Source organism: Anoplolepis gracilipes, chromosome 2, assembly GCF_047496725.1.
Source record: "Anoplolepis gracilipes chromosome 2, ASM4749672v1, whole genome shotgun sequence".
NCBI classification, from domain to species: Eukaryota; Metazoa; Arthropoda; class Insecta; order Hymenoptera; family Formicidae; genus Anoplolepis; species Anoplolepis gracilipes.
The window spans coordinates 7,497,050-7,767,579 of record NC_132971.1 but is presented as its reverse complement, the minus strand read 5'-3'; the positions used below and the strand labels follow the sequence as shown (position 1 = coordinate 7,767,579).

Here is a 270,530-nt window from a genome sequence, read left to right as displayed (position 1 = left end):
TCCTTTAAAATAGATTTTAAAGATACTAGCTCTCTATCAATCATATATATCTAAGAGCATAATTGTATGTTTCATATCAATGCGATAGAATCAAATCGGATGTAAATTATATGTATACTAATTTTTTATATCAAATTTTTATTTAATTATTTATCGCTTGATTGACAATTTATTTCGATATTTTTATCACGTCATAATCTTCTATTATCTGTATATTTTGCATGTTATCATTAAATCACTGAAGAGAAAAAATGCGCTTATATTTTTCATTACTTTCAAATCAGGTGCCTATGCAACTCGCTATGTAATAACATGACATAATGCGTAATGAAAAGCCACACATAAATTTACAATTACCACGGTACATTACTGCAGGTATTCTGTGTCATTACTAGCTACTATTTCTATGCCACGCTTGCAATTTTTATGTATATTCAAATTTTGTATCCCATATCACAAATTATACGCATATCCAATGTGTGTGAATTTTAGAATCAATGTGAAAGCAGTAATATTGAGAAAAAATAAATAATAAAATTCTTAAATTAATTTTTTTCGTGAAGAATATATTTACAAATATATAACAAACAGAATTCATTAATCGATTAATATACTCAATTAAAATATTATTTTATAGTTGAGAATTATTTAAAAGAACATAAATTATGTATAAGTATGTACTTGTTATGCAAATTACATTAATTGTTTTAATCGCAAGATATCCATAATAATATAACAAAAGTGTTTTTTCTCGATAAACTGACTTTCAAAAAAATGCTGGCGTAACTATGATATAATCGTGAGCTTGTGTGAAAAACTAAACTACATATGAAATAAGATTCGATGTATTACATATGAAATAAGTTTGTGTGAACAATTAAATTGAGACGTGTGCCAGATAAGAAATTCAATGCCAGTTTGGACATGTTAAAAGTCAATCTTACATCTAATCGATTATCTCTCTTAATCGGTGATGCGTGACCTTACTAAAAGTTGTACATTGTCAAAAGTGTCGGTGTGTTTACCTTAGTTTTTATCTGCAATTCGATACGGCTTGAGCCGTGCTCGGTCGAATGTACCTTTCTAAAAATGAAAGACAGCGGGAAAAAAAAGATAAAATTCTGAACGCCAGCAATCAATAAAATGCGAAATATGTTTGCGACTCGACTGTCAAAAGCGATTTTTTTAATGGATCGCAAAATTGAGCGACTATGTTTGGCTATCAATTGAAGATTCCACGCGGATTATTTAAGTCAGGAAATTTATCATCGAATAAGACGTGTTTGCGAATTTCCCAAGTGACAATTTTTTTTTGGACTATGAAAATTATGATTATTGGTTATTGAACGAGATGTATGGATTATTTATAACTTAGGAAATTCAAGATAATACTGATAAATCGCGAGACAGAACGACTATGATTACTAGACATATTAATCGTTTTTGCGAGGAATAAAATTAATACATAAACTAAAAATCCGTTCTTTGCCATCTCTATTTTCATACCAAATGTGGCGATTTTAATATACAGTCGGACCTCTTATCCTACATTTTCGGTCTGGAATCTTCTCCTTAAACCTCTGATCCTACGACAAAAATTTGAGAGTGGGGGTATAATTCCCCTTTCGCGGTCGTAGCATGAGAGGATTTTTTGTCGTAGGATAAGAGGTTTCGTAGCATAAGAGAGTCGTAGGATAAGAGGTCCGACTGTATTCATACGACAATTTTTCAGATTAAATATTTACATAATTACATGACAAAATATAAAGTCAAAAACGAGTTCTCTGTAAATTCGATTGCCTTGGAATGCGCGTTTAATGCAATACACGTGTATTAAATAAACAAAATTCGCGTTGCTGTTAACTCTCTTCGTTTTGTCAAAACGCGATTTCGATCGATGAACAACTGCTAAATATTATAAACATTTAATATAAGTGTATTTCTTTAAAAAAACAAAAATCTAGAATCGAAGTTTAAAAACTTAGTTCAACGTACAATATACATACATCATACATACACACACACACACACACACACACACACACACACACACACGCACGCACGCACACACACACACACACATTCAAAAGATTATATAAACTTTAATTAATTAACATTAGTCAGATGCTGTTATACATATATGCACATATACATACAGAAATACAAAGATTTAGGTGAATTGATGTCGAGTTTTATGTAGTGGTTAACGTGTGTTCTATTTTTATAAATATTCTAATATATATATATAAGCGTTGTAATATTTTTCCATTTTATAACTTTCCGTTTTATATCTTTTTCTATTTAATCTATTTTTTTATTTCATCTATTTAATTTATTTATATAAATTTTTATATTTGTTATTTTTTAAAGGCGAAATATTTAAAGATTTTATCTAACACATATTTAATAAATAATTTTATGGAGATATATTAGATATATCGATAAAATCTTAATACCTTGCCTTTAAAAAATAACGAATATAAAAATATATATAAATAAATTAAATAGATGAAATAAAAAAATAAATTAAGTAGAAAAAGAGAAGAGGTAAAATGGAAAGTTGTAAAATAACAAAATATTGGAACACTCATTTTTTTTTCACATGATAATACCGACAAGTCATATATTTTTTCCCATTTCTTCTTTAGATGGCAGCACGCATCTGTCAATACAGCCAACAGCCAGTGTCAAATAGTGTGCCAATATGGCTACAGCTGATAGTGAATGATTAAATCTTGTGTACCTGCAAAAGTGATTCTATTAGTTATTTCGAAGTTAAAGAATTAAATTTCTTCGATGATGGTTTTATTTTGAACAAAGTTATGATAAGATATCCGTAAACAACACTTATTGATTACATTCGTATTTTAACTGGAAATATTACTTTTGTATTTCATAAATGTTGTGTTACAACCAAAAAAAAAATCCAGAATATATAAAATTTATCAACATATATCCGTAATGACTGATACAGAGAAACTTTTTGCTTGTTCCTCATCAGGATGCAATATGGTAAGTGCGCAAATCTGTTGCGCTGAAAAAAAATGTCATTTATTTGAGATTATTGAAACGCTTAACTATACAACTATAAGAAATAGCAGAGGATTGTATTTTTTTTATTTTTCATTTACAGAGTTTTACAAATGAGGATCAATTAATAGTTCACAAAAAGAAGCATGATATGATGCTTAATCTTGGCAATAATACCAAAAGCGCTGGGTTTGTTGGTAAGACATTTGACATGATTTACGCATATTATTATCAAAGATAAATGTATTGACAGATTAATTTATAATATAGCAGACCAAACTCCAACACCGACGAGGTTCTTCAAAAACTGTGAGGAAGTTGGTTTATTTCAAGATCTGCAAGTCAATCCATTTGAAGAGACATTTCGAAGAGCTGTTGAGACTGGAAACACAGGCACACTTACAGTACCAGAGGTATGACAAAAAATGCACATTTATCAATCAAATATAATTCATACAGAATTTATAAAAATAACACTCCTTTTTATAAAAAAAAATTGATACCAGAAATATATATATGATATGTATATATGATGTAGAATTTTTTACAGGCTGGAATTGCAGATGATACACTGCATACTCCGCATATTTTTCCTTATATATCAGATGTCTTGCCTGCGAGTAGTCAAATCCTTTCTGAAGATCATGTTGAAGATTGCCCTACAACTGTGTCTCTTATCGATAAAAGTACAGAGGAGGGTAATGCTATAAAGTCGGACGAATGTATCAAAATAAGTACAAACGAGACGCAGGAATTGACGAAAAATGCAAACGTTACATCTGTGAAAAATAATACTCTTATACCAAACATCATTGTCTCGGATACAAATACACCCATAGCGCCTAAACTTCCGTCGACACAACTTTTGTCACATTTGTAAGAATTTTCTTATAAAATTTTCATGCATTTTAATTCATTTTTGACTCGATATATATATTTTCTTATAAAATTTTCATGCATTTTAATTCATTTTTGACTCGATATATATATTTTCTCTTCTATCTTATAGTACTTAAACCTTAATTTTCTGTGATCAAAAATTTATTTGATTTTTATAATTCTAAATAAATGACAAGAGAGAAAATAAGAATAATCAAATTTTTGTAACATATTTTGTACGAGTCAATTGTGTAATACTTCTCTTTTTTCAATTTAAAAATATTTGAAATTATTATGATTGCATTAGTCATTACTAACAAATCTAGATTTTTTTTTTTTTTTTTTTTTTTTTTTTTTGCGAAGGTCCATCAATGGCGAGGAGGTACAACTGCTACTGAAAACGGCGGATGGTAAATTGATGCAATTGTCTGCGACACCGGTGTCCGAGTCTTCCAATGTGACCAACGTTAGCGCCAAACAGCAAACTGTCGTTATCAAAACCGAACCGGCTCTGCGATGCGTAATGAAATCGGAATCCAAGAAAACTATGATTTCCAGATTATCCTTGGCGAAAATGGTAACCTACATCAGATTGTACCACGATATAATTCGCATTTCAAGATGAATCTCTTAGAAGTTGTATTACAGAAGCTGAAACAAACCTTATCTAAGAACGCACAAAATCAAAAAGCGACAGAAGAAAGTGCGAAAATGGACGCAACCGCTATATCGACGAAAGAAAATGTCAAGACAGTTGATCAGCTTAAAAAGAAAGATATTCTCGAACGCAATCGTGCCAGTTCTATGCGTGCGCGGGCTAAAAGGAAGGCGTGGATTCAAGACCTCCAGAGAACAGTTACTAACGTGAATGAGACAAATGCAGCCTTGCAAATGGAAGTGAAGGCTCTACGCTCGGAAGTGGCGAAGCTGAAGACTCTTTTACTGGCGCACAAAGATTGTCCGATTACAAAAGCGATGCAGAAAGGTAAGTTGTTAGTTTAATATATTATTTGATTTTACACCATCGGTTTTTAAAAATTTTTCACATTTATAATTTAGAACAATTTTGCATGCTCCTTTTTAAAGTATTTCTACTCTTATTTATGATATGTATAGATAGTAAGAAAATTTAATTAAATATTGATTTAAATAACAATGTGTTTCAATGAATCTTAATTTTAATTAGGAAACGGGATAATTCTTGGACCTAAAATAATATCAATTAATAATCCAGATGCGTTGACCGTGCCAATATCGGCCAATAGTATTCCCGTGAAACGAACAGTCTCCTACACGGAAACCCCAAATATACCAGCGAAGAAACAGACTCTGTCAATCACAAAGAATCCAGTGATCTTCCCGAAAGTGGATTGCGGCACTGCAAATCTCGCACTTCCAAACGCAACGATCATAAAAAGTTTGCCGGCATTGAAGATTGTGGGAGTTAATCAGTTTTTGCCGGAGAAACCCGAAGAAACGAAGCAAATACTTATCGTGCAAAATCAACCAAGAAAATTGTGCGAGACTAGGCAGGTCATTCAGATTAATCCAAATTACGAGGTGGAACACGCGGCATCTAAAAGTACGGGAACGTAACTAATCCTCGAAAACATTCACGCGTTTATAATTGACGAAACTCTTTGCAGTTGATTAGCGAATAACTAGTAAATATAATTTATCTAATCCTAGTCGAATGAATCGATTTTATGACTCGAGTTATCACGGATAGTAAAGATATTCATAAAAAAAATTAATATACTTTTAACGTTTTATACGTTTAACATTTTTTTTTTACTTCTAAAACTTATAAATTGACAAATAATCCAAATCATTTAATGTAAAGCATAGACTGATGATATGATAGATTTATTCTTAATACATGTACATAGAGGAATCTGTAGATAAAGGGAGCTTTCAAATTTGTATTATTTATTGTATTTACAATAAAACAGTTTTTTTATTGAAAACTATGATATTTTATTCTCATCCTGATAAATCCTTCACAATATGTAATGTTACCTATAAAAATATGATTTAAAATTATTTTAATAATTAAAAAAAAAAAACAAATATAATAAAATCAATAATCTTTTTTTGTATCGATTAATCATATATAAATCTGATTCTGTTTGTGAAAAATATATTTTTTATATATTGCTTTTCTTAATTGTTCATAAATGTTTGTCGTCTCAATATAAAAATTTAAAAATGTGACAAATTAATAATTAATAACATATTAAATGTTCAATTGTCACAATAAATATTAGTTCGCGTCGATGCTGCTCTCTTCATGTTCTTCTGGCATTTAGCGGACGAGAAGTATGCGATGTATCCAGTCCCACGATGATTCGGTAACCCTCGGGCCCTTATCAGTTCTCCGTCCAGTCGTCTAACAATTCTACACCGGACAGGGGAATGATAAGGGGCTTTGGGCACGCATTGCTTCAAACACGGGAAATGATCATCGAAGGATATAGAAATCCGCTTTGAGATGTATATTTTGTGAGAAGCGTAAGTTATATCTGAAAACACAAATTCAAACAATTAATTATATTATTCATCAAAAATTCCATACCTAATAACGTATGCGAAAATAAATGTTAAATAACTTTAACATTTATTTCAGGCAATGTGTTATATATAATAAAATCGAAAATGACTACACTTATTTCTCTATTTTACAAAAATCTAGAATTTATTTTTACACTTTAATGCACATCTGCACACGCGCGATGGAATAATACATGGTAGCTCATTATCTCTTTTATCTAGAAACGCATATAGGAACTGGAACGTGTCATGTATTAATATTAAATCGTCCTAAAATACTTTCTACATATTTACTTTCTACGAATAATCGCTCTCTTCCTTGTAAAGTCTCGTCTCTCGTATACATATCTCTATCTGCCAACGTGATTAAATATATTTGACCCGATTGCCGGGACACATGTGTTGTGTTGTGTGTGTGTGTGTGTGTGTGTGTGTGTGTGTGTGTGTGTGTGTGTGTGTGTATGTGTGTGTGTGTCACCGCGCGTGATCTTCAGTGTACCAATAATCTCGGCATCGCATCAGGAGAGCAAGGATCACGACGAGTTGTTTGAAACAATCAAACAGAGATAAACGTCACAAAGGACAAACGCATCCTTTTCCCCTTCTCTCAAATAAACAAGATTTCCGTTCTCCTTTGGCGAACCGGGCGAGTGAGAACACAACGGACCGTGTAAAGCATCCTGTGAGGTCTGCCTGCTGTCGGTTACTCGGTAAACTCTGTCAACCGCTTTCTTATGTCGATAACAGACGCTGATAACCAGTCGCACAGTACTTGCCCCTGTTCTCTTCGGATTTCGCCAATGCTTCCTTAACCTTCGTCCTCGGTGATGAGTCAATCTTACTCGTGAGATGCCGGAGAGAAAACCCGATATGATGACGTCTGTGGTCCACAAATACAAGATATTCTTTCCAAGAGTACGCTATGGAAGTGATTTACAACATAGTAACATAGTCATTTCAGTTTAAAACATTAAATTATGTAACGATAGTGTAACCAAGAGATAAATGCCACGTATTTAACAATAGAAGATATTTTTTTTTCAAGATCTGTTTAAATGAAAAGATGCATTTCAAACCAGGTAAAAATTCGAAATCTAAAAATATCTTCTCTCTTTTACAACATTATCACTTTTTTATTGTACTTTTATTCCAAGTCAAATAGCATTCTTATCAGTTCTGAGTAATATAATACTAATACTTTAGCACGCACACAGCGCATTTCTCTACAAGTATTCATATTGTTCTTTCAAGTACAAAGACGTTTTTTTATAAAAAGAAAACTAGGGGTATTTTTGGATGAATATATATATTTTTAGATTTTTTAAATCTAATGGATTATAGATTAAAATAAACACGGTAATTTAAGCAACGTCTAAATACCTCGCTTTGGTACTTAATTTCGTTCTTCGGCCTGTCCGTTCCCGCTGAAACTTACGTAAAACTGATAATGATTAATCGGTTAAACATACCGAGTTCAAAGCTATCTCGCAAGGATGCCGACTTGCGTTCGATTATTCGCAGAATTCTTGGCGTCGATTCGTCTTCTCGCCGACCCGCTCAATCGCCGCGTGTACGGAAATAGCATCGAGAGAGCAGGTGCCCGATCCTACGGCCCTGCTCTGTTTTGAGATCTCGTTGAACCGCGGTGACTATTATACAACACGCATGATCTCTCAACCTTGGACTAAGAGAACCTCTCTCGTTCTCGTCGCAAACGTACAATAATGAAGCGTTGAAAACTTTGGTACGGATTTTACGCAATTTTAATTTCTTAAGACTGACATATGTTAGTTAATAGTGCTAACAATAAAAATTATAATACTAAAAATCTCTATAAATTAGATTTCAACCGAGCATGTTGTTTTATTAAAGTACTGATTCTTATTCAAATCATAATCGTTAATTTTATGCTGCGCGATATATGTTGTAGTAAATCTGTTAAAATTCATTTAATGTCTCTTGGTAATTGTGTGTGCTAAAGAATTTTTCCTATTTAATTTAATTAAATAAAAGTAAAATATAAATAAATAAATAAATAAAACTGTCAATTTTCAAGAAAAAGTTTAAGATGGAGGGAGGTTGATATTCTATGTTCAAGAATTTGAATTTAAATTATTAAAACACAACGTCAGTGCACCTTTGTTTAATATTACTCGCATGTTATACATTAATCTCTCAACTATGGAGGATGCCTCTTCTTGTGTTGGTAAACCCGCTTGAATGTATTCATATTAAATGTACGCGCCACAGCTTGCGTTAAATATTAAAGATCTAATTCGTCGACTAACAAATTAACTGTACATAGCTAAGTATACACATAGCGGACAAACTGTATCCTCCTCGCCATAACGGCAGACAGAAATAGTCTCGACAAAACTAGAAAATAAATTTGCTTGACCTTTGACAACCGCGCATATCGTTGCGTTTCGATCAAAAATAATGGGACGCATTAATTCCGGGGTAGATAAATTAAACCGTCGATCAATTCTGCGATCGAACGGAAGATCAACGACCGCGGGGAGATGTATCAAGATCACCTTAGTATCTCTCGTATACAATTTTGCGTTATCTGAGTATATATACGTGTATGTACGTGGGGCGAGATTTGCTCTGAAATTCGCGTCTTAAATTCTTGTTAGCGAAGCAGGAGTTCTCTCCGGCCACGGCCGCGCGGATTCCATTTACTGATTGGATATGGCATCAGTTATTCATCGCCGCCACTCGAAGGAGAGAACGAGAAAGAGAGAGGGGGAAAAGGGGCACGTGCGGCCGTTATAAATACGGCGGATTTCCCGTCGGTATGCTGCTGCATTCGGAAATTCTCGACGGGCCCTCCCCCCTTTCCACCATCCCCTATATTTCCTTCCCATTACATCGCTCGTGCACGTCCATGTTTGATCGTCGCACTATCAATAAAAAAATAGACCCCTCCCCTCTTCCTCCTCCTCCTCCTACATGTAATTCTCTCATATGTACACGGGGCAAGCTCGATGAGGTTCGTTTCCAAATTCGAAGAAACGTATTCTCCTCACGCCATATAAGGATGAGGAAAAGTTACGTAATACATCGGCCTTATAGTACGGAACATCAAAATTCCCTAGCGGTTTACCTTCTCCCCCCTCCTTCTTTTCCTGACTTTCTAGACATCAAAAATTCCAACATCGTAAATTCACGTATACGAATTCGCGATAGTTTATAACAGAACGACGGGGAGGAGATGTACGAAGAGTGATGATTCGTATTTAATTCAGTCTCTTGACCGCGTAAGACAGAAATAATTAAATCAATATTGCAGTTTTTTTTTTACACAACTTTTGCTATTTTTCGTCGTCTCTGATCTGCGTCGTAGAAAGACGGAGATTAACAGAAGTAAATTGTAATCGCTTAAAAGTAAGACAGGAATGATAGATAGGGACTTCGTAGATCGAAATAGATACGCTTGGCGGAAGAAGCGATCAAAAGGAGAACGAAGCCTTGGGCTGTCCGTGTTTATAATCTTCGAAAGATGTATCAGCGCAATAAACACTTTCGCGAGGTAATATGACGTAGATAACCAACCGTGCGATTTTATGTTTCTGACAGAGGGATAATATGTGGCCTGTGTTAGCTTGAGAGAGAGAGAGAGAGAGAGAGAGAGAAAGTCACACATTTGTTTTCCTTCATTTTTATATCCAACCCACAACAACGTTTTGTTGCTGACATTTTTATCACAATTTGAAAAATGTACATCGAATTGATATTTCCAATTAATTAAGAGTCTCGCGTATAAATTAAAACAATAACGAAAAAAAGGTACACGCTTGTCAGGGACGCGATTAGTCTCGTTCGACGTGCATCGTTCCACGTGCTTGCAGATTTATTCAATTATGGCCCGCTTTTTTGCGCCCAAACTAAAATAGCTAAAAATCCACAGTATCAGGGGAGGTGAAAAAAACACAAAGCGGAACCGAAACGAGCGTGGATCCGTACGGGACAAATTCGCTGGCCGAGAAATGATCAGCGATGCTGACGTCGGATCGGCGTCGCTAGTTAGTCACATGGACGCGCGCGACTGAACGACAACAGCGAGAAACACAGGGGGGCGGGTTTGCCGATCGATCTGTTCGCCGCCGAAAATACACACGCGCACATACGTACATACAAGAGCGGTGGGTTTTCCGCCGGGGCTGCGCGATACAAAACGCGGAAATTACACATACGCACGCACGCACGCACTCACGTACCAAAGAGGTCCAGAGGCCGGCGTTTCGAGGGAGAGACAGCGTGGCGCACAGAGAGAAAGAGAGAGGAACGAAGGAAGAGAAGAGGGGAAGGGAGGATACAGACAGGCAGGACTGCTCGCGGAAATTGTAGCCGCGCGACAATTCCGGGGTCGAGAGCTCGTTCGTCGAATCACCGTAAACGATCCCGATGACGTGACACGCGCGTGCGATGACCCGCGAATAATCGTTCGTTATCATCTTGACGCGAAGAATGAAACGTTTTATCAGCCTCTCACCATCTATGAGATTCTTTCTCAACGTAACTTTTGCGCATCCAACTTTTTTCTCCTTTTTTTTTTCTTTTTTTACGATCTCTCATCCTTACCTCTGCCACGCGCGCGTGGCTACTAAAAGTAATAAAGTTATTAGGTCGAGAGTTTGAAACGTTTACTTTACGACCAAGAATGAGCGTTCGATTTTTTTAGCGGATAATGAAATATCGAGATGTTTTCGTTTGTTCATCTATATTGATGATTTAATATATATAAATGTATTTGTACACATTTGGTAAAAAATTGCTATGTCTCTGTGTGTGGATTTTCTATAGAGAATTTCTAGTAAACAGATACAAACGCGTTTTATAGTGGAATCGATAACTGTTAACTGATTTTCTTACGATAAAGAGTCTGTGTGAGGGAAAATATAAAGAGAGCGGAGAAACATGAGCTCTCACGCAAAACAAGATCCACTGAATATTGATACTCGCACGTATTCTCGTATCACGAGTCTCATATCAAATGCCGCACGCGTCGCGTAACAAAGAGTTGTCACCGCACAACTCTATGCTCGGTCTCTCCTCTAATCGGAAGCTCAAGGTTACCCGTAAATAGTCGCGACTCATTTTTCAATATCAGCCCGAGTCTCTCCCTACGTGACTACTATTACTCAGATATCCGGTAAAGATAGGAGAGATGTTACAGATAATCGCTGATAAGATGCAGAGATAATTTCCGGGATTGAACTAAGTTGCGGCTACTTGCACAATTCATGATATCGGACCCTCTTAGCTTTTGTGAAAAGTACGAGATTTCCGGATACTCGTAACACCTTCGAAATCCTTCCCGATTATATTATAATAATAATCGATCGGCAAAACTTACTCACTGAAATAATAACTCCGATCAGCCAACGTCTTTGTGAGGTAATAGCGTGGCCATACATCGAAATAATCGCCGTCACTCTTCCCTCTGCGCTCTCATGACGAGAGGCTTATATATCACGGCGATATTAGCAGCATAGGCCATCCTGGTATTGAGAGATCGAGCGAGAACCAACGCTGATGTAACGCACGCGCACGATTGACGACGGCAGCCGGCTGCGTCGCATCTCGAGATTTTCCACGCGCAACGGAAAGACCGGCAGAACGAACGCGACCCGTCACGGTGCACGTCTCGCGCGCGACTGAGCGAACCGCCTCGTCGAGCCTCGGCTGTTTCCGCGTCGTCGTTGGAGGGGATTACGGATCTCGTCGCGTCACCGCTCTCGCTCTCGCTCTCTCTCTCTTTCTCTCTCTGTCTCTCGCTCTCTGTCCTTCACCGGTCCTTATTCTCGCTTCGCGCTATTCTAGCCGGTTTGCGGTCGCTTTGTCTCGCTCGTGCCGACGTTGGTTCCGTTTGTGCGTACCTTCTTGGGGGATGAATAGGAGAAGCTTCGACGAAGCAAACGGAGAGGGAGATGGCACAACCGCGCCAAGAATCTTCAGGACACCATGGTAAATACGAAGAAAGGAGGTTCTCTCTGGGACTTTCGGGTTTAAACACAGGACGAAGAGAGGCTGACGCAAGGTATGCACACTACCGCCTGGCATCCCGCAGTTTGCGGCGAGTGAAATTCAAGCACAATGACAAGCTTGAGTTATACGAGCTGTCCTACCGCCTGTCAAAAGAGCATAAGACAGCGATTTTTCCAAGCGATATGACGGATGTGCGAGCGTTTCGGTAATCGATGGGCTAATATCACGGTTACATACATTTATTTTAAGTACCTAGATATCGCGCTTCTTGCATTTATTTTGAAAATAAGATACCATCACTAAAGAAATTTTTTCGGATATAATTATTAATAGATGATACAAAATAATTGTATAAATAATGTTGCAATTTAACAATATTATACAATCTAATATAATATACGCATCTTATAACAATCTAGTAATATATATTTTTTACTCTTGTATCTCCAGTAATAATAATATGAAAAGTGCAACATTATTATATATAATTTATACAATTATATTGTATATTAATTTTATATATAATGAGAGTAAAAAATGAAGGAAGATAGAGAAATTTTCATCATGTAGAGGTGGAAATTTCACTATCTGTGTCTGTCTCCGGGAGTCGACTATTAACGCGATGCTTAAATTAGTAGCTAAATTAGAAATCGCCCAGCGTCTTCGCGAAACGAGAGACCGAGCGCTAATGCGGTCAACTAAAGTAAAAAGCTAACTGAAGGAGTGGTAAGTAGACACTAACACTTCCGGGCGAGCGACTCGATATCGGCGGGGATGGTCTCGCCTCGGCTTTAGCCCCGAATTAATTCCTCGAGGGTGGTCGGGCTCCCTCCATTACCGCCGCTGAAACGAGCGGCAGTAAAGTGTTCCGCCTTAAAAAGAATACGTGTACCTTCCTATCCTGACGCCTGTAGCAACGCTTTTTTTTCTCTCCTTTTCTTCCCTTGTCTCCGTCTTGTTCTCCTCCACGATACAGCGAGTTTCTCCAGCATTTTAAGAAAAGTCCAGGATTTCCTCCGGGCTCTCGATGCTGCTCGTCCTGCATCAGAAAGTTACATTGACCATTGTTTTACTTATTGTCTTAAAACGGCAGAAGAATCAATCGTTTCCTTTCACGGAAAAGAAAGTATTTACAGATGTTGAACAATAGTGAGAATATTCAGAATACGCTTTATAAAAAATTCTGAAACGAGGAAATTTATAATAAATAATCGACTGACTTTTCGCTGAATATCATTGCACTTTTGTCACGATGCTTTCTTCATCCATTTAGCTTTTCCAATTATATTCAAATTTCGTACGAGTTTAAGTTTGAACAAACAAGGGAGCGTCTGTCTTGTTGCCGTTATAGCAAAGCGTTAATCACGTTTCCGAGCTGTTCTCTGTAACTGTTTCGAGGCGACTCAAGCTAGTAGAATTTACCGGAACAAAGTTTTGTTAAGTCAGGTATGTCGCAGTTGGTCGGCTACTCTGAAAAGGACCCAGCTACCTTTAAAGGAAATAACAGCCTAGAGCTGTATACATAAAGGCATTTTTCAAGCGAATTCTTTCGTTTGCTTATTATAGTTTTATTACGGTCTCTATCCATAATAAGAAAAACTTCACTTCGGTCACCTTCGTCATTTATGGCAGTTGTGTATTTGCATTTTTGTGCACGTACGAATATGTTGATTAAAGTCGAAGACATTAGAATGTCATCTTTAGATAATATTTTGAGGGTGTCAAAAAATATAATATGTATAAATGAAAAACGTAATATATAGATCAGAGTTAATATTATCTCTCTTCTCTCGCCTTTCTCGTCATTCTTCGCATTGATTTCTTAGATATTACGAAAACAAAAAGTGTATTGACAGAAAAAGTTGAAAAAAACGTAGAGAATATCCTTCGCGATTTCTAAGGCCCTCCTCGACGAAAAATGATAACGTCAAAATATGGCACCGGCAGACTCTCCGTCGCGTCAAGTCTTCAATTTATTACCTCGTATTATCCGATGTCGTATTGAATATTCGATGCACGAGTGATCTCGGTGGATGAAGAAAGAGAGCACCGGGCGACGGATGTTCAGCGGCCGAAGAGATCGATACGAGCCAGCAGCGAGATACTCGCGAGTTCTATATAATCATAGAAGAGAGAGAGAGAGAGAGAGAGAGAGTGTGAGAAAGGGGGGGTAGGAAAAAGAGGAATGAGCGCTCGTGAGCGCGTAGAGCAGTCGCGCGTTCGTCGCTCGCGCAAGCCGAGATAAAAGCGTTTACGGGGAAGTAATGGGGATGGTTCACCGACTGGGGCGTGGTGGGTACCATCATACAACGGTATATACGAGGGTCAAGGTTAACGCGAGAATCCCATATGCCGATACGGTGGTTGATGCTACACGCGTATCAAGCACTCTTCCTTTATTTACAGCGAGAGGAACGAAATGTCCTTCGCGATGAAACTCTCACTTCGTATTTATTTCCGCCTATATAATAAAATAAAAGAAAGGATTTCTCTAGATTTGAGAATACATGCTATTTCCTTTGATATACCTCTCATCAGTGTATATTTATATGTCGATCTATATATTTATATAAGCTGGATAATTTCAAATGTTGAAATGATAATTTAAATTTTTTTTTAATTATTTATATTTATGTACAGAATTATATATATTTAATATGGTTAAGTAATGTGTATAATATATTATTACTGATTTAATTACTTTATGACGAAGGATATAGTGTATGATTTTTTGTACCATGTGATTTCTGTCACAAATGAATATATATGTAATGTGAAAGATCAAACACATACTTCTAACACTCAAATCTGAGAACAAAGCACGTTTATGGCGAACAACGGGGACAGAGAGAGGATGATTCACCTCCGATAAAGGGAGTCTGCAATTGTTACGAGGGTCAAGGTTAAAGAGGCAGATTCACATGCGGCGCATTAGTTCAATTCACATGTGGTGCAGTTTTCTCTCGTTTCCACGATAAAGTTAGAATTTTCCACAAAAGCCACAGTCAATGAATTTCAATGAATCTCATGAAAACAGCGTAAATTTCAGACAGAAATTTATTCTCCATTTTGTTCTAATTTTAAATTTCTGTGATTACAGTTTGACTGTTAAAAATGCAAGCAATGGAGAGATTTGTTTTGACTCGAGAGCTAAAAGTAAAAAAATTGTAAGCAACCATATCATCTTTTCTTATTCACGCTTTTTAAGGAGAAAATCTTGTACGTCATGCTTGCACATGACACTATCTATGCTTTTTATAAAAATTCCTGAAGCTGCACTTAGGGGACTCTATCTATGTTTTTGTTTGATAGGTTCTTTCTTTCGCGCGTTAACGGATCTTTATGGAAATAGCATGTCGTGCAAGAGCGTTATCTCGATTCAATATCAACGAAAATTCTTATTTAAAGTTATTTTATTACGACCTTTATATAATCAAGTAACTCAATTATGTATATATGTATATTATATAATACCTGCGTCTTTGTGTTATTTCGATTTCAATGTATGATTAATATGATTCATTTAAGAAAGAATACAATAGTACCTGCTTTATATTGAGCGACATGCTCTCGGCAAGAGATGAATACACAAGTATGCAAACTTTGTATCCAGATTAAACTTTAATGCGCACTATTCGAACACTCTACTTTATTTCCGATTTTAACACGCGATGTCATCTCTCTGACGCTCGGAGCGAAACTGAGCGCTTGCTGGCACTGCTGGCAGTTTCGTTGACTTTTAAGAATACCGAGTAAACGTGTCTATTGTTCGGCTTCAAGCATCGGTCGATGTTTGTAAATTGACGTGTATTTCAATTTCCCTTATTTAATGCTAATGTAAACTTTGACAAAAAAATGACAACAAAAATTTGTACACAGTAAGTTTGTCGGAAAACAGAAATATGAAATATTTTAAGCCTTAAATCATCAGCTTTAAATTAATCCAGGAAAGTAGTTAAATTTACCTACATCCCGAAAGCCAAATAGTGTATCGATTATTGATATTATAAATAAATTTTCATGAATTTGTTGAAAGCAAAAGTACATCAGAATTAGATCAGTGATTCTCGTTTGTAACGCTAATTAAATGCAAATAGGATTAATCACGTTCCAATGAACGATATCGGACACAGTTTGCCAGATGATTCAATCAAGGATGACTTCACACATGAGTGATAATTTATACTAAAACATAAAAAAATCGATAAATTGATTTATTATATATTTCTGTGCTAAGTAAAAATCGACAAAAATTCACCGTTGACGAACAAATACAATCTCCGATCTTTCTGGCCGTCAACTCAATATCCTTGGTGGTCTCAACGGATTCGAATTTTGCGGTAAATAATGCGCAGATTTGGTCCCGCGATACCTGCGACGATGTTGCCACGCACTGATTGCCGCAAGAACTCGCGGAGAATAATAGCGATTTCCCAAGTCGACGCGGAATTCCTTAATGAGTCTCTCCTGGGCCTAAGAACGAGACTATGACGAAAGAGAAAAAAAGAAAGCAAAACTAAAAAAAGATAGTCGATGATAGAAATTAGGACGCTATAAAAAGAAATCAGAGAATTATATCTTTTATTCATTGATTACATTATCTTGCTAATGTGCGTGTTAATGATTAATTCATAATAAGTTGTAATTAAAAATTTTTAACAAATTTAACTAGCTATAATTAAAATAATCAATATAAAATATATCGAAAATATTAATACTGTATATTATATGCTATATATTAATAATAAAACAAACACGTTTATAAAAATATTTTGTAAATAGATGATAGAAAGTTGATTAAAATTAAAAAGAGCTTGGACAAGATTTTTTTTTTTATATTGTCATCTTTTCCCTTAAAATATAATATATCCGTAATATTTTCTAAAAAAAATTAAGAAAGTTGAACGTTCATTTATAAACGTAATTTAGTTATGAGACGCGCGCGAATAATTACCGCGGTGTTAAATTGATACTCTTGCAGCTCACCTAGATACACGTTGCATAGTCCGCACAGGTGCAAATGTATCGTCGATGAGGGTGTAACGTCCTTCTCAAGGACTCTTAGTTAAACCTTTGCAACCCGGTAAATTGAAATTATTGGCATGGGCCACCGCACATTATTGTCTCGTTATCGGGACATCGCATTTATGAGCCCAGCCCCTCACTTTAATGCTCCTCCACTCCTCTTCGACGTTTCTTTTATCTGGTTCAATTTCGAGATCGTACTTTTACACGTTCGACTACCATGTATTTCACATTTTTATATCGATATCATTTAATTATCTAAGTTCCATTGATACTCAATTTATTTATTAAATTAATCTCAATGATTCATCGTTTCTTTGTGAATTCTCTAAAGATTTTATCGATGAAATTTATTGGAAAAATTTCGCAGACCGATATATTAAACGTATCGGATTTCATCGACGAAATTCACTGAACAAATTATTATCGAGCGTATCTGCGACGGCACCCAGCTCTTTATCTCGATCTAATTCACGTATATACTTATCGAGATGAATAAAGTGTTACTTATCGCGCGGCTAAAAATGGCTATTAGATAAGGCTCGCATGCACTAAACGGAATATTGCCTTTATATGGATATTTACGTCATACTATTTTTTCTTTCAATTAAAAATTTTTTTTTAAGTTGTCTAACCTTTAGTACTCTTATATCAATATCATTATTCACTATCACTTTATTCTTACGTATTCACCTACGTAGAATTGCATTAGCTTGAAAATGTTAATGAGTATCATTTTTTTCGCCTCAAAGATAAAGAAGATGAAAAATATCGGGGTATTCTCTCAAAAACGTGTGCGACTCTCAGAATCCACAGATGAATCTTGGAGAGTCCTTTCATCAGAGCTTCCACTCTCGCATCCGCATTTCATTTCCGCCTCACCGCGATTTCTCGCAATTCGCGCCGCTTCTTGACATCACGGGAGCGTCGTTTCGTTTTTTTCTCATCGTGAATTATGTTAATTACCAGAGACCTCGGTATCGGAGAAGAGCAAGTGGTTTCAACGTGGTACACGTCGTTGTCAACGTAGACAGGTAGATAGATAAAAGGAGAATGGTCGGAGCATTAATTTGTCTCGGTGCAAGAGCGAGAGAAAAGGCAACCGACAACGACGACGACGACGACGACCTCCGGGAGCTACCATTGGATGGATAGATAGTAAGAGGAATCGATTTATCCGGAAGAGTGCTAGAGCGCGCTCTCTTGATGGTCCTTTATCGTTCTATTGGCTCCGCAAGGTACAAATTGGGAAGGGCGAATCTTGGCCATTTACATGGAATATCGCGCAGTTATTTCCATCGCTACCACGAAATAGCTTGTTTAAATCTCTCTAACGCGATCTGTATTAAAATTTTATTAAATTTTTACGTAACATATATTGCATAAATTGATGTAAACGAAAGAATTAATAACTCATGCGAAATGTTGTTTGACGCAACATTTTAATCTGTATCAGCAATATTTTCGAATGATAAATAAATATAATTTTTAATTATACCAATTATATTGAACGAATAATTGAATTTTATACGGTTATTAATTTTATAACAAGAATCTCATCGTCGAAAAGTAATATTACGGTGTCACAATTATCCCTAATTGAACTCTTATTAAACCCTCGGTGACCGGTGATATTTTACTAGGTTTGGAGTTTAAAAACAATGGCGAGTATTAAAACGCAGGAAGGAGATAACGATCGTATCGCGAGCTTAAAATGAGCGAAAAACTCATAAAGGTGCGGTAATACGTCGAAAACGGCTAACAACGTCGCTCGCAACAATGGCAAGAACTCTTTTGCCGCAGTAATCTTCAATTCCATTAAATCTCAGCGTGGTGTGCGTCAGAGCGGGGAGTACGCGGGGATGGACGACCAGGTGTTCACCATTTGCCGATTTACGAAAGCGCGCGTACATACATTCCTTTACCTGGACCGGTTCCAGGACGCTTTTTCTAGCCGTTCTTCCATCGCCGGGGAAAGAAAAAAAGAGAAGGATGTCGTCGCGAACGGGCTTTCTCCTTTCGGATTCACTTAGGTGCGTTCACCAACGCGCTCCTTCACAGGATATGTTCCCGCTCGTTTCTCGTTTTCTCTCTTGCCAGAAAAAAAAAGGAAGGCCAGAAGGATTCTCTTTTTTCTCACTCAACACGACGCATACATACGTTGCCTTCGAGGAAGTTTCTTTTTCCCGTATTCTTGGCGAGAGTGAAAGAGCTCCGCCAAGGCTAGGTTCTTTCTCTCTCTCTCGGTCTTTCTTTTTTTCTACTTACCTTCGAGCCAAATACTTTTTTGTTAGATACCCGCTTTTACGCGGCCCCATATGGAATAAATCTTACCTGCGCCTGTTTTTGTTGCTTTTCCGGTTGTTCGGTTAATTTATGTTTTGATTGAAATCCCGCACACATACGCGAACGTTAGTTATAAAAGGTAATTGAAAGGAAGATTGAGCACAAGGATGTTTTCTGGAAATATAACAGTCGAGATATTTCAATCTTGAAAAACTTCGAGTCTGAGATATTCGACTTTTTATTAAATGTAAGTAAACTTTTTTTAAAGAAATTTTTCATTTAAAAGGTTTCAGTTTTATATATATATATATATATATATAATACATAATTTAGAAGAATTACAGAAAGTTGTTACGCGACGTAATGATATTTTTCGATATTTTTCACAGAGCAAATTTTCATCCAAATTGGCTTAAGAGAAGAAATGTACGTGCTGTAACAGTCTGCGTACAAATGTCTGACTGAGTTAAGCTTTTTCAAGATGTTCGTCAACTTAGCTCCTCGCCGAACAGAGAAGAAAAGAAGGCGGAACGATTCAAACCAGGTGCGAAAGTTTCGAGGGAAGACACGAGAGGCGACACTTTGTGAAGCATCGCGTATTCGCGTAGAAGCCGTTTCTGGTCGAAAGGGTCAAAGGTGATTGGGGTCCGGCGAAGGTACAAAATGCTAATAAAGCCGTCTATTGTATTCGAATGCGATATTATGTCGCGTTATTCTTTTTCCTGTGGACGCACGAGGTAAAAAAATCCTTGATGTGGAGTAACGATTTCTACTTTTTTTTTTTTTTTTTTTTTTTTAAGAGATGCGCTCATTCTAGATCTCTTTCTCCGTCTTGGAAAATCTATTTGAAATTATAATTCCGGTCGGAAGTGTTTTATAAGTGCATGGGAAACGACGAGCTTGCCTTCCCGCGCATTCTTAATATTTATCTTCTTAATCCTTCAGCTAGATATTTTTTAATAATCGCCAGTTATGAAAAGAATTCTACGAAGAAAGAAATATAAAGTCGTAATCGTAAACTTTTCATGACCAATTATCTCTGTAAAGCAGCCGGAAACGAATAAATCAAGTCAAATACGTATTGTGCAAATTTATGCACATATAAAAGCTACATTAATACATTTTCTAAAATATCACTGTTGGAAATTGGAAGTTCTTTAATATTTAATTTAAATATAGTATATGTATGAATAATCATTTTAATAAAGTTTTTCTCTAAAAAACCACACATAATCATATTTTTATATCTTTCTCATAATATATTTTTTTTTTCATTTTAGTTAGATAAAAATGTGTTATTAATTTATATATATATATATATATATATATTATACTAATTATATATATTGTATATTTACATATATATCTTGTCACATTTATTTGCCTGACGATATTTCGTCAGCTTTAGTTATGAAATATTTTCTGTGTGCATACTTCAACTTCGTGCGGTCGTACGTTGTTTCAAAAGTTTCAAAATGGGCGTTTATCGTGCGAGAGAAGCAAATTCCTTGCCTTTCTTTGTGCGCGCGGACCGTTACTAACAAATTATAAAACGCGTTAAAACGTCGAACTGTCGAAATCTCAATTATATTACATTCGTTCGGGTCGTTTTTTTTTGTCGTAAAAGCTATCGACTTTCCGTTCACGGAGCAGTGTTGCATGTCGTGAAAATATTTTGCGGATGGAAAAAACGAAAACAAGAGAGGCGGCGTTCGATAACACGAGATTAAATATGAATAATAGCTGTCAGTTAATTGGTAACGCTAAATTCTTTTTTACAGAATTATAATATGTTACATGCGAGATGCATAGTGATGGCATTGTTTCATCCGTGTGCAATTCTTTCTCTCTGTGTAGCGAAATTTAATTACGTCAAATAAATATTTATATCCGTTCTACTTGTGCACGTTGGTAAAACTTGATATTGCACGACGAGACGCAATTTTAATTGGTTCGCTTTAAAGTACTACCTTTTTATTCGTTTCATCGCATGGATTCATCTTGTTTATTTATTTTTTTACGTTTTTAAGAAAATATAACGAGCAAAGATATATCATGATACAATGTTTCTTCGTATCGTACATATATATATATATATTATAAATTGTAACGTAAGCGTGCAATATGCATATGCATATGTTAGAGAATTCCTCTATATAAAATAATACAAAATAAGAAATGACGTAAAATATCCCGCTAAATATGTAACTGAAAAAGAAATGAAATGAAATAAAAATTTAATCTTAAATTATTAATATAAAACTTGATGCAAATGTATTTAAAAATGTTTCAATTAAGATTATACATAAATTGAATTATTAAAAATGAATCTAAATTAGTATTTAGTATCAATAAAATCTATAAATAAAAGCAAACATTAACGCGCGTTTAAAAAGAAATTTAAAATAAAGACTGGTTGTTTTCTGTGTCGCTGCGCTCTTAAGTTTAGGGTTGATAAAAATAGATCTTCGAATGGACGCGCGGACCGGGTTTACATTTCGTTCGCATCTGCTTCATTCGACGATGTACTGCCATTGGCACTCGGCTCGATCGGACTCTCGCAAGTCGCACGAGCGGATTAAACGATACGACACGATGCGATTACAAATGTAAATACGCCACTACGACCAGACGTTCCTACTCCCACGTCGGATTGACCCTATCTTTGTTCATCGCGTCGACACGATGACCCTTCCCTCTTTCCCCCTCTCACCCCTTGGCATGTTATTGCCGATATATGCAACCGTCATCGATCGAAACAGTCAGGTCGCGTCGGCTACTTTCGGGAATTAATGCAATTAATGCACCGACTTACCGCCCGGATATTAGCTCGCGTTGCTTGATCGAGGATCGAGCGCGTCCGGTCTGGGTATGCAAATTAGCCACGAGACATCGTGAAGCATCGTGTGAACATTAGAATCCCGTTGACCGGAAAATTTCGATTTGCATAGACACAAATATATAAAGTAGCACGTAACTCGAATTGTCGCGTGTTTTATATTTTTTTTATAAAGAATTTAACTTTATTATAATAAATTCTTACAAGCAAATTATTCACATACCTGTATATAAAACCGCAATTTCCATCTTGATAATTGTATTCCTTCTCATTTTTTCTTTGGATTTTTTGAATCTTTAATTTTCACAAAACATTTCTGAAAGAAAAAAAAACGGAAAGTTAGAAAAAAATCATTATTACTGAAATATAATAGAAAGTCAAATTTCCAAGAAAGTTATTTACAAATAAATTTTTATTTTATAATCGAACGCTTTCACATTCGTTATTATAATTTTTTAAAAATTGCTTTATCATAATATCTAAATTAGAAATATTCAAGATCGTTCGATATGAAAGATCTGAGTTTACATAAAATGCCTTGGATCGAAAACTAAAACGTAAAGCCGTTACACATCATTTTTATTCATGCTGTTTATTGCGATGCACAAGCTGTATCCTCTCGTAGAAAATACCAATTAACGATATCGTACGTTACAAGTGCAGCGGCATAAGTAGTATTGCAGGGAAGTAATAATAGTAATAGTGGTGTGCAACACTGAAAGAAGTGCTTTGCCTCATCGCGGAAAGAATTAACTGACTGTAGTTAATGTTTCACTGGCGTGGTAGTTAAGAATAATACATAATACCGGTCTTGCGCGCGCAAGGAAAAGGCAAAGTCACTTACGTAAGAACTAAGACTTAATTAAAATTGACAAACAACTAGCAATCATCGACGAACGACTTGATTGCAGCGGCAAAGTTTACTTTAATACATGATTTATGTGCTTCCGCTCGGTAATCGAGATACGTATTCGAGAAAAGGGTGCATGAATATGTCGGTGATAATCGAAGGGGAGTATCGATAATTCATTCGTTTCTTTTTTCACTTCCTCGAGCGACTTCCGTTCATTATCAGTATTACAATCTGTTGCTTTAATAATCTAACGTTTAATGGCGTTGTTAATGTACAGCTACATGTATCTCGATCGTTACAAACTAAAAAAGTGTATTGGGAGTGCCTCGAGTTTGTAGACGGACAATCCTTTCTCAAAAGCGAACTACGTGGAAGTGCAAAAATGTCCGATCGACAAGAACTGACTTCGCCCAGGAGTTCATTTGCGAAAGAAGCAAACACGGTTGGCCCTACGAGCGTGAAATAATCTTATTAACCAAAGTGTATCTGATCGTTTAAAGTCGACCGGCGCGGCGGTTTCGCTATCGTCGGAATAGTTCTGTTTACTCCTACTTCCCACCTCGTCCTCGCTCGTCGTTTTGCATACTTGAATGGACCCGGGAGTGTTCCCGAATCCATTAACTGACGGTCCGGGTCAAGTTTACTTAAGACCACGGCGCCGCCGTGAATCTGCCAAGAAAGCAAAAAGCTTTATTAGACAGTGACAAAGTGAGAACGGCGGTTTGCGTTACGGAATCATAATGAGGAACTAAGAAAAGTCAGGTTACGATGAAAAATCGCCTTACATCGCTTTGAGAATAATTGAGCGCGGCAAAGAATTCCTTGGTAAAGTCGCGCGATCGGTACACACACATTTTCCTCAATAATTATTTAAATCTTGTAACTTACAGTACTCTATCCTGTGTATTAAATATCGTAGGAATTTTTGCGAAGACGGATATTTTTTGCGGACGATTATCGATATTTTTATGAATATGATAATGTCATGCGCACGACAATAGGATACAAACAGTTGGGCGTGTGTGTATGTGTGAATGTACGCGGAATAAATGGTCGTTAAATGCTCCTGCGCTACAAGCTTGTTGGGAAATTTAACTTTAAGATATCTACTGCAACCGCTTTACGACATATAGCTTACTCGAGTATTACGCGAGAAAGATCCCGGCAAACCGCCGCGACGAGTACCTCGACTCCCCGACATCGATGTACGGGACGGCTAACGAGGCATTTCAAAGCGCGATTGTCTACATCAAAGTTGCACGATAAGGATCAAAGTTCTATCGAGGATCTCTTACCGTTATCGTCTCGCGCGCACACAGCGTCTCTCATTTTCCGCGCATACAAAATTACTCTACATTGTCTTTTTCTCTTTCCGAATAGCTGATGATTATTATTTTAGTTCCGTTGCAACTATACAACGCGTCTTAAAATAGAAACCCCGGCTTCCATTTGCTTCCGAAAGAAAAGAAGTAAAAATAAATCCAATTAGAGTAATATTTTAAATACCCGATTTAAATTAATTCCTTAAGATAACTTTTATTAACATGGCGTACGATAAATTAAAATCATACCATAATTAACATTTTTTTTCTTTTTCTAAATATTTTACGTGAAAGGCGGAAGAAGGAGAGAGAGAGAGAGAGAGAGAGAGAGAGAGAGAGAGAGAGAGAGAGAGAGAGAGAGAGAGAAAGAGAGAGGAAGAGAGAAAGAGGCAATTTCGAGCCTTCCGCAATCTCGATTACATCTTCATTACTTTTTCATGTCTTGTGTAATATAAATGTAAATTTGCGCTGCAGATGTATCGTTAGTGATGAATGGTATTTTTATATTTGGCATTTCCCATCGCTTCGTAGAAAATTTTTCCTTGACCGTAATAGTCGAACGAAAGCACTTCCGCTATCGCGCAGATTCTTCGCCCCGTCCTTGGATCACCGATCATGCGACAACCGCTACGGTAAAGTCAATGTTTTCGGAATGGATGGACATGAAGATGGAGTGGCCGAGACAGACGAAGACGGAAATGTAGACAGGGACGGAAGCGGTTACCATGACGACTATTGGAGAGGAAAGAGAGCAGGCGGATGGAAGGTTGAAGCGAAAGTGCAGGCGAGAGGAAGACCGGCCGAGGGGTGAATGAAGAGCTACGATACATAGGGTGGACCGAGAGACAGAGAGAGAGAGAGAGAGAGAGAGAGAGAGAGAGAGAGAGAGAGACAGAAAGAAAAAGAAACCTAGGGAAAACGAAAGAGAAGTTACGATCTGAGGGATGCAAAGAAAGCGAAGGAACAGAAAGGACAGAGAGAAAAAGGAGATAGGACTCGGGAGAGAATAAACGAGAAGATATTACTCGGAAAGCAGACAAGAAGACAGACTGAAGAAAAAAGAAAATAGCGACGAGACAAATACGCGACGACGGTGCAAGTTTATGGGTGTCAAAAGGGATGGTGGTAAAAGTAGGCAAATCATGAAAGAACAATGCCTTGAAAGAAAAAAAATTGCAAGAAAATACAACTCGAAAGATGCACACAAAAAAAAAAAAAAAAAAAAAAATGCTATTCGGATGTTTCGAAATTATTTCAACAATAAATACATACATACATACATGTATATATGTATATAAAATTGTATTTTTAGTCATATCATTTTAGATATTAAATCATTTCTCATTCTATGTCAACGTTCCGACACATTCGTTGCGAGATTCGTCAACAATAAGACGGAAAAATGACTACTTAATTCTCAGGAGACAATTAATTTATTATTGCCTTAATTTTCGAGGGGGAAGGGGGGGCAGGAATTGCTCATTTTAACCCTTTCGCTTTCGGCTCTGAAATATTCGCAGATCGACGCTGCCAAGGTAGACAGAGATAGATATACTCCGAGCTGGAGTAGGACGACCATCAAAAACGGGGCACATTCAGAGAGAGGATGAAGGCAAAAGGGAGGGACGGGGTGGAAGTGGGAGAGTAGAAACGACTGACTGGGAAAACTATTACTCTCTCTCCCGAGCTTCCCCGTCGTCTTCACCCCCTTCGCCACGAATCGGACGGAGGGCTCGAGACCCGAGTGATGTTAATTGCGCTGCTACCGCCAGCAGGCAATATGTATTCGAGGAACGCTCGGAACATTCGAACGAAGACGACTTGTAAACGCCACATATTCGCTAGCCTCTTCTCCTTCCCCCTTTTCCAGCCCCTAGAAAGTAACGCTCTTCCGGGGGCGATCAAAGTGGACCAAAACTTGCGCGCGATGACAATGTCGCGCGACGATGGATACGCCTGTCACCCGAGTTTCGATGGGTAGTCGACGCCATTTGTATGGTAATTTTTTCGCAACTATGCTTCGCGTCTAATTTGCGACGTTTCGCGAATATCGTGACGCGCGAGAAGTTGCGAACGAGAAATCGTGCCCCTTGGAAAATGACGGCGATAGCTCGGAGGTGAAAAAGTCAGTTGCACTTTATTTTTGTTTTCGTTGTTTTTCGCCGATGTATTATCGATATTTTCACGCGCGCCGCGATATTCTCGGAACAAGTTTCGCGACGTCATCTTATTTTCCGAAAACGTCAATTTGCATTGGAAAAAAACGATGCCCCCGGGGAACGTGATAATGTTGAAGATAGTGGAAAATCCATGATATTAATATTAAAAGGACCGGTATGTGAAAAAAGCGTGTCAGTTGTAAATTAAAGCCGGTGTGAAATATATAGTCGTAATTTTTCGACCTTTAAATTGGACGGGATATTTTACCACACCGTGAAATTTTTATTCCGACAAACTACCGTGCTATCTTTTCATTATATCCGAATGTTACTTCTCCGACTGTAATAATACAAGAGACAACATTGTCTTTTTTCCGATTAAATCCTTCCTTCTTCGTGAATTTCGAGTTGATTTGTCCCTACTGAAAATTCAATCCCATTTCCGGTCAGGAAAATCCAATGTCACAATTTCGCTAATGGAATCGCTAACACGCCATTTACGGTGACAAATAAATATACCGGTTTAAATGACCGTAATAGAGAACGCCAATTTTAATACCAGTTGAATAATTTCCATTTTTGTGGTCAGATGCGAGAATATGACATTCCCTGCAATTAATTGAGGAAGAGTTTAATGCCAGTAGTTAATTTTAGATCGATTGAACTGATTTTCAACGTAAAAAAATTTCTAAAATGTACATTTAATAAAAACTGATCTACATTGAAGAACCGTGAAAATGGTTTCTGGACGAGTTTAAAAAGACTCGCAAAAATCGACATACAAAAAGAAGCCGTAAAAACATAATATTTTTCTAATATTTTTTCTTAAATTAAAAAAAAATTAGGATCTGATATTTAAGGCAAGATAAATGACAACAACAGGGAGGTAAAGAAGGGTTTATCTAAAAAATGAGAATTTAAATCTTGGTAAATACACCAAGTAAAATATGTGTACTTATCAATTTCGCAAAAAAAAAATTATTTCTGTGAAATCGACGCACTAACATCCGTGTTTGGATCTTAATCGCTCAGTTTTCTAATTTGCTTGAAAGACAACACTTCAAATTTCGTTTAAAACGATTTTACTCGCGTCCACGATGAATCGATCTCGACACAAGACGAGAATTAAAGTCACATAGGGTCAATAGCATCATATGCGGCCCGATACAGGACGAGACAATTGCGCCCAATCTTTCCATTGGTTTCTAAATGAACGGTCATGCCAGTGTGAAAGGCGCAGGCAACATGTCATTATAGTGATAGGGCCCTGGCTAGTGATGCTGAAGACCTTGAGTGATTTATACCGGCCAAATCATACGAGTCGTGAAATATTTACGAAATATTAATATTTATGGAATATTTAAATTTTTCTCATTATTCTTACATTTTGTCCGCAATAATAATTAATGTAGCATTTATTTTTTATATATATTCAAATTTTTATTAATATATATCATTTTTATCACATATATATAATAATATATATATATAAATCTTAACATATATATAAAATATGTAAATTTGTTAATTTTGTTAGGCGTTGCTAATTGAAAGATTTAAAATGATAATATAGAGGAAATATATACGCAATTTTGTAGTGCGTGCGTGATATAAAAGCAATATAAAGATAAAAGGAAAAGTAGATATATAATTACCTTTGACAGCTCGTTCATGGAATGAGTAACACGATGGAAAAGCTCGCGCAATGGCTCAGCATTAAAATTACACGAATTTGCGTGAATTATGTTTCGTCGATTTTGCGCGTTTTATGACCTCGGTAAAAAAAAAAAAAAAAAAATGATATACGAGTTAATTTCGTTTAGCGTATTACCCGCGTACGCGTAATTCACATTTTTTTGTTTTAACGGAAAACACACGCACGGAAGGTCCATTTATTTCACGTCGAACATTCCTTTCTCGGTTCGGCGGAAAAAAATTCCCGTTTACGGAAATTCGACCTGTTTGACAAACAAACAAATGCGTTCATCAATTGCAAATATGCAATTACGTAGAAAGAAATCACTCTCTCTCGGACAGCTGCGACTAATTGGATCTGCAATTAGTCGCGATATTAATATTATACATATATATATATATATATGTACATACATAGCGGGTCGCATTGCTAAACTATCACCTGAATAAAGTGGAACACTGCCTACGCGTGAGGGAAGCGTCACTATTCCTTCAAGAATATTAATGCATCCGGCCCGTCCCACGAACAGTGATCTACAACGCTAATCGTCGCTCGTGTTAGCGCGTGTGTTGAGTTTTTACAACATTGATGCAGTTTGTGCAACGTTTGAAATAAATAAACGCGTGAAACTCACAAGCAAATTCTGTTATTCAAACTTTCTGTTATTTGACACTTATATTATATATATATATATATATATATATATATATAATATTACATCATTATTAAATATTTTAATATATTATGATATATAGTATATTAATATTTTATTATTATTATTATTATTATTTATATACTAATAACATAAATATATCTTTTTTGCTCAAATAAAAAAATAGAAAATTTCCAAAACGATTCTAATCGTTCGAGCTTCTCTCCCAGAAGTAACATCATTAATCAAATAACATTTTCCGCGAATATGGCACGTCAGCGAAAAATGGATCCGAGGTATCGGGCAAAGCAATTATCGGGGGCGCCCGCGACGTTAATCGAACCCAGCGAGCAAATCAACCGCGGCGATTTCACATTCTTATCAGCAGCGATCGCAGTCGTCACTTGACACGTCGTCGGTCGGCGTTATGTGTTCCTGGGCTCGCTGGATGGACAGCCCTGGCGCTTTTCTGAAAGAAAGGACGGAACGGGACTCGCGGCTGGGGTTCGTTTTCCCTTTGTAGATTACCCGTCGTATCATAGCCGGGGACACGTAGGAAATAAGATGTCGAGTGGTACCGCGTGACGTCACTCCCGGGTTCTTTCCCGCCAGTTTTTTGTCGTTCTCCCCCAACCATCTCTTTCGCTTCGGTCCACCTTTTCGTCTTAATCAGCGTTTCTCGACCTCTTTTAGTTAGTGCGACCTTTTTAGCATATAGGAAGAGTCTTGGAAATGGATTACGTAACTATATCTTGTTTGGCATGTACGTACGTTGCATAACTTGTGCTTACTTTGCAAATAAATTATATCAGCTATAAGTCACTATATTATGCGAATAAGTGTTATGTCATACAGATAATATTTGGCAAATTCTTTTTGGATTTCCGCTTCATTCCAAAATGAGAGAGAAAGAGAGAGAGAGAGAGAAGTATATCTCTAATCTATTTAATACAATTAATCTGCTTTTAAGTAAAATAACAATATGTGCTTGTTTTTCTCTCCTGATATTGCGGTTACAAATTGCTGCAGACATAAAAGAGCGAAAAGAAAGAGAAAGGAGATATCAACGAAATTAAAACGTGAGTGTACTACTTGTGGCAGCATCGATGCAACATCAAGTGCATGCCAACAGCGAAAAGAGAAGAGACATCAAGTAAAGGAGGCAAGAGTCTACAAGAAAGACAAGAAAGAAAGAAAAAGAGAGAGAGAGAGAGAGAGAGAGAGAGAGAGAGAGAGAGAGAGAGAGAGAGAGAGAGAGAGAGAATGAACGAAGTAAAAAGTCGGCCTCAACATGGACGATAACGGCCCGTTGATAAGGGCCTTCCTCTCTTTCTTTCTCTCCGACACTTTAATATCTCTTCTATACGCCTGGCTTTTTAATTATCTCTTCAGCGATAATGGGCGACCTCCGCCGCTCTAGTCTTCGATGGGGAAATGTTGAAGAGGATAGAGAGGAACAGGCAAGAAGAGGGCGAAGAAACCCTTTCGGGACTCGACACGTGAAAAAAATCAAATCCGCGGATACGCGAGATGCCTTTTGGCAGAAACTCCTCCTCTCTCTGTCTGACGCTTATATTTATTTAAAGGAGAAGTAATCTTTGATTCCGTTTTGCAACATGTCGGACATTCGTATAACTTTTAACTTATTGTTAGGCAAAATCGATCGCTAAAAATTAATAACAAAGTCAATAAAAAAAAAAAAATTAAACTCACACGCAATTAAAATATACCAAAGCACATAAATATTTTCAAATCGAAAGTCTCGTTTCACATATAAAATGAAATTTATAAGAATAAAAACGAAAATTGCATCTCACATTTCAGACATTTATGTCTGACTTATGGAATGTTTTTCAAAAAATGTCGTTCCACACACAATCTAGTCAATGTCATATTTCTACCTTCTCTATTTGAAGCAAGCAAAATTTTCGACATTCGATCAACTGCAAGTTACACGGTTTCCGCAGGTCCATCCATTTCGCCATTGAAATTTTCATCTGTGGAAACTCTTTTCGTTCAAGCGCTGCTTAATTTTCGCATCTCGCGTGGCTGAACGTGCCATCGCATCGAGTTTGAACTATTAAGAGGATCCACGCGCACACCGAAGAAGCAAGAAGGAAAAGCGACGACGAACCCGTTCGTCCGCGGGGCTTAAAAGGTGTCAGGGTGACTTCTTGCCAAAGTCCTGGGCTTTTCGAACCATTACTTTTTATTGGATCGATCTCTCTTCTCCCCGTTCAACCTCTACCCTCCTCACTTTCTCTCTCTTTCTATCCCTTTCTCTCCCTTTTTCCTGCTTGTTCCGACGATTTCCGACCGCTTCCATCTTTTCGCATTGCTAAATCGCGGAAAAGTCCCGCTGAAAAGGCGCCTCAGCCGCTTACCAATGACGCGGGAGGGGAGAAGAAGCGAGAAAAATCCAGAAAAAGATGATCAAGATGACTGTCAAAGGCAGATGGGAAAACGCAGACGTCGCCGAGGCATACAAAGAGAAGATAATGCGGTATCAAACGTTCGCGGAATCACAATGAGGCGTTGGAAGCCAACGGGCTACGCTTCGGTGAAATTTACCGCGAGGATAAATGTTTTTGTCCGATCGCGATGTGACGCTTCTCACCGGGGCGCCAAACTCGCCTATCGCGATTCTCACAATCAGCGATAACTTAAGCTAACATACAAGCTGCATCAGAGTCACGTCGTATTTATTAGAGAAGGCAAAGAGATAAAATGAAAAATATTTTTCATTTTATAAATTAGAAACATTTCCTGAGCGTATTAAAAAAAATGTCAAAAATTTTACAGGGTATCTACTCAAATCTTTTACAAAAATTTTTCTAATCTTCCAGGTATTTTTGTTCAAAACTTCAAGTAAAAAGAATGTTTTAAAGGTTCTTCTTTGATATAATTTTTTAAAATAAATTTTTTCAATGTACGCGTTTTTCTAATGCTTTTCACTCATGAAGGAAAAACACAAAGTAACACAAAGTAAAAGTGTTAGATTTACAAATGCACTAAAAAAACTGAACAGCTTTTGTTAAGATAAAAATTTTTAATTTTCATAATATTTTCATTTTTTATCATTAAAAATTAAAATAAAGAACATGTACTGCATATTAAATATTTTATAAGACATTGAATATATAAATAGAAATATATCTATTTATAATCTACAGTAAAAGAGCAATATTATCTGAGAGAATTTAAAAAAAAAATTTCCATAGTTTCAATAAAATTCCATGAGAATTCCTCCAGAAATACGAAAAAAATTCCCTAAGAATTCCAGGTTTTTCATATTTTTCCAGAGTATAAACTGAATTTTACATAAAAAAGTTACGCTTTCAACTTTTGCATTTCGATATAGTAGATATGTATTTTCAAATTCTTTTTTTATTCGGTTTAGCCTGGAGGTTTCTTGCATATACCAACAATCTGATGAAAATGCTCAATCAGTAATTCCTCGACGTAACTTTGTCGAATAAAATCGAGCCGCAGGCGTGTTGCTTCTATGCGCGCAATTTAAGCAAGTGAAAAACCGATTAAGCGATCAACGAGCGCCGAGCGGACTGTCAATTTTCCGAACGTCTCCGCGAAATATCTCCCGGTCGGTGGCTCGCGCGCGAACGGCCGGAATATTACACGATAACGATGGGACACGTGCGCCGACTGGTATGATCCGTCAATCAATCGTCCGGGGGAATCGTCGGCGTACAAAAAAGAAGAGCGAAAAGTGCATGTGACGCGACAGCCATGTTGCGATTTTTCCGCGCGCGGCTCGGCGCGACGACGGGGTGTGCATTATTTCCAGCATCGGTTTTGTGCTTTCCGGCCGTTGACCCACTCCACCGTCAATCCACATATACATATGCACATATACACACACATATTCCTCTTCATCCTGTAGATCACCCAGCAACCCTTCTCTTTCCCGTCGAACGTGTCCGCAGACGAGCATTTTTCGAATATTCGTCTCTCTCTCTCTCTCTCTCTCTCTCTCTCTCTCTCTCTCTCTCTCTCTCTCTCTCTCTTTCCCCCCGTTTTTTTCGCTCACTCTAGTCTCGCCATGACGGAATCGATAGGTTCTCGGTATAACTTGCTCGACGTAACTCGTCTCTTTGCTCGGGCGGATCAATTTTCCGCGAAAAGCGCGTCTCGCGGAAGATTTCGAGACGCGTGATTCGAGTTAAGTCGCGCGACGGGCTCGTCGCGAGATACGCTTGATTCCTAATCGCGTTACTTAATCCTCCCGTTACTGCGCGACGCAAACTCCTAGATACCTAAATATCGTCGATGAAACTACGCAGCTCGTATTATTCTCATACCTTGTACATTTATCCCGCGATTGCTTGCACGCGGTTAGGAATTATTTATCTTCTCGCGCAGAGATTCCGCGAAACGTCATTTTACGACAATCGCATCTGCATTATTCGCCGGGTCTTCCAAAATATATAAATGCGAATTCAACTCGTGCGTGCCATGTCACAAAAGTAATGTCTTTCTCTCTTTCTCGAAATATATATATATATATATATATATATATATATAATACAATAAATACTTGTACCATGTATACGCGGTAACATCGTCTGTTATATCCTCGTCATATCCGTTTAATTTCAGCAACATGACACGTGATTTAAAAATGGATTTTTTTTCCGAGTTATTACAAAAGATATGAAGGCAAGCGCGCAGTGATTTTTTTCAATGGTGAAATTTAAATTCCAACGCGACGGAAAATATACTTCGTCACTATCGGACGTTTGTCAGACTTTTCGATATTGAAGAAGACGTCGCGACGGGAGATTGAAGGTGTCGAGACGGAGCGGGCAAAACGATTAATTCGATTATCTTTCTTGGTCGCGATAAAGGCCATCGTCGAGCGCGCTTTTGTTTCGCGGTAATTGTTCTCGTGGTATAGAGCGTGAACGGCCAACCTTCGCGTGACGGAAAGTCTCCTTAACATTGTCTGTGGACGAGGGAATTACGAGATATCCCCTTCAACGCATGATATAGCTTTTCTTCAATAAGCGATTGCCGACTACAAGCCGTGCAATTTTTTGCGAGTCGTTCCTATCGAAGTTTTCTCGATAAGAAAAAAAATGTACAAATCCGAAATTAAAATTAGTTGGTATAACTTACACGTCTCCTCTTTATATCGCAATATGGTAAATTGTACTTAACGAATACCGTAAAATAAAAATAACAGTTTCTTTAAATGCGCTTTTAAAATATAATTTGTGATTTTTGTTAATTGTAAAAATATTATTACAACAATTACGCTTACAACGAGACTATGCTGGAGAATAGAATCGAGGAACGAGGAGAAAAAAACGCGAGTGAACGCGAGAAAGGATAATACCCGGGTCCATTAGCGTACTGACGAATATTTAAAGCGACGGATTTTCGCCGCTCGAATAAAGATTGGAGCGAATGGACGACTACGGCGTTCTTCGTGGTTTCTTACTGCAAACGAGCTGTGTAACGACCGTGCACGCTTATCATAATATTTACATTGCGCTACGATGGGGCGATTATGATACATTTCTCGTGTACAAACTAATTTCAAGCGAGCTTTCCATAATGCTTATACATTATCGCTTTACGATCCAGGGGGCAACCAAAAAGGACCCAATAGCAGCGAGCTGCTAATCTTAGAGAAAACGTTGGCTGGGTTACTAGTAATAATTGCAGGGATTATGGAAGGAAAATGTTTGTGCACTAATTATATCTCCGCATGAAGAAATTCAAACCTAGGCAAAATTTTCTTAAGAGACTAAAGAAAATATTATTTCATATTTTTCATGATTTTATGCTGTACTATATTAAAAGTAGAGCTTCTTTGGTTTCGAATAAAAAAAGATGTAAAGTAATAACCAGTAAAAGAAGTTGGAAATATTTTGAATGATGCGAAAATATAAATATTGGTAGTGTTAAATCATGAAAAAAGTAAGCTGAAAAATTAACTATTAAAAATTTTACTTGTATTTTTCGCAAGATTATTATTTATATAAATATGTTGTTTTATCATTAAGAAAATAAAAGACATAAAGCAAGCCAATAAACGCCGAGCGTAAACCCTTCTGCGTTTTGTTTGTCACCTTCGCGAAAATTGTACGGAAAGCAAAAAACTTTTCGTCAATTCGAATCCGGCTTACTTAAGCAAGCGCCTCTTTCCTAATTCGCTTCGTCGAGGTCGAGATTTCTCATTAGAGATTAATTCGTACAATTGAGGCGGTTGCCATCTTAAAATGACCCTCCCTCTCTTTCTCTCTCGTCAGCTGCCTCTCTCTTTTCTCGCTCTTTCTTTATCATTTTCTCTTTCTCTCTCTCTCTCTCTCTCTCTTTTTCGCTCATCGGAAACGGTTTCCCATTTCAGATCTACCGCGTGCAGATTTACTATCGCGTAATTTGACCAACGAGGTAAACGAACCGAGCGTCGGAAAGAGAGAAGGAAAATCAGAGAGCAACTGCAGCATATCTGTTTGTTCCGAATATTTTTTCAAATTTTTACCTATTCTCTCGCTCCATTACATATATACAATAATAGAAAATATTGTTTAACAAATAATGTAACTTGGATTTCAATCTTTAAGTCCATTAATATTCTGTATTTTTTAATCACGATTGTCATTCTTTTTTCTTTATCAGAAATTCTAATTTCTTCTTCACCAACAGACAGATTTATCCGGTCGATTTATCGTAAATAAAAATTGATCGTTGAGTAAGAATAAACAAAACAGATGGAGAATAAGCACATTGTACCTTCGTCCGTTCTGACAAAGATATCGGCTGGAACTTTTAATTCCCTCGTGAAACCGTCTTGAAGACGGAAAATTCAATTCGAAATGGGCATCGTCGTATCAATTACCCCGAATGACATTTCTAAACATTTTTCCGTCTGCATTCCGCTGTCGCGCTTTTATTAACAAATTAAGCGCAACTTGCAGTTCCACTTAGCGCCCAAGAGTGGAAACGCTGTGCTCGATTAAATTTAAGATTCAGTTCCATTTAAGTATTACGCCGAAGTGACGGGAATGGATCTCTTGCACGTCTCTCCATCGTTTAATGCAGTTTTCATAATTCAATTTCACCGCGAGGATTCTTACATTCCGACATATTAATGTTTCCTTGCGTCAAACAGAAAAGTGTGAATTACTTTAAAATAATTAAAAATGATATAGATGTTAATTAATCGCACACGTCCAATAATAATATCTGAATAGTTGTAATATTTTTAATTCATATTTCAGTCGTTCCATTATTCAAAGAGACTTTATACTTACTAACTGTAATTTTGTCCATCCTATCTTGATTAAAATATAAATAAAACATAAATTAAAATAATTCAATGCAAAACAGTTTGAAATAATTTCAACGTGTACTATCGTAGCCATCAAAACACATTCCTTATGGCGCTTGCAACTTCCGATAGTTCTGTTTTCGTCGTAGACGGCTGATTTTCTTTCGTGGAAAAAGCAAGCGATCGTTGCATATCGTTTGCAACTTATCAACTGACAGCTTGCAAATTTCGTTACGTAGCGGTATAGGAATTGCGAACGGGCTGTGTATATGCCGTGTGTTGCGGGAATCTAATATAACTGATAGAGTGCACTACTCAAAACAGTATATCGCCATCGTCGACGGAAATAAACACGTGACGCAATATTGCGAGGTAAAGAATAACGGAAGTCTCGCTAATTTATGTTCGTACCTACTTTCGCAATATAGCGCAAAATTATTAGAAAATCCATATAATAATAAAGTTTTTTCTATCCCATTTTATTTGATAAAATAAACGTTAGTGGGAGTGTATGTATTTTGATTTACTTTTAATATATTTTTACATCTGATTAATAACTTCCAATAAAAGGAGAATTTTCTATAGACTTTTAGATACTTTTATAACGATTCTATTGTAATGTGATATAATTATTTTATTGATTAAATAAAAAGAATAAAATGATATTAAATTAACACCTAAATCGGTAATATAAAATATCATCAGTAACTATCATTTATTATCAATAATTTTTATTGCTTTATAAAAATAACGGCAGCCACATCCGCACTAAACCGATAAAAATTTTGAAACGATTTCTTAATGCCTCGAACCTTGAGATAACGTTTGTACAGCTTATCACTTCAACTCTGTTCCCATTTTCCTATTGCGCCTTTCGCAAAATAAAATAATTTTGATGTTGTTGCACATGTCTAGATTAAAAAAAAAAAATGTTTGACTATGTAATGCTCGCTTTGTTACAAACAAAATTAATTTTTCATAAAGTTGAAACTTTTAACGACTTTAAAACGAAAAGAATTTATAAATTAAATCTGTTTAAACCAGTTTTTTCCAACCTAAAATAAAGGCATTCAAAAAAATATTAATTAAAACTTTCTGATTACACCAATATGGTAACGCATATTGAATTGACATTGTAACCAATTCTCAATTTATTCGTCGAATAATTAAATATTTAAAGCATCCAATTTTAACGTCGACTCCACATATTCCGTTTCTACGTTTTGTAACGTCTCATAGCTCACGCGTGCATAAACAGAAAAAAACTAAAACAAAAAAAAAAAATTGCACAAGTTTGGAGCTTTAACAACATCTGACTTTGACGAACGCTGTAAATAATCCGATAAAATTTTACGCGTCTATCAAATCGCGAATTTGACGCCCATCGATCTTTCGCGTCAAGATCTATTTACGGAATGCTATCAACGAGCACATACACGTACATATTTAGTATATATGTATATATGTATGTGTATCGTGGATGGAATTCACGATAAAACTGACGACAATTCCGGCGGACTGACTATACGAGGGACTGTCCTACAAAGTAGACACAATGTTTTACAACAACGCGGCCTCGGCCGTTCGGACTTTACTGAAAGATAATTGTTCGCTATCAGCTGACCCTTGTCGTCCGCAGCTCCCGTCGTCCCGCCAACGCCTCCCTCTTGTCGATGCAACGACGCATCCTCCTACGTTGCGCACACATTGCAACCAGCTCGCCACTACACCGGACGTACAAAAGGTACTTCGTCGGCTATCGTTTACACGATAATCTCAACGCGTGGAACTGGACAGATACGTGGCGTTATACGTGGCATTAATAACGTTCACTGTGTAGCCAATAATGTACACGACGTACCGAGTGCACCATCGATGCACTCGACTGCGGCGGCTCGCCGAGTGATATGTTTCCTTCGTCATCACGATGCGTTATCACTTTCGAGAATTGATATCGCTGATTAATTCAAATCCGAGTTTTTATTTTAATTATTATATACTTGTATAAAATTTTTTAATTTTTTTTTTTCTGCAAATTTTCGACATTTCTTCGAGAAATATTAAATTTATTCGAAATTTAATTATAAGATAATTAGCCGCGCAGAACACTAACACTTTCAATCTCATTAATGCATCTCGTTCTCACAAGTCATTAAAACGGCGCATCCATATAACGACAATTAAACGCGACCGCATCCACCGCGATTGTGATGTAAAAAGAGATAGGGAAATGGTTAATTATCATATCAATTATCGAAAGTCATCAAGGGGAGGGAAAGTGGAAGGGAGGATGTTGCCTCGTTAATGCCAGTACTGTCGATACAACATGCTACAATATCCAATAAAATGGCACTCGATAACAACAACGTAAACATGCATATTTACGGTTTCGCGGTAGCGTATTTTTGCAGCATTTTCGTAACCGGTCGTCTATACATATATGTATATCGTGGCTTCGTTTTCTCGTCGGAGCAACATACCCGAGCAGATAAAAACTGACTTCCCCGTCCGACTGAAAAAGTATAAGTAGCCAACTCTTCACGTCAGGGCCGCCTTGAAGATGCAACGAGAAAACTGATCTTATCCAAAATCCTATTTCATTTCGATTATTCCTATCACCAGAAAAATTATTTATTCTGAAAAATTGCAACAAATAAATTATCAATTTAACAAAATTATTGTTATTGCTATTCAAAAATTAATTTAATTTGACTTGTATTAAAAATAAATTTAAAATAAAATTAATTTAATTTGTATAAAAAGTATAGTTTATTATATATTTATTTTCAAAACTACAAAATTAAAATTATACAATTAAATAGTAAAATAACATTTCGAAAAAAAAAATGTTTCGTTTTAAATGTCAAATTATTTTTAGTTAGATATTTGATGAAAGTTTACAAATGTATTATTTGATAAAAAGAAAAACCGTCGTACGTGTCAAATTTTTATTTATTCTTCGAAAAAGATATATCGCGAAGCTTTTCCCTGGGAAATACAGTATCGTGAATTTTGTCGGCGCCGACGGCGGAAATGTTGCCTCCAACCCTGCAACGCTATATCTATCTACTCCACTAGCCACCCTCGTCGACTTTCCGCTCGCAAGAACACACCATTCTTCGCGATCTGCTGAAGTATCGTAAATTCGATCCGAGGTAAACGATGCCAATGGGAGCAGTCGATATTGTGTCGCGCGCGTTATGCAGATACCGATGCGGACGAGGAGAGAGAAAAAGGAGAGGCAAAAAGATAGAGAGAGAGAGAGAGAGAGAGAGGAAGCTAAATTCCGTTTCTTGCTGTGCAAGGGTGCATCGTGTTGCTGCTAATTGGCTGGAGGAAAATGGCGAGTAGACAGGCTGTGAACACAAAGTTTTCCCTATCGGCCGACGACTCGATTAAAGCTTTTTCTTCACACGAGGTCGTTATCGAACTCAATACCGTCTGCGAGAGCGATGCAGCAACGTGACATAAGCGCAAAAAAAAAAAAAAAAAAGTTAGAAGAATTAGCATATGCGTGTTCAATCATATTTTTCAACAGAAATCACGATCAAAATATCTAAAATTTCGAGTCCTTTATTTCTACATTATATATTACATAATCTTTTATCTTTTCTCCACCAAATAACGCATGCGTAAAAATCAATTTATCAAGCAGAGAAAAGGTAGAGGGAAGAAATGATAACTGTGTCTTTAACGGTTGCTTAAAAAATGAGAAGAACAGGCGCAGAGAGAGAGAGTGGCATATATGTATCCCCCCCCCCTCCCTGAAGCACACCACCTCGAAGCGGAGAAAAGGCGAAGGAGGGGAGGAGCCGTATTGTCTCGGCGAGTATTTATGGCGAATTTTAAGCCCCCTAAGTGTGGCCGCTATAATAATTAACAAAAGGCATTATGCCGCGCGGAGAATGAGCCGCCCGTCCGCCCTCTCGCTCTCGCGTTTAAGGGTGCGAAGGTGAACGCGTCCGTTCGCCAGGAGAGATAACACCTGGGACCAGCGGCGCTCGATTGCCCGGGGCTCATTTACTAATGAGCACGGCCCTATAACGTCTGCGAGAGTAATGTGACTTCTTTCCCGGCGGCCGCAGCCGGTCGTACAACGACGCGCGCGATTTACGCGCGGACGCGACTCGTCCCTTCTCGAAAGAGCTGATGATGGTAACGCGAATGAGTTGCAACGCGATCCGTTTCGGAATTTTTCGTCTTCTTCGCGCAACGAAAAATTCATTGAAACTAAAATGAAATTCATTAAATTCTATCCAACACCTATTTTTTGTTAATGTATATTTCGCGCGGTGCTGTATAAAATTAAAGCTCTCTCAAATATCACTGAAACATCGCGGATTAAGGTCTGAAAGGATTAGAATTTAAAGATTACTAGCTACTTTATCAATTTGGACCACCTAATTTTCATTTTCACGGCAACTCTGAATACGTACTGACGTTGAACTCGTATAGCTTTGTTTTATTCATTATACATAATTACTAATTATTAACAAAAATGAAAGTTTAATTAGATCATTAGTGGTTATTTGAATTATAAACAACATGTGATGTGAAGCAAAATTGTAAAACGCATTATGTGAAGCTGAGTTAAATATAAATTACACAGACACTATAAAGGACAGTCCAAAATAATTAGATGAAAATCAAGTTAAAATGGTTCGTTAATACTCGAATATATTCGAGTACTCGTATAACGGTTGTATCTCGGCCAAAACATCCCTCGAATCGCCCCACTGCCACCCCATTCTGGGAGTTTGCTGGCTCCCTCATCGTTGTTCGATTCGTCATGAGACAGGAACGTAAGCCGGATGAGTCAGGGTTGTATGCCACATAAGGTATTCACACACTTTCTCTCTCTTTCTCTCTCTCTCTCTCTCTCTCTCTCTCTCTCTCTCTCTCTCTCTCTCTCTCTATTTCGTATAATCTTTCTCGACGTCTAGCAGACATGCACGGCGCTCGTAAAGTTCCGAGGGAGCACTCGATGACAAAAGAGCGAATCCGGGTGTTTGGGAAGACGAACGTGTGTGAGAATTAAGAGCGTGGCGATTGATCAAAACGCGATATGTGTGATAACTGCAGATAAACGTATATCCATCATCAATATGTTTTCGAGAAGGGCGTGTTGTTTGTGTCACGTATAAGTATGTATAATTTATATAAGTGAATAAATATTGTGATCGATGATTCAATATATTAGTTTATATAAAAAGTTAATAGCATAATTATAAATATCGAAAGCTGTCAATTATAATCGTCGAATGATATGTCAACCGCAATTGAATGTTTGTGGCATTTCGTAATTTTTTTTTTTTTTATAAAATATATTAATGATTTTTTCGATTGAAAATAAGAACTTGATAAAATATATTAAATATATATGTATACAGAATTTTGAAAAAATTGAAACCTCAAAAAAAAATATAAGAATCTTATTCCTCAAATAGAGCGTAATATTCCTCGTAAACGTCTTGGTAAAGCGCGTACGAACTGTTGATTGAAATAATAACCACATATTATGTTGCACACACGCATTCCAATTAATATCACTTTATGTTAGATAACACGCCGAGTAAATAATTTCGATCTAGCGGCCACTTAATTTCCACTGCGACTATGTGTCGACAGCTAAAGACGATGAACTTGTAACAAAAACATCGAGACGCGATCTAATTTTGATAAGAATCTTCAACGGATAAAAATTCTATCTTATCGACAATGTAAAAACATCCGATTACAAGACATAAAAGTACGCTCCCATCTTGCACGATTACGCAATTTGCACCTTCCTTCTCCTCTTCCTCTTATCATCCTCTCGACCCATCGCGAAAGAGGCTACTGGGACTTAATGGTTGAAATTTAGAACGGTTTAAGTGGCATATGGTGGCATTTTAATTGACAGTCTGGTTAGGTCATTGCGGCCTGAATCGTCGTAACACATGGGCGAACGGATGGACGACCAGAGAGCAGAGAGATGGAGGAGGAAAGGCTAAGCACCACGTGGGGAACACTTCATGAGAACCGGGGCGCATCAGGGCCGTGCAAGTCGTCCGGAAAAAACGCCCCTACCATCAAGCCCTCTTTAGAGACACACTCATTAAAATCCAGTCGAGCTCGTATTTTCAATCGAGTCGCAAATATATGCTGATTTGCAATATGATAGAATTATCGCCAAATTTTTAACGCCATTTATATATATATATATATTTTTTTTTTTTTATCTTGTCATAAATTTAGAAGAGAAAGACGCTATTAAAACATCTTGTGCGTAGATATTAACAAATTTGATTAAAACTTTCACGCGATTCGACAAAAAAATTTCCTAGTAAAAATTTGTTTGACTCCCCTTCGTATAATCGATTATTTTTAACCGTACCGTCACAGATGAATACGAGTTTTATCACGTCTTACTCTTTGTTCGTGACTGACGCGTAATAATATCACACACTCACCGGCTACATCCGCACACGCCCAGAAATTCGGAAGATAGCCTGCGAGCGATCCGTTCCAGGGACAACGGCGTGTATATACGGACAGTGTTTTACGAAGCGCTCTCGTCATAGCAGCTTATCTCGCCACGCACTTCTATCAGTTTATCTTGGTCGGAAGAGCCGATCCCTGCTACACGATGAGAAACGAACAGATGCACGGACTGTGCGCAACTGAATGGAGTTGCGACTCGTATTCCGCGTTCCGCGACGTCTTTCGGACGTCGAAGACGCCCGAGTATCATCGGCGACGACCGAGCGGATGAAGCGCCGGGGATACTCCTCGAGCCCATCGGCATTTCTCGGTTCATCTCGTTTCTAGCGCTTTTCATCTTGTGAAGAGGAAACTTTTCAGATTCGATTGTGTGCCGATTGGACGCGTAGCCGTCGAGAGAGGAGACCCCAGCGACAAGTGGAACGAAGCTCTTTCTCTCGTGGACTCTCCATCTCTAATTTTAGACTTCCTGATAAACAAGTCTAAAATGGAAATCTCAAAGCTCTCTAAAGTGCACTCTATGCAAACTTAATCGAAACTTGTGTTACAATTTATGTAATAGGAATTATAAATAAATGGAGGAAATTAAATTAGAGATTGAAGCACAAGTATTGATCGAAATTACTGTACATACTGCGCATCTTTTAAACTCCAGATCTTTGGATAAAGCTTTAATTGTTTATCGAAATGCAGATTGTGCTCTGTAGTTGAAAACATAGAATTTTGTTTGTGTGTAATATCATCACTATATTGTATATCGTGCAACCCGCAATTATTCGTTTGATGTACGATCGTGGGGGGTAGAATAAATATGGATCCACACACACACACAGCCCATCTCTGCTTTGTTCGGACGCTCGAAACTTATTTACGAAACTATCGCAGCTGCCCGTGAATCGATTTTCAGTTATTCAATCGAATATTATTATTTCTTGCACGCATGAGAAGTCGCTTTTACAAAAGAAAAAATCTTCGATTCCCCCTAACATGCGAGAGTTTCTCGGACAGTTTCTAAATTATGAAAAACTTCTGTGTGTGATTTATCAACCGAAGATAATTATGCCTATTGGAATTTTTATTTGACTACAAAATTTGTAGTAAAACTAACAATAAGAATATATAATTGAATAATATTAAAGAATAATATAATAATAATATTATTTTTTTTCATCCTTTATTCCATCGTTAATTTGAATGCGCTATTTCGGGAGTCGTTGACAATTGTACAGAGATCTGCACGAGATCCTCTCCGAGATCGTATCGTGCGCCACGGCTTTGCAGGGACGGTAGAGCTTCAGCTCATAAAACATCGCTTTGATCACGACGCGTGCTGAAGATGACCTTTGTGATCGTAGGAATCTCTTTCTCGAAATTCCAGCCGATGAACTTAATTATTAGCGTGAGTCAATTGTCGAGTGCGTGGGACGCCTCTCGTCTCATTTCGCTGTGCGGGGTCATTCCCGCCCTCTTCCTCGTCGATTCGTAAATGTTTGGACGCAATTTTTCGCGGGGCCACCAAGAACGCGAGGCGAGGTCAAACGGGGTCGAGCGTGCGGAGCTCGTAGCAAACCCATTAGTCACCGGAGAGGAGCTGATTCGTCGCTCTCTTTTTGACGAAACTCACGTTCCGAAACCGAACCCGGTCCAGTTTCGTGGCGAAAAATCGTTTTTTGCGTCGCACGTAACAACAAATGTCACAACACGTATCTCTACTTTGTTATTTAATTTTCGTGAAAACTTTTGCAACGAACTAACTAAAAAAAAATTTAATACACCCGATTTATGATTTATATGGGTAAATGCAACAAATCACTCAAAATGGCGGTTTCTTATGAAAAAAATGAGAAAAAGAATTTTTGAAAACAGTTCTGGTTATTTTAATCACTCGCAGTTTTTTGTTGCGTGCAATCAGTCATAGCCATTTTCTGATTGTTTGTGTATAACCCATGTCTGTTGATGGTAGTATTGCTTTTTCTCTCGTTCGCGTTTGTTATTTATTCGTTAAAACGAATAACATGTACATATACGTTATTCCACTTGAAAGTAACCACAACTGGCTGCGGAAAATTTTTATTTCATTTATTGTCGAGAAATATACAGCCAAGCTTTTTCTCCCAGTCAAACTGTCTTTTGTCCTAAATTTCGAATCTTGAAACTCAGGTTTTCTTTCTTTTTTTTTTAATTATAATGCCATCTTTGCAATTAACAAGAGAATTCTACTATAGATTTTTTTACAAACATTAATATCATGCATAAAATAATTTTAAGAAAATGAAAACCTAATAAATTTTTTGTACATATACTTAATTACATAGCCACAGGAGAAATGTTTATTAATTTTATTCGTCTAGAGAGATGTCATTATAAGTCTGTGAAAAACTTCGCGTTTAGATGGTCGCACACATGAGTATTCAGATCGCAGAATAAAGAGATATCAGAAAAAAAAAGAAGAGAAAAATGTTACGAGGAGGCAAAGCATCGAGATATATGCCCTTGCATCACATATGGAACTTAGGCCTACAAATACTTATTCGTCGCTCTCTCTCTTCTCTTTTTTCCTCTCTCTCTCTCCCTCTCTCAGAGAGGAAGAGGGTGCAATAGCAGGAGAGGCAAGGTAGAAAGAGTAAGAGAAACCTAGGGCGCAAAGCTCGGACCACGTCGGCCTTTTGTGAGAGGAGGCCTTTTGTCGCTGCGACAAAGCCCGAAGAATATCCATCCTTCAAATGTGGAACAGCTGCCATCGAATGGCCTGGCTACCTTTTTTTAGAGTTCCGTGCACACACTGCGCACACAAATACACATGTACTGAGCTTTAGGTCAGAGAAGAGAGCGGAAAAGAAATGATATCGACGTAACGGAGAAAGACAGAGAGAGAGAGAGAGAGAGAGAGAGAGAGAGAGATGAAGCTGTTTTCAAGTAGGCAGATTTCGATTAGGCTTGTCTTGAAATGGTTCTATACATCATCTAGATTCTTCTACTTTGTACGTTTTCTCTATTATTTCGGATATATATCTGAAAGAGTCCATCAAATTGATCATATCAAAACTTGGCAATTTTGTCAAAAATCGTGTATCAATACAATTTACTGACTCTATATTTCATGTTTATGTCGGATTATATTACATGTAAATAAACAAACATATGAGACGTTAAAAATAACAAAATAAAACTTGAAACATTGAGAGTTAAAAAGACTCCACGCATTTTCGACAAAGTAAGAGCGCGCATTTTTTGATGTACCCTATATAAATGCAGACTCTGCGTTTTATCTCGGTAGGCCGACAAACAAACGGAATATTCAATAAGCTAATCGCGATGCCACGCATGCTTTTATTATTCATTTATTGGGATATGGGAAGGGGAGGGAGACAGATATCACAGCATTTATGATGCGATCGATATAGGGAAACGATATACATCTCCAATTTAAAATCTATAACGTCACAATACTGTGTGTGTGTGATTTTTCTTCTTTGATAAAATCGATTTTTAATTGCTATTATTTTTAATTGCTGATAGCTATTAAAGCTATACTTGTTTTTTTTCTGTATAAAATTTTATAATAATGGCTACATCGCTTTATGTATAAATTGAATTAAAAACTAATGAACACGATTATGAGCAAACTGATCACGGTACTATTGACGCAAAACAGTGAGAATTATTGTAAAATAACAATTGAGAGATTTCAACGATCTCTTTTCGCCAAAGATCATTAGCTACGGTTATTAATTATACGTAATTAATGCGGATTCAGCTTTCAAATGAAACTATATATCAAGTTCGAAAGGAACATTTACTTTCAATTACTCCTAATCTATACATATGTACGTACCCCCAATTCGTATCTGAAAATTATTAGGGCGATTCTAGGATTTCGAACATGGGCGAGCGCACTCGCAGCGCGAACAACGGCGTGCTCCCTCGCGAAGTACGAGCTACCAACGCGCGGAAATAAGAGCATTCGAGCAATGCCGCGATGCAGCGGCCGGTGCATCGTTGAAATAGCGATTAATTCCCCCGGTTTCGGCGGCTGGTACAGCGCGCGGTTCCAGTTCGCAACAAAGTTCCCGGCCAAAGGGAAGGCTCGCTCTTTCCCTCCTTCCCTTCCCTTCCCTACCTCCCTCTCCCTCTCTTTCTCTCTCTCTCTCTCTCTCTCTCTCTCCCTCTCTCTTTTCCTCTTCGCGGAATATGGGCGGCGTCGGAATCCACTAGCAAGTTCCGAAACCCTCGAGATGAAAATGCCTCTCCATCGGATTAGCCCCCGCTAGCTGGCCGATTGTAGTCCCCATACCTAATGTAGACTATACTCATTGCCGACTGGCTTCCGGTTCAGGGCCGGCCGGATCAGAGGACGGACCCCGCAAATTGTAGTGTAATTCCACGATTTTCTTTTTGCACAATTATTTTGAAAAGGATATAAAAAAAATAATTGCAATAGAGATTAATGAAAAGTAGAACTCTTTTTAAATATAAAATGAAAAATCAATATATCCACGATGTTTTTCGCTCTCTCTCTCTCTCTCTCTCTCTCTCTCTCTCTCTCTCTCTCTCTCTCTGCAAGTTCTTTACAGTCATTTTCCAAGAAATTTTATTAAAAATATCGATGTAAACTTTTTTTGAACTTTATCGAATAACAAGTTGTTTCATGTTATATAAACTATAAACTATGTAATTAAAATTTTAAATCTATTGTAAAAAGCAATTATAAAACTTAAAAAAAACAATAATTAAATTCTTATATATTTTTTATGATTTTATTATTCTGAATATATTTTATTGGAAGCATTGTTAATAATAAATATAAATACATTGACAATTACAAAGATTTGAAATATCACTCATAATACTTTTGTTTCAATTCAGAGATAATCGTATTTTAAATTTCAATTAATTAATTTATTTTAAATAAATATTTAAAATAATTTTCACATTAATTTCTAAACATTTTATTGATTCAATAACAAAATGCCACGCGTTTATTCAATATCTTCAATAATTCTTTTAGAAAATGACATTTAACAGAATTAAAAACTCTGTATATAATACTATAAAAATTTTAATTTAATTGCAAACTGAATAATACTATAAATTTTACAAAATTTATAATATTTTGTTACATCACCGATGTCTGTGTGTATTTGTTTATATAAAGCAAATGTCTATTACATTTATTTTCAAAGTGTAGATAGTAAATTATATTTTACTAAATTTTCAATCAGCCCTGCGGATATGTTATACTAGAATACATTTATATACAAAGTCATAGGCGCTCGTCCAAATGTCGTGCTAACCAAGTACGTGACAGTACAATTAATTGACCGGCTTAGATGGACTTAGAATTCTGATCTAATATAAAGGATGTTATAAAACCGATATATATATATATATATATAGATTTGTCATCTTTTTAATCTTTGGTTACATTAGCATTTTTCTCCTAAAAAAAGAATCATTTATATTACTGAACAATGCAGTCCATAAAATTAAACATATGATTTAACAAGAAAAGATATATAATGGTTATATTTCTTTATTTTGTCCATTCTAGATAAAAAAATAACTGTTTCATAAATTCGAGAGAATTTGTGTTATCTCACGCTGTGAGATAATAGCAAATTTGGTGACTATGTGTGAAACAATCCAGATGAGCAGGAATGTGTCAGGCAGAGGAAATGACAAATTAACCGATTGCGACACATGTCTATCCTTTTCTATTCCACCTTGATGTTTGCAAACATGAGTTCAGACGTACACATTTGTGCGACTAACATATGTTTTATGTTTAATATTATATTTCATAAATCTAGACAACGCGTATCTTTTTTTACAGAGTTGGTCGGAAAAGTCCAGTTAGTGGAAAAACCATAGTAAATTCCGGTTTTTACTTTGTCTCGGACTTTATTCAAATATATAGAATAACCTAGCAAAAAACTATAAAAAATAACTAATGTGTAACACTAAAATATATTTTATGCAAAAAGATATTTTTGCTTAATTAATTAATAGATTATATTAATCTCACTATAATTAAAAAAATGAAAAATAAATATAATAATAACATTTTTTAAATTCAAATTAATATGTGAAATTTTGAAAATAAAAACTTTAGAAATATATAATAAATATTACTAAAAATTTAATTTAATAAGAAAAATATAGGTAACAGAATTAAAAATTTTTATCAATGTAGATTGGTCCACGTTTATCATTCAACATCCTCTAACGAAAAACTAATTTACTTGCTACATCGATTCCGATATTATTACAGATTTTAAATAAAACCGAATTAAAAAAGCATTTTCTCAATCGAATATAGACAAAAAGATTTTTTATTTATTTTAATACATCTAACAGTAAAGACCAATTTTTGCCGGTTTAGCATAAATTTTATCCAGTAAATGCGGGACTTTGCCAATTCTCTTTTTTATCGTATTTAAATAAATCAATCTATATCTACTAATTTACTAATTAATGTCGATAAATCTTTCAGCAAAAACAAAACTGCTTAGAAAAAGCAGTAGCAGGAAAAGCTGTTTCGATGAACGGAGAAATGACGTAATTTCCTTTCCCACTTGAAATGCTTAATCTCGCCAAAATTCCCCTACTTAAAATTATTACAGCGCATCTCCTCCCACGATCAATGCACACAGCGAGCGTCTTCCTTACTGATAAAGATCACCTTTTGTAGTGTTATTAGCGCGTTACGCTCGCATTGTACACGCACATCACCTTCACGCTTACCAGCGACATTCTTGTGTATTCCCCTACTCCTTCTGTCATTTCGATCTCATAGAAAACGTCTATTAGCGCGAGATCCTATTCTACAAACACACGGTGCCTTTGTACGCGGCCAACAACGTGCTTACGGTTCTCAATCATCGTTCTGAATAAGACGCAGCTTAGCGGTTATCCAACAGAATTTGTTTACATAGTAAGACATCGTTCGTCACTTTGTGTCATCATTGTCTAACATCGTCGCGACGCTACATAAATCTTTCTCTCACCTAGCTAACGTCGTCATTTAATCAGCGCTTTAAATCGCGTTTCCCTCCTCTTCGCGCAAATGCTTCAATTTATCTGTAATAAACAATCCTACTAGAATTTGGGCTTCTTTCAATTTAATGCGAAACTGGAAAACACATATTCTATATTTCATATCTAATCCCTATCATCTCCACTTCATTCCAATAGCACTTATGGCTATCAGAATGTCTGCTCAAATTTTACAAAAAAATTCTCTAAAAATTCACTTTTCTTCTTTATATCTTTGCTTAAAACTCTAGATGAAAAGAATATTTAAAAAATTTTTTTTATGCAATTTTATAAAATAAACTTGCAAAGTTGCATGCATTTTCTAATTTTTTGTTTTATTATATAACGGAGAAATATGGAACCTTTTGAAGAGAACTTGCACGGATCAGCTACATCAAAAGTTAATAAATCTAAAACATTTCAAGATTCATGAATTTGACATAGCGCAAAGCACTTTTAGCCTTTTAAAAAATAAAATTAATAATTAATTTGTGAATTAAAGATTTGTAGAATGCAGTGTGAAATTCATGAATCTCGAAATGTTAGGTTTATTAATTTTTTACCTGCAGTTTCTCGTAAGCTTCAAATGCTAGATTAATATATTGAAAAAAAAACTTTCGTAAAATAAGCATTTTTCACTTACATAAAATTTTCATTTTTTTATCATCAATTTTAGACATTTTGAATGTATAAACAAAGATAAATGTATATTTATAGTATACTTTGTATACATAATTCACTCGGCTTACCGACTGTTTACAATATGAGAGTAACATTATCAAAGAGAATTTTTTTGTTTAAATCCCCTGAGAATTTCCTGATGTTTTCAGGACTAAAGTAAATCCCTGCAAATTCCATGTTTTTCCGGGAAGTAGACACACTGTGAATTAAGTATGTACGTGGCTCCATCAACGCAGAGAGCCGATGGACCACGACCTAACTGCTCGGCTAACTGTTCGGCTAACCGATTCGGCTGGGTAACTACTCCGGTTGGCGATTTAACCGCCACGTTGCTAATCACCCATTTGGTTAACCGCCCTGGCCGCGGCTACAAACGGAGACACGCGCGGAATTTCGATCGCATAAGCAGGCTCGCTAGCTTGTTCGTTCGTTCGTTCGTTTGCAGCGGAACGCGTACGGAAGTACCGAGTTAGGATGTGCCTCGCGGATGTCGAAATGTTCGGCATTCTAATGAGGAAAGCGGCGCGCGTTCACCGCCGCTGCCTTATACATATTTCGTTTGTTGCGTTGATTGTTGCCGCGCGTGGGCGATAAGTCGCGTGCCTTTCCCGTCCCTTTGAAAGAGAGAGAACTCAAAGGATTAAGCAAACTGTTAATCGCTCTAAATCAAATACCGCGCTTACAATGAGATATTTGCCACATTATTACATCCATTAAATACAAAACAAGATTGAGATTTTGTAGACTAAAATGTAACATGTTGGAATAATATTTCTAAAAGATGTGTATAAAAATAAAATAATTCTTTTTTAATAGTGTTGTTTTATTTTCATGGATTAATCGCGCAAAAATGGTAAAAAGTAGACAAACTATTAATCTTTATATTCTTTCTTCTCAACACTGGAACATATCCAAATGCGATTCTTTTTCATTCGCATTCTCATATATTTGATTACATTTTGATAGATGCTGAGTAAATTCTTTTTAAATTTTAATTATAGTTTATAAATAGAGTGAAATTATTACCTTTAATTGTTCGTAACTTTTGATTGATAAAACTACATTTTTTCTTGAACAGTTAAATCATAGGTTATTTATTACTGAATATATTATAATATAATAGTAAAATAGATTAATAAAAAATATTTAAAAGATTTTAACATTCTTGTATGTTCAATATTCTTTTATTATACTTATTGTTAAATATATTCAAAAATCATTTCGTGCAATTCAAAATATTTAGAAAATTAATTTTTATCTTAAAAAAATTTAATACTTCAATTAAGTGTACCTGCTTTTTGTGAAGATTACTAGCATATTGTTCACGATAAGATCTCTAAAATATGCAGTATCTTCCCTCACGCTCACGGGAGACACCATCGTCCCGAATTCCCTCCATCAAATTACTCTTCCAATTACATCACGATTACTTGCGCGGACCTAATAAACGCGAGTCAATAAGCTGACAGGTAGGCAGCCGGTATTGCCCGCAGATCTGAATAGGAGTTATGCCTCACTGTAATGTTGAATTACTGTCTCAGCCCGGCCACGTGATTAACATCGCGGAGGCCCGCGGTAACAATTAGAGAAACCTCGAAGAGAAATCCGCCGGCAATAGAGTACCGGGAAAGCGAGAGAGAGAGAGAGAGAGAGAGAGAGAGAGAGAGAGAGAGGAGGGGGAAGGCCCGATTACGTCGCAGCGCGATATTTCACGTCACTTCCGGTTACAAACCTCCTCCGAGCGGGTTATGAGACGCCATTTAGTAGAAGGGAGATGCGCGCGCGGACGACTCCCCACCACCGAGAATTAATTTGAATTGGATTACCATGAATATTGTCGACGCTCGGCGAGAGGTCGGACAGACGCATTTCCGTCGCAAACTAAACGGTATAACAGAAAAACAAAAAAATTGTCCGCGCGCTCTTTGACGATTAAATCCAGAGTGTTGTTTATTAATTTGCGTGTGAATGTCGCGAAAAATCAATTTTTCAATTTTATTTATATATAGATTATTATATATATCCTCGACATTTTACCCAGCTTATGTAAATATTTTTTTATATAAATAAACATCAGTAAATTTCCTTCATTGCTTAAATAGTTCAGTCATGTAAAAAAAATTGCTATTATATGTATTTTTTAGTTTTTAAACTTCTAGTAGATTCAGGAAGAATATACAATATTACACTGGCTTTAAAAGACAAACTAAACCGAGTTGAAACGACACAGGACCGTTATATTGTACAAAGTAAACAAAATGAAAACCGGATGTCCGTGACCACGGAACTTTTCTCCAGACTAACGATAATCCGCCGATAAGAAAGCGCTGAATCGTCTTGAAAAGATAAAGGTGTATATATGGACAGAGACGATACGTTCTTTCGACGCAAGCTTCCTCTCGTTAGTGCCAGACGATAACCACCAGGGCCAAGACGAGAAATCCGCTAACCCCGCGGCGATCTTTAACAACCGAGACGGACGCAACTTTCTTCGCGGCTTCCGTTTTCGCCAAGAAACGCCGCGAATTATTCCAAAGAGATTCACTTCGATACGAGACTCATTGTTGCCGCGCGACTTCGAATCTATTGTGCGCGGATCTGAAAGTTCGCCAATTTGCGTTTTGCCCTTAGCAATTGAGAGAAAGCACGGGATGCAGGGAACGTTTCGTGTATGGGGTTTCAAATGTGTCGATGCTTTAAGGAGTCAAAGTCTCGGAATAAAAAAAAATTCGGCAAGTCACTGAATAAAAAAATTAAATAGCTAAACTTTATAGATCTCACCACGGATATTTATGTCTCGGATTCTTCTGCATTTCCTTTCATTAACTATGCGTACTGATGACGACAGTGATAATAATGAATCGCGCGGGAAGCGGGGAAAAATCTTAGCGTCGCTTCGTCACATTTAATTACTTATATGCGTAGTTAACGTCGCGCGCTTTCTCGCGTCTCCGTGATAATGCAACGCGGGAACGGCCAAACAACGTCTGACACTTTACGAAAATCGGAAAATCGCGAGCGACGGCTTAGGAATATATAATATCGCGCCCCGTGTGATGGCGACAGGTACGATACAAAGTGCCCCAAAATTACTGCCAAATTTTTTTCAGCACAATGTTCTCTTGAAAAGACTTGGGAAAAAAATTAATTTTTTCTTTTTTTAAAGATTGATCTTACATAAATGATAAAGGGTCGAGAGAAAAAGCAATAGAACGACTAGTGCAAATTTAAACATATTGAGAAAATGCAAGCTTTTGAAATGTAACGATTAATAATGGAGATAATTATTCCAGCATATTTAGGTTGACTTTTAACACAGAGAGAAAAAGTAAGAGAAAACTTTTAGAAACTGCTGAATCTAAATTATGAAAAGATTAAAAAGAAGATCACGTTGAATAATTGCGCGTCTGCTCACTCAAGAAAATAGTCTCACGAAAACGCCTCGGCATCCCGGCAATTTCCTCTCTCGCGGGCCTGCCCTCTCGTTCTCCACTCTATCTTCATCTAATCACTTTTGCTTTCGTCAACGCGCCGCCGCGGGCTAAACGACAGGCGTTGATGGAACCCAGCGTGGCCTGGTGAAGACGTCGAAGAAAGAAACGCGATAGCTTTGAAGGGCCAAACTGCGCCGAAAAAGGAAATGGGAGAGAAGTAGCAGGGACTGAAATCTCCCCCTTTCGACAGAGTGAAAGAGCAAGAGCGCAATAGGAGTAGGAGGAGTTCTCGCACCCTGAGGCGATCGGAAAGTTTAACGGAAATGCACCCTCACCGGAAGTCTCTTTAGGTCGGCCTCGGGGACGTCTCGGGAATTGCATAAAATAGAAAAGAAAGACGGGAAACGTCTATTGTGATTAATATGCGACGCGTTCGGCGACGAAGTCGTATATCGGCGGATAAAAATATAATGATCGCATTTCTATGCGTTTACAATGCGTTAAACGATGGCCTTGAAGTCGCGATTCAATCGAATCTTTCCGCGAGAGAGATGCACAAAAATCTCGCCGTTTGTTAGAGTAAAATTCTCCTATACGATCGTCAGTGGTTACTTCTCACCATTCTGGCGTTTCGCGGAAAAATGTTTTTTAAGAGCACGGCTGACAAAGGGAACTTCGCGAACGAAACGTCTCGAGAGGCCGCGAACTTGAAGCCCACGACGGAACAATAGCCCCGCATATATGTGTGCAAGTGCGTATATAGGGTGAATAGGGATCGTATTTTTTCCATAGTAAAAGAGCACGATGTTCCACAAAATTGTTGGTTGGCGAATAAATTTTTTGAAAAAAATAGATATATAATATTGCAACAGATATTACATTCTAAAAATATATATATATATGTATATATATTTTTTTTTTCGTCACCTTTGTACGCATGGATGCGCAATATCTATCTGTGGCTATATATATATTTAGCTACGGATGTGACATGCATTTAAAATTGAATAAATTAAATGAGTCTTACATAACGACGATAAACAATAGCTCGAAGGCGCCAAAGTGTTAATTATGACCTCAATTACACTGGTTGATAAGTGCGAAGCGGTCTTCTGTTTCCTGGCAGCAACACATTGATTCTGAAAAATATAGATAATAAAAATAAATTAAGTTTAAAAAGACATAAATATAATTTGTGAATAAAAGCTAGAAAAATTTGATATATAATCAAATATTTTTTGTCAAAACGCACACAGGTTTAGATTTTTATCTGTGTGAGAGGTAATAATATGTATACCGTACACATATTTTTTTGTATCATTAGAATCGGTAACCCGTACTTTTTTTATTAAAATATTAATTTGTAATTATATTTTTCGTATAAAAGAGAATCTTCCGTCTAATATCTATCGATCTGGGTTGTTGTCGAAACTACTATGCTCATGCATCACGTGTAACTATGTTGTTAAACTTCGTGCCGCCATGTCCGGGGCGTAACTTGTATTACTAACACGTCTATTAAAAGTTCGGCTCAGCTACGAGGAGATTCGTTAACGAAATTTATCCAACTCCGCAACAAATCGACAACAATGGACAAGAACATTTTCCAATATGTAGAAGTTTAAAGCTAATATAAAATTATGATTTATTACACACATTATAATTACGCACATACACACACGAGAATGAGATAAAATCGAATATTGCGATATATATTTTCAAATATAAAACCATATTACATTTTCGATAAATCAGTCCATACAAAATGTGTATTATAATAAAAATTCAATTTTTATTTTATATTATTACAAATAAATCCGATTTGTTATAGTTTATCAAGTTGCAAACGGATTTACCCATGTGTTTACATGCACGATAAAACAATATGCGTTGTAAAGAACGTTTATCGATTTTTGTATGTGTACCACAATACGCATTTGTATTCGATTCAGACGCTCATTACAATATTGTCTTCACATGCAAGCTCGATTGTAGAATACTCTATCGAATTCGTTAGCGTTAAAAGTATCAATAAACGTAAAATTGAATATTCTGCTAGTCCTATATTTAATATTAGAATTGCAATCTGAGTTAACGGATGCTAAATCATTCTTTAACAAAAAAAAAAAAAAAAAAAAAAAACGAAAAATATTTTCACGCTAAATACACGTATTACATATCTAATTAATTCGGCAATATTTAAACATTTAAATTTATGCGCAATGTTTTGAATATATTTAACCTATACTTTTCCCGTTCACTTCTTCTCGGTACACCCCGTGTATTCGCACTCGAAATCTCTCGATACACACACACATACGCACACGCGTTGTGAGATCCCCTCGTAAAGTGCATATATTCTCGCCGTTCGTGCGAGACGTAGGAAGCCGTATGTGCATTGAACATTGATTTTAAACCAGGGCGAAAGAGAGAGAGAGAGGGAAAGAGCGCGACGGTGTAAAAACGCGAGGGATTTGCGCGCCATCTTACTTTTAATGGAAAAAATCGTAGAGAAGGAGGCGAGGGCGAAACGGCGGGCACACCAAGCCGGAAGACGGATGTGGGAAAGATTTCACGACTATCGAGACTCGATGGACCGACCGATGGAACGGCGGCTCCGCCGGCGCGGACATTGGCGTAGCGAGGCTTTCCCCGTATTTTTCTTCGTAGCCCATTTCGCACGTGTCCCGTTTTACACGAGCGCGCAGTGAACTATACTTTTTATCTCTTTCGCCGGCCAAGTGATTCTTTAACGTCAACGATACCTCGAAGGTACACGTGTCAGCTCGTTGCAGCGCGTTGCGTTAAATGTATTGTGAACTTTTTTTTTTTTTTTTTTTTTTGACGTAATTTTGGCACCTCTTTGTAACAAATTTGTTGAAATTAAATGTTTTTTTGTGTTACACTCGCTTTTGAATCTCTTTCTCTCCGCATGATTTTTCCAACAAAAGAATTCGTTTGTATAATAATTTGCTATTATCGTTTCGTTCGGTAAAAATTATTAACTCATGTAGGAGAGCAACGCGTGAAATATTTATTAGCGGTGAAAAAAAAAACGATAGAGAGAAAGAGAGAGAGAGAGAGAGAATGGACGTATATACACTCTACCGGTTTATCTCGTGGCGTATCTATCGGGTAAACGTTCAAACTCCCGCGAAGCGTAATTTAGTTAAAGGGTGTAAGCGCATAACTTTCGTAAAACACACCGACTGTATTATTCAAGACGGCGATAACACGTGGTGGCTAACAAACGACCGCCCGTACCTTCCTGGCAATTTAAAGGGTCAAAAAAATACTGCACGTTACTACGTTCATAGGCTACTTTCCGTGGGTTACGTTGTTCGTTATACGGATATTTGCGGGTGCAACATTTATAACGCAACGGAATTTAAAATGTTGCGAAAGCTTTTTGCAAATTTGCGCGCAACAACGATGCACTGTCAATTATTCGCGACTCAATTGACGAAAAACTAATAAAGCCCTATACCTACATTTATGTAAAAAGTTTGCTGAAACTCGTTTAGAATATTTTGTTCGAGAGTTTTCTAGAACTTAAAATGTATACGCGAAAAGAATTCTCTCTTCTATTCTTTTCCGAATAAATAAATATTATTTTACAACAGCATAGACTTCTTTCTATGAGATTTGCACTTTTGCCGCTCTTCATATCGACTATTCAATTTTACAATTGAATTGCACAGTTGAGATAACACGGGTTTTCAGTGAAAGTGTCAAGGGGTCCTCGCTTAATTCTACGTCACACGTGATACGTGGCTCGTGAAACGGCACATCCCACGCATTCTTTGATTATTTAAGGGGTCAGAGTACATATCTCACCGCGTCTCTTCCGTGCATACGTCACGCTCTCCTTGGAAATTATTTCACGCTCGTAGCTCGTAGGTGCTCACATTATTTGTAATCACATTATATCCTCGAATTACTCTTACCAAACACCAACTGTCATCATGCTCTTCTGCTGTTCGGCTTAATCAAATTCTCGACTCGCCATGCTTTATTTTCTTAACTTTATTTCTTTATCTATCTATCGGTATCTACCGCGATATTAAAGTCACTTTTGGAATTAATTTCTCGTTATGTGAATCATTGTTATATATCTTAATCACATACTTATATTACTACAAGTTTCAATAAAGTTACATTTAATGTAAAGAAAAGTAAATGTCATAAATATACTCTAGTCTGTCTTTTTAGACTTTTTAATTTTTTCTCAGACATGCGGAATATATTTTTATTATTTAAAAAATTAAAATCCACGTGCTCATAAAATGTGTGACGTACATACACCACTGCATAGATACAGTGCCTCAAAATTATTTTGCAGAGTAGGTTTTCGTTTTTATGTATTGTACATACTTTTCTCACGTATGTGTTCGACCTATAAACACAACGAAAAGTCATGCGAATAAGAGACGAAAGACGTGAGAAGAAATAGAAAAGAAAGATGAAACAAGATGGATAGGTGGCAAAAAGAGAGAAAGTACACATGTGTACTTTTGTGTACAAAATCCATGAATTTTTATTATATTATTTTCATCTATATAAAAATCCTTCGATATTGAAGAATTTGTACTCGACTTTTATTTGATAACAATGTAAACGTATAATCATTATTTCGATTGTAAACAACAACTAAGGAATCGTTATATGAGGAGATTTTTCATCCAGATAAATTTCAAAATTAAATGTAGTAATTATGAAAAATATAACATAAGAAAAACGTACTAATATTATAAATCAAGATTAATGCTAATTTTAATATATAATTATGATGTTTTTGAAAGAATAATTAATTATAAAGTAAAATTGGTAAATGTTATGTCGAAATCCGAGATTACACGAAAGTTATTTTGCAGACATCCTGCGGACTGAAAAGGATAGAGAGAGGTACAGCTGCCAGCGGTAGTTGTATGTGGAAGGAAATACACGGATGGACCGACGACGTAATATCGGGAGCCGAAACGGTAATCGATATCGCATATATCTTCGCCGATGTATATTCAACCGCCCTCCACGATTTTCCGAAAGGAACCCCTTAATAAAACTACTTACGAGACTCGACTCTTCTGGCCATATCTCTCGGGTCCGTCCTCCTTACCCTCTCATCCCTTTCGTTTCTATATTACGGCGACCACCTAAGGGACCTCTGGCGATGAAAATACGTGAAATACGCCATCACGCCGTACGACTCTATTTATTAACTCTGCTTCTCTTGCGCTACCTCGTTCTTTCTCAAATTTAACTATCATCTTCAAAATGTATTTTATTATGTATTAATTGATGATTTATATTTTTTACTAAAGATTGAGTTTACTCCAAGAAACCTCTTTGAATTTGAAAATTCGTATACCTTATTTAGAAAACAAGTATTATATGAAACATAAAAAGAAGAGTATAAAAGAGAAAACAATCTCTTAAATATAAAGTTGCGGTATTTTCTTAAATAAGTTATTTAAATAAAAGCGTCGTAAATACATTTTATTTATTTGAAAAAAGGATTCTTATGATGAATAGCGTATATAAAGGTGATTTTTTTTTAAATATAGCACTTGCAACTTTTTTGTGTCAAGTTGGGATTAGAATTGTTACAACCTACTTTAAGGAGCACTTCAAGTCTTACATTCGTGTTCGATTTAAAACAGATGGCCTGAAAGTATCAGTCAATAATGTAACATTTAAGCGACTCGCCGCTATTTGACTGCCTTACGTCAGCAATAATTTCGAATATCGAGCTAATGCGGGAAGACAACAATACATTCTCACTATCTCGAGGTATTTCTGACTACATCTCGCGGATCGATCATATCGATACGACCTACATTCAAAGAAGCGCAAACAGTTTCCCAAACACAATGATCTGAAAATGTAAACATTTGTAGGCGATCAAGCGTTATTATTTAAATATTATTCATGGATCGCGTAACGTGTTTGCGTGAAGCACGTCTGCAATTTCTATTAATATCCTCGATCCTCTGCATCGCACGTAATTTCCACCCCTCAACTGGCAATGAATAAAACACGTGCTTTTCGAACCGAGCGCGCGAATTTTCTATATAAATTTAATTCCATAAATACACCAGTCCTCTATATTATGCGCGTTATTGTTTCCACGCATTTCTCCGGCAGTAATCGCGTGACGGGGCATGCAAGCGCATGAGTTGGAGAGGGGTGTAAAAAAAAAAAAAAAAAAAAAAAAAGGGAGGAACATCGGGGGAAGGTGCGAAAACACGACAATGTGGAAAGAAGACGAACAGGGTTTCTTTCCGAGCGAGCGCGTATAAATGCATAAAGTTGCGGGCTCTTTGCACTTTGCGCGGAATACTATTAATTTCGTATTCACTCCTTCTTTTAGCACCTCAGTCGCGCCTCTCTCGCGATCGTCCCTACTCGTTAACGCCCGGCGCTCGTTGAAAATTTTTGCGGGATCTCACCACGCTATTATAATACGGCGTATGTAAATACGATCGCGGCGTTTACAATGGACGACGTAAAAATGAGAGAGAAGACGACATGGGGGAGGGGGAATATCCCCGACCGGCGCGACCGAAGGCGAAAGATTTTCTGACATCGTCTTTGGTCGACGTCGCTGGAGAAAGCCGAGGAAGGAAATAGATGACCTGGCCAACCGAGGCCAGTATCTCGATTGTATCGAAGCGGAACGAGAAGGGCGATAAGAGCGATGTAAATTTAGACATCGAGCATTTTCAACTTTCCTCTCAAGCCTTAAATATCGAACTAAGAGTTTATGCGACAAAACTTTGGAGAGAAAAAAATACATATTGTGTGTCCCAGCTAAGATATAAATGTAAATAATAGAGTCTCAAACACACACACATATATATATATATATATATATATATATATATATATATATATATATATATATATAATTATAATCTAAATAAATTTTATGTAGACATATTCTATAATGGAAATTCATGCATCGACTTTTTATTAAAGCTTTTATATTCTCCAAATATAAATCTATAAATATACCCTCATATCCAACTGTTTGCAATCGATTTAGATCTCACCTCGACGCGACCGACGTCAGTATAAACGTAATTTGCAATCGCATTCGCACCTCCAAATTGACCGCTCTTCGCAGCTGCGCAGCTGCCGCAGCGTCTATTAAAGGACTTCGACTAGCAGGAACAGAGAGAGAAGGGCGCGCGCCGCAAGACACTATATGGTAATTAGCTGCGGAAACTTGCCGAGCGAATTGTACCACGGCCGCGCGCGGCAAACTATGCCCGTATGCCCCTTGGGTACCAAATACCACCATCCGGAGAGAGGGAGGAGGATGGGGAAGAGGAGAAAGGAAGAGACGGTGGCGCGGGTGGCGGTTGGCTTAGACGGTGGCGACATTACTAAAATGTCAGAGAATGTCACCCATCTCATAATCTATGCCCCACGATCCCGGCGCTACCCTCTCTCGATCCTCCCTTTCTCCCTGCACTCCTCTCGCCATCTCTACCCCCCTCTCTCTCTCTCTCTCTCTCTCTTTCTCTTTCTCTCACTTTGCCTCTTGTGCACTAGTCGAGCTTTCAGCAGTCCCTTCCCTCCGTCCTCACTTCACCGCCCGGCAGCCCTTGCGTCTGAGCCAACCCTCCGGCTGCAGTGTCGCCGCCGCATTCTCGCGAGAAATTAATTTGACCCTATTAAAATGATCACTTCTGGATTTAAGTTACGATCTCTCCCACCAGAGTCCTCATCCTCCTCCTCCTCCATCTATCTCTTGGCCGCTCTAAATTTTGAACGGCAAGGTCTCGCGTCATTCCCTCCCCCGTGTAGAGAAAAGTACGTACGAGATTTGAAAGTGGTGGTAGCGCGAGTTACGAGGTCGAACTTCAAGCCGAGCTTTTCTTCAGCCGTGAAGAAAGTAGGTCTGCTTCTTTTAACATTTTCTAGTTTTTATGTTTAAAATGAAGCAAGCAATTCATGGATCAAGAAAAAGAACAAGAAGAGTATACATAAAAAATACGGATGCAGCACACATTAAAGAGATTGCACAAAACGGGAAGCGTAGCTATGGTAATAAAAAAAAACTTAGTTTTTGAGCCTGATAGCATCCATGTGGTTAGGACAACTTTTAACATTAACATAACGTAAACAATTTACGACACGATGTCCACGCGAGAAATTTTATGTAATTATGAGATATTATACACGATTGAGTCTCACGGTTATGTTATGTAAAGATTTTAATACAATTATGTTTGTTACAAACTATTTCAGTTTACAAAGTCAGAGATAATTGGTGATTATGCATACTCGCCAACTAGTAACTCACGAAAATCGGTCTCGTTATACATAGGTGACGTGATTGCATTTTTAATTTATATCAAAGTCAAATGTAAATAATATTTAAATGGCACAAAGTTAATTTTCAAAAACACAACATTTTAATATAATTAAATTTGACAGCAAAATATTTATGTTAAAAAAATATCCTCGTTTTGGAAAAAATATTTTTTTAATAACTTAATATCATTTCTCACTTTAATATCATTTAAGATTTCGCATGTATTATTCAATATTTCACAGATCATAAATTCGTAAAAAGAATAGGCTGGATTGCTAGTTTTAGTTATATCAGAGTTCAAATAATGTTTAAATGATACAACGTTAATTTTCGAAATGACAGTATTCAAATATAATAGATAAACTGACAGCTAGCAAAATATTTGTACAAATAAACATGCTCGCTTTTGGAAAAAATGTTTTTAATATTTTAATATTATTGTACATATATGTCACGGATCATAAATTCCGTAAAAAGCATAGGCTCGAAACAAATGCAGTTTTATATCAGAGTTCAAATGTAAATAATATTTAAATGATGTAGAGTTAATTTTCAAAATATCATAAGTACAGCATTCTGAATATAATTAAATTGATAACTAGCAAAATATCTGTAAAAAAAACATGTTCGCGTCTAAAAAATAATTATATTAAAAAAAATAATTATATCATTCTATGTATAACCTGAAAAAATTATACTCTCGAAATGTATACTTTACAAGTCCTTTTAGATACTCTTAATAAACGAGGATATTTTCTTTTTTATACGTAATATTTTTCAAAATACTTTATTTTTAAATTAAGTAAAAACTATATATTTATCTTACCAAGGTTTTTTTTATAAATGTCCATTAAAAATAAAATGTTTGTTTTTTATTATCATTAAGATTAATAAGTCCAAATATTAGATAATATATAATAATAGTAAGAAAAAAATATTCCTATTCAGTATATATTCTTACATATTAAGAAACTACTCTTTAAAGGATTTCTTTTTTAAACTAACAAAAGAGAATTCTTTTGGTGTTTATTTTATAGAAAGATATTATAAAGATATATAAAGATAAGCGAAATATTCTTAAAATAAGAATATAATTTTTTTTTCAGTGTATATATTTCGCACAATATCATTTTACATATATTTTGTGGGTCATAAATTTCGTAAAAAATACAGCCTCAAAACGACAGGATATTTGCAACAACGCGCTTCTCGAATAGCTTAGATGCAGCGGTGCATCGTGGTTTCGCGTTGCATCGTGTCCCAACGGCAACCTCCAACAGAAGCTCTGATCCGTCGCATTTTCGCGTTATTGCGTGCGACAAATGCGGGACGCGCGCGAGAAAAAGTGTGTAATTAATTTGAGCCCCGTCTGGGCAAACTCCAATCAAAGTGTACAAATATTAGAAAGCGTATCCGCGCGCGTGCAAACCCGGGTCTCTCCCAACCAATTACCGCACTCCCCTCCTCGCCCCGGACGCGACGATCGCACGCGCGGATAACGAAAATTCTCCTACCATTCGATATTATCGCACGACGCTTAAGCTGTTTTTTTTCCTCAGTTGCTGCGGAAAGCTCGCGGAAATGGCTTTACCCTCTAACATATCTTGATCTTCTTCGTACGCTTTTTCTCTCGAGATACGCGTTGTCGCGCGACCATTTCGACGGTTAAAGGGCAACAAAATGCATTTAAAGCTGCTGGAAATGCAGCTCGTCCTCGAGGTCATACGTTGAAACTGCTCTCTGTATAAAATTGAAATTTGCGAAAGGGGACGTTAGACAACAAATTTTTTGAGCAATTAAGTAAGAAATTAATTTTTTGCTTGGACTAAATAATTTTTTATATATTTTCATACCTTATTATTTCGTGTTTAATTAGCTCAATTTATTTTTTACAATTTTACAATTTTACGATTTGAAAAGATATGTAATAAATAATTCTACACGTGTCAGATCAATTGTAAAATAATTACATTTTTCAAAAATCTCGAATATATTATTTAAAGCAGGATAATTTTACTCTGCAAAGATTGATTTTACCGATCACTATTATTCAATTAATACCATCTCATTATAAAGTTACACCAAGTGACGCGAAGGCAATAGACTTTTAATTTTGATGCAATTAATACGCTGAAAAAATCCACAGAGCATTTACATGCCGCCTAATTAACAAAGAAAAAGCGGAATGGGTATCGACAGCTCGCGGGCAAAGTGTTAAAGCGCGGTCGCAGAATCTCCCGAGGAATTCGCCGCGGCAGATCGAATTAATTAAAATTCGCCGTGTGGTCCTGCACCACCGGTGATCCTCTTTGCCGGAGATATTTCGACGGTAATGATCGTTAATTACAGCATCGACTTGCCGCTTATTAAGCTCGGTGCCGCGCTTTAATTAGCCGCACGTGCCCTCCTTCGAGCCCGTCCGCTCGTGGAAACGGCACGGTGCAGATATCCTCGAAAGAGAGATGTCACGTGCTGCCAGCCGCGACTGATCGATCGTATCGTATCGGTTCGCCGCGTTGATAAGAGCGTGACGAAACGTTTTTCTAAACGGGCTGGGAGCGTGCCTGTTTCCGAGGAGATAAAGCCGAATCTCTGACCGGATATGAGAAGATAAAGAAGGATCACTATATTCAACGATATCGAAAAATATCATATTTCATATATCTCACTACATTTCCCAAACTATTTGGAGTTTATTTTCCCTTATCAATTTGATGAGATTTTTATTAAATTTTCTTCTCAAAAGTTCTGATAGAACACAATCACGAAATAATCAATTTTACATCTGAACAGAATTTAATTTCCACAAACATAGGTCATGCTAATATATATTGCATTAACTGAAACTAAAATAACTGATATCACAAGTTTGAAAGATTTAAAGAAAGTACTATGTATCCTCTATGTCTCTGTGTGTAAATGTAACCTGATAAAATTATATTGGAGCTAGAGATAGAAGATACTGATGTAATTATAACTTTGACCCAATATATACGTATGTACCGAGGATAAAGACGGTGCTGCGAGATATGGCGAATCGCGAACACGGCGAAGTTATCGTCTTTGCGTGGTCGTTCTAATATCGTAAGGGTCCGAGTTAGCCCAGAAAGGTAAGCCCTTAAGAAACCAGGACCCTTCTTCATACATCATCAGGAATGACGGAGCATGTAACGCGCGTGACATAGTCTAAAGCGACGTGACGTAATGCGACGGGACGTTCAGTACAGAGAGTCATCGTTCATCATTCGCATAATACGAGTGTGATACGACGCTGCTATTATCGTCTTTCCCACATTACTGATCCCAAAACCATCATCTGGCGAAATGATACAGCGTGACGCAAACGTTCTCCAGAAATTCGTTATTTACTTTTGACGATGTGAACAAAGTTGCCATAAAGAAATGAAGAAAAAGATAAAACATAAAACATAAACTATAAAGTTTTTGCAAATATTCTTGTTTACAAATTTTCAAATGTAAATATGTACGAACGTTAAATTATTCACAAATTTATTCGCAAAAATATTATTTTGTTATATTTCTATTCTTACCATATATATTACTTTCGCAAAAATGTTTCGAACCGAATAATAAAAGTGTTCATATTTTTAAAACGCAATTTTTTGAAAAGTTTATTTTTTTTCGCTTCTTTGAGTTCTTTGTTACGGTAGTCAATTAGAAACATTCTGTCTCCAAAAAAATTTCCAATTAAAAATTGTAACAACTAGCCGCACCTTCCTCTACGTAAAATGTATCGTTGTGTCTACCGAACAACGGCATTCGTTTGACCATTGGCCGTTCGCTTTTTTACGGAATAACGTAGCAACGATCGATCTCCCGTCACCATCTGTTCGCCGTCACGTTGTTGCAAAGTATCGACAAACAAACCATTCATTGATTGTATCCTCCCAAATAATAACGCGATAATTCGATTTCTTGCGGCGAGATCGGCATTTTTGCGCTGACTAAATCAAAGAGAGCGACAAATTTGCGCATTGTGACGTAACATTCATTCGCACATATACATATAAAAACCTAGTTACACTTTTATAGGTAAATGTAGAATATTGAATGTGAATTATATAAATGTATATGCACGTCGATAAATTTAAAATATCCGATTATCGGATATTATAAATTTATTTCACTTCCTTTTTCTCATAAATCTTTGAATAAAACTTTCCTAAGATACGAAACGTATACCGCAAATTATGATTCTTACGAGACCGAGAAGCGAGAAAAGATGACACGCGAGATAATTATATGCGCGCGAATGCAGTGTCTCGGTGCATCAATGCAAATTACGGCCATCTCCATCGCCGTCGCGACGCTTCTTCTCACACTCATTGGGGACAGCTCTTAATTTCTCTCTTTTGTCCCCTCATCATTCGTGCACAATGGCGGAAAGTTCGAGAAACGCTGTCGTAGACAATGCGCGGCGAAGGATTCATATTTTCTGATGCACATTGCACCAACGAGAAGAAAAGAGAGCGAGAGAATAAAGATCGTCGTGGAAGGAGAGAGAGAGAGAGAGATATAGACACCGGCGCATAGATAAAGGCAAAGAGCGAGGGGAAAGGTAAAAAAAAAAAAAAAGGATAGGAAGAGAAAGGTGAATGTGAAGAAGAAAAAAAATGGAAGCTCGGCGCTGTGCGAAAGTCGCTTCGGCTGGCGAAACTTTGGAATATGGAGACGCAGGAGCCGATATCGAGGAATCACGCGGCCGATATAGGGAGAGGGAGGCCGCGGGGTATATGCAAATATTTTTCCAGCACCCACACGGAAAACCGGGGCCCCCTTTTGCCCGCCTCGCCTTTCGCGCGCCTACCTACCTACCTCCTCCCCATCTATCGTATATACCTGCCTCCCCCTCCCCTTCCTACCCTCCTCGTGTCGCTTTTTTGCTTTCTATCGCGCGCTTTTCACGCCACTCTTTTTCTTTCCCTTCTTCTCGCTTTCTCTCGCCGCGTGTGTAAAAAATGAAGGCGAGAATCGCTAGTCGTCGTGCTCGTTTTATATCGAGCCTCGCCTTATTCCCGCATCTTCCTCTCGCGTTTCCGGGTTCGCGCTTTGGAAGGGAACCCGATGGTATTCATCGCGGTGTTATCCGCTATGCATTGTGTTACTTGAATGCCTAGTAAATGTGAACAGTGGCACTGTAATATCTAAGATGTCTATTTCTCGTGTTTGCGAGATAAACGAGTCGTCCCGGCTAATTTCAGTAAAATATGGTATTATTATATATAATGTAGAATTTTAACAATTTTTTTTGTCAAGAAAAATATAACAATAATATTTTAAGAATTGTTAAGATGTGTTAAGTGTTATGTACAAAAAGTGCTTTTATTCCGTCATCTTTACAGATAAAAATTCTTTTAGATTTTACATTTCACGTATCTGAATTATATTTTTTTTTCTCTGGTTAATATCGGCAATATTCTTGCTTCTATATCGAATGCAAAGTAAACGTGAATCTTTAAAGTCTACATTCGAGAGACGGAAAAAGGGAGGAAAAAAAATGTTAAAAACGGGGAACGAGGGCAACGTGACGCGACGGGATCGGTGGCGGATATGAAGACACCTCGGAAATCCCTGGAGAGAACGTCGACTGGAAAAGTGGCTGTTTTACGAACGCCATGGAGTGCCAGAAGTCGTTGACGGAGGAAAGCGAAGAAAGAAAGGAAAAGAAAAGAAGTACTCGAAAAAGTAGAAGTATGGAAGTTATCCTGTTGCGTTAGCTAACGCAACCGCGCCTGCAGCAGGCCAGGGTACCATGGGAGGGATTTTCCACGACGTGTTCCAAACACGTTTGCGGGATCAGGTACAATGGCCGGTGGCCGTTAAGGAAAGATCTTGGACGAGACTAGCGTTATTCGCGGTAATCGACGATGCGTACGTGCGCGCGTTTATAAAACAGCCAACGCGTTTCCATTTTGGCCCAATCCTTTTTTAAAGGCTCAGAAAAGACTTCGAAACGGACGAGAATTTACGATAGAATGGAAAAATTCGTTGTCAAATGTATGTATAAGCTACATATATAAAGCATTATCGGTCATTGATCTTTCTTCAAAATGTGAATGTAATCGATCGATATCTTTTTTTCAAAATCTTGCTATTTCTAATGATAAATATTTCAGTACTATATACCTAAGAATTCTTTTAAAATATGAATTCGGTTGAAGCGTGATTATTAAATAAATGCTATGGTTTCAGCTGTTACTAGCCCGCAAGAAAATTTAATTTCTTGAAACCTTTTAATTTTTTCATCTGTCCAACATACAAAGACTAAAAACTACTAGAGCGCAATAAATTAATAATGCTTTAAATTCAATAGAATATTTTTTTATTTTTAATCAATGTAGAGTTACAAAAATTAAAATGCTACACATATGACATCTCGGACATTCGCGTCTCTTTTTTTAAATAAAAAGAAGAAAAAAACACCGAGTGTCCGAAATGTCACAATTGTAACGTTTCAATTTGTAACTCCACATCCGACCAGCAAACGGAAAAATATTCTTCTGAAAAAAAAAGAGAATTAAGCTTTATTATCCATCCGCGCAGATATTGTCTCAAGAAATGATAGATGGAAGCATGAAAAATATGTTTGGGCAGTTCAACAAATAAAACCGCTGCTGTTAAAATTTTAGCAAAACAAATACGATACATTAACTTTGAAATAAAAATTAACTTTTCACAGTTAAAAGTTAAATCTATAACTTGCTTTCTATCCACGCAATTTATCTATAATATATATTAAATAACTTTTTCTCTGATATATAAAAATTAATATCAATAATTATAAATTCTGAACGAGGAAAAGAAAGATATGTGAAAAAAAAAAATCGAATCACGTAGATTATTTCTTCCCTCTTTATAAATGTTTAAATTATTAATTAAAAAATTTTGTATACTGTATTACACATCGTACTTCTTCGCTAATTTGAGGGTGATTAATTAACCCTTCCGAATGTCCCAAGTTCCACCAATCGTCTCGCCCATCTTGACCAAATTAAAGTGGATTTAATGCCGGCGAGTGGAATAAGAGAAAATAAGAGGCTTCGATTATCGCCGCATGGCCCGCCATTGTTTGTCGTATGGAGGGGTTGGCGAAGACGAGAGGCCGGAAAGAGGCGGAACGCACGAGAAGAAAAAGAGAGAACCGAAGAATGAATTCATTGAGTAACGAGGGCGTATTCCTGCATGCGATCGTTCGACGTTTTAATTAAACGTCTGCGGTAACGCGTGCGATGTTTACGCAGCTTATTATAACACCTCATCTGTCGGTAAACATCCACTTACAGATGCAACGGCTTTACTACGAGGATATTACGATGCCGAAGTTGCCGAGCAAGGAAATAAAATCCGTTTATGATATACGTGAAATTTTCCTGTTTGCGCGTTTTTTGCGACGCCGGCGCTTAGCCGGCAACTTTTAATCGAAGCACGATGAACTTTACGATTATATAACGGAAATGACTGACCATATTGCGGACGCGATAATCTGCTTACTTGAACTTTTAATGAAACTCGGCCATTTAATTCTCGCGTTGACTATCTCGCGTCGAGTTTGGAGCTTCTAATATCTTTAACATGTTTCCTGGTCGCTTACGCAAAGTAACTCCATTTCACGGTCTTTCGAACGACGTCGGATTTCGTGATTTACGTCAAGTCGTATTATCGACGTTCTTCGACGATCGGGCGAAGGAAGCTTGAGAGTTCTTTCAAAGTGTTCAGAGGTAGTTTTTTTCGGGTCGAAACGGAAGTGGCAGAATTTCGGTAGGAACGTGCGGGATGTGCAGTTCCAGCAAATCGTTGGCGAGATATAATAGAGAGCAAAGGAGAGAGGGAGAGAACAAGAGGGAAAACGCCGCGCCGTGTCGTGTCGTCTACCCGGGCCAGGGATGAAGTTTGTCTTCGTAAGAAAGAGTAGTCGAGGGCACGAGCACAGGAGGATCGCGAGTAACAGGATTTTCGGATTAGGGTAACACGGTCCTGGTAATTGTTCCCTTGTCTCGGTTCAATCCCAAGAAGAGAGATTCGGAAAAAAAGGCTTTGAAACCTTCGGCTCTTCGCGGCCAAATAAAACCTGCCGCCCTGCCCGTTCTCGCCCTGATGATTTTATGTTCAATTAACCCTCTGATATATCTTGGCAACGATTCGCCGAAGAGACTGAGTATAAATCGTCAATTTTGCATCTCTAATGAAAGAAATAATGTTTTTCTCTTTCTTAATTACAGTGTATAACGTTAATCTTCTTTTGTCAAGTATTAAATGCCATAGAAAAAAATTTTAAGCGATTCTAAATTGTTTTACTCCTCTCTCACTTTCTGTATAACTATATAAATAATATAAAAAAATTGCTACATTTTAATAATAATATTAATATTTCATTAATAATATATAATAATATTAATAATAATTTTTAATAATATTTCTCATAAAATATTGTATCTACTAATTTAGGATACATGTACTTTTTCTATAAACAACGCGATTCATACACACTAAGAAAAGATATCATTCAAAAATAAAAACTATCAATAAAAAGTTACTTGATGAGATGCGTTTAATTAAAGGAGATGACCACAATATTTATTACAATATCTGATACAAAACATTCTTCAATTACAAAAAATGATTATGAGTGCACATTCAACGATTTTTGCTGCATGCTTGATCCGACATAAACAGCAATCATCATAATTTATCGAGGAAGAGTTTTTTGCCAAAAGCATAGTGTTCCGTATATAACCGATTTACAACTAGCAAATTGCTTTCTTCATTCGACCGTACGTTCGCCTCTTTCGTCCTCTCGTATGGTATCCTAACGTATCTGAAAGCTCTTTACGGATAGTTCGATATCCCACCTGTCGTCCACTCCATCTTTTCCCGCCCTTTTACATCGTACTATTAACTGTTTTTTCCTCACTCATTTCGTAGCGCGTACGGAACTGATGCGAGCGGCCTCCCTCATTAAGAGCGTTTTAAATCGAGCGTAATCGATATTCAATCGAACGTCTCTTCTTCCGTGGAACGTCTTCGCCACGTGGACAGGTGATGATACCGGGAAGAAGGCGAACGAGGAAAAAATAATGGAGATATAGCGCGAGCTGAGGTGAGCAAAAGACGGAAAGAAACGGCTGTATGCGACTCGAGAGGAACGCAGAGAGAAAAATGAGAAAAAGAGGAAACGGTACTTCGAGATCGAACAAAGAGTGCTCGAGGGGTACTCTGGGAGTACCAGACGGAAAAGTGGCTGTTTTACGAACACAACGGGTGTGTTGGAATTCGTCGTGCGAGACACACAATGTAACGATTCGAGGGAAAGAAGTTCGAGGTAGACGGCAAGGATATCGGGACAGCCTGGTCTTGTTGTCCCGTTTAATACCTTTGGAGGTGACGAGAAAAGCTCGCCGAAGCTCCTCCGGGTCCTCTTCTTGGCTCGAATAACCGGGTTTAAATGTTACCTATCGATAAAAGTTGATAACTTCGCATTGGTACCAAAACATAAAACCTATGAGAAAGATAGTTTTTTTTATAATTTTTTACAAATTTTTCAATTATTAGAAATAAAATATTATTTTATTTTTTACAAATTTAACTTCTATTTTTTAATTTAATTTAATTTTTAGTGATTTTTGCTGTCCAACATAAAATTAAAAATAAAATTTAAAATTTAGGAACGCTTAAGTCATGTAGGAATAAAGTTAAAAATGTTTGTCTTTCTGCTCGAATAATGATTTGCCCAAAGAGGTTCTTATTGTTATAAGAAACTTTCATCTATCAGCCTCGTATTTAATTACAAAATACGTATGTATTAGTGAAAAGTTCACGCGTTCACGCCTCCTTACAAATCAGATGCTTAATTTTCGCCATAAGCAAGCTATCACCGCCAGCGCCTTTTCCCTGCGGATTTTCCCGCGGATCGATCGTATGCCGTCTCGTCGTCATCGCCGAATGATTTGTTTTATTCGTCTCTCTCCCTCTCTCCTTCTCTGTCTCTGAAATATATATATAGAGCCAGCCACCCGATCCCGGCCAGAAATCGGCGCTCCGTACAGGACGCCTCGCACAATGGCCAGGCCGCTGACAATGGCATCGTTAGCGATGGCCTCGGGCTCCACTCTCTCTATTCCTCCGCCTGCGAGTGCACCGGGGTGTCGTGTACAGGATGCCCCAGAAATCGCGCACCGCCCCGCGCTTATATTTCTCCTCGAAATTAGAGTTGAAGTTTCTTTGGCAAAAATTTCCAAGAATCAGACATATATAAGCTATTCTTTTTAATTTTCAAAATCGATTGCTTCGAGACAATCTTTTAATCGCAATCTTTATTAAAATAAAAATTACTTGAAATTTATTGGAGTTAACTGTAAAATGTAGATTTATGATTTGCAGTATATTGCTGATTATTTTTTTTCTTGATATTCCTCGTTGACGTTGATAATATTTATTTATCAATTTAATATTGAATAACATAAACGATCTCTGAAACATCCTGTATATGTCTCTATTACTCTCTATGCTTCCCTTCTGTCTTCGTTGCGCAACAATGCGAAATGCAAACGATCGGTTCTAAGGACACGTACACACTGGCAAACTTAAAAGAAATAATCTTAATATAAATAAATACAATTTACATATATTACAACTAAAGTCAAACATATGTACATATATAATTTCAAAAAATTTAAATAAAATAATTATATTTCCTTTTTCCATTTACCTTCTGTATTTAAAATAAAATTAATATCTCGTTTTAGAAATACATAGAGAGAAAAAAGGGATAAATATAATTGAAAAGACGTGATTCAATATGTGTGCACGCAGCTTAAAACCGACGCGCGCGCGATGCAGAGTCGCTTAGTGTCGACACTAATCGAACTCCCTCCCTCTCTTCTGTTCTATCTGTTCACTGCGAGCAGCGATATCGTAATGATCTTCTCGCGACGCGCCCAATTTCTTTCCGGTACAGCCTGTATTCGCAGCCTCTCGAACAATACGCATTCTCATTTTCACGCAAAATGCGAATGCGTATAGATTCGGCCGTTCGTTTCTCATTAACCAACCCGATGGAATGAGACAATCGATTGTACGACTCGAAACTCGTTGGTAAACTACTAAATGTAGATTAAAGATGCACATATCGGTAATAATAATATTTAAAATATTTAATAAATTTACCGTTTTATGTGCTGAATAATATTAATAAATATGTTTGTATTGTGCGCGCAATTATTCTTATTAATCTAATCCATAATTAATATCACATTCTATCTCATCAATTAATCTATTCGTTAATTATAACTTAATCAGGCTATTGTTGTTAATTTTAAATGGAAAGTATGCACCATTTAAAATTATTAACTAAATGCAGAATATTAGAGTAATAAAGTCATTCTATTAACTCAATGTCTATATTAATACGTCATCATATAACTAATTAAAGCTGTTTAAATATGTTATCTATATGTATACAAGTTGTTTAATTATATCAATGAAAAAATGTTAAAAAAAAATTAAAAAATAATATTGAATTTATGGAACGTATGTCAAAAGATTATTGCAATCCGTGAACAATTTCAGTACCGAATTTACGGAATCTGGCAAAGAATTCGACGCACCGCGCACCGATCAAATGCACGGGACGCGATCGAGTTTATCTGAACTTCTTGAAAGAACCATGAAATCACCTGACAAAGGAGAGATTGATGGCACGAATTCTTCAAAAGTATGTACAATCTATTCGACAATCTGTTTTTTATAGAGCTACCTTTTAGAGAGAGGCGTAAAATGAGCATTCTTTTATCGATAATCGATTTAACTCGAGATTTTATTATAGATTATTATTTGAATATCACCTAAATATGACAAAAAAGTTTATCTATCTCAGAAAATAGAATATAGTTGATAATACAATGTATGAAAAAATATTTAAGTATAACGATAAACGACGCGATATATTGTTTGTTGTTTTAATTTGATGTTTTAATAAAATTACTTCGATCCGATAAGGGAGGATATTTGTACATTTACATGTACGAATTAATGATAACACGTGGCTCGTGATAAATAGCTAATGATCGGCTACATTGACACACCGTTCTCGTTGTCTATTTTAATTTAGTGTTTTTATTCGCCCGCGCATGCTGAAAGCGCCAGCATCCCGGCGTTAATTAATACTAATATGGCCGAGCCTCATTAACGGCAACGTTCATTAAATATTCACACCGCGCAGACGACAGCCTGTATCCCGGCCGCATCGATTCAATCGCATTGTGATGATGCATACGGCGAAATGAAAACTTGCCGTCGCGTCTGATACCTTTCATCCACTTTTCCCTTCGCGTCGCGACAGTGATTCAAGCACGTTACAAACGCGACGAGATTCTTTCTGTTTTAAAAGAGAAAGAGAGAGAGGGGAGGGGGGAGGGAGAGGGGGAGAGAGAGAGAGAGAGAATGGGAGAAACAAAGTGGCGTTCCATTTTTTTTCTCGATTTTTTCACACAGCTGTAAAAATTCTTTCATCATTATCTCTAAAAAAAAATGTGTCGAAAATTCCAAGAGAAAATCATATTTGAGATATTTCTGTACGTTATTTATAATGATATTAATAATAATTATTTGTTCAAAGTGAAATAATTAACAAGCTCTATTAAAGACATGGCGATAAAGTCATCTTTGAGTTTTTAAACCTCTTTTATATTTCTTCTAATTATAATAATTATTTTTTATCGTGTAAATAAGATATTTCACAGAAAAATTATATTAAAAGAGAATCTTGTCAGACAAGTACAGTTTTTTTTTTTTTTTCAATTTTAAGCTTGAACTACAGTGGTGAAGAGAATCATGGTCAAATGTCCGTCAGTCTCAAGCTTGGTATTTCTGACCTGCGCGAACTTGTGCTCGACTAAGTTTCGCTTAAATCAGCGGAAGGATACATTATGTTAGCCGATGGAAGATTATCTCCTTGCCGTTAAAGTCAGCGCATTCCGAGCGCCACCAGATGAAGGGATTTAATGGGATTGCGAACGCAAAGATATCTCTGTGTCCATGTAAAAGGCTTTGAGTGTGTTGATAGGTTAAAAGGATTAAGGTGAGTTGAGCGTGATTCAGCGCGACAAACTGAGATACTTCTGTTAAGCCACCCTCGCGAAAACGCGACACAAAATTTGCAAAAAAAAAAAAAAAACGCGCCGGTCAAAAGGGCGTGTAAATAAAAATAAGAGACGGAAGAAAGAGAATAAGAAGAGCAGGAGAAGGAAGAAGAGAAGGAGGAGGAGGAGGAGGAGGATGAGGAAGAGAAGGAAGGCGGCGTATTTTCGAGTGGTGGTATCCCGGACTCAAACATGTAAATTACGCCGGAAAATATCATGTAAATGCGATTTGCTGCGGCGGCGACGGCCAGAAAACTTTCAGCTCCAAAGCGGTCTGAATTAATTTAGCGGGGTGTAACGCGCGCGCCGCGAGTACTTAACGCGACTTTGGCCCGATGCATCCGCGTTGCAACGTCATCGTTGAAATGTTTCGTGTTTGAGAGATTATTCTGGTTTTCGGAATAAATATGTACCTCTCGGCGTGCATGCGTTAAATTTTGCGTACGATTATGTACGTACACGTGATGAGAGCTTATTATAAATTGTTCAATGTTTGACGTTAAATAACTCCCCACCGTATGTATGTTATAATTGCGGTTAAAAAAAATCGATTTATATTAAAGAGAGAGAAAGAGATTAGTTGAAAACGTTTTGAAAAGATATTCTCGTTCAATATCGACTTTTTTTTTCCGAGATTTTAAATATTGTATGCGCAATTTCTTTGCTACTGTTTTCAAACTTTTCACGCTATATATCCCTCGGCAATCTCGAGGAATCTCGTCTCTCGACGTATAACGTTATACGACACGTACTCCATTTCACTATGTAGATTTTCGTACCTTGGATCAAAGGCGTGCGTGAAAAATAAACACGACCGCGCGACTATTAATTTACGAAATAATGCGGGAGACGCGAAAGACCTTGAGCATTTTTGAGGCGAAACCTACCGAGGTGTAATTTTCAAAAGCAATAATGAATCGATTTCGTTTTGCTCGTTTTCTGCAACAGGATTGTATTCACTCGAGTTTATCCGCCGAGTATATACACGCATACAATGCGCATAAAGGATCTCTTACAAAGGCTGCCACATATACGGGTATTTAACTCGATTAAGAGTATAATCATTAATCTCGCTGCTGTTAATTCTATCTCACGCTCGTGCTGTGCAACGTGTTCCGCGTGTTTCACGTTATAAGAATGCGAAATGACGCATTCGTGATCTACCGTGTTTATTTTGATATTCGTTAGCCGCATACTCTGATTTTTTTATATAGAATATATTCTGTAACACTGTAGGAGATATATCTCTCAAGAGAGGTTAATTATCTAATTGAAAATGCATATCGATCAACACACATATACACACATGTTAGCAGATCTAATTTCTCGATGTTTGCCGATAAATTTGTAACAACCTTGAATTGATGTTGCATATAAAATAACCTTAGATAGGAAAACGTCTAACTTAATTAAAATTGTTATTGATTGTGCAAACTTGCTTTGTCAAAAAACACGATACTGTTTAAATAGATTTATATGCGAAAATCGGAATGATACAGCTTACCTGTTAAATAATTGAATAAATTTCCGATTTAGATGCTCCATTTTAACCGATCAAATATTGTTGACCTCTTTATGGTTTTAGGATCGCAATTAAATCGAAGATAGTGTTTCTGGCACGTGCTCTATTACTAGCGAGTTCTATTACGTTCGCCCTAAAAGAGGTTAACTTTTTTGGTAACCGATTCAATTATTAATAAGCTATCGGCCGCTGAATACAAATGGCAAAATTGAATTTATATCTACGAAGCGTGTCGAGTTAATCTTGTGGTACAATCGATTCTCTTCGTGTTAGAAGACATAAGTAAAATATATTAAATAATTTTTTTTACTTTTATCATTTTTTTCTTTCCGACCGCGTGATGAAATTTAATTAATCAGACTTTACCTTTCTGAAATATATGCTTGCGCAATTACGCGAATAATTGTTCGACAATTTTGAAAGACAATAGGGGAAAGAGATTTGAGATACGTAAGCATCCCCCTCCCCCTGCCTCCGGCAATACTCTCTCGATCGTACGTTCTATTCCCCCCTCGTGTGGCGGATCAAACGCGCCTTTCGCTCGCCGGCTAATGCAAATTTCACGTGTTCCAGAAGCATCGATCGCTTAATTAATCTGTACCGACGTAAACGTGGAGGGCGGCTGCTGGTGGCGCGACTCTCCCCCGCGGCGCGGCGGTTTTCCAATGAAATCGAATTTTGCGAGTAATCTCGGGCGTCTCGCGAAGAGAGTTCATGCGCCCAATCGAATAGCCACGCCAGCGAGAAAGCGAACGAGAGGGAAATTCCATGATATATATCTATACATATATATAGGAAAATATATATATAAGCGAAATCGATCAGAGAATACTACAGCTAAAGTATAAAAAATGGAATGACGAAATAAAAAGGGGAAACAAAAGGAAGAATTTTGTTTGATATTTATATGCTGTGTGCGATGTAAGCTTTAGCGAATATTAAGCCGCTACAAGATAATACGTGCCGTATTCGTAATGAACATGCTCGAATATGGCTACGCTGTAACTAGGGAGATAGTGGAAAAGAGAGAGAGAGAGAGAGAGAGAGAGAGAGAGAGAGAGAGAAAGAGAGAGACAGAAGACAAAGTACACGAGTGTGAGGCGAGAGAACGAAAGAGACAGAAATGCGAATAACCGGCGAGATGGAGAGAGAGAGAGAGAGAAAGAGACAGAGAAATAGAGAAAGCGAATAAAAGGAGTTGGTTCTTTTTTTTGTCTTTTGTTTAACGAAGCAACTTCTGAGCGACACCACGCGCCACTAACTACGTACACCGGTAAACGAGAGATTCGTCGGCACCGCGTCGAATCCGGACGTCGGTTAACGTCACAACTCTCGGCTCTCGCACTACATGTAATTCGGTCCAACAACGATATCCGTCGATCGATCGATAATACGCACGTTTCCTCGCCTGTCCTTCGTATCGGCGAAAACAAGTTCGCGACGATAAGGGAAGCACGTAGTTGAAATCCGTCGTCCGCCGGCAAAAAAAGAGAGATACGCTCTCTTTGTCTCTCCACTTCTCCTTCCTTCCTTCTCTCTCTCTCTCTCTCTCTCTCTCTCGCTCGATCTATTAACAAGGAGAGATGTACTACGCTACTTACGGTTCGTAGTTTTCATGTTCCAGTCTTCTACGGCGGCAACACACGTCCGAGTCTTCTAACGCTTTTTCTGCTCGCCGGCAACGGGAGATAACTGCATCGTGTCCATCCCGCGAGTACGAGATGCGCTTCGTCGTCGCCGATTATATCGCACGACATTGGTCCACCCGATACAATGTAACCGATACGCTCCTCTTGGACGAACTGAGCTCTCCCCCCCTCGCGCCGGCCTTATATAGCACCCCCACCCCTCTAACGTTCCCCTGACGTTCCCCCACCGCCGCGGTGGCCGCTGCGCGCGAGACAACGCCGTGGGGATGTGGATCCCGTGGTGGTCCACCGAGGATCCAGAATTCCCCTCGCGTCCTTTCTCGCCCTCGACGAGCGAGGGGTGGGCGAGAAGGGGGGAAGAGACCGCGCATTCTCGCCCCTGTTCGCTGAGAGAGTCTACTATCTATCTCTCTCGGCCTGTCTCTCCGAGTGTTCTTTATCCGTCTGTCCTTCTCTTTCTTTCTTTCTCTCCTTCTCTCTCTCTCTCTCTCTCTCGCGTAGCTGCTCCTTTTTTGCAACTGACGTTTGTTAAGATGACTTTCATTATCATAGCTACCGCTCGCCACTCTGGTTCTCGCGTGCCACGTCGCTATTCTCATTTTCATTATTTTTATTCGCGCCAATTTTGCGTACTTATTATATGTAGTATTTGTCGCGTTTATATCTGTCTATAGATTTCTCTCGCTTCTCCTATTGTCGTTTCTTGAGACGACTCTTGTTATTCAAACAGTTGACAAGCCGCATATTTATTCTCTCCGCTATGACTTTAACTGGCAAGTACAATAATATTATGATTACGCCAGGTTTATATACAGCCATAAAGTGAGATTTTCGTAGCTCTTGTTTCAGGATCTCGTACGCTTTTCTCTCTCTCTCTCTCTCTCTCTCTCTCTCTCTCTCCCTCTCTCTCGTTTCACTCTGTTAATTATCTAAAGCGAACGCTGTTCAAACTCTTCATTGACGTGTAATATTATATGGCTCATTATAGTACTATATTATATTACTTTAGCTTATCAATTTGTAAAATATCAGCATCAAAAAGCTATTATTGGCATTTAACGCTTCAATTGTTTTCCGTATCAAAACAATTTCTCAAACGCTGCTTATTTCTGTTTTATGTGTATGCGCATGCTTTACATTATTTTACTTAAAATCATGTGTTATATGTACTATATATTAAAATGTATGTTTTTATAACCCAATAAACTCTCGCGATAGACTCGACGTGGGTTTTGCATACGCGAAACTTAATAAAGTTCGGAAACGTTATTTCGCATTATTAATAAACTATCACTCCTTGCGCTTCCTAACTTTCTCTCGCTTTCCACTCACCCTCTTCATCCCCATCATTTCTTCGTCGCTCTTTCTCTTCGTTGCATCCGTTTAACTCTCTTTCTCTCTCTCTCTCTCTCTCTTTCTCTCTCTCTCTCTCTCTCTCTCTCTCTCTCTCTCTCTCTCTCTCTCTCTCTCTCTCTCCATCTCCATCTCCATCTACTACTCTTTCTTCAGTCTACTCGCTCGCTCTCCTCTCGTCTCTGCGTTTCGCTCTCTCATTTCCATCCTCCCGTTCAGCCCCTCAACGTCGACCCTTCACGTCTCTCACTCATCCTTTCCCCTCTCGATTCCTTCTCTCTCTCTCTCTCTCTTTTGCATTGCGTCCCAAATGACAATGCGAAAACTTCGTGGCTCAAAATCCCGCGCGGCTCACCGGACGGAGCTTTTCCATGCTTTCTCTCTCTCTCTTTCGTTCTCTCTCTTTCTCAGACGGTAGCAAACCGGAGCGGATGCAGAGCGGAACATGCCGAGAGAGAGAGAGAGAGAGAGAGAGAGAAAGAGAGAGAGAGACCTTACGTGTCACGCCAGGAATGTCCCTCGGGGTCAAACCCGCCGCCCGAGGGGCAGCGACGACGAAGGGCGGCTGTAATAGACGCCTGTATACTCGGATTATCCACGATAAATATTTACGCGCTCTCGCGCGCGATTCGCCACCTCAAAAGCGCAACGCGGCGAACGGAAGAGCTTCCGCTTTATTAACAATGATCGGGTATCGCACCCCCAGACACAATTTTTATGCTTTCCAAAATATTGGGAATAAAATGTTAAAATTGGTAATTTTTTTTTTCCTCTTTGTAATTTTCTGCGATATCTCCGGATAAATTTCTTTCGCGATTTCTTTCTACGGCCTAAAGTTTACTAATTTCTGGTTAATTTTTAATTTTCAGCTGTTGATCCGCACAGTTTTGTTTCCTATTCAACAGCCCGTCCGTGAACGGATTTTGCGGATCCGAATGTAGATATTGCAGTGCGCAGTAATTGAAATAGTTTGTCTTTTCATGATACCTGCGTTTGTTTGCGTTAATTATTATGTCATTGATATATTAATTTCTCTACAACGTCCCAACGCGTAACTTATGTATAATGTCATTAAAATAATTATAACATATTTTATGGTATTTACACGCGCGATGATAGTAATTTATATAAACCATAAATTTATGTTGAAAGGAATATAGAGTTAATAACGGATTTATTGGTTGCATTAGTCATCTTTTAATAGTCGAACACACGGTTTTTCCAAGCGACTAAATATATACAAATGCATAAGTTCGCTATAAAAGAAACAGTATTGTGTATAAATCTCGATATATATACCGTCCATTCGCATAAATCAGTCGCGGCGACATTAAAAATGTGCGAAACTTTGGAAATCGCGCTTTCACGAAAGAACACGCACGCGCGAATCTCTCGGGACATTCTCGGGCAGACGTTCGAACTTTCCGCGCTTTTACTCCTCCTTCTTCCACGGCCTACTCGTAATTCATGTGTAGCCGACCACACATCATACACTTGACGCGCATAAATATCATTATCTCCAGCAGGCCGCGTAACTCGATTTAGAGAGCCTTCTTCCCTCCCGTTTTTCGCTGCCCTAGAGAGCATCTCGCTTTGTCCCACATATGTCGAAAGAGATTTATTTTTCATTTCAATTTTAAAAGATTAAAGAATGCAAGTGAATCTCTTTTCATATTTTTATGACAGACAAATCCTATATTTTATTAAGTCTAATAAATATGTATAACATATTTATGAATAATTTTTCCAGGCTCTTTATTCTTTTTGATGAGTTTTATGTAATTACTTTTGTTTATTTTAATTTTACAACTTTTTATTTATGTTTCTGATAGAGATATTCCTATGCGATTCTAAATGATGCTATCGCGTTACAATTAAAGAGCCAAGATTGTTGGAATTCAATTTGAGAAAGCGGCTTGAACAGTCGAGAATTAATCAACGCGTGGCAAATCCATACTCCGACACACCAGATACATATAATCCAACTAGCGACCGAGGAAACATGACTGTATCAAGCGCAGTGTAACAACCGCGTACTGTACGATTATTTACTAGGAGCTACCTGACCCTTGATAAATGCTTAAATCTATTCGCGTCTATAATTGAATCATCTTTCCGTTCTTTCACGAGTTAAGTAGTGAAGAAATTTAAATATTTATCGTAAACACAACCGATACGGATAGTTTAATCAACGAATCAGCTGACTCAAAATCATCCAATAATCTCTCCAATTATATCCTTGTTAAGACAGTAATAAAATGAAATTTGTATAAATATAACTTGTTTAAAAAATATATGTTACAAGCGAAAAGACAACTCTGGAGGAATTAATTTCCTCATTTAATTTTGCACATTTCAGTCCTTTTAGAATGTTATATAATTCAGTGGAAACAGCCAAGTTGCAGAGCGGAATATAGCCGAGTTCATAATCGCATAAAGCATAGTTTTCCTCGCGAATAATTTCCACCATCCCAAGACGATAAACATATTTAATCATCAAAATGAGCCGTAAAAGTCGAAGTTTTGAAAGTTTCGGAGTACAGAGCTCTGTAACGATATCGGTCGCGTTGATCGCCGGCTGATAATCTAATCAACGAATCGGCCGGTGGTGGCCGATATGGTGTCAGGGCCGAGTCACCTGGAGCGACCTACCTGACCTCCGCTGTACGTACGTGTAATGCGTGCGGGTGGCCGAGCGCAGAGACACGCAGATAGATAGATGGATGGAGAGAGAGAGAGAGAGAGAGAGAGAGAGAGAGAGAAAGAGAAAGAGAGATGGCGAGAGAGATCGTGCAGGGGGTGGAGGGTCAAAATCCCCTGGTCGTCTCCCTAGGAATTCCTCCCTGCGGCGGTGATAGAGGGGTTTGTGGGGAGAGGAAAGAGCGAGGGACAGAGGGGAGGACGAGGATGTCACCCCTTTCGCGGCTACCCAGGTGCCCCACCAAGGGCACCACGTTGCTCCTGGAGGGATCGGTGGGGATGCTGTCGTCATGACGACCGGTAAGCACGGTGGGGACGAAGCATAGAGGGGCCCGACGATGGCATTGATCGCTGCGCGACCATGGACCATCGCCGTGATGTTGTTGCCACGGGTGTAGAAGGGGTGAATACGAGCGTGCCCCCACTCTCTCCCCCCGCGCGCACGTTCGCGTGCGGGAGAGGAGAGAGAGAGAGAGAGAGAGAGAGAGAGAGAGAGAGAGAGAAAAAGAGACGGAGAAAAGAGAGCGCGTCGCATCTCGCGGTTCTCTCGTACCGCACGCATTATGAAACTCGTATTCGTACGAAAGCATGCGTCCAAGTATATGGACTTGCGTGCGCTCATACGCACCCCACGAGCGAGGCGTGAATGATTCGCGACGCCACATTCAACCGGCGTGCAGACGCAAGCGAGACGCATCGCGGCCAAGATTTCCAAGGATTTTTTGCTCGCGAAGTAAAACTCTCTGTCACAGTTGAAAAAAAAAGAAAACGTTATGTAAGAAGTTCACCTAATTCAAAGATTTGCATCTCGTTACAAACTTATAAAAGATGTGCTTTAAAAAAATTTTACGAATTTGTTTGCACAAAGTTATTTAAACTACTGAGTTTAAAAAAAAATGACCAAGAGAATATTGCAATGAAATTAATAAGTAGCTGTTAGTTTTAGCACGGTTTACGTAACATGTAAAAGCATATTTGTAAAATTTGCATTTATAAAGTCTGTACGACTTTACTTACAATTTTTTCACCATGGATAAAATAGTTTGCAATTAAAAGATGTAAGCAAAGGTATTAAAAATTGATTAGGTAGAAACAAAATGAACAATCATTAAAAAAAAATTAATTACGTCATGCTTGCTAAGCGCAGCTATATTTTCATTTCCCCTTGTGACCTCATTGATTATCGGTCAACACGATAAATACAGATACATATACACATGTATGTACGTTACAGAAGAAAAAAATTATATGAGAAAAGCAAACCATATAAAAATTTATTACACATTTGTAATAAAGAACTCTGACGTTGCGCGCTATAAATTTGCTGTTATTTTTATTTTAAAATGTGAATCAATTGCGAGTTAGAAAACGGAAATAAAGTACCGTCGCCGCAGTATTATCAGTACACCCTTTCGATTAGCGGCGATGTGTTTGCGCGCACATTCAATGACGTGGCCGTCGTGCCAACCATCCCCATTTTTCGCACGTTTTGTCGCCGATCTCGTGACCTTCGTTTTTCGTTCTTTCTTTTTTTTAACGCAAAGATTCTTATCGCACACGACGAGCTCTTCACCGGTCGGAAGAAAAATAGATACCGACGAAACAAATTCCAGTTAACTCGCAGTCGTTTAAGCCGGAGTGCGGAAGTTTTATCGCGATCTCGGACGACATTATACCAGGATAAGGAAGGTTTTTAACGCTGTCGTAACCCCATTACGCGCCGCGTCAACCCCGTGCCTTGCCCTTCCCCTCTTCCTCACCCCGCAGGAAACACGGACAGCGCGCGGGATGGCACTGAGAAAGATAAAGATACAGAGCGAAACACACCCCAATCTGACATTTGTGCCCCCTGTACTCGCTTCGTGTCGCGCGACATGATGTATCGCGGAGATTGCCATGAAGAGTAAATTGATTGATATACGCGACGGTAACTAGATTGAAAATTTTTGGGGGAATCGAAAAATTATTTAAGCTAAGTGCGTGAGATTAATGTAAGTGTTATGCCGCAGTTTTCAATGAGGCAAATGCTATTGTGGAAGCTCGTCGCTTGTAGCTATGACATTTCATTTGTTTGCCAACTGCTCGATTATAAAGTTTCGTGTACTTGACGTATATAAATTGCAAAGAGTATTATAAACGTGAAAAGAACTGTTTCATATTTGACATTTCGATAATAACACTTTTTTAGTCAATTTCTTTTCAAACGTTTATTGACATTTTTCGTTAAATATTTTTAAACCCAACATCAATATCTTAAATCGACTTACAATTAGCTCTAACCGTATCATTGAATGACACTTTTGACCAATCTAATCTTACAAACAAAATTTCTTGTTACTTATGCATGTATATCTAGACATTGTCTACGACGGTGAACATCTCCCTAACAGGTCGTAGGAGAATAATCCTTATATTTTCCGTTGGAATATTGCACGATCTTGTGCGAGATACAATTATTACCGAGTCCGGCCGAGACGTACCGTGATCACGCGAATGCCCGACTTGAAGCACAGCCTTCGAGCACGCACCAACTAACGAAGGGTTCAATAATATATAGCCTCTTTCTCTGCGCCACTGTCATTTTGTGATCATCCACTAGCGAAACTAAAATTCACTCAGGGTATAACCGTACCGGAAGGAAATAACGACTCTAAAATTTTCCCGAACGACCTACAGCCGATAACTGATACTGCGTCTGTAATAATCGCTGTATTTTTCCCGTCGATAATAAATAGACTTTCCTCCCCGCAAATTTTTCCTAACAAATTTTATACAGATCGTCACTCCTTTGGAAAAATATAAGAAAACTTTGAGATATTTATAATTCTTTTTTTTTTTTTCAAATATATAACGACGTAGTGAAATTTCTCAAATGGCAATATTTTTAATATTTGAACAAATTATCCTGAAATAAAATTTTTGTGAAGATTTCAAATATTAATTACAAACTAGATTATGTATATGTCGAAATTATTTAGCTGTATTTTCAAATATTAACTTGCCAAGCTTCTTTTATTTTTAATGCTACTTTATAATTAAGCTCATCGTTGTCCTTGTTCTAAGAAAAAATTCGTTAAAAAAGCCATTAACAGAAAGCGCGATATATAATACATAATTACGGTGGTGGCGCAGGTTCTATAAATTTCGCGATCATCGTCATCATCATCATCATCGGCTGTCTCTTCATTCGCCCGCGATATCGTAACCACCTAACCACTAATTAACGAGCTGCCTTCTCGTTCGTTTCTCGAATACCGGGCGAAAGCGAAACGACCGATCGAGAGATCGGAAGTCGCGCCAGCGTAGCGGATGTGCGTGCACCTTTATAGCGCGCGACGATTTCATTCGCTCGCTCGTAGCGGGCTATCGCGGCATTGGATTTTTTTTTCACGTCCTTTGCTAATTAAAAAATTCCACGCGAAGTCAGATTTCCTGCCGCCGCGCTGTACATAGGCGTACGAACGCTTGTATGAACAAATCCAATACTGTAGCCCATCCCTCATGGTTCTTTCTCTCTCTCTCTCTCTCTCTCTCTCTCTCTCTCTCTCTCTCTCTCTCTCTCTCTCTCTATCTATATATCTATATATCTATATATCCATCTATCTATCTATCTCTCTCTTTCCCTTTCTTTCTTTTATCTCCTCGTATTTAATTCGCCGGAGCGGAATCAGTTAGTGGTCTATTTGCGAAAGCATCGTCTGGTGGCGTATTCAAATATTTGTTTACTTATGGGGTCATCGTATCAGTTCGACTACGAAAGAGAGCTTTCCTTTCTTTTTGATATCAAGAATTCGATTCTGTTCGAGATTCTAAGAATAAAAATTATTATTGTACTAGTGTGTTCTAGTTACATTAACCGCGTTTGCATATGGAAACATTTCTCTTCTCCGCGGTGTCCTTGATTTAAATCAAGGAGGACATGTGTACATCGAGAAATACTTTAGCCGGATCTCTCCCTATTTACGCAACAAAAACGCACGTACGGAATTTCGTGCCGGGGTTCATTCCGTTTAGTAGCAGGCACGCGCGGAACGCTTCTCAGGAACCACGATGTACTCATGCGTTATCATGTTGCGTAATTCAATACATACGCACGTGATCGTTCGTTCAGGCATCGTACACCATTTCCGGATGTCTTTATTAAAACGCGACTCTTAATATCGCAAGCGCGCGCGCAATTATTCGACACGCGCACCGATGTGCTTGCGCGATGCAATGTTTTTTTATCTTTATTTCGGCGTAATAGCTCGACGGCACGTACGTCAAGGAAATTAACCGCGGAATGCAGCCACCGCGGAGGATATTTACGCGGTTGCGAGGAGAAAGAGAGGCGCGCTTGTTAAATATTTTTTAATTAAATCCAAATCGATCGCGCCGTCCGATGCATACTTGTGCCCGGAGAACGCAAAACGTGCGGTAAAAAGAAGAGAGGAGGACGGGAGGGAGTGCGAGCGTTTCGGGATCTTCTTTTTATAGCGGACGATTCGATATTTGCACGAAAATATCGCTGACCGATAGAAACTAGATATATTTATAAAACTATCACTCTTTTTCAGAAAATAAACATTTAACACAATTACACGTTACATTTTATCATGCATAAAGTTATATGTGCAAGTGATTTTTTTAAATTTAATTTTATAACTGATAAGTATTTCCCTACTTTGATCATCAACTCATTTAGGTATGCAATCAGATAATAAGGAGCAAAGTAATAAGATTCTAAAATATTAATTTTTTTACTACAATTGTTGACAGATAAATTTGATTAAAAAAACGCATTTATATAATCGCGATATAATTGTTATATTGGGATATATATGTACAGTCTTTTTCGCGTCTACTTTTCTCGAATTTAACCGAACCCAGCATTTCGAGCGATACATATTCGTCACAGTAGCACCAGGCAATACCCGACGCGACCGCGCCTTTTCTGCTTACTCTTTCACCCCGTAAATAGGGATGAAAGGGAGTAATTTCCAATCGAGACCGGCTGCGAGGGCTGCGCGCCCCGCGAGTCTCGGCCTCTCTATCGCTCACCCCCGATGTTCGCGCGCAGGAAACGCCAGAACGAGAGAAGCTATTTGAAATGCGTGACGACAGCGACGAGAGAGGCGAATGTGTTCCTCTTCCTCTACCCCCAGCAAATGAAAATCGGTCAACTAATATCGATATTTCGCGGTATATGGTACAGGTCGACACGTGGATGCGTAAACAAGCAATAGTTTATGTACATATGTGAAGTTCAAACGGGAAAATCGAGGTCGCTGCCGCGATAAATGAGACGACACGATTATTGTTCTGCGAAATAAAGTTAAATTAACGTAGAATATTATTAAATGATCCCATGAGAGGGAGTATTTATTTAATCTTCAAAATTACTCAAATATATTTATTCTCGACACTCTCATTTTATTCTTGTGCAAAATTGTTATATTTATTCAAAATTGCACGGTTTGACTCTATCTATATATTTATTTTGGTTTTTTTTCTTTTACTTTTTTTTTATTCAATTAACCATTACAATATGGCAGTACGTTTGAGCTTATTCGTGCAGACTTAACGTTGGTAGCTTTATTGATAATTTTGTGGGCCGTCTGTTGCTGACATATTCCGCAGCAGGATGAATGGTCGTGCGGAAAGGAGGCCACGCTCGAAATCTCATTAACGCGACATCCTAATTTAAAGTTACGCCGATCTACATAAAGCACTTCGGTCTATCTAAATTACTAGTCGCCATATCTATATTGAATGCGGACAATTGTGTTATCTTGTCCAACCAATGATGTCCTTTTTTATATGTAAGTTAAAACTTTTATTTCATTATGATGATGGTAATTTTTAAACAATTTTTTGATAAAAGCGTATCGACATGTGAGAGATATAATGTTCAAGAATCTTATATTGTTACATAAGGAAATAATCGAGCTTGCAATATATGTGAAATAAACTTGTGAGAGCCTAATCTTATATGAGGTATAGACAATGCTGTATGTTGAGAATTTAATTTAACAACAGGGATTTTCTACTTACTCGCGTCTCGACTTTCCGGAAGTTTGTGTTAATTTCCGCGTGGAAAGGAAAATTACGAATAAAGTACGCTTCGACGCAAAATCAATTATGTGCAATAATCGGACGTTTCTCTGTGTAAACGAGTGAGAGAAATATATTTCAATCGCAGACCATCTTTTTCTGTTTTGAAAATTTTTCATGCTGCAGAATATTTGCGAATAATCTATTTTGTCAAGAAAAATGTTTCGCTTTGTGTATAAAAATTTAATATCATCCAATCCTATGCAATTTTTCCATTTATTACGCAGTGCATGATTAAATGTTTGCATTATAAATTTACATCAAGAAGTATAAAAGATTTGCGAGCGATCGATTCATCTGACAATTATGAAGTCTGCAATTCGTAAATTGTATCAGCATAATTCCAGGATTCAAAGCGAGACTTGTGCGAAATCAATGCAAAGCGCGAACACTCGACTAACTGAACGCAATTAACTTAAGACTTCGCTCTCTCCGCACATAAATAAATTCGGCCAATTTGCGTCGAATCGACGAAGGAGTGTCAAACCGCGCGGAGTTTACCGCGTAAATACATTCGCGGGGCGTGCATTGATAGCCGAACTTGGTGCGGCAAGTTTCACAATGTATTCCCGAAATACAATATCCCGCGACACTTAGCGTCAGCCGTCGAAAACGTCGGCGTCGCACAATAATATCGCGATATGGTCGTGTAACGTTGCGAGCGCGATTAGATCTTCGTTCTGGTACCGTGCACTCCCGGAAGGAAACGACCTCGAGAGAAGTTACCGAAACATCCAGACCGGCTTGCAAATGTTGCTCGTAATGTGAAGAAAGTTATCGCGATACGCGTCGAGTTGTGTAGACGACTCCGATATTTAACGCTACCAATGTGACATCTCTTTTACAAATGCTCGATCTAAAAATAATTTCTAGTTCACCGAGTAGAGATTTCTAATTTGTATTGAGTGATAGAATATTGATTCTATAGGTATCGCATTTCATGTGCTTCTCATATCGCATATTTGCTTGATCTACTAATTTATTTACCTTAATTTAACAAATGTAACAAATGTTCTCTGTAATTTGTTACATTTTTATGATTGTTACATTATTGTGATAATTCGATATTTTTCAAGAGATAAAATAAAATCGCTATTTAAAAAATTTTAGGGAGAAACTAGGAAAAATCTGAAAGTGATTTCTTATACTCTTTTTGGTCAAATATTTCTCTCTGATCTTTATTAATTTAATTAATTTAATTTAATATAACATGTAATATATTAATAGTTCTTTGCGATCTGTCATATCTTCATGATTGTTTGAATATGTCGATATTTTTAGAGAGATGGAATTAATCGTTGTCTAAAAATTTTTTCTCAAAGAAACTAAGAAAGCTCTGAAGAAAGATCAATTTCTTATCGCTACATATCCCGAATCTCTTTTTTTATCGCGAGTTAATCGCACAAAACGCGACTCGTCAATTGGATCGAGGCCATCACTATGCGCGTGGCAGCGATGATGACGGTCGGTGCTGGCGATGTTGGCGGTGGTGCACTGTCAGTGGTGCAGGTCCATTGTTCGTCAGACACAAAACAGTCGGCGTACAAAGTGGCTGCTGCGGAGAAGGCGAAGCCGAGGCGGACCGGTGGGCGACGAAAAGGACGGGAGGAGGGGAGTAGTGCATAGAGTGTGATAGAGAGAAAGAGGAAGAGATCGGGCGGGAGGAAGACAGAAGGAGCGAGAGAATCACAGCGCTATCAGAGGGTGAGTATTGTCTACACAGAGCTAATCAAAACCAGCCCTTTCAACATACCCTTCCTCTTCTAGCCCCTTCGCGGACCAACACAAATACGCGCAGAAGCGTATGCACTAGGTTCATACATACATACACTCCCACACACATACACACATATATATATATATACATACATACATACAATTCCATCTAAATAAGAGCGCACGAAGGTAAGTTTGCTTGCGCAGCGGAAACGCGTTCGAATGCGTCATCGCAGACTTTATATTTTGGTGAAATTGTTTAATAATGCGATTCAAACTTGTAGGCCTATAATAGATATGATTTTTGTAAGAAATCACAATTATAACTATCAATTTTAAATGTATAATAAGAAAAGATAATAAAATAATAAAAAAATATCCTTTATAAATACTAAAATAATTTATTCCTTTTAAAACAAACTTAAATCTTAGACTTTTCAGTCTGTGTGATGATTTTTATTGACATTAATTTTATTTTATGTGTTATTTATCGATATTAATTTAATAAATACAATTAAATAAAATTTCTTTCTTTCTATTTTTTCTTATATTTATTTAAATAAAAATATGTTGCTGACTATGAGAGCAATCGCATCATGAAGCAATCATAGTTTCATAAATTTAAAAGAAGTACTTCAATTGACTGTATATTTTTGATCGTCTATCCATCAATGTCTTCCTAAATCGATACATACGTATAAATATTTCAAAACGCGTTTGACTTTCAAATTGAGTTTTACAGATAAAAAGTGAAGAAATATCTTTCTGTAATTTAAAGTTGTTGAAAATATATTGCACAAATTAAACTAAAAGAATATTTAACTGCTCTGTAACTCGAAAAGTGTCTTTAGACTTAAAAAAATTTCATTATTCTCTTATCCGAACTTTTTACATACGTTTGACGTTCTAATTCACAGAAGAAAAGTGTAACGTTCTAATAGAGCGAGTCTTTGCGATTATTCAAAAATTGTTACCATCTACAGAAATTATGAATGTTTGTAAGCAAAGGATAACAGTTTCATCGGCTGATTGTGTGACAGTTGAACGCCGTTAATAGAACATGCACGGGTCCTCGTGAGTACGAATGCGACTTGTACTCCGCGCTTGCGACTATGGTTATGAGAAGAACGATAGAATTGTGGATGAGAAAGCCAGATAACGTTTCTAATTTCCGAAACGAACCGCCATACCGTAGTCGCAAAACACTTGTTCCACGAATTTGCTACGATCGAGTGTGTTTCCTTCGCACGTTTTCTATAACGTCCCCTGCTTCCTACACTCTATAGCACGTGCTTCACGAAATTATCATTTATCTTGATTATGTCAGAAAAAAATATTATATATAATAAATTTCATTATTATATCAATTCCTCGTTTGATGATATATTGGAGACAAAATATGTAATCGATTAAGAGATTGGAAAGAGGGTGACGTTTCAAGTTAACATTTTTCATATACATCCGCGAATCGGAGCATCGCTGATTTTGCAAGATCTCGCGATATCTACGATAACTTCATAAGTCGCATGTGAGCGAAAAGCCGGCTACGCGTTGTCCACGGGGGTCAGAGGGCGGCGTGCGTTTCATAAAGTTAGATGTGCCATTCGTATTTGCCAAGGGTGGCTGTGGCAGCGGCACATGCCGGAGTGCGGGTTGTATCTCTAACTCTCGAGCGCCTATAACATCCATATCTATATCCCACGTACCGGGTGTCCAATAAATCTATTACCCGATCCCGTGGGACTGAAGGCGGCGGCGGCGACGGCGACGGCGACGGCGACGGCGGCAGCCGTCATACAAACGTACACGCACACGCACACGTATGTACGTACGCTCGTCCATATGGAAGCTGCATGAAGGATCGCTCGGATGCGCGTCTATCTCCGTTATGACTTCCAAGCCGAAAAGGCACACGCGAAAGACGCGATCGCGCCTTTCCGCGGCCGTCGTGTCCTCCCTCCGTCTCTTCTCAACGTCCTTCTTCCAAGGCCGTCTTTCTCACAAACGTCTCCCGAGCGATATCCATATTCGTTTTTGCGACGTTCTTGCGAGATGAACACGCATGTATGGAAGTTTTTGTTTTTGTACCTGACCATTCCTACTGTCTGGAAGGCAGATTCCCATATTACGCGCGTCGTTTCTAATACTGAGTTAGTGAAATACGTCAGAGATCAAACATAGTTCGAAAGATCAAATATTACAAAAACTCAAACATATTATTTTATTGAATTTTAAGGGAAGAGAGAGAGAGAGAGAGAGAGAGAGAGAGAGAGATCTTGAAACAAAAATTTTTGCCAATACTAAGTAGGCCTATCAAAATTTATATGTACATTTTGTAAAAGACAGAGATATAATATATATAGATAAAATAAAAAAATCAACACTTTAAAATTAGAATAATAAGTTGATTATAATTTAGATTTCGATTTATTATTTTGAAAATTTTTTTATTGATTTTTACAAAATGTCATATATATCACAATATATCATAATGTACATATATATATACATATACATATATACATATATATATATATATATATACATACATATATATATACACATATATATAATACATACATATTTATACGTATATATATATATATATATATATATATATACATATTGTACATATATATATGTAATTAAAAAAAAACATATATATATGTATACAGGGTGGGCCATTTTAAACAGTACGGTCAATTTTCTCGTAAACTAAGCGAAATATAGAAAAATGTTTCAGACAAAAGTTGTATGGTTTTGAGAGGGCCATAAAATGGTACCATTGGTTTGACCTTGAATAATCACTTGAAAGTCACGTGAAGGTTACCTCAATTTTTTTAAATGGCACCCCTTCCATTTTTTATTACATATTCTTGTAGCTGATCTCAAAAGCTTTCCAAAACACTATAATAAAAATAATAAAATATTTTTTTATTGCGTACTTTTCGAGTTATAAAGCTCGAAAGTTGTAATATTTTGATAAAAATACAAAATATCTCGTAAAATATTCACTTTCCGATTATCTTACCCTAATACTTTTATGCGCAGAATAATGAGACCAATCAATTGGCGTAATTAAAACACATCATTATGTTAAAGTAAAAATGTGTAACTGCTAGTTGCAAATTCAGATTTTTTCTTAAAGATAACTATGTGTTTTCTTTACACCAATTGATTCGTCTCATTATTCTGTGCATAAAAGTATTAGGGCAAGATAATCGAAAAATAAATATTTTACGAGATATCTTGTATTTTATGTCAAAATATTGCAACTTTGAAGCCCTATAACTCGAAAAGTATTTAATGAAAAAATATTTTATTATAGTGTTTTGGAAAGCTCTCGAGGTCAGCTACAAGAATATGTAACAAAAAATAGGGGGTGCCATTTAAAAAAATTGAGGTGGCCTTCACGTAACCTTCAAATGACTCTTCAAGGTCAGACTAATGGTACCATCTTATGGCCCCCTCGAAACCATACAACTTTTGCCTGAAACATTTTTCTCTCCCGGGCTTGGTTTTCGAGATATTCAATTGGATCGATTAAAATGGCCCACCCTGTATATATAATTTATAAAATAATTGATAAATATATATATATATATATATATAATGAACATTAAAATACAAAAGACATAAAGAGCTTAATAATGTAATAAATTAAACAAATAATTAATATTAGTATAGCAAATCAAAATTACATCTTATTACAAAGAAAACACTGAATTATACCAATAATTAAAGAATCTAGTAATAAGATGCGAACATTTCGGCTTAATTTTGCAAGCCAACTTTAGCTCAAATAACATAAAAAGGTATAAACACCGTCAAATTACAATATAAGTCAACCTATATGAAGTTCAATATTAAAAGGTCAAGAAATAAAAACATATATAAAAGTCCAATCGCATTATGTAAGAGTTTACAACATTATTCTCATACATATTTCTCGTTAATTGCTTGGAAAATCAAGCTGAATTTTATTACTAGGTTCTTTAGTAATTTGTATAATTTAGTGTTTTCTTTGTAATAAGACATAATTTTGGATTGCCATATTAATATATTAATTATTTGTTTAATTTATCATCTTATTAGCTCTTTATGCCTTTTGTAACCTTTTTAATGTTCATGATCTTATAGAAAGCTTTATTATAACTTATTGTTAATTATATATATATAATGACGAATAAGTCATTTTGAGTTTCATTTATTTTTGATTTTATATAAGTAGTAAATATTTTTTTAAACTTTTAGTTGCGTAAAAGGTGGGGCCATTTTTTGTTTTGGCGTATCTTTTTTTACCTTTGTAAGGTTTTTTTTAGAGGATAGAAAATTATTATCGTAAAAAGAAATAAAAATATTAAAAATATAATAATATCCGTATTTATGTCCATCATTATATTTATTAGATTATCTTTCGATTCAATGTTTTAAGAATTACTTTCTATTTCGAATTTAATATATATATTACTGTGTGGATTGATGATATCATAAAACCTAAAATAATAATTATTAATATTTTAATTCATAAATAATTAATTAATTATCATTAATTATTATCAATTTATCAACATTATTTGTCTTTTGTTGTCTTTCTATCTCAAATACCGTCGATTTAAATTTGGTTGCAAACGTATATTGTATGTTAAATAATATTTTATTAATAAAAAAAGCTTATTATTGTTAAATTTAATTTTTTAAAAATTAATTATTAATATATTTGCTTATTAATAATAAAAGCATATTTATGTATATATACATATTAAAAGTAAACTAACAATAAGTAATTATTATTTAAGCAAAACAGAAAAGATATAATTTTTAATAATTATTTGTCGAATGAAAGCAATTAAAAAAGCTGTGATCAAAAACATTTAAAAAAATACAATTTAGTTTTAATTAATATAATATTCGACATTTTTGTAATAAATTTTTAGACAGAACGTAGATAATGTCATAATTAAGAGAATAATATACTTCTAAGGTCCGATTTTATCAACGTCGGTTAATTTTAACTTCAGTTTAAACTATATCTTTGTCCTTTTCAGATAAATTCAAGAAATATATATAATTTGAATCGACATTAAAGTTAACTAATTTTGGTGAATCAACTAGAATAAAAGATAAAAAAGAAAGACAAAAGAAAGAAAAAAGGGAGAGAACTGAAGAGATAATGAAGAGCGCAGAAAGAAGGAAAGAAATGAGACATATCGTAATATAGTATCTGGTGAATGGAGAAGTGGAGGTCCTAATAAGTTAGCGCGTATATTAAGTAGAAGAATTAGGAGAGAGCAATATGCTTTTATTATTAATAAGCGAATATATTTAAAAAAGTTTACGTTTGATAATTTATTTATTATTTTTCTTTAAATTTTATTTAAAAAAAAAAAGATTTTTATAATTAATAAATGTAATAATTAAGCTCTCTGTAAATTACAAGTTAATTCGATTTAGTAGACATAGAGAGCTGAATGCAACATGTTAAGAGTAAAAATATGTATATTATTAATTCATAGATACAGTTTAAGATAATCATTCCAAGGACAAGAATAATTTCAAGTTGTCGGTTAACAAAGTACGAATTTGAAATGAATTACATATTGTTGTTTGTAAGAAATTATTGCGGACATTTTGACTTATCTTCAGCGCAGGAAATGACATATGGTACGTAAGATTCAACGGAAAAAAAATTTTAAGCAAGATTCGCAAAAATATGTGTAAACACCATTATAGACATTTATTATCTAACTGACGAATTAGAGATGGGCCATTACACTTGGGATAAGGCCGTGGACGTATCACAACAAATGATGAATATTTGTCGTATATTGTGCTCCTAAGGATTATACTGATTATTAAATTAAAAGAAATAATAATTTTATAAATAGTAAGTGATAACTCGGTAAAAAATTTTTATATATAATTATACATATTTTTACACAATTGTATAGAATATTCTATAATTATATTTAATTCTGCATAGCTATACATAAGAAATTTTTTATCGGGAATATATTGCAAGTGATAATATATAGTGTAATAATATTAAGATTGTTATATATTGTTATCTGTGATAGATGTGTTTATAATTATTATTGATATTGATAATGTATACACATTTATAATTTTAATAATATGTAACCTTAAAGAGAATCAATAAATTTCATTTATTTATTTACATTCAATATAAGAATTAAAATATTTCTAACAATAAGAATTAAATATCTTTAAGAATTAAATTATTTGAAAATTATAAGCTTTCTTAATCTGTGCAAAAATGCGGAAAGAACATGATGTTTATATTTGTTACTGATACTTTATAAGGACACAATTGAAATGTTTCTCTATATGCTTTTGATAAAGTTAATGTTTTTCTCTTCAAGTTCTCGCCAATAAATGAATAATTAAAAGAATTGACACTAATTAATTTTAACAATGACAATTTTTTATTATTATGATACAAATAAAGATTAATTAATTGTTAATTGTTGGGTATGTGAAATAATATTTAATTAACATAATGAGTTTAACACAAACAGAGGAGTAACATGAAATTGTAATAATAAAATATCACGTACCCTAAATAATATATAAGTGACAATTAATATAAATGGTGAATATCGATGTTTTCGAGTTTTTAGTTTCTTAAACACAAATTCAATAGTACAAAAAAATCGTAATAAATCTATACTGATGATTTTAATATATCAAAAATAATATTTATTAATTTTTACACAATGTCATGTATATTTAATTAAAAATGCGTATATTAATTGTCTTGGTCCTAATCATTATACATGTATTTGTATTACATAATACGTTCAAAATAAAATATGAATTAACAAGGATCGTTATTCTTTAAAAATCTCAATATTTCAGTTCAACGCATCTAATATAAGGTAAATTAGAAAAAATACAATTTGTAATTCGTTTCAATTACAAAACATAATTCGAGTTACAATAAAAAAATATTAATATGTAAATTATGCATATATAATTAGTCATTCATTAATAACTACGTACAAGATTGTACTGAGTAGAAATAATATTCATTGAGTATCAAGAAATACTATTCATTGATATTCAGTCAAACATACAAAATTTTACTTTAATCTAAATTTGTAAATCTAATTAATCTAATTTAGTGATGTTAGACAAAGAAATTCTTTATAATCTAATCACAGTCTGTATACATGTCTGGCTCAATAAATGCGAGCTTACACAGTTGGAAAATTTTTTGTTTTCTTCTTAAAAGTTTTTATGCTGAAATTTAACACATTTACTTGTTAATTTAACATATTGCTGTTCTATTAATTCAAGTCAATTGTTAAATTTTTAAAATAATTGAAAATAGTGTAAAAATAACACAATGTGCACGTATTTTTAATTTTATATTTGTTTTATTTATAATAGTGACATTAACCTTATGTTAAAATATAATATAATATTAATGTTACTATTTAACATATGCCTTATATGTTATATTAACAGAAAAATTTCTGTGAACTGTTTGGGACATGCAATTTGTGCTGAATTTAACACAAATTTTCCAATTGTGTAAATAAATGGGATGTGGTACATTTTTGGTCTTTATATATATATTTGATTTTATCAATCATATATATATATATATATATATATATATATATATATATATATATAATATTTATATAATATTAATTTTACATACATGTATGTATATAAATTTATATACATGTATATATTTATATATGTATATACATATAATATAAAATATAATAAAAAAAATTATATATATATATATATTATCTTATTATTTTTATGAGAAAACACTTTACATTTAATTTCAAATGTCCAAGTTACGAGAAGATTTTCGTTTTTTTTGTATTCTATCCAATTTCAAATTACTCATTCATTTTGTTATCCTTGTTTGTAGTTTAATAAATCCGTGCATTTTTATTATCACATATTAACAACTTCATAGTCGAGACTTCTTCTAGAGATTTTTCAATAGTACTTATTTTTTTATGAATATATAAATACACACACACACACACACACACACACACACACACACACACACACGCACGCACGCACGCACGCACGCACGCACGCACGCACGCACGCACGCACGCACGCACGCACGCACGCACGCACGCACGCACGCACGCACGCACGCACGCACGCACGCACGCACGCACGCACGCACGCACGCACGCCCGCACGCACGCACGCACGCGCACACACACACACACACACACACACACACACACACACACACACACACACACATATATATATATTATAGAATTTATTTAGAAACAGAAGTATATTTTTTCAAATTACTAAAATCAAACGTAGTAAGGATACAAATACAATCATACAAGATTTTTCGGAAATAGGTGACCAAATAGAAATATATGCTATTTATCAAAAAAATAAATAATACAAAATCTTGAACATATATACATACGTGTGTATAGCTATTGTATGCATTTTTTATTCAAATATGTATTATATATTTTTTTTATGAACAGAAAGGTATTCAGTTAGACAAGTAGATTTATGAAAAATAGGTTTTTGCTAGATTTTTTTTAAATAAAAATGTTTATAATTAAACAATAAGTATTTCTATATTCAAGATTTTGTATTACTTATTTTTTCTATAAATAGCATATATTCCTATTTGGTCACCTATTTCCGAAAAATCTTGTATGATTGTATTTGTATCCTTACTACGTTTGATTTTAGTAATTTGAAAAAATATACTTCTGTTCCTAAATAAATTGTGTATAATTTATGGGCATATTTCACTTACCAGCTCTCGAGTCCTTTGCCTTAGCAGCTCTTGAATCCTTTGTGTAAGTACATTTTCCTCAAGCTCCATAGGATTGTCATCAGGAACTACACGGAATCGACTTGTTATGTTGTTCCAAATAAATAGAAAGCAGCTAACATTAAGAATGTTAATAACAAATTGAATAAATCTTTCAACATTAATAATAATTTAATAATCATTACATCCCGATAAAAAATTTCTTATATATAGTTATGCAGAATTGAATATAATTATACAGGATTCTGCACAATTGTGTAAAAATATGTATAATTATAGATGACACCGTATAAAACGTTACGTATATTTATATATAAATGGATTGATAGCTGCAATTAGAATTACGTATATGTAAACTTATACATACTTATACACAATGCCTGCAACATTTTATGTATAATTATTTATAATTATATATAAAATGGACAAATTTCGTATATAAATTTGTATAATTAGATACGACCATTTTTGTCTGATTATATATAAAAATTTTTTACCGCGATGTTACAGTAGAATATAAATATATGTATATTGCAAAAAGACATTTTTTTTTATTTTCATCTTTCCCACAATAATAATATTTAAGTATTGATTTACCTGCGTATCAGATATGTTATAATAATACACAAAATTATTACACCAGTAATTTTGGCAACCCAATTAATTATAACTTCTAGGCTCATTATTATATTTGTTACGCAATTGTTCGATTTATTGTACTGATAATTCACGATATTGTACTGATAATTTCATGTATCGAATTTAGTATGTATATCGCTAGTTGTGTGATAATATCATAAATCCTAAACAAATAATTATTATTAATATTCTAATTCATAAATTGATAATTAATTAATTATCAATAATGTTATCAATTTAAAAACACTTTTCGTTGCTTCGTCTCACAAAACTATATTATACGTTAAATGATATTGTGTTAATAAAAAAAGTTTAATTTTGATAAAGTAATTCTTTAAATGTAATTATGTAATAATCTTTTTTAGAATTGAATATTTTTAATATTATAAATCAATTATTAATAAAAAATATTATTAATATTAAATTTTTCAAAGATTAATTATTAATAATTAATTAGCTTATTCAGATTAAAAATATAAGTATATTTTATATGTACATACTCATATACATTATACGCATACATATTTATATACATATTTATTGATATACATTAACAGTAAACTAAGTTTATTGTTTAAGCAGAAAATGACAAGAATACCTTCGAAAATCTGTGGTGCGGCGAACGATATTAGCAAGCGGTTTAGCCAAAAAAACTCTCGAAATTTTCGTCGGCGCCGATTTATAGTCACGACAATTAGGGTGTTGGCCAATTATTTTAAAAGTTTTAAAACAATACCAGAGTCTCGTCCTTCATTGGCTGCCGAAGGGCTGTGACGCGCGCTACGCGGTTTTGTCATGCGCGAGAGTCGATTCGGCGTTTGCCAGTGGCTGTTTGCAGTTACGTCACGCCATCGCGCACGTTTGATTGAATTCGAGCGGTTGAATACTGATAATAATTGTTGTTGTTTTTGAAAACTACATGAGTGTCGTTAGAGCCAAAAAAAGTTGTTTTCGACTTTGTTTTTGAGACTTGTTTACAAGATTTATTTATTTTTTGCGATCGAGAGACCTTCTAGATTGGTCGAAGGACATTCATGTAATTAGCTCGTATAAAGAAAATGATTAATTTTCGAAGATGAATTTTGCATGAAAATGTAATTTATCGCGTAAAATTTCTCTAACAATATATATACAGGGTGGAGCAGTAACTCCGTCCACCTGAAATATCTCTGCTATTTTTAGAGATATGAAAATATTGTAATTACGAAAGTTGGCATCAAGAGAGCTATAATATGCTAGCACTAATTTTTTTTTAGGTGGAGGCGCTTTGAAGATTTCAAGATCAATCTCGTTTTTTTAAATCAGATATTATTATATACATAACCTAACCTAATCTAACCTGATATATTATTGCATATTCTTGTAGTTTACCTCAAGAGTTTTTCAACACATTTATGATAAAGTATTCTTCATTAAGTATTTTTCGAGTTATGATACTTGAAAGTCACAGTATTTTAAATTAAATACATAATATCTCGTAAAATATTCATTTCTTGATAATCTTACCTTAATTCTTTTTTGAATAGAATAATAAAAGAAATCAATTTGTGTAAAGAAAACACATAGTTGTCTTAAATAAAAAATACGTAACTGCTTGTTGCAAATTCATATTTTTTATTTAAGACTGTGTTTTCTTTACACAAATTGATTTTTTTTATTGTTCTATTCAAAAAAGTATTAAGGTAAGATTATCGAGAAATGAATATTTTACGAGATATTATATATTTTAATTCAAAATACTGTGACTTTCAAGTCTCATAACTCGAAAAATAGAGGTAAGCAACAAGAATATGCAATAATATATAAGATGTCTGATTTAAAAAACGAGATTGACCTTGAAATCTTCGAAACGCTTCCACCTAAAAAAAAATTAGTGCTAGCATATTATATAGCTCTCTTGATGCCGACAACTTTCGTAATTATAATATTTTCATATCTCTAAAAATAGCGGAGATATTTCAGGTGGATAGAGTTACTGCCCCACCCTATATATATATAGTGTTTATTATTTTGTACATTTTCTTTCACTTTTATGAAAAAACACTTTACATTTAATTTCAGATATTCAAGTTCTGAGAAGATTAATCTTTTCTTTTTTTTTTCTTGTATTATATAATATATATTAAATTTCAAATTACTCGTTCATTTTGTAAAACCTTGTTTATAGCTTAGTAAATTCGTGCTTTTTTATTATCACATATTGGTAACTTTACATCCGAGACTTTTTCTAGAGATGTTTTATAATAAATATTTTTTATAGCTATAACAGGCAACAGCAACATTACAGACTTTTTGTTTAACCTAAAAGACCAGAATATGTATGTATTGTGCGTATTATGCATATTATGTATATATACACATATTTATACACACACATATACACACGTGTGTGGCTTTGAATGCAATTTTTATTTAAATACGTATTATATATTTTTTTTGTGAACAAAAAGAAATTCAGTTAGACAAGTGAATTTGTGGAATGTTTTTTGTTGAAAATAGACAAATCTAAAACTTTATGAACAAAAAATAGACATTAATAAATACATTTTCATTGAAAGCGAATTACAATACTGTATATGTATTTTAATATATATATATGTTATATATATGTATGTATGCATGTATGTATATTTTTTAGAATATATTAAATATTTTATGACGCGAGGTAGAAAGAGACAGAGAGGGAGGGGGGGAGAGAGAGAGAGACAGAGAGAGAGAGAGAAACATACAACAAAAATTAGCAATTAAACTGTATTCAATGCTAGTATGTTTTTGCAATGTATAGCGTGCTACTGTTTATATAGGTTTGTTGTCATTCGCATGGTGAGACTCGAATTATCAGGCAACGGCATAAGCTGTATTTCGCAATACTTTTTAAGAAAGTAAAGTGCGATGACGAGAAATATTGAAAGTGATGGCTATTTATCGAAATGGATATTTTGTACGATTTATTCGCATTTGAAACAGGAATCTAGATGATAAAAAATAAAAACCTTTCGAATTTATTTCTTATTTAAATGTAATCTTACAAAAGATGTGTATTATTAATAAACAGTTGAGATAACACGCGTTCTAAAATCCGAAAAAAGGCGAACAAATTACATTTAAATAAGAAATAGATTCAAAGGGTTTTTATTTTTTATTGCCTAGATTCCTGTTCTTTTGTAAGATTTTGTAACATGTTTGCAATATTGAATTTATCGCATTATGTTTTATTTTACAATATCGCATTAATAAAATTTATTAGTCAAACGTCGCGAATATAAAAATTAACTCTAAGCCGAGTAATATTGCATTTAATTAGTAAGCATTTGTATTTAATGATGTATTTTAAACTAATTAATCGTATAAATTTGGTGTTTATACATATGTGCGTCAATAATCTGTCAAAACAAGTATCTTATTCACTCTTTTGAAATCTATCGCGTAATTGCAATATGAGTAAATAATAAAATTATTCTACGTGTTATCCTACATATATGGTTTGTTAGCAACAAAAGTAATATTGTCATATCGAATGACATTTTACCATTCGATTTTCGAGTGTCGAGTATATTATGGCTTTGTGTATTATAGATTTCACGTTAATAATACAGTGCGCAGTTTACAATTAATATTGGTAGTGCGCAAAGTATACATCCTATTGTGTTAATTAGTACATGCGCGATCATAATTAATCATGTTTTCGCAATGATTGAGTGTTACATGAGTGCTATAAAAAGAGCAAAACATGTTCAAGAACAGGAGAAACAGAACGAAGCTTCAAAGAAGAAGTATCAAGTAACAGTGTAAAAAATACAATGTTTAATATTTTTACACACTTACGTCTGTACATATACATATTATATATACGTATATCTCATGTATAAGATTATAAAATTTATAATATATTTATAATTATTTTTTATTGGAAGATTTAGGTACATTTTTTTATTTATATCAGATTTTGTAAAACCATACATCTAAAAATTATTTTTGACAGTTATGTAATTTTCTTGATTAAATAATTGTTTTGAAAAATAATGAAAACTTTAATTATGTAAAATAATTATTTGTTATTATTGATAATTATATTATTTTGTTTAATAAAATATTATTTTTTTATCACATATATAATTTAAATATCTTTATAATATATAATTTAAATAGATTTGCATTTTACGATAATTATTTATACGTCATTAATTTAATTTTACGTGAATATATAAAAATTATAAGTTTCTTTCTCTCGTTGTGCATGATTACGTATGTACATCAGATATTACAATGCGCGATTATTGGAGAATCAATGCGACAAGAGAAGCCATTTTCCTGGCAATTGTCCTGGAGAAAACTCGATGTAACTTCGAGGGCGAGGATAACCGTTGACATATATAGTTGCTCGCGGACGTGTACTTGTTTCACGTGCAAACGAAGCAGTCGAGGAGTTCGCGGGGAAGGCAGTTGATGGAGGACAAGGCGATCTTCACGGGGGGGGGGAGAGGGGGGGATGGAAGGACATAGTATTACTCGTGACGGAAACTGGGACGAGGAATGACACGGGAGGAGGTTGGAGCGTTCCCCCGCTCTCGCTCTCAGAATAAAACCCACGAGATTGTCATTGCGCTGAGAGATCCGGGCTCTGTAACAATGACAGCGGCTGACGCAGCGCGCTGTGGCTACAGATCATCCCTGGATATTAAAAAGTCGGACCGTGCGACTCTTTCTGTCTTCATTCAGCAACGACCACCCGCGGTTATCCTCCTTTCTCTCTCTCTCTCTCTCTCTCTCTTTTTTTCCGCGCGAGCGTGTCGAGCCGATACCGCGAGGGGTTGCGGCAGTCCACACCCCCTCCTTCCGCACCTTCTGTCTTCTACTTTTGCGAAAACAATAGCGAGCACTTGGCGATTTCGTGTCATCGACTGCAGGGGAAATCGTCGTTTCCCCTGCATCGTCGCGAGATGGGCGGTTGCGGTTGCTGCAGAGGATGGAGAAGGGTATAATTCCGATGAGCTCGGATTCCGATGGGGTAGACGCGAGAGTGATCTCTTACACGTATTCATGATGACAAAAGCGCGCAAGGATTGGCTTTTATATGAGATAAACTACATTATATTAATTCTAATCGTTAAATTAAAGATATATAAATAAATTGTAAGAAATATATTTAAAGTTAGTATCTTAAAGCCGATGTTTTTAAAATTATCTCTTTTTAGTTGTATCGTAGACAACATTATAATCGAAGGAACTGAATTATTCAAGATTATTTAAGTCAGACAGTTGGACAATTACATAGATGTTAAAGGGATTCTCTGGTTAGATAATCGAGATAATTTTGAGATGAATACATATACATCGATGGAGACAATTGCAACGGTGAGGAATCTATTGACATTCTCGTGGCTTAGGGGCGTCTTTGTTCGTTGTATACGGGTACCGATGATTAGGATTCGATCTGTAATGTGTCGCGACCGCTGATAAGCGCAAATAATAATGTGTTTATTACGAAGGATATAGTCTCTTGGCAATAATTGTAGATGAAATTTGTATGCTTTATATGTCGCTCTATATTCAAAACATTTATTTAATCCTTATCACTTCTAATACATGCATCGGTAAAATAATGTAAAGAATGTATTAAAAAATTACATATTTTTTAAATTATAAGAGAAAAATAAAAGAACGTAGCAATAAAAATGTTCATACACCACTTGATAATTATTAATTTAAAATATCTTTTAATTTTTATTAATTTTAAATGATAATTTTGCTACAATAAATCTCACTTCTGTCTATGAATCCTTTATATTCAAGATTTTATGTTCTTCAGACTTCTCCTAAAATCTGACTTACTGATTCGAATAAGTTGAAAAGCGCATAAGTTTGATTCTCCAAAAATTCCTCAAAACGCTTTAAGAAGATTTCATCATCACGAGAGCGAGATTATTTTCAATTTCATTAACGTCATTTCCTTCGACTCGCTTCACTTCCTCACAGTAGATCACGCTATACGAAACGACCGCGGCGATATCGGTTCTCTTTCGAGAGAAATGAAATATTTCCATCGCGATAATCCATCTAGCGCGGGCGCTCGCGATTGCCTCTGTGATGTAGGAATTCATCAGAATACTATTCATAAAGTATTCAGAAACACATTGAATTAATACCGATTAGTCCCGCATTGTTGCGACTAATGTTCTGTTAATGATCATTCACAAATGGCAACGTTCTGCACAAAAGCCATCTATTATTTTGAATGAAAAGGTTTTCCGAAAGCGATCAATGTTAATTATGCAAAATACATCGACACGACGCGAGGGATAAAGAAATATTCTTCTCATAAATATATAAGATATATATTTTATTTCGAAACAATAGCCAGTTTATATCTTACAAATCGATCGCGACAACTTGCCGGAATTTCGGGGGGTCCGTACACGCTTGTAAATTTAATAAGTGCAAGAACATTTGTCGCTCGTTTCGGAGATAGATCGCGCGGGAACTCGGGGCGCGAATGCTGCGGAGCCGGTCGTCGCATTGGAACATTGAGGGTCGTCGAAATTTCGGCAAGAGTGTCAACGCGGGGCACTCGAGCCAGGGGGTCCGGAGCGGAGGGGGCTGGCGCGACGCTGCGGGAGAGACGGGCGGGCCATGCATCGGGGTGCATCCGCACCGCATCCGCATTGCAACCGTTGTTCGCGCGCGCTCGCACGACCTGCGTATATACGGAATCATGCAAATGTGACGCGTATGTGATGCTCGTGTGGCCCGTGACGTCTAGTGCCCTGCCGATGACATTTACTGCAACCACGCCCTGTTCGTGCTCGTCCGGTGTCCATCCTGGACAGGCATCGACCTCCTTAATTACCAAGGATTCGCCTAACGGTCCGACCGATTACATCTTTCGAGTGGGCCCATGCGATGCGTTTGGCGCACCGTTTGTACCTAATTGACGATCGATGACCGAGCGAAAATATGTCATATTTATAATAAATAACTCTAACAATATAAACTACGTGAATATGTATTATTTTTTATTAATCAGAATAATTACTTGAGCGAATTTCGAGAGAAAAGTATAATATTTCGAGATCAAAGAGATATTGACGATAAGCAACTTTTATCTATTTTTGCGACTTTATATTTTACAGTGAACAGGATAAAAGCATTATTGCTTATTTTTTCAATTAAATAGTTTGTCAGTTTTATGTATAATTATTGCATCAAGTAGACCGACATAGAAAAATTATTATAAATTAACTGGACGATTTATTCCTGTTGACAGTTTCTTGCTTTGCGACGGGATTTTTACGCAGTAACGATCATTTGGAAATATCTGACGATTTGATGCCGGATGGTAATAAATTTTTCATACTATGATGGAACAAGAGCGATGAATGATAATCCGATTTCCTGTTCACGATCGCGTTCGTCTCTTAAAATACATACGCGAGCGCATTTGATTTGTTTAAACTCTGAAAATTTTACATAGCAATTACTAAATAAAATATTATATCTCAAGAGGTTGAGATATCAATAACAGGAATGTCCTGACTAATTCATTACTTCAAGATAGTAATTTATATTTTCAAAAAAACCTTAACTTTCTAATATATCTTAAAAATAATAATATAATAAATATTTTAATATTTTAATATATTAATCAGATATAGTCGCATGCAAGAATAACTCCTTGCTGGAAGGCTCGCAAGGAGAATACATTGCGAGCATTCACGTGTTTCAAGAATCATCGGGATGCATCTCAGCATCGACGAAAGCTTTTCGAAGCCGATTGAACGTGTCCGCAACGTTCTCGCAGACACTTTTAAATTTGGGTGCCATTGTCGTGCACGGCTAAAGGAAGACGGAAGTCGCTCACTTGGCAGAAGTAGCGATACCGTGTATTATGGCGCGAGATACATGAAAGTCGAAGTGAGTGGAAAGAGCGCTGGACAGAGAAGGTGCATCCATACCGTATACCGGGAGTGTCCCGACTTCGGTCGGACCAGAACCATTGTTCGTTACGAGTGGCTATCTCGCTGGACATTTCCGTACCCGAGAGTGTACGTTCATACGCTTCGCTCGTACGGCCTACCAGATATTTTCGACGCTCGAAATTTCCATCAGACCATATCGCCGTGTCCGACTTACCGACGAGATTATGTTCGCGAAAATGCGCGCTTGCTCGAGTGAAAAAGGAACATACGGAAGAATATAATCCCCTCGCACACAAGTATACGTAATTCAGAATGCCGTTCGCGAATATCGAGGTGTAAATGTTTCATGGTATAACTGCAGATATACATGCTCTTTGGATAAAATCATCATAGGGGATAAAGGAAAGTAAGCGGATATAATACTGAATTTACCGGGCAGGAAATGTAAGAGGCGAGTCTAAAAAAGGCGAGTTGCGCAAGTTGTGATAAAGGGCGAAATAACTATGAAGTGTGAGCGAAGAATTCACGAATGCGCGCATTTATTCGTCCTAGACGATCGTTTATCCAGAAACGTCGAAGGTGAAATGATACCGAGCGGTTGCGCGCCTTTTTCACCAGCGAGCCGCTGGCTCACACCCGGCCTCAGTTTTACAAGAAGTTATGTGAGAGATCGTACGGACGTATCGCGTTAATCTCCGCCATTTTTCGCGATGCTGGCACTGGACAGCGGTCGGATAGCGATAGATACGGAGATTTCCTCGAGTTCTCGCGCTTTTCGAAGGCTTGGAAAAATTTTTTACAGCAAATAAAATACTATTTTAATGTAAATCGTTTATTTCTCTTTAGTTAATATGTGCAACTGCATGTGTGAATTACAAAGTAGTTTATATTTTTGTTTTGTAAAATTAGCAATTGGTTCTATTTTTAAGTAAAATATGTCTATATACGTAGTATCACGAGGGGAAGTGAAAGATTAGAAGAGAATTACTTGGGTTTTCACACGGAGGGGAATTTAAGGGAAGAGCAAGATCAATTTAATCTCATTAAAAAATGAGTTTTCTTCCCTCGTTGATGCACTTTTGAAGATTAACGTACGTTAATGATCCGCGAAAATCACGATTTTCTTTATAACTGTAACAATATAAAAAGAACACGATTTTTCGTCGTGTGAAAAATGTCTTTCTTTTAAGATGATTCAAATACAAAAAAAAATTGTAATAAAAATAAAACTTGATATATAACAACTAAAAACGATTTAATTAAAATATAAAAATTGATGCATACGATAATAATTGCATACGCTCATTGTACATAGCTTCTAATAGCTTCTAAGAAAATATTTGTCGGCTGAAGAAAACACGTATAGTAAATGTAGCATGTCATATATAGATCGAAGGAAGGAAAAAATATTTCAGAAGCAGTGAAAGGACAATCTGTCAGAACCGGCTACTCGTGGAAATGCGATTGATTATGATTTATGGCAAGGTGTTGCCGGACGAACGATTTTGGTGCGTCTTGTGATTCGGAAAATTTAATTTGTTCGGCAGAGAGGGAAGGAGGAAGAGAATCAAGCGAGAAAGGAGAGAGACCCCAACGCTTACGGGAATTTGATCGCAGATTTTCTCGACTGTTAGAAATTTCGTTCGGCTTTTTTTCTCTGGACGTCCATTCCTCGATTTTATATCAAAATGATTTTCTAAAACCAACATCGACGAAATACTATACGTTGATCTTGCGAAATTATTATACAAGCGTAGTATATGTGTATTACGAAATTTCGCAAGCCTTCTAATAAAGTGTCTTCGAGCCGGATTACGATGGCAACATAATGTTTCTGAATTCATACACAAAATGATTATAACATATATACATTGACATATTTATCGCGCTAGAGGGTCGCCCTTCCATAGGGCTAAGACATTAATTAGAAAGGCGGAACTAATTACTCGATCCCTCGAATATTATGAATTAGCCTTATTGCATGTAATTCACCGACTAAATGCCGCGAATAAAGTGTCGCGAAGGTATTAATATTTTATTTCGGTCGGCTCGCTAAAAGTGTTCCATTTTGATTAATAATTCAGACGATTTATCTTATCTACGTAAAGTAATATCTTTGAAAAGCAGCATTTCTCGATCGCGTTGAAAGGAATTTTAAATCACTTTAAAAATGAGATAAAAAACTGATTCACATTAATTTTTATTACTAAAATTTTATACATTTTTTAATGAAAAGGAGGAAAGATAATCTACAATAAAATATAGTTCGAAAGAGAGAAAGAAATTTACATTTCATAAGTTCCTTTGTTTTTCTTATTGTTAGTGAGTTTTTTTCGTTGTCATTGGATATCATCTGTAAATTATTTTCTCTGTGGAAAGTCGTTCGCAGTAGTCCCTAACGTTTTTTCAATTCGACCTCGAAAATCGAATCGCCCTCGGAATTACTTGTCGTGACCGTCACTATTTCGCTCGACCGAGGTGCAGAGCGAGGTCGAGCTTATTCAATATTAAGAATCTACCGCAACCTTGCGGACAATGCGTCTCACTATCGCAGCTGTCGACCTGGACGAACACGCCAATTGATCCACCCCGAAGGAGTCGCGAATAGTTCCCTCGGGATTCGCGCGCTCGCTCTCCTTTCCACGATCCTACCGAATTAATTCCACACTCGCAGAACGCTTACGTTGCTCCAAATGTTCCTTTCACGACAATTGCAAATGTATCGCAAATTTCTTGGAAAGTAATTTAAACAACAGCGCATTCTTTCTCTCTCTTTCTCTCTCTCTCTCTCTCTCTCTCTCTCTCTCTCTCTTTCTCTCGTTCTCTTTTTCTGTAATATTAAAGATATACGATACAAAAATATAGTGTCGCAATAAATAAACTACGCCATAAATACATACAGTAATGCTACTATAAAAGCTGTAATAAAAATATAACACAATAATAAAAAAATACTCTAAATATAAATATAAAAATATAAACATGATGTATATATAAATTTGACAGTTTATCTAAAAATAATTTTAAACATGTATATTTTTTAATAACTGCTCGGAAGAGATCTGCTATTATAAAGATATTAAATGGATATATTGTGTAAGTTTTTCGAGGATGTGTATACATCGATTGACATGAAACATGACGAGAAGCGTGAGCGTATAACTGGTTTCGAAGGGGGAAAGGGGATGATCACTTTATTAGCGACCGAGTAGATGGCGGTTAATTTAACAGCTTGGACGTTTAATGATCGATTCGTCGGTTTCACGCATCCCTTCAGCGCGGGTCTACCTATAACTCGCGCGCGCGCGCGCGCGCTAACTCTAAGGCTGAATTAAACGAACCGCTCACACTTAATCCGGCGATTAACGACCGGCCGACCCGATCTATTAACTTCATCCACAACTATTATATTACGACTTGCTTATACCGCATGATGAAACACTCAAAAAGACACGGCCATTGCATAGTAAGATTAAACATAGGAATACGAATTCGCAAATAAAAAAAAAGTTTCTCTAAAACAAAAGTAAAGAGAAGATAAAAAATCAAATTTACTCTTTCTCGCGTTTATATTTGTAAAAAAATATCGAACACGAATATCTAAACTTGTACATATGTTCATATTGTATTGAAAAAGGCTGCGTACAGCCGAAACGTCTATGTTAGAATTTAGAATAATAAATATTATAATTATTTCTTGAACATACAATTTAATTTGCTCGATCATTGGCCGTTATTAGTTATTTGTAGATTAAAAATAGGAGCGGTAATAATTTATGTAAAAAAATATTTTTATCATAGATAACGTGATGAAATAATTAAGAGAAAGAAAAAGTGTGTATTGATTCTTGTAATAGGTATGTAACATGGCATTTGTTGTTTTAACACTACCTACATGTAAATCGGTCAGAGAAGGAGAGAAAGGGAGAGAAAGGGAGAGAAAGGGAGAGAAAGAGGGGGAGAGAGGCGTAAATCGCGGAGAGAAATTCAGGGCAGGCTTGGAGAGAAATGTATATCGGCCCGCAGGGTAGATACACCACCGCCAGGCACATCGCGCCAAGATGGACGATAATCGTCATTTTGCCAGTAAGGGGCACTCAGACCGCCGCAAATGCATGCAAAGAGAGACCTGATGCACTCTCCATAAAATCCCGTGTTATACGAGATCACTTAGAGCAAACCCTGCCTAACGAGCGCGCTGTTACCTTACGGCCTCGCTTAATCGCGCTTCTGGCAAAGCGGCGAAACTTGGTGGACTCTTCTTCGCAGCACTTTCAGCATCCTATCGTGGCGGTAGGAGAGGTAATTCAAGTTAGAAACGCACTTAGATCAACGTAAAGTCAAAGATATACGACTACGCGTAGAGAATAGAATGTCTCGAGTGGCGCGACGATATACGCGTTGTAATATCGATTAAAATCACCGGGACGCGTTATTAATGCACATTTACCGAGCGGCGTAACACTACTCCCCTGATTGACTTTGTAATATTAAACGCAATCCAAGTTAGCAGACGACCAACAGCGTTGACGAGAGCAGTATCGAGGTATAAACTTGGGCTCGTCCAAGGACCACGGTAGATTAAACTTAAGCAATTTTGGAGATTTTGTCGGCGATTAATACAAGAAGAGGTTGACCGATTATTAATTGGTGATTAATTCCAAATCGCGCGGAGATTTCGCGAAGGCAAGGCGTTGGGAATTACAGGCGGTCGTCTCGACGCACCAACATTAGTCATTAACAAGATGTGCTCGATGAATTTGTCTGAGAGGATGGCTTCTATAAAGTCAGCTGAGGTAATTGATTCTCATGATTAAATGGTGCGACGCGTAACGTAAAATTATTTTCTAAATAAAACTGATTAGCAAAAAAAAAAATATATATATATATATATATATATATTGTCGCTTTTTAAGAAACGTAATTAAAATGACAAGAACATTTTATAAAAAAATGATAAATATATTTCAATGTATTTTTAAGCCTAATACAAAATCAATTTTGCGTTTAATTTAAAATATTATATAGAAATTATTTTATTGACAAAATAAAATAATTTATCCTCCAATATATGGATATTCTGTTATCTCGATTTAATAGTTTAATTTAATTATCGTCTTTTCCTATGCCTTATTGCTTCGGCTTTATATGTCATTTTTTTCTGAAGAGACACGCGGTTTACTCGGTGTGTCGTCGCGCGGTTCGAAATTTGTTTGCCTTTGTTTTACGACAGGGACAGGTTGCATCGGCTGTCTTATTGGATTCCGGCACAATCACGGGAAATGAGATACACATGTGCGCGAAAAAGTATGGATCTGTCGCGCGTGTAGATGTCATGGTGTAATGTATACATATACGAGTACATATATCCGTCTACATGACATCATTTGGTTTCAATTTTGCATACAGAATTAGATACGCATTTTTTGCTAGGATATTAATAACGCATAAGTAAAGTATATTTCTTTTTATCATTATGCACGATATTCAAACCTCTTTTACATGATTAAAAAAAAAAAGAAATATGGCTTAATTAAAAATTATCAGTCAGAGCAAGACACTTTGGCTTTTATGAATAAAATTAAAATTCCACAATCTTTTGTTATAATTATTATTTTTATATATTATAGCGTTAATCTTTACCATAATTATTATAAGATCAATGATAAATATAATCAGGAAATCATCTTTTGTTCGAATAAAGCATCGCACTTTCGACACGTCTCTTCCTCGATGTTATCACAGACTACTCATCCCCCGTCAATTTTCCTCCAACGGAAAATACAATCGTACGAGAACAGAAGAGTGGCAGGACATAAAAGGAAGGTGAGGTAACGCGGGAAAGTGAAGGAAGAACAGAGGCAGCGCAGGACGAATAGCAAGCAGCGTCTCGTGGGAGTGTGCACCAGGTGCTGGGTTAACCCCTGCGGCTTAGATGTCTTTAGGCGGCGCGTTACCCTGTCGCGCCGTAACCAGAAGATGGTAACCAATCGGTCCGTAAGGTCGGGCTAGGGTTGGCTAAGAAATTCGAAGGCGATAGAACAGAGACGGAGAGACCGTCTAGACGGACGAGAGTGTGTTCCCTACGTGACCGGGGAAAGTCATTCTTCTTTGAGATATCTTGCGCGAGATGATCCTGTGCCAAAGGGGTGTAAACGAAGAAATTACTCTCTCGGTTTTCTTACGTAATTTATTAAACCGCATATAAAAAGACTAGTTAAATTTAGAGATTTTATATCCGGCCACGTTTGAAATTTCAAGCTATGTACTTTGATGTCAACTATGGAATAAAGTTTTTGACTGTAGAGGACGACTGGACGCAATTTCAAGACACGGTGGCGAAACCTTCGCAATTGCTCGACGAAGGCTGCTAGGAGAGGATAGAGAAAAAGAAATTCGGAGAACACGTCCGCGCTACGATGAATTTTTCAAGGAACACCGTGCGTCATGAATTATCCGCAGAGTTATCGTTTCGAGGTTCAAAGCCGCGCGCAGTAAAACAGCGCATCCGCGCCGATGAATTCTTCAGTGAAATTCCATTTCCGCGGCCGTTAAGTCTTCACTGCGCCCTCCCACGTGGCCCTTAAAAACGACGAATAAAGTGGTATTTCTGAACATTAAAAAAACGAATGCAACAAGGGCGAAAGGTAAATGGCAACTGCTTGCGACTACGTGAACGGAATATGAACCGCGACATAATGGTTAATAATCTTGACGGCTTGTTTACGACGTTGACTCCAGTGTTTACACCCTTCCGATAAATTCTCGTCGCGCCAACGTTCTGTTACTAATTATACCGTCATGACATTTATATTCTTTATTCTCACTCTCGTAGAATTCTTAAATTTAAAAATAATTTACATTTTCAGAAGTATTGCAATTTCGAAATAGTCAACTCCTATCTTCCTTTGATACTCGCGCCTGAAATCTTGTAGCGCGATAAGCATACATATAATGTATCTCGTATACAAGCGCGACAAATAACGAAATTTCGCGGCGCGTTTGCCGAGGAAATATACGGAAAATTGAATAGTGCATGTGGCGGGATTAAGGAATAATGTCATCCGGTTTCGCCGGCTTCCCGGGTGACGGAGCCGCACCCGGGGCCGTGACGGTAAGATCGGAAGGGGGTTCCGCGCGCGAGTCGAGAAAAGGTTGGTTCGGCGCAGGGGATGAATCCCCGGCCGGCGCGAAGGGGGTGCAACACGAATTCGGCATCGACGGTCCCGGGTGGCTTTCACCTGCATTTTCCACCTGTCCTTCCGGGGCGTCGCTCTTCCTGGCTCCACCTACAACCCTCCTAGCAACCAACGCGCCCTTCCAACGATATCACGAGCTCCCGCAGACTCCCATTGGCCGCGTCGTATCGACGTGGCCGCGAACCCGTCGTCGTCGCCCCGCGGTTGTATTTTATTATTTTACTTACCTACCCTACGCGGCAACGGAGGTGGCAGCGGCGGTGGCGATGCATGTGCGCTCCTTTTCTCTACTCCTTTCTACGACATCCTGACGACGTTGCACGCGAGGACCCGACCGGGAGGGAGATCGCCTCGCTCGTATCTCCGCTACGAAAATGCAACCCCGACCATCTTTCTTTTATTCCGTCGCTATCGCCGCCTCCGTCGCCCTCCATCGCCAGAAGGACAGCGGGAGGATCCCGTCTCTTCTCTTCGTCCTGGTCTCTCTTGCTAGCTAGTAGCCTTGAGCCGCAAGAATATCCCGCGGATCTTCGATAACACGCGGGGGCAGCGGCAGGATCCCGGCGAGATCGATACTTCCTGTTCCAATTTTCTTGGCTCTAACGTTACTCGATACGCAGTAGAGTCGGAGTTGAAATATCTACCTCTCGGCGAGGTCACTTGACTGTTTGGAAAAAAAATCAAGTCTGCTATTTCTCCTTCTTGCGACTCTTTATTCGTATAAACGAGACGGATTGAAATGATGAGCGAAAACGGCGAATAAGAAATTTTTAAGGAAATTTTCTAAATAAGTCTAAGAGTTCAGAGAACACATCGGTTCTTCACCGTTCGAAGGCCTCTGTATAATCAAAAATTCATCGAAGGGTTTCTACTACCGTGCGCCCCGACCTCGTTCGCTCGCAAATGACGACGGACAACGAGAAAACCGGGCCAACGTAACTCATCTTTAAAAGCCGCAGAATTGACGCAGTCGACATCGACATTCAAAGGTCAAGCAGTCTCCGCGCCTCTTCGTCCTTGGACTCGCCGTATTCCACGTAGGAGATCGGGATATGGAGGCACGTACATCCGTATTTCGCCGAGAAAATGCCGCCGCCGGGCTCTTCTTCCCTCCTCATCCTTTTCGAGTTTGAAGCGAAGGGAGGGTCGACAGAAGGAGAGAGGGAAACAGGAGATTAAGGAGCCTGAAAGACAGCGGGCGAAGAGGCAATAGTAGAAGAAGAAGAAAAAAAAGAAGTTCGCCGGTGGGTTGGCGGCAGCAGAAAGGTTGGTACCGCGGTGTCATGCTCACATGTAGACACTCACACACGATATACATATACACACACACACACACACACACACACACACACACACACACACACACACACACATACACACGTGCCCGCTTTTAGCACATATGGGCGTATCACCGAAGGCGCGCTGCAACTTTCATGCTGAGCGAGACGGTCGGAAGATGGCTGCCGGGTAACAGCCAGCCGCGAATAAACCGGCAAATGCTTTCGCTCGCTGCCGCTTGAAGCTACACCAGCCACATCGCACCGGGAAAATCCATTTTCGATTTGTTCCTCGGCACCACCACCGCCACCCCCGCCCTCGCCACTGCTGCCGCTGTGTTGCATGTCTACCGCAAGGTATTTCTTTCGCTATGGCGGCCGCGGGTGCTTTCCACTCGTAGAATGGTGCTTGGGACTTATGTATTTTAAAGAAAATTTTAAGATACGTCATAAGAAACGTATACCACGCGAATTTGCCGAGGCTTCGTTTCATAAAACTGTTTGTAATTTTCCGAGGAAAGTTTGCGAGGTTCGCTTGCCGTTACGTGTTATGCAATCTTATGCAACATTGCGTAATACGTGTTGTTGTTGGCTGATGAGCTTTATTGCATCATTTTAAGAAATATACAGAAATGCTGATGCATGCGACAGGTTATATTAAAAATATGCTAATTGAGAGACGATATATTATATATTTATATTCAAGTTTCGGAATATGATTTTCATATTGATACTGAATTCATGCATCTTTTTGAAGTAATTGTTGACGATTATGTTCAGAGGGTTTAATGACAAATTTTATACATGCGAAGCAACGTTCCTTTTGCTTTTTGCATTCGAATTTTCGAATATTTAGTTGTACATAGTTAATTACGTTTGGCGGGGAGTTTAACGCGATTACTTCTTCCCCCTCCCGCCGAATTAAGATCCGTGATAAGCCAACAATCAATAAGGCACGTACACACAATTCTTCCGGGATTAAAACTCATCTTCCCGTCTATCGAAAATTGAATCTTCCGTTAAGGACCTGAGCGAATGGAAGCTGTAACCGCTCTTCCAGCGCAGGCAAAGATTGCACGGTGTGTTGTATTCCTCAGCAATTCCATTATTAATACAAGCACGAAAAATATCATGTTCCGTTATCTCTTTTTCTGTACATCTGTACAATTCCTCTGCAGGCAATCTTGTAATCAAAGTTTTAAAAGAAATATCACAGTGCACAAGCAGTATACACAGAAAGTTATTATATATATTAAGTTATTATATATATTAAAAAACAACAAAGTAAAAAAATATTAGTAAACTAAATTTCTAAATATATTACGTAATGTCGTTTATGAAAAGTCACAATGATATTTTAATTTGAAAATAATTTAGCATTACTATTTGAGCAATATATATTGTTTTACTTACAAGTGTTTTATCGGTATAGAAAATGATCGCTTATATTACTTTTTAAAATATCAATATTTCTTTGCCGAAATAATATGTTTAAAATTATACGATTAGAAGGTCGAGTGTACACAGAATGGTTCAAGTTTAATCGGCTAGTCTTTTTCCAGAAATTTGCGTGGCGCGTCTGCGTCGCGTGCTCGAAAACTTGCGGCGTAATTTTCTCGAGACGGAGAAGGGACTTCACGTTCGTGAAAGTCTGTAGTCTTACAAGGACTTAGCGGGAAAAGCTAGTCGCATGCGAATGCACGCCGTTATTTATTTTCTTCAATAAATTCCACGAGTTGGACACTTTAATCCGCGGAAATCTCCAAGTGCCTGTCACTTAGGCTCGCGTACTTATTACTACTTAAGCGTTTTAATGGACAAGTTATTATTCTGATATATTGGCTTTTAAGCTCCCTCCCCTCCTTTCCCTTTGGCTTTTCTCGCACCAACCCCTTCAGAACACTGAAGCACTCGTCAGCCTTCTTTATGTTACTCATGCTAATTAATTAGGATGCATTGAGTCATGGCATGTTAATATTTTTCAGATTTTAATTGGCAATTGCAATCCTTCTTAAATAGAATCGGTATTATTACTGAAAAATGGTAAATGGTCATGTAATGGTCTCAGTTACAAATATAATACTACAAATTAGTTTCAATCTCATTAAAAGTATCAGTTAATAATAGATATAAGACAGAAAAACAAAGATCAGTAAAAAAATATTCATTTTCGATAAAATCTTATGCCACTGCTTCAATCATGAAATTTCCATTTTAGTTTTTCGAAGTTCAGATTTATTACTTTTCTATACAATTTACTTCCGCCAATCTTCATAATGTTCGTAGGAATTAAATTGCAATAGTAATATCAGATTAAAAAATCAATAAATTTTGATGATGTCATGATTGAAATTAAAACTTATTGATCAGATATATGTAAAATTTGAAGGCTTATGATGCAATGATAAAAGAAACGTCACTTCTTGTACGAAGACGAAATCACACGCGATTTTACACACCGCGTTGAGAAGTACGCTTTGTGTTGCAAATAGCGGGTCTAGGAGCGAATAATTTCGGATACGAATTCTCTCACATAAAGAACACACACAGGCAACGATCGCGTGTATCCTCTGCGCGACGTGAGCACGCGTGCACTGGTGAAGCGACCGTCGCTCGTGCCCCCTTTCTCCGGGCTTTGCCGCGGGACTCGGTTTTGCATGAAATCCGCCGCTACGTGTACAATCGCGAACGAGAGTCGCGACGGAAAAAGGCGAGGATAAAACTCTTAACGTCGTTGTCGGAACCTGATAAGGACTGTAACCCTGTCGTTTAGTAAAGTTGAGGGCTTTCAGTACCTTTTGGGATGTTTCTTTTAATCCTTAACTCGTGTAACGTTTTTTACCTTTTTCTGTTAAATATATCAAAATATTACTTTAATTATAAAAAATATTATTTTATTTTAAAAATTAAATTAATGTTTATAAATATATTATAATATTAAAAACAAAAGGAAAAATATGGAGCCACAAAAAACATCAATTTAAAACTGTGCTAAAGAATAAAAGGATATAAGGTTTGTTAAATATATGTAAATTTTGATTATGATAACCAACAATAATAAACTTTCGCCGATTCAACTCTTTGACGCGACTCCTTTAAACAACCTGACCGTCATCGAAAGACAAGCGCGCCGTAGGGGCTGAAGTATCCATCGGGGATCGGGGGACGATTCCATCCAGCGGCGGATTGCTTGTTCCGCTATTTAAAAGTGTCCTCGGTTAGCGACAGGGTAAGTTAAGGCCCGCGTTTGCGGAACGACCGGGCCACAAGCCGATCGACAATAAAGCCGCGGTCGCTTTCGTCGTCTCGGCGAAAGTGGCGCTGTTTAATATTAATAAGCCGGGGCGGCTCTGCCCCTGGCAGGCACGTAGATGCATATCAGACCTGGCATTACCGAGAGAAGACGGCATCCGCGTCGCGGCATCGAGGGTGGCTGGGACCGGCACGCGAGATTTTTTCCCTCCCCCTTCGCGATTCTCTTGCGAATACACTCGCGACGCGTCAGCGTCTGTCCGCGAAACGGACATCTCCATTTGCGCGCGATTCGAGGCTTGCATGTACATACAATTACTACTCTATCCTCTTTATAGATTTTTATTTGCATTTGTGTAAAATATAGGAATTAGATTTTTTTTTTTTTTTTTTTTTTTTTTTTTGTACAAACACATTACTTAAGTTTATTTGTTTTTTGTTTTATATATTTTTTGCTTCTGTTTCATATAAATCATTGGATGTCTTTGACCGCCTGTAAATTTTTGTACAAAGATATTTTTTTATTTGAGAGAGAGAGAGAGAAAGAGTTTTTTTTATTTTCCTATTTTTATTTCCTTCTTTATTTTGTTTTGATTTATTTCCTTTATTTTTTCATTTATCTTTTTTTTCGTAAAGAATTCAATTAAAGATTTAATTGCAAACGTGCAAAGATATCTGTGGTAGCAATTATGCATTTAGTAAATACTAAGCTATATATATGTCAGTTAAATATATAATCGAAAAAATTATATTCGGGAAATGTATACTTTAGAAGCCTTTTTAATAGATGTTCTTAATAAATAAGAATATTTTTTTAAGAATTTTTTTTTATATTTCTTAATATTTTTAAAATATTATTTGAAATACTTTATTTTTACAAATTAAATAAAAAATTATATATTAAACTTGTCAAAGTTTTAATAAAAAGCAATTATCCATTTGTAAAATTGCTTTCTGTTATTATTCGGATTAATAATTCCAAATATTAAATAATATAATGATAAGAAAATATTCCATTCAGAATATATAACATATTCTTACACAGTAAGAATATCTAAAATTACTCTACTTTTTTAGAGAATTTCTTTCTTAAACTAAGAAGTTTCCTTTTGGTGCTTTTAGAGAAAGATATAAAGATAAGTGAAATATTCTTAAGCTGAGAATATAATTTTTTCGGTATACGACTTACAGTATAATGTTTCGTCATTGAGCTCTTCAATGCCGGAATTTGTTTCATTTCAATTTTATTGCAAACATTTGTGTGTAGCATCTAAATACGTAATTAGACGTACTGCGATATCTTAGGCGCTGTAAAAAAGGACAGCGACGAGATAGGGAAGAAGGCTCTAAAAAAAGAGAGGGTGTAGCTTCTCCCGCTGGTGTCATTCAGCGAAACCACCGTTGTAGCTTCGTGCAGAAAAAGTTCATAAAACGTTAATCGCGTATTCTGAGCGCACGAGTGCATTAAGGCGGCCCCTTTTAACCATCCACGAACGATTGATCGAGCAATTATCGGCGGGGGCGTACTTATTGGCACAATTTCTTTTATCACCGCGATCCCAGGTGCATCTTCCAGTCGTGAAGAAGAGCCCTCCGTGTCGCGAGAGGACCATCGAAGAGAGAGAGAGAGAGCAACGCAGGGGTGAGCGCAAAATAGAGAACAAGAGGGGTACGATGTAAAAGGCGAAGAGAAAGGATTCAAGGAAGATAGAAAAAGAGGACCGCAGACGTGGAGAGGAAGAAAAAGAGAGTGAGAAAGAGAGAGAGGGGGGGAAGAGAGAGAGAGAGAACACAGAAGGTACAAGGGAAAATAGAGGAGGAGGAGGAGCGACAGGTTTGCAACGGGGGCTCAAGAAAGAGAGAGGAGACCAGCATCGGGACTGCGAAGCGGGGTGGAAAAGCGAGCGAGAAGGAGGGAGAAGGAGAGGAAGCGAGAGAGGAGACAATGAACGGGGGAGTTATCTGTAATGGAATAAGTTGGCAACAATGGCGCATTGTTTGGCGGGACGGTCGCATCGTCGTCTGTTGACGGACATTATCGCCGGACGTTGCGTTTCCGGCGCAACCGGGAACGTCCTCGTCCCGTCAGAAGACGACGTGTCAGCCGGCGTGATTCCGCGCGTTCGGAATGTATGCCACGCGTACCGCCGCCGCCGTCGCCGCATCGCGGCATCGCGGCATCGTCGCATACCGCGCTCGCTACCAGAAAGCCGACCATTCAAATTCGCGAGGAGCGCTATCGAACTATTATTATTACACCACCAAATAGAATAGAAACGCAGTCACCCGCCGCTCACCTGCTTAAAACGTAAGCGTAAGTGTTGAATCTTTTCTCGCCAAAGTTTTCTATCTGTTTTTGATTTTTCGGGTCACCGTGAAAAGCGAGAGTACTTCCATCAACGTCTATTTGAATTGTAATTTAACTCACATGCAATCTTTATTTTTTTAAATTTTAAATAAAAAAAAATTAAGACCTTTTGTCTCGAGTCTTAACTCTACTATTAGATCATCAATAGAATATAGTCAGTTTTCAGAAGCTTTATAGTATACAAGAATTATAAATATTTTTAGAATCTTTTGTCTCGAGTTACAAACTATTACATCATTATTGGAATATATATATATATATATATATATATATATATAATTGAACTCATACACAATTCTTTTTTTAAATTTTAAATGAGAAAAAATTAATTAATATTTAGATATGAGTACAATTTTACGAATGAATCAAATTTGAAAACTTGTCAGTTTTCAAAAACTTTATACAAGAATTATAAATATTTTTAAGTTATAAATTTACTATTTTAGTACCAATAGAATAGAAACGTAACCACTCCTCTGCTTAAAACGTAAGGGTAAGTGTTGAATCTTTTCTGGCTAGAGTTTTGTATCTATTTTCGACTTCTCAGTCATCGTAAAAAATGAGGGAATTTTAATCAATGTCTTTGAATTGTAGTTTAACTCACACACAATCTTTATTTTTTCAAATTCTAATTATAACAAATTAATTAAGATCTAGATATGAATAAATTTTAATAAATGAATGAAATTTAAAAACATATCGATTTCCAGAAGCTTTATAGTATATAAAAGTTATAAATATTTTTAGAAGCTTCTTTCTCGAGTTATAAATCTTTTCCCACACATATTCTTGCAAAGTATCTAAGTAAAAAAAGCCAGCACGTACACATATAGCCTGCTCTCCTTATAACCCTCTCGACTTTTTCTAATAAAAAATATAAAAGAAAAAAATGCTAACATTTTTATAATTCTTTACAATAAATATTAAACACGATGTATACGTACGTGTCTTCCAGCTTCGCAAAACGCGATTAAATTCGTAGAATGTGCATCGCGTGCTTTGTTATTGCGCGCAGAATTAATTCGCTATAGCGGTAGGTAAGCGAGAATAATTTAAGTAAATCAAGAACAGCTGTCAAGATCGCGGTGAATTCGAAACCGCTCGCGGATGCGTAATACGACTGCGGGGCGCCTGCGGAGGGTGTGGGGGATAGCTATGTCTTGGAGATTCATCCCTTAACGCGGTAATACCACAAACAGACACCCGGGAGGGATTAAGGCGGCAACCCCTTTGCCTTGCAATCTTTACTTAGCAGTCCGCCTTCCGCGTGTAACGACGTGCCGGCTGAAATCCCTTTAAAGACCGCCGGTGGGATCTGATCGCGGGATTTGCTTCGGTTTTACCTGTACTTAGAAACTGTCTTGCGAACGCGAGAAGTCACTATCGTTCGCTCGATAGATTTCCGGTCGTGCGATTCCAGATTCAATTTACAAATCGCAAGCTCATCTTTTCTTTGACACAATTTAAAGACATGCGTCTCTCACGTCTATTTGAATCTTTCTCGCATAATTCTTGTAATCGATTGTGATCCTTATATAGGACGCGACAATTGTCTCCAAGACTCTTACGTAATTCTCGCGGTCGATAAGTCGAGAAAAAGAATTTGAATATCGTGATCACTATAATGCGAAAAGCACATTGAAAAAATTATCTGGAACAATATACGACTTTCCAACTCGCGTATATACAGAAACTCATTCGCGATCCAAATTACTGTGTAAAAAGACCGGGAGAGAATTCTGTTTTTCACAATATGATTCGTCGTTGATAGTCAGAAATGAATGACGAAATTATCGTGCACGAACATCGCCGATGTAGCCGTTTTCCGGCGCCGTTGTCGCGAGATGCAACTGCAACCCGCTGCCGCTCGATCTTACCGCGGCTTGAAGGAGAGAAAGAGAGAGAGAACTCAAGTGGAACATATCACTGGTATTATCGGCCCTCGGTGTAGGTGCAAAGCGGATTAAAAGAGTTAAAAGTATTAAAATCACGATGTATTTTAGCTCGCGATGTTGTGTTCCCGGCAACGTACCCGGGAATGAGACAGGCAGGCGGCAAGGGGAAAGAAAGATGTGGAAGTCGAGTCCGACGCGAAGTAAAGGGACAGAGAGACCGCCGCAAGAGGGGTACGAGGGGAAATAAAAAGAGGCGGCGGGGGTGAAGCCGAGAGGAGTGTATAAGTGCTCCGCCTGCAGAGACAAGAGATGAAAGGCGCAGCAAGCTCGAGGACACAGATACATTTGCCGGCGAGAATGCTGAAAAATAATGAAAAAAGAGTGACGAAGTTGGAAGTGAGGAGAGGCGGGGGGGGAGGGGAAGGGGAATGGACGAAGGGGAACCGATCGAGGAAATGTCTACGGAATTTTCTGCGACGATGTGGAAAGTGGAAGTGGGCAGGCTGAGGCCGCATTTTCCCGATGCACCGACCTGGAAAATCGCCGCTACTCAACCGCCATCGGACACTAATTATGAGATTTCGAGTGTATCGAGTAACGAGGGATACTTTCGAGAGGAGGACGGGATCGATGCTCCGTAAAAAGTTAGGCTACCGTCGTGGAAAGAAACGAGAACTATTTCTCAGTGAGAAACGTTGAAATAAAAACGCAATCTTTTATAGATAGCTACATATATTGCGTAACACTAGGAATAATATTTTTTCAAAGATGTAACTGTTGTGTGTAATTTTGAAAAGTCTTGGAAAAACATCTAAATCAATAAAGAAAATCGTATACAAAAACGGAAAACAAAAATCGTCATTGAAAAATATCATGAAATTAGAAGAACAAAATATCTCATTAATAGATATATATTATAGATAGATAGGTCTCATTAATAGATTATATATATATATATATATATATATACATATTCGTATAAAAAAAAAAATATTTTTTTAAGAAGATAAGTTTTGCAAGGTAATGGTAAAATAAATATATTGTTTTTTTTAACTGCCTGTTGCTGCTAATGCAAGATGCAGACTTTCCAATTTTCTCATCTTTGGTCACCGCACTGAAAGGCGTAAAGATCGCGGATCCAATACCATTAGAGATCTCGTACGCAACATATCCGCGCGCGGTGAACGCACGGGGCTAAAGTGCGGCAGGCGAGTTATGGGGATGTACTCCGTAGGGCGCGTCGGATGTGCCATGGGATCACCATAAGGAGGGATATTTCGTGAGGCCGTCTATACGTAGCTGACGCCATCGGTGCGACTGTATAGGACGCTCGTTTCGCCCGTTGGGAATTTCGACGGATCACCCGTTATATATCCGGGAGGGGTTACCGGGCGAACGACTGGAAAATAATTTGCCGTTCCCCCCGCTTTCTCTCTCTCGGGGGGAAAATGACCAGAGACGCGCGAATATACGCGAAAGAGACGCTTTTTTGGGGTTTTCGATGATTCCCTTGTAATTCCCCGCGTTTGTTATTTTTATACTTTTGTTGCCTGCCGTCGGGAATCTGCGCAAATACTTTACAAAAGTATGAAGTTCTCATGGCTGTAAAATAACGAATAAGAGTGTACGAGCACAAATGTATCTAAAAAATATATTGAACAGTAATGCGAAATAAGTCATGTTATATTAATATTGAAATTTAATATACAATATCATAAAGTTTATTTAATCTTACATTTTATCATATAACTTCTAATTATGTGACACTTTATTGTACACATATCTATATAAAAGAGCGTCTTCAGAGAAGATGACAATAGCTGTGCGCTGTTGTAGTTGGGAATAATTAAAGCCTCGAAGGGGTCTTGCAACACGCGCGTGATATCTTGTCGCCGCGATACCGAAGCGCGAGTTGTATGTAATCAGCGGTATTAGCTCCTGTCGTGATACGGTAATTTCCTGAATTGTCAAACGCGTTGACAGTTTGATACTGTTACACGCGCGCGCAACGTATAGATAACTGAACGTACAATATCGGGTAATGGAAAAAGCGTCGTTGTCAACGCTACGATTTGCATAATCGCGATGGTACTAACATTATCACTTAGTTTTATTATAATCTTATCGCATATCTTGTGGTTTGATGTTCTATAACATGTAAATTCAGAAAAAGATGATATAAAATTAAATATATAGGGCCTCTTTTTGTGTAATTATAAAATAAATAAAATAAAATGATTAATAAAATAAAATGATGGTCTAAATTGTATATTTTATATATAATGTAATAATGTAATACGTAAATAATAATGTAACACGTAATTACATCTATACGTTGCTGTGGAAAATCATGGAATTGAGAGATTCGTGAGGGATGACAGGATACTCATACGAGACGATCGGCATAGAGATATCGTAACATCCGTTTAATATCGGAAGAGCGAAGGGTGGATAGCAGTTGCTATAGCAGGCAGATTTTAATCCTTGTCGTAGCAAAAGAGGGAATGGAACGATGTTGAAGTGACTTGAAGTCTCTTCAGGCGAGATGCTTAATTCCACCCTGTTCTTCTGTAACCACCCTTTGGTGGCTTCTCCTCCCTTTTCTCTGTTTTGCACCCTCCAAAGGATGATCCTGCATTCTTTGATTCGTCGAATAGATCGAGAATTGCATTTAAATGCGCGTTAGTATCGTGAATCATGTGTCGACAAGTAAAATAATTGAAATTGATCGAGCAATGTGACGAGGAAGAATTTATTTCTCATTAAAGTTTATATTTTATGTTAATGAGGAAAAAGCAGCATGTGTTAAGCGTAAAAAGTATTTTGAATATTTTATGCATTTTTTAAAAATTATCTTCCAAATTTCTTGTGAGAAGAGTAAGCGTTAGATTAATTATTATATTATAATTGCCTGATATTTAGACAATTATTTACGATTGATATGATTGAAATGAGGATTCAATGGTATTTGAGTGAATTAGAAACGGGAGTCCGCAAAACGCGCGAAAGTAATTCCGAGCCGGGGCAGAAAGGATTCAAGGTGGTGCGTGATACGAAGAACAAGGACCCCGTGGAATATCCCGAAGGAATCAGACGGGATTTTGTCGTCTCGAAATCGTATATCATTTCAACCTAACCGCGAGACGTCCGTATCACTGTGTATAGCGATCTGGCGATAAGCATTTATTTCGCTTCGGCTAATTACGCGAATATCACACAAACCGCGCTGATGGACGAAAATGGATCATTAGTACAAATATCGATATATTTTAATCCACCACATTGTTTCCAATTACACGGAAGATCCCGCTTATTAAAAGCGGTCGTGCCTGTGTGTATTCCAATTTCCGTCATAATAAAATTAATTACATACCGACTTAATCGCGCGACTGAGCCGGATGCGTTAACATTTACATTCCATTACACGATAATCAAGTCAGAATATATCGATTATTGTGTATCTTCGCTCGCCAAACACACGTACAATCACACAATAGTTCATACACAAAGCTGTCAATACGTGCTGCTCAATTTCCTGATATATACAGAAATATCTTTTTAAAAAATATCTCTACGAGTTTATGCAAGAAATAGGTAGGAGGAGGAGAAGAAGAGATATAATAAATTCTAAGCAAATTACTGTAGAAAATGTATAAAAATAGTGTAATTAATTTTTTAACTAGTATAATTTTTTCAAATACATAAATTCCAACATATGTTACGTTAAAATAAATAAATCTTTATATTGTTGATATCTGACACATATATATATATATATATATTGATGTAACTCTATTATTTGTTTTGAAAAAAAAAATATATATATATACATATATATATTATATATTATATATATTTTGTAGCAGTTCTATTTGTAAATTATCGCCCGATCGCGAAAGAGGATAGATTTACCTGTATTATTATTTTGCGAGCTATCACTTACCGTCAGTATCGACACCAACGGGAAGAGGAAATCGATCCCACGGTGACAGAAATCGAATGATATCGAATCGCGCGGATGCGGGAAACGCAGAAACATTCGGTGACTAAACGTTTATAGGCACTTAGGGCAACTTTTCCTCGCGCACGCTATATGAATAAGTGATAAAGCCGCGGTAGGATGAGAGCGAGGTCCGTAGTATAAATTCCAGGAGGTTGTCCTGGCCCCGGGCTTCTCTCCCCAGGGTACACCACACCCTCAAAGCAGCAGCATAAGGGTTATACTTGATAGATACGGCCCGGCTAAGTGCTTATCGTATTTCGTTTAGACGCCACCACACTCGGAGTTACAACGATCGTCCTTGTGAACGCACCCTTAAGAGCATCGCGCGCTTAAAGCTCGCTCGAGCCTTGCTCGAACTCGACTTCCTCCATCTAAAATTTCGAGAGAGCAAGGAATAAAAATTCCCGCCACGAAGCAATTCTCCCAAATGCAAAAGCGATCTAAAACGTTCTACTTGCTTACAATAGCGAATAAAGTTAACGTTGCGTTTATTTTATAAACAGAGATCAATTTTTATAATTCCCAAAATGAAACAAATATATATGTATATATTAAAATTATATTATATATATATATATATAAAATTTTAATATTAAATAATATTATATATATTTTAATATTATACATTTGGTTAAATTATATAATTAATACGTCTTATATGTATATACAATATTTTGTTATTTTTAACGCGTTCGACAGAGCAGTAAGTTTGCAATAACATGCTTCGAAAAGTAACCTAACCGTAGACACGGTGATAAGAATGGAAAGAGCGAGAGGCATCGAGAAAGAAGGAGAAGAGCATCGTGGAAATCGAAGGCCGTCCTGGAACTCGTTAAATACGAGCTCGTGTTGCCTACAAATTTATTTCGGATTTGGCGCCGCGACAAGACAAAGGAAGAAAAATAAAACGGGACAGATCCGGGCAGAGATCGGGAATCAGAGAGAGAACAAGGCTGATCCGAGATCGAAGGTACATTATGGCATACGTATACCCTTTCGACGGTCGTATGGCGGCCTTAAGGGATAAAGCTTCCTCACCTTCGTTCTGAAAGAAGAGTCGCGTCTTTACGCGCGCGTTAGTTTTGGCGCCCGCTCTTACGGCTCACTGGGGGCCCCATTAAAATGCCTCGAATTGTTTACCGCCCGGCCCCCGCGCGCACTCGTACCACCTCGTAATATCCGCTGTGTAAGCTATCTATCCCTCCCTTCTTTCCCCTACCGGATGATATTCGTGAAAGTAAAATTCGAGACTTTTTGCAACAAAGCCTTTCGAATATGATAAATGCAGTTTTTTTTTGCATCTACTCGCAGTTTTAGTCACGTTAATAAAGGCTGTCTGAATTATTCCGTCGGCATATCGAATATATACGGATATCATGAAAAATTGACGACGATTTCGTGCGATCGGTCATCGATCGCGTCCATTAACGCGGCCAAAGTCGTGTTCGCGCGAATTTCCGAATTCCCTTTGCGCGTTACTTAAATCCACGGGCGAGTTCTATCAATTCTCGCTCGTACGGATCGCATAATGGCCGAAAGAGCTTATCGGTTATTAATGAAGTGAATAATGTCGCGTATTAGAGAGGGAGAGATTAATTGATCGTTCTAATGGATCGTTAGTCTCGTGCGAAATGAACGAAATTCACGCTTTTCAGCACCCAACGATCCTTCGATCGCGCTATCGATCACGACGATAAGAATTTACGAAGAAAAGAATCGTTAAAATTTTTTGCTTTAAAAATATCTTCACGATATTTGTCTTTTTGTACAATATTTGTATTATTTTGTAGAAATTTTGTATAATATATATGTAGGGAGAGACATAAATGAATTGAATTACGTAATTCGACTAACTGAGTCAATAATATTTTATCTTTATCCGCGCTTACTTCCCACGTTGCGCGATTTTCCGGTCTGAAAAGCCGGTTACTCTGAAAATCAGAGCCGAAGCCACGCCGTCATCGCGCGCCTCGTCTTTCCCGCCTCGTCTTTTCCGCTCGGGCTGATCGCGTATACACGCATGGTGGCTCGCTTTTGCTCAGGTTAACGCAAATGCGACGGGAACAAACAAACGGGGAATACAAATCTAGAGTGAAATGAACAATGCCCGGGAGAGTTACTGCTTGCTAATTGAAACCAACCCCCCGCGTACCTCTTCATCCCTGTGATGCTTCCTCTTTCCGCTTTCCTCACTCATTTTCCTTCTCTCTCTTTCTCTCTCTCTTTCTCTCTCGTCCTATCCTTTCCCCGTATCATTCTCCCTTCTGTTCCTCCAACCCTTCTTCTTTCCTTTTCACTCCTCTCTCCGATCCTCTTCGTTCTCCATCGCCTAATCGTCCCGCACAGATGCGTGCCGTGTTTTCTCTCTCTTTCTCTCTCTCTTCCTCTATTCGCGTATAAAAGCGTATAGTTTACTACAAAAGTTCGGCCTCGAGTTTAACAAAACGCCCATTGGCCCATTGCAGTGTACGATGCGTCGTTTACATACGTCGAATGAGCGGATGTATCGATCACGTCGTTCGGGATCATTCGCCTCCTACCTGTGCCGTCGTCAAAAGAACGTTCTAACGTGACTACATTGTGCTGATGGGCATTCTAATTGCTCGTTGGGGAGAGATTCATAGTTGTACGATTCGCGTATTACTCTACATTTACGGTCTCCTACCATTAACACAATAATGTGATAATAAAGTTCTAATTTAATAACAATTAATGGTTTAGTAATATTTGTTATTGATATAATTCCGGCGCTTATTTGAAATATATAAATGTATTAATATCAAAGATATTAAAAACGCATTACACGCATATTAATAATAATTATACAGTTCAACAAAAATTAATTTTTTGTTTGGGTAGAAGAAAAAGTAAATCATTTTCCGTAGGTTTTTTAAACGCTAGATACGATTTCCAAATTGCTTCATATTGCGAAATCAAACTGCAAATTTCTTAAAATTGTAATGTAGTAGAAAAATTTGAAGCCTACATTGTTTTTAATGCAAAACATTATGAAAAATACTTATTCTTTTTTTTTTTTTATTGAACTGTGTTCTTTACGATAGATGCAACAATAATTACGAACAATTTAAAACTACTTAATAATTTTCTAAAAAAATTATAAAAATATTAATTTATTTGACGGTTAAAATTTCCACATCTCGGTTACGATACTTAAAGAATCCTTTGCAACATATTACCAGAAGTCGTGATGTATACGCCGTTCTCTCGGAATGGGAAATAAATCTGCGTCCCGGAGTATTGGAGACGATTAGCCTAAATTCGGCGATTAGCCCAAATTCAGCGTGAATACTAACGAGAGGGCCGCTATATTAAACGGTCGTATAAACCAGATATTTACCTAGATATGAGCGTTCCTTATTTACCCGTTCGTTTGCGCGCAAAACGTACGTGCGAAAATTAACGCGCGCGAAGCTTATTCTATGCGCTTCTAAGGCTCCCATAGATTTCAGATATTTCCTGCGAGGGCTGCGAGCCTCGTAACGAAATTTCCTCTATGCAAGAAGTTTTCGTTTGGATGCCGAAAATAAACTCGACTAATTCTAAGACATAAGAGACGCTGCACGTGTATTTCATAGGTGTGCGTGTTAATCCCCAGTTAATTTTCGAGAGTAAATGTTTTAGGTTTACTATCGTATGCAGTAATTTGGGGATTTCTTTTACGCAGTGATTTAAATATTAATTATTTGAAAGGAATCTTTAGGACGTTCATTAGATAGTGGACTTACCATTTTGATGATTAATCGAATGCATCTACGAGTGTCGTCGAATATATATATATATATAATCTATGTATATATGTATATACAAGTAATGATTGGATTTAATAAACGTCACTTCGCGCCAGGTGAGCGATAAAAACTGATGGAAATTGCGAATTGCGAGCCGCGGGAAGATACGCGCTTTTATTGAAATCGATAATCGATGCGAAAACAATCGGCGCTCGATCGAAATTTGTTATGCGAGACGTCAAACGCGGGCGCAATTCAACCGGCACAGCGTGACATAGATCGTTTTCGCGAACGTTATCGCCGATGACGCGCGCATGAGTGCGCGTGCGAAAACGAGTTGCTAATCCAGCGCTCGTATAGCCGCGAAATACCAGGTAAATTTGAGGAAAATAATAGCCGCGATCGTAACCGATAAGCGACGTGTCAATCTCTGCTCTGATTCGTATGATATCGCTTTCATCAAACCTTCGCTTCGAATTACATTTAAAAATTGCAATAAAATTCGTGAATGTTTAATCTAGAAATTTTAGTAATATATATATATATATATATATATATATATAAGCAAGTCTAGATGAGAAATATTAAAGATAGCTAAATATATACAATATTTATTTATATTTTTCAAAGATAGAGATATGTGCAAGTGCTTGACAATTCAAGAACAATAATTATCTATAATAAATATCTATCTAATCAAGATTAAATATAATATCGCATACAAATGCATACAACATATATCCTTCTTTGAACTTTTCTCTCTTCACTCTCCTGTTTTGTCTGGCAATGAGAGGAAACCAAAGATCATCGAGACTAATTCCAAAGGAGGTATCGCTTTCCTTCGTGGAAAATCGCACGAGCGTCACGCTCGAGGAAATCGAGACGTCTTCGTCGTGATGTCTTCGCAAACACACAGCCAACGGGAAAGAACGAATGGGAACAAGCCCGTCATCACAGGAAAAGGCGAGTCGAGATTACCAGCGAGCTTCGTTTTCCCTCCTTTCGTCCTCCCTCTCACTCCCCCCCCCTTCCCTCCTCCCGAACCTCTCTCGCATTCAAACGTGAAGTTATCAGGGCTAATTTTCCGCCTTTGTCGCGCCCCTCGGTAGCCACCAGCCAGCTGGTTCATTATTCGCATCTAGCGACCACTGTTTTTAATAACCTAATGGCGCTCTTATGCGGTACATTATATCGCCGCTCTTGCCTTCCGCCCGCTTCCTCCATCCTTTCCCGGGCGCCAACCTTCGTTGTTTTTTCGTTAGCCCGTTCCTTTATTCGCGATCTCTCCTCGACGAAACGACAAAAATAACCGATTCTCCTACCGTTTTGCCCTATAACGAATACGATGGCTCTCTCAGACTCGCATTCTATCGGGAGAAATTACGGCGAGCGAGCGACCCTCCTCGGAAATCTTTCCCCGGTTTCCCCTTCACATTCGTGCGATCACCGAAGGACGAAACGATCGCTTAAGTCTTTATTCCTTTCGCTTCTGCTGAATGGCGATTCTTCGCGGTTTTTGTTCCAGAGAGACGAGGGGAGCTTGCGAACGGCACGAATTATCGGGTACGAATGAAAATGAAGACACTCGAGTGATTGTCTCCGGCAATCGCGTGCGATTAATATCTCTTTTTGAGTGATTAATTACTATGTTGGGACGCATGAATGCGCTGACAAGCAGAAATTAATTCTCTCGAAGATCGTTTATTCCCTTGATATAAGATATCGCGGGGCGAGCACGCAGATATAATCGTCGCGGCAAATTTTTCCGCCGAATTTTCCGATTACGCAAGAAGGATTTCTCTCTCACGTGCTTCGGGCGAAGGGGTCGAACGAGACGCAGAGCTCTCGCGGCTGATTACGATTCAGAATGCGAAGGGCGGTGATATTTTACCTCTTTTTCGAGGCTTTACGATCGGACGTTTTTAATTTCCCGCCGCGCGTTCCAAGGAGAGGCCCAGGCCGAATGCAAATTGTGACAGGAAAGTTATGCGCGGCCGTGAAATTAATGTCTTCCCGAGATCGCGACTTAATAGCCCGTTACATACTCCGGGCGCCACATACATATACGCGTGCGCAATTCGCGAACAAATTTATGAAGTGACGAACTCTCTCTCTCTCTCTCTCTCTTTCTCTTTCTCTCTCTTGCACGCGCTCACTAAATTAAATTCGGCTTGCCCCATTTCTTCGACTTGTGTAAATTGTTGAACAATTGATCGCCGATATTTCCACTTAAGTCTCCAACCAGATTTTTTAAAGCATTTTTTATATTTATTAGTTTAAATTAGAATTGAATTAATTAATCAATAATACGTTAATAACTTATTTAAATGTGAATATTATGGATTGGATCATTTCAAACATAAAGGATTTAATACTAAAGATAATTTTACGATAACATATTAATTTGTAATGCTTTACAGCATGAAACGAATAACCAGATCATCTTTTCCCTCACTACTTCGAATGTGCTTTTTGCTTTACATCATGTTTGTCATAATTTCTACCCTGAACTCGGCGGAAATTAATAAACACAACGGAAGCAAAATGTCGTATACAAAAGAGAAGTCTGATTCGATTAAGAATTTGAAAAAATCCACCACCTCTTCACAACAGCGTGGAAATAATAAGGTAAGAATTCAAAATACATTTACGTAATTAAAGGATTTCGATATCGTACGAAAATTAATACAAAACTGCTTTTTTCTATTCGAATGTGATACACGTAATCCTCTCGAAGAAGCATTTCTGGGGCGAGTGTACGTAAATGATAACGGAAATGATATCGGGTCGGCCGAGAGCGACGCGTGACGACAGATCTTTGTTTTCCAGCGTGTTTTAATATCTCAGGTGTTAATTTCTATCGGCGAGAGACACGCGTAAAGACGCGACGGTCCGCGAAGCATCTCTCTCGACACGTGGCTTTCCGGTTCTTACGAATTGTCAGATGACAAAATGACAAAGGGTTGGTCGCCTCAGGCCAGCGATATTACCGTTCCCGTTTCGGAACTATGCGAACTGTCGTCTACCGTTCCTCTCTTCGGCCGCGTATTGCGGCCGAGAACGCTTCGTGATTGATTATGCCCGCCGTACTTTTGGTTTGCCCGACTCCCGCAAAAGCCGATTGATGGAGAACCTAGGAAAAGGAGCTCGTAAACGGGATTGCGATATTGATTAGTGCAAAAACACTTGGAACGTAAACGAAATCATTATATAAGAAATAAGATATAATTCTTACATATGAGAAAAAGAAAAATTATAATATTTCTTAAGAAATATTTCAACTCCTACCACTATATCGTATATATCATATTGCTTATTACAGGCGTTTACAATATGCAGTAATATAAAACTAATGCATTTTAAATTAAAATTGAAAACGTCGTTTAACCAACAAAAACGATTCATTATCGCGTGGCAGTTTAATAAAAGGAATTCTAGGCCGTACAGAGTTTAGGGACGGGGGAGGTTGAAAGGGAGGCCGTAGATGAGAGGGAAGACAGCGAGTCTTTATTTAGTTAAATGCCGCGTATAATTGAGTGTAAGATTCTTTTTTTATTCGGCGAAAACCGACCGGGCGCGACGTCGCGTCCCGCCGCGAAACTGCGGGACCGTCTCGCGTCGCGACACTCGCTCGAGTTTTCCACCCCTTTTCCTCCGTGCCTTTCCTAGCTGCCAGCCACCTGATGGCACAAGGGCCCGACGGGAATGAGATGCAGATTGCCAGAGGCCACTTCAGCCGCTCCAGGGGGAGGGAGTGAATTTTTAATAACACCGCGTCCCATCGTGCCGCCCGCGGCTCCCAGATGTAGGGACTATTGTCTTGGCCTGTGCGCTCGCGTCGGAAAAAGGACGGAGCGAAATAGTACATATACGGGATGCGTTATATACGGAACGCCCGGTATTATTATAACGCGCTAACGTGCCGGCGGGGCTGGCAGAAAGGAATTGTCAGCGACAGGACATTCCGCTGTCTTCGCGACAGGAATGTCGCTGCAGAACGCGCTGTAAACCCCTTCGCAGCTTGTGCAAGTGTTAATTTTCTCTCTCTCTCTCTCTCTCTCTCTCTCTCTCTCTCTCTCTCTATCTTTCTCTGAGATATTTTAATTTAATTTAAATACGCGGATGTTCTAACTAATGCTCGGTGAAAACGAATAAAAACATTGATACGTCAATAAAACCGTTCGACGTTGAGATTGCCGTTTGAACATAGGTTGACATTCGACATCGCATCGCGAATGAATCCGCTACGATCAGCGACAAGAAAAGCGCGGCTCTAAATAGATTTCTGGAGGATGTTCTCAAAGCGCAGAACGATTTGAAGTGGATAGATCACGCTACCCGTCATGCTAATCATATAACTCACGATCAGCTAGATAAGTAAGAGTTTGTTATTTTATAATGAGTGAAAAAGTATAAATGTGAATAAAAAATAAAATAAATTCGAACGATCAGTTTTAATTTACAATTTTTATAAAATTTTTAATTGCTAAATTTAGAAAAAAACATGTATTTCAATCGGTAAAATTCCCAATAATTCTATTATATTCCCAATAAGTCTATCTATATTTTTTCATTCGATAGCGACAGAAACATTCTGACTTTTATTGAATGATTTAACGCGCATATTTCTGGTCCAGTTCGCTGGCCTATACAAATTGGCACCCTACGGTATCCGTCAACGCAGAAAATGTCCTAGAGTTGACTGATATCGGTTATAGAAATAGGTTACGCGGCAAGAGAGGCTTCGATCAGAATTATGAAAAAATGTGGATGCTGCAGAAGAAGAAATACGGGGAGGAAAGTACTCACGAGATTCCTCAGAGAGTCTATCTGGATAACGACATGACATTTAAGAGAGAGGCTGATGACGCTGATTTCAACATTTTTTATCGATCTCCTGGCACGTAAGCGATGGAACGATACTAATATATTGTTTAATTAATAAAATCAAATTACATTGTGTAATACATTAAAAAAATATTTATAATTGATAAACTAATATTTTAGCATTATCAAAATAATTATATTAAAATTTTTTTTTAAATTCTGATAATAAAATTGGCACAATTTGTAAGTCGCTGAATTTAATTCGCGATTTGAATTATTCATTCACATTTTTTATGCTCAACGAATTTTTTAACAGCCAGCACATGTCTTTCGCGACAGATAGAAAGAAATTCGTTCCACTCTTGAGTGTAGGTTAGATAGAAGCGTCTACGAAAGAGGAGCGATAGCCGATCAGCCACTGAAAGATTGGGCTAGAAAGAAGGATCTCCATTCCTCGGACGACTGGTCGAATTTTAATGAGAATCCCAAAGTGACTAACGACGAGAGTACATGGCTTCGTGATTACAACTCTGCTCGTGAAATTCTCACTAATCCTGGTATTATTGAGACAATTCAAACGTTAAAATTATTAACTTAATTTTGAATAGCATAAAAAGATATGATCTCTTAGGCGTGAATAAAAACGGAGAAAAGCTACGTGTCGACGACACGGGAAATCAATTAGAAATCGTGTCATTATACGATTCAATGCATCCAGATGATTTTAGCGTTTTGCAAAAATCTCCGCCAATTAAGAACAGGAAGTCTCAAAATACACCGTTGACATTGGAGTCTTTGAAGAAGACTGTGTTAGATTTAAAAAATAAGTTGACGACAAACAATAAGAAGGAAAATGTATTCGCGAGAGGTAATATAATTATTCTTAGTATTGATAATTTTATTATTGTGTTATCTTTACCTCGATCAATTTTTTTAAAAGAATCTAGTTGGGACCATCCGAGATCGGCAGCCGAAATATTTGATTTCGAGAGAGATGAATATCCGTATAAAAATACAATATGGAGGATTAAGAGGGCTAACAATTTAGGCAGTGAAGATGAAAATGACTCGAGAATTTCTCAAGGAGTAGAATTTCAGGAATTATATCTTGGAAAACGAAACTCGAAAGAATATGATCGCGCTAAACGCAGTCGAAGAAGCTTTATCACAGATTTAAATAGTCAAAAGGATATTCCTGAAAATAAAAGCTATCGGGAAGGTCAGATAATTAAAGACGCTCTTGGAAATGTAACCAGGATGCAAAAAACCAAAGGAAACGTCGCGCGATTGTATTCTGCTTATTTTAATAACGACAGAAGTTTAACGGGAACTTTAAATAAGATGAACATTTCCGACTCGCAGTATTCTTTAGAAAAAGGCTCTTCTTTAAACCATCGTTTTATTAATTTAACGATTACTTCATCAGTATCTAACGGAGCAAATATTTCTGGACTGAGATATTTTTCGATTACACAACCTAATTTAAACAATTATTCCATCGACAATACATCACTCTTTTTTGTAAAAATCAATCTTCAAACGCATTCACCAGAACATATTGCCGTAAATAAAGGTCCAAAAATAAATTCGAAAAAATGTGATCAACATTCTCTAACTGAAAGGACAACAAAAAATATTGATTATACAGAGAAGGAGCACATTATTTCGCTCGATTTTGGAAAGGACTTTGCTGCGTCGAATATATCCGCAGATTTGATACGTATTTCAACAAACGACAATGACGCTCAGAAGTTCGCGAGAAATAGGCAAAGCGACGAGGAAAAATTATCAGCGCGGAAAAAATCGGAACTCGGTACAGGTGACGGACAATCGAAGGACGCGAGAGAGGAGTTTCCCGAGGGAAATATGTCGCATGGCATCGACACGGTAGCAAATGAATCGCGGAGAATCCACGTCGAGACAATGGCGGCTACAAAAAGAGAAGAGATCGAGACGGACGGGACGCGGAAGGAAAACCGCGAGCTGATACCCGGCGTGATCAAGGTCTTTGAGCCCCGAGAGCGTCTGTATCAAAAGCAGAAGGCAGAGGCGAGATTGTTGGGACGAATGAGAAAAGACGGGACGTTGGCGGAGCAGACGAGAACGAACGATGCCGATGAGTCAACGGATGCAAATGCAAGAGAAGACTCTTCGAGCTCGATTGATCTCGTTATCGATGCGACGAGGAAACTGGAAGTCGCCAGTGTAAACCCGTCCGCGATCGGTGAATCGATAATACCGAAAAATCGACGCGAGGATCTCGCTTCGATGACTGTAGACAACGATTTGCGAAAGCAGCAACAGATGGTTCCATCTCTAAGTGCGACGAATAACAGTGCAAATAAATCGAATGGAAATTCAGATATCGATAGAATCGATATTCGTGTTGTCGGGTCAAACGGAAATGAGACTATGAATGTAAAGGAGGGTACGCAAACTATAACGGAGGCTCGCGAACATCACGAGTCCGATAATCATTTACGCAGGAGATTATTATGGATTTCTACAGGTTCTGTCGACATCGAAACTGAAGATTCTTTGATAAAGAGTACGGAATCAATTTTCAATTCCGCGATTGACAGTCATATCAAGAATATTACGGACGAGGATTGGCAGCAAAATGAAATAATTAATTCTGCAGATTCCAGAAAAGTTTTAATTAGAGTCAAACGCGACGATAACGTTGAAGAAAATTTTGCGGTGCAAAATAATTTTAATCCTCAGATGTCCGACGCAAATCACCATGCTCGTTACAAACGATCTACATATTCCTTTGAGAATCTTGAATCCAATAATGCACCAGAGAATGTGGAGGTTGGAAAAGAAGTGGTAGTAAATCACGATGAAAAAGAAGAAAATAATGAAGAGTATGAAAATGTCGAAAGAGTTAAAGAGGATTATAATGATAGTGAAGAGGATGTAATGGAAGGTATAAATTGATGAGATTTTTATAGCAAAAGTAACGTAAATGCAAAAGTGATGTAATGCGTTTACAGATAATGATAGAGCAATGGAAAGCGAAAGAGAAAAACGTACTTCATCTAGGCAACGGATCGATCCTGTGAAGGCCAAAGTCGATATGTTAATTAAGCAAAAGCTTGAAAAGAAGAACAAGGGAAAGACTAGCGATTACGGGAGAAAACGACGTAGTATGTTGGATATGATTGAATATTATGATTATGACGACAATAACGAAGAACAAGAGCATGATGTGCCAATAAACGAGCAGGAGATTCAGAATAAAAATGAGAAACTTTTGATCAGAGATGAAAGGTCGGAGATAAAACGTGGTAAAAATATATAAACGTAATAATAATAAAATTAAAATATAGTAAAAGTTAAATAAAATATATAACGAAAGTCGTAATAAAAATTTGTAAAATTGATTGTGTACTAATTTTTCAAAAACCTGCAGACAGCACACATAAAACAACACATAAACCAGGTGGTTTAGGGAAGAAAAAGAACGAGAACGCCGAAGCAATGATGAAGCGAGAACGTGAGAAAACACAGAAGAAAGAGCCAAAAGAGCAAATTATCGTCAATCTTGGCGAACGTAAGAATAAGACTTTAAAAACTGATCAGAAGGACAAGAGGCTATCTGCTGCGTCAAAATCAAGTCTCGGAGATGCGTTCAGTAAAGAAAGACAACTGACTGAGGAAAACTCGGGAAAAATTCGTCAAAGCGAAGATTTTACGAATAATGTTTATCAAGAAGGCTCGACAGATTTAAAATCGAAATGGTAAATTGAATTTATTTGTGAGCTATACATGGTAATATTTTGTCGTAATTTTGTTATCAATAATAATAAATATATATATATATATTTCAAGAAATTTTTTTATTTAAATACTATATGAAAAATATATAGTCTCATGAGTAAAATAATGCGCGTGCTATGTGATATATTATTGATCCAAATGACCAAAAAATAGACGTCTGATAGGTTAGACCAATCATTTGAGAACAGAATGACGTTGCCGAAAGATTCAGAAGTGGCACTAAACGATAATCGTAGAAAGAAAATTAATTTAAATGAACCTTTAGAAATTATATCTAATGCACGCGTAGACGAAAATCCGGATGTTATCGAAAATGTCTTATTAGACATTCAGCCTATCAAAATTCTAGAGCAAAGCAGAGAGTTAGAGGCTTGGGAAGATTTTTATGAAGACTTTGAAAACGAACGGTATCATTTTTAATCGTATATATTTAAAATTAACATCAGCTTTAATGTAATTAATTAATCTGATATACATTTTCAAAAAAATTGCAAAAAAATTATTTTGAATTATAGTCATATTTTTAAATTAGAAATAAAATTATTCCTGTTTATATTTAAAATATTCACAGTCAATTATTAAATGGATTGAAAAGAATTTATAAATAAAATCTTTATTTATTAAAAATGTGGATATTTGCAAGTCTTGAAATTGTCTAATAATTTACTTCATATAGACCAGAAGATCGTTATTATTATCAAGGGAACGATCGAAGATATCCGAATAATGTCGAGCCTCTATACGAGGAATTAAAGAATGTGTACGATTGGCCCGACGGTGAATTAAAGAGCGGACTCCGCCTCAGAGGTGATCAAAGACTGCGCTATGAATCGGATAATAAACTCGACACAAATCCCTCTCAATTACAGCCATTGAATGATAGATTCTTCGGCTCGAGTCAAAACGACGTTGAACAAAGAAGATTCCAATTGTCCAATGCATCCTGGACAAGTAAATATTGAGTGCAATTATCAAGTATCTCTTATTTTATTTTAATTGTATCTATTCGTATAGTGTTTGAATATTTTATATTGATTTTTATTTTTTAATTGCAGTTTTACTTTTTGTAACTTTTTTAACATCTTGCGTTTATGATTTTTAATTTGTTGCGTTATTTTTATAATTTTTATACAATGATATAATATATCATATATAATATAATAGATGATATAATATATTGTGAATTTTATAAATGTTGTCTCGACAGTTGCAGGTTTAAATCATACTGCCACGAGCAAATATCTCTCGATTAAAGTCACAGATGACATGTTTAAAGACGACCTCGAACAGAGTAGTTCTACGAAAAAAAATTCACCGAGAATATTTTCCGTCAGTACATCTACTGAGTCAGGTGTATTTCAAGTACGTGTGATTATTATTAGTCACAATATAATTAATCTCTTTACAATCGAAAATATAATATACCCATATATAGATTGTTCAAGATGAAAATAATCCGTCTCCCGAAAAAAGTGCGATAGGAGGGTCAGAGATCAACACAGATTTTAGGTCTCCATACGAAAATCAAAAGTACATCGAGTCCGAGACCCGTAAAATACTGAAACGAAATTTGAATTCGGAGAAACAAGCTGCGATTAGTTCGCAAGACTTGCACGAATCATTTGTCGAGTCTTTGGATTGGCACGATGATTTTGATGATAATGTAAAAGTCAGGCTTGGCAGAGGACTGAAGGCTGTAGACGAAGCAATAATTTCTGACTCGAATAAAACTCACGATCAGGATAATAAATCAGATATGAAAAATACAATCAATATAAATTCTAAACTTTATAATCCCTCGAGAATTTTCCGTGATAATTCATCGATCTCACATGATTGGTATGATAACATAACTGCGGACTTGATCAATGTATTTAACGTTCATCATGATACATCCGAGCGGAGTGCTAATAAAAAGATTCAAGAGCCGATTTTGACGAATTCGATTTATATTGTGGATGGCGATGAGGATCTTGAAGCTGCCGAACAAAAATACGTAGATAATCAAGCAACGAGAGTCAGAAGAGCAGCTGCTTCATATCGCACGTTTTATGACGACGTGAGTCAAGGTGATTTTGACGAGGCGGACAAAAGTCTGAGTGATCATTTTCAGCTTTCGAATATTCTCGAAGATCAATCCGCTGATGCATATAATGGATACGCGGACACAAATTTGAATAATGACGTACAAGACTTCGACCGATACTCGCTGAGTCCTCGAATCGATTCGAGAAATAAAGAAAATTTTGGAAAGAAAAATAAGAAGAACAAGCAGTCCTCGGAAAAACACGCAAAGAAGAATAGTTCATATTCGTCTTCGAGAAACAGGAAACATCACACGCATCGGTCCGACGTGTCGAGAAACGCTAATCGAGACGATTTGAAGTCAAAGAAGAAGAGCAAAGCTGAAGCGTCTTCTTTGACTGGACGCATTAGAACCCAGAAGAGTAAAACAGCCGAGCGAGGTCTGCTTCGTACGAAAGTGAATGAGGAGGCACCGAATGAAAAAGTGCTTTACGAGAATGTGGAGGATCAGAGTGTGAGTGAAAAAGCGATTGGTGATCGTCGCGTAGTAGATCGCTCGACTGGATTAAAAAAGAGAAAAAAATTAAGAATGATTTTTCAGACAGTGAAGCCGGAAGAGGGCAACACACGGAGAAAGGAAATTAAGCTGCTCCTCACAGCCGACAACATCGACGACGAGTCGCAGATGGACGTCGCTCTTCATGGCGAGCTAGCTGGAAAAATCGTCGAGCAGATATTCGAACAGGTAAGTAAAGAATCGTATCACGCGATATTAAAGCTAACATTTTTTTGCGTAATAAAAATTTAAAAAAATATTTAATATAGGCAGTTTACATTTTTATTACAAAAATCATTGATAATAATTAAAAATGTATAATAATAAAAAAATAATTGGCGCCCATGTCTCGTGTAGATTCAAAACAATGATCAATTAAAAAACGTCTTTGCTCCTGGACTTCAACGTAATTATAAAACTAAAGACATAGTAGCGGCGAGTAATATTTATCGCCAAGGCCTTGATGACGATCAAGTAATCACTATTATTTAATTTGAAAAATTTGATTATATTCTCTGTAAAAAAATTTTGATAATTTTGAATTATTATATTTTTTAAATTAATACAATTTAGACGAATCATACGGAAATAATGATGAACAGAGTTAAAGATCTTCTTGGTAGATTAATTCTGGACGAAGTCCAGAGAAAAACCTGCGTTTCCTTATCGCCAGATATGCGAGAATTTTTAGGATGGATGCTAGAAACGGATCGAGAGGAGGAACCGTTGGAAGAGGTATATCTCATAATATTTAAATTCTCTATTACAATTATATCGTATGTCACACTTTTCTTGATTAATAATAAGTATTAATTTCTAAACCAGGTACCATCGTTGCATTTGATCCGCGAGGAAATTATTCCGGTGCAGGAAATCATTCCGGGACGCAAATTCCTGTTTCATAACATTTCCGAGGGAGAAGATATAAATGATTTACAGAAAAAAGTGAAAATATTGGATGCTCTAGTAAAGGAATATAATGTTTTGACAGCAAAAGAGAAAACAAAGGTCCAGGCAGTCTACGATTATTTGGTAAGACTTTGTTAAAAAGTTAATATTGTTATTTGCTGATTAATATTTGACTAAGAATAGTGACTAATAAATAATAAGTTTATATAAAAGGAAAGATATTACAGGAATAATAGAAAATAATATTAGAAAAAATTTTACAATTATTTAGATTCGGCAATTAAATCTACTTTTGGAATATATCGAAGAGCAAGAAAGGAAAAGAAAACTTGCGTCCATTGGAGCAGCTAGAGCTGGAATCGGAAATATTCTACAGTATCAGAGCGCAATGCCCAATGTCACTAATGCAAGCTATTTGATGACAAAAGATGCATTCTCTTTGCCAATCGATACGCATAATTTTTTTCGGTTCAACAACATCGCACCCAAAGTGGCAGATAGGCAGCATCAAGATGGTACGTCATGTCTCTCGCGATACATTTCTCGATTTATCAATTGTACAATGTCTTCTAAAATAATACAATTTATCAATTGTAGAATGTCTTCTAAAATAATAATAATACAATCGATTATTTCGCCTTTTAATGCGCACTTAAGAATAAATATTAAAATTTCAGTGGAAAATAAATAAACGTTACCGAATGATGTTTCTTCAACTACCGGTATCGGAAAATTAGTTATATCGGAAATATTTTCGGTCTAAATACCATGGCGAATAAACTATTTCCGCGTTAAATCGATAAAAAAAAAACGGACGACCTCGACCAAACTTTTAAAATCGTGTAATTATATCCACGTAATATCTCGTCCGAAAATGCACGGCGAAATATTCGCTCAGATTATTTCGCATATTATTTTCTGATACTGGCGTGATCAAACTATTTCATCCAGTAACTTTGTCGTATTTTTGCTCTTTATATATTTTCCTCCAGAGAATTAATAAAAAATTTATCTTCTGCTACATACTTTAAAATTTCTAGGTCACACTCATCGCAGAGAAACGCGCAGTCTTGAAGTCCCATCGAAGCGATGTCGCAAAATAAAGCGCCAAAAGTTTCACAATTATAAGAAAAACAAAAATGACAGGAAAGCAAAGGGAAAACATCGAAAGCATCGCAAGCATCAAAGTCGCACAGGATCATCGCGACCAGGATACAGAAAGTCACGACAGAAGCGCGCAAGTCGCGAAGGAAGAAATTCTCTCTATTTAGGCTACGAAGAGCCAATGATTTACGATTCGTTCGATCTCCTCGATGCGAAATTGACAGGGAAAAAGAAGAGGAAACGGGAATTGGCCGATAAGAAAAACATGACGACCGAAAATGATAGGATGCTCGATTTGTTACCAATAAAGGGGAAGAATCGTTTGGAGGACGAAGTGATACTTCTCAACAAGCGGGAAGCTTGGAGAAAGGAGAACGAGAAACAACTGGAGGAAGTTGCCTTTGGCAAAGACATGAGGAATGGCACGAAAAGAGAGAAGCAACGTTTCGAGAAATTGGTGGAAGGAGATAAACATAAACCGATCGATGAGACGAGTTCCAGAACGAAGCGAGAGGACATCATTCCTGAGCCGTCAACCCTCAGAAGCATAGATCGTTTCGATAAGTCTCATTCAATGTCCGAGGCCAGTAGTGATGAGTCAAGTAAAATTTCGAGAGCAAGTTATAATAACAACGATAACAACAATATGAATGATGCGGATAAGTTAAGATTGGCTGAACGTAAGATCAATGTTTTCGCGGACAACAAAACCGATGCTGCAATTGATACAGCGACTACGGAAGTCAGCACTAGAGAAAAGTTAGTTATAAACGCGAGAGCCAATAACCAGGTTAAGGGAAAACTTTGCGCTATAAATCGCGAGACAAAAATTGACAGAACGAAGGGAAGTACAAGCTTCGTAAACTTGACGAGCGACACGAACATTGGGGTCTCGAAGGAGCGACAGAAAGTTTTGGCAGCGGAAAAAGAAGCGGATGATAACGCTGTAAAATTAAATCGAGCGACAAACTACCGAAGCGAGGAAATGGATCCCGAAATCGAGCTAAAAAATCTGAGACAAGGACGAGAAAAGAGAATTTACGACGTCGCAGATTGGAGGCTGATCGACTTATTTCACGATGATGATAATGATAATAATTTTTCTAAAAATAAATTAAGGGAAAAATATATAGCTAAGTTAGACATACCGGATGACCTAGATCCCGAAAATAATTTGGAGCTTCCAAGATTAAGAAATAATAAATGGTCGAATGACGTCGTCGAATGGAAGTTGCTGCCGGTAATAAAAAGTTCGCCGTATTATGACGATCGTGCTTTATCACGTATTCGTTTAATAGGAAAGGAAACACCTATATCAAACATCAGAAATGTCGAAATTGAACCAAATGCTTATTTAAACAGTGGCGAATTTCGGCGAATGAAACATCGCAAAAGGAGAAACGACATCTTTAATAATTCACCTGTATTAAGAATAATCGACGACGATGATAGTTTTTCGCGCAGAATTCGTTCAAAAATGAAACGAGCGAATCCGAAAGATTTACGAGCAGATCCGAAAATTTCTCTCAAAGCTCGAATTCTTCGTCGGCCGAGGAATAACAAAAGATCGAACGGCGTTGCGGAATTTAAAGTGCCTTTCGTACTGAAAAATTACAATCGTAAGCTCCGCGAAATATCACGATCTCGCAATGATCCAGAGCTCGACGATCGACTGATCTACAGCGAAGCCGGCCTGCGACCGCCGGTCTGGCCGCATCGATATTACGACGATTATGAGAACTCGACCTTTCACTTCGTCTCGAATATTCTCAGAAGAGATGGCGACGCGTATCGATATCCCGCGGGAACGTACCTCGAGTATGGCCCCTTTAAAAAGCGGACTCGCGACTCGAATTGACGAGTCTCGCGAGCCGGAAAAGGTTTCGCTTGAAAACCTCAGGAGAAGAAGTTGTCGATTTTCCCGCGGATAATTTAGCAAGCAAGATCTCGAAGTCCAGTCCCGTGCGCGGAAAGTTTCTCGTGCAAGTCGGCTCTCGCGAGTTGCAAAGATTATTTCGTGTTCAGCAAAACGAAATATACGGGAAACGAGGGAAGGTAACGAAACAAAATCGAAAGAGTAATCGAAGTTTTTGAGCGACAAAAGTACTTAATGTTTTGGCGTGAATAATTATTTATTTTTTTTTTTTTTTTTTTTTTTTTTTTGTTAACTCTAAAAACGTGATGTAATATGGGAAAAAATCGAGCAGCTTGAGAACTGCAACAAAGTAGGGTAATGAATCCGTGCGAGAAGAATATTTCGCGATGTCGTGTTGTACCGCGTTGCGCTTTCAGATTGAATCGCGATGCGATAATTGCCAATGAGCGTCTAAATAATTTCATCGGATAAATCAGATAAATCGTCGATGCACGTTATCGTAATTGACACATTCGCCGTATCTACGCGCCAGACAAGCCTGTGAAACCTCGTAAATCGTTCTAGCCGGGATGAACTCGGTGTCGTCGCGTGTTTGCACTGCCGTTCGCGTTAATCCGTCTATGCAAAGACCACCGCTGCAGTGCAGTTAATGGCTCTGCCTTCCAATAATTAGATTAACGGATCGTATGAAAAGTTGAGAGACTTCGATATGTGAATGTTGCATCTTGATCCATTATTAAATTACAGTAATTCGTATTAATTATAACGTGAAAAATCGTTAAATATTTTTCAAACTAAAAGTAATAAAAGAAAAACTCTCTTTCCCATCTCTTTATTTTTTCCTTTTTCCTGATAACATTATTCTCATCTTCATCCAGCTAGATTTAATTTATTTGCATCCGGAATAGTCTGAAAATCTCTTACTATTGCAATAAAGTAATTAAGGTACTATCATAATTTTTATGTAATTCTTAATAGAATATGTATATTGATTCACCGCAAAGTATTGGGCTGAAATAAAAAAATGAAGAAAATAAAAAAGTACTATGCAAAGTATGTTGTCGCAAGGACTTATATAAAGTGTAGCATCTCGTATGTATTCGCGCGATAAAAGTCAAATCTTTCAAAAGCGTGCGGTCGCTCTCTGCTGACTCAATCTCGCCGACTTACCGTGTAACCGAAAAAAGAGTGTATGCAACGGGTTCCCTTCTGCCCCTTCGGCCCGGTTCAAAATATCTCTCGAAAGTTTGCTCGTAAAGTAAGGCTACGCGGTGGAATTCCCTCCGGCCAATTAAAGTCTCGAAATCGGACGTGCTCGCTTATGCAAGCGAAACAGGCAAGACAGACAAGAGAGAAAGAGAGCGAGAGAGCAAAAGAGAGAAAAAGAGAGAGAGACAGAGAGAGAAAGAGAGAGAGAGAGAGAGAGAAAAAAGGAGATAGAAGGATGGGACACAGCCGTAGATGTTATTACTTATTCGACTCTGGGATTTTAAGGGCGAGCTGGATTTATTTAGATATTTTGGTCGGAACATCTGGTTCGATGTCTTTCCTCTCCCGCGCCCTCACTCATCCGCTTCGTTCTTCTTCGGCATTAATATACACACCGGGCGCAGTGGGTATTTTTACATAACATTAGGTTGTCGCCCGAGACCTTCGTATTGCGGTCTGGGTCACTAATGGGGGTTAAAACGCGAAGGCGAGACGCTGTGGTAAAGTCAAATTCTGTTCGTATAATTCGTTCTTATGGGAAGATCATATAAGTTTCTTTATTTTTGCCACATATTAATAAAATTATTTTATAAAACTTTTTTTAATTGCACTATATATCGTTTATTTTATATATAAATTTATGAAATCTCAGAATATTACAATATATATGATATTGTATTTTTATTATTATGAAAAAAATACAGGAAAATAATCCAATTATTTTATTTGAAACTCAAGTAGTTAACATTAATTTTGTAATAATAATATGTAATTATATAAAATAATAAAAATAATATGCTAGTCAATCAATAAAATAATATGACTTAAATAAAACATGTCGAGAGAGATTCTTTTCAATTAAATGCTGCTTATTAAGATAAATAATTTTTATATATTCTTTATGTATATTTTCTATTTTCTATTTTTGTATATTTATATTTTAAAATATATATGTGTGTTTATACGCAGATATAAAAACGCCAAGTTAATGATAATGAATACCGCGCGGCAATATTCGGGAATACTCGAGCTACGATAAGGACATATTGTTTGACACGTTCAATCGATTTATCGCCATTCTCGTTATTCGCTACTTTCGATGGCGCGGCCGGTCGTCGACCCTTCCAGTTCGGTCGCGCGTTCCGATCAACGGCAGTGGAGTCGAATGCAAATCGGGACCTTTAATTGAAAAGTGAATCCGACTATGGGTCATGATTATTCACGGCTGCCGGGCAGCGACCCGGTCTCCCGATACTCGTTCGTTTGCAGCCAATTGTTTCAAATCCCGCATTGTTCCGGAATCCGGATTAACTGGGTCTTACGGTCATGCTATTTAAGAAAACATTTTCCAGAGCTTAATGGCATCCACCTCTCTAACTCGATTTCGAAAATGCCGACATATATTTCCAACGCAATTATCTGGTATGTGTCGCCAAAGTGGATCACGTTAATTTGCTCTGATAATAAACAAGGTCAGTAGAAAATTCAATAAACAGCAGTAAATTGAATGCATCATGAAGAATACAAACAACATATGTATAATGTGGTTTTAGGTCATGAATTCTCTTAATCAAAAATAATGTAAAATAACACACATGCACACACGAATGTTTCTTATTAATTTTTTCCTCTACTTATTACTGTGTTATTATTGTAATTTACGGATTGACTTTTTGTTGACTACACGTTACCTATTTTCGTTACGAGAAAGTCGCCCGATGAATGCGAAAAAATCGAGGGTCACGAATCGAGAGGGTGGCGACCGGGGTAGAGGGTGGCGGGGTCGAAAATCCCGGCGGGACGGGAGGGAAAGCAGGACCCGGCACGCATCCCCGAATGACAGATGGTATTTTCGCGTATCATGATCGCGGCTAGGATAGTTTCCTATATCGTAGAATATACAGCTCCGGTCTGGCATCGTCGACATGTCGATAGCAGGCCTCGCCGTGCGATACATCCACCGATATCCCCGTACCATAGGCACCCGCCGCGGATCGTCCCCTCGTTCGACCGCTAAATGGCCGAGCGAAGCCACCCCCATGGTGCTCAATTATTGATACTTACCCCTCGCGTCGCCTCGCGTTTCCAGGGTTGCTGCGTGCGTCTATCGCAGTTGCAGTTTGAATGCACTTTGAATTGGAAGAAGAAACCGCGCTGCGACCGCGAGGAACTGTTATAAAAATTATATTAAGAAAGATGGTGTGCTTTATTAAAAAATGACATAGCACAATAATTTAAATGTATTTAATTATATTTCTAAAGTAGCAAAGAGACAGAGGGAAAGAGAGAGAGAGAGAGAGAGAGAGAGAGGGAGAGAGAGAGAGAGGTACGTACATATTGCATAATTTTTGATATGTCAATTAATTTGTAAACACTTGTAAAAAATTAAATTTTTGACGAAGAAAAAAACAATTTATTTTTTACTATATGTCAAATAATATAATGTTTTATAACACAAATATAAATTGTGAATTATTTTATACATATATATTTGAAAAATCTATCCTTGTACAATTACTTTTGTCGTTAAACATTTTGACAATTTTTTAAAAATATTTAAATATTACTGATCGATATCACAAACATTACGTATATATCCTGTGAGTCGATGACGAGTGAGAGATCGAAAAAATTTGATAATTCCACAATTCCGTTTTATGGCGCAGCATATAAATTTAAATCCAGAAGGAAGAATTTGAGAACCTCTGTTGTCCGCAATGGCCTCGATTAACCGTTTCACCGGTTAGAGCAAACGGTGGACGTTTTCCAAGCGAGCTCTATTAGATTTACCGGAAGTCCTGTACAGATTTCCGGAGACGGGCGAGTCGTTTCACAATGTTTCCTTGCATCGAATTCTGGGAGTTGATCTGGCCCGAAGAAAAAGATCCAAAAAAGGGTCTCCGCGCTGATTGAAAGTTTTCTATTCGGTAACGCGGCTTTCCTCTTTATCGTGATATCGAGAGATCGATGGCCGCGTCCGTTTAATCGAGAGGGCGGGTTTTTGGAATTTAACCGATTCAGTGGTAACGAATATCGTGATTACCTGCTTTCAAAACGATATTCTAGTATGAGCGAAAAAAATATCGAATAACAGGAAAGGCTCGTTTTGTGTAACGATTTAATCGTAAACAAAAAAATAGCGCGACAATATAAATAGAATTCATTGGGCTTCATTTATCCGTTTCAATCCCGAAATGTGATATTCGTTCAAACCACAAAAAAAAATCTCGACCGTTTACAAACTTACAGGCGCCTTTAACTGAATTTGATTGACTCATACCACGAAGACTCGTTGTGTGATAATTTATGCCGCGCAAGATACGAGAAGCAACCCCCCATTAATATCCCAAACATTAGCGCGTTTCTATCGCCCTCAGTTACTCTCTCCCTCCGTTACTATCTTTAAAAAACGGGATGATCTTTCGATCCTTTTCATAAATTTCAAGCCAGTCATTGATTCGACGCCCGCCCAGCGAGTATCAAAAAAGGAAAGAAAAGAAAAGGAAAAGAGAAGAAAGAAAGGTGGCTGTCTCCATAAAGCGATCGCTGGGACCCTCGCCCTTTTTCCATAGACGCGCCGCGCGTCTCGTCTCTAAGTGTATTAGACTCGCGTTTCGGGTCGTGGAAGCCGAAGAAGACCGGGGGAGAGAGAGAAACACAGGGACGGGTCTCAAAGTGTGTGAGAGGGTAAGTCCGAGGGCGCGGGCCTGTACCCCGCTAATGGCACCCTCGGGGTATTTCCGAAGAACCCTCTCGTATTTATTATTTAGCGCCGAATGCTGCGAGGAAGCGAGAGGAAAAGGAGAAGAATCAGCAGCAGAAGGACGAAAGGGACAGAGGCACAGGGTGGCACAGGCACAGCGGGGGAGGGACGAGGATTTATCCGCAAACACATCACACACAGGCCGACTCTGGAATTCGGATCGTCGAATTCGGTTTAGAGAATGGAAACCGCGGCAAATTGACGCCGACGCGAGGTCAGTTACGAGAGAGAAAACCGGAAGAGTTCTGATTCATCAGGAACGCGAGTCGATTCGTAATCGTTAGTACATACATGTTAATAGAAATGCAATTTGCTCTTGCCAAAGATGTCTAAGAAAATGAAAAAAGATCGATGCGATAAATGTTTTGGAGTGCCATATAATTCTCGCTTCAAAACGACGACGTGACAAACAGCATCTCGTAATCGCGCGACGCGAAAACTTCTATTTTTATCCCCCCGAGAGAGAATTCATCGGGGGATCGAGAAAGCGCGGATTATAAATCCATTTATAGAAAATGATCTATCATTAGTACCGACTTCGCGCCGGCGGAAGTGAATTGGCGGATTGGCGGGCGGAAAAAAAGCGTGCCTTCGGGAAAGCATCCGACGTTGGGGTAAAAAGACGCTTAAAAGAAGCGAAAGGAGGAGAGGAGGAACAGGGGGGGTAGTAAGAAATCGGAAACGATTGTCGCTCTCGTCTGTTCGAAAAGGCATCGGCGCCGGCAATTTGCGCGTCAGGGAAATGCATGCTTCGGTAGCGGCAGCTGCGGTACGTTATTGATACTACATTTCTCCCGATTTGACGAATTGCCATGCCGGACTAATGGTCCGAATGCGAAGGCTGCGGCCCTCTTCGTCCCGCCGGTCTGCCGGCAATCGTCATCGCGGTCCGGTCTCGTAAAACTATAACCTACCCATAACTCTCCTCCGTCTCGTCGAAGGAGAAGAAGCAAGATCGTCGACACACGGGATCGGAAAAGGAAAACGGCGGAACTTATGCTCGGTTAGTCGACGGGGTCAACGAGCTCGACAATACCATACGCGACCGCTTGTGTTGATTCTTGTTTTGCTACAAGACAAAGGAACTATTTCACTGAGTCTTTCTTGTCGAAGTATTACTCACAATCAGTACGACAATTGTGCCGCAAACTTATTTTTCAAATTTTGAATTCGAATGTAAGCCAATTTTATTAAAACCAAGTTTTTTTAAGGATTTTTTAAGGACTGTTAAAATTTTGTGAATTTTTGCGAATCATGATTTTAATAAGTAAATATAAATGTTTTTTGTTAAATTTTTTAATTTTTTAATCACACGTTAAATATTGCAGCGACTAAATTTATAATTTGTCTTTAAAATAGAGATTATTGATATTAATGATATTTTATAAATAATTTATTTAATTATCAATGAGTGCGGGTGTGAGATTAATACTATTGCTTAGTTTTATGGTATGTGATTTATGATGTTAATTTATACTAATTTTTAAAATAGCCGATTAAATTGTTTCTATATCTTCTATTTTATAAATATATTCTTTGATTTTCTATATATTAAATTAATTAAATTATAAATTATAAAACAAGATCAACAACTATATACACAGACGGTGCCATCTGCTGTTAATGCAACGAACCGTCTGAGTCTCATAGTATTCGAGGTATCGAGTGACTAGTTTATCTGTTGAGAAATATTAATTCTTATTTTGTAGAATTATGTAACAAATAAATAAATTTAAAAAAAATTTAATAATATATTTAATCTATTTTTAATTCTTGTCAAAGTAAAACATAGCAATTAATAACATAAATATTATTAATAAATTAACACTTTTTTTATTAAAGTTTATTGAAAATTATTAAAATAAATGTCCTGGTGAAAAAGAAATAAAATTATATTTTGCATAGCGTTTTGCTAGCAGTATTTCTGGAATGATAATAGCATCATTTAAACTGTTCGCGTAATTAACGAAGCTAAAAACTTTTGACCCTTAATTACGTAGACCATTGTGCTTGAAGTTCTTTCTCCCAGATGCAATGAAAAAACGAATGCCTTCTACTGAAAAAAAATGTCCTAGAGTCTACATTTTATATAATGTGTACCTCTTTTATATGAAAATTTTTTATATTACATTTTATATTACATTTCATATAACATTTTTCAGTTGCAAAATAAATTGTAAGCAAAATATATTATGAATTAAATTTTTAAAAAAAATAATTTTTAAAAGTAGTTTATAAAATAAATAGTATAATTGGAACTATCCAATTAATTATTGCACAAAATATATATATATATATATATACATACATTTTCGATCATTAATAATTTATGCTAATTCAAAGTCAATATATTAAATTAATATCAGCAATCGCGATATCATAATCGTTCATATTTGATGTAAAATAATAAAAGTATCGAGATATAGCTTACAATTAGCTGTACATTAATAAGTACACCTGCAAATATAAAAAATATATATAGGTACATATATTTCACTTTGAATATTTCTATCGCAAAATTTTTTTCGCTAATCAATTTTTCGAGTTATTTCATTTATTTTTTGATTTACAAATTTTATTAAAGAGAATTCTATAGTAGAAATATTTAAAGCAATATATATATATATATGTGTGTGTGTGTGTGTGTGTGTGTGTGTGTGTGTGTGTGTGTGTGTGTGTGTGTGTGTGTGTGTGTGTGTGTGTGTGTGTGTGTGTGTGTGTGTGTGTGTGTGTGTGTGTGTGTGTGTGTGTGTGTGTGTGTGTGTGTGTGTATGTATATTGTTTTGAATATTTCTACCATAAATTTCCGAATCGTTTCTAATGACAATATTGACACGTAATAAAATTGCCAATAATTGCACTACAGTGTAGTTTCGTACAATATATTTTTTGTGTAATTGATATTCATTCTTCACAGAATGCAAAACTGAATAAATGATTTGCAATTAAAAATAATTAATTTAGGGTGTAATAATAAAATGTAAAAAATATACATTTGTATATTAAGAATATGAGAATTTAATTAACTTGATTTTTTAATATCAAAATATTTGTGATTTATTTTATTTTATTTCATGGAAAATTGAATTGCTAAAATTATTTTATATAGTGCGAGAATGGCAATATGTTAAATGTTAAATATTTGTTGCAATTATAAGGCAAAGGACCGAGGCAACCGCTTAAAGTTACAACATCAAAACTTTAGTGTAAATTGTTTGACGTAATATGCAGAAATTTAAATTATTGAAAAAAATTATTTATAAATTTATTTAATGTAAACTCTTCTGTGCTGTTGCCAATAAGAAAATTATTAACCTTTATATATAAATATTATGATATTATAATATTATGATATACATAAATACTATGCATTGTTTAGATACGTAATTTGAAAATACTATAGTGATAAAATTATATTTATATATTTGTCACGTTCTTCTGTTATCTTTATAATAAACTGTAAATATTTTATGTTTTTACATTTGCATTTTTTAAATTTATTTAAATAAACAAAATTAGTAAAAACGATTTCATTTTGCTTATTATATTAATTTCTATTTAACACAGGTTTGCAGCATTATGAAACTTATTTTTTTTTGGAATGCAAAATATTTCAATTTTATCGAAAAATTCTAAACAGTAAAATAAATCATCGCAAATAATAAAATAAATTGAGTACTTACTGAGAACTCCGGTGCAGCATTTTTGCCATCATCTGTTTCATTGGCGTCTATTTCTATTTAAAACAATATAGTTTCAAGTCTATTAAGTCGCGGTATGAGTAGAAATTGTAACCACAGATGAAATGACATATCGTTGTCAAAACGTTTGAGAGTTACTTGTAATTATACATATAATATATAGTCATTAAGTTATTAATAATTATACATATAATATGTAGATAGTCATTAAGTCATTTTCTCAGATTATATATATACATATCTTTTTTTAATAAAATAAACACACATAATACTTTTCCTATTATTTTCTATTATTTTATATATAAACGTTAACATTTTAAAAAATATTATTTTTAAAGGCATAATAAATTATACAAAAATTATATACAGTTACATTATTTGTATATATACATTATTATATATTATTAATAAAAATATGTACTTTGAAGTTTAATAAAACAGATTATTATTATAGGATCATTGTAAGGATTATTCCATTAAATATCGATGATCTCGACATAATTTGAGATCGAATCATACCATCGTGCAATCGAGAAAATGTGGTTAATAATGCGCGCATTAATTACATAATACCGTAACGACAGTTCACGTTATCGCTTTGCTGTTCATTTTCGACTAATAACGTCGGATCATTTGATTTCGAATCAACGTGATTGTACTTCACATATCTACTCGAATATCGCGCGTAATGGGTAATTAGTATCACTTACCTTAACTGATTCAGCCTGTGGAGGTCGATCGTTTATTCACTCACTGTACTCGGCACGTTTCGTGTGCGACGTGAATTGTGCGATCAATCGCGATTATGCATGGCTAATTAATGCACTGCTGCTGTACCGGACATCGAGGATGTGTTGCACGCGACACTTTCGATACCGATTCACAGGCAAAATGTATTTTTGTCGAGCGATAAAAAAAGCGCGTGCGACGCGGAGAGACACATTTCATAACGACTGTTTCCCGCGCAAAGAAAGTGGCAAAAATATGGCGCGCATGCGTAAATCACTCGTAGCTTGCAGTAAATCTCGCACGTCGCGAGACGCATACTTTCCATAAACGGCAAGATATAATTATTATTATGGTTTACTTCAATACCGGAATTATTGTCTGTTTACTGTTGTCATTTCACTTCACGACGTAAATCACGCGATCGATTTCGATTCGATAGTTTTACGATAGATGAGAGGCACTGCGTCGTAATGAACGGCGTCCGACAATTACGCGATTACGAAAACACGATTAGTCATTACCAGGTTAATTAACACACTATGATGATGTCCGACATCACCCGCGACACTTTGGAGACCAATTTAAACGCGATAATCAATTTTTTAGTCGAGCAAAAGGCGCGAATTACGCGGAACGATTTCGCAGCGCCTGTTCCGCGGCGCGCGGACGCGCGAAATATGGCGCGCAGACAGCGCGCCAGCGCGGGACGCGCGCATGCGCTGACCGCACGTCACTCGCGACAATTTGGCGCGTCGCGCGAAATGATTGTCTTGAACAACAACGAGTATATATGAGCACGGCAGTAATTAATTATTACTATTTATTTTGATAAGTATGTCAGTCATTTCTTCATTTATTATTTTCGATGTATTTTTATGCTACATTAATAATGCCACCAATATAAATTCGATAATTCTGTTAGACATATCGATGCGTTCAAGAACGCAAATAATTATATATAAACTATAAAGACACAGTTAATCGTATTAGCCTAATTAACACAATGCTCAGTGTCGTACTTTAGATAATTTCATATACGATATACAATAATTTTGCCGAATAAAATGCGTGCTCAACGCGAACCAATTTCAATAAATTTAAAACTTTTGCCAGTTAAACAATTATATTAATTAAATGGTATAAATAATTAATATAATTTTTTAAAATACAATGCGTATTTGGGTACGGTGCAAACTCTGGAATTATTGTAGAATTATTAAATAAAAATGGAAATATGAAATATATAAAGTTTGAATATATATAATGTATCTATATTCAATTATTATTTATATTTTTATCTCACAAATTTCTCTCTTTACTAAATTTTCAAACTAAAAAGTAAATAGAATAATTCAGTTCTACGTTTATTTAATGCCTCTGAATTAAATTTTTTGTAGGCTAAAAATATTATACTATAAATATTTTTTACAATAATCTAGGATTTAATGGAAAAGTGAATGAAACGGTTTGAATAATTTATTAGAGAGGGAGATTTATGAGAACTATTCAAAACAATACAGTATACACGTACATACATGTGTACGTACGTAGTAAAAATGCGCACATACATACACAAAAAGCTTATAGAAGCGGCATCATGCTTAGTATATGATCATGCCTCCTATTGTCTTTACGTTTGGCTGAGAAACGCCCATTCAACGGCTGTTTATATGGATGAGTCCATAACGCTTACGCTTCCATGTTATTTCGGTAAATACTACCCATGGCATCCCATTGTTTCGAGCGTGGAATATTTATGTAAAACGAGCTGATGTCAGAAGAGCACCATTCTACTAGGATAGACGTAGTATATTACATTATCTTATATCATGTCTCTCTTTGTACATCATATTATTTTATTGATTACACATGTGTGTTCATATTATGATGCCTCAAATTCTTTCCTTAAGTAATTCGGATACAGAAAACCATCATTATAAACTTAAGGGGATTCTAAACCGTCCTGTATTATCAATATTTTTATTATACTAAAATGTTTTTATCAGTTGTATAGAATGATTAAATTCTTTTGCACGATAAAAATATACACCGAAACCTTTTTTGAAACTTATGCAATCTTATGTTGATAAAGAAAAAAGTTAAGTAATTACATTTTTTTATTGGCTTTTAAAACCAGATTGTAACAATAATTGTTTGATACAAACGTTTTGCAGTTTGTATCAATAAAGTGAGATGAGGTCCAGATATAAATTGCATGAAGGTATATTAGTGAACTTTTAGATATAAGCTTAAAAGTCTAGATAAAAAATATTTTGTCGAAGAAAATGTGCGGCAAAATGTTTTTACTAGGCTTCTAAACTCATTTCTAAAAGTTCATAAATATTCCTTCATGCAGTTCTTACAATGAAAACTTATTTTATTTTATGTGTATAAATTGCAACTTTTATATTAAGTATATATATAGTCATTAGGTTTGATTTTGGTCGGTATTATAGAACAACTCTAGGATCCCCTTAAATTTTTTTTCTTAAAACAAAAGAAAAAAATTAACATTTATATTTTTTATGTTAAAATATAGGCGGAAATTATACATATATATCGTATACATTGTATAACAATTATTAAATTAAATTTACTTTCTTAATAATAATTACAGTTTTGTTTTAACCAAAAATATGTGTATTTTTTAAAATTTAGATTAAATCAAATGCAAATAATGTCAATTAAATAAACTCAATTCCATTTAGTTTTACAATTTGTCAAACACAAATTCGCTATTTAAATCTCTTGTTCCTTAAGGAGGACTAATTTTTAATAAATGAGTTTGAAGAACTTTTAATGCAAATTTTTATTACATTTTTATGACTATTTAAAATACAGATGAAAGAATTGTCATTATCTTCAAGAATATATTTTGTGAGTCGTAATGAAAACCGGAAAATGAAGGAATGAGAACCAAACATGTATTAAATTTGATGAAATCTATATTATTATTTCCTCGAAAATTATACGTTTCGATTTTCCCGAAGGCAAACTCAACCATCGTAAATATACAATCATACCTTACAGACAGCTTGTTTTGTACATTCTATTTTGAAGCTTTATAAACTGAGAAATAAATAATTTAAACAATAACATACAATAATTTACACAAAATTCTATATGTTTAAGTTTTAAAAATTCTTAATATATTTTTGTAAATGTCATTTTCTTATAATATTATAAAATAAAAATAAGAAAATTTTGTATTTTTATTTGAAAAATATTTACATAGCTATTTATATTAAATCCAAATAAATTTGATATAATATAAAATAAATAAATTTGTATGTATATACTTTTCATTTATGTATTGCAAAATCCAAATATTGTGTCATTTTGATAAAGCAGTTTCATTTACATGACGAGAGCTAATTTTGGTCGAAAATGTATTTATCAATGAACCGATTATTTATCGTGTTCAGTAACCAACAATAAAAAATTAACATACATTTTTCAGATAACTTTAAACGAGCCGAATCAAGCCGAATGTTCTACCTATCGAGTCAGTTTGAAACTTGCAAGAGTAGGTGGGCCTGACATGCGATCGGTTTCAGAACCGAATCGGCCGGCTGCAAGTAATACGGAGAGAGAGAGAGAGAGAGAGAGAGAGAGAGAGAGAGAGAGAGAGAGAGAGAGAGAGAGAGAGAGAGAGAGAGAGAGAGAGAGAGAGAGAGAGAGAGAGAGAGAGAGAGAGAGAAAGACGCCGTGCAACAGTCGGGGCCCTTGGGGCCCCTCTAGCCGCTCGGGAGAGGAGAACAGGGGGCAAAGGCACATTCCAAGGCAGAACGGCTGCCAGTGAAGGTGGAACGCTCCAACAGTCTCTCACGATCTGCTGCTCCGCGTCTCTTCGTTTGTGAGTCTCACGTTCACATATTATACAACGAATGTGCAAATTCCATCGAGATTTCGGAGTTCTGTTGAAGTTGCCAAAAAAATTTTAACTTTATTTTCTCGCTTTGTCGAGCGCATTTTTGGAACAAGGGAGATTCTGACAAAGTATACATATCGTGAAAAATCGTCAGCTAAAAACGAGAAGAAAAATTATCTGTAATTTGTTCGTGTGTTTTATTATGTTACAGTGATTATATATATGAATTATTATAATGACATCGCAATATATGTTGCGAATAATATATGCATTTATATAATAATCTCAACAGTATAAACTCTTCAAAAATTCATCCATCGTATTTATTACGAAATAAAACTTCAAAAAATTAAATACTGGATTCAATAGATAATTTTGTGTGCAAAAAAAATGCTAAGTTAAAAAGTGTTTATAAAGAAGATCAATTTCAAATGTTTAACGGTTTTTGACTTCGAGCTCTTCTTTGTGACGATTATCATCAGCAATCCATGACGATTGACAGTATCAACTATTAATCTTCTCCGCATTTATTAAGACTTTGTTATGGATTTTCAAGAATATAATCGATCAATTGTGTAATCTTATCATTTTTATCATCATCGACGGAAGAACTTTCGAGACTCTTGTAATTTTGTCCCATCGCTTGCTGCCCTTCACTGTGAACCGTCTGGGTCCTTACAATACTTCAGGGAATATCCCAACCTCGTTATGCGTCGTGTCGATTAACAGTCAGTGAACCAGGAAAAAACGAGGCACACGCTTCACGAAAATGCATCATTTTAGGGCCGCAGGAAGTTTCCGAGGGATAACGAGAAACGAGATTCGTCCTTTCATCGTACATCGATTTTTTACGTCGTCCTCAGATTGCCGAGCACGCGGAAGACATAACGTCAGCCTACAGTGATCAAGAGGACCTAGCAACACAAATACCAACTCGCAGGTGAGTTTGGTCGGATCGTTATGGATCAATTCGATCGCTCGCTGTAGATTCAGGCAGGACTATAACGTGAGCGCACAACCGTGTGATTTCGCAACACGCGTGCGAAACATGGAACCCGTATAGCGCCTATGAAAAGGTCGTCTCAGTTCTTCTCACGGTGTTGCAACCGTGCCACGGAAGAGCGATCTGACTTCTTAAGTGGAGCGGAGGAGCTTGTATACTTGATTATTATTCACGTGAAAAAAAAAAAGGATTAAAAAGCGATGCTGGAATACCGACCAAAATCTAACCTCATAACAATATATTTGCTTAATATAAAAAGTTGCCATTCATACACATAAAATAAAATAGATTTGCGATGTAAGAATTGTATGAAAGAATATTTGTGAACTTTTAGAAATGAGCTTAGACGCCTAGGTAAAAAACATTTTGTTGAAAAAAATGTTGTGCAGTAACAAATGCAATTCTTACATTTCAAACCTATTTTATTTTATGTGTATAAATAGCAATTTTTTATATTAAGCAAATATATTATGTTAGATTAGATTTAGGTCGGTACTCCAGCATACCTTTAAACTTTTGGAATTTTATTTGTAAAATATTCATATTTTACACCTTTATACATTACATAATATCTCTAGTAACGAATATATTTCACATGAATTATTAATTGCAAGAATTGATAATTAGATTTTCAGACATTTTTTTTACTCGACGCGTAAATTTTGATTTGATTGAATTGAATCAGATCTATAATTATGCGAGGAGAGAACTTCGTGTCGGAAAGCGTTTCCTGCAAAAGCATGTAGGCGATTTCGCAGACGAATAAAGGCGACGAATGTCGAGCAGAGCGCTATAAAGCGAGCGCTCTACTCGATAGCGAAATTAAATCCACGTGTTGCGAAGACATTTCCATTCTTGACGACTACCGCGGGATCGTCGAACGACAGAAAAAGCTAGCGGCGACCGAGCACATGCCATCGGCATCGAACTTGACCGTGGCCTTCGGAGTCTTTGCGGAGGCTTTGCTGGTATAACGAGATACGAGGAATGTGAGCGGCTGGGAGTCGCTGGTCGTACTTACAAAGACTACTTCGGACTGGTTATAGCAGCTAGATGCCCGGTATCTCGGATGGTGGGCCCGACGTGATGCCGGAGAGTAATGAGTTTCAAGTCGCAAGACGCAATTCTTCGCAGACAACTCATAATTGTCGGGAAATTTTTTTCATAAAGAGACAATAATGACGTGAAATGAAATTAATTTAGGCATCTCGCATGATATATTGACATCGACGTTACAATCAAATAGTTTTTTTAATAGAAAATCAAGATAGAAAAAAATATAAATATTTAAAGAGATCCTAAACCTGTTCTATATCACTGATCAAAATCTAACCTAATGACAATATATTTACTTAATATAAAAGTATATATTTATTTAATATAAAAATTAAATTGCAATTTATACATATAAAATAAAATAGGTTCCCACCGTAAGAATTGGATGAAGGAATATTTGTGAACTTTTAGAAATGAGTTTAGAAGCCTAGTGAAAACGTTTTGCTGCACAACATTTTCTTCAACAAAATGTTTTTTATCTAGACTTCTAAGCTCATATCTAAAAGATCACTAATATTCCTTCATGCAATTTATATCTGAAACTTATCTCACTTTGTTGATACAAACTGCAAAACGTTTGTACATTAAGCAATTATTGTTACAATCTGGTTCTACAAACCGATAAAAAAACTGTAATTTCTTGACTTTTTTCTTTATCAACATAAGATCGCATAAGTTCCGAAAAGATTTCGGTGTATACTTTTATCATGTGAAAAAAGAATTTATCATTCTATACAACCAATAAAAATATTTTGGTATAATAAAAATATAGATAATACAGGACAATTTAGGATCCCTTTAATAGATAAAATTGTTTAATTTTAAGTAAAATATATTTTTTTAAATTTATTACAGTTTGAAATATTTAACATTTCTTTACATATATTTAATAATAAGAGCTTTTTAAAAATTAATATTTATTTAATTGAGCTTACATCATACTACAGTACTTTAATTCTTCCATTAAAAAGAAAGAGAAAGAGAGAAAAAGAGAGAGAGAGAGAGAGAGAGAGAGAGAGAATTAAAATTTATATAATAATTTCCTTATCTGGCAATGAATTATAATTTATTATCTTCGTGCTTAGCAAACTTACTCTTACTTTTGAAATCTCTTAACGAGATAAACACATAATAAACCGCTTCAGTGCGTTCTTGAAGCCTACAATTATGATCGATCGTAAAAGACTTCTATTTTTGAAGAACTATAAAGAAAACTAGACTAAAAATCAATCTTTCACAAGATATTTATTCAAGTTTGCGGGATGTCGTCGGAAAAGTTTTAATATAAAGAGTGATGACAATAAAGTGTTATCGAAAACAGATATATAATAGTATAATGATTTTTTTATAATTTAGAACTTCTCCGTCTCTTATATTATTTAGTTTAACTTTTACATAAAAATTAAAAAATATCTAGATTAAATAAAAGATTAAAAAATTTATTCCAATAATAATTAATGACTAAATATTTATAATATAAAACTTTTGCAATTTATCATTTTTTGAGCACATTAGCAATCTGAACATTGTATGTATTTACTACAAGGAATATTTTTAAAGCAATCTTTTTTTGTGTATTTTTTTATTTTATGTCGATTAAGGCATGTCAAATAAAAAATGATTTATTTATCAATAACTTATATTTTTTATTCAATTTTAAATGGACATAGTTTATTACTATCATACATGCGATAACTCGAAATAGAAATTGGCAGCAACAACGTTGACATATCCGCCGTCTAAATCCGGATCGATACGTCGAACGATTTCCAACTGTGCGGTGACCGTGTTTCACGATGAGAGGTTGTTCGTTTTGATGCCCTGCCTCGTTGCACTTGATAAATTGCTTCATATTATGAAACAGCAGGAGTCATCGCGAGCGATGTGTAAAAAGTACAAACGGAAATCTATCTAACGAGTATTTTCTTTCACATCTTCTCTTATTTATTATATGACTGCGACCGATATAATTTCTCCGTTACTTTTCTGAAGGTAAAATAAGAATACTTTATCATTAATCTTTAGAATATTTTAATATTCTAAAATTTAGAATATTTTTTTAAGATACCAGAAGTTATTAATTATTTAAAAATCGTAACGGAATTTGCTTTGACCTAATTAAGTATGAATTAAAATTAACTGCTATATAATAAAAATGCATATACAAATGAAAATAAATAGATTCTTTCAAGAAATATATTTTCGAGAGAAAGACTCATTACTAAAATTTTATTTAAAAATTGCAATATTTAAACTTATGAATAAATTCATAATGCAAATTCACATTTTATAAATGTAATTTATATATATCTTTCATATGTATATCATATTATTCCAGATATTAAAATGTCTCAACCGGAATTAATCAGCGATCTAGACGTGCCTGAAAATTCGCAGCATCCTTGTCAGTGCTCCGCGATTGGCAATATGGATCCTGTAAGAGACAGAACAGAAAGGCATGTGGGCAGCACCAGGATCTCTAATAATCAAGATTTCCCACGAAGTTTAGAGACCTTACAAAGTGCTTTTGAGCCAATACGAAGGCTGGAGAGTCCTCATCAAGATAATTCGCAGCAGATCAGCCTGGACAACGCCAGGAACATCGATCTCCTAGAACGCCAAAGCATATCGCCCAATCCAAGATCCATGAACAGCCAGAACTCGATATTAATCCTTCACGGGCATAATCTGTCTTGTAGTCCGCGTAACTTGGACCTGTCGCGCAATCTGGCATTTGAAGCGGCTCGAAGGGTCCAAGAAACCTCGAGTCTGCAAGACAATCAACACAGTTTGACCTCGAGTCCTAGTCCCTTGCTGGAAGCCGAATCGAATTTGCTCGAGACAAGCAGCAAGGAATTGGAAGAACATGGTAGCTTGTCGCCACAGAAGCAAAACTCTAGCAAGGATAAGCTGAAGAACGTTCAACAGGTGCTAAATCCGTATCAGCATCATCACGAGCCGGCGGCGGTAGATCGTAACGTTCACGGACACTTCCACGGTGACATACACACTCACATTCACAAGCACACTGATAACTTTAGAAGCAATTCAAATCTCGACGCTGCCGAGAGTTTGATGGGCTTCCAGCAACACCAGCGACAACACACTCATCATCATCATGGTAACACCAAGACGAACGCTCATCATCATGGATCCCGTGATCACGCGCACGCGCGTGAAGGAATGACCGGACATCATCATGGAACTCTGGTGACTAATCTCACCAGCCATGTTCATGGAACATCTAGCTCATTAAGCACGTCCAGTTCGTATCTTCTTTTTCGTGATTATCATATTAATTATTAAGCTTATAAAATAAATAGAATGTCGTATTATCATTGCAGATTCCGGACCGATGAATCAAACCAGCTCTACCACCCCTAGTGGACATCATCATCCAACGTCGATGCCTATCACAGCCACGATAAACCATATAAATTCACCGCGCAGTCATCATCGACTCGGCACCGGTCCTGGCTTAACCCATCACTCGAATTCTGCCTTTCCTAACGATCATCACGGCGTTTCTAGCGGTGCATCGTCAAATTCGAGTATGATGAACCACGGTGGTTCGCCCACGTTGCACCGGCACGTGGTTAACGTCAACAGCAGTCTGTCGACGACACCTCTGGGCGGTCATCACCGCGGCAGTTCGTCGGGCAGCTTGACCGGTCATTCCAGCGTAAATCATCATCACATCAGCTCCGGTATATCATGCGAATCTTCGTCGTCAAACGCCAATACCAGGACTCACAGCAGGCTGGACCACGTTCATGATCATCATCATCATCTGCAGCCGATGCACCAACTGCACACGAGTCATTCTGATACTAGACCGAGAGATCGAGCGCCTTCAAGCTTGGATCATCACGGGCATCTTCATGGACACGTGCACAATCACAGTCATCCGCATGAGCAAAATGACACCAAAAATGCGTCTCTTATGGGCGTCGACACCATTCAGGTATACAAATCTATTAAATATATTATCATTTATTCTATCAGTTATTTATAGTAGAACGTAAAAATCGTAATACCTTTCTAGTATAATTATTTTGCAATATAAAATTATAACATAAAACATATATAGTGACGAGCTAATAAAATTTTGAATTTTCCTTTTTCTTCTCGCTCTCTTTGTCCACACAATTACGAAAAAAAAAAACTATTTCGAGAAATTAATTAGATTTTGCACGATTGTACTGTCATAAATTTTCCACGCGCTTCGCCAGATGAGAAGAATGACTTATGCCATCGTTCCGCCCAGCGGTTCGTATATTCCTAGCCGCGTTTTTGCCGCCACATCTCAGAAAATACATGTTCGTGAATCGCCATATCTCTATCCGCGCACGCTTGAGTTACGTTCGCCGTGTCTCGGCCACGCGAGAAGCTATAAATCGTGTACTAAGCAACGGTTCTGCCCTTAGAGCTTATATCAGGAAATATTTTCAGCCGCGGACCAAATGCAGCGCGCACACGGATGATTAATGATCGGTGCCCGTTGCAGAAATGTTTGAATTTCGTCGCGAGTACGACGAAAAGTATCGGGCGTTCTTCGCTCTTAAGTGTTGACATCGAGCGTTTATCTGTGATTAACATTAAAATTTAAATAAGTCGTATTTTATTCGAATTTGATGAGATTGTGTGATTTTCAAAGATATATTCTCAATCTCAATAATCTCAAAAAAAGAAATTTCTAAACTATATAACATTATTAATAATAACAGAAACATTTTTGCCCGTTAAACTTAATTACAGCAATTTTGATTATTATAATTCATTAATGAAACTTTAATAATCCGACATACTTTGATTTATATCGATTCCTGAAAATCTCCATTTATTCTAGAAGAAAATAACAGAATTAAAAATCTAAGATAATATTAAACACGCTTATTAAACATCATCGATCAAGACAATATAAAAAGGATTTGCCACTAAATGCTTTCGTATTTATTAGACGAGTGCCTTAAATCATCTTGACTCGAGTTAACGTAAGTACTTTGCTGTTACAGGTTTCAGCCCCTACGAAGAACAAGTGTCAATGCCACGTGGTGCAACAACCCGGAGGAAACAACAGAGGAACGGAAGGCGAGAGTGATGCAGGCATTGAGGTGGCAGCGAGAACGCATCAACCTCCTGCTCTTCCGCCACGTCCACCACCGAGACCAACGAGACGTTACGAGACGACTGCTACCAATCAATGTAAGTAACTTAATATTTCTATGCATGCATTACTTAAATTTAATTTTTATTTAAAATAGTAATTATACGATTTGCATAAAAAAGTGCAAGCACATATTTGAAATTTATTTATATTTAATTAATAATATTGTATTTAATTTTATTATTACAAGATGCATTTTCTATAAATATTATATACGAATCGTATATCGAGAATTTTATTGAGTTACATTAATAATATAGAAGAAAGTTATGCATCTTTTATGGACGCGATATTTTTCCGTTCGTGAGCTGTACACTTGAAGTCAATGTGAATAGTCGATTCGCGATATGAATGACGTTAACACTCTTCGTTCCATATCGGTGACTTAATTTCCATTCGAGATTGAAATGTCAGACAGAGTCGTTGAAATGTCGGATACAGTGACGTTCTCTAAAAATTCGCCGTACGATCTTCGGGACGGGTGGTAGCTCCATCCATGAGCCGGATTTGTTTTTCAATCATCCCGATGACCGTGCACTATCAGCCGGATGAAGAGAAGGCGCGCGACGTTTGCGTCTTATCAGTCGCGGAGATCACGTTATCGACGACTACACACGGTTAGGTTTCTATCCTGCTTGTACTGGAGGGTGCATTCCCGCGGAATTTCAACCCCCGACCGCGACGGGTCGCTCGAATCATCCGGGGGTATATCGACCAGTCGATGCTTGCACCAACCGAGAGTAGGACGATCCCTCCTGTCGAGGGTTGCGAGCGACTTGAGAGCGGACCGACGCGACGATACGACAGACACGCGTTATAAACGTGACCTTTTTTTTCACGCGCTACGCGTGCTCGATATAATTTCTTTGTTGACGTGGAAAAAGCCTGGATTATATTCTGGATCTCGTGGATTCGACGAGCACCACGGAAGCCGCCACCTGTGGGACATATCACAACGTGTCCGCCACTAACGATTGTGAATCCTCCCGAGTACGATCGTCGATACGAAAGTGGATTTTCATGTCCTGAAAGGAAAAAGACAGTGAAGATCGATATTGGATAGTTTTTCGACAATGAAGCTTGGCATTGAATAACGATCGATTGAAAATAACGGAGGGGTAACGGGAGTTAGTAATGACTTCCGATGACGATGATTGATGGTGAAAGTGGGTTGACCCAGCCGGAAATGCACGATGAACAGATGACCTTGGACAAACTTTCATAACACGTGACTCGTGTAGAATATTGCAGACATATGTGGTTTAATGAGAGCAACGGGATATTTATTATGTCGAATAATGCTGTTATAAATTGAAAGTTATTCGCATAACATCAATCACACATTTTACAGTGCGAATTTTCTTTCGATCCTTGTATGGTATAATTTAAAAATACAATACATATTCCTCTAATATATAATTCGAAAAATATAATTTTATGTAATTATCTGATTGTTTGTTATACATATACATATATATTCCTATTGTCTTTTTTTTGTAATTTTTTAATAATTTCGAGTATTAGAGATATTAAAATAAGAAAAATATTATAAACAATTATAATCAATTTTTAAAAAATTATTGTAAAATTATATTATAAAATAATAGTTATATATATATATACATCAACAATCTAATTTTAAAAATTGGCATTCTAATGGTATAAAACAGAAAATTCTTTTCAAAGTAATTAATAACGAGCACGAGTATTGAATTTCGATGCAGAGGGTTCTGAACAGTTCATATATTGTGTGATATACAATTCACCCTCACATTTTTGCGATACCCGTTAAAGAATCGATTAAATAAAATTAAATTTCCAGCCAATCTAACTAATTGTCGTCAAAACTGTTCGATATAAAGATTAATCGGCCAAAAGAACGGACTGACTAATTCAAGAAGAAAATCATCAGCACCGCTACGTATACGATATAGCAAGTGATAAAAACACCGGAATGAGCCCGCGAAATTACTGAAGATTGTCGCGAGCGGGCACGAAAGAAGACACGAGGAAGATGGATGGCTATCCGGTGCTCCAGATAGTGCGTTGCCGCCTCGGGACGGAAATGGAGATGGACAGCCAGGGCTATCCCTTCCCGATGGCGGCTCACTCGCATTCGCATTTGCCATATCCGACGAATCACGCGCACTTCCCGAGGCCGCATTATCCGCATCCCTGTGGTACGCCGAGAGACCCCTTTCGCTTATCAGCCTCTCCTTTTTACGCTCCCTTTGTGCACTCGTTATTAATAGACACTGCATCTTGAGGCAAGGTCAAAGGTTGCGACGCCTCGCTCCATCAATGCATTCTGCGCGTTGGATTTTTACTGCATTTAATTTAAAATTAAAAATGTTTTGTTAAAATTATTCCCTACAATTGTGCTTCAAAACAAACGTAAAATTGTTTCTTACGTTTCTCGATTTATATTTATTGTAGAGATTGATAGGATGATTTTTTTAGAACTCTTGTTATAATGTCGAGTTCTATTTCTATCTTTCTTTACACAAACATTGTACCGTGAATTCTCCAAAACGACTATTGTTTCGGAATCGGTTTATATTACTAGATCGAATATTACCACGACAAAAATTGTTTTCGACATATTGACTATCTGTACACCACCCATGAAATATTTTTAGTTGCGCGCTTCGAAATAGATGGGTTCAATCTCGCGAGGATGTCGCGAGATCAGATTGCACATTTATACGTGGATTTATATGTAATAGAGGATATAGATTTTTTTTTATTATATATCTATTTCAACTTTTAACGAGAAAGGTTTCGAATAACTTCTTACGCTTATTTATATCTCAATAGCAAAGAACGAAATAGTTTATGCTTTTCTTTTGCAATGGGAATCAGAAAAATCAAATTTTTCTGGTACCTGATTCGTTTTGCATCAATTCAAACCGATACTTTCTTCGATGATAAACAACATCACGCAGGTAGTAAGCATGTCGCAAGAGATAAAAGGCTAGCCATTGTTATCTTTGAATAACGTAGATCTCGCCAGTTTTCCAACCGTGAGTTTCACAAAATGGAATATGTATACGTTCCCCTACGTGATGTCGATTTCTGATTATTGTCCTGACTATTGTGAATTCGTGCTTCTTTCGAGGGAAGACTAGATCGAAGGATCAATTTTCCTTAAAGGATTTATTCGACTTTTTGCCCCTAAGAATTTCCACTCCGTATATCTTGCCGCCTTTGAACGGTAGATTAAGATCAAAATACGCTCGAGGTATTTCCCGACAATATCTTTCAAAATTTCCATCTCTCGCGTTTGGAAGAAACGTTTGGAACTGTAGCGATTTTTTTTCTAAGGTCTTACATTTCACGTTTTGGATTTCTATTTACACAAGAACCAACGAATTTCATCTTATATTTCTCGATGGAAACATAAACTTCTGAAAAAAATATCGCGCTGGTCTCTATAAAATAACATTTATGAATACATCTTTAATAGCATTCGCGCGAGCCTCAATTTTGTATTTGAATTTCTCAATATTCAATCATTTTTTTCGTGCATCGACAATATACTCGATCAAAAAATTCACTCTGTGAAAGTCCCGGGAATATTAGCACACTGTCTTCAAAACTACAAGGTATATTGACGATCGAGAATTCATTGAGACGATTTCCAATACAACACGGTCGGTGGACCGGATTCAATAGGGTGCTTTGACAATGGAAGTCGAGCCCGGATGCCGTCAAACGGAGTAACATAGCTGCGTTGAATGTTACAAAAGCAACGTCGTAAGCATTCCGCAACGCGGTGGCTATAGAAACGGAAATAAATATAGTAGGTCCTGAGAGTCTCTACGTGTATGTACATACACGTAGAGAACTGCGCGATACGCGGTGAAAGCGATCGAAATTTTTATTCTTTCAATATCTTGGAAAGAAGAAATTAAACCGTCACTTTTTCGTATTGGCTGCATTTTTTTTTATTCTTGATGTGAATTTACAAGATTTATTTTTTTTTTTTTTTTATTTTGGTCTTTTGTCACTTCTTATTAATAATTATTATTTACTGTATATCTATTGGAGCTATTTTTTTTACTTTAAACGTTGTCCTTTGTAGGACCATCGACCCTATTCAAAAGGAATTTGAACACAGTGGTAGTAAGCCGTGCTGGATCCTCGGTTAGCGGGATAATGATTGTTCGCGTGAGAACCTAACAGCCGTAGTTCTGATCTGGTCACAATGAGAAACGTGCCGCGAGCTAAATTCCTCGAATATATTCGCAGACTGCAATTACCCATAAACTCACGTTGATATTCAGTTTCGATAATATATCGTCAATGAGATTGAAATTAATTGCATTTCTTAACATTACAGGATTTACAATTCACATCTCATCAATAGTCAAAAATAATCTCTGCTTATACTATTTAATTTTTATATCCGAAATATTAAACAAAATAAACCAAGAATTTAATAGTTTATAAGCTACTTTTTTAAAAAGAGTATAGAAATTATATTAATTCGTCGACTCTTAAAAATAAATTACCCCCCCATTGAACAAAAAAAATGCATCTTCGCTTGATTTAGAATCATTTGTTATCAAGACATTAGTATTCCAAGCACGCGCGTGGAATTTTTTTATCAGAGCAATTAAAGTTTCAAGAGCCGATTTTGCAGGCCACAGCGGCGAAGGTGGCTGCTGCAAGAAGTACGTTGTCCTCTGCTGCCTCTGCGGTGGGTTGAGCGCGGCGGTCGGCAGCCTCTTTTTGGCGGTGCACGCGGTCCTGTCAGCCCACACGGCCAGTCTAGCGCTCTTCGAGACCGTGCCGTCTTACATTCCTGGCATTATGGTGAGAGACAAGAATCGATCGACTGAGTTACGCCAAACGCGCTCTAGTGTATAATATTTATTCTGATGATTGTAGAAATGATTATTTTTTTCTCCTCTGTCTTTTTTATGCACTAAAAGAGATTTCTTCTTCATTTATTCTCTAAATAAATAAAGAAACAAATTAATATATCATTTATTATCATCGGATAAATTAATTTTTATACAGAGCTATAAAACTGTTATATGTAAATAAACTTTTTTAAATTTTACGAGAGGTTTGAGCTTTCATAATACATAATTTAATCGTTCATCTAATGCATTCAGATGATAATATTTGAAAATGAAGATTTGCCGTTTCACTACAAAGACTAATGAATTTATCGTTTCAGTTGATTCTCATGGGACTTTTCACAATGCTGTTGGCTAGGCGAAAGCACAGATACGGACTTCTGGTAAGTCTCGTAAACTTATCGGTCCCTCGCGGAAAAGTGTCATTGACGGTGACAGTTCTGCTATTAAACTGGGTTTATAACTTTTCCAGATGAAAGTCTGCGGTTCCGTAGGAGTGGTGTGTGCGCTGGTGTGCGTACTCGTCACCGTCACCACCACGGTAATTCACATGTCGCGATTGCAGAATCTTCGCGAATGCGTTTACACCGCGCGCGCGAGGTACGTGTATATATATTACACATTCCCTTTTTTAATATACATATCTTAGACGAAATTATAGTTATAAAGAAATAAACCGACTCGATTATACATATAAAAACAGATTTATTAACACACGTGGTAACAATAATAATTTCTTTTATTATTATGAAAGTTTGATAATTAAAATTACAGACTTTTATAGAAGATTTCAGATTAAAATAAATTTTAATTCTCTTTACTTAGATGATTTAAATTACACGAGTCTAAGATATTATTCTCTAAGCAAACAAACTTCTGGGATATTAATTCTAAACTTCTACATGATATAATTCGCAGATCGTGCACATGTTATAGCGCGCCGCAGTCGAAAGAAGACCCTGGCGTGCGGTTCGAGGGAACTCCTCACTGTGAGGCGGTGCACGGTGCATTGTCGGACTGCCTGAGGGCCCTCTTCGGCGTCTCGGTGGCCGGTATACTGGCCTGCATATTCTCGTGCATGCTGGTATACCAGTTGTTGAGTCACGAGAAGAAGAAAATGTACTGGGAACAGTTGGAACTGAGATGCAGATCGTTGTACGGTCAGGGCGGCGCCGTGGGACCACCGGCCGGGTCCTGCGGATGTTGCAACGATTGCGGGGGCGCGAGTCCATGGTGGGCACAGACACCGGGAAATCTGTACACGCCGAATCCCGATATGGCACCTTCCAGGTATGCAGATATAATAATGTTGTGAAAAAGAAAGGATTTCTGATCAATATATTTGTTTCGCGTTTCACTTTAATGAAATAGCAAAATTATCGCGCAAAATGTTTTTTCGAAAAGAAAATATTTTTTTATAATTTTAATAGAAGCTTAATTATACGGCCAAGCTATATTTAATAAAAATATCTAGCACACCGATTTATTAATAATAAACTTTAATAATTGAACTGCAATTACATGTAGTATAATAATAACCACGACGTGTATTCGATGAAATCAATAACTTTTATATACGACTGTTGCTAATATGAAAAAAAAAGAATGCAATCAACTCGTAAGGCAGCATATCCGGGCTCTTGCATCGTGTATTGTATTCCGATAATTTGTTAATGCATTCATTAAAACGGTATTCCAATCAGCTTGCAGAAAAGTGTTCCAAGTCCCGGGAATATATTGCGATGGAATTTTTAATTTATTTTGTCCGCCATAGCACGAACATGCAATAAAATGCACGGTCATAAATGTCGATTGTGAAGTACACGATAGACTTTGTGATATTTTCTTGAAACACTATATCCAATAAGATATCTTTTCGTATCAATTTCGAGCAAGCGAAAGAAGAATAAAAGAAATTATATTTATATTGTGCACGATTCAAGTCAGTTTACAACGGTCAAAGTTTACGTAGCATGTTCTATCGTAGTAGACATGATCGATAAAACGATTGCCTCGTATATATTGCGTCATAATATATAAAAGCACACATAAAAGCTTTTTTAAAAAAAATCTTTAAAAAATATTGGAAAATATATTGTAAACATATTTTATTTTTTATTTTAATAATTAACTCGGGAAGAAATATATTTAAAAATATTTTACATATTTTATTTTATAAAATAATAATTTACTGTACATTAATCTAATTGACGATAATAAAAATTTATAAAATTATTAACAGCAAGTAATGTAAGTAGAACGATCAATTAAAATTATTAACATTTATAAGTGTATATATACAATATAATTATAGATATATTAAAAATTAAAAATGTAATATAATTAAGTAAAAGACAAAAATTGCTTTTAAAATACAAAAAAATTGCATTTTTGCTACTAATATAACTTAAAAAATTGTTTTTTTTTCGTAGAAGATGGCGATTACCTTGGTCCAGATCGAGAGGTCCAGCCCCGAGTCCAGATTCGAATTATGGCTTTCACACACAAGCACGATCAACGGAAGCCAATGTGGAGGGCGGAACCGGACCGTACAGCGTCCTCAATTCACAATCGAGTGGTCCTTATTCCGTTTTAAACACTCAAAACGTTCCGTACACACCGAGCACTGCATCTTACAGCGTTTTGGAAACGCCAGTGCCATTATGGGGACCACCGCCACCTTACAGTGATCCTAATAGTCCTGCTAGAAGACCGCAAATGACCGAATCGAGAGCCAGAATTGCCAAAAGGATGGATAACTTCGAGAATAACGAAGGTAAAATAAAACAAACTAAAAATTATTATAGATAGTTTGTAAATAATAAATGTTATAATGAAATTTATTTAAATGCTATAAAAAATCAATCCATTTCAAACATTAGGAATTAAGTTTCTATGTTTCTGCAAAATTCAGATCACAGATCGAGATCCGTGAAGCGTCCCACTGACAATTACGAGAATGCTGAGGAGATCTCCAACAGCACAGATCCCGAAGGCGGGAATGAGGGAACTGTCAAAAGCAGGAGAATTAGAAAGCCGCTGAAGGGAGTGGAGAACGGGGCATTTCAGCAAGAAACGAATGCCGGCCCGAAACAGTCCGAGAGCGAGCTATATTTCGGTGACGTATCTTCATGCTGTGGACCCGAGAGTAGTTTCTACGATCTGGCTGTGGAGAAAGAAGGTAGTATATTAATATTTTATTTAATTAAATCATATGTCATGTAAATTCTTATCATTATTTATCGTGTTTAGATATTGTAATTATTTTATTAATATATTATTATATTAAAGTAAATTTTAAAAGCATTTTTACTAACTCAGTTTTCTAAAAAACTATTGAATCAATATATTAATGATGTCAATATAAATTTTTTTTAAATTTTATCGAAATTTACTTCAAGTCCTTGTAACTGTCAATGTATGTGTTATTATTAAAAATGCTTCTAATAAAAGATATTCAAATTAATAAGATCTTTAAGAATGTATAAATTTAATCACTATTCGATTGAAAATATTGTTTTATCTTACAATGTATTTAACATTTTATTTCCTACATAGTATAAAAGAGTTCGATAAAATTTAAAAAAAAATTATATCTATTTCTATATCTTTAATAATTTCTGAAAGCTTTTACTATTGCAAATTCTCTAAGAATGTTTCTTATTTACAAAAAAACATTCTTAGACAAGACTTGCCAAAATCTTTAATATTATATCTAAATTATTCATTTGCAAAGTCAGAATACTTTTGTAGGGTATTATTTTTCTCTTAATATGTTTAGGTGCGGAACGTTCGGAAGGTGCCGATTATCTGACAAGCAGGTTGGGCAAGCGCCAGCTGTCGAAGAGATCCCGGTTGCCTCTTCCGCTGCCTACGGACAACGGTGACATTCCCGTCGACAATTACGCGAACAGCGATGAGCCAAGGAACGTCAGAGGCCCGTTTCTCGCTCCCGACGCGCAGTACGAGGTGATTCAGCAGGGTCGTTACTCCTACTACGCGTCGAAGGATGACGAGGAGTTGCAGGAGGGTCCGGCGAGTTCTGGTTACTTTCGGGAGGACGAGAACGAGAGAGCGCGAGAAAGGGATTACAGGGACTACAGGAACACCCAGGAGGAGGAAACGCCGCAGTGTTGCTTGACCGACTCGACAACCCCCGACTCTGGTTGGCAGAGTGGCGAGCAACAGCAATCAGATGACAATGTGCGGCCAGTGAACGTGTGATCTTAGATATTTATAAAATTCTAGTGACAGCAAAGTAACAATTGATCACCGATTTTCTGCGAGAAAGTGAGAATAATTAGATAACGAAAAAAATGCGACAATAGTTTCTGATCTGTGAATATGTAATTTAGATCGATCGTGTATAGGTCTTGTTTATCTACAAACAAAGCAGGTGGCTGCAGTTTTGCTTGGAATTTAATTCCCGGGATAGAAATATTAGAAACGGTAGAGTTCGAGCTTGGCAGATAATGTCCTAGTCGGATGACGCGTACGATGATAGGTTTGCGTTGAAAAAATGGAAATCTAGTTAATTAACGTTATTAATGCGCTGAATTTATAAGCGATGGAGTATGAAACTGAAAGATCTGGAGATGGCACGCGTATTAGTGAATATCGCATCGAGTCTTCTTCTCTCGAAACAGACTGTGTGTTGTTAATGAAATTAATTTAAGAACAACGTTTCGTACCTCTTAAACACTTTAAGTGGCATGTATGCGACGTAATGAGTACCCTTACGACTTTCTTGCATAATAGTTATTTAATAGTTACTAGTTTCATTCATTTTTTCGACGAACATTCTATATCTACGTCATTTCAGGAAATGATTTGTAGGAATCGTCATGAATCGTTATTATGCCGTAGAAAATATATAATAAAAATTGAGAGAGAGAGAGAGAGAGAGAGAGAGAGAGAGAAAGAGAGAAAGAGAGAAAGAGAGACTTCAATATGAGATACACAGTGATATAAATTATAATTACATCAGATATAAGTGCAAATCGAGTTTGATAATATTGAGATTACTGCCATTATGAACCGCCATTAATTCTTTTCGTAAGAAGCTTGTCGGTTTAATATAAGTTATATATACATATATATTTAATTGAAGAGTAGACGTAAATATAGATAAAATGCTATCAAAGCGATGAGATTTATACTAATTCTTGATAGAATCAAGCAATGTGATTTGAGACAAATAGTTTAGGCGCATAAAAATTCCTCGTGTTCAGCATAAAGTGTACAGTGATTATAATTAATGAGATAGCTTGAACAATTGTATTGAAATATGATTAACTATCGGGTAAAAATGTTAATCACATAGGATAAAATATTCGCGGTAAATTCTGTGTATTTTTTCATATTAAGCGATGTCGCTCGTGTTGTTCGTAGTAGTAAATAATAGTGTGTATTAAATATATCCAAGAGAAATTATCTACAATGACAGAGAGAATAGAAAGAGATCAAATGAAAGAAAGAAACTGAAGAAAAGAACTAGTTTTCATAATCGAAAATGTTTGTTGAAAATGTATCCGCGAACGAGCAAATGTATCATTTTATCAAAAAGATATCCACTTTTCTCATTGGATATCCATTCGCTATTTTATGCTATTTATTGCATTTGATTGTAGTAGTAATAAGTATATTTTTATTTGAGATTTTACATATTCGTTGAATATACATATACGGTAAAATTAAAATTGTCAGTCAATTGGCAATTGTTCTTTGTTGGATATAGATCATGTACAAAAGTGTGCTTTACTCTTGCCAATTGAATGTTAGCTGTATGTACATACAACTTGCCGATCATATCCGATCAAACGATGTTCGTAATCATAAGAAAGTATATTTAATGAGAGTTTAATTTTTATCGTCATTCATAATTTTAATTTATTTCTCAGTATCTATAACTAGAACGAGTTTTTATTCTACTTTCATATTCTTCGTCTCGATTAAAAATTTTATCCAGACTTTCGATTAACGATTGCATCATAAATGTACTTTCTGACACTCTTTATCTCAGTGTCACACTGTTTTTAGATCGTGGAGGCTCGCTTTCGGAAATCACAATTCAGATGGACCAAGGACAATATAGAGAGATGAATCGAATTAATTAGGGCACTCGTCGGTTGTCTATTTTCGTTATCGGCCGCTCGAGAGACATAAACATGTAAATGAAATGCATATTTTATCATCTGGTAAAAAAAATACATTGTAGCGTGCGGTAGCTTAATGCCGTCTAATAAGTAAAAATGAAAAGTGTACCTTAAGAGTGAGCCGGAGTCATAGCAAGTCTGGCGTCAAACGTCAAACAATGTACTTGACAATGATAAGAATAAAGAATGATTAAGAATAAAGGATGATTTTGCGAAGAAGGCTAATACACGCGACATGAAAATTACCTATCCTCTAATCGGGACTTGTTCTTCATATACTGTCACACACGAATTGTTCAATATATAATAATTGTAGCCAGTACAGAAATTCCCTATTACATACAGTAAGCATAAGAGAATATTTCAAATATGATAGAAAATAATAAGATTATCTTGCTATATTTTTTTTCGAAATGTTTATTGTGCAAATATATTTTACCCATTTAAAATCATGCATCGCAAAAAAATTCTATAGTGAAACACGGAGATATTATACGGGCAAACGTTTGAAAGGAATACGGTTTCCAAACGCGGTATTGTTATTGTGACGGCTCCTTAGCAAATTCCGGCAGCCTCGTTAGTCAATATCAGATTGTTTCGTATAGCGCATGTGAATTATTAAACTTTCACAATGTGCATATGCATGAAAGGCGATAGCGAGGCACGTAATACTATCACAGTTTCTGTATGATTGAATATGCACAGTATATATATTAATTAAAATTTATATACATATCATCATTACAATCTTAACATCATACAACCAGCACATATATTTCGCAATAATATGTTTCAAATATTATCATACAGGAAAACAAATGCAATGTCTCTTCAACGTTAATAATAATTATTTTAATAATTTATTAAGATCATAAGTTTTATTCATATGTTTCATATAACGTTGTATAAAGCAAGTTATAACATTTCGTAGATATTGTCAGACTTTTCAAAGTAAAGTTCTTATTAAACGAGGCAGTATGTTTGAGATTCATACGAAGAATATAAAATTTGGCGTGTGAAGAAGAGCCTAATTGTCACATTTGCACGAAATTCAGTATAAAATACGCTTACACATTATTAGTTACTTTAAATATAAGCCTAATAAAAACCGCAATAGTATCAAATAAATAATTAATTTTTCTAAATAATTTAAGTCATTTAATTGTTCTTTATCACGCGTGCGCAAAATCCAATTGTAATTTGTTTACAGAACATGCAATCGATTATTCCCATTCATTCTTGTCATGGACATAATATAAATAGCTCGAGCATTTCTTATGTTTGCTTTAAAGACTAACTAAAGAAAAGAAATAATATACTTGAAAGGATTCTTTTTTTATTATACTTATAGCTGTATGACGTTATAGTAATGGCTTGTAATAAAACTGAAATTTGACATATGCTCGAACATTTATTTGTTCTAATTATTTTTACTTTTTTCCATTAGAAAAAGACAAAGCTTTTAGTTATATATGTATTCATTCTCTTTCTATTTTTTAGGCTACGTTACCAATGCTCGGTCTATATATATTGTCTATATTTATTATTTAAATTGATATGTTAATTAAGTAATTTGCAAAAATAAATAGTCTGTCAATGCAAATGACAATCTAAGACAGTAAATAATAGCAAATTTCTAATTAGTAATATTTATTGCTGGAGACACTGCGATATCTGTGATGAACTTTACATTAACGTCACAGAAAGATTAAAAAAAATGTTATTTCAATCATTATATAATAAATCTATCGAATATACATCTTCATTAAACATAAAATATATTGTACATTTATGCCAAAAACAAAATTATACCTAATAACAAGTATAGAGTGTAAGAGGCTGAGATCGCTAGAATACTATTTCTCTATTATATCATATTAATAGGAATATTTAATATTAATTTTAGGAATATCTAATATCTAATATCAATAAAAATGTTAGATAAGATATAAGATATTCTAATATTAATGTTAAGAAAAGATGGACGAGAGCGAAAAATTTTTTGGACATTCCAAACTTATATAAAGAGTTCATGAAATGAGTAATGAAATTGTTCACTTCAAGCACCTTCAACGACTCTATGTGTTGCCTGATTCGCCAAGAACCTCTCAACCCTTTCCCTAAATTCTCTGTTTGATTCTGGCAAGGGTAACCGCGGTCCTAAACTAGCGAGACCTTGCAGAGTGGTGAAGTTCTGTAAACTTTCCGACAACTGGTGATTGTGATTCAAGATGTCCGGCTTGGGTGCAGGGGGTTTTCTCTTCTGTAATTTCGTTGTTTTCGAACCAGCGACAGCATTGCCACTCTCCGGCAGATTCATCATTCCATTGAACGCAATTTGCGCGCTCAACAGTGACCAGAGTATCTCCAGACAAGATGCTATTATAACGTTTATGGTCATCGATACTCTGTTCATATTTGGTTCAAATTCTCGCTTACGCCAAACAGCCATTTTTTCTTTTCTCAAACTCACAGATTCCGTAATGTTCATCGTGTTATCTTCCTGGAAGGTATCTTTCGATATAATCGTCCTTTCCTCAAATGTGACCGACGCTTTAAGATTATTGTAACTGTCATTCATGATGCCGTCTTGGAAACCTGATACATTGAACTCAAAGGGTTCCAAAGAAACGAGTGATTTATTCAATTTGTTGATTTTCGAGGAATCGTGATCTTTGATGAACTTTAGATTGTCTTTGGATGTTATATCATGAGTCTCATTCGTGAAATAATCAACAGGATGACGAGGAGCGTCGAGAGTTTTCAACGACTGTAGAGATTCTTCAGCGTTTAAAATCGTTGTGAGGTCGTACATCATGATGACGCCGCAGAAGATCGCAGCCACCGAGGAGAAGAGGCTACCGTAGAAGAAAATGGTGATGTTCCGGTCGATGTACCAACGTCGCCAAGCGAGGCAGCCGGTCACGGACGGTATCAGACATACGAGAGACAGAACATGACCCGGAACAGACATAGCCACGGTGCTCAGAAAGAGGGATATCGCTCCGAGGATGAAGTGAATCAGAGACATGCCACCAACTGTCGACGCCGAATAGCGACGCTCCGATGGATATAAAGATGACAACGGTGGCTTTGTCTTGATTTTTATAACGTACACATTCTCCATCATTGTCTTTTATGCGATTTAAACCGCGCGCATTCGATCACACAAAATTATGTTGTAAGTCAAAGAGACTGATCCAAAGAAAGGATTACAGTAAATTTAATTCGATACATTTGCGTTCAAGACAAATTCGTAATTGTAATTCACGCACAATCAATTGTTTCACATATTCACATTTTTAAAAAAGAGAATTTGCATTTTTATAAATTCTCATCATAATGTATAAATACAGAAACTGTTTATGAAGTAATTTCTCTTGCACTTTCTGCTTCGCTGTTGAATTGAAAATCATTCGATCGTAGATGGAATGCAGCAGCTGTGTGTTACAAAATTTGTCTGAAAATCATAAAAATAAAATGTTTTATGAATACATTCAAGTGGATTGAAATGTCATGTGAAGTTTATTAATATAACTTGCTGGATTTTGAATAAATATTATGCACTATATGTATTACTATATATATTAAGAGTAAGAAGATATTCATATTTTTATTAATTTTATAAATAATATATTAAAAAAGAAAATATATTATATCTCTAATATAGGTATTTCATAAATTCTTTATTTTATTTATATAAAGATGTTTTATAATTATTACATGCAGTATAACGAGATAATCTTACATAAATATATGTACCAAGCGCAATGTAGAGTGAAAATTTGAGTGATTAGAAATTAAATTATATGGTTGAAAAAAGTGCGCGATCGACCGTGGAAAATCAAACGAGTCACGATGAGCGATCGCGATGGTTTTACACGGCCACTCTCTCATTCCGCATTCAATTATACCGGATGTGCAACCCGTAATCGAGTTCGCGGGCAGTATCGAGCTGGTCGAGGAACGTTTAACAAAGTGAATTCGCTGACGTTTGATGGCGTAGCAGAAGAAGCTGCTGCCGAAGCCGACTTCCGCAGCAGCCGGCCGAGCAATTATCGCAACCGCTTCTCGTTCGACTTAATTGAAATCTCCATCGCCGTCGGCCGCATGCGCCTGCGATTTCGCTCCGCGTGGCTTTCCGCGAGATAGACACCTTGCGCAACTCGCGGATAACAATCGCTCGCTCGTGACAGCATCCAGCAAGTCTCGGCACAATACGGAACGGCGTTCACACGCCAACGACATTGTAATGAAATCAACATTTCTGTCATAAGTAACATAAAAATGAAACAAGATTATATGCAGGGAGTTCCGGAATGTAGATTTTATACTGAGACATTGTAGAATGGATAAGATTAAAAGAAAATTGTAATAAAAGAGCAATTTATAAAATAATAGGATGTTATCATAATAAAGTAGAAAATTCAGAATTATAATAAACGCGAAATGTAGACTTTTATTTCTCACGAAATATAGATTGTGACATTTATATGGGTTATAATTATAACATTACTTGTGTAACTGGTTCAATAAGCTTAATGACTAGATACACGATGTTATTATGTGCTCGATCTTTTGTTTTTTTTCTCATGCTAACATTATGCAATTGATTACGAGGTACTACGATTATATATTACGAGCGCGCCTGTCTTTTCTCGAGTGTTCGTTTTCATGTCGGATTAGCATGTCAAATCGTGTGAATCTTTATGAAATTTCTAGTAAATTTATATTTTGAAATACACAATAATTCAAATATTAAATATTCAAACATATAGTAAACTTTTGCAAAGTGAGATATTATTTCTGATTTTTTATTTTATTAAATATTAGTTAATGTAAATAATATCATATTTTTATGAATCTAAATTACTTTTCAAAATCCAGAAGTTACGTAAGGTTGCAAAACAATTATAAGACACTATTAAAATTAATCAGAAAATTAAGAAAGACATGAACGCAAAACCAATCTTTTTGAAAACATTCACTTGTATTCATTTATTGTAATTAACAATGTTTATATTTTCTTAAAAATCCTAAAAAATAAGTCTTAAAATCATAAAGAAGATAATAAATCATTTTATATATGTGACATGTTATCCTAACTTTATCTTTTCAAAAATAAAAATCTGGCGGTAAATATTACATCTTATAAAACATATACATATAATGAAATCTTACAAGCTTTATCTCATTCGCAAATTTTCCCAGAATTTTCACTGACAATGCTGAATCACATTTGATATCCTTTGTCACATTAGAAGTTGCTTTCGACTTCGAAAGAACGAAATTTTGACAATCACATCTCATAGTTTGAAGCGATCGCTCGCACGCGACACTTGAGTGGCGACTGAGCTACGAAGACTAGTCCTTGTTGAAATTACTACGAATTCCCAAACGATCCTCCCACGCAGCCGACTTCTAGTGAAAGGGACAACAGAGAGCAGCGTCGGATGAACGTGTACCTTCGCATATTAAGCTTTGTTCACATCACTGACTTATGCTCATGCGCGAAACGATCTTGACAATGAGAAGATATATGCAATCTTGCATTTTTCTTTTGCTATTTCTCTCATTTGTTGCCATCAAAGATGTGCAAAATAGGTGTCTAAATCTATTTGAAAAGAATATGTAAAATAGTTGAAATCTTTTTATTAAAAAATACAAAATAGTTTTTAGACATCTATTTAAAATAGGAAAAGGAGGACATTTTTAAAATATGTTTTTTTTAATCAAAATGTTTTTTAAATATTTATAATTATATTTAAATATTTATATTCTTATCTATTTCTTCTTTATTTATATTAAAATTTTTTTTTTTATTATGTATATTTCTTATTATCTATCTATTATATTATCTTATTATCTAAATTTTATTTTCTATATAAAGTCACATCTGCATTTTGACATAAGTATGATAAATGCACTCACATACATTGCTAATATGATGGTAATGAATTGGTTACGTACACTGAAGTACGAGCATCCGTGTGTGCCTTGATGTACATTGAACCTATCATTTCCCATAATTACCTAACTTATTAAACATTTAATCTAGGATTTATTTTACAATAAACAAGTACAATGTATTGTTGCAAATATTTGGATTTATTGATATTTAAAACTATTATCGATATCTCGATTAATTTTTTAGTTTACAAAAGAAAAATACATTTTTAAAATAGAAAATGGACGATAGAACTCACTCAAATAAAAATGTGTAAAATGATTTTTGAAAAAATGTATTTTAAATGAAAAATATAAAATAATTACTTCACATTTTGTATTTCCATTTTAAATTTTATTTTAAATGCATATGTCTGGTTGCTATACGAATAACTGTGCGAGAAAGAATAATAGAAAGTTGTAAATAATAAAAAAAGAGAATAGTAAAAATATTCGAATATTTTTCAGAAGCTGAGCAAATTTCCTCGATTATATGCCTATATGGTTTGACAATTTTGTTGAGCACAATAAATTGATACTTTCAGAATGGGATGCCGCACACGTGCTTGAATTTTTTGACCCAACTGAATTTTTTCAAGATGATAGTCAATTAACTTCACTTACCTCTCACGAAAACATGACCTTTCCTCCCATTATGAAAGTCCCGTTATAATCGAAGGTAACTCTGAGAGAGCAAATGTATCCCAGGGTCTTCGTCGAGGTTTGCGAATGAGCTAATCCTTATTGTTGACTATAGAAACACGACGTGTGGGTTCGGTACACGACCTTTTCGTTCGATCATTGGTAAGGAATCATTCACGGATTACGTTACTCTCCATCAAGAAATATACGTAGAACAAAGAAGAAGCGTGTAATCTCTTGATTTTGCCATTATCTCGACTAGATTATAATAGGTAAAAAATTAATCAGCGTTATGCGTTACTTTCAAATGTCGTCTAATTTAATGAGCTAAGAAATGAAGTGGGAAATATTTTCATTAAAAGACACTTTGGATTTAAAGATTATTTGAAATTGAGGTCATCTCTCGTACATTGTACAGTCCGATTGATCATCAACGGTTGTTGATAATCTGATGATCTTAAGTGGAAAGCGTATATATATTTGGGCAAACACCTGCCGCTTTCAATCGTGGAGAAATTTAGTCAATTTAATCTTATAGGTAAGAGTCGCTACTTCACATTTACAGTGAAACTTAATGTCCGATCTGTTTTAAATTACACAAATGTCAAATATTTAATATTGATATATTATACAAAATAACTAAAATTTCGAAATATATATCTAAAAATTTAACTTGTCAGAAAAATAATAATGTAACAATTATTTCGTAAAAGGGTAATTTCAATTTTGCACCGACAGCAACTGTTGCAACATTATTGGTACTACATTTTAAAAATGATGGAAAATATCGCCACGCAACTATTTCGTAACAACATAATTTATAGATTGAGGCGATACTGAAAAGCGTCACTAGGTTAACGTTTTAAATTGTTACAAACTTTAATGGGCTAAGCTGTTCGTGCAGGAATGAGAGAACGAAAGAATGAGAGAGAGAGAGAGAGAGAGAGAGAGAGAGAGAGAGAGAGAGAGAGAGAGAGAGAGAGATCGCACGCGATTACCGTGTCTCTTGATGATTTCTTCATGATCGCATAAGGATCACGATTGCCTAATGCGGAATGCTAACAGGAGTATCATTATTAGCGCTGTTTTGCAATTAGAAGGATTATCAAGAAAGTATAGCTTTCAGTAACTGTGACGACATTGTGTGTAACGGTGTGTGCATCTTTGACGCGTCGCAAGAACGCGAGGAAAGAAAGAGAGAGAGAAAGAGAGAGAGAGAACTTTCACGAGAGGCAAAATCGCTTTGGCGTCTCGATAAATCGTTCATGCGGAAATTATGACACTGCTTTCCAGAGATCGTGCGTCATTGTTGAAGACATCGAACTTCCGATAAGATCGTGCGGATCGCAAACTCGCACGAGCGGATAATCAATCGCGTTTTTAGAGAGACAATGAAAAGAAATCAATTCTTACATTAATTGTAAGCATGACTCCGCACAACGGGATAACCGCAATCTGTGCAATTGCGTGTGGGACAAGCCGGAAAACGGTGCGTGCATTCAGGGACAGTTGCACGTGGATGCACGCTCTTTGCGTGTGTCCGATAATACTAATTAGAATAATCACTGTAACTATCATTGTATATCTAACATCGCATTTTGTTACAATTATAAGATGAGTGAGAAATAAGGTACAAAAATAGAGCATGATACATAATATTATATATATATATATATATATATATATATATATATATATATATATATATACACACATAAATCTTATTTATAGATGCAAATATTTGTTATATGGAAAACTAGTATTATTAACTACATATCATTTCTCGCGCTCAGTACCATGTATTATTTAAAATAAGAGAAATTTTGTATAATTATTAGAAAAGTAAATAGGTAAACAAATTAGAGAAATTTTCCAAAAGTGATAGAATCCTCATTGAAAAGTAACCGAGAGAAAATGACAAACATTGCGATCAACAATGAGAATATATATTGATCGGAGAGATCTGGTTTCTTATTATCTCGCGTACGATATCGCCGCTTTTTCTTGTACACTTTCACGTAAGTATCCACCCTGTAAAAAGGCTTGGAAAAACGCGTGCTTGGTCGTATAGGCCACGCGCGCCGTTTCGGATCTTTTCATTTAAAGTGACTTTTCGGCCGTTAACGTGCCAATACTCACGAGAGCGTAAGAGAAATATAGCCCAGCGGACAACGAGAAAAAGAGAGAGGAAGATAATGACCGAATGCATTCGTGTTGGAGCAGCTGTTACTATCAGGGCACGCGTCTCAACGGTCGCGGCAGCTGCCCAGAAAATTGACTACGGTAGCCTCATTCTGAGTTCTTCGCGTCCATTTGATTATAAGGACATATATTTTATTTTTTCATAAAATTATATAAAATTTGCGATTTATTACAAAATAATAAAATCTGTGCGCCGATAGTAGAAATTGAAGCAAAGTAATTTCAAATGTTTAAATGACAAAATTAAGTCCTTACAAATAATGTATAAAATCCTAAAAATCATAGTTATATTATTTATCCTCAATAATATAATTTTTTAAAAGAGTTTTCTGACAAGAAAACTATTTGTTGTTTGTTTCTGCCTTTATACTTAATTTTATAATATTTTACTAAGAGAAACAAAAAAATCATTTAATATTTGTAAATATTATAAATATAGATTTTAAATAAAAGGAAAATATAATAAGAATTTTTTATGTTAAAACACGAAAGTCTCAGTTTACTTCGATGACAGGCGTATCCTTCGACAGGCATTTAAAGTTTAAATTGCTATGTCAAAAAGGTTTCGTGACATCGAAGCAACGGTCAAAATTCTAGACGAAATATACTATAGTTTAAGGGCCCCCACCGCGCGCGAAGGGACACCGGGCCCGTATTACGTGAAACCTCGTGACAACCCCACGAGCAACCGTGCATATACAGATACGCAAGGGAACGTATGGAGAAACGCCCTTTGTGCATCTGCTGTTAAGGGAACTCACGAGAGGCAGTTTGTCGAAAGCAACCGTAGCGAGCACATCGGATGGTTAACGAAAGTATTCTTAATGGATATTCTTGGAACGTATTCTGCGAAGATAAAATTGCTTATCAATTTTATTACTCAACAATTACAATTTTAATATTCTATTATTCAATTTTAATTCGAAAATTGCATTAATTCTTAACTCTTATACAAGTGGATCGGTTATAAAAAAAAACGTCGTCTAAGACACTTTTAATTATTTCATGACTGTGCTTTTCTGAAGAAATTGCGTGATTTATAAAAAAAAGTCACTGTGTGTGTGAGATAATGCAATTTTATTGTTAAAAAAGATGGTTTGAGAAGCGAAAGAATAACTTCGACGTATGTCTGAGTATTGTTCGAAATTTGTACAAAAAGATGTGCAAGAAACTTTGCAGATTGACACACGAAATTACCTCAACGCCGATACAAATAGTGACTTTCGCATTGGAAACTTGGCGATCTCCTGTTTATGTTAGCAGCACGTTAGTGATCCTTATAAATCGACCTTAAATCTGATGATTTTTTAATTGTATCATGTTACTATTGGTATATTAATCTGGAAAATTTGCTTGGAAATTCATATGTGTGTATTTGTGACTGATAAAAGAAGATGTGATTAGTTTTTGTAAATTTTGTTAAATTTTATTCGCGAGAGTGAATTTTCATTGATAAATTCTTAAACAAACCATTGTTTATCAATTTTTTAATTTGCATAATACATGAAAGAGAGATTCCTTCCGGATAGAAGCTACGTCCAGTGAAAGTTCGTAAAGAAAGTCCTTCATACTTCATTATGCGCGCTTATTTGGTTAATAACGTCTCAGACTTAATCGTTTAAGTCTTAATTTGTTTCTCCGCGAGTCAATGCCAGATTCATTTGCTCGAATCAGGCTTAAATTTATTAGCTTAATTCTTCTTTCCTTGACCAACCGATCTGCGGAGTTTCTTAACGCTCATCGTCGAAGATTACATTGTAAATTCGCTTTTGTCACTCGTGGAAAGTTCGATGAGATAATCACGAACGACAGTTATGGCGCAAACATCCGAACCGGCGCCGGTGCATTGCTACACCAATCCGTCGTTCTGCCGTCAATCGGAGTACATCCCGGACGATCATGTCAACGACCTGCCGCCGCCGCCGCCGCAGCAGTTTCAAGGAGGCGATGATTTACCGCCGCCTCCGCCGCCGTTGCAATTGCAATTGCACGCCGCGGGTCAGAGCAATCCGGCTTTTCAAGCACCACCGGAGACGACGTTGAACGGATCGCGGGATCGGTATTGTTATTTGGAGGATAGCAGAGCTTCCTCCGTGCACAGGAGATACGCCAGTCTTCCGGTGGAAGAGCCTCGCGTGACTTACAGCCAGTCCTCCTCGCAATACGAATACACGCAGCAACAGGACGAGAGGGACCGGTTACCGCGACGGGCCTCGTCGAGGTACGAGTTCATTCCGCAGCAGCAGGTGCAACAACGTTCCGCACCGGCGGCCAACCAAGACGATCGAGGAGGGCCGCAGACGCGGACGTGCCGCGGCAATACCGGTAGGTACGCGATTATACCGGGTGACCAGGACTACCAGGATTATCAAGACGACCCGCAATGGAGCAATGCCAAATCGGCGCCGCGGCACATCAACACTCCTCAAGGTGATTTTTTTTTTCTTAATTTAATTGTTATGTTAGAAATAAAATGATAAATCTTTTTCTCCGCATCTTTCGATTCTTTAATAAGATTGAATAATATAAGAAGTTGAGTAAGAATAATATATATGTATATAAATAAATAAGAAAATTTAGCTATATTCTTAAATAAAAAGAGTATAGATAAATATATGTATGAATATTTGAAATTTTTAACTGTACAATTTTTTTGCAATTTCACAGGCCGTTACACCAGAGTGCCCGTGCAAGAAGAGATTCCGCCGGCACTTCCCGAGAGAAACGTGCAAGAACTCTCAATGTCGCCAAAAAACAACTTAGCTACGCAGAAACTGCATGAAATATTATCGACGCCCAGGAAACCGAGATCAAGATCCGAAGAGAGGACACTGTCGCCGAAGAGACAACAATCTTTTAATCAAATTAGTACACCGCAGAGAAGGGCGCTCACACCTGGTGGATCTCCAAATGGTTTGAAACTTATTATTATTCTTCAATTGCGTTCAATAATAAATAACATTGCAGAAATTAAACATCGATTAATATATATATATATATATATATATATATATATATATATATATATATATGTGTCAGAAAATTCTAACATAAATCTGAAAATAATTCATTTTATCTTTTTCCACACATTTTTCACGCGCATTCTTCGTCACAATTAATTCTTTTTTCTGCTAAACTTAGGTCGCACCTTCAGTCCGACACGCACCACTCCTCAGGGTACCCCTCAAAGCCGAGTTTTCGCGCCTATGGGACCCCAGACGTCAACGCCCAACAAGGAATCGACGGCTCGCAGATGTCTTCCTTTACTGGAGAATTCATCCCGACAGCAGGATGTTTATCCAGCCAATAATTGCGGTCGGCTTCGTTACGTGGGTACCGCACCGGTCGACTTAATGAACCTGAGTCACAATGAACCGCCGCCTCGTTACGTCTACGCAGAAAGCGGCCTGGAGTCGATGCCGATGATGTCCGGATCACCCAGGTATCACGTGGTGCCTGCCGATCAGAAGAACTATCAGAGCGTTGAGAGCGCGTTTATGGCGCGCACCGCCGTTGTAAGTGACAATGACGCAAATGGTGATGCAGAAAAATAATATCGTCTAACAAAATGCAATTTTTCTAGGTACCACCGTTATCTCCGCCAAACAGCGACGCGAATACGACTTTGGCGAGCGGCATGGAGAAAGGCGAGAGAAAAAGCGCGCCAATTCTGCTGGTGCTGGTTGGTCTCCTGACATGCGGCCTCGCTCTTTATTTATCCTGGTCGCAAGGAAGACGGTAGGATTTTCTTAATTCTTCATTTCTTCAAGTATTTTGAAGGAAAAATTTAAAAAATAAAAAATTATAATATTTAATATCAATTTAACAGCAAACATTTAAACACTTTAAGGATTACTTATATATTTATGCTGAAAGATTATTTTATTAATAATTTTAATGTATGTATTTTTTATGTTAGAATTTAAATTAATGTTCGAATTTATATTAATAAGAATTTAAATCAAATATTTAAAAAATTAAAAATTAAAAAATATTCAAAATTAGTTTTAAAATAATATTTTATAATAAATTAAAATTAATAGAAATTTAAAAATGTTTTTATTATGTTTTCAAAACATAAACTTTAAAATTCAAGATATTGGTAACTTTTGATAATAAATTAATAGAAATATTATAATTAAAAAATGTTTAAAAATTTTTATTTCAAGTAAGTATTAATTACATATTAGTTTTAATTAAGTATTTGTAAAATAATTAATTTATCAAATTTTTATTAATATAATAAAAGATAATAAAAGTTATAAGATATAATAAATAAAAGATATAAGAAAATAGGTGAAGTAAATAAAATTTGCTTGATTAAAACAAAAGAAAATTCAATGAGTTGAGCTTCTATTCAAGATTAATAAAATAAAAGTATTTACATAAATTTAATATATACATATTAATATATATATATATATATATATATATATATATATATATATATATATATATCTATATGATTTGATTTAGTAGGTATAATAATAACGAGTTAAAAAAGTTCGCCCATTTTGAGCCATCGGCGCCCATCATTCCTATATTATTTTGTAGATAATAATGGAAAAAATAGTTTTAGATCCTAAAACCCCCGCGGAAAGTAGTTCTAACCTCCTAATGATCATTTTATTGGTCATTTAATTTATTCGATGGCTCATTATCAGAGCTCTCCAACATAACAGAAGCAAAATGCTATTAAAGAATATTACTATACGTATAAAAATATCTATATAATATCGATCACTTTTGGTATTTAGAATATGATGAAATACTTCTTATGACATACAGATATCTTCTGAGCATTATTATGTTAGATATGTAGCTCTGATAATGAGATATCGAATGAGTAAAACAACATCGTTAAGAGGTCAGAACTACTTTCGACGGGAATTTGAAGATCTAAAACTATATTTTTTTAAATACTACCATTATTACTTACAAAATTATATAGGAATGATGACTGGGCGCTGATCGTCCAGAACCATTTATAAAAATGGGCGAAGTTCTTTAATATTAATGATAGTATATATAAAATTAAAATAGAAGATACAATACATAATATTGCAATAATCCCTTTAAATTTATTGGAGGAATTGATCATAAAATTGCGTAAGCAAAAAAATGTGAATAGAAGTTACTGTTAGATTTGCAGGGAAAACATTATATTAGGATCTCTAAAAATATAAGAATATTTAAGATCAATAAGCCAAAAGAAATAAAATAATTTATTACGTTATAATACATTACTTATAAATATATATTTTTTTCCATCGTTTTATAAGTTCCGATATCTAATAATGAAAATCTCGGTTTTAGATATTACTTCGATAGCGCAGTCGGTTGCGGTGCCTGTTGCGCTTTAGCAGGTGCATGCCGGAGTCTACGAAGAACTTGGACGGGACTTGGTCTAGCTGGATTGGCAGCGTTGAGCTGTGCCGGTCTTCTATTGCTAGCTGCTAAATCTCCAAAGGACGGCACACCACTCCACGATATTACAGCGGGTGCCTTGTGCGGCGTATCAGTTTTAGGCGCTGGTCTCGCTCTGTTGGCCCTTTTGAAGCCGAGATGCAGTTTCGGACGTCACAGACGAGTGCATTCATGGATACCACGATTCTCCCCTTAATTTACGCTGCTCTCGATCGTTAAATTAGCCATGTGTCTTTTAGAATTGCCTTTTTAATAGAAGGATATGTAAAAATATGTTTAAGTTTAAGATAATTAAAGAATATATCAAAAAAATATTTGTAAAAAATATTCAGGACATAATATTTTTTATCTTATAAATAGTAAAATGATTCTAGCAAAATACTCATGCGAAGAGAACTTATTAAGAAAACACTGTAAAAATTGTTGCAATTGTAAAGACAGATGATAGTTTTTTAAAAATTTTTGTCGAAGGTAAATTATTGTTTTTTTTTAATCTTTTCTCGCCTGAAGTGTCAAATACTAGCTCTCTAATTGATCGAATATACGAAGTAACGAGGTATGAGCTTATTCGAAATGTATAAAAAAATAAATTACCATAGTTTATATAAGAGAGAACACATTTTTGTTTAAATTCAGAAGTTACATTTAAGTAAAACTTTCAAAAATTCTTATTTAAGTGTTCATTTTTATGTGTGTGTATATACGTTCCTCAAACATATTCTAATATCTTAGAATCTAACATGCATATGTACAATGATTAATGACATAAGTACTCTCATAGTAAATAAGAATAGTTTAAGAGGTGAATATTTAGAATAAATCAAATGTACTTATTTTAACATTATTATATTAACATGTAGTTTCTGAGCTGTATAAATAGTGTTTTAAAAATATCATATAAAGGTTTTGAATTAAATTGAATTTAACGACATATTTTTTATAAAATAAAAATTGTTTTACAAAAAGTATGAATTGTGAAAATATATTACACCATTTGTATCATGCAATTTTACTATTATATATGTATATCCTTACTCATTTTTATCAGATATGTTCTATCATATTGTATTAAATTTTTTTGTTATAATTTATTTAGTAATCTGGTATAGAAAATGATATAGAGACATTCCGTAAAATAATATTGTCACTTCCTGATGCGTCAGCCGTGTTTAGTAGATATGGAATCTGTTATCTCGGATTCACTAGAAGGAAGTTGAGTTCCTTTCTACCAGTTACCGTCTGAAACTGATGTCCAGCAGTCTGAATAGTGTAAGACCCAATATACTTTGACAAAAATTTATCTTTGTTAATATTTTGTTATACAAGACAAAAGTGCATACTAAAGTACATTCTGCATCCTTTAAATACAAGATTGTAATTTGTTTTCATACACATTTTGATTGTACATACACTATACACAGAATAATTTGCTTTAGTTTGCGTAAAATATCTTAAAATGGCAATATGAAAGAGGATGATCATAGAAACATAATATTTTTCTGATACAGTGTCTCCTCTAACGATCATTAGATGTACGAATGAGATACATATATATGTTGACAAGAAGAAAAGCGATAATGGACACGATAAAATTCTTTCTCTTCGTAAGTCAGGTGCTATATATTTCCGGAACAGTGACCGTATTACGTGGGTCGCCAAGAACTGATGGGTCATTTTTCTTCAGAAAATTAATATGCATCTCAGAAAACGACGGCGGCGCTCTAGTATGGAATGACAATGTAACTTCGTCTTACTATGTACAGAACCAGCATAACATACGTAAGTTATTAAAATTTAAGAGTGAATCTTTTATTGTTTTATACTTTCATGATTAGAACTAATCATTAGGCCAGATAAAAGCCAAACGTAACAGTAAAGGGCGATTAACGTTTTTCACTACAAATAAATTTTAATTATTCAATAATGTAAACATTTTGTTTGAGCATATATTATTTTATTTCTTCAGATTGTGAACCATTGAATTGTTTTATTGAAGATGGCCCAAAGAGGACAAAAAATTTACATATAAAATAATTAAATAATTAATTTTAATTAATCCATAAATAATTAAAATTTAGTATAAAACTTGTAATAATAAATGTTACAGGCCCTTCACTGTTGCGTGTGGCTCTTATTTGCTGACTATTAATTCTAATCATATTTATACACAAGACCTTATAATTATTTATCTTACGTTATATATTTACGTTCTAAAAAATATTGTATTCACTATTTTAACATATATATCAAAATTCTTATTGTGTTTTATCTTTATAAAATTTGCATTTAGTTTTTTCTCACTATTAATGACAACTTGCACTACTTGTACATATATTATTTCAGAATTTTCAAATATTATTGGAACAGTTCCAATTAGTGAAATAAATTGCAAAATGAATCCAGACAATTATTGCTTAAAATCATGGGTTCAAAAAGATGGTTGGAATTTCACAAACTCTCTCAAAACACCCATGGGGCCGGTATTTGATCAACGATGGGAAGGTAAAAGTGTAAAGCAATTTTGATAAATAATTGTGATATCTATAAAATACATAATATTAAATTATAATATTAAATCTCACAATATTAAATGTTTTAATATTGCTTTTAAGAAACGCGCATTTAAATTTTTAGAATTTCAAGAATATGCAAGTCTTGATGAGGAATATCATTATGTAGATCTCAAACATATTACCGCAGCAAAGCTGTCCGTTTCAATTCGTGGATCTCATGACGCGCATATATTGCTTTGCAATAGTAAGGATTATTATAGAGATTTTTGTTACTGGATTATAATAGGTGGTTGGGAAAATAATTTGTCCGTTATACGAAAATGCCCGACAGGAGTACCCCAAGTGGGCAAATGGCCAGAAAAAGATTCAATCTGCGCAGAAAAACAAGATTCTTTCGAGGTAAAACATATCATAATTTCTTTACTTAAGGTCTCTTATTTCGGTAATGGAAATGTTAATTAAAACATATAAACGAGAAAAAAATTTATGGTTATTGTCATTATTTATAATACTGTTTTAAGAAGAAACTTGCATATAAAAATTTGCACTAATACTTTAAAATTAATCACATTAAAATTAATTAATTTTAAAACTAATTGATGATCAATACAGCATTCGCCATTGTCGGCAATTGAGTGGCAATCGTTTATCATTATGTGGGACTTTGTAACTCGGAATATATCCGTCTATGACACAAATAATGTTATTATGACGTACGAAGACGCGGAGAAACCCGAACATTCCAGCATCGATTATCACATGTTTATTAGAAGCAACACAAAAATGCTGTTCCGATTTCATATATGTAAGTGCAAAGTTTGAAGATATTTTAATTAATCATAATCATTTCAAACAAAGTAACACTAGAGAGAAGGATTTTATTCGCAAACATGTGTTTTAGACGACTTTCTGCACACGACTATCCAAAATACGGCTTTAACTAGTCCCACCGTTCAACTTTATAACAAAACCATATGTGTACAAATGTTAATTGGTCTATGCGCAGAATGCGATGCACATATAAAGTTACATGATTCCATAGATTTAAAAGCATTAGAAACGGTGATTGTAAAAGGTTCATCGAAGGCGGCGATTCATGGTTTACCCATGTGGCAATTCGTTCAAATCAAGAAAAGTCTTCCAATGGCCAACAATAACGTGAAACTCGTGGTCGAGCCTAGACTCAATAAACCTAGCTCCAATCCATTATGGGCGATAGCGAATGTCCGCCAATGTTCTACAAATGGTTCGAAATTTTATAAAATTTGTCAAAAATTAAATATTTTATTTGCATGTTAGTCAAACAATTTTGAAAATTTAAAAAAAATTAATTATTTTTTATATATAATTTACCTAATTGTTATGTTTAGATTCTTTAAGATGGGGTTCTATGGATACTAAGCAAGATAGGGGAGAAAAGTCTGAAAAATTTTGGCCGAATGTCACATGTCAAAAATTATTTTACGATGATCATACCGTTGTAAATTCTATACTAGACGCCAAGTCAGATATGAACCTGGGTAATTATTCAGAATTATTATTTATATTTTGTGTACTAGAATTAATCATGTTACATTTTTATGAAATCTTTAGAATAGCATATTTAGAAAAATTATTTTGAGAATATATTTGAGAATATTGTTTCAGATTATGTAGATTGTCCTGAAGGAAAGATTGGACCACAATGTTTCATCTCTTGCAATGATCATCTGGTAAGCAATGCTGACTGCAAAGAAACTGCAATTTGTTATAAAGATGGTTGCACGTGTCCTCCAGGATTTTTAGAAAGCACTTGTTCTAAATGTAAATATAACTTGCAATATTAACGAAGTTATTTATTTTTTTGTTTTACGCAATGCTCTTATGCGTATTTAATAAATTGAATTTTTTAGCTTGTGAATCGCACACGTATGGCTATGGCTGCAAAAAAACCTGTGGCGTATGTCACAAAACTTCAAGCTACGAAGCTTCATGTAATGCAATAACTGGAAAATGTTACGATGGATGCGATAATCTTTACGTACCACCTTTATGCCAACTAAGTAATCATCTTTTATATGTAACGTGCGCATAACTATTATATATGTTACTGTTTTGTTATATTAATCAAACTAATGTCGTCGTTGAAGTGCAAAAGAATCGCAATATAATGATTTTTTTTTTAGAAATAGATAAGCCAAATGCATCTGTCATTATTTCTACCTATACGAGTATTCAGATGATTATTCCTATGTCATGGAAAAAAGAATACGAAGGAATAACAATTTCTTATTGTTGCACTATTAATGTAAGTATTATTTAATATTGTCTGATATGCTTAAAATTATTGAGCTTTTTATCTATTATTAATTAAACAAAACTTATTATTTATAAAAATATCTAAACTGATATTAGAGTAAGTCTCATTTTATATTGTTCGATATATTTTAAAATATTTAGTTTTTTTTTTATCTATTCTTAATTAAATAAATCTTACAAAAATATCTGAAAAACAAATTTGCGTAACATCTGAAAAGAAAGATAAAAAAATAACTTTGTAAACTATTTTTTACAGAGAAAAATAGAAGTAACATCTTCTGTACCGTGTTTGATAATATTTCCGAATGCGACACAATTGATAGAATATTTTCAACACTTATTACCTGGTAAAAATTATCGGATTAATTGTGATTTTTATGCAGACGGCTACCTAATATTTAATTATTCGAAAAATGGTGAGACAAATTGCAATTGTAAGTGTGACTTCATTTTTATTTAGACTACATAAAGTTCATTACTTATAGAATATTTTATTTTATTCTTATTTTTACTACAACAGTACTGTACTTTAGAACATTTTATTTTTAATTACAATAATAATAATACTTTAAACTTATTAATATCATGTTATTATTATTTTTTATTATTATGCCGAATTTAAGCTGAATAGTTTTATATAATCCAAAATAATTCATGAAAAGCATTAAAATGTTTGCAAATGTATAAAGTTATACAACATGCGCATAAGATACTAATTTATCTTTCGTTTTTGTTTTTATTATTATTAAATAAAAATATTATTTAATACTATATATATTTTTATCTATGCTGTATCTCCTATAACATTTCTTTTTATATCGGTTTAGCTGTTAAAAATTTCTTTGTGATACCCGACGAAACTAGTGTAATAATCAATTGGGATATTAAAACTGAGGTACGTAAATATTTTAGTATTTAAAGAGTTTTTGAGCGTAATACTGTAAAATATTTTGAAAAAAATATAACCTTTTTATTTTTCTTTTAGCAATTACATCCATGCCCGTTGCATTGGTATCGGTTGGTAGTTCGAAATATAGATACCGATGAAGAAATTTTGAATGAATCAACTATAAATTTTTCCCGCAACTTGTCACACTTAACACCATATACTTTTTATAATATAACTATCCTTCATAAAGATATCAAGTTATTTTCCCAGCAAATTCGTACACTCGAAGGCGGTGAGTTTGATTTGATTTTAAAAAGACACTGTTAAAAATTTAATATATACATATTAATAATATATATATATATATATATATATATATATATATATATATATATATACATATATTATACAGATACATGTTTACATTACTTATGTGCTGTAAATACATTTTATAAATATTGACAGTTCCATCTAGTGCGTTAGGTCTGGAACCAATGACTTCTGATACACGACTTAATCTATTTTGGAGAGCGCCAGAACAACCTAATGGAGAAATAATAGGATATGTAGTAACCTTAAAGGTAAAAATTAAATTTATGTACACACACGCATACACATATAAGCTTATATAATATTAATATAAGCTTATAAAATGTTTATATGTATAAGTAGAAAAGCAAAAATAATTTAACTTTCCACTTTATAGCAAAGCGAATATGCGTTTAAAAATCTCATAAAATCAGTAAAATTTGCAAAATTAAAATAAAATTATTAAAGTAATATATGTAATTTTTATTTTAACTTTAACTATAAAATTTATTTTTTATTTTTTAATGTTTTTTAATCAGTTTTGAATCTTTCTTATTTTAACTTTGCAAATTTTACTTTGTATTATTCACAGATAAAACAATATCACGGTTGTAAAGACTTAAAGTTACCTACGCCAGATAATTACATAATTAATAACTCCACAAGAAGCACAACAATTACAATTCTGGATTTACGTCCGTACGCATCTTACAACGTACAAGTCACAGCTTATAACTCGCGACATAAGAGCACAGCTGCAGAGATAAACTTTGATACAAAAAGATCTGGTATATTTGAACATTATTATTATTTATTATATCTCTTTTTGAAATTAAAGATAATATATACAAATACTATAAATTAATTAATTAATTATTAATATTTTTTCCAATAATGTTTCCTTTTATAAAACTGACAAACTTCTAATTTCTAATTAATTCTTTTACAAGAGGTAATGGCATAACACTTTTTTTTTAAATAAAGGATAATTACTACTAATAAATACACATTTCAAATAGTTTACCATTATTGTGTCGCACGCATTCTTTGTATCTAATTATTGAACACGTATTATAGAATAGAAAGTATGTTATATTAGATTAACAAGAATTATATAATCAATGATGATATAAAGGCTTTTTTGGAATTGACATTCAGAATTGTATGTATCTTTTATACTAGTTATAATATTGTGTTAAATAAATAATATATGTATACACAAGGCAATAATCTAACAATAAATAGTAACTATCGACAATTTTACAGAGATACCAACGGAAGTATTTAGTCAGCTAAAGGTGCAAGACTGGACTCTGTCGTGGCGTCCACCTAAAGATTGCTCCACGATTTCCGGACCGATTATAGCTAAGATAAAAATACGCGGAATTAGTGACGCTGTTAAAGATAAGATTTATAAACCCAAAAAAACTTCACTTAATAATATCGATTTAAATACAATAGATCCAAAATTAAACGGTGCTGAACGATATGTGGCAACAATTTACGTAATAAGAGATTACAAGAGCCTAGAAAATGTCTCTGCTTACCAAAAATATGAATTTGAATCTCCACCAACAGGTAAAATTTCATATTACAATTTATTTGTATTAGATAATTTATTTGTACACAATTACAACATGATCGAAATAACAGCTCCGCCTAATGTAATCCATGTGAATGTCATCGAGGTTGATAGTTATCAAATACCAATGATACATTTAAGATGGCAAAGTCCACCTCCACCTCTCAACGGGAAACTGAGTTATTATGAAATACAAATATGCCCGAAGATTTACAATAGACATTGTTCTATTATTAAAGTTCAATTAAACGAGTTTTGTGACTTGTGGGACAATTACATATGCCGAATTATTCAATTTCCAATTAATGTAAACATTCAAGTAAGAAATCTTTTGCATAATGTTTTTAAAAAACATAATTTATTATATAAAAAATTTTAAAAAAATACAGACAAATTAAAATTGATGTATTATATTCATAAAATATATTTATTTATAGATCCTTGCATATAATATGAATGTTACTGAACCAAGTCCTCCAGTTTTCGTGACTGATCAAATGATTAGGAATAAAAGTAAGATTCCATGTTTCATAAACAATCTTGAAAGCTTCTTGCATCAAGGATCATATTGCATTTTTCAAAAACTAATTAATTTATATAATTTTATAATTTTTGTATATTATAATACTTTATAGATTTGTCTTGTTAACTAACAATTGTAACAGTATACTTTTGTTTTAAATAATGACTAAGACATTCAGAAAGCCTTAACAAAAATTATTTTATTATTCAATTTGCATTACGCGAGTGGCGTTCCATTTAAATTTTTTCTTAGCATATTCTGTAAATTATACCTTTATTTGACAAAAATTACTAACAGATTATCTTTCAGAGCCAGACGCACCTGAAAATTACACCGTTACAATTAACAACAACAGTGTAATTGATCTAAAATGGCATCATCCTTGGAAAACAGGTAATCCTCTACAGTTTTTTCATATTTTGGTAGAAGAAATTTCTTCCAACTTAAGAAGAAAGAGGCTCGCTCTACGATCGTTACATAGAAGTGTATACGAATACCCAGTGGCAAATTACATGCGTGTCTACAAAAAACGGTTATATTTGCGTCCTTCAACGCATTATCGTATTAATATTAAAGCTGTGACAGTTGCAAACGTGACCAGCGAAGTCAAGTATGTAGAGGTGCAAACACCTTCAAGCATAGGTTTTGATGGCGATCTGAAAGTCATGGTCGATAAATTTTACTCCACAATCTCATTAAATATACCTCCAGTCCTGAACGACACGCATGACAGCAAGATGCACATTATAGTAATAGGCTCCGATGCCTGCGAACAACATTTAAAAGTACCTGAGAGTTTACGTTCTCAAGCGAACATAAAAATGTACGATATTGCTTGGCAAGCTGCTGAGGTTTCGGTATGTATTCATAATAATCGTGAAGTTTTTACTCGCGAGAAAATTAAGTAAAAAAGAAATACGAGCAATAAATAATAGTCAAATAAGTTCATCTGTTTTAAGACATAAAAACGTTTTATATTTAACTAACATCATTAGATTAATATACATATACATATGTACATCATAATTGTAATATTAGTATGATTTATAGTATTATTTAACGTTTCTCTTTGAAATCGAAAATTTATGATGTTTGCTTTCATTTGTGACAGACTAATCAGTTTGCTGGTAAACTATTTACGGTAGGCGATAATCGGATTTACGGCGATGCCAAAAATTGTCCATTGAAACCTGAAGGATCGTATAAAATAGTAATTATTGTAACAGAACAAAATTCTTCCAACGAGCCGATTATGCTTGCGAAATCGGTCCGTATCGGTGAAGTTCCACCGCAACACAACGAAGTGTGGATCATATCAATTATATTATTACTCGTTGTGGTAGGCGTGATTTTTTATTTGTATCAAAGGTAATATATTTTATTTTACATTGTAATAATAATATTGTTGGCTGTACATATTTATTTATGTCTGTCAAAGTATAAATTTTAAATTTATAGCTGACACTACAAGTCAAATTTTGATATGTAAATGCAAGTTCTTTTCGCGTCTGTTACATTTCGATTATGCAATTTTGGCAGAAAAAGGCAGAAATTGACTAAACTATCCATGCAAGACGAGATGGTTTTATCGCAGAATATCGAGAATTACGAATATGAAACCAAGGCCGTGATATCAAATTCGAAACAGAAGCTCTCAACTCCTTCCGACAGGCAATACTTATCGCGAGCAACTACTCCGGAAATGCCACCACTCGTCGAGAAGAATGACAAGGAGAAGGACGAGGAGGTAGAAAAAGAAACGACATCATTGATGAAAGTGAAAGATTTCGAGGATTACGTTAGACAAGCAATACAGTCAGGATTGTTGGACAAACAATACGAGGTGAGTCGCCGATCTTGTTTTTAATTTTTAAACGAAAAACGAATTGTTTCGAATTTCTTTAAAAAGAGCTTGATACTCAGGCGTAAATTAAGTTTATATTCTAAGGCCAAGATTTTTATAATGCAAAAAATCTTACAAGGAAAAAGTTGACATTTTATGTAAAGTGTTTACCACAATTTATAATTTATAAGTATTACTTGTTTATATAATAATACTATAATATATATAATTTTGGTATTGTTTTTCAGACGTTTCCAAGGGGACAAACTCGACCGTGGAATTACGGGAAATTACCGCAAAACAAGCCAAAAAATCGATACGGAAATCTTATAGCATGTAAGTACAAAATTGTCTACAGTTTCCCGTATTCCTTTCGTGATAACGAGTTAACATTATCCTGGTTTGCACAGATGACGAAACGCGCGTGATATTGGAGAAACTTTCGGATGACGTTTACTCTGATTATATCAATGCTAATTACATCACTGTAAGTCGTAAACATAAAGACTTTAATAATCATAAACATTTTAAATTTAAAATATAAATTTTGACATTATATTTGTACATATATATGTTTACAATATTAATAAGAAAATTATTTTAAACTTTTATTAAATAAAATTATTTTTCTTTTTCCCTCCAAAAATAGGGCTACAAAAAGGAGAAACGTTATATAGCAACGCAAGGACCCAAACCTAATACTGTTATTGACTTTTGGCGCATGATTTGGCAAGAAAATGTTGCCATTATTTGCATGCTGGCAAACGTGATCGAAAATGGAAAGGTAAGCTTTTTTTGCTCACTTTATAAACATATTTCAATTTTATACAACAACACGAAAACTTTTAAAATAAAGTTTACATAAGATTTATGAATATCATAAAGGATGACAAAACAAATAAAAGTTAATATTTATTTTTACCTAGCCTTTATAATTAAGCAATTTAGCTTTTAAATTTTGTAGACAAAATGCGAGCAATATTGGCCGGACATTGGTAAGAAGAAGAAGTACGGGGACATTAGCGTGTCAAACGCAAAGCACAACGTTTTCGCTGATTATTGCTTCAGAATGTTTGAAGTCAACTGCGGAAATGAGATTCGAAAGGTATTTTCTTATCTTTAATCAATATCACGATAATTTTTATTAAATACGTATGTCAATAACAGATAGAGCATTTGCATTACACGGCCTGGCCGGACCACGGTGTACCGTTATACACTCATTCCGTAGTCACGTATCTGAAGAAACTGTTGGCGACATCACCTGGAAATGGACCCGTAGTGGTCCATTGCAGCGCCGGTGTTGGAAGAACCGGCACCATCATTCTATGCGACATTTGTCTTCATCGAGCAGCGGCCGAAGGGGTAAAGATAAAGTTAAAATTTTCTTTTTGACTCGATCCTAAGACTTCTCTCTCAGGTTACAATCACTTTACCATTTAACCACACCACTCCATACTATCGTATTTTCCCTGCTTACTTATACGTATATCCTGACGCTTACATAATTTAAATTTAATAATTGTTCGCATCGATAAACCGAATTAAATTTTTTTTTAATTATGTAAATGATACGAAAGATTATAATTCGACGAAAACAAAATTATTCAGGTAGTCGATGTATTTGCTGAAACGGCATCCATTAGAAACGAGAGAGCTAATATGGTGGATAACAAACAACAATACCTGTTAGCACATTTAACATTGGTAGAATGTTTGCTTTCCATTCCGACCACATTACCATGTAACGATCTATTACCGACGCGAATCAAAGAGTTAAAAAAACAATTATTGGTTCAACAGCAAAGGTATATTTCTTAAAAATTGAACATCGATATTTATAGGTTTTTGTGTTAATTAAAATGTGTTATGAAAAATTTGAAATTTGATCATTCGTAGATTACAGAACATTGCGTGGCAGGACGAAGCTCTGCGACAATTTACATCTCCACCGTCCTTATCAGAACGTAACCGTGCCAAAAACAGATTTCCAGAACTGATTTCAGGTTTGCATATATCCAGCAGAGTATGTAAGAAATTATTTTTACAAATACTATTCTCTCAAATTTAAATTGAAATATGTATTTCATGTCAATTTCATGGAAAAAACATAAAAATATGAAATTCTGTAATTAACGGTTAAAAAAATTAATATTATTTATAACTGAATATAAATATTTACTGTCAACATTAAATGTGAAGGAAAGATTTATTTTATTTTACAGATAAAGTGAGCAGAATATATTTGAAAAGATATCCGGCATCGGATGAGGACAGTGATTATTTGTCTGCCGTTTACGTAGATGGAGTAAGACTTCAGAGTCAATATCTAGCCACACAGCTTCCCATGCCCTCAACAATTAATGATTTCTGGCGAATGATTGCGGAGTTTAAAGTAGAACTCATTCTCATGTTACAACCACCTGATCTTCAGGATCCTGTACGAGCAATATTTTTTACATTTCTTTATATTATATATCATCTAACGAATACATATTTGCAAAATATAAACTGTATAGTTTTTTACTAAAATATGTTTGTTTTTTTTATATTTTAATCTTATTATATTACTTAATTATATAGAAATCACGATTAATTGAGACGGTCATAAGATGTAATCATACCAAGATTAATATTATATTATTATCAATGTTATAACAATTAATTAATTAATATGATTATCAATTTTTGCATTGCTAGACTTGCTGTATGATCGCTCCTATGAGCGGCGAGTTTAAACCGACGCCATACCTGAACATTACAGCAAAGGAAATCGTGGAATTTGAGTATTATACAGCACAGAAACTGCTACTTATTGATAATTCGGAGGTAGGTCAATTCGATGAACGAACTTAATACTTTTAATACGCCGTTATTTATTCAGTGTGACAACAATTTATCATAGAAACCCTCGAGAGAGCAACTTGTGACTATATTATGTTTAACGGAGTGGAAATCAGGGAGGAATCAACCACCACCATCGGTAATGACGATGGTGACACTTTGGCAAGCTTCAGAAAGAATCGCGAGAAGCGACGGACCGACTGTGACGCTTTGCCAGTAAAATATTGTTATTAATAATTTAGGAAAGAAACAATTAGCAATAATTATTATTAAATTATCATTAATTATTAAATTATGTTTTTTTAGGAAATAAAAATATCTTTTTTTATTCACATTTACCTCACTTTCATCTGAAAAAAAATCACTTAATAATAAGTAATAAATTGTAAAATACAAATAATCTATAAAATTATCTTTTTGGAATAACAGCTCACAGAACATTTATTAAACGAAAAACAATTATTTTTCAGTGATGGAGTAACTGGATGCGGTCTTTATTTAGCGTTGAGCTTTCTTCTGGAACGAATGGCAGTTGAAAGAGAATGCGATGTTTGTTTGGCAGTACGAGCTGTTAGACGATCGAGACCAGACTTTGTTCAATCTCTGGTAATATAGCCATTTTTTAGCAAAAAGAAATATTTACCCAAATAATAAGAAAGTTTCACTTGATACAGAATTGTCAGTCATGTTCATGTTTGCGCGTACAAATTGACAAAATTCATATAAATAAATTCTAACAAAATTGAAATGTATAAGTAAATATATGTGTATAAATCAGGATTTTAACTTAATTTTTAGGAACATCTGGAATTTCTGTACGATGCCGCAGTGACATATTTGCAGTATTTTGAAACTTATGCGAATTTCTTATAAGAATACAGAAATAAATTATTAATGTGTGATAATGTGTGTGAAATAGTATTACTCAACAATAAAAAATTATATATATATATATATATATATATATATATATATACGCACGCACACACACGCACACGCACACGTACGCACACGCACGCACGCATGCACATATATATTTTTGTGTATATATATATATATATATATATATATATATATATATATATATATATACATAAATTTATGTGTAGGTATGAATTTCTTATTTACAAATGTAGAAAATAATTATCACTTTTGTAATTAGAAATTATTAGAAATTAATATTTGTAAAATATTATGATAATAATATAATAATAACTTGAAAAAATAATAAAACTACTATAAAGAAATAGAATTTTACTCCATGATTTTCATAATATGTTGCATTTTTAGTACATCGCATATTTTACGTATTTATGTGTATAATATATAATTATAAATAAAATAAATTATTATATCATTTTAGATATAGATAAATGTAATTTAACATTTCAAAAGTATTTATAAGGTTTTTATTTGCATATATTATTATAATCATGTACATACATTATTATCCTTTATTATTAATATCGTGCGAATGCAAGTAAAGCTTTTTCATAAGCTGTGCCATGCAAATATAAAATTTCTCGCATATTATTTCTATTTCTATATTTTTACATAAATTGTATACGTCAGAACACATACAATACTCCATTGCTATGTCATTAAAAAATATTCGTATCTTGTATCGATTATCGCTTAAAGCTATTCAGCTGTTAAATAATGTAAAGACAATATTATTTTAACAAAATAATTTGAACAGTATTTTAATATTGCTATTATTTTGTCTTTTATCTATTAGAAATAGAGTTAAAACCGTTCTCTCTGATATTGGATATATTAAAGTTTAAATAAAAATAAAAAACATATATTTTTTTTATATTTGTCTTATATTCATTTTCTTATATTCGTTAAAGAAGTTATATTCCTTAGAAAAGAACCGGTTGTTATATTTCGGAACTCAACTGTCAAAAAGAAAAAACGATAAGATATAAAATACTTTTAACAAAAGTATTATGATTTATTTATTTCGCAAAAATCTACATAGACTATCATAGAGTAAGATTTAAATTACAAAAGGAGTTTATTTTTCCGAATTTTTTGTTATAAGTCAGAGTATGTGTAGATCGCAGACTTGTATATATTATACTAGACTGCTAACAGTCTATATCTTACAATTAGATGAAGTCATTATTTACAATTAGATTGAATGTAAACATATACATATATTAATAAGTGTAAAAATTCTTACACACATTAAGAAATTCTTATTACACTACTAACACTAACATATATCGCTATTAGCAGTCTATATATACATATAGAGGTCTGTGATATAGATAAAGTTCGCAGCTGCTACTTTCAAAAAAAAGATCCTAAACTTATACATGTATGTTTTATTTAAATAATTAATAGACAAAACCAGGAATTTGAGATCCATGACTGATGGCTGAATTTCTTTCTGTAAAAAGGAACTTCATTTTTCGTACTTATTAACACTAACATATATCGCTATTAGCAGTCTATATATACATATAGAGGTCTGTGATATAGATAAAGTTCGCAGCTGCTACTTTCAAAAAAAAGATCCTAAACTTATACATGTATGTTTTATTTAAATAATTAATAGACAAAACCAGGAATTCGAGATCCATGACTGATGGCTGAATTTCTTTTTGTAAAAAGGAACTTCATTTTTCGTACTTAAAATCTAGATTTATGCTTCGTTTTTCATATTCGTGCGTAGGACTGTGTATTTTACGTAGTATTAAAGTGGAGTCATAAAAAAAGGCGATATAAAATAACAAGTTAAAATAGTTATTCTATTATATTACTTTTTCTATTTGTTCTTTAATGATCGTTGAATTTATAATTGGTGTATACACGTTTGTTAACAATAAAGAAAGATGCTGGAAACGTGAATGTTACAAACTATTTTACGATGAACATATTGAATTACCTGAAAATGAAATCATACATAGCATAATAGGTAAAATTATCTAAGATTGTTATCTATATTTTATGATGCGTTGATATTTCTATCTACAGTTTTGATTAAATTTCTTTTAATTATTAGAATTATTGTCAGTACTTCTATTATTTAGAATTATTAGTCTGAAAGTCTGTTCCCGTTTTTCAGTAGATCTGAAATTATATGTCAAAATTTGTGATTTGTTACATCTATTATCATTTAGGCGGTCACTCCTCAAAAGGATGGAATCGTGAAGTCGGGATAATATAACCTTTCCGGCCTTACAATTAGACAAATGTTGGGGAGAAATATAACATTTGCAGTAAGAAATAGATTTCTTCCTTTCACGATGCATTAAATTTATATGTGCATTTAATTAAGAAAGAGGGAAGAAAAAGCGACCTCCAAAACTTTTTCCTTCTTTCTCTCGTCTTTTTTTAACATTTTGTTTGTGTTTATTTGTATGTGCTGTGTATGTATAAAATATGCGCAATATATATATATATATATATATATATATATATATATATATATATATATATATATACCACGTATCAGAATATATATGTTCTGTTCTTAGAGCTTTTAATTAATTATTAATTAACAATTCATTATTATGACAATTATATACGCTATGTCTAAAAATCACATGTTTGATTAATTAATTAATTATCAATTTATGAATTAGAATATTAATAATATCAATTTTTTTAGGCTTTATGATATCATCAACTAATAATATATATACCAAATTCGATATAGGAAGTAATTGTCAGAATAATAAATCAAAAGATAAATACAATGCATCGCGAATATAACTCTTACATATATAATACTCTCTACATATATAATAGAACTCTTTACATATATAATAGAAATTCAATTCTTACATCCGTTTTTGTAATAATATGTTACGCCTTATGCAAGTAAATCGATAATTCCAATATTATTGGTTGTGAAAAAGATTAAAATAAGTATATTAACTACTACTATGTTAAAATATTTGTTCAATTTGTTATTAACATTTTTAGGTTTTGTATCAAAAGATTTTACTCCGGCCCAGTGTTAAGCGAACCAGAGTACTTAACATCTATTAACATGACGATCGTCGAATCTATTCAATCTCTAAGAAATAATCCTGTGACCATCAGAGAAATAATGCTGTTCTAGAGATCCACTGTATCCAGTGCAACAGGTAAATAAAATATAAACAATAAATTATATACAAAATTTATTTAGGATTAAACAGAAGACATTTTTTGGGATTACTAAAAATAAATATAGCATAAGAATACAAACAGGTACAAATACAATCGTAAAGATGTTTCAGAAATAAATGACCAAGTAGGCATATATTCTATTTATGGAAAGAAAGAAGAAGGTTATGTAAAATTTTGAATACAGAAATACTTATTCAATTGTAAACATTTTTTATTTGCAAAAATTTGGCAAAAACACTTCGTTAAAGAAAAATGCTAAATTCTTTTGAAACAATACTTTTTCATATCGACATGAATTTTTATCATAAAAGTCTCAAAGATATTTAAAAATTCTGAGAGTATTTCGAATTTATTACGCGAAATAATAATTTTTTTAAATATTATTGTAATAACAACACAAATATTATAAAAGAGAAATATTGAAATATTATTATAAATAGAAAAAACATGAAATTTAAATTGTTGAATTTAAATAAATTAGCGAAAGGAAATAATTTTCAGCAATTTTTTAGTAAAATATTCTTATGAAATTTTGTCATGAACAAAAAGTACTTATAACTCGGAAAAAGACATTTCTGAATTCATGTTTATACAACTATTTTCGTTCTGAGACTAATCTTCTCAACTGCTTCTAAACATTGATTATTCTGAAATATTATCCACAATTTATCAGACAAAAGACATTATCTGCATATGACATAAAAGTTTAAAAAAACACACACAAATATGCATGTATATACATATAAATATATATATATATTAGTAATATTATTAGTAATAATCAATAATGTAAAGAAAATATCTCCTTTTTTATCTTATTATTAATTTTATATGTATTTTATGTATTATATATTTGTATTATATTTTATAGATGTATTTTATATATATTTTTTTTTCTTTTTTCTCTTTTTTTTTGTATTACAGTTTAGTACAATGTAGTATTATATGTCTTATCTTACAATAGGGAACACGTTCTTAATGACCTGAGTGCTAAGCTGAGCATGTCCTAGTCATATGAACGAGTCTCGTTGTTAGCTTCGTCATTATTTTAATTATATACGATTACTTTTACCATAGCGTCTTTTTCACCGAAAAAATGGATTATCTTCATCCGTCTTTCTTGATGTTCCGCTAAGATCTTGCACAATTCTCTTGATTTGTCGAGCCATTTTATCGTTGTAGGCAAAGGCTCATGTGTGCCAAACAGTATTTGATGTTCCGCCAGGACAGTTCCTCGAATCGGTTTTCAAAAATGTAGATTTGCCTCATAGAAACAGGCTGTCTTCAGATCTCTAGTTCTTGTTTATTTCTATAATGAGTCCGCGTTGCCAATTATTTTTCATTTTGACAGCAACTGGTTTGTTTTTATTTAACAATAAGTTATAATCGGGAAAACAGTGGAGGTAATAATTACTTGTTTCGCCTGTTTAACCAGAAATTTAGTTCTTCTAGAACGTCTCTAAACTGAAGTTGAAAAATGGATTTTTCTCCTGAGGATGAAGAAGGACAAACTGTGTTTAATTTTTTGTTGTTTGAATTATGATTTTTCGGGGGAGGAGGAGGAGGAGGAGGAGGAGGAGGAGGAGGAGGACGTATTTTGTTTAATTTTATGTTGTTTAAACTATGGTTATTCTGAGGAAGAAGAAAATATGTTGCGTTTAATTTTATATTATGGTTTTTCGGTGACGCGCTTAGTTGTTGGTGCTGTTTCCGTGCTCTCAGGTGTAATAAGAGACGAGTGAGCGAATCCCAGATAGCTCCAAGTAAATGTATTGACCATCCATACACGTCATGTAAAACATATCCGTGTACGACTGTATTTAATATTAATTTGAAGACTTGCATGATTGAATAAATTGCGACTAGTCCGGCGCTTATATTACCAAAGATGAAAAATTTATTACAGAATTCTGTCCATGCGGAAAGAACTATTTTTTCTATTGATATTTGGTCCCAGATGTTAGAGATAGAACCTGTTTGTAAAGAAGCAGGTTTTCCCATTATTCCCCCTGCTACAGTATCAAGCACTGAAGATCGTTCAGCTGGGAACATTACATGATCTCTGAGGTCTTCCAACTCCTTTTCGGAATATATGCCACTGTTAACAAGTGAGCCTAGATTTATATATTTCCAGGTAGGTTTAGTTAATGGTTTCATGACAGTTGGAGGCAGCATCTCTATTGGAGTAGGTATAAATTTATACCATGAATCTTCTAAGAGATACATGATAGGTGCGAGTGGACTGCACGTGGCTTGTGTTCCTTGTTGTATTAGTACATGAGTTTGAGGTGTTAAAAAATACATTTTGTTGTCTCGGATTACGGGTAATTCATCATAACAGTCTTTTGTTCGTGCTACTTTTACTTCAACTGGTATACATTTTATTATGTGGATTACTTCTCCTGCTCGGAGAGCCATGTATCCAGGCTCTTTCATTAGATGATAAGCAAAAATGTCTGGAGCTTGAGTAGCTATTGCTAGCGCATTTTGTAATATTCGTCGTTCTAAATTGCATTGATGTAATAATATATTTCTATAGAGATCGTTTATTTGAGTGTGAATGTGTCTTTCTACATACACGAATTTGGAATTCATATATGTAAAGATATCAAAATTTGAGGTGTGAGAATTTTTTTTAAAGATATTAAGACCGCGTTTTGCTTCAAAGATTAGTAATTTAGGATGTTCGGTTCGTACAAGTGAATGGTTACAAACAATGTAGTTTTCTTTGCTAGTTAATGCAAAAGTCATGTTCTGTGCAACTACGGAGTAAATTTTTTGAGGATGTTCTTCGTCGTTATCCATTATTTTGTCTGCATATCCGTCATATAGAATATCATATTTAGATAATTCGCAGGTATCGGTGGGTAAGGGATCCCAGTAAGTATTACCTCCTTCTATATCTACGCAGTGCATGGAGTTAAATTTGCATTGTACGCCGGATCTGAGTTGTACACGGTTAGTGTTTATTTGTACGTTGGCGGTGTAGTCCTGTAATGTGATTTTTATATTTGCAAGTACGATCACGTTGTCCCAAGTTCCATACGGGTCAGAGTATGTTGTTCCATCACAGTCTCCGTTGTTAGTCACTGTACCCGCGAGTGTTATTGGCCGTGTTACTGTCTGATTAGATTTTAGATCAGTTATGTAAATGTTTCTCACTTTATAAGTACCGTAGTTATGCATTTTTTTACAAGTTTCATGAGATATTTCTTCTATGTAAGCATATTTTCCGTACTGTACGTTTGAAGTGTGAGAGAACATTCCGCAGTACTTGATTATTCTGTCAATTTCGACCTTACATTGTATTACTTTTACAGACTTGAATTCGTTAATTTGTAATAATTGTACATATACTTGACTGCGGCTGACATTTTTGAGCGAAATGTCACATTCGTCGATATTTAGTAATGATAAAGTAGTTAAATTTGGCGAGGAAGCTCCACAATCGTATCCTATTATTCCGTGTGTTTGATAAATTTTAATTGTTAACACTATTGTTATCGTGATTATCCCTCTAAGTCTGGAGTTCATCTGAAATTTTACATTATTTTTGGATATTAGATTTGATGTATAAAATTCGTAAGCGATTAGGATGTATGATTTGGCTATTCTTTTTTATTTTAATTTTTATATTACTTTTGTTTAATATCTCTAGAACTTATTGTGAGGACTGGTATATTGATCGCCAAATTTATCTAATTTTGGACCCTTTAACAAAAATATTTGATCTCCTGGTTTAAAGATTTGTGGGTTAATTTTTTTATCGTAATAATTTTTGTATTTGATTTTAGCTTGAATAACATTATCACGCGCATTTCCTTGGATTGTATGTAGTGTGCAGTTGTGTGACAAGATTTATTAAATATTCGTCATTTAATAATTTAATATCTCCCGAAGCGAGCGGTTTATTCGATGGGATTCTTGCTATTTTGCCAAAAACTAATTCATATGCAATGTGTTTGGTTGCTTCGTGTAACCTGGTATTATAATTAAACATTTGTGATCTATCTGTCCCATCGTTTTTGTTCGTTTGCGTATCGTTTAATATATTCTCCCAATGCGTGATGTGATTTTTCTAACGATTCGTTTGATTGGGGATGAAAAACTGCTGTACGAAATTTGCAAATTTTGAATAGTTTAGCAACCTTTTTCATTAAATCGCTAATGAAATTTCGTCTTTGGTCTGTTAATATCGCCTTTGATGCTCCAAGTACACAGATAAATCAATCTACGAATGCTTCTGCTATAATTTCGAAAGTTTTATTCGGTAATGGTATTCCCATGCAAAATTTAGTTAATTCATCAAGTTTAAATGTATTTATTGTTCTTTTAATTCTTATAATTAGTAATGGTCTTATCCACAGCGACCTTGTCAAAGGAACAGCTTGGTGTATTTGTAATTATTATTACAGGTTTGATTGTTTGGTTTAGACTCGAACAAATTTCTTGAGTTGATATTGTAAGCATTGTTGTATGTATCTTTGGACATCTGTCTTTAAATTTTCTCAACAATAATGGTGTTTTATTCTATTGCACGTTTTTCTAAGGCCACAATGTCTTTTTGATAGGTCAACGCTTTTCTCCGATGATAATAGATCGTAAATCTTTAGGGGGATATTTAATCAATCCATTACATATAATTAATTAGTTGATGTGTCGGTAAATATCAATTGAAGTTGTGATTTGATATTATTCCATGATACGTTATTAATAGTTTCCGTTTTCGCGATATTGATTGGTTCTAAATTTAAAGGGAACTTTGAATTTCTCTAAGATTTCAATTATAAGATCCCAAAGCTCAAAGGAGGAGACAGATGTTCTGGATGGACAACGGGAGCAAGAAGGAGAGGGGGGGGGGGTTTCAATATATTCAGGGAGTGTTAGAAAGGAAAGGGAAAACAAAGAAATATAAATAAAATAAAAAACTTTGTGTCAACTTACTGTAAATGTTGTAAACATGACAGAGATATTATTTGGAGGGGCGAAGAAGGAATCCCGTGACAGATCCGTGAGGGGCCCATGAGAGGCCTTCCGTGATAGATGGAGGTGTCGTGAGAAGTCTTGGTGGGGGCGCAGATACGACCCAGTTCGAAATATTTACTTTTTGTCGATTTGGCTGACAAGACCAACTTATTGAGTGACCGAGTGACTTATTGACTGACAGTCGACGATTGACTGTCTGCGTTTCTGAAAGTCTCCCTTTTTATATCCTTTTTTAAAGAAAGATTATTGTTTATGTGACTGACTCATATTATTGCGTCATGAGAATTCTTGGTTGGGGCACAAATACGACCCAGTTCAAAATATTTATTTTTTTGTCAAGTTGGCTGACTTACTAAGTCCAACTGATTTATTGAATGACTGAATGACTTATTGATTGACAACTAATTATTTGATTGTTTGCGTTTCCTTTTATATCCATTTTAGAAAAAGATTATTGTTCATGTGACTCTGATTCATACGATTGTACGCCTATTGTTATTTTCCATAGTCTGTTGATAGTTCTATCATTTTGATTAGACATTCTCCTAATTGTTTAGAATTATATTGCCAGGAAGCCTTTTCCTGTTTTTCAGTATATCAGAAATTATATGTTAAAATTCGCGATTTGTTATATCTATTACCATTCAGCCGGTCACTCTCGCGACTTTGCGGAAGAAAGGAATCCTAAAGTTGGGATGATATAACAGTATTTCGCAAAAAAATAATTATACACGTATTTTTAACATATTAATTAAGAATAGTGGGTCGGTATAAATAATATTTTATTAAACGATTGATATCGCTAATATACAAATGTTTTTTAAAATACTACGTTAACATACTATTGTTTATTTTAAAATAAAAATGGTTTGCAATACTTTAACATTTTTTGCATATGTTGTCATTCTGCAATGTTGCATTACTGCTATCAAATAATCAGATTTATTAACCAGAAATGTAAAAAATCCGTAAAAATCTGTACAACAATTATAAAAATTTATCATAATACGTACAGTAAAATATTAATTTGTGATTTATAGAAAATAAATATCTTACCTTTGTAATTAGAAATGTTGATAAAATATTATCGTACAAAGAGTAGATAGTTTTAAAAAGATAACAAGAATTATACAGAAATATCATACATGATACATTTTTCATAGTATGATGCACTTTTCATTACAACAATGGCACAATTTTATGTAATATATAAGTTATATGCAATAGAATTATCGATAAAATTACTTAATTGATTAAAAATATTTAGATATAATTTTATAATATAATTAAATAATATAATTATAAATATAATTTCAAACTTTAAAAATAAAAAATAAGAATTTTTATCTACATATATATTATATACAGTACTTATTATTTTCTTATCTAAAATTATTATATAAAAAGATATTTTAAATATTATTTTATATAAATAAAGTATTGTTAGTTTTTATTTATATATTATATATTAGTTAGTATTTATTTATATATTTATGTTATATAATTTTACATTAATTTCATACAGATCATAACTATAATCAACATTGCTTAATTTATTTTGCTTTTTTCATATCTGACATGAAAAATAATATAAATAAAATTAAAGCGTTTCTTACAAAAATAATTCTTTTATCAAAATTGTAACATGAGATATTTTTTAAATATTTTTGAAAACACGTGTAGAATTCTTGCAGAATTAATCACTCTTATACTTGTATCTTTGTTTTATTTTGTAGAATGACTTTTGTTGAACATTTCACTATATCTGAATGTACGACCAATGACATCATCTCTTGATAAAAATTTAAAATTTTTCAAATTTTTGACAAGAGCTTCTTTTGTAAGAAATTCTTCAATTTTATCAATTTCTCAAATATTACTTGTATTTTTTAGATATGAAAATTATCTTACTGAGTCACCAAAGAAAAGTTCATCTTGATTATCCGTTACTGTCTAAAGTTAGTAGTCTAAGCAACAGTCTAACAGTGGTAGTGTAAGACAGTGTTTCTACAATATATTTATATATTATAACGTCAACAAAAATTTAATGTTATTGTTATTGTCTGTTTTATTTAAAGTGGATTAGTGTAATTTAAGTGAACTGTGTGTATTTTTCCAAATAAGAGATCACAGCTCATTCATGCGCGTTTTATTTAAATATACTCAATACATAGAACTGTTCTACTCTATAATAAGTTGATCAAAAAATGTTAATATTATAATATAAAATAAATTAATAACTTTGAACATTTATTTTATTATACACATGGTCCAAGTTCAAAATAACGCGTTAAATTCGTACAAAAATTTTGGAAAAAAATACAATGACATAATTTTTTTATTTAATATAATAAAAATGGATTTAATAAATTAAAATTTTAAAACAAAGATGTAGATAAAACACTATAAAATATAATTTTATAATATTACACACATACAGTGCTTGACACAAAAGTTTAAGCACACTGTGTTTAAAAAAATTGGACTATATTCGGACTGCTACAATTAGACAAAAATCATCGTAAATAAAAAATTAAAAAAGTATTTTGAAATTTCAACTTTACATGTTATTAATTTTGTATTTTCTCAGTTCTGTATAAGACACAGAACTGAGAAAATGCAAAATTAATAGCATGTAAAGTTGAAATTTTAAAATACTTTTTAAATTTTTTATTTATTATTTAAGAAATAGGTAATTCTGTGTAAGACACAGAACTGAGAAAATACAAAAAAATTTTTTAACTATTAATAACATGTAAAGTTAAAATTTGAAAATACTTTTTTAATTTTTTATTTATTATTTAAGAAAAAAATAGGGAAAAACGTACTTGTTTTTCTTTACAATTAAATATTTTTTGACATTTTACAACTAGGTAAAATTTTTCTCAAAAAATTTAAATCAAGTTAAACTACGACAAAAGTCAAAATATAAAAGGGAAAAGTCACTAACTTTAATGTTATTTTCATTCATTTGCATTATATCTACAAGTTTTTAGAAAAATTTGGCAATTATACCTTTCAATAGAGCAAAATTTTAGCTCTCTTACTTTTTATCTTTGTACTAATTTCAGATTTAAAAAATACTTAAATTAATTTACACTTGATATACCCGCTATATGTAATGTGTACTCACAGTAATAAAATAATATCGAGGGTTTTATAATGAAGCGGTTATCCCTAATTTTAAAAAAAGTCAAACATTGATTAAAATAAAATACTAAAATATATTTTCTAAAAATGACATAATAAATAAAGTATTGATATTTCTAATGTCTTCGTCCAAAACGTACGAATATTGTAGTCAAATGAATGAAAGTAACATTAAAGTTAGTGGCTTTTCCCTTTTTTATTTTGACTTTTATGTACAAAATTGGAATTTTATGATTTTATTTTTTATTTATTCAGCCATATTGTTTTATATACATCCCATCTAATGAATATGTGTGAAAATGACACATACATATTTGTTTGTTGGCAATGAGAAAGACGATAATGGTATTAATGTTTTCGCTATTCGCGAGTCAAATGTTACATATTTTCGGAACAGTGACCGTATATTACATGGATCGCCAAGAATTGATAGGTCATCTCTCTCCAGAAAATTAATATGCATCTCAGAAGACGACGGCGGCGCTCTAGTATGAAATGACAATTTAAATTGGCATTACTATATAAAGAACAAGCATAACATACGTAAAGTATTAAAATTTAAGTATGAATCTTTTACTGTTTCATATTTTTATGATGAGAATTAATGATTAGGCCAGATAAAAACCACAAAAAACAATAAAGGACGGAATTAATGTTTTTCACTACAAATAAATTTTAATTATTTAATAATGTAAAAGTTTTATTTGTATCATTTGAACATACATCATGTTATTTCTTCAGATTGTAAACCATTGAATTGTTATACTAAAGATGATCCGAAAAGGATAGAAAAATTTACAAACTAAATAATTAAATAACTAATTTTTATTACTCAATAAATAATTAAAATTTAATATAAAATTCGTAATAATAAACGTTACAAGCACCCTTCGTCGTTGCGTATTATAGCTTTTATTTGCACTGACTATTAATTCTAATCATATTTATACACAAGACCCTTTAATTATTAATCGTATTTTTACGTCCCAGCAAAAATTGTACTCACTATTTTAACATGTATACTAAAATTCTTATTGTGTTTTATCTGTAAAAAATTTGCATTTAGTTTGTTCTCACTATTAATGACAATGTACTACTGTACATGTATATACATACATTATTTCAGAATTGTTTAATTTCACTGAAACAGCTCCAATTAACAAAATAAATTCCAAAATGAATGTAGACGATAATTGGTTAAAATCGTGAAATCAAAAAGTTTGGAGTTTCACAAACTCTCTCAAAACACCTATGAAGCTGGTATTTGGTCAGTGATGGAAAGGTAAAAGTGCAAAACAGTTATAAAATATATTATAATAGATTACTAATTTAAATGTTATAATAATAACATTTTTAACGTGTTTTAAAATAGCTTTTAAAAAACGTGTATTTTCAGACTTTCAAGAATATGCAAATTTTCAAGATAAATATGATTAAGTAGAGCTTAAAAATATTACCGCAGCAAAGCTTTCCATTTCAGTTCATGGATCTCATGGCGCGCATATATTGCTTTGCAATTGTAAGGATTATTACATAGATTTTTGTTACTGGATTATAATAGGTGGTTGGTACAATAATTTGTTCATCATATGAAAATGCCCGACAGGAGTATCTCAAGTGGACAAATGACCAGAAAAAGATTCAATCTGCGCAGCAAGACAAGATTTTTTCCTGGTAAAACACATCACAATTTCTCTACTTAAGTTCTCTTACTTCGATAATGGAAATGTTAATTAAAACATATAAACGAGAAAAAAAAATTATGATTGTTGTCATTATTTATTATACCGTTTTAAAAAGAAATTAAATTTGCATATAAAGACTTGCACTAATACTTTAAAATTAATCACATTAAAATTAATTAATTTTAAAACTAATTGATGATCAATACAGCATACGCCATTGTCAGCAAATGAGTGGCGATTGTTTGTCATTATGTGGGACTTTGTAACTCGGAATATATCCGTTTATGACACAAATAATGTTATTATGACGGACGAAGACGCGAAGAAACCCGAACATTCCAGCATCGATTATTACGTGTTTATTAGAAGCAACACAAAAATGCTGTTCCGATTTCATATATGTAAGTACAAAATTTAAAGATATTTTAATTAATCATAATTATTTCAAATAAAGTAACACTCGAGAGAAAGACTTTATTCGCAAACATGTGTTTTAGACAACTTTCTGCACACTACTGTCGAAAGTGCGACTTTAACTAGTTCAAGTTTATAACGAAACCATATGTACAAATGTTAATTGGTCTATGCGCAGAATGCGATGCACATATAGTGTTACGTGATTCCATACATTACGAAGCGAGAAATGGTAATTGTAAAAGATTCATCGAAGGCGGCGATTCATGGTTTGCCCATGTGGCAATTTATTCAAATCAAGAAATGTCTTTCAACAACTAGCTATAATAATCGTAGTTATTCCTAAACTCAATGAACCTAGCTCTAATCCATTATAGGCGATAGCGAATGTTTGTGAATGTTTCACAAATGATTCTAAATCTTATAAAATTTGTCAAAAATTAACGCTAAATATTTAATTTGCATGTTTGTCGAACAATTTTGAAAATCTTTAAAAAATTAATTAGTTTATATATATAATTTATCTAATTGTTATGTTTAGATTCTTTAAGATGGGGCGTTATGATTGCTAACAATAAGCGAGATTAGGAAGATATTTCCCGAACTAATTTCAGGTTTGTTTGCATATATCCAGCAAAATATGTGAGAAATTATTTTTACGAATATTATTCTCTAAAATTAAGATCAAAATATTTCGTGAAAATTTCATGGAAAAAATATAAGAAATATAAAATTCTGTGTAATTAAAAGTTAAAAGGATTAAAGATTATTTAAAAGTAATTAAAAGTTAAAGAATTAACATATTTAACTAAATATAATATAAATATTTAATGCCAACATCAGCTGTGAAAAAGAGATTTATTTTATTTTATTTTATTTTAGATAAAGTGAGTAGAATATATTTGAAAAGATCCAGCATTGGATGAGAACAGTGATTATTTATCTGCCGTTTACGTAGATGAAGTAAGACTTCAGAATCAATATCTAGCCACACAGTTTCCCATGCCCTCAACAATTAATGATTTCTGACGAATGATTGCGGAGTTTAAAGTAGAACTCATTCTCATGTTACAACCACCTGATCTTCAGGATCCTGTACGAGCAATATTTTTTACATTTCTTTATATTATATATCATCTAACGAATACATATTTGCAAAATATAAACTGTATAGTTTTTTACTAAAATATGTTTGTTTTTTTTATATTTTAATCTTATTATATTACTTAATTATATAGAAATCACGATTAATTGAGACGGTCATAAGATGTAATCATACCAAGATTAATATTATATTATTATCAATGTTATAACAATTAATTAATTAATATGATTATCAATTTTTGCATTGCTAGACTTGCTGTATGATCGCTCCTGTGAGCGGCGAATTTAAACCGACGCCATACCTGAACATTACAGCAAAGGAAATCGTGGAATTTGAGTATTATACAGCACAGAAACTGCTACTTATTGATAATTCGGAGGTAGGTCAATTCGATGAACAAACTTAATACTTTTAATACGCCATTATTTATTCAGTGTGATGATAATTTATCATAGAAACCCTCGAGAGAGCAACTTGTGACTACATTATGTTTAACGGAGTGGAAATCAGGGAGGAATCAACCACCACCACCACCGGTAATGACGATGATAACACTTTGGCAAGCTTCAGAAAGAATTGCAAGAGGCAACGGATCGACTGTCACACTTTGCCACTAAAATATTGTTATTAATAATAAAAAATAATTATCATTAATTATTATTAAATTATACGTAAAAAAATCTGCATGTGTGAAGCCAAAATATAGGTTATTTTAATTTTTCGCGTTTTTGACAGTTATTAACGTTATTATCATTTACAGCTAGCAAGAAATCACGTAGTGAAAAAAGGCACCACACCTATTACCAAAACTACCATACTAGGAAGTATAGTAGCACGGAACACACATAATTTCAAGTTGCATAGCTAGTATGATAGTTAATTAAATATCTCGTATACGATTTAGTATGAAAAATCGTACCGTGTGCGGCCGGCTTAAGTAAGAAAGAAACAAGAAAGAAAATGAGTAAGAAAAAACGAATGTGTCAATAAGAAACAACGAATTACGAATTTCGAATGATATACTGCGAATCGCGAATAGTATGGGAGGTTTACAATAGTGAATGACAAATCTTTCCTAATGTCGAACGAATCTCTACGGCGAATGACTTATGTCGAATGAATCGCAAAACTCGAAAAGCAGGTAAAGGATATTCCTGTCGCTATTATTCTGCTCCTCCGAAAGTTCGTTCAATAGTCCCTTTTGAATAACAGAATTTAATCTCCTTTACGGGACCAAGTACGATTCCTTAAGAATGTCGGGAGAGGGTTAATATAATAATTAATAATATAATTTAATTTAATTTAAACATTAAAATTATAAAACTTTATTCAAATTTGAAAATAAAATTATATTAATATAATACAATAACATTATTTTAATAAATGTTTAACAATATCTAATTTAATAAACGTTTGATAATCTGGTAACGAAATTATAAATATGTTTATATAATGGATGTTTAGAGATTTAGACTAACTTGCTAGTTTTAAACAGCGTGTCCAAAATGAGCAGATAGTAAGACAGTTACTCATTGGCCGTTCTGTAGATCTGAAGCAAGTCAGATGAAGAAACTAGGTGATCTCAGCGCTCAACAAGTAATATAAAGAACTTGGAAATATTTAACGAAGTATTAGACTTAGAATACTGAATTAGAGAATTGCTCAGAGGAGACTTCTCTATTAGAGAAGTATTGAAAAATTATTGTTAGTTCCCGCTGGTCTTTCCTTTTATACAAATTTTTTAGGGGTATGGTCAAAATTTTTAGAGGTGGAAGAACTAAAAATTTGTATAAAAGGAAAGACTAGCAGGAACTCGTATGACAATAATATCTCATCATCTCTCTAATAGCCTCTGATCAGTTCTCTAATTCAGTATTCCAAGTCTAATACTTCGTTAAATATTTCCAAGTTCTTTATATTATTTGTTGAGCGCTAAGATCACCTAGTTTCTTATAATAAATACCTGTATATGTATGTTCTTCATTTCTATATTAATTAATATTTTCTCATCCTAGATTTCACACTAAAAATATTGATCTCATAGTTAGAATTCTTCTTGACAATGGCTATCCACTCAGTTTAATCTTTAATGTCATCAATCTACGAATAAAGGCGTTAACTTATATGGAAAACTCCATTAACAATAGAACAGTAGAGAATAATCCGGTTTATTTTACCATCCCCTATTTACCGTCTGTAACTGATAAATTCAAAAATATCAAAAACGAATGTGAAATTATTTTACGTTAGTCTAAATAAAATGAATAAATTCATTAAAGTGCATAAAGATATTATCCTAAACAAATTAAAAACTAACGTGGTATATAAAATCAGCTGTAATAACTGCGATGCATCATATGTAGAGCAAACGTCTAGAATGTTGAAAACTAGAATCTCTGAACATATATAAACTACATATAAATAAAAATACCGCTACAATATAACCATGACTTCGATTGGAAGAATGTAAATATTGTGGATGAAGTTTCGTTTTATAATAAAAGACTGATCTCCAAAATACTTTATATAAAGAGATAAAAAACGGGTTAAATTTACAGACAGACACTGGCAATTTATCAGCCACATATCATGACGTCATAAACACACTCCCAAAAATTTTCTAAGCAGAGACGCAGCATATAAACAATCTCTCATACTTTCATTAGTTTGACAGTAACCGCTCGACCTCCAAAATATACACGTTTTGTCTAGTCAAGATCTATTGAACACACATGAGAATATTTCGACATTGTAAGTAATTAATTTTACTATACCTACTGTAAAGTTTAGTGCTTAGATTACTTCTTAATTATTCTACATGAACATCTACACATATTTCCAGAATCAACTGGCATTGAAATCGAATCACTATTCTTCAATTCTAATTATATAATAAATACAACCTTGCTTAACATCTATTGAGGACTCTTAGAGGACTGATAAACGTCATTATTAAATTCTGTATGTACATTTCAATCTTACGGCTGATTGACTTACCGAGGTCTGTTTTATATATTTTTCAAAGATTTTTATACTGCCAGCAATACCGTACTTATTATTTATATTTATTCTTTTAAGCTGAAGAAGATTCAAACAATGAGCTCGAAACGTTCATTTTTATAATTTTATAATTTTATACCGATTTATAACATATTTTTGGATTTCTTACATTGTAATAAACTAATTATTTTACTACATCAAATATTTTTTTATTACATTCTCAAAACTAACTAGCTTCAGAATCATCATTATAATATTTTGTACGATATATACTTTGTTCTCTACTGCCTTTATTGATATTATTTTATATTAATTAACCTAGCAAAGTTAAATATTACGTAACCTTTAAGAATAGCTCTCTTATAGTTAATAATATAACAAACATTAAATGCTGTAGAGAGCAAGGAAGAATAACAAATTAATAAGTAGTAAAATAAAAATTAAACTAATAATATAATTCAACTATAAATAAATTAGTACAATAAAACATATAAATTAAAAGATGAACTATATAGAATAACTAGACAAACGTTTCGAGCTTAAATTTGAGCCTTCTTCAGCGCAGTAAAATAAACGTAAAGCAAATCGTAAATATAAGTACAACAAATCCGGAAATAATCCTTACAGAAAGTAAATACAATATTTGATGTAAAAAAAAAAAGCGGTAACAATATTTGATGTAAAAAAACGGAGAAAAACGGTAAAAACGTTACATACAAAAAACAAACACTTAAAATTCTTGTTGCCGGTTTGTATGGATCCTCCATGGTTGGTGGGCCACGAGAAATTAATAAAAATATTCTTAATTATTACGTCTTAGTAATGCCCCCTTCCCTTTTTTTAAGTTCTAGGAAGTATATCTGTCTTAACGTTGTTACTAAGTTGAACGTGTAACTAATTATATCAATGAGTCTCGCAAATTGTTGGCCTCATCGCTGTACTTGTCGTAGATAATCAGTTTTACCATAACTGCTCCGTCGTGAAGGGGGTGGATTATTTTTATTCATCCGTCCTGATGTTCTGCGAGAGTTTTACACAACATTATTGTGTCTTCAAACCATTGGGTGATTTTTGTTAAGGGGCCCGTGTGTGCTAGGCCACACATGATGCCAGGATAGTTTCCGAAACCGATCTTCTAAGAAGAAAACTTGTATCATTGATCTCCAAACTATAATTCTTCAGTCTTTTAGAGCGACTTTGACCATGTTTGTTACTCTGTTAATTTTTATAATAAGGCCGCGTTGCCAGATGTCCTTGATTTTGACGGCGACCGATTCGTCTTCTTTTAGATTTTCGGCCAATATTGGAAGTATTTACTTCGTCGATTCATTCTGAAATTGAACTCTGTCAGATCCTTTTCACCATTTTTCAGTTGGACCCAGATGAGCAGCGATACTATGCGGATTATTCGTACCTCTAGGCATCCGCGAATTAGGTAGCACGTGTTGATGGCTTTGATTTTCATTTCTAGAATTTATTTAATATAAGTGGAAAATTAAAAAAGTTCAATTTTGAAAGTTGATGAAAAGAAAAAAGAGAGAACGGTGTCTCTTTTTTTCTTTTTATTCGGGCTTGTAATTTATAATTATATTTTTATTGTTATTATTATTATTATTATTATTATTATTATTATTATTATTATTATTATATTTATTCATCTTAGTTGCAAAGTTAGATTTTCTTCTAAAAACAGGGATGATTATGTTGTGTTTATTTCTATACTATTTGTACTTCGGGTTTCTTCTGTAGCTTCTTGTGGATTTCAGGTATATTTTTATATTCCACCTTCTGTACTCGTCTCTGTGTTCCTAGGTGCAATAAAAGATAAGTGACAGAATCCCAAATTGCTCCAAGTAAATGTATTGACCATCCATATACGGTATGCAAGGCGTATCCGTTCACGATTGTATCCACAATTAACTTGATGATTTGTATAATTAAGTATATTCCAATTAATCCAGCACTGATATTTCCAAAAATCAGGAATTTGCCCCAGACTTTTTCCCAGGCGGAGGATGCTACTTTCTTTATTGTTATGTCATCTAAAAGATTGGAAATTGAGCCTTTTTGTAGGGAGATAGGTTTTCCTATTACTCTTCTTGCCACGGTATTTAATACTGAAGGTCGTTCGACTGGGAACATTATATGATCTCTGAGGTCTTTCAATTCTTGTTCGGAATATATGCCGCTTGTGGAGAGTGATCCTGGGCTTATGTATTTCCACGTGGGTTTTGTTAATGGTTTCATAATGGTCGGGGCTATAGTCTCCACTGCGTTAGGTATCAATTTATACCATGAATCTCCCAAGAGATACATGGCGGGTGCGATTGGATTGCATGTAGTTTGTGTTCCTTGTCGTAATAGTATGTGAGTTTGAGGAGTTAAAAAATACATTTTGTTGTCTCGGATTACGGGTAATTCATTATAGCAGTCTTTTGTTCGCGCTACTTTTACATCAACTGGTATACATTTTGTTATGTGGATTACTTCCCCTGCTCGGAGAGCCATATATCCAGGCCCTTTCATCAGATAATAAGCAAAAATGTCTGAAGATTGAGTAGCTATTGCTAGCGCATTTTGCAATATTTGTCGTTCTAAATTGCATTGATGTAATAATATATTTCTATAGAGATCGTTTATTTGAATGCGGATGTGTCTTTCTACATACACGAATTTGGAATTCATATATGTAAAGATATCCAAATTTGAGATGTGAGAATTTCTTTTAAAGACATTAAGACCGCGTTTTGTTTCAAAGATTAGTAATTTAGGATGTTCTGTTCGTATAAGTGAATATCCGCAAACGCTGTGTGTTTCTTTGATGGTTAATGCAAATATCGTGTTTTGCGTAGCTACAGAATAAACTGTTTGAGGATGTTCTTGGTTGTTATCGATTACCTTATTTACATCTCCTTCATATAATACACCGTAATTAGAAAATTGACACATGTCAGTGACAAGGTAATCCCAGTAGGTATCTCCTCCTTCTACATCTGTGCAATACAATTTATTGAATTCGCATATCACTCCGGACCTAAGCTGCACGCGATTACTATTTATTCGCACGTCGGCGATGTAATCTTGCAATGTGATTTTTACATTTGCTAGTACAATCACCTCTGACCATGTTCCATAAAAATCGGAATATGATTCTCCTTTACAATTTCCATTAGTGTCCACTTTGCCAGCGAGTGTTAGCGGAATTATTTGTGTCTGATTGGGTTTTAACCCGGATAAGTAAGTGCTTTCCAGTTGAATACTGCCGTAGTCGTGCATCTGTCTACATGCGTCACGAGATATTTCTTTTATGTATGCATATTTTCCGTTATGTACGTCTGAAGTGTGAGAGAACATTCCGCAGTACTTGATTATTCGGTCGATTTCAACTTTACACTGTATCACTCGTACAGATTTAAATTCGTTAATTTGTAGTAACTGGATATATACTTTTTTGTGGCTAACATTTTGTTGCGGAATATCACATTCGTCGATAGTTAATAACGATAAAGTAGTTAGATTTGCAGAAGGAGAGCCACAGTCGTATCCTATTATTCCGTGCGTTTGGTAAAATTTAGCTATTAAGATTGCTATTATTACAAGTATTCTTTCAATCCTGGAATCCATCTGAAAATTCAAATTATTACTGTTAGTTTTGATATGTGAAATTCGTAAGCGATTGGGGTGTACAATTCAGCTATTTTACTTTGTTTTAGTTCTTAGGTTATTTTTATCTAAGATTTCTAAGATATTTCGTCCTGTGTAATGAATTGTTGATTTTGGACTTTTAATAAAAATGTCTGATTTTATAGGGTTCTGTAAAATAAATTCTTGGTTTTGGACTTTTTAATAAAAATACCTGATTTCCCGGTTTAAAAGTCTGTGGGTTAATTTTTTATCATAATAACTTTTTTATTTGATTTTAGCTTCGCAATGTTATTGTGAGCGTTTTCCTGAATTATGTATGTAATTGTGTCACAAAGTTTATTAATTATTCGTCGTAGCTTGCTAATTTATCCTCTGGATCAAGAAGTTTATTTGATGAAATTCTTGCTATTTTGCCAAAAACTAATTTATATGAAGTATGTTTAATTGCTTCATGTACACTGGTAATATATTATAATTAAAATTCAATTGCGACGCTGAGCCATCTATCTCATTGTTTTTGTTTACTTGCATATTGCTTTAAGCATTCTCCTAATACATGATGCGATCTTTCTCGATCCGTTTGATCGAAAGTGGAAAACTGATCTGCAAAATTTATGAATTTTAAATAATTTAGCTATCTTTTTCATTAAATCGCTAATAAAAATTTTGTCCTTAGTCTGTTAATAATGTTTTCGGTGCACCAAGTACGCAGCTAAATCGGTCTACAAAAGTTTCTGCAATTGTTTCGGCAGTTTGATCTGGTATTTCCATACAAAATTTAGTTAATTCTGTTGATCCCGTAATGTTAAAATGTATTTGTTATTCTTGTCAGTTTTTGCAAAGATCCTACGACATCCATAGCGACTTTATCAAAAGAAGATCCTGGTATGTCTGTAATTATCATGTTATTGCTCAGAGCTCTCTCTCTATTCTTAAGGCATTGATTGCTGTCGCATTTATGTCTAAATTTTGATCTTTTGTTCGAATTCGTGTTTAGTCCTCTAATGAAGCACTTGTTCATGTCCTTTTCTAATAATGTCTTAATATTTGGTCGGTCAAAACGTTTTCTGGAGTTATAGGGGAACGTGGGGTAGAACGGCCAACGTAAGTATTGAGCAAGTTTTCAACATATTAAAAAAAAATAAATCGATCTTTTTTTACTAAAAATATTCTTTGGATATATAGAACATAAGAATATAGATTTGTATTTTTAAATGATAACTATAAATAAAAACAATTCTCTTGTTATAATAAGTATTTTTTTTTTAAACATGGAAAAATATCCTTTAATGTAATAATTTTTGGTATTAATTTTGAAAGACAGCATCTATGTATACTCTCTTTCTTTCTCTAGTATAAAAATAAAAAGTACAACATTTCGTGGGCTAATATTTCATTAAACCTTAAAACGTATTTATTTACTTTTGATCATATAAAAAATTATAATTAATCAATATTTACATAGACACAGTATAAAATTAATAAGAAAAGATCATTTTAAAACATAAATGTATTTACGGTAATAAAAAATAGAATTTTATCATTGTTTACCTTATGTAAATATATCGAAGAATTACAACTCAGTCGCGGAGAGCACAGCAAGTGGATTAAATAATTTATAACAATTTTCAACTAAAAATATTGCGATCACTGATAACAGCACGCAGAAAGAGACACCTAATAGCAATAATTGCAACATATTTCATGACATGGTAGCATCTCTGTAAAAAGATATCGACTCTGCACCATTGTACCCCGCGGTGCCGTTCTATCCCACGTTCCCCTATATGCTTTTAAAATTTGTTTTTTCTAAAAACTTTACTCTATTTGTATATATAATTACATCTTCATCACTCTTTTGATATATGCATTCTAGTTTATCTTGCAACTGATAAGCATAAATTTATTTTAAATATTTAGTTAATTATGATACACTATCAAAATCTTGATCTTATATATACTATAATACGACAAGTTTCTTCTATTATTCTTGTTCTTATAATTTTTTATAAATTATGACCTCATTGGGCAACGATTTTGTCTCTTCACATTTTCAATAAAATAATTTAAAGAAATATTTTATCCACCAAAATAAAAAATGACTGCGCCTGTGTATTTAAGAGTAGCAATATGCAATATTTTGCACCATTTTTGTACCATTGCCGAAATTTCTGGAGATATTTCAATTTTAGGTTTTTTTAAGAATCGGCTACGACGAAAGTATCGTCGTAGGAATCGTCGAAACTAATTAAAAGCACAACAGTATTAACCTTTTCTTCGTAGCCTTCCTTAGTTATCGCTTCTTCTAACGTAAAATTAATATTTCTTAGAGTAGGTTTATAACTAGATATTTTAGGGGTAATATTAATATTTTAATATTTTTTTATTTCTATTATCATTTTAATAGAAGTATATGGTTTATCTAGTTTATTAGGCTTTGTGTGTGTGTATAGCAGATTGAAAATTTCGTTCTAATTTCTTTATCTCAGTTTGACCTCTTGTCCCTTTACTCATTCCAGTCTAAAACATCGTACATATATTTCAATTTTGGACGTGCCCCTAAAAATTTAAGATATGTTACGTTCAGGTCTAAAAAAAGAATGGATCCAAGGAAGAACTTGATTAATTGTTCAGAAATTCAGATGTCTTCCGGCGAATAATTTGCGTCGAACAAACCACAAGGCTTGAAAAACAGGTAAACAATGATTCTATTATTGTTACTCTGTTCTTCTAAAAATTCGTTATATAGTATCTTTTGGATAAAAGAATTTAATCTCTTTTACATGGGATCAAGTGCGATCCTTTAGAAGAATGTCGAGAGAGGGTTAATATAATAATAGTAATTTAAACATAAAAAATCTAAATTTTATTCGAATTTGAAAATCAAAGAATTAATATACATTATTTTAATAAATGTTTGACTATATTATAATTATCTATTATAATTTAATAATAAACAATCTGCTAACAAAATTATAAGTATCTATTATAATTTTGACTATCTGCTAATGAAATTATAAGTATATGCGTGTTTGTATGTTTGTGGAAGTTTAGAGATTCAGACTGACTTACTAGTTTTAAATGGCGTATTGAATAAGACAGCTACTGGTTGGCTATTCTGTAGATCTGAACCAGATCACATGAAAACACTGAATGATTTTGGCATTCAATAAATAATATAAAAAACTTGAAAATATTTAACGAAGTACTGGACTTGAAATACTGAAGCAAACAACTGATGAGAGGCTATTAGAGAAGTAATGAAAAATTATTGTTAGTTTCCGCTGGTCTTTCCTTTTATACAAATTTTTTAGGGGCGTACTCGAAATTTTTAGAGATGAGATAACTTAAAAAGTTTAACGTACTTCTTCCAGTGTCTTCATTGGACGATATCTTCCTTGCACTTTGTAAATTCTTACGTTTAGTGGTCGTCGATTGGTGATATAAGTTCTTGGTTCTTCGCGTTGTGAAGTAATAGGAAAGACTTTTTTTAAGTGAAAGAAAAATTCTTTTGTGATGATTGTTCATATTGATATATAGCTGTGTTTCTTATATGCATTCTTTGTGTGACTAATGTGTCTCTTTATTCTTTTGCTGAGGGAGTAACAATATCATATTTAGTTAAATTGATATTTTTATTCCTTTAGATCGGTATTATTTCGTCATCGATCTCTCCAGCATTGTCGGATGAAAATAAAATCTTTGAAGAATTATCTGGGGGAAGACATCTATAGAGCTCTATTTGTCGAATAATTTCTATGTTACCAATCGATCGATTATTATCTCGATTCCTTCGACACGGAAGAAAAAAAACACGAGCCAGAACGTAACAATTTACTTTAAACAAAAGTATTACATTAAAAAGAGTTTTAATGGTATTATATTTTTAGATTGTTAAAAAATGTCAAACATCTAAAAATATCTTTGCTTTTTATTTATGTCGAAAAAATCTATATATATGCTGTTATAAAATAAATTTTAAATTATAAAAGGGGGCTACTTTTCCAAATCTTTTGTTATAAATCATAGTATATATATATATGAAGTTCGCACCTATTTCTTTCAAAAAGAAGATCCTAAACTTGTGCATACATGTTTTATTTAAATAATCAATACGCAGGATAAGGGACTCGAGGTCCGCGCGACTAATAGTTGAATCTCTTTTCAAGAAGCAAAAACTAACGTCACTCTTTGCGTTTAAAATCTAGACGTATACTTCGTTCTTTAGATTTATGCGCAGGATTGATGCATGTGTCACGTATTATTATAGCGGAGGCCATAAAATAAGGCGACATAAAATAAACTAACAAGTTAAAATATTTATTCTACTATTATTTTGTTTCTATTATATTATTTGTTCTTCAATGATCGTAAGATTTATAATTGATGTATACACGTTTATTAACAATAAAGAAAGATGCTGGATACGTTAATGTTACAAATTATTTTACGATGAACACATCATTATATTACCTGAAAACATATATAGCACAATAGGTATGGAATTATCTAAAATTGTTATTTATTTATTTATTAAACGAGAATACAAAATTCCTTTTGGTACATATGAGAAAATAAAGATAACAGGACAATATCTATCTACATTTCACCAAACTTACTTGTAAGAAAATTATTACACATCATACGTTTATTTTACGAAAACAAATCAATGCATTAAAGATGTCCAATGGCAAGTTTTGGCCAACTTTACCCATATAATCATGTTGGCCAAAATTTGTAAGATATATAATGGAAACGCAAAGATAATATAAAGAGGAAACTAACTTTCTGTAATTTCAAATTTAAATAATATAATGTACCATCGTATGTTTATTGGGATGTAGGAATAATGTGTTTGAAGAATAGCATTAATTAAATGAATAAATGTAGTTTACAATAATATATATTAGCCAGACATCATAACTAAAGTTATATGCAACTGATATATACGTAACTGATTTATACGTATATAATCTATTATATTTGAACTTTACATACTCTCAGATTTAAATGTATAATATATCGTATGTTTATTGGTGTGTGTTTGTTTATATGAATAATTTGTTGATAAAGAGAAAAGCGATAATGGACGTGTTAAAGTTCTTTCTTTTCGTGAGTGCTACATATTTCCGGAGTAATGCTCTTATTAAAAATTGATTGTCTTACTATCCTCCAGAAAATTAATATATCAGAGGAGAATAACGGATCTTAAAACTATATTTATCATCATAATCTATTCTATAAATATTACAATTATTTGTCAAACTGCTTTGCATTTTATCTTTCCATTACTGATCAAATATGGACTTATGGGTGTTTTGAGAGAGTTTATGAGATTCCAACCTTTTTGATTTTACGATTTTAGCAATTTTCGTCTGTATTCATTTTGCAATTTAACTCATCAATTGGAACTGTTTTATCGAGATAAAATATTGAAATTGAGTGTGCTTACGATTAGTGCATTGTCGCAAATAGTGAGAAATAAATAAATGTTTACAAATAAATATTTTTATTTTACAGACAAAACACAATAAGAATTTCAGTACACATGTTAAAATGATAAGTATAATTTTTTCTAGAACGTAAAAATACGTAATGCAATGATAAATAATTAAAGGGCATCCTGTGTATAAATACGATTAAAATTATTAATGGTTAGGGTAAATAAAAGTCATGCGCAACAGTTAATGATGTAAATAACGCTTTTTACTACGAATAAATTTCAATTATAATATTAATTGTGTCAATGTATTGATTCTCTTGGATTATCTTCAATAAATTAATAATCACAATACAATACAATAAATCAATAATTTACAATCTGAAGAAGTAATATATATTCAAATGATATAAAACGTAATGTATGCTCAAATGATATAAATAAAATGTTTACATTAATAAATTATTAAAATTTACTTGTAATAAAAAATATTACTTGCACCTTTCACATGGTGAAAAGTATATCTATCGATAAAATTACTTAATTAATTACAAATTTTTTAGATATGCATAAATTTTACAAGCTTTAAAAAGAAGAAATAAGAATTTTTATCTCCATATATTATGTATAGTACTTATTATTTTCTTATAAAAAATTATTATAAAAATGTATATATATATATATATATATATATATATACAAATAAAACTATTTGAAATATATATATATTATTTCATATAAATAAAATCTTTTTATGATTTTATTTTAATTGCGTAATGCAGATTACAATCAACATCAATTTTTATTGCTTTCCTCTAATATGAAATATTATAAATAGAATATTAAAACGTTTTTTACAAAAATACTTCTTGTTAAAATTGTAACATGAAATATTTTTGATGGAAACACCTTTGACATGAGTTATTTTTGTAGGATTAGTCAATCTTAAATTTTGCTTTGTGTTGTGCAAGGTTTTGTTTTTGTAGAATGCCTCACTACATTCGAATATATGACCATTGACATTAGCTCTTGATAAAATTTAAACATTTCTCAAATTTTTCTCAAGAATTCTTGTTTACTTTTTGTAAGAAGCACTTCAATTTTATCAATTCCTCAAATATTATTTGCGTTTATTAGACATGAAAAATATTTCACTCTGTGTCATCAAAGAAAAGTTATCAAAAGAAAGTCTTCGACTAACCGTTATTGTCTAAAGTCAGTGTTACGCAACAGTCTAACAGTGACAGTGCTTAAAAAAATAACATTTTTGTTCCATTTTGTTAGTTTTATGTATATCAAACTAACATACAATATACGAGAGAAAGTTATTAAGGGAATTTTAAAATCATTTATAAGATAGGTTTTTAGGAATTGCACGAAGGAATATTTGTGTAATTGTAGAAATGAGCTTAGAAGTTTAGTAAAAAATATTTCCTACAACCGATGTAGAAAATATTATTGTTGTGTTAAATTAGATTTTGATCAGTAATACGTACTGTGACATCTTCTTAAGTATTTCATAAATGGTTATTACGAGTTTCTCTCTCATAACTATCGATATTTTTCTCTTGTATAAGTATCGATATTTTTTATAATTATTATTTCTTTAATTATATACATTTCTCACATATGTCAGAACCTCTCTCTCTCTCTCTCTCTCTTTCTTCCCCTCTCTCTCTCTCTCTCTCTCTCTCTCCCATCCCCTGCTACTTTCTCTTTCTCTCTTGTAAACTATCAATTGGTCTATTCGTTTGAATCTTATTGGTTTTTAGTGTCGGTTGTTAATAGAATTCTTGAAGTAAAAAATTAAAATTTTTGCCAATAGTAAGTACGTTTATAAAAATTTATATAAATATATATATATATATATATATATATATATATATATATATGTACATATTGTATACATATAAATAAGTTAAGAGAAAATATAAAATAAATACAATATACATAACAATATAGATAAAATGTGTGAGAAATATATATACAATATTTAGTATTTGCTATCCTAGTAGAAACTCAATTTCTTTTTCAAAGTTTCAAGTCCGTGCTACCGAACTGCAATTTTTTCAAAGTTATATTTCCAAAGTTTCGTATAATGTAATTTTTTAAAAACTATCAGGAACTCTTCATTACATGTAAAAATATTATAATTAATCATCAGAACTATTTAAAAAAAAAATTTTTTTAATTTTTTTTTAATTTAATGCTTTATCAAAATTATTTTTTATTTATCAGGAACTCTAGAGCACATAAGAACAAAGCAAATAAGCTATTCAGAACTACTCGATCTAGATTTTCGATGTGAAGTTAGCACCCCAATTTTCAAATTCAAATTGAAATCCTTAATCGACGGAACTCTTTTTATTTTTAAAAGTGTTAGAATTTTATGAAATCAAGAAATAAATTATTAATTAAATTAAACATATTTCTCTCTGTCGTTTTTTCTCAAAATAATATATATGTTCAATTTTAGGAACTTTAATTATAATGATACTCTATCTTTAATCCTAGTTTTCGGCATATTATGCAAACATTTTTTTATTAATTCCAGATTAAAAAGTATTACGGTTGTGGAGATTTAAATTCAGATGTGCCAAATAAACACATTATTACTAACTCCACAGGAGAGCTACCAATTACAATTTCAAATTTACATCCATACACATCTTATAGTATACATGCCACAGCTCACAATTCACGACATAGCAGCATAGGTGAAGAGATAAGCTTTGACACAGAAAGCTCTGGTATATACACATTATTATTTATCTCATAATTATCAAGATAAATATAATAACTTAATCTATTAAATTATTTATTAATTCTTAATATTGTTTCTTTTTTAATAAGATCGATACATTGCTAGCATAAATAGTCGTAATATCAGCATATAATATAATAATTATAATTCTTTCCCTTTAAAAAAATAACATAATTATTAACTAATTAATAAATTAATTAATTATTCAGTAATTCTATTTCTAATAAGTATGTTATATTTCTTCTTTTCATTTAATTATTACATTAAATCAAAATATGAAAATTGTCACAATGTCTCTCACAATCAGACAAAGAATTAATGATCTGTACCGAATATTAGTTGCAATGTTGCGTTAAATTTTTTATGATTTAATTGTATACATACACACATGTGTGTAGATGTGTGTGTGTGTGTGTAAAAGTTTATCATAATAAACAAATCAAATAGCAACAATATATTTTGTAGACTAGCAATAATAATCTGTATATCCCATGTTAATTAAATTTTTACATTAAAGTAACGACGCACCCCCCCCCCCCACACACACACACACACATATCTATCTACACATGTATCTAAAGCTACGAATATTAATTTATCACAGTAAACAATAACTATCAATAACTTTATAGAAATACCATCGGAAACATTTAGCCACTTGAGAGTAGAAGGCTGGAAACCAATGTAGCATCCGCCTGAAAATTGCACAACGATTTCAGGACCAATAATGGCTAGAATAGTAATACGCGGAATTAGTGATGCTGTTAAAGATTTTAATATAACCAAATAGATTTTGTACTATTCTCTGGATTTACAATAGAACCAGAATTGCATGGTGTTGAACGATACGTAACAACAGTTTACATAATAAGAAATTATTCCAGTCCAGAAAATGTCTCCGCTTATCAAGAATTTCTGAAAAATATAGGTACATTTAGTATAATTTTTTATAATAAATAAATTACAGTGTAAGGAAATTATATAATTAAAGAAATTAGAGACATATAAAACATTTGCATTAAACAGAAAATATGTTTTTATAGGTTTTTTCATACAATATAAATGTTACTGAACCAAGTTCTTCTGTTTTTTGTGACTGAAGAAATGTTAAGTAATACAAGTAAGATTCCTTACTCACTAAACAACTTTAAAAGCTAACAAAAGCTTGGTGTATATATTAGATACAGATTCTTTTGCGTTCAATATTAATCACAATCTATAACATATTTATTTTGTATAGCATTACATTTTTATATAATCTTCTCTCTTTCTCTCTCTTTCCATTTTACTGTAATTACACGTTTATATCATAAAGATTTGCTATTCTCTTTAAAAATACTGAAAAAAGAGATGTTATAATTATCTTTAATGTTTAATTTACTCTATATACAACAAACAATTATTTAAAATTTCTTTTTAATTATTTTCCTAAAATATACTGTCAATTGAACTAATTATATTGATCTAATTTGATAGAAACGATGAAAATATTGTTAGTGACATTACACTCCCTATAGTTACACATTACTTGAGTAACTATAGGGAGCGATTATACGTGCTTCCATCAACACGATACATTATCTGAATTCAAGCTATTACACTCGCAAACAAATCTAGCAGCATTAAATACTTGGAGATTCGAACACCTTCAACTATAGCTTTCAATGGCGATCTAGAGATTATAAACAAGTCCAATTTATCTTCGTATATGTATATATATATATATATATATAGATTAATCATATATTAATCGTATATACAATATAAGTTTTATATATTATCAGAAACAAGTTTGTTTAATGTTTGCTTTCAATTACAACAGACTAATGAATTTCCTGGCAAAGTATTTACGATTGGCGATAATGAAACTTATGACAATGCTATAAATTGCCCATTGAAACTTGAAGAGTTCTTTGAAATAATAATCATTGTAACTGAAGAGAGTTTGCCTACAAAACTAATCACGCTTGCGAAAATCTGTATCGGTGAAATTTCACCAAAAAAATAACCAAGCATGGCTTATATTTATTATATTATTCTTCGTTGTAATAAGAGCAAGTTGTTTCTACTTGTATTACCGCAGGTAATATCTTTCACATTTTATATTTTAAAAATAATAGTATTTTTAAAAATTACATTTATTAATGTTTGTCAAAGTATAAGTGTTGCAATAGTATTATCATCTATTTATGTCACAAGTCAAAATTTAATTTAATACAAATTAATTTTCTGTTGCAAAATTATGATTATAATTTTGGCAGGAAACGACAGAAATCAAATATGCAAACTTTATAACGAGGTAGTTTCATTGCAAAACATCGAAAATAACAGACATGAAAGAATATCCATAATATCAAAACAAAAATTTTCAACTCCTTTCGATAGGCAACCTATATCGTTGATGAATACTTTTGAAGCGCCACTGATCGTTTTAGAGACTGATGAGGAAAAGAGAACAATGTCATCATCAATATAATTGCGATATTTATCTCTATAAACAAGATTATCTCTATAAACAAGATCAATATCCCTGTCGTTGTTCCCATGACATAGAATTAAAAATGATTATAAACAGGCAACGATTTTTTATTCTTGTGAAATTAGACTGATTAATTTATTACTATTATTATTATTATTGTTATTAATTACCTCTCTATTTGAGTAATAATTTAATTCAATAAAATTTGCAATTAATATAAATATTTGAAATCTAATATTTACTAAACATTTGAAAAATAAAAAAAAAATAAAAAAGATATATAATTTTGATAAATACATTTTTTTCACAAATATCTTATTTTACGTTCAACAACCATAAAAAAGAATATTTTAAAATATCACACAATAGAACATTTTGAAAATTTACAGTCGATACGGCTTATAAGTAAGCTTTATTGCAACTAAAGATACCCAGATATCGTATACACAGTCATTAGAGATATGTGGATTTCGACCGATTACAATCATAAGTCGAAAATTCTTCAGAAATTTTTTAGACAAGTGAGAGCAACTTACATATTTAAATCTTTTGTAGCACGTTTGCAGTCATTTTTATAAATATTACATTGCTATTATAAAGTTATCATACGTAATTATTAATATAAAAAATTCGTGTAAAAAAGGACATACAAACTAATTTTGTAAAAGTTTATCGTAACACATATTATATATTATATAGAACAGATTTGTTTGTAGATTATTATTTATTATTTTATATAAATTTTAAAATATGTAAAATACGTACATTTAAAAATAATGTAAGAATATAATATTAGCTATAAAAAAATGATATTGTATACGTATGCTATAATCAATTGTAACAAGTTGTATATGGATTTAGAAGAATTGAAGAAAAATATACTGACAATGAAACATAGTACATATTAGAACATTTACATTATCTGCTATCTGAAAATGAATTTCTAAATGATACAAAAGTAAACTATACTTTAATCCTTTATCCACTGAGTATGCAATAATAAAAAATAAGGCATGATAGCTTAACAAGATAGCTAATTAAGATTTTGTGCTATAAGAATGGAAAATTTTTTTTTTTTTGTTTGCTCTTTAAGATTTCACACAGTAATAAATTATATTTTGTAACAGGTAAAAGTTATCTTGAATGTTGATTTATCTTTTAAAACAAAAATGTCGTGGTGGTACATGGAGGAACAGCAAGTAGAAGATTCTCAAACAAATATCGTAATGCCAACTTATGTAATTATTTTTGTATCAATAAATTAAGATATATTTAATATATATTTTAATAGACTTATATTATATATTGTGTTATTTTTTATATAGATTTTTTAATATCATTTTTTATTTAAAATAAAATAAATGTTCCATGTATTTTTTATAAATTTTTAGTATATAATATTCATAAATTACTGTCACACAGTATCCCGGTAAGGCTGTCTCTATATGTACCTATATATGGTATATAGGAATGAATGATAATAGTGAGTCATTGAGCTTTAAAATTTTATGTAACATAATGCATTTCTAATCTCTTCCATGAATAACAAATAGATATATATCTTTAGTAAATAGAAAAAAAATCATTTTTAACTTGTAGTTTATTTTTATATAAAGAAGCACTTTTGTAAAAAAATATCCTAGTTATTATATATATATATATATAGGTATATACTCTGGGTTCTTTCTTATCTGATATGTGGATTATTACATTTGCATATTTAATAACTTCTTTTACAAAATATATACATATATATATAATACAGATATACGTTTTCTAATGGATATAAAATCACAATAATAAGATTTAATTATCAAATCAAATTTTGCATCTAGTATTAATATCTATCATTCAAATGTTGAAAAATTTATAATAAAAAAATTGAAAACTGATATTATCTCACAAGATATCCCATTAAAATTTGAATATTTATTCCGAATAAGGCTCCCCCTCGGAATTGCTTAATAATGACCGGCCGTAACCGATTCACAATTAGTTCAGATTCCGGTGTTTGCGCGCGACATTCACGGATGAAAAAATTTACAAATCCGACGATGAGATCGAGTATCCCTGCCTCTCGCAAAGTCTTTCATCTTGCCGGCAGAAGGCGCCGCCATCGTGGAGATCGCTGATAAACAGCTCAGGCTACACATAGCACAAAGAGACCGCGAGTCGCGACAACGCAGAGTATTCCGGCGCGAATTTCTCACGTGCATTTCTGCGCGTTACTACTGTCAACGAGACAGACGCATTCGAAGAATTCGATTTTCAATAAATCTCGTAACGAGCATTCGATAGTGGAGGAAAATAGGAAGAAATTAGAACGCATTTCACGTGTCGCAGCCGCAGCAGCAGCAGCAGTAGTAGAGCACAGCAGCAACAGCAGGTAAGAATTTCATGAATAAGGTGCATGCGCGCGCATGGCGAACACGTGGCGTCGCGACGGCGTGTCACGAACATGACAGACAAACGTTTTTCATCACTCTACGGAATCGCCGACTTTGACAGCCAGCGAGCCAAGTTACGAGCGACACGTCGTAACTCAAGGTCGCGGAGGACATGTTGTAACGTTCGATCCCTCGAAATCGAGGCGCGCGATTTCCCGCTCGCGTTCGAATCAGCTTCGGCTGGTAACGATTTTACGTGGGGAAAAGAGACAAAAATACGAAGGACTTCGGAGCGACGCGCGAACGACGATGTGTCGATGACGCGATCGCGAGGCATCGAGTATGCTGTCCTCGTCGTTCGCTTGTATTACTCTTTTTCTGTTATATAAGGAACATGCTCCGTGAATGTGCAATTGGGCGCCATCTTGACCGACGTGATGATGAGCGGTGCGAGAAATTTGAACGTGCTGCATCTGCAAAAACTTTTCGAATCGACGCGATTATTACAATTCCAATATTATGCAAAAGAGGTGTGTCCAAAATAATCTAATGCATTTTATTTTAAACGAAAACCTATATCTATTAATTACGATTAATTCAATTTACTGTAATTACGGAGAAATAAAACTCTTTTTTATTGATTGTCGCGGATAATAAATACAATACTCGTTTAAAATAAACGATAAGTGCTTCCACTTACCTCTTTCATATATGCGTCAGCATTTATTTTTTAGTATGACTTAAACATACTAATTGTCATAACAAATTAATTAAATATACATTACAATTGACGGTGAGAAAATACATTGTAATCGAGAAATGCCTGTAGATACTGAATAGATTAGATTATAAATCGGTGACGACGATTGTTGCGCGCGCTGTATCGTGTAGATAGTTTATTAAAACTGAGAAATAAAAACAAATTCCAGTATTTTTCACATGTAAAAACAAGGAACATTTTAAAAAGACGTGTTGTCACTAAACATCGCATTCGTTTTTTTTGCAATTGATGAACATAAAAATTACAACATTCTTTTACCTGTCTACATAATATATTGATTCACCAAACATATTAATTAAATTAATTTAATTTAAATTTTAATGAAACTAAAATGCACAACGTTTCTTTCTGTGCAACTTTTTCTCAAGTTTCAGCGGTGCAATTTTCTAACTTGAATATATATACGCATACGCGTTATTATGATCGTGATATCAGCTATCAAATGACTAATATATCGTGCAAAGTAGGTCTTCCAGCAACGTTATGTATATGTATATTCATGCGTTTGCATATTTTCTTGGAAAATCAAGATTTTACGTATTTATTAGATATTATTTACGATCGATTGCATGACGCCATGCTACTGGCTTTCAATTGCAATCTGTAAACTACACATGGGAAGAGCAAGTTATTATACGATTAAAAGACATTTACGTAATAATTTCTTTGTACTATGTCATAACAAGCTTATTAATTTAAATGATTTATTCCTTTCGATAGTAACTTTGAATTTTTCTCCGTAGAACAATGCAAATTATCGATATTTATTTAGAAATATTTACATCTCTAGTACAATTATATTTATTATATTTATATATATATATGTATATCTATATAGTATATTTTGTGTACGTGTACGTAATAAAGAAATTATTACGTAAACATCTTTAGTAGAATTAATCGAAATGTATTTATGTCAGAATCAAAGAATTTGTTGACGGAGATGCATTTTTATTACATGCAATAAATAATAATATTATTCTCGCAGCGATTACACATTAACGTCGAAATTTGTCTTATCTTCTTTTTGCGCATAATCAAAATTAAAGAAAACTTTGGCTCGAACTTCGAACTTCTTAACGCAATGTTGTCCTCGCGTACGACGATATCATATACAATTGCGCCTAACTCCGACAATCGATCCGACCGTGGCCCAAGTTGACAGCAATTTAAAATCGCTTTTATCTCTTCGTAGATGATGCGCCTCAGAATACGGTTTCGATTACAATTAAGATTTATCCGGTGCGGAAGATTATCTCCAATTCTTTTTTTCTTCAAAATCTCACCAACATTTGCGACCATGACACGAAAAAATGTTCTTAAAACGCTCTCGCAATCTTTCAAAATTTCGAAGCATTTCAATGTCGATCCTCGCCCTTTCTCTTATGTTTTTCGAAATCTACATGTTTTTTTCTATTAGAATTATTATTGGAAAATTTTATAGCTGTCATATACCAACTCTAATTGTGAATTCTAGATGCTTAAGAAATACTTGTGTCTAGTCTGCCGTTATCCTATCAGATAGAAAATCTTATGGAATACAAAATGTGATTTTAAAATCGAATAACTGTACATTGATAATTTCACATATAAAGCTTGTTTAAAATAAGTTATATTTTGTAATATAAATGATTTTTATATCGCTAAATATAATAATACTAATAATTTGTAGATAAAAGAATTAATATAGCATCTAAACTAGAAACTATTTATCAAGTTTAAGTAATGAACTCAAAATTACACAAAGAAATAATTTAAAAAAATAATTTATTTAAAATAAAGATTAATTAAATAACGATAAACTCAGTGAGATAGAACAGCGCGTTGCAAACATCATCGTCGAGGAATCTTCTAACAATAAGTGAAGACAGCGTCTTTTCAGGAAGAATGGCATCGTTGAAGAAGAATGTCAAGGCGATCAAGATGGAAGCCACAACTAGAACCTGGACAGCAAAACCGATTCTAGGCCCGGATTTTACGGAAGTACTTTCGTTACATGAAGTCTACGTGGGTGTTTTGAAGCGACGGAAGGACACGTCTATTGCGATCCAGAATATATCTGCTATCTTGCCGGGATTTGCTCATCTGAAGCGCTGTTCCAACGGCAAACTGCTTCTGGCTCCGCTCTACTCGGACGAATCATTGCGAACAAACGAGAAGAACATTGCTCTCGGTGAAGGTGAACTCAAGGATCAGCTCAAGGAACGAGGGTTCGATCTCTCCCTATTCGAGGACAAGTTCCAGGTGACGAAGGTGCCAGCCAAGGCACCGAAAACGAAGTTACAAGCCGGCGAGGCGTCGAAGATCTGGCCAGTGAACTTTCATCCCGACCAGACTATTGAGAGCTTGATTGACGGCTCGATCTTCGACGACGAATGCTTGCACGCGATTGAGCGGATCATGTCGCTGGTAATAGAGGCCGCCAAGTTGGAGGCGGTCGGCGACGTGCATTGCACCGGCGCCGCGGCGGTCGTCGATCCCGAAGATGGGAGAATCCTGGCCGTGTCCGCCGCGAGGATCGATCGGCATCCCATGTGGCATGCCGCCATGCTGGCGATAGATCTTGTTGCCAGACTTCACGGTGGCGGTGCATGGCGTTTGGACGACGTCGCTCTCGCGAAGAGACAAACGGACGACGACGAAACACTCGGTGACGAGAAGGTAGACTCGAACGGAGATTCCGAGACTGAAGTTCGGAACTTTAAAGACCGATTAAAAAAGATTAAGAGAAAATACGAGGAAGAAACGCCGCTCTGTTACCCAATGTCTCTATCCTCGCTTACATTCCCTATACAAACGCCACTTGAGATACAGATCGGACAAAAGGGACGAAGGAACGACGACGCCAAAGCTGAAGAGCCAAACACAGAAAAATGCGGGCCGTATCTCTGCACAGGTTATTGGATGTTTTTGCTGATGGAACCATGTCCCATGTGCGCCATGGCGTTGCTGCATTCCAGAGTCGCGCGAATCTTCTATGGCGCAGTCAATCAGAACGTCGGTGTCTTGGGCACCAAGGCAGTTTTGCACACGATACCGGGTCTAAATCATCGATACCGAGTCTGGAGCGGAATCCTGGAACGAGAGTGTCAGCAAACAGTGGAAGAAATCAATAGTCGCAAAAGTCTTGAATGGCAGATTTGACATGGATCTATTGTAGAAGATAATAACGCGTCAGGTGTAGTTACATGGACAATTGATCACGACAATGTCTTCAGAAATAACTAAAGATGCCGCGAGGCCGGACAAAAGAAAAAATAAACAAGAGCGAAATATGCGACACTCTTTGTATTCTTCCTTCCTGTTGATGATTTTTCACACGCGCACGAATTATCTTATCTATCCATATAAATGACATTATAATGAAACTTTTATTATTTTTTATATAACAGATTGTGTGTGTAAAATATATATATATATATATATATATATATATATATATATATATATATATATGTATATATATTTATAGTCATAAAAAAGAGATGTGACAGCTGTCAATACACCAAGACTGATTCAATATACTCTTTTAACGTATTTTCATAATGATTTCGAGAAGATAATTGTGTTTATTATTTAGTCATCTCACAGTTTTTTGACATTTTTGAGCAAACGTTTTCTAGATAAGCGAATTATCATAGAGATTTATCCATGATAGATTATCTTTTTGATTCGTCACGCGGCTGTAGTTTAGATATTCGTACACGTTGCAACCGGTTTTATAATTTCAATCGAAAACAGGACGACGCAAAAGACTTAACACGTGGTACAGACGTGCATTCGGCCATAACGACTGAAGACGTATACGTGACCTTGACGTCTTGACGTTGCGCATGTGCGTCCGCATCTGCTGCCACTTCTTGGTGTGCACGGCGAATTAACACTTGTACTTGCTGGCACACAACATGACGTGCTATCATTCCCCGAAGATTGTTAAAATCATTTCTTTAAATATATAGAGCAAAGAAATATCTTTGTTTCTCTTACTTGTTTGCTGACGGAGAGCGTACTATTTTACGGTACGAAGACGACACTCTGTCTCCGAAGTGTTTGAGTCTTACAGCCAAGATTTTATTATTTTATTTTCTGCCGGTAAAACTCTTCATTCTTAAAAAAAAGTCTGTGAGGTAAAAGAAAAAAACTTGATACTACAATTTAAAATCAAATCAATTTTTTGTGATTAAATTAATTTAGTATCATATCCAGGTAGCACATGTTTGTTTTATAAACGTTTTTTAAACGTATCTTTTCGTATTAGATACGTTTAGAAAACGTTTATAAAACGAACAGTGCTACCTGGGATAATATCGGTTATTATTACATATGAAGCACTGATTCGCGTAGAGGTTGTTCTTTATGGAAAATTTAATTTTCCTCAAATTAAATTCGCACATTGTAAAAGTCCGAAAATACACATTTTATCTATTATTCAATAAAGCACAATTCATTCTGCATGTATAAATCATTGATATGATTTACACAGTTTAATTCACACTTCGCGTGGTGGTCGCGTCATTTAATTCAATGGTAAATAATCATGTTCTTTCGCGACAATAATATATAATCTTATTTACCGGTTCCTTTTTTCTTCTTCACGAATTTTACAGGCACGTTCGCAATTATTTCTCATCAAAGTGCTGATGTCAAGTGGGAGAGCAACAATGTTGTCAAAACGCTCGTGCGCACAGATAACATCACCGTGTTACAAAAAACATCTGGTATAATGTAAAATATACGCAACGAACTGAGATAAAATTTAGCGAATTTCTTATGAATATCATCGCGAATTTTTTTGTATACAATCCTATAATACAGTTTAATGACACTTGATAGCTCACAACGCGATCTCTGAAAAGTGACAATGATTAATTGAGAAAGCATTTGTTTGACATTATTACATCAGCGCTACAATAAAGTGTATTGTGTGCGTGTTTCTGTAAATAGGTATTACGTGTTTTCAAATTATCAATGTGTTCGCAAAAATAGTTTGTACAGATTATGCTAATGTTATATTAGCTGTATTCATATTTTGCACAAGTTAACATGTGTATTAGTTCAACATGAACTGATTTTAATTCCCTCCTGCTTAAAGTTATATTAATTAAACTTGTATCTCAGCAGATACTTGGTTGCTCTTTTATATAAAATTGCAATTTTTTTAACATTGAATAAAAATAATAAATAATTTTCTTTATATTACAATGAAAAAATATTTACAATGATAAATTATATTACAATGATAATTATATTTCACCGGGGAATAACAGCAGCTATTTTTGCTGAATATAATTTCACGCTAATTTGTGAATTTCCTGTTATTTCTAACGTTATAATTCAAAGTAACGTTTTAACCATTTTTGCATGTGAACAGTTGAGTTTTGTGTGAATCTGTTTATTACAATTATTAAATAGTGGTTTTCGTCGTAACAAATCCGAATGATTGTTGATTTCGAAGAAGTCCGTCCGAAGATATAAAATGCAAAGCTTAGAGAGATGTAAAACTCAATTTATAATAGGTACATAAAATGCTCAAACGTCATTAATTTTGAAAATAAAAATATATTATTTTATTTTATTATATATTATTTATATAGCTATATAGAAAAATATTTATTGACACTATTTTGTGAAAAATATGCGGAAATGATGTAATTCTCCTAATAAAAGAATTCATCGTTTTCCATAAAAAACATTCGTGGGATCGGAGTTTTTTTTGACGGAAATGGAAACATATTCGCGTTCTAGGAATCACTCGATTCGCTATAAAGCGAATAGCGAGTACGCGACGGTGACCCCGCGGATTGACATCGATCAACGAAACTACAGCTGATCCATCCTGTAGAAGATACTCGATTGTTCATGAAAAGAGACGAGGATAGAGTGAGATAGGTGGAGAAGTTACAAACCGTAAATTACGAGACAACGAAGACTATAATGCGTTGATCCAATAGCTGATAAAGAAGATTCGTTTGCTTGAAATAAATTATAATCTTACAACGAAATGTTTGCATAATAAAAGGTTTGAATTATGACTTCATATTTTGATATACACGATACAATAATGAAATCAAAAACTGAAAAATAATTTTACGCGATCTCTTTTCTTATTCGAGTTATTTTTATTATTATAAATAACATAATCATGAACATTGCTATTGTTTTTATTTGTTTCAGATATTCATCGAGTATAGAGGAGACTCGATAAACCGAAACACTCGCGAATTGAAAAAAAAAATCGGAAAAGAACGCGTACAGCAAACAAAACTTAATTTCCTCGAACACTGAGCGTTTCGAGCAGAAGCTCTAATCGAGTAATAATGTCCTCGAGAAGCATTCTTTGAGAGGCCGGCACGTGGCAGCGCTGACGACGATAGACACATCGGCACCGTGTTGCTGACGTTTATTAGCAGAAACGCGCGCGGTACAAAAAAGACAAAATCTTTCTTTATACGTACGAACGCGCGGAAAGAGGAGTTCTCGAGGTCGCGGTGCGTGAGAAGCCATGATATCAGAGATAACGTTTCGAAACTAATTAATCCGCGCGACAAACAGACTCGTCGCTTTTACGGCGGTGTCTGTCGGCAAGACGCAGTTATCGTCATTGGTTGCCAGTCGCGGACTACGCCAATTTACAAATTATTATACCTGACATCGCACCGCGTCGTCCAATAGTTGTGTCCTAAAGTAGATTCTGATCTCCGTAGGTGACCGGAGGATTTACTTGCATCCTCAACAGCAAGATACGCGATTCGTACACATCATCTGTAAGACCATAAGACAAGTGCATCTTTGACGATCAATGTTGTGACGTCATACCTGATAACTAGCACAAATAAGATACTTGAAGTTATTCCTCTTGAATTTGTAACGTTTGCGACCAGAAGATAAGTTAGAGGCAGAGAATATCGTTGTGAGATAAATTGATAGCCTCTATCACGGTTATTAACTCGAAACTTAATAAATCAGAAATTTATAATTAATCCGCAATCTCTAATCCAACGAGAAGGATCTCTGATACAGTGAGAGTCTCAGGTGATGATTACGAATTCTCACAAAACAACGAGACAGTGCTTGAGGATAAAAGAATCGCGTCTCGTTGATCAGCACTGAGTGGTTCCAATTGAGAGCCGACCCTCGAGAGCGGAGCCTATTGGTCAAGCTGTTAATTTCTTGAGGCACGATTGGATTGGATCACCCGCGGACATTCCAACATTCACGTCTGAACCATCAAGTAATCCGCCGACAACTGTCTTGCCAGCCGGACTTTACTTCTCTCTTTCTGAAGAAACTCCTGAATTCTGGTCTAGTTAAAACCATTGACGAAAGCTTCAGGATACAAGGGATTAATTGCCTAAAATTTAGTGAATACTCATCAGAGAATAACATATCAATCAATTTGTTCAGTAATCATATCTCAGGAAAAGAAATATCTGGTGGAACCAAAGCAGTGAAATCAGCAAATTATCTTCAAAACAGTATTTAAAAGTTGCAACAAAATTTAAAATTATACTCATTAACATAAGAAGATTACGGTGCTTTCCTGTTGTTAGTATTACTTTGAAGACTGCGCAGGAAATATCTTGATAACATTTGACACTTTCGACGACTGAATGGCTCACTTTTATTGGCTATTGCTTTTCGAAAAACTCTACTAGTGTCTTTTCGTGTAGTAACGGGGACGCAATTCGAAAGAAGGAAAGGGAAGAACGTAAATATCGTACAAAGGGTTAAGTACCCTTTGATCCCGCCGGGAGAGTTTTTGCCTCGCAAAAGAAACCAAACTTCTTTTAGCGTGAAGATTTTGAGAAACTCGGCGGACGAAACTCGAGATTCCATTGACGTCATCCACGAAAAGCCTCGTTCACCCCCTCTTGGATCGGGTTCTTTTTTTAGACGGCACCATGGAGCGAAGGATTCTGAAAATGTGGTGATAACGGTCAGGCCAAGGCCTCCGCTACCCAAGACACTATCCAGTGTGTGAGCCATAGTCGTTAGAAAGAGATATATCGCATCCTACGTGAGATCGAGCCTAACCAGGCATTTCGGAGATCCGGTCAATTGGAATCTCTCGAGCAACATCTCTTTCGGAAGAATTATTTCCGTCTTCAAGTCGTCGTTTTCCAGTGAATAAAATTTTAGAGTTCGTCGCAATCTAGTCCTTAGCTTGGCTTCAAGAAAAGTGCAAATTTCAACAATTTCTTCCATTGCAACATCTTGATAAGATAATCGAGATATCGTCTGTATCCCGAGGAATGTTTTTGGACCTGTGGAATTGACGTTCTTTTTTTCCGTTCTTCGCAACGAAGACGACACCTTTCTTGAGCGGTTTTTATGTGAGGAGAACGAGACACCTGAAAGAAAACATCGATCGCCAAAACGTGGAAGAAGGTTAGTACAATGTAATATAAAAATTTACGACAAAAATTAAAGATTATTAATATCGACAGGTTAATAAATTGAACTGCTTTATTATGTAAGCATTCAACTACAAGCAATTTATATTAATTTTTAAAATATGAAATAAATAATAAATTTCAAATTGTACAAAAAATTCAATTACCGAGATTTATGTTTTTATTTCTAGTGATCAATTCATGTCAAGATGTAAAATATTCTTAGAAACATTTACAGATATCATTTATGAAATTAAAAACTCGCTATTAAGCAAAAACGTTATTAAGCAAATGCGCTATTAGTACAGAATATAGAAATTATGACGGAGAGTGAAACATTAGTCTATCTAAATGATTAATGCAATAGATTACACTGTGCAATGAATTAAAATGCATGAAATATTTTTATGCGATATTAAAGCGGTGATTCTAAAAAATAAATGTTACACGTCTGTTTGAATATGTCATACAATTACAATATTTTATGTAAAATGTTTTCAATAATTGATAGTAATAGATAGATTATTATATTTTAATAGCTGTTTAATATATTCAATTTGTGTTAAATATTAAAAATGTATTTAATAATTGTATATTTATTGCAATAATTGTACATGTTTTATACCACAGAATTTTCATATAATTATAAATTTGACTTGTATCTAGTCATCAGTCAAATGCAATAAATTGATTAAATAATCAATTTATAGCTAAAATTTCAATAAAGAGAACATAATCCGAGAATTGCTATCAGCTCAAATGTTAAACACCATATAATCACCATATAAACACCAAATAATCAGCGCCTTGACTGACTAACCACCCACTTTTATTTTGACATTGAACGTTTGTTATTCGCAGGAGAAGGTTCTCCGCCGGAACGGCAGCAGGACTCCAACACAACTAGGAACAAGATGCCTTGCAGCCAAAGCGTGGCAATGATATTCGAGGACGCGTTCGTCGTCTTTTCGCGTTTTTTGTCACTGAGATCGCGAGGCTGCGCACTCTTGGAAACGCACCGGCAGCGCGAGACCACCGGCATCAAGAAACTGTACAACAGCTTCTTCGTGATGTTCTAAGGAAGGGCGATCTAGGCCCTGAGAACCACCGGCGGTCGGCGAATGCACCGTGTATTTCCGGACATATCAAAGATCTAGGCCGAGAGGGTGCCCGCAAGGTGGACGATCTGCAACGAAGGGCGAATCACGGTGGAATGAGTACTTCTCGCGACTAAAGAACGACCTAATCCCGGGACGAAGATCGTCGATCTGAGATCTGAGATCGGCGTGGACTCGTTTCGCCTCTTACGGACTCGTCGCCGAGAAACACATATAGTCACGAAATTTTTTTTCGCATATATAGCGTGTAAAGTAGTAAACTTTCGTGTAAGTTAAGAAGTAGCTCCTTCATTTATGAAGTGAGACATCTTTTGGCGTTAGAGGATCGATTCTCGCCGACGAAGTCTTAAGGGCGTTCCAAGACACCCTTCGTAGGTCTGAGATCTAAGATTAACGTAGATATTCGTCTTGGCCGGGGAATCTCGACGCAAGCGAGCCATTTATTAGTGCCGCAGTAACATAAGCTATAATAGGTAACATACCCCGATTCGCCAATCGGCGAATCTAACTATAATCACACGTGTGAGTCGAGAACTAGAGCTGTTGAATGGAGCTGCAACTCATGATGGACGGCGCGGAAACTTTAAACGGAGCGATGTGGTTCGCCAACACGTCGTCTCCGTCATACGATCAACTGTCGCCGGTTCGTTCAAATAGGTGTGACGTCGTAGCCGTCCCTCAGCAGGTGCGTGAAATAATCGTCATTATAATCAAATGTGATCAATTATAATAAATTATAAAGTCTTTCTTTTTATATATATGCTTTGTCTAAAATTATATTTTAAATAATTATTTCGTGTTGGATATTTTTCATTTCGTATCAAAATTCTGTTATTTTTTAATTTTTAAAATCATTCTCGGCTTTTTAGAAATAAAACTACAGTTTTTTAACAAATGTAAAAAAGAAATTTTAATCGGCGGCATTGGATTTATTTCGCATGATCTTGAAAGCGATAATTATGAACTAATAATATGTTACAGATGGGGTATCATAGTTCGCAAAATTCTCTATGGCAAGACAAGCATAATTCGCCGAAAAATTCGCCGACTAATAGTGATCAGATGCATTTGAATGGCGGCTCACCGCAACAACTCTCATCTTCCGGATCATCCCCAAGTTATGAACAAAACAATCTGAAACGTTGCTCCACGGAACCGTTGCAACGTATCGTAGAACTCGAGAAGAAGCATATCAGGAGAGATGGTTGGTATTTCTCACATAGTTACTTTTTCAAATTTTATAGTAGATTATTATTTGTTATAGTAAGACAATTATTTATATAATAAGAACAAAATTTATGCATGCAATCTAATTTATATATGATCAATTATTATTTAGTCTTAAATTAGTAATTATTTCTTATTGATGTAAATTAGAAATTAAATTAGTAATTAATTTTTATGTATTCAATGTAATGTAAATTTGAAGCAGCTATGTAAATTTATCGATATAATGTTTGCACATATACTTATATACTTTGTTTTCTCTATATGAAATAAAAGCTGCTCGTAGGAATTGTAGACAGGACTTGATAATTCACGAACACGTCATTAAAAAGAAATAAACTGGAAGCTTGAAAAATACAGTCTCTAAATATTTTGTTTTTAGTGAAAGTGTTGCAAAAGAAACAGTTATCAAAAATTGCTACACAAGTTGATAACTATGATAAGTTACTGATCATAAACTCGATTATTATACATTTTTTCCAAATAATTGAAATGAATTGATTAGTAATCCATATTTCATACAATTAGATTAGAAAAATTTTTTTAAATCTTATATTTGTTACATATATTAAAATTAAATAAATTTGGATAACTATACTATAAAAATTTTTCAAATTAATAGTGATAGAAAAAAATACTTAATAATTTTTTTTAAATATGCAACAAAGTAATTAGTTTCGAGATATTAAATTTAATCTTAAATCTTGTTTCCCGTGAAACACTTTCCATTGGAATAGAAAATAAAGAATATTTTAGAAGAATATAAAGAAATGTTGCTTGTAAATGTGTAATGGCGCGAAGTCAATCGTCACTATCGTGTAGCTGTTAACGTAAATATATCTCTTTTAAGGTCGTGACCAAACGACCTCTTGTACACTGTCGTAGCCACGAGTAATTTATATTTCTAATGCATTATCAATTTAACTTTTTATTATATAAAAAATATTTTTGTATATCATGTACACACATATTTCCAGTTAGCTTCAAATTTTCAAAAGATTAAATTATGTACTTTTAAGATAACTCACTGTCTGATACGAATCATAAGTTTAGCAAATAATATTACATATAAGTTATATTGTTCTTGCAAAAGAATTTTTTATAATCTAGGATTAATAATTAATCTATAGTCCATGCGATCGCTTTTTTGACGTACCTGGAACTTATAATAGTCACCACAAAATTTTGCTAGCGCAAATTTAAGAAAATATTAAACGAATATAAAACGCTATGTAAATTGTCTGAAACAATATTCGCAAAATTTGATATTTTTATTGTACTTGCCTTGATTAACCGTCAAGATTCAACAATGGTACGACATACAATTCGAATGGCGTCGCTCTGAAGATCTCCTCAAGACTGATCAACAAACTTCTGCGCTCTGTCTTCTTACATTCGACGCCTTTTCACCCACGTGGCTGATAACTCAAGTATACACATACACACGCACACACACGCATACACACATATATATATATATATATATATATATATATATGTATATATACGCAATGTATCATCCAGATTAGCTTACTCGAAAAAAGAGGGAGAAAGAGAGAGAGAAGCCTGATAGTTCGTCATACTCGCGATACTTGGTCAAGGAGCATGCACATAAAGTTTCGGTGGTGTGTTCCTGCACGAGTGTGATCCTCGCCACGGCCGAAATAGGATGAAGTGGTGTGAGGTCGATAGATCCAGGGTGTCGCTGTTGCAGAGTCGACGTTATCCCCTTGTCCCTACCAAGAACCGACGCCGTCACATCGCTCAGGAAACGAAAGATATAAGACCGATCACGATGCATCATCAGCTTCATGTCGGTTACAACGGCACTCAAGGCGGTACGATGTCTCGCGAAAAGAGTCTCGTTGTGCGTTGATAGTTGCTCGAAAAAAGCGATAAAATAAGATAAAAAATAATATATTATAGATCATTAATTTTCTACATGATTTTCTGAGATAAAACGCAATTTAAATTTTTTTTTCTGAAAGAAAGTAATTAAATAAAACAGCTAAGTTATATATTTTATTTTATTAATTGTATACATTTTATACTTTTATGCAAATTCTTCTTTTTTATATAAACCTGTACTGTACTTATAAAAACGTCTATTGCTCTGACATTATAATACAAGCCAAAGAGAAATAAGTAAGAAATAACAATTGCAATATATGTATCTAATTTTCCGCAGCCATATATTGTTTCTCGCGCGACACTAAAATAAAATAAAAATGAAATGAAGGAAATAGAAAACTTGAGAACGTCCTGGAAGAAACAAATTTATTGCATTTGTTCGATTTATATTTCAGGATCCATTGGGAGCAATGGCTCTGGTCAAGGTTGGTCTACGCAAGTGGAGGAACTCGCGGAGCACCTCGCCGCTGATTTTGACGGATCGCTATCTGCTCTCGCGGCGTCTGATCTCGCAACAGCTGTCGCTTCTTATACTAATATGAGGTAAGATGTCCAAAATTCCCGAAAAAATATACATCTTCTCAAAATGACTTTTGCTAAATCATAATCTCATACGCATATTAAAGCAACAATTTACTATCATGGTTGAAGAATGCATCACAGATATGATAAATCTAAGAAAAAATATTGTAGAAATTTCTAGCAAAATGCTAATCAGGCGATCTGTTTCACGATGTCTTGACAGCACAATCGACGTACATAATTCTCCGCCGATAGCGCGCGCTTGTTGAGCTCGTGGTCGGTATCGTAGGCTTCTGCCGCGAGTAAGATTAAAACGTATGCGGAACAGCAAGGCGAGTCAATTTAGAAATCCGGTTAAAACTGGCTACAGTTCTTGGCATTGCGTCGCACCGGCGACACGCACGAGAAAATCAAACCGGTCGGCCCCTACCACGAGTATCGATGTGTACCCACGTGCGCGAGTGTATGCGAAGCACCTTAACGTGAACGAAAAAGGAGTGCAGTCAGAGAATTTCGTAAATTTGTTGTATTTATTCATTTTTTATAAATCTTGTATTAAATATTATTTATAATTTTAATAAATATTTTGAAGTTAATATTTATAATTTATATAAAATATAATATAAAGTAATTTTTGAACGCGTATACACGCCCAAACACACACACACACACCCACACAAAACGAACATATAATTTAGGACCTTTAATTAAATAATTATATTTATTTTAAAATTATTATACAGGGTATCCGCTAATTGGTGAACACTCTGCTAATGCAGATTCTTGAGATCATTTGAAGACGATTTTCTCAACGAAAATATCGAGGCAATAATTCAATAATTTCCGAGTTATAAGTGATTGAAAAAAGGCGCTTTTCGCAAACTAAACTTTTTGAAAAAGTTACCAAAACTGCATTTTTCAGTTAATTTCAGATAGAGTTTACCCTAATAGAATTTTAATTTAAGGCTTAATTACAAAAATATATAATGATAAAAATTGGAAACTTGCAAAAAATGATGACGTCTCTCGATATTTTCGCTGAGGAAAAATCAAAATCCAAGTGATCTCAAGAATCTGTTATTAACAGATTTTTCACCAATTACCCGACACCCTGTATATGTATGTATACATAGATAAATCAATTTCAATCAATCAATCAATCATTTTTAGAACGATTAAATTTGAATACGCAATCAAAATGATCGTGCATATATGTATAACTTATCACAGTAATATAGATGCGTATCATAATTCACGCTACAAAAATGTCCATCTGTTTATGTGTGTCTTTTTTTAAAGTAAATAAATAAGAAAATTGAAATATAGGACACGTTTCTAACGCAAAGTTTCCTATCTTATTTATATAATATCTTATTTAACATGATGCAAATAATCAAAAATTTATCAAAAGTTTTGCATTAGTAATTCTGCAATGTTTATACAGATTAAATATAAAATTTAGACAGATTAAATATCTTTTACGCTATAAACAAAATTAAAATAAAATTTCGCGATCCATAATAATGACAACAATTCTCAATCGGAGAGCCGACTCGTCAAATCGCGTGCATCAATTGATCGCTTATATACATGACAGAAGTTTATTTACGATATGACGTGAAAAAAGAGAGCGTATCCGTTTATGAATGAAGACGTTCCGCGTGGTTCGATCTGGTAAGAAACCAGTACTAGATGACGCATTGTATTACATATTTCACACGTGCATACAAAACCGGTTTATTCTAGGCGGCATGTCGATACTTCTTAAGAATTTTAGCTGCAATTACCTGCAATCGAAATTCACCGTATTGTAAGTTAAATCGTCAGTAACAGTGCCGGTCGTCCTATTATTCAGAGCTAGACGTTAAATATTGCATGAATCGATCGAAACATCGTGCAAATGGAATATCGGAAACTCACACAAAGACTTAAAGGATATAATAGATATTATATTTATTTAATTAGTGTATATATAGTTAAAATTATAATTGAAAATTTTTAATGCATATCATTTTTAATATCTCATTTCAATAGACGATCATAAAGATTACAATAAACTCTGGTACTCGTCACCACATCATACGTTGAAAGAAGTGAAATATTAATGATTTCTATAAATTCAGATGTATATATATTTTTTTTATTGCCGCTTAATTATTTGTAAATTTTATATTGATTTGTAAACAAAGTAATCTTTTAATCATAAATAAAGGAATGCACCAATATGTGAAACTTGGGTAAGTAATATATTTATTATTAGTGAAACTTCATTATTTAATAATTTATTTTTTAGTTAAATGAAAAACAGTTTAATTAATTTTATTTGCACAATAAGAAAAATTGGTAAGCAAAGTATTGATTAAAAGTATTTATTTCCGATGCAACAAACTTCTGTGAAACTTATATAATCGGCTATCTCAGCCGCATAAATCGGTGAATCGTAAATAAATTTTGATGATATTCTTGACATGGTATCACATTATTTCATACCGATTAAATTCATATTGCACATCGAACTAGTTTATTCCGGTTTGTGCTGACCTTACTGACTCACAGCATTATCGTAGTGGTTCTCAAATTATTCCTTCTTTATCTCGTACAAAATTTATTCGATGCATTGCGAAATAAGCCACCGTAGTTGTTAATTTTTATATTATTACCAAAAGATAAATAAAAAATAGCAAATAACATGTTTTCATTTTATGTTGAGTATTGTTTTAACAAAGTAAAATAATCATATGCAAAAAAATCGTATAAATTTAAAAACAAATATCATTTTGAATAAAAAGACAAATAAAATTCTGTAAATTTAAAAAAAATTTTTTTAATGAAATATTTAAAATTGTAAATAATTGTACGAGATAATATCCAGATGAAATTACTGGATTTTATACACATTAAGAGTGTACAAAATATTTTCTCTTTTTTTTTCTAAAAATAGAGAAAACTTTTATTTTTCATAAATCTATTTTTTTTATTTTATTTCATAGTTCAAGATATTATTATCCGGATTAAAGTCCACTATCTGACTGATCATAGATACAATTTTTAAGATTATTCTCAAAACTTATAAACGACTTACAGTCGTCATATCGTTATAACTTTTTACAAAAGATGTGTGAAATTGTGTTGTACCTGACAAATACCTTTGAAACAATGATAATTTTTGACACGATAGTCATATCAACGATGTTGAATCAGATTAGAGGAAATTTAATACGATAGAAAAATTGTTATTTTCTTGCAGCGAAGCCCTCCTCACTTTACCATCGCTAACAGTTTTTAAACAGGAGGCGCCATCCCCTGAGAATCAACACAATAATTCCAAGTAAGTCCAGATTATTAAAATTATTCTTTTTAAGCTTGGATGTCCTGATTATAATTTTGAATAATTATGTTGAAAACTTAGAATGATCGGCTCAACTATTGTAATTATTTTTTACTTGTTTATTAATTTCATAGTTTTTTACTTCGCGGACACCGTTTGTTTATTTATATTAAAACGAATGATTGAGGCAACTAGCGTCCGCGAATGTGAGTATTGATGATAACAACTTAGCCATTATTAAAGTGATGTATAGGCTACAAAATATAAAGACAACGACGTTTATATCTCTCGGGGTGACTCAGGGGTGACTGGGATGAAAAGTATTCCGAACGGAATTTACCACGCGCGGCGGCTCCCCCGCAAAGATATTGCCACAAAGATAAAGCTGTATCGTTGTGCCCCGTTCCCTACTATCGAGAGAGTAAGTCGCTCTCGCGCGCTTGGGTAAAACTTCTTACTCTATTACGAATATTTATCGCGCGGCGCGCGTTACTCTGTAAAGCAGCAATTGATCGGCCGTGCGTGATACGTCAATCGAAAACGTGAATTAATATCTTGTTCCATATGTGCGACACTACCTTCGGGATAGACTGAAATTCGCGATAAAGCATAGAAAAAATTATGCGACACGGCAAAATAGTGTGATACAGTTCCACAAGTGAAAAGGAGTAAAAAAAAAGTTATTTTTACGTATGTGTATCAATTTTTAAAACTTAGATTTTGATCACCATGCGGAATCACGAGATAATATCCAGATGAAATTACTGGATTTTATACACATTAAGAGTGTATACAAAATATTTTCTCTTTTTTTCTAAAAATAGAGAAAACTTTTATCTTTCATAAATCTATTTTTCTTATTTTATTTCATAGTTCAAGATATTATTATCCGGATTAAAGTCCACTATCTGACTGATCATTCAAATAAACGAAAAAACGAAAAGAATTGCCGCATCAGCATCGCATAAATCGTGTGCGATTATTATATCGATGTAAAACGATGAAATTGAAAGGTCGATCCAGTGATCTCGTTGTGTTTATTCTGCGGATATAAGTAGATTAAAAAATATATAATCTAGGAGCTCTCTGGAAAATTGAGTACGACAATCGGGAATAGCTGATTAGACAAATGACGAACTCATAGACACACATTGTGGTCAATTCTGTGGATTCTTCATTTACGATCACGCTCCTGCAAATGCAACGTGTTGATATCGCGACAAAGCGATTTACGTAATATGTAATATACGCGCGATATGTAAAAGTGATAAGTATTCACGGTGAAAACTCTTATTTCTGGGATTCAAGTGAAGAAATTTCTGCTAAATACGAGCGAGTATCAGAATGAGAACGCCAGCGGATTTGAATGTCTCACCGTCACTTTTCTTTAACTTATAGTGAGTGGTTGCCATATTGACCATAGAACATTTTATATATCTTTTTCATGCGGGGAGGCGACCGATTTCTCATATGATATCGATACAGTCTTAATTTATAATAATTATATATTTTACGATTTTTTGCAGTTTAAATCACGTGTCGCAGAGAACAATCACTACAGCGCCGTCCAACAATGGAAACGTCGGCTCCGTCGAGGCTGACAGCAACAATAATGGCCAAACCGCCACCAGTCTTCATCAACTCTTGTACTCCTCAAACGAGGAGTATCCGCCAACTTCAACCGCAAATCATGTTTCTTCTTCGCAACAGGGAAATGAATTGAACGAGGACTGCCGGTGGGCTATTAATATCTAATATTAATTTAAATATTAATTTAAACAATCAATAATATATGTAATTTAAGTCAGTAATTATCTTAATAATATGTAATTATACAAGGAATTATGTATAACTTTTATTCATATATGTACATATGCAGGTTTTAATTCTTGACAAAAAGACAGCTAGCAAAATCCTGACTTTCTGTATAAAAGTCAAGGAAAAAAATCTTTTATATTATTTTAAATATAATATTTTATTAATTGTTTTCACATACAATACAGCGAAAGAAAATGTATCACTTTTTGATTTTTATTTTTATTAAAAGATTACATTGAAATAGAGGTTTATATCGCGAAGTTCTTCAGTTTCCAGTACGTCTTAGCAGCCGCTACCAGCATCGCCACTAAGGTTAACGAAGAAACGCTGACGTATCTGAACCAGGGACAATCGTATGAGATCAAACTGAAAAAATTGGGCGATTTATCTGCTTATCGCGGAAAGATTCTGAAGGTATTTGGTCACGCACTTAAAATACGGAACGCTCATTCGGAACGCTTCTAATGTTTGGGTAGCGGCATCTTAAAAAACGCTTTGGTACTCTCCTACCCACGAGATAAACGAGCGAACTCATGCTGATATCGATCCAGTGAATGTCATTGATTGCTTTTTACTTGGAAAAAAGATGATAAAATAATAATCACATATTAATTGATAATCAAATTTTAAAATTATTAAAATATGCACATTAATTTAGAATAAGTGAATAAAGAAATAATATTTGTGGAAGCTGTTACATAACTTTTATAAACATTGATACAATTGTCGCTTTTGATTCTCGTTAACGCTGAAATACTGATAAATTGACAATACAGTAACCAGTTGAATCCAACTGCGTTCAGTTAACTCTGCTTGACTTTGCTGATAATTATGCAAAATATAACATAAATAAAATCCTAACTCTTTCCGTTCGTCCTAGGAGAGTGGAATAAAAACTAATCCGCGCAATTACGGTAATTATGTAGTATTAATTTGATACAATTGGCATGAGGTCACGGCGTATCCTCGACGTTCGAAAGATGTGAGTCGCCCAAACGGCTGACTACAACGTCTCTGTAGGGTCATCCGACCTTTCTGTTCCAGTCAACAATACGCATCTGCTTTCACGAACGCCGGCTGCAATACACAGAACGGGAACAGATGCTGGCCTGGCAACGCGCTAGGCCAGGAGAGAGATTGTTGGAGGTTGACGTTCCTCTTAGCTACGGGATGGTGGACGTCTGTCAACCGTCGCCGTCCAACAACAGCGTAGAGTTTATGTGGGACCCCACGAAAGAAGTCGGCGTTTACATTAAAGTACGCTTTTGGATCCAAATTAAATCTTTTTTATTGTTAATAATTTGTGACAACACGTGTGATTGATTTTTCGTGTTTGACAGCACACAATTATATATGTTGTATAACTCATAACAAAAAATTATAAAAAAATTCATCAAAATTCTATCAATAAAATTTCACGCGTTCGCCTACAGAATATATCGTCGATGATAGTTTGATGAAGATTATTCGCGCATATAGGTTAATTGTATAAGCACTGAGTTTACACCGAAGAAGCACGGTGGCGAGAAGGGCGTTCCGTTTCGGATTCAAGTGGAGACCAGACTGCCAGGAGGACCGCGTTTACACGCTGCCTCGTGCCAGGTGAAGGTGTTCAAGTTGAAGGGAGCGGACCGCAAACACAAGCAAGATCGGGACAAAATATTAAGACGTCCTCTTCATGAACAGGATAAATATCAGCCCAGCTACGACTGTACCGTCCTCTCTGATGTAAGTTTCACTCTGAAGAAATGAGTCTTAGAACTGTTTTTTTTTTTTTTTTTTTTTTTTTTTTTTTTTTTTTATAAAAAGATTTGAAACTTTTTCTCTTCTATTACAGATCCCTCTGGAGTCTTTATCGCCTTCAAGCTTGCCGACACAAAACAGTGGAAGTCCCTACGCCTCGACAGATGCAATGTAAGTCGATTATTACAATTACTTTTTTAATACTTCGAATATAATTATTTTTTTGCTGATATTTTATTTTTAATTTCATTGCTTTCTGAAGATAACAGATAAAAATCGATAACGTCATAGTAGAAAAAATTGTGACACTCGGAACAAAATCGCATATGTAGAAGAAGTTTTAAATTTTAAATGATGCCTGCTTATAAATTATTTAATATTATTACCGAACAGAGATATAATATTAAAATAACATCTTGTGCAATAATAGTTACCAGTTTCTATCATATTACATTTTTGACGATGCAAATCAACAGAATTTTACTTTATGTAGAAAGAAACAAAGTAATGGAATAGTGTTTTATCTTTATGAAAGCAGCATACTTTTAATCAATTAGTTAATTAATTAATAATTAAAATTTATTTATTAAATTAATTATTAATTTTTAATGAATAATTTAATTAATGAATAAATTAAACGTTTGACGCGCAGCAAATGTAAATGCTGAATGCATAAAGCTGATAAAATACACAACGGAATGTCTAGAGTTAAATGGGCATCACTGAAAAGGTAATTACAAATAGTATCGTCTCACTGCTATAATTGGTCCCATTAGTCCGTCAACATAAGATTACGTCAATAGCTTTTGCGACTCTTAATTCTCTTGTTTTTTTTTTTACACTATTGATGTTTCCCTTGTATAAATACTGAGCTTGCAAAACGCTTATTTTTAGTTTCCTGTTCTTTTTTTTTACATTATTGTCATAAAATATCAGGACTTTATAATTGAGAAATATAATATGATAGCGTATTAGCAACACATAAAATTTTCCGTATAAAATAAAGATAACATTAACATTGCTTCATAAAAACATTTAACGCACGATAAAAACGATATTTGTAGAAAAGAAAGACTAATTGTCGCAAAATCCGTACGTCATAAAGCTTACAAAATTCACAATCATTTACTCAACAGTTAAATATGTTTATAAAAGATTGTGGTATCGTCAGTTTCGTTATTATTGTTTAATATTTCTATTTTATACGTGACGCGGAACCAATCAAATAATAATGAGATTAGGCAAGAAATTTTTCTCTCGAATGCTCGGAATAATTTACTATGTAAATAACAACTAGTCGATTCCGGATGCGGCGGGTTTTGGGCACCTGCTCAATTATATACAAATCTATTTGTCTTTCGAACGATTCGTGGTCACTCGACTGACGACTTCCTCCGAAAATAGCGACGTGCAAAACAAACTGTACGTGTGATTGTGTACAAACTTAAGTGGGAGCAACGGAATTTTTTGTTTTTTTTTTTCCGATGATAACTCGTTTCACAATATTGTTAGTTCAATAGTTCAATCTATACAATGTATAATAAAACTTCACACGTTTGAATGTTTTCAATGAAAAGCTAACTCTTTAATTTCTACCTCGATTTCGATTTTCAATTCACCGTGTAAATTCGCGCTGCAATAAGCAGTCACACGAGTCCTTGCGTCATGGCGTTCGACAAGTACCTGTTCCAAGGATATAAATAGCAAAACATTTCCGATATACTTGATTCGCCAGTATCTGCCGATGAATGTTTTTGCCTTTGCAAGCTATTTATGTATGTACGCTTGTTGTAACTAAGCGATCTACCAAGCAATCGCCGCGACCTTGGTGGCATTGCAATGTATGTAGCAGAAAATGTTGGTCTCGTGAAAGTCACGTTATCTCGTGAATCAAAATAAAATTGATTTCTCTTCTATTTCTTATCTTTATTTTTCTTATTATCCGTTTTTTATCTACTTCTTGTATTAATTTTTTTCCATTATCTGTTTTTATCGTCTGCATTTATCATCTTCCATTTTATTAAGACAAAAAATAGTTTAAAAAAAGAAAAAAAAAAGCAAAAAAACATTATGCATTCTTAGTACGGATGTACCAGAAACTACTGCGATGTTGTCAGACGCTCAGCATGATACTGGTGGGGTTCATTCTAGTGGAAGGATGGTGGAAGTAGTGGTGATGACGGTGGTTAGTCTTCGGTAAGAGTTTGCTCATCGGTGGCGAAGGAGAAGAGGGACGCGGAGGTAGATGCCGGGCATCGCCGCCGACAAACTGGCTCGAACTGGCGCGAGCCGGCGTCCCCGATGACAACCTCTCGATGGAGGGGAAGTTGGGTGAACCAGCGAGGAATGAGTGAGAAAGAGAAAGAGAATATTAGAGAGAGAAAGACATGGTGAAAGAGAGGCACGTACACGCGAATAAATTCAGAACGCTGTACATTGCGTGTAGCCACGTTGCTCTCGTCTTGATCTATCATCCTAGTGGATTCTATTCAGACGCACCCACGTTCTAGGATAAAATAAGTGTGTCGCATCGTCTTGAATGACAACCACTGTCGACGCAGTCTACCGTTCAACACGTAGTGCGTGTGTTTTACGAGTAAACCGGTGACCGGTGACCGGCATCCTCTTCACGTAATCCGCGACATTTATCGACTGGCGTTGAAAATTTTCTACACGCGACTGATCGAGAATCCGATCGATATCTCGTCGAACGCAACCTTGAAGTGAACAAGCCAAGCGTCATTCAGGAAGAAAGTAGCTGAAACTTACAGTCGCCGTTGCATTTCGCGCACGAGAAACCGGTATCATTTCGAACCGGTAATCTTCAACTTGTTCTCGAAACGTTTCGCAACAAAGTGCAAAGCTGCTGAAAAACCTACTAATCTGATTTTTCAATCATCTCGTTCTATCCTCTAGTTGATTGTTTTTACTGCCCTGTTTATATTTAAGTGCTTCAATTTATAGAGGCAACTATTTATCTTTAAGATAAGAAAATACCATTAATTAAATCTGAAAGAAACGGACAAAACTTGTTCCTGATCTACGTTTCCGTACATCGTGGCTTCGTGCATTCATATCGTGGTTTGCGTAACGCGCTCTCAGTTAAGAAGAAGAGGGTGCTCCAGAGTTATCGTTCAAGATAACCGAATTAATCTTGGTCTGGTATATTCCGGTGTGCGACGAGTACGTCCCAGTACGAGGTGAGTTTTGACAGGAAGCGAATCAATCAAAGGAAAGGCGCGTCAGTTTGATTTGTCTGAACGGTTATATCTCGCGTTGTTGATGTATCCGACTCCGAATTGCATCGAGGGCGATCTGATATTACGCTGTCTCTTAAACAAATAACCGCTTCCTACTGAGAGAAAAATTTAAAAACGCAACGCAATCAATTCAGCCATTAGTCATGCAATAAAACCGCTGACGGAATCACTTATGACAGATAGACGCTCATGACAGTTCGCGGTCGCGTTTAACAAGAACCACGTGTGATGCACCGAGCGATTTTCTTCAACCGATAGTGATCTTTGCGAAGACAGTTAAGCAAGGTGAATAAAATAATCGAAATATCGTAAGCGAGCACCGAACACCAGGAATGCCCTCGTCCGTCGCAAAAGCTAATCTACTTTTGACAGAGTGTATCGAAGTGTCATACGCACTTTCGATTGCCTTAATTCACGACCTAAGCGTCGTGGCAACACGCGATATTCTGGCCATTTATGTGCTTCTATCGCGACAGGATTATCTCCTCAGATGACGAGCAGCTCTGCCGCCGAAAAGCTAACGCCAGGGCGGTTAATTGAGTCTCTTAACCAGGACATGTCCTGCTTTTCTCGACTACTGGGAAGCTGTTGAAGAAACATGAGTCTGCTATTTTGAGAAGTCGGAAGAAATTAAACAGAGAGGTTCCAAGGAAATTTGAATAGAACAGAGATTTTTTTTGGCTCAAAAAAAGGTATAAGTTAAGTTTTGTGCTCGAAGTTTAATTATTATAGATTCGTAAAGTTCACGAATTAACCTTGGGAAGAAAATAAAGAGGAAAATTATAGCTGATTGTAACAATCGCTTATTGCACGAAGAAGGCCAATGAAACTAATTGCGCAAGTCTGAAGTAAATAAATTGATTCTAGGACTAGATTCATTTTATACTCGAAACTCCACTGAATTCATTTTAACTCGAACTTTACACGCATCTCTACGTTGTAACGATGGATGAAAAAAATTTATAACTTCAGAGAAGAGAATTTCCTGGAAGCAGAGAAATACGATAGATATATCTTATGCATTGAAGAGCGTTTTACGAGGCGATAGAAAAGTACGCGTTTTATGGCACACATGTGGCATTGTAATTAAGCCCGACACGTTTCAAGGGGATAAACATCGTAGACTCGCAGATACAAAGTTCATTTTTTTATAGAGGTACATCGGGAAACAGACGAGCAAAAGACGCAGTTTTGAACAGCGAAGGAAAAAGTGCAAATCGATTGTATAAATTGATTGACCAAAAAGATTTTTGAACTTTCCAGGAAACGTGAAACGCGAAATTTTATTCTCCCGTGATTGGATTGCGATTGATTGTCGAACATTAGTCGACTGCACTAATTTTAAAAAAGAAGAAAAAAAGAAAAAAATATGACACATTACATGAATTTGTGAGATTTCAATTCGGGAAAGATCATCGCCTTTGAAGGTCATAATTTTGAAAGTGCTCGCTGACAAACAAATGTCTGGAGCAACTAGCGGTATCCAGTTCGCGGCAGACCGACTGACTTGAACTGATCCTATCTGCCGGTCGAACCAGAGCTACTCTCTAATAATAACTCGAAATCATCGAACGTGGAGTTCATTTATTGGATGGCAAACATCGCATACGTTACCGGGAATACGAGAAGACAAACTGACATTTTGAATAAACGCGCAATGAAAACAGGCGGTTATCGAAACGATTAGTTTACACAGATTGATCAGACAGATTCGAGAAGAGCATCTCGATAACATTAAGCACGAATGGATGGGAAGACGCTTAGAGAACGATCGAAGATTCGAGTGTGCGGGTGTATGACGTTTATGAATGAACGCGTGAAGAGTCGAAAGAAGGCTTTTAAGGAGAAACCAGATTCCGTAGAGGATTTCTTTCAATCGTAACGGGAGTGCGCCCGACATGTCAAGGAATTATTGGGACATGAGAAGCTGCTGGTCCATCAGACGACCATGCTACCCGCTCGATCAATTCGTCACGTGTCTTCTGGAGCACGAGGTGATCATAAGTGGTTCATCGCACGTGCAAGTTGTGGCCAAGTTTGTCCATGCTCTATTGAATGCGCGGATGAAGAGAGGATGCATTATGCGAGGAGGATTAGTCAGTCTGCAGATAAGGAAACGTCGGGACATGAAGAGAATCGACGGCGGCTGTGGGAAAGTCAAGCTTGTAGTTCGTTTAAAGCGGCATTCTGTGTAAGAACACGCTGACAGTTTCTTTCAAAAGGATATTAATAGTTTCGCTTGAAGTTGCAATTGAAAGATTAGGACAAATTTAAATTTTATAATGCGATCTTTAAGGGATATTGCAAGTGAAATGTCAATTGAATTTTATTACAAATTTTAGTAGTGCAGAATAGATGTTTCTCAATGTTTACTATTTTGTATCTTTACCTTACAAGTTGATAAAATTTGGCTAAAATTGTTTTTATGTAACTTTTATATTTAGAATAGAATTTAAAAACTTAAATATAGGATTATAAAGTTAAGTCGAGTGTTCGTTCGACTCTAATACCAAGAATTTGATACAACATGTGCGACGATAAAAATTCGTTAGTAATTTCTTCGTTTTATATGACCGGAATTGTTTTTCTTTTGAAGTGCATTCAATCGTAATTAAATATATTCGAGCATAATTCGTTTACTTTTATCTTTCAGATCGCAAATATATATGTATTATGATAAGCGGAATTATTTTATTTATTTGTTTATTAACGAGAATGAGTTCCTTTTATTCAAAATAATATTATAAGGCATAAAAGACAACAGTAGATGCGAATATTCAAACTATACATTAATTATGCAATTAATTAGAATAACAAATCAATTAAAATTTGCTGGAAAGACTCAAGGTACGGGCGAAAGAAATCGATTTGATCATAAAGCTCGTTATCAAATAAGCAAAATATTTTAATACAAATGTGTCGCGAGATACATGCTTGGCGTGACTTGTGTCATATTTCTTCGCAAAAATATTCAGCTAAATGCATAACTGTCAGTCGTCGACAATTTATGTCGCGCCTTTACGATTAATACAACAGATAATCCGCCAACTCGCTAACATTTTGCAATACGCCAGAGTAAACGAATACGCTCGCGACAGAGTCTAAAGTATACTTTTACGTGTACGGTGTAAATTGGAAAAATTTTCCATATGCTGGAAGTCATTTAAGAATGACAAATTACGCGTGAGAAAAAAATCATTACCATTTATTATTATAAATAACGGACTGTAACAAATTTGTGATATTTTTCCATTACATTTTCAAAAAAGTATTTATTAATAAGTAATTAATGGTCTCCTTTTTTCTTTTTAAGTTCGCCGCAGACACGCTCGACCATCGCCGGCAATTCTTCTCCGGTAGTAGCACCGCTGGCACTTTCGGTTTCTAATTCCGGTATCGTACCGCTGGTCCCTGCTTCGGACGCCGTGAAGGAAAACACGGGAACGGCGCCGGCTTTGCCGTCGCCTGCGGCGATACTACCGGATCAGCCTTGCATTGAAGCTGATGTTAATTTGGCTGCGCACAAAGCTACTTCTCCGCAACAATTAATCGAGTCTATGAGAACAGTAAAGATCTTTATTATTGTTATAAGATAAGCTGATCCTTCAAGATCTATATTTTTAATAAAATAATCCCTTATGCTTTTATCGCGTACTCAAGATGGAAAAATCGATGGAGAGGAAAACATTTTATTACATTCTATGAGACAAGTATAGACAATTTTTTTAATTTGTTTTTTAATGTTTTTATTTTATTTGAGTTTTTCCATAATCGCTGAAAAAAACAATAAAATAATTTAATTAACTGAATTAATAAAGTATTGAATTAAATAACGATAAATAGAATAAATAATTATATATTATAATAAAATTAGTTAAATAAAAATTAAATGAAACTCGCTTTTACATGTGTAATCATTTTATTTTAAATCTTGCAGGGCACCCCGTGTCTTACCGAGTTACCACCGGATGCGAATGCCACGCAGACAACCGCGTGGCTTCGCGCGAGTCGATTCAACGCGTTCGAATCGACGTTCGCGAGCTTCTCCGCGTCGGACATTCTGCGTCTGTCTCGGGAGGATCTCATCCAGATCTGCGGGGTAGCTGACGGCATTCGGCTGTTCAACACGCTACACTCCAAAGCGCCGACTCCGAAGCTCACCCTTTATTTCTCGTTGGAAAGCAACGGCTCGCTCTGGAGAGTCACCTACCTCGACAATCTCACAAGCGCCGCGCTGACGAATAAACTGCTCAACACTCTAAACTTGTCACCCGATCGACTGCACTCGATACTGTTCCTAGGACCACAGGGTATACATGTGTTGGTCACCGACGAGTTGGTAGCGAACATGAAGGACGAGAGTATGTATCTCGTCGAGATAATTAAAGGTAAATACTTATTTTGTTTTGCTTATGACTTTGATAATTGAAATTAATACAATGTAACTTCTAAATTAATACGATATATATTTCTTTTAGATCCGGCCAGTGAGCGTTATAAATTGCTTATAAAGTCGAAAACTATTTGAACAATATTTAAGATTTTGTTTTACAAAAATATAAGTAATATAAGGTGCGCAAGAGCTAACTTTTACGAAATAAGTATATTATTTGGCAAATATACGCAAAAAGATAATTATGATATCTTGTAAAAAAATAAAAAAGTATATATAAATTAGAAGTTTTACAAAATTTTTTTATAGAAAAAAAATCAGTTAAAATTTTAATTAATGTAAAATAAGTTCTTTATATACATATTACAACACACATACTACAACCATGATACAGGAGAATATAAATTAAAATGATAGGAAAAAGAGAATATTAACTACATACTTATGTATTTGGAAAATTGTGTTTTGAAATTACTTGTATTTTAAAGTGTATACAAATTTTTATCAATAATTTATGGTATTATAGCTACTTTATCTCGATAATATTAATTTCATCGATATCCATTAGGATAATCCAATTTATAACATATATATGTGCAGGTTTAATTCTCTTTTTAAATATAAATGTGTGTGTTAATAATGATTATTGCCATTACTATATATTGCCACTATATACTTGCATATAAAACAATGCGAGTAGTCGTATATGAATCGAATTCATAGCGAATTAAAATATATTTGATAATTTCAGACTATTCTTAATTTCAAGTTTTTTACCAGTTGAAAAGAAAATTATGAGATATATCTCATTTGTTTGTTTACTTTCTTTAGGAAAGTATTGAATTTCTTTTAGGAAATTATCTATTATTCCATCCATTATGTATAATTATTCTAGAATATATTACATATTCTAGAAACATTTTAGCTTATATTTGAGTGATAGCTTAAGAGATAGATATAAGTACAAAGTCTTTTTATGCAAAGCCTTTATATTATACTGAATATTCTGAGATTATATAACTACGAGTACAAATTATATCTTTCGGACGAATGTAAAAGTGCCAAGCACTTACAAGATTTCGATTTTTAAACCGCATGGGATTGACGATGAGTTTGGAAAAAGTATTTAATGCGCATGTATAGATATATGCATATATCTATCAAAGTTGGATAAAGAATGAAAGAACAAAAAGAGATTAAAAATACGATTGCTATTCTTAGTACAATTTATGAAAACATTCAGTTTTCGATATATGTGCCACGTTAAAAATAAATGTAAAAATCTTAATATTGTATATAGTTGTTATTATGATTATATATTCGTTGATTTAATAATTCTGTTTTTAAATAGATACAATTTTCTTGTTATAAACTTTTAACACATGTTAATAT

The 270,530-nt window shown here is 34.9% G+C and overlaps 11 protein-coding genes and 3 long non-coding RNA genes across 35 annotated transcripts; 9 read left to right on the top strand and 5 right to left on the bottom strand.

The window, feature by feature from the left end:
• Nucleotides 1-2,698: 2,698 nt before the first annotated feature.
• Nucleotides 2,699-5,850, top strand: Atf-2 (Activating transcription factor-2). Of its 4 annotated transcripts, none has more exons than XM_072886551.1 (7): nt 2,699-3,012; nt 3,134-3,227; nt 3,301-3,443; nt 3,581-3,906; nt 4,273-4,486; nt 4,558-4,894; nt 5,096-5,850. In XM_072886551.1, the coding sequence occupies exons 1-7, from the start codon at nt 2,962-2,964 to the stop codon at nt 5,503-5,505; spliced, it is 1,575 nt and encodes a 524-aa protein (XP_072742652.1). In that variant the 5' UTR covers nt 2,699-2,961; the 3' UTR covers nt 5,506-5,850. The 4 variants fall into 4 exon arrangements, with proteins under 4 accessions (XP_072742652.1, XP_072742653.1, XP_072742654.1 ...); XM_072886552.1 differs by having other exon boundaries at nt 3,569-3,906; nt 4,582-4,894; XM_072886553.1 differs by having other exon boundaries at nt 3,569-3,906; nt 5,144-5,850.
• A 4,521-nt stretch (nt 5,851-10,371) lies between these two features.
• Nucleotides 10,372-79,006, bottom strand: LOC140663204 (uncharacterized). 3 transcript variants are annotated; one of them, XR_012046239.1, is made up of 5 exons: nt 78,819-79,006; nt 55,243-55,354; nt 15,999-22,919; nt 14,434-14,567; nt 10,372-13,492 (listed from the first exon to the last, which is right to left on the bottom strand). It is a non-coding gene; the product is annotated as an uncharacterized lncRNA (long non-coding RNA). The 3 variants fall into 3 exon arrangements; XR_012046238.1 differs by lacking the exon at nt 14,434-14,567; XR_012046240.1 differs by lacking the exon at nt 14,434-14,567 and having other exon boundaries at nt 22,827-22,919.
• A 19,524-nt stretch (nt 79,007-98,530) lies between these two features.
• On the bottom strand, nt 98,531-101,037 carry LOC140662825 (uncharacterized). The gene is made up of 4 exons (XR_012046176.1): nt 100,781-101,037; nt 100,141-100,346; nt 99,526-99,658; nt 98,531-98,703 (listed from the first exon to the last, which is right to left on the bottom strand). It is a non-coding gene; the product is annotated as an uncharacterized lncRNA (long non-coding RNA).
• A 33,225-nt stretch (nt 101,038-134,262) lies between these two features.
• Nucleotides 134,263-147,594, top strand: LOC140662754 (uncharacterized). The gene is given in 19 exon segments (XM_072886378.1): nt 134,263-134,469; nt 136,052-136,218; nt 136,479-136,745; nt 137,041-137,225; nt 137,300-137,536; nt 137,609-139,597; nt 139,665-139,941; nt 140,088-140,411; nt 140,616-140,858; nt 141,128-141,402; nt 141,665-141,813; nt 141,887-142,990; nt 143,078-143,221; nt 143,390-143,506; nt 143,606-143,767; nt 143,858-144,064; nt 144,213-144,409; nt 144,998-146,915; nt 146,918-147,594. Coding segments are annotated over 19 exon segments (8,391 nt in total). The 3' UTR covers nt 147,140-147,594.
• Nucleotides 147,595-160,121: 12,527 nt separating this feature from the next.
• On the top strand, nt 160,122-178,647 carry LOC140676314 (uncharacterized). Of its 2 annotated transcripts, XM_072911234.1 has the most exons (12): nt 160,161-160,179; nt 160,978-161,134; nt 164,592-165,518; nt 165,598-166,217; nt 167,269-167,458; nt 172,066-172,238; nt 172,609-172,671; nt 172,761-172,888; nt 173,207-173,578; nt 174,721-175,064; nt 175,203-175,469; nt 176,070-178,647. In XM_072911234.1, the coding sequence occupies exons 3-12, from the start codon at nt 164,600-164,602 to the stop codon at nt 176,510-176,512; spliced, it is 3,519 nt and encodes a 1,172-aa protein (XP_072767335.1). In that variant the 5' UTR covers nt 160,161-160,179; nt 160,978-161,134; nt 164,592-164,599; the 3' UTR covers nt 176,513-178,647. The 2 variants fall into 2 exon arrangements, with proteins under 2 accessions (XP_072767336.1, XP_072767335.1); XM_072911235.1 differs by having other exon boundaries at nt 160,122-161,134; nt 173,225-173,578.
• A 632-nt stretch (nt 178,648-179,279) lies between these two features.
• On the bottom strand, nt 179,280-183,781 carry LOC140676315 (uncharacterized). The gene is made up of 2 exons (XM_072911237.1): nt 183,625-183,781; nt 179,280-181,903 (listed from the first exon to the last, which is right to left on the bottom strand). Exon 2 carries the CDS (start codon nt 181,571-181,573, stop codon nt 180,503-180,505), a length of 1,071 nt encoding a protein of 356 aa, XP_072767338.1. The 5' UTR covers nt 181,574-181,903; nt 183,625-183,781; the 3' UTR covers nt 179,280-180,502.
• Nucleotides 183,782-188,019: 4,238 nt separating this feature from the next.
• LOC140676366 (uncharacterized) lies at nt 188,020-193,522 on the top strand. Of its 2 annotated transcripts, XM_072911335.1 has the most exons (6): nt 188,020-188,499; nt 189,020-189,663; nt 189,901-190,146; nt 190,375-190,748; nt 190,817-190,971; nt 192,550-193,522. In XM_072911335.1, exons 2-6 carry the CDS (start codon nt 189,048-189,050, stop codon nt 192,854-192,856), a joined length of 1,698 nt encoding a protein of 565 aa, XP_072767436.1. In that variant the 5' UTR covers nt 188,020-188,499; nt 189,020-189,047; the 3' UTR covers nt 192,857-193,522. The 2 variants fall into 2 exon arrangements, with proteins under 2 accessions (XP_072767436.1, XP_072767435.1); XM_072911334.1 differs by having other exon boundaries at nt 188,020-189,663.
• A 369-nt stretch (nt 193,523-193,891) lies between these two features.
• Nucleotides 193,892-206,479, top strand: LOC140676528 (receptor-type tyrosine-protein phosphatase S-like). Of its 2 annotated transcripts, none has more exons than XM_072911662.1 (33): nt 193,892-193,929; nt 194,169-194,439; nt 195,004-195,162; nt 195,295-195,572; nt 195,786-195,978; nt 196,075-196,419; nt 196,544-196,693; nt 196,821-196,976; nt 197,066-197,215; nt 197,339-197,460; nt 197,728-197,905; nt 198,299-198,366; nt 198,457-198,652; nt 198,826-198,941; nt 199,262-199,457; nt 199,936-200,247; nt 200,323-200,570; nt 200,689-200,764; nt 201,084-201,631; nt 201,886-202,142; nt 202,314-202,617; nt 202,866-202,953; nt 203,028-203,104; nt 203,267-203,401; nt 203,582-203,722; nt 203,785-203,982; nt 204,229-204,425; nt 204,517-204,623; nt 204,843-205,057; nt 205,318-205,446; nt 205,523-205,677; nt 205,932-206,067; nt 206,260-206,479. In XM_072911662.1, exons 2-33 carry the CDS (start codon nt 194,199-194,201, stop codon nt 206,332-206,334), a joined length of 5,946 nt encoding a protein of 1,981 aa, XP_072767763.1. In that variant the 5' UTR covers nt 193,892-193,929; nt 194,169-194,198; the 3' UTR covers nt 206,335-206,479. The 2 variants fall into 2 exon arrangements, with proteins under 2 accessions (XP_072767763.1, XP_072767764.1); XM_072911663.1 differs by lacking the exon at nt 193,892-193,929 and having other exon boundaries at nt 194,169-194,264; nt 194,345-194,439.
• A 4,022-nt stretch (nt 206,480-210,501) lies between these two features.
• Nucleotides 210,502-214,758, bottom strand: LOC140662952 (uncharacterized). Its single transcript, XM_072886711.1, has 2 exons — nt 214,534-214,758; nt 210,502-213,123 (listed from the first exon to the last, which is right to left on the bottom strand). The coding sequence occupies exons 1-2, from the start codon at nt 214,549-214,551 to the stop codon at nt 211,000-211,002; spliced, it is 2,142 nt and encodes a 713-aa protein (XP_072742812.1). The 5' UTR covers nt 214,552-214,758; the 3' UTR covers nt 210,502-210,999.
• A 2,185-nt stretch (nt 214,759-216,943) lies between these two features.
• On the top strand, nt 216,944-222,165 carry LOC140676592 (uncharacterized). Of its 5 annotated transcripts, none has more exons than XM_072911787.1 (10): nt 216,944-217,116; nt 218,123-218,287; nt 218,852-219,007; nt 219,122-219,399; nt 219,619-219,811; nt 219,908-220,056; nt 220,707-220,919; nt 221,180-221,308; nt 221,385-221,465; nt 221,690-222,165. In XM_072911787.1, the coding sequence occupies exons 7-10, from the start codon at nt 220,857-220,859 to the stop codon at nt 221,795-221,797; spliced, it is 381 nt and encodes a 126-aa protein (XP_072767888.1). In that variant the 5' UTR covers nt 216,944-217,116; nt 218,123-218,287; nt 218,852-219,007; nt 219,122-219,399; nt 219,619-219,811; nt 219,908-220,056; nt 220,707-220,856; the 3' UTR covers nt 221,798-222,165. The 5 variants fall into 5 exon arrangements, with proteins under 5 accessions (XP_072767888.1, XP_072767887.1, XP_072767884.1 ...); XM_072911786.1 differs by lacking the exon at nt 216,944-217,116 and adding an exon at nt 217,382-217,448; XM_072911783.1 differs by lacking the exon at nt 216,944-217,116 and adding an exon at nt 217,407-217,448 and having other exon boundaries at nt 217,981-218,287.
• A 1,425-nt stretch (nt 222,166-223,590) lies between these two features.
• LOC140676593 (uncharacterized) lies at nt 223,591-238,348 on the top strand. Of its 2 annotated transcripts, none has more exons than XR_012048577.1 (8): nt 223,591-223,680; nt 223,772-223,890; nt 235,569-235,764; nt 236,411-236,706; nt 236,822-236,898; nt 237,255-237,488; nt 237,601-237,861; nt 238,040-238,348. It is a non-coding gene; the product is annotated as an uncharacterized lncRNA (long non-coding RNA). The 2 variants fall into 2 exon arrangements; XR_012048576.1 differs by having other exon boundaries at nt 223,772-223,930.
• On the bottom strand, nt 224,364-230,826 carry LOC140676591 (uncharacterized). The gene is made up of 2 exons (XM_072911782.1): nt 230,647-230,826; nt 224,364-227,553 (listed from the first exon to the last, which is right to left on the bottom strand). The coding sequence occupies exon 2, from the start codon at nt 227,551-227,553 to the stop codon at nt 225,646-225,648; it is 1,908 nt and encodes a 635-aa protein (XP_072767883.1). The 5' UTR covers nt 230,647-230,826; the 3' UTR covers nt 224,364-225,645.
• Nucleotides 238,349-240,319: 1,971 nt separating the features above from the next.
• On the top strand, nt 240,320-249,808 carry LOC140676330 (probable inactive tRNA-specific adenosine deaminase-like protein 3). Of its 7 annotated transcripts, XM_072911267.1 has the most exons (4): nt 240,358-240,643; nt 241,035-241,174; nt 243,308-244,826; nt 246,033-246,589. In XM_072911267.1, the coding sequence occupies exons 2-3, from the start codon at nt 241,039-241,041 to the stop codon at nt 244,567-244,569; spliced, it is 1,398 nt and encodes a 465-aa protein (XP_072767368.1). In that variant the 5' UTR covers nt 240,358-240,643; nt 241,035-241,038; the 3' UTR covers nt 244,570-244,826; nt 246,033-246,589. The 7 variants fall into 7 exon arrangements, 4 of the variants coding, with proteins under 4 accessions (XP_072767368.1, XP_072767370.1, XP_072767369.1 ...); XM_072911269.1 differs by lacking the exon at nt 241,035-241,174 and having other exon boundaries at nt 240,359-240,643; nt 242,621-244,826; XM_072911268.1 differs by lacking the exon at nt 241,035-241,174 and having other exon boundaries at nt 240,362-240,643.
• A 1,089-nt stretch (nt 249,809-250,897) lies between these two features.
• Gem (transcription factor CP2 like gemini) lies at nt 250,898-270,316 on the top strand. 3 transcript variants are annotated; one of them, XM_072911263.1, is made up of 12 exons: nt 250,898-251,621; nt 251,918-252,140; nt 254,470-254,617; nt 257,844-257,924; nt 259,451-259,660; nt 260,012-260,156; nt 260,787-260,999; nt 261,222-261,470; nt 261,580-261,656; nt 268,059-268,311; nt 268,683-269,133; nt 269,224-270,316. In XM_072911263.1, the coding sequence occupies exons 1-12, from the start codon at nt 251,484-251,486 to the stop codon at nt 269,271-269,273; spliced, it is 2,238 nt and encodes a 745-aa protein (XP_072767364.1). In that variant the 5' UTR covers nt 250,898-251,483; the 3' UTR covers nt 269,274-270,316. The 3 variants fall into 3 exon arrangements, with proteins under 3 accessions (XP_072767364.1, XP_072767363.1, XP_072767365.1); XM_072911262.1 differs by having other exon boundaries at nt 260,763-260,999; XM_072911264.1 differs by lacking the exons at nt 250,898-251,621; nt 251,918-252,140 and adding an exon at nt 253,741-254,001 and having other exon boundaries at nt 260,763-260,999.
• The last annotated feature ends 214 nt before the right edge of the window (nt 270,317-270,530 follow it).

What these genes read in the sequence shown, in the direction of transcription:
- LOC140676528 (XM_072911662.1), top strand. Translation starts at nt 194,199, where the DNA reads ATGAGATACATATATATGTTGACAAGAAGAAAAGCGATAATGGACACG. An exon ending in CAATTAATGTAAACATTCAA is followed by an intron (nt 200,571 to 200,688) that starts GTAAGAAATCTT and finishes ATTTATTTATAG; the next exon opens with ATCCTTGCATATAATATGAA. An exon ending in TTATTGGTTCAACAGCAAAG is followed by an intron (nt 204,426 to 204,516) that starts GTATATTTCTTA and finishes GATCATTCGTAG; the next exon opens with ATTACAGAACATTGCGTGGC.
- LOC140676314 (XM_072911234.1), top strand. Translation starts at nt 164,600, where the DNA reads ATGTCTCAACCGGAATTAATCAGCGATCTAGACGTGCCTGAAAATTCG. An exon ending in TAGCTCATTAAGCACGTCCA is followed by an intron (nt 165,519 to 165,597) that starts GTTCGTATCTTC and finishes TTATCATTGCAG; the next exon opens with ATTCCGGACCGATGAATCAA. An exon ending in GTTTACACCGCGCGCGCGAG is followed by an intron (nt 172,889 to 173,206) that starts GTACGTGTATAT and finishes TATAATTCGCAG; the next exon opens with ATCGTGCACATGTTATAGCG.
- Gem (XM_072911262.1), top strand. Translation starts at nt 251,484, where the DNA reads ATGGAGCTGCAACTCATGATGGACGGCGCGGAAACTTTAAACGGAGCG. An exon ending in GAAGCATATCAGGAGAGATG is followed by an intron (nt 252,141 to 254,469) that starts GTTGGTATTTCT and finishes TTTATATTTCAG; the next exon opens with GATCCATTGGGAGCAATGGC. An exon ending in AATCAACACAATAATTCCAA is followed by an intron (nt 257,925 to 259,450) that starts GTAAGTCCAGAT and finishes GATTTTTTGCAG; the next exon opens with TTTAAATCACGTGTCGCAGA.
- LOC140676366 (XM_072911335.1), top strand. Translation starts at nt 189,048, where the DNA reads ATGGCGCAAACATCCGAACCGGCGCCGGTGCATTGCTACACCAATCCG. An exon ending in GCACATCAACACTCCTCAAG is followed by an intron (nt 189,664 to 189,900) that starts GTGATTTTTTTT and finishes GCAATTTCACAG; the next exon opens with GCCGTTACACCAGAGTGCCC. An exon ending in ACCTGGTGGATCTCCAAATG is followed by an intron (nt 190,147 to 190,374) that starts GTTTGAAACTTA and finishes TGCTAAACTTAG; the next exon opens with GTCGCACCTTCAGTCCGACA.
- Atf-2 (XM_072886550.1), top strand. Translation starts at nt 2,962, where the DNA reads ATGACTGATACAGAGAAACTTTTTGCTTGTTCCTCATCAGGATGCAAT. An exon ending in CCTCATCAGGATGCAATATG is followed by an intron (nt 3,013 to 3,133) that starts GTAAGTGCGCAA and finishes TTTCATTTACAG; the next exon opens with AGTTTTACAAATGAGGATCA. An exon ending in GCACACTTACAGTACCAGAG is followed by an intron (nt 3,444 to 3,568) that starts GTATGACAAAAA and finishes TATATGATGTAG; the next exon opens with AATTTTTTACAGGCTGGAAT.
- LOC140676315 (XM_072911237.1), bottom strand. Translation starts at nt 181,573, where the DNA reads ATGATGGAGAATGTGTACGTTATAAAAATCAAGACAAAGCCACCGTTG.
- LOC140676330 (XM_072911267.1), top strand. Translation starts at nt 241,039, where the DNA reads ATGCTCCGTGAATGTGCAATTGGGCGCCATCTTGACCGACGTGATGAT. An exon ending in TCCAATATTATGCAAAAGAG is followed by an intron (nt 241,175 to 243,307) that starts GTGTGTCCAAAA and finishes GCGTCTTTTCAG; the next exon opens with GAAGAATGGCATCGTTGAAG.
- LOC140676592 (XM_072911787.1), top strand. Translation starts at nt 220,857, where the DNA reads ATGATTGCGGAGTTTAAAGTAGAACTCATTCTCATGTTACAACCACCT. An exon ending in CACCTGATCTTCAGGATCCT is followed by an intron (nt 220,920 to 221,179) that starts GTACGAGCAATA and finishes TTGCATTGCTAG; the next exon opens with ACTTGCTGTATGATCGCTCC. An exon ending in ATCAACCACCACCACCACCG is followed by an intron (nt 221,466 to 221,689) that starts GTAATGACGATG and finishes TATCATTTACAG; the next exon opens with CTAGCAAGAAATCACGTAGT.
- LOC140676591 (XM_072911782.1), bottom strand. Translation starts at nt 227,553, where the DNA reads ATGGATTCCAGGATTGAAAGAATACTTGTAATAATAGCAATCTTAATA.